This window comes from Lynx canadensis, chromosome F2 (assembly GCF_007474595.2).
Source record: "Lynx canadensis isolate LIC74 chromosome F2, mLynCan4.pri.v2, whole genome shotgun sequence".
In the NCBI taxonomy this organism is placed as follows: Eukaryota; Metazoa; Chordata; class Mammalia; order Carnivora; family Felidae; genus Lynx; species Lynx canadensis.
The window spans coordinates 59,650,625-59,938,982 of record NC_044320.2 but is presented as its reverse complement, the minus strand read 5'-3'; the positions used below and the strand labels follow the sequence as shown (position 1 = coordinate 59,938,982).

The 288,358-nt window shown below is 39.9% G+C and overlaps 3 protein-coding genes and 2 pseudogenes across 7 annotated transcripts; 3 read left to right on the top strand and 2 right to left on the bottom strand.

The window, feature by feature from the left end:
• Nucleotides 1-34,675: 34,675 nt before the first annotated feature.
• Nucleotides 34,676-56,798, bottom strand: ELOC (elongin C). Of its 2 annotated transcripts, none has more exons than XM_030304558.1 (4): nt 56,726-56,798; nt 44,989-45,042; nt 40,494-40,637; nt 34,676-36,537 (listed from the first exon to the last, which is right to left on the bottom strand). In XM_030304558.1, exons 2-4 carry the CDS (start codon nt 44,990-44,992, stop codon nt 36,347-36,349), a joined length of 339 nt encoding a protein of 112 aa, XP_030160418.1. In that variant the 5' UTR covers nt 44,993-45,042; nt 56,726-56,798; the 3' UTR covers nt 34,676-36,346. The 2 variants fall into 2 exon arrangements, with proteins under 2 accessions (XP_030160418.1, XP_030160417.1); XM_030304557.1 differs by lacking the exon at nt 56,726-56,798 and adding an exon at nt 56,549-56,649.
• A 3,842-nt stretch (nt 56,799-60,640) lies between these two features.
• Nucleotides 60,641-67,622, top strand: TMEM70 (transmembrane protein 70). Its single transcript, XM_030304552.1, has 3 exons — nt 60,641-60,933; nt 62,117-62,222; nt 66,978-67,622. Exons 1-3 carry the CDS (start codon nt 60,724-60,726, stop codon nt 67,433-67,435), a joined length of 774 nt encoding a protein of 257 aa, XP_030160412.1. The 5' UTR covers nt 60,641-60,723; the 3' UTR covers nt 67,436-67,622.
• Nucleotides 67,623-72,875: 5,253 nt separating this feature from the next.
• LY96 (lymphocyte antigen 96) lies at nt 72,876-101,512 on the top strand. Of its 4 annotated transcripts, none has more exons than XM_030304555.1 (5): nt 73,036-73,451; nt 84,012-84,101; nt 91,352-91,417; nt 100,373-100,425; nt 101,383-101,512. In XM_030304555.1, exons 1-5 carry the CDS (start codon nt 73,340-73,342, stop codon nt 101,479-101,481), a joined length of 420 nt encoding a protein of 139 aa, XP_030160415.1. In that variant the 5' UTR covers nt 73,036-73,339; the 3' UTR covers nt 101,482-101,512. The 4 variants fall into 4 exon arrangements, with proteins under 4 accessions (XP_030160416.1, XP_030160414.1, XP_030160415.1 ...); XM_030304553.1 differs by having other exon boundaries at nt 73,072-73,451; nt 91,289-91,417; XM_030304556.1 differs by lacking the exons at nt 100,373-100,425; nt 101,383-101,512 and adding an exon at nt 99,304-100,366 and having other exon boundaries at nt 72,876-73,451.
• A 12,688-nt stretch (nt 101,513-114,200) lies between these two features.
• On the bottom strand, nt 114,201-231,320 carry LOC115506044 (annotated as a pseudogene).
• Nucleotides 231,321-243,669: 12,349 nt separating this feature from the next.
• On the top strand, nt 243,670-246,677 carry LOC115506468 (annotated as a pseudogene).
• The last annotated feature ends 41,681 nt before the right edge of the window (nt 246,678-288,358 follow it).

The following is a 288,358-nucleotide window of genomic DNA, read 5'->3' as shown; positions in this document are numbered from 1 at the left end:
GGAGCAGGAACCATGTAATTAGTGTTGAAAGGTTTGGCTTTCAACAAGTCTGATATTGCCCAATTGAAACTAATGGAAGGAGGTGGGAGACAAGAGGCAGGCAAAACATGGCCTTGGAAGGCTTTGTTGGTTCATGAAGAGATTGGACTTTATCTTAGAAACCATTTGCCAAATGTGCGATGTTTTCAAATGGGAAGTAGAAGACCAGATTTGTGTTTTGCCCTGACTTCTCTGGGGAGTGAACAGATTTAGTCAGGTAAGAGCAGAAAAGAAAAATCATAAAAGGAGGCTATTGTAAGTGTTTGACAAGTGGAAGATGTGGGCTTGGACTAAGGAATGTAGAGAAATAAAAGGAAGAGCTCTTGAGATATTTAGGCAGGGTAACAGATAGGACTAAGATTTGTTGTATGAAGGGGACAAGGAAAGAGTTAAGTGCCAGGTTTTTTGACTAGAAAATATGGGAATTGGTAGATATAGAAGAAATGGAAGTAAAAGGGGAAGAAAAAAATAATTCATTTGGACATGCTTCAGGATTTTAAATTAACTATAGGACATCTGTCATGCCTTTTTCTAGGGAAATTGTAAAATATATCTCAAATGAATTCACTAGAAAATCCTCAGAACAGAGGCTCAGCTGATATGGAGGGCTCTTTTTCTGTCAGTCTTTGTAGTGAGCAAAATGGCTACTAGTCTACAGATTCATCCTACCAGCTAACTAGCCCTAGTGGATAATTCTAGCAGCAAATATCTGGGAGGGCCTCCAATCAGCTTAGCTCTCATCAGCTCTATCTCTCAACAAATCAGTGATGAGAGAGGTGAGGTACTCTGATTGGTTAGGCCTGGGCTGACTCTCCTAGCATGGGGGGGAGGCAGTCTGCCCCACTCAAATCACATGTGATGAGCTCTCCCATAAGAAAGAAGCTTCTCATACTAGAATGAGGGGAGATGACAAAAGAAATGCCTGAGAGACAAAAAGGACAGAAGTCACTACCACAATTAAATGGAATATATTCAGCAGATAATCTTACATCACAGACTTAAGCTGGGAGAAGGTAGGGAGAAGCTTTCATTTAAGTGAAGTTTTAGATTGTGATATAACATTAGATGGCCTGAAAATTATAATGACTGATACAAGCTTGTTCTTGTGACAGAGGAATTGGAGAAGTTCTAGCTCTTTCCTGAGATTTCATCAAAGAAAGCTCATGGGGCAGTTTTGAAAGTAGAGTGGGAGACTGCACCACATGGAGTACAGCTCATTAAGTAAAATGATTATATTTGAAACTATGAAAATAAAGAGATTACCCCAAGAGAGAGTTTACGAAGAAGATGTTGCTGAGGTCAGAGGCTAGGGGAGCACTAACATTTAAGGAGAGAGTGGCCTAAAAGGCAAAGAGTCTTGAACAGGGAGTAAGTAATCAGTAATGTAAATTCATCCAAGAGGACTTATAAAAATTAAAAAAAAAAAAAAAGGTTCAACTGAACTGGCAATGTGGAGTATATCACTGATAGTCATCAGATTACTTTTCATTGGAATGAATTGTTGAGTGAACTGGTAAGGGAAGACATGGAGACATCAAGAGTCTTAGCTGAGAAGAGAAAGAAGGAGATGAGACTATACTCGAGATAAATGCCAGGTGAAGAGTTGGGGGAAAGTTTTGTTTCTTGTTTGTTATCAAAAAGAGATTTGAGCAATTTCGTAGGCTAAAGACAGTCGATAGAGTGGGAAATATTTGAAAATGTTACCAACTGAAGAAGGAGGGCAATGTTGGTCATAATTATTTGATTTGATGTTGAGGAAGGCTCCTAATAGCTTCTTAAATCATAATATCATAGGACTGGGGGAAATATAATCTTATGATTATAGGGTATATGAAATCACAGGGTAAATATAGTACATCCTCTTAGAGCATGAATTTTACTGTTGGGTAAATTATTTAAAACAGAATGTTCTTCAGACTCTGGGGATTTGAGGGTACACTTAGAATTACTTATGTGAAAATTTAGAGAATCATTAGGTAAATATTACACTTTATTCTGTTGCTGGCTCTGTTTGCTTAATTGGCTTTATCAAATGAAATGAAAAATGAACAGAGTTTAAAATTATCAGAGAAGCCAACTTTGAAGGGGATATTCTGGCAAAAAGAAGATGGTTTGAGCAACAAAACAAGTAAGGACTGTAATATACTGAAGCACATAATTGTATACATGGAAATATATATGTGTATGTTTGTGTGTCATAAAATTTAAATTCATAACAATACTAAAAGAAAAACCCTCATTGGTCATCTTTAGAGTTTGCTAGGTCACCAACTCATTGGGGAAAGAGGGGAAAGATTAGCATTTTCCTGCCTTTCCTATATAAATTGTATTTCAAGGTGACCCAATAATTGATGAAAGGGAATTCTTTACAGAAGAATTACAGATATTGTACATGGAAGCTATGAAAAAAAAAGAAAAAGAATAATTGTGCTAGCCCTAGTGAAATAATGGAACATGGCATCAATCATTAATGGGTGCCAAAGGAATCAGTTTGAACAAAAGTTAAAGGGAACTTTTGTTATGGATGGAACTTTATTACGGATGGATCATACTGATATACCTGAATGAATCGATCAATTTTAACGTCAGTAATAGTGGGACAACCAGATAGTATATGCCTCTTGAAGATGATACAGTAGGAAGTAATGTGAAGTGGTCTTGCCAAAAAAAAAAAATCTTATCAAGACTCTATATCTCATGCTCTGTTTATAGGAAATAAGAATGAGAGAGGTGCAAAATAGAGGAATTTATTAAACTGCATCATGAGGCTGCAAATAGCTAAAGTCAGATTATAGAAAATTCTAAGGACAAATGATATAATTTCTTCAATAAATAACGAAAAAAGAAGTGGAGGAAAACTCACAGAATGAAAGATAAGAGGATATTAAATAAATGTAGTTTTATAAACTTGTGTAGAACCTGATCCAAACAAACTATAAACAGACATTTTTTTTCAATATATGAAATTTATTGTCAAAATGGTTTCCATACAACACCCAGTGCTCATCCCAAAAGGTGCCCTCCTCAATACCCATCATCCACCCTCCCCTCCCTCCCACCCCCCATCCACCCTCAGTTTTAAACAGACATTTTTGAGACAATAGAAAATTAAAACAGATTGGGGGTGCCTGGGTGGCTCAGTTGGCTAAGTGTCCTACTCTTGGTTTTGGCTCAGGTCATGATCTCACAGCTGTGGGTTTGAGCCCCACATTGGGCTCCGTCCTGATAGCACGGAGCCTGATTGGGATTTTCTCTCTGCACCCCCCTGCCCACCCCACCCTCAAAACAAACAAACAAACAAACAAACAAACAAGCAAACTTTAAAAAAAAACACAGACTGGATATTCATTTTAAAAAAAGAGTAGAGAAGAAATGATAGATATGGAAGACATAAAAATATTCATATATATAAATATATAGCCATAATTGATGACTTCTGAAAAAAAGCAAAAAATGGAACAAAAAATATTTTAAAATATGTAGTACAATAAAGAATATATATTTTGCCTCTGTTCCTGGTTCCTGACACAAAGCTCCTAAGTCCCTTGGAATTTTCTCAGTGATAGAGCATCATATGTTAACTCTTGACAGGCCCCTGTATATATTCAGGATGGCAGCTGATGGGCAAAAAGATCAAGCCTTGACTAGGAGCCTAGAATGCCAGTCCAACTCTCCAAACCCCCAGAGAGGTGAGAGGCACTGAATATTGAGTTAGTAATTGAACATGCCTACATGATGATATCTCCATAAAAACCCCAGAAACAGAGTTTTTTGGGTTTGTGAACACATTCCTGTGCTAGGAGGACAATTGTTTAAAGAGACTGAATAAATGTAAGACGTAGAGTTAGATATGGCAGGAATGTTGGGACTGTCAGAGCAGGAATTTTTTTTAATATGATTAAATACCAAAAACTTTAAAGGAAAAAGTATACAACGTGCAAGAACAGATGGGTAATTAAGCAAAGAGATGAAAATTTTAAGAAAGAATCAAAAAGAAAGGTTAATGATCAAAAACACTGTAACAAATGAAGAATGTTTTTGAGGAGCCCATGAGAGGACTGAACATGGCTGAGGAAAGAACTTCTGAGCTTGAGGATATGACAGTAAAAACTTACTTCCCAAACTGAAAAGCAAAGAGAAAAAAAAGACTAAAAAGAAACCAGAACAGAATATCCTAGAACTGTGGGACAACTACAAAAGGTGTAGCATATAAGTAATAGGAACACCAGAAGAAAAAGGAAGAAAGAAAGGAACAGAAGCAATACTGAAACAGGAATGGCTAAGAACATCTCCAAATTAATGTTAGACACCAAACCACAGGTCCAGGAAACTCAGAGAATACCAAGCAGGGTAAATGCCAAAAAAAACAAAAACAAAAAAATTTAAGTGTAGGCATAACATATTCAAACTGCAGAAAATCAAAGATAAAGGAAAACATCTTAAAAGAAGCCACAAGGGGAAGACAGCCTATAAAGGAACAAAGAAAAGCATTATATTCAACTTCTCAGAAACCATACAAGCAAGAAGAGAATGGGCTGAAATATTTAAATTGTTGAGAGGGAAAAACGACCAAACTACAATTCTGTATCTTGTGAAATTATCCTTCAAAAGGGAAAGAGAAACAAAGACTTTCTCAGACAAAAGGGAATCTATTGCCAGTAGACCTGCCTGGCAAGAAATGTTAAATGAAGTTCTTCAGAGAGAAAGAAAATGATATAGATCAAAAACTTGTAACTACATAAAGAAGACATCGAAGGAATAAGTGAAGGTAAAATGTAAACTTTCATTTTTGTTTTTCTTAGTTGATCTAAAAGATAAGTTTGTTCAAACTAATTAATGGCAACAATGTATTCAATTATGTATGTGCATATATATATTTATACAAATTTATGTATAGGTGAAATAAATGACAGCAATGATACAAAGGATGGAAGGGATGAGTTAGGATTATTTTGTTATTATAAATTAACTTGCACTACTCTTGATTCAGTATAGTGTTATTTGAAAGTGGACTTGGATTAGTTGTAAATGTGCAAACTGTAGGATAATCACTAAAAAACTACACACACACACACACACACACACACACACACACTGCTTAGGAAGGAAAGAAAATGGAATCCTATAAAATGCTCAGTTAGGGGCGCCTGGGTGGCTCAGTCGGTTGAGTGTCTGACTTCGGCTCAGGTCATGATCTTACAGTCTGTGAGTTCGAGCCCCGCGTCGGGCTCTGTGCTGACAGCTCAGAGCCTGGAGCCTGCTTCTGATTCTGTGTCTCCCTCTCTCTCTGCCCCTCCCCCACTCATGCTCTGTCTCCGTCTCTGTCAAAAATAAAAATAAACATTAAAAAATAATAATAATAATAAAAATAAAATGCTCAGTTAAAACCATAAAGGCATAAACAAGGGAAACAAAAATAGGAACAAAGAATGGAAACAAGTAGAAAACAGTGAAAAAATATGGTGGACCTTAATCCAACTCTTATCAACAATCACCTTAAATAAGACAGAGATTATCAAGGTGGATCAAAAAACAGGATACAACTATATGCTATGTACAACAAACATACTTTAAATACAAAGACACTTATAGATTAAACGGAAATGAATAGAGAAAGATATATCATGTTAACACGAATTGGAAGAAAGCTGGAGTAACTGTTTAATTCTAAACAGAGCAAATTTCAGAGTAAGGAAACTTATCAGGGATAAAAAGGGGTATTACATAATGATAAAAGGATCAATACTTCAGGAGAACATAAAAATCCTTAATGTGTATGCACTTTAAAGTAGCGTCAAAATATGTGAAGCAAAAACTGATAGAACTGCAAGGAGAAATAGATGAATTCACTATTTGAGATTTCAACACCCCTCCCTTAGAAATGGACAAATCCAGCAGGCAGAAAATAATTAAGGATATAGTTGAATTCAACATAACCACTAATCAACTGGATGAATTAACATTTATAGACTATCTCATCCAACAACAGCTAAATACATATTCTTCTCAAATTCACATGGAACATTCACCAAGAGAGACCATGTACTTGGCCTTAAACCACACCTTAACAAATTTGAAAGAATGGAAGTTATACAGTGTCTGATTTTAGACAACAATGGAATTAAACTAGGAAGAAAAATGCTCCTAGGTGGCTCAGTCTGTTAAGAGTCCAACTCTTGATCTCAGCTCAGGTCATGATCTCATGGTTTGTGAGTTAGAGCCCTGAATCAGGCTACTCACTGTCAGTGTGGAGCCTGCTTGAGATTCTTTCTCCCTGTCTGTCCCTCCCCCACCCATGCATGCACCCTCTCTCTCTCTTCCTCAAAATAAACTTAAAAAAAAAACAACTAGAAACAACATAAAGATACCTGGAAAATCTCAAAATAGTTGAAGATTAATCAACACAATTCTGAATAATGCATGGGTCAAAGAAGAAACTGCAAGATAAATGTTTACAATATTTTGAACTAAATGAAACTACAACTTAACCAAAATTTATGGGATGCAGTGTAAGCAGTACTTAGAGAAATTTACAGCATCAAATACACATATGAGAAAAGAAAAAAGGTCTAAATTCAATAAAATTTTCCACCTTTAGAAACTAGAAAAAGAAAAGTAAATTAAATCCAAGGTAAACAAAAGAAAGAAATAATAAAAATTAGAGCAGAAATCAATGAAATTGAAAATAAGAAATCAATAAAATCAACAAAACCAAATATGGTTCTTTGATAAAATAAGTAATATCAATAAGCCTAAAGCCAGACTACCTAAGAAAAGAAACACATATTACTAATACCATAAATGAAAGAAGGAACATCACTACAAATCCCATGCACATTAGAAGGAAAATAAAGGAATATTATTATGAACAACTCTGTACCCACAAATTTGAGGGTCAAGATGAAAGGGACCAATTTTTTGAAAGACATACTCTGCCAAAGCTCACCCAAGAAGTAATAGACATCTAAGTAGTCCTACATTGGGGCACCTGGGTGGCTCAGTTGGTTAAGTGTTTGACTTTTGATTTTGGCTCAAGTCATGATCTCACAGACATGAGATCGAGCCCCACGTTGGGCTCTGCACTGGGTGTGGACCCTGATTAAGATTCTCTCTCCCTTTCCCCACTCGCACATGCTCTCTTTAAATAAATATCGTCCTCCATCTATTAAAGAAATGGAATCAATAATTAATAACTTTACAAAACCAAAAGCACGGGCCCAGATGGATTCACTGGTGAATTATACCATTTAAGAAATAAATTATACAGGGGCACCTGGGTGGCCGAGTCAGTTAAGCGTCCCACTCTTGGTTTCAGCTCAGGTCATGATCTCATAGTTTTGTGAGTTTGAGCCCCACGTCGGGTTCTGTGCTGACAGCACAGAGCCTGCTTGGGATTCTCTCTCTGCTCTTCCTCTGCTTGCTTGCTCTCTATCTTTCAAAATAAATAAATTTTTTTAAAAACCTTAAAAATAATAAAAAATAAAAAAGAAAGAAATTATACAAACTCTTTACAATGTTTCCTAGAAGATAGAAGCAGAAGGAATATGTCCTAACTCATTCTATGAGACCAACATCACCCTAATATCAAAACCAAACAAAGGTGTTACAAGAAAAGAAAACCAATATCTCTCGTGAATATAGATGCAAAAGTCCTCAACAAAATATTAGCATGTATAATCCAACAATATATAAAGAGTTATTCACCATGATTAGGTAGGAATTTTCCCAGGTTTGCAAGACTGTTAACATTCAAAATCAATGTAATCCATCATATCAATAGACTAAAAAAGAAAAATAACATGATCATATCAATAAATACAGAAAAAACACTTGACAAAATCCAACACCCATTCATGATAAAAACTCTCATTAAACTAGGAATAGAGGGGAACTTTCTCAGCTTGATAAAAATTATTCATAAAAAACCCATAGCTAGCGGACTTCAAGCCATATTACAAAGCTGTAATCATCAAGACAGTATGGTACTAGCACAAAAATGGACACTTGGATCAATGGGACAGAATAGAGAACCCAGAAATTGACCCACAAACGTGTGGCCAACTAATCTTTGACAAAGCAGGAAAGGATATCCAATGGAATAAAGACAATCTCTTCAGCAAGTGGTGCTGGGAAAACTGGACAGCGACATGCAGAAAAATGAACCTGGACTACTTTCTTACACCATACTCAAAAATAAACTCAAAATGGATGAAAGACCTCAATGTAAGACAGGAAGCCATCAAAATCCTTGAGGAGAAAGCAGGCAAAAACCTCTTTGATCTTGGCGGCAGCAACTTCTTACTCAACATGTCTCCAGAGGCAAGGGAAACAAAACCAAAAATGAACTACTGGGACCTAATGAAAATAAAAAGCTTCTGCACAGCGAAGGAAACAATCAGCAAAACTAAAAGGCAACCAACGGAATAGGAGAAGATATTTGCAAATGACATATCAGATAAAGGGTTAGTATCTAAAATCTATAAAGAACTTATGAAACTCAACATCCAAAAAACAAATAATCCAGTGAAGAAGTGGGCAAAAGATATGAACAGACATTTCTCCAAAGAAGACATCCAAATGGCCAACCGACACATGAAAAAATGCTCAACATCACTCATCATCAGGGAAATACAAATCAAAACCACAATGAGATATCACCTCATACCTGTCAGAATGGTTAACATTAACAACTCAGGCCACAGCAGATGTTGGTGAGGATGCAGAGAAAGAGGATCTGTTTTGCACTGCTGGTGGGAATGCAAACTGGTGCAGCCACTCTGGAAAACAGTATGGAGGTTCCTCAAAAAATTAAGAAGAACTACCCTACGACCCAGCAATTGCACTACTAGGTATTTATCCAAGGGATATAGGTATGCTGTTTCTAAGGGACATATGCACCCCAATGTTTGTAGCAGCACTATCAACAATAGCCAAAGTATGGAAAGAGCCCAAATGTCCATCTATGGATGAATGGATAAAGAAGATGTGGTATATATATACAATGGAGTCTTACTCAGCAATCAAAAAGAATGAAATCTTGCCATTTGCAACCACGTGGATGGAACTAGAGGGTATTATGCTAAGCGAAATTAGTCAGAGAAAGACATATCATGTGACTGCACTCATGTGAGTACTTTAAGACACAGAACAGATGAACACAAGGGAAGGGAAGCAAAAATAATATAAAAACAGGAGGGGGACAAAACATAGGAGACTTCTAAATACGGAGAACAAACAGAGGGTTACTGGAGGGGTTGTGGGAGGGGGGATGGGCTAAATGGGTAAGGGGCATTAAGGAATCTACTCCTGAAATCATTGTTGCACTATATGCTAACTAACTTGGATGTAAATTAAAAAATAAAATAAAATAAAAAACCCATAGCTCATATCATACTTAATGATGACTAATAATCTTTCCCTCTAAGATCAGGAACAAGGTAAGGATGTCCTTCTTGTCATTGTTTTTCAGTGTCATACAGGAAGTCCTACTAATGCAATAAAATGAGTAAAGGAAATAAAAAATATATGGTTTGGGAAGGGAGAAACGAGTCTGTCTTTGTTCATGGATAAAATAATCATCTATATAGAAAACCCAAAAATAACTGACAAAACTCCTAGAACTAATTAGTGTTTATAGCAAGGTTGCAGGATACAAGGCTAATATGCAAAAATAGATGGCCTGTATACTAACAAAGAGGAAGTGGAATTTGAAATTAAAAACACATTATGATTTACATTAGCACCCCCCAAAAGGAAATAATTATGTATAAATGTAATGAAACATAAGACCTATGTAAGGGAAACTACAAAACTGATGAAAGATAGGGACACCTGCCGGTTGAGTCAGTAGAGAATGCAACTCTTGATCTGGGGTTTATAAGTTTAAGTCCCATGTTGAGTGTAGAGATTAATTAAAAATTAAAAGTTCTAAAAATCTTTTTTAAAAACTGATAAAAGATATCAAAGAAATAATAAATGGAGAAATAGTCCATGTTCATAGATAGGAAGACTCAATATTGTCAAGATGTCACTTCATCCCAATTTGACTTACAGATTAAATGCAATCTCAATCAAAATCCCAGGTTATTTTGTGGTTGTTGACAAACTGATTCTAAAGTTTATATGGAGAGGAAAAGATCCAGAATAGTTGTGTAACTATTGAAGGAGAACAAAATCAGAGAATTGATACAGCTCAACTTTAAGGCTTACTATAAAGCTACAGTAATCAATAGATAAATGGAACAGAATAAAGAGCCCAGAAATACATCCACATATAGTCATCAAATCTTTGACACAGGAGCAAAGGCAATACAATGGAGTAAAGATAATCTTTTCAACAAATGGTTCTTGAATTAGACATCCACACAGAAAAAAGACTCAGATCTTACATCCTTTGCAAAAATTAACTCAAAATGGATCATAGGCCTAAATCAAAACACAAAGCTATAAATCTCCTAGAAGATAATACAGGAAAAATCTAGGTAACATTGGGTATGCAATGGCATTTTAAACATAACACTAAAGCCATGATCTACAAAATAAATAATTGATATGCTGAACTTCATTAAAACTTAAAACTCCTGTCTGCAAAAGATGATTTCAAGATAATGATAAGACAAGCCACAACATGGGAGAAAATGTTTGCAAAAGACACATCTGATAAAAACTTAACAGTCTTCCCAAATATACAAGGAACTCAACCATAAGAAAATGACAACTTAGATAAAAAATGGGCAGAAGACCTGAACAGACAGCTTACCAGAGAAGATATACAGATGGCAAGTAAGCATATGAAAAGATGTTCAACATCACATGCCATTAGAGAATTGCAAATTAAAACAATGACATGTCATAAACACCTATTAGAATACCCAAAATTTGAAATATTAACCATATCAAATGCTGGAGAGGATGTGGAGCAATGGGAACTTTCATTCACTGATGGCAGGAATACAAAATGGTAGAGTTGCTTTGGAAGACAGTTTGAGGTTTCTACAAAACTAAACTAATTCTTATATGATCCAGCAATAGTGCTCCTTGATATCTACCCAAAAGAGTTGAAAACTTAGGTCCACACAAAAACCTGCACATGGGTGTTTATAGCAGTTTTATTCATAATTGCCATAACTTGGAAGCAACTGAGATGTTCTTCAGTGAGTAAATGAATAAACTGTGGTATATCCAAACACTGGAATATTATTGGAGCCCTAAAGAGAAATGAGCTATCAAGTCATGAAAAGACATGGAGGAAACAAGCACATATTATTACGTGAAGGAAACTAATCTGAAAAGGCTACATACTGCATGCTTCCAACTATATGACATTCCAGAAAAGACATAACTATGGAGACAGTTAAAAGATCAGTGGTTGCCAGGGGTTAGGGGGAGGGAGGAATGAATAGGCAGAGCACAGAATCTTATTTTAGGGCAGAGAAACTATTGTGTATGATACTGCAGTGGTGAATACATATCGTTATACATTTATCTAACACCCATAGAGTGTCCAACACCAAGAATGAAACCTAATGTAAATTATTGACTTTGTGCGGTAATTATGTGTCAATACAGGTTCATTGATTTTAGTAAATGTCCCATGTGGTACATTGTGTACAACTGTGTAAATGTACAATGTGGTGCAAGATGTCACTAACTGAGGAAGGTATACATGTGTGGGGCCAGGTGTGTGTGTGGGAACTCTGTACTTTCTGCTAAGTGTTGCTGTGGACCCAAAGCTCCTCTAAAAAATTAAAATGTATTAGTTTAAAAATATCCCAGTTTTCTTTAAGTTAATATATAAACTTAATGTGATTTGAATAAAAATAATAATCTTTTCCCCTGGAACTATGTAGATTGATCCTAAAGGGCATTCATGAGAAAATACACATGCAGGAATAGCTACACAAAGAGAAAAAGATAATAATGGCAGATTAGCCTTAACAGACACAATAAAACTTTAATTAAAAGTACATGGGGGAGCCTGGGTGGCTCAGTTGGTTAAGTGTCTGACTCTTGATTTCAGCTCAAGTCATGATCTCATGGTTCGTGAGATTAAGCCCCTCATGGAGCTCCGTGCTGAGTGTGGTGCTTGCTTGGGATTCTCTCTCCCTTTCTCTCTGCTTCTCCCCTGCATGCATGCACACTCATGCTTGCGTTCTCAAAATAAATAAATAGACATTTTTTTTAAGTGCATGGTACTGGTATGTGAATAGGCAAATCAGTATAACAGAGTAGAAAATCCAGAGAGACCAAAATATGTATGAAAATTTAATTTGTGAAAACTGGTATCTCAATCCACCAGAGAAGAGATGGATATTTTAATAAATGGTATTGAGATAACTAGACAGCCATTTGAAAAAACATAAAATTGGATCTATTCCTCACAATATATATCATAATAATTTCCAAATGAATTGAAGATCTAAATGTAAAAAATGAAATCACATATTTACTAGAAGTAAAGCACCATGAACAAAATCAAAAGACAAATGACAAAGTGGGAGAAAATATGGCAATCCTAGATGAAGAAATAATGTCCCTAATATCTAAATAACTTAAAAATAAAGGGAGATAAAAAGTAGAAACACCCGACTGGCAAACGGTCAAAAGACATGAATGGACAGCTTACGGAAAAAAAAGAGAAAGGACCTTCAATGCATGAGAAACTGTTCACCTATACTCATAAGAAAAGAAACACAGGGGTGCCTGAGTGGCCTCCTCAGCTAAGCGTCTGACTTCAGCTCAAGTCATGATCTCATGGTTCGTGAGTTTGAGCCCCGCGTGGGGATCTGTGCTGACAGCTGGAGCCTGGAGCCTGCTTCGGATTCTTGTCTCCCTCTCTCCCTGCCCCTCCCCTGCTCATGCTCTCTCTCTCTCTGTCTCTCACAGATAAATAAACATTAAAAAAAAAAAGAAAAGAAAAGAAACACAAAGTAAAACTGCACTGAGATACCATTTCTCAGCTCTCAGATTGGTAGAAATTAAAATAGTGTGGGAAAACAGGCACTTTTATACATTGTTGTTGGGAATGAAAAATGGTACAACCTCTCTGGAGGGGAATTTGGCAATATCTAGCAACAGTAAACATGCATTTACCCTTTGTTCCAGCGTTCCTGCTTCAGAAAATTCACACTGATTTACCCCTCCACAAATACAACATAAAATTTCTACAAGGTTACTTGTGGAATTATTTATACTACAAAATTATTGGAACAATATAAGAGTCTATCCATAGTAGAACAGTTCATAAACTATGGTGCAATTACACAATGGAATACTGTGTAACTATAAAAATAATGAGAAAGATCTCTTTGAATGTACATGGAATGATTAAGTGAAAAAATGCAAGGCATGGTAGAGGATACAGCATGCTATCCTATGCATATGAAAAAAGGAGGGAAAGACAAATACACACAAACATGCATACATACTCTAGCTCTACCCACTGATAGGGCATAGAACTAATGATAATCCAGTAACAATGAGCACAGGACTTGGTTTCAAGTATTATTCCTCACTAAAAGGAAGTTTGGGGCACGGAAAGCTCAAGCTTAGCCAAAAACATATCATTGTGACAAAAAGTAAGTGTACACATAATAATGGGGACATGTGGGGCGCCTGGGTGGCGCAGTCGGTTAAGCATCCGACTTCAGCCAGGTCACGATCTCGCGGTCCGTGAGTTCAAGCCCCGCGTCGGGCTCTGGGCTGATGGCTCAGAGCCTGGAGCCTATTTCCGATTCTGTGTCTCCCTCTCTCTCTGCCCCTCCCCCGTTCATGCTTTGTCTCTCTCTGTCCCAAAAATAAATAAACGTTGAAAAAAAATAATAATGGGGACATGTAAAAAGGAACTAGTATCCTATTTTGAAAGGGTTCCCACTCATCATATTGGTATATTTTGGTTATAAAAAAGAATAATTATGGTAATGAATCATAAAATACTAGAAAAAATCCACAAATCATAACAGTGCTCCAAAAGAAAAGGGAAAGGGGAAACTTCTCTTTTATAGAAGAATGTTGGCTAATAAATGAGGAAGTAATGAGCATTAGAAAATCACCATTTTGTAACTACCAGTGTAATAACTGATTCAGGCAAAGATCATCAATGGACACTAATACCATTAGATAAAATGTTGCTGAAGAAGAGGATAGTCACAAATGACCAACCCTTAGATTACTTATAAATTTCAAAGGGTAAGGCATATTCTTTGCTAATAGAGATATTTAGCTGATACTGCATGAACCAAACAGTATTACCAATGAAGAGACAAACTGATATTATATGCCTCCTAGTGGGATTTAATGGTAAATATACAGCATTCCTTATTTAGTGTTCTTTGACTAAAATTTTAACCTGAATCTAATCATGAGGAAACAATCAGTCAAATCCAGATTGCAAGACATTCATTAACACTGTTGGCCAGGGCTCTTAAAAAAAATGTCAGCATAAAAAAAAAGTCAGCGCGACAAGTGTAACAGAAGAGGATTGTGCAAGAATTAAAGAGTAAAATGATGAGGTGCCTAGCTGGCTTAGTAGAGCATGCAACTCTTAATCTCAAAGTCATGAGTTTGACTCCCACATTGACTATAGAGTTTAAAGGAAGGTAGGAAGGAAGGAAGGAAGGGAGAAAGAAGAGTAAAAAGACAAAAAAAAGGCAATAAGTAATCTTTAGTAAATGCTAGATTTAAAATATGACAATTGGGGAAATTTTAATTTAACTGTATTGAAGTTACTTTATTGTACTCACTGTATTGTGGTTATATATGAGAATAGTCTTTAGGACACCTGGGTAAAGGTGTCAGGATTTCTGCAATTTTCAAATGGTCAGTCAAAATTACAAATTTTACACACACATATGTATATGTATTCTACATAAAGAGCTATAGCTACATAGAGAAATGTAGAGATAATTTTGATAGCTAATTTCATGTGTCATCTCAGCTAGTGTACATAGTACCCAGTTATTTAATCACATTCTAATGTTGCTGTAACAGTATTTTGTAGATGTGATAAACATGTACAATCCTGTTGACTTTATATAGAAGATATTATCCTTGATAATCTGAGTGGGACCCCATCTGATCGCTTGAAGGCTTTTAAGAGCAAAAACTGAGGCTTTCCTCAAGAAGAAATCTTGCCTCAAGACTGTAGCATCAATTTCTACCTGAATATCTAGTCTGCCAGTCTGCCCTATAAATTTCAAACTTGCCAGCCCCCATACTGCATGAGCCAATTTTTTATAACAAACTTTATATATATATAAAGACAGATAAAGCATATGTGGCAAATGTTAACTGATAAATATAAGTAAAGAGTATACAGGTGTTCATTGTAGTATTAAGTTTTCTCAAAGCTTGAAATTCTTATAAAAAATTGGGAAAAGTTAAAAATGTATTCTAATGAAATTTTTTGGAAAGGTAATACAGATCAATCAGCAGAGACACATAGCCTAATAACAATACTAGAATTTAAACATAAAGAAAAACTCCTATAGATATTGCCTTACAAAATTAAGAAGAATAAATCAGTTTGGCATCAGAATTCTCCATTCTGGCACTAAAAAACAGTAGATCAATATCTAAAAAACCCTTGCAGAAGAGAAAATGTGGCCCCAAATTTTAGAACCATTGAAGTAAAAACTCGTGGAATTTAGTTCTGAGAGCTCTTCAACCAACTAAAAGTTGAATGAAGAAGCTGTTGAGGTAACAGGGTAGTGGTGAGCAATAAGTTTATTTACATTGTTAAGTTAATCAGTCCATTAGTTATTCACTGAGTACCTATTATGCACTAGCTCTGGTGATCAGCTGTAACCCAGAGGGACATGGTTCCTTCCTTCATGGTACTTATAGTGTATAGAGGGAGACAGGCTGATTGAACAAATACATAAACAATTACACTTTACCAATTGCTAGGAAGGAAACAAAGAGACTGGTATATAAAAAAAAATAATAGAGTTAGGCAGGGAGTGGTACCTCATTTAGATAGGGTAGCCACAGGAAATAACTGTGATTGATATTCAAGTTGGGACATGAAACCTGAGAAACAGTAAGCCACGTGAAGAGCCAAGGGAAAAAGAATCCCCTATGTGTAGAGTACAGCCAGCCTAGATATAGAACTAAGGTCTGGTAGTATGAATGCTCTAAAACAACCCCACTCTTGTTTGTAGTAGAACATCCAGCTTCCACAGCAGTTAGTGGAAAATGTTTCATCGGTTAGAAATAATTTGCCTATCCAATTATATCCTGATGGAAATTATTTACTTATAGTCACTTCAAATTTCCTATCAGGTTGATGCTAAATTATATGAAATAGCATTTACTGTTGGTAATGGCATGTAAGTAGTGAGACCAGAGATTAATATCTTAAAATACCCCACTGTAATATGATTTGATAATTTTATTTATTTAAAAAAATTTTTTTAATGTTTATTTTTTTTTTTTTTTTAAATTTTTTTTTTTTTAACGTTTATTTATTTTTGGGACAGAGAGAGACAGAGCATGAACGGGGGAGGGGCAGAGAGAGAGGGAGACACAGAATCAGAAACAGGCTCCAGGCTCTGAGCCATCAGCCCAGAGCCCGACGCGGGGCTCGAACTCACGGACCGCAAGATCGTGACCTGGCTGAAGTCGGACGCTTAACCGACTGCGCCACCCAGGCGCCCCTTAATGTTTATTTTTGAGAGAGAGAGAGAGAGAGAGAGAGAGACAGAGCACTAGTGGGGGAGGGGCAGAGAGAGAAAGAGACAGAATCCGAAGCAGGCTCCAGTCTTTGAGCTGTCAACACAGAGCCCTATGTATGGCTGGAACTCATGAGCCATGAGATCATGACCTGAACTGAAGTTGGATGCTCAACCTACTGAGCCACCCAGGTACCCCTATATTTGATAATTTTAAATCGAAACATAAAATGATGGGATTTCTAGCATAAGAACTTTCCAATCACTTATTCCTGGGAAACTCATCATTTCATCTGTTAGTTCTATTCTCTGTTTTATACTTAGGAAACTTTATATTAAAAACAAATCTACTAGAGGTGCCTGGCTGGCTCAGTCAGAAGAGTGTCTGGCTCTTGATCTTGGGGTTGTGGGTTCAAGCCCCGCATCGGATGGAGAGATGACTTAAATAAATAAGACTTAAATTGTTTCTACTATGAGACTACTATATGCTAAGTGCACTTAAACATATCATGTCATTTAATAATAAACTGGCAAGGCAGTTTATTCCCAATTATTCCCAATTTTGCTGCTGAGAAACTCAAAGAAATTAAATGACTTGGCCAAGGTCACACAGCAGGCATGTGGGGTAGCAGGTAGATAAGTGGTATAGCCAGTATTCAATCCTATCTTTTCCCCTCCACCACACAACTTAAACTCAGTAAATATTTACAACTCTGCTATGCACAAGGCCCAAGACTGAGATTTATAGGTATTAAAAATATTGCCCAGTGTTCCACAGTCTGTAAGGGAAACAGACAAATGTAATTATAGAATTATATAGACACATATAATTACTTATGATCTAAGGCTAGTTGTGATACATGCTGAAGTAGACATACAAATAAAAGCAAATGAAAGGAGATTGGGAGGGGATGATTTAAGATGGGTCTTAAGGGAGAGGTAGAGCTGTGAAAAAAGAAGGGAAAGCATAAGCATCTTTTAAAAAATTAATTTTCTAATCCAATGTAACAGCATACAGTGTTATATTAGTTTCCAGTGTACAGTATAGTGATTCAACATTCTATACATCATTGCTCATGATGAACGTACTCTTAATCCCCTTCACCTATTTCACCCCTCCCTCCACCCACCTCCCCCCTGACAACCTATATTTAAGAGTGGTTTTTTGTCCTTTTTTTTTTGGTCTCTTTTTTTCTTGTTTGGTTGGTTTTTTTTCTTAAAATCCACATATGAGTGAAATTACATGGTATTTGTCTTTTTCTGACTGACTTATTTTACTTAGCATTATACCCTCTAGTTCTATTCACATTGTTGCAAATGGCAAGATTTTGTTTTTTTTTATGACGGAGTAATATTCCGTGTGTGTGTGTGTGTGTGTGTGTGTGTGTGTGTGTGTGTGTGTGTATCTTTTTTCTTATCCATTCCTCTATCAATGAACACTTGGGTTTCTTCCATATCTTGGCTATCATAAATAATACTGCAATTAACATAGAGGGGCATAAGAATAAGCATCTTTTCATGGAGACAGTAAGGTTGGAATGTTTATAAGTGATGATTAGGATGGCATGGCTGCTTGTGAAGTTAGAGACATAGGTTAGATGTTGAAATACATATGATTTTGATTATGAAGCAAGACAGAATATGACTGCCGAACTGCAGGTGAGAGAGAAAGAGTAAAAAAGAGAAAATGTAGGATAAAGACTACAAGAAAGGCCTGGCTCTGGGCTGGCCCTCATAGTCGTGATCTGTTGACATCACAACTTTCAAGAAGATACATGACCTGGGACTGCAATGATTACCCATGGAGCTTACTTCAGAGAGTGGACACCATGGCTGGGATCTCTAGGCAAAACTCACAAGTGCAGCCAACAATGGAGGTGCATTACAGTCTCAAGAAGCATTTGAAACAGATCCCACTTGGTTTGAGTTTCCACAGAAACATTTTTAGTCTCATTAAGAACATTTTGGCAATATTCAGGCATGGTGTTTGGGTCCCAGTCAAGCAGGAAGTCCAGGTTTACACCATAATTGGTAAGGGAATTGAATTAGAATCAGGACCTTGTGGCAAATGTAAAGTCAGACCAATAAAGCATGGAGTCAGAGATTAAGAGTCAAGGTGTAATTCCATCAATATACCCCAGACTCATGAGATATTAGCTTGGGAGCAGCAAAGTTCATTCTAGTCACCAAGAAGTAATGGAGATGAAGTTTTTAAAATACATTATTTAACCAGAATTGGACCAGGGACTCAGCATGACTCAGCTAGAGCTAAAGATTCTTGTGCCAGCCGCTGGTGGGAGGTAATGTTAGAAATATAGGTTGGATTCAGACTGTAGTTGGCCTTGAAAACTATTTATTTTATATGTATAGGGAGTGATATCAAATATATTTCAAAATCATCTGGAAATGAAAGAAAGTGGCTTTGTTTTTCATTAGTCCATAATAATAGAAGAAAGAGTCCAGAAGCAGACCCACACATACACAGTAACTTGATTTACAACAAAGGCAACTGTGCAGTGCAGCAGAAGAAATAATGGCCTTTTCAGTCAATGATACTGGGTCAATTAGACATTAATGTGCAAAAAAAGAAATCTTGACCTGTGCCTAATACCATATATAAATATCAATTCTAGATGGATTGTAATTCTAAATGTGAATGGGAACATAAGAGAATAGCTTCAGAACCTTGGGGGTAATTGAAATTTCTTAACACAGTATTAACCTTAAAGGAAAAAAATAATATGGGTTATATTAAAATTAACAACTTTTGTTCATAAGAATCCAACATTAAGACAGTGAAAGGCAAACCACAGACTGAGAGAAGATATTTTCAGTACTTACAGCAAAAAAGATGCATATGCAGAAAATATAAAGACAGGCAACTCAGTAGAAACTGGGCAAAAGAAGCACTTCACAAAAGAGCGTATCTAAGTAAATACAATACCACTATACCTACTCTAGAATGGCTAAAATGAAAATGTCAATACTAAGTGTTGGCTGGTAAGGATGTGGAGTAATTAGAACTCTCATACACTGCTGGAGAAAGCATAAATTGTCACAGACAATTTGGGAAGCCATTAGCCAGAAATTTGTAAAGCCAAACATATGCATATTCCACAATTTTACCTGTGGGTATTTACACAAAATGTGTATATGTGAACACCAAAAGCCATATATAAGAATGTTCATAGCAGCATTATTTCTAAGAGCTCAAAACTGGAAACAACCCAAATGTCCATCAACAGTAGAATGGATAAATGAACTTATACAGTCCTCTATGTCAATTATATCTCAATAAATTTGAAAAAAAAAAGCACTACCCCTTCCCTGAAGAGGAGAAACTCAGTGTCTTATCAATTAGTGAGTTTATTTATTTATTTTATTTTATTTTATTTATTTTTGTTTTTGTTTTCAAGTTTTTATTTAAAGTCTGATTAGTTAACATAGGTTAATACCGGTTTCAGGAGTAGAATTTAGTGATTCATCGCTTACATATAACACCCAGTGCTCATCACAATAAGTGCCCTCCTTAATGCCAATCACCCATTTAGATCTTCCCCTGCCTACCTACCTCCATCAGTTTGTTCTCTATAGTTAAGAGTCTCTTATGGTTTGCCTCCCTCTCTTTTTTCTTTCCCTTTCCCCTATGTTCATTTGTTTTGTTTCTTAAATTCCACACATGAGTGAAATCATATGGTATTTGTCTTTCTCTAACTTATTTCACTTAGCATAATACTCTAGCTCTAGCCATGTCATTGCAATTGGCAAATTTTGTTCTTTCTGATGGCTGAATAATCCATTGCCTTCTTTATCCATTCATCAGTTGATGGATACTTGGGCTCTTTCCATAATTTGGCTATTATTGATAATGCTGCTATAAACATCAGGGTGCATGTGCCCCTTCGAATCAGTATTTTTGTATACTTTGGGTAAATACCCAGTAGTGCAATGGCTGGGTCATAGGGTAGTTTGATTTCTAACTTTTTGAGGAAAGTCCATACTATTTTCAAGAATGGCTGAACAAGTTTGTATTCTCACCAACAGTGTAGGAGGTTTCCCCTTTCTCCACATCCTCACCAACATCTGTTTTTATCTGTGTTGTAAATTTTAGACATTCTGACAGGTGTGAGGTGGTATCTCATTGTGGTTTTGATTTGTATTTCCTGATGATAAGTAACATTGAGCATCTGTTCTGTGTCTGTTAGCCATATATATATCTTCTTTGGAAAATGTGTGTCATGTCTTTTGCCCATTTCTTAACTGGATTATTTCTTTTTTGGGTATTGAGTTTGATAAGTTGTTTATAGATTTTGGATACTAACCTATTATCAGATATGTCATTTGAAAATGTCTTCTATTCCGTAGGTTGCCTTTTAGTTTTGTTGATTGTTTCCTTGACTGTGCAGAAGCTCTTTATCTTGATGAAGTCTCAATAGTTTATTTTTGTTTTTGTTTCCCTTGCCTCCAGAGACACATCTAGTAAGAAGTTGCTAGGGCTGATGTCAAAGAGGTTGCTGTCTGTGTTCTCCAGGATTCTGATGGTTTTCTGTCTCGCATTTAAGTCTTTCATCCATTTTGAGTTTATTTATGTGTATGGTGTAATAAAGTGGTCCAGTTTCATTCTTCTACATGTTGCTGTCCAGTTTTCCCAACACCATTTGTTGAAGAGACTGTCTTTTTTCCATTGGATATTCTTTCCTGCTTTGGATATTCTTTCCTGCTTTGTCAAAGATTAGTTAACCATATAGTTGTGGCTGCATTTCTGGGTTTTCTATTCTGCTCCATTAAAAAAATTTTTTTGTTTAACATTTTATTTATTTTTGAGAGAGAGAGACAGACAGAGTGTGAGTGAGGGAGGGAGAGAGAGGGGAGACAGAGTGTGGAGAGAGAGAGGGAGACACAGAATCTGAAGCAGGCTCCAGGCTCTGAGATGTCAGCACAGAGCCCAACACAGGGCTCAAACCCACTGAGCTGTGAGATCGTGACCTGAGCCAAAGTCAGACGCCCAACTGATTGAGCCACCCAGGCACCCCTATTCTGCTCCATCGATCTATGTGTCTGTTTTTGTGCTAATACCATACTGTCACGATGACTATAGCAGTGTAATATAGCTTGAAGTGTAATATAGTTGTGATGCCTCCAACTTTGCTTTTCTTTTTCAAGATTGCTTGGGCTATTCAGGGTCTTTTGTGGTTTCATAGAAATTTTACGTTTGTTCTAGCTCTGTGAAAAATGCTGTTGGTGTTTTGATAGGGATTCCATTAAATGTATAGATTGCTTTGGATAGTATAGACGTTTTAACAATTTTTGTCTTTCCAATCCATGAGCATGGAATGTTTTTCCATTTCTTTGTGTGTATGGAACACTATAAGTGCTCTATAGTTTTCAGAGCACAGAATTTTATCTCCTTTGTTGGGTTTATTCCTAGGTATCTAATGGTTTTTGATGCAATTGTAAATAGGATTGATTTCTTTTTTCTTTCTACTGCTTCATTATTGGTGTAGAGAAATGCAACAGATTTCTATACATTGATTTTGTATCCTGCAACTTTGCTGAATTCGTGTATCAGTTCTAGCAATGTTCTGGTGGAGTCTTTTGGGTTTTCTGCATAGATTATCATGTTGTCTGTGAATACTGAAAGTTTGACTTCTTCTTTGCCAGTTTGGATGCATTTTACTTCTTTTTGTTGTCTGATTGCTGGGGCTAAAACTTCCTGTACTGTTTAGTTAACAATGGTGAGAGTGGACATCTCTATCTTATTCCTGACCATACAGGAAAAGCTCTCAGTTTTTCTCCATTCAGGATATTAGCTGTGGGTCTTTCATATATAGCCTTTACAATGTTGAGGTATGTTCCCTCTCTCCCTACTTTGTTGAGTTTTTGTCAAGAATGGATGCTGTATTCAAAATGCTTTTCTGCATCTATTGAGAGGATCATCTGATTCTTATCCTTTCTTTTATTAATGTGGTATATCATTGTTGATTGATTTCAAATATCGAACCACCCCTGCCTCCCAGGAATAAATCCCACTTGATTGTGGTGAATTATTCTTTTAATGTACTATCGGATTCAATTAACTAGTATCTTGTCAAAAATTTTTGCATCCATGTTCCTCAGGTTATTTGGTCTGTAATTCTCCTTTTTAGTGGGGTCTTTGTCTGGTTTTCAAATCAAGGTAGTGTTGGCCTCATAGAATGAGTTTGGAACTTTTCCTTCCATTTCTATTTTTTGGAACAGTTTGAGAAGAATAGGTATTAACTCTTCTTTAAATGTCTGGTAGAATTCCCCTGGGAAGCCATCTGGCCCTGGACTTTTGTTTGTTGGGAGATTTTTCATTAGTGATTCAATTCCTTTGCTGGTTATGGGCCTATTCAATTTTTCTATCTCTTCCTGTTTCAGTTTTGGTAGTTTATATATTTTTAGGAATTTATCCATTGTTTTCCAGATTGCCCAATTAGTTGGCATATCATTTTTCATAATATTCTCTTATAATTTATTGTGTTTCCGTCTTGTTGGTTGTGATCTCTCCTTTTTTTTTTTTCAAAATTTTTTTTCAACGTTTATTTATTTTTGGGACAGAGAGAGACAGAGCATGAACGGGGGAGGGGCAGAGAGAGAGGGAGACACAGAATCGGAAACAGGCTCCAGGCTCCGAGCCATCAGCCCAGAGCCCGACGCGGGGCTCGAACTCACGGACCGCGAGATCGTGACCTGGCTGAAGTCGGACGCTTAACCGACTGCGCCACCCAGGCGCCCTGATCTCTCCTTTTTAATTTAAGATTCATTTATTTGGATCCTTTCTCTTTTCTTTTTGTTAAGTCTGGGTAGGGGTTTATTGATTTTATTAATTTTTTCAAAGAACCAGCTCTAAGTTTGTTGATCTGTTCTGCTGTGTTGTTGTTGTTGTTTCTATATCACTTATTTCTGTTCTAATCTTTATTATTTCCTTTCTTCTACTGGCTTTAGACTTTATCTGCTGTTCTTTTTCTAGCTCCTTTAGGTGTAAGGTTGGGTTGTGTATTTGAGACTTTTCTTGCTTCTTGAGATAGACCTATATTGCTATATACTTCCCTCTTATGACTGCCTTTGCTGCATCCCAAAGGTTCTAGACTGTCATGTTTTTATTTTCATTTGCTTTCACGTATTTTTTAATTTCTTCTTTAATTCCTTGGTTAACCCATTCATTATTTAGTAGGAAGTTCTCCAACCTCCATGTTTTTATTGATTTCCAAATTTTTTCCTGTGGTTGACTTCAAGTTTCATAGTGTTGTGGTCTGAAAATATGCATGGTATGATCTCAGTCTTTTTGTACTTGTTGAGGCTTGATTTGTGGCACAGTATGTAATCCATTCTAGAGAATGTTCCATGTGCACTGAAATGAGTGTGTATTCTCCTGCTTTAGATGAAATGTCTGAATATTTCAGTTAAGTTCATCTGGTCCAGTGTGTCATTCAAAAGCCATTGTTTCCTTGTTAGATAATCTGCTTAGATAATTTGTCCATTGCATAAGTGGGGTTTTAAAGTCCCTTATTATTGTATTGTTGTCAATGAGTTTGTTACTAATTGATTTATATATTTGAGTTTCTCCAATTTGGGGGCACAAATATTTACAATTGTTAGATCTTGTTGGATAGACCTCTTTATTATGATATAGTGCCCTTCTTCATCTCTTGTTACAGTCTTTGGCTTAAAATCTAGTTTGTCTGAAGTAAGTATGGCTACTCTGGCTTTCTTTTGACATCCATTAGCATTATAAATGGTTCTCCATCCCCTCACTTTCAGTCTGGAGGTGTCTTAGGTCTAAAATGAATCTCTTGTTGGCAACATGTAGATGGCTCTTTCTTTTTTTTTTTAATCTTTTTGATACCTTATGTTATGTTTTGTGATTGGAACATTTAGTCCAGTTACATTCAGAGTGATTATTGATAGATATGAATTTAGTGCCACTGTATTATTGTAAAGTTGGTATTTCTGGAGAGTTTCTCTGCTCCTTCTTAGTGTTTGTTGCTTTTGGTCTTTCTTTCCCACTCAAAGAGTCTCCTTTAATATTTCTTACAGGGATGGTTTAGTGGTCAGAAACTCCTTTAGTTTAGTTTAGTTTTGCTTTCCTTTGTTTTTTTGTTGTTGTTGTTTGTTTTTTGTTTTTTTTTGTTTGTTTTTTTGTTTTTGTCTAGGAAACTCTTTATCTCTCCTTCTATTCTGAATGACAGCCTTGCTGGGTAAAATATTCTTGACTGCATATTTTTCCTATTCAGCACATTGAATATATCATGTCACCCCCTCTGGCTTGCCAAGTTTCTGTTGATAAGTCTGCAGCCAGCCTTAAGGAGTTCCCTTGTAAGTTAGGTATTTCTTTTCCCTTGCTACTCTCAGAATATTTTCCTTATCTCTGTATTTTTGCAAATTTTACTATGATATGTCTTGGTATAGGCCTGCTTTTGTTGATATTGATGGGAGTTCTCTGTACCTCCCAGATATGGATGTCTGTTGCCTTCCTCAGATTAGGGAAATTTTCACCTATAATTTGCTCAAATAAAACTTCTGCCCCCTTTTTCCCTGTCTTCTGCTGGAACTCCTATGATACTAGTGTTTTTATGCTTTATGGAGTCGCTGAGTTCCCTAACTCTACATTTGTGATTCAATTCTTTTTCTTTCTCCTTTCTTTTCAGCTTCATTTTTTCCCCCACATAATTTTATTTTCTATATCACTTATTCATTCTTCTGCTTTCTTTCATCCTGTGGTCATTACATCCAGTAGATTTTGCATCTTGGTTACAACATTTTTTTTATTTCAGCCTGACTAGTTTTTAGATCTTTTATTTGCATGGTAAGGGACTCCCTGGTGTCTTCTATGCTTTTCTCAAGCCCAGCTAATATCCTTATGATTATTGTTTTAAATTCTGGTTCAGGCATATTACCTATATCTGTTTTGACTAGATCCTTGGCCATGACCTCTTCTTTTTCTTTCTTTTGGGATGAATTCCTTCCTCTTGGCATTTTGTCTAGGTCTCTGTCTTCCATGTGTTAGGAAAGCCTGTTATGTTTCCTACTTCAGAGAGTAATGGCTATATTAAGAAAAGGTCACATGCTGTGCACGGCCTGTCACTTCAGGAAGTGTTTTTGGTGTTTGTGTGTGCACTCTGCTGTTGTCTTTTGGCTGCTCTTTCCCTCAATTCAGTCCTCTGCAGAGTTTCTCCTTGCCTGCAGTGAGGAGTGTTTGGACTTTGTCTAGTGTGTGGTGAGTTTTAACTCTGTGTGTTTTGGTTTGCTTGTTAAAAAAGGCTAGATCCTATTTCCCCTAGAGCTGGAGCTCTGGAGCACTCTGTGGCTACTAGACTTGGTGTGTGCAGGGGTTTTGTGTTGGTCTTCTGAGGAAGAGGCATGTTGCTGTTCTGGCTCTCAGGCACATTTGCCCTCTGTAAAACAAAACAAAACAAAACAAACAAAAAACCTATAGAGCGCAGGGGGACAGGGCTTGGTGTAAGTGGCTCAAGCCTCTACTGTGAGTATTGTGTCTCTTTGAAGTCCATGCGTGTTGATGGAAGGGGTGAAAAATGGTGTCACCTGGCTCTTTTGTCCCTGGAGAGGGGAGTTCGCACCCACTGATGTTCAGGAAGCCCTCACAGAGGAACGAACAATTTTCTCTCTTGTGTCTGAGGCTTCTGTCAAATCTCTGCCTTTACCTTGTCTGTGTCTAAGTGTTGGCCCATCTGGCAGCACAGTACTCCTGTGTTTTATCTCAGGAGCATGGCTGAGTTTCAAAACTCCAAATTTTAGGGACCTTGCATGGCACAGACCTGTACTGATCCTCTAATGGAGAGGGTGTCACCAAGCTGTGTCTGGTGCTGGTTTGTCCCAGAAAAGCAGTTGCATGACCATGCGGGGTTTGTAGTTTATGGTAAAAGCAGCAAAAACCCAGTGTCCAAGTTAGCTGCCCTCAACAGGTGCCCCTGCTGCTATGCTAATGAATGAGGCTGCTCAACGGTCTTTTGTTCCCTGAGAGGCAGTGCTACCTCTCCCAAATGCACTCCAGGAAGGGGAACTGTCTCTCCCAAAGTGACCCAGGGCATCCTCAGACCATGCTCTCTGCTTCTGGTCCTCTGCCCTCCTCCACATGAGCACTGCTATGCCAGCCAGGCTTGACGCTGGCAATGGCACAAACTTCCAAAACTTCAGGTTTTGAGCTCTGCTGCTTGTAAAAACTCGTGATTATCAGCCTCTCTTGTTTTCCCAGTCAGTAATTTTGGGGAAATGCTTTTCTTGTGCAAGTCCCTGCATGCTGCGCTCTCTCTCTCTCACTCTTGCTCTCTCTCTCTCTCTCTCCCCTGTCTCCATGATCAGGGCTCCCTCCCTTCCACCACACCAGGGATTCTTTTCTTCTGCAAATCTCATCTCCATAGCTTCTACTTTCCACAGTGTGGCCTCTTTTCTTCCTCTAGTTGTGCAGTTTGCTCTCTCAGTCCACAGATCGATTTCTTGGGTGTTCAGAATGATTTGATATTTATCTAGCTGTGTTTGAGGGATGAGGCAAGCATGGAGTCCCCCTACTACTGCACCATCTTAATTCCTTCCACCACAATATCTCAATTATTGAGTTTAAAAATAAATCTGAGGGGCACCTGGGTGGCTGAGTCAATTAAGCATCTGACTCTTCATTTTGGTACAGGTCATGATCTCATGGTTTGTGGGTTTGAGCCCTGCATTGGGCTCTGTGCTGACGGTGTTGAGCCTGCTTGGGATTCACTCTCTCTTCCACTCTCTCTGCTCCTCCCCTGCTCTATCAAAAATAAATAAGCATTTTTAAAAAATAAAAACAAATCCAAGATCTCTACATTATGTCTGTTTCTCCTGCAGTTCTCTTGTGATCCCCTCAAGGACTAATTATAAAGTTTAACCACCACAAGTGCTAAATAAAATAGTGGGGAAAAAAGGAGATGGTGGAAAAAGAAGGACGATAGTTAACACATGTAGATATACATAGGACATAGCAGGAAAGAGTAAGTTGTAATTAGATGTTGTAATTGTCATTTTTACAACTGATTGTAAGGCTGAAGCAGGTTTTTATGATTTCCCTCTTCTATTGTATTTACTATGCCTTCAGTCAGTAAACCTCCTGGCATCAATGGGGTGCCCTAAACTTATTCCTGGGGGATCTGAGCTCCTGGTGATTCTGTGTTCACGTAGTTGCAGTAATCTTTCATTAACATTGATGCTAGATCTAGAAAATCTCCAGGGATCAATTTATATTCCTAGTCTGAAACAATGATGGGTGAGGTAAGAATTAGCTCTCCCCAGAGTATATCTCCAAGTCTAAAGGAGTCTCTACTTCTTTACAGCTAGAACACTGTGGTAGATTTAGCTGTCGAGAAGGGTCTTAAGGGATTAGAAATGATCCTTGTTTAATTTTGTGGGTTCCTTCTCTTTTCTTAATATCTTAAATTTCACATAGTAGACATGTAACCACCAGTTGCCAACTCAACTAACATTTTAATTCAGCAACTTATTGGATAAATCTTCACATTTGGTTTTACAGTGATCAGAAAGCTGCCTGTGGATGCACCTGGATGGCTCAATAGGTAGAGTGTGCAACTCTTGATCTGGGGGTTGTGAACTCAAGCCCCACTTTGGGTGTAGAGATTACTTAAAAATAAATCTAAAAAAAAAAAAAGCTGTCTGTGGCTGAAGAACAGCATAATAGAAATTTCCTAGGATTCTAACTGTGCCTTGAAATGAAACAGGAATTTGTGGTTGTCTTCTTTCTTTAAGCTATTCAGTACCATTAAAAGCTATAATTCCACCTCTCAGGCTATGATTTCACACTGTTAAGTCTTTATATCTTCCATCTTGTTCTTTGATAGATGCTTTGCAAGCATCCAAAGCCTTGTCCTCAATGGGAAAGAAATAACTCGCATAGCTATTTAATCCTCCTGAGCTCTTGACTCCCAGATTACCATTTATGAATTCTATGGAATTGCCACTACTTTTGGCCCTAGCTAGGCAAGGTAATTAAAAAATGTATATCAGTTTCCCCCTTTATCTTGAGAGTTTGTTGCCTATAACCTACCTTTAACATCAATTTCTGTAAGAGTCATAGTCCTTAACTAAAGCCTAGGTAGAAAATAAAAGGCAATTATTGGAAGGATGTGGAGTGTTCCTTGGTCATGTCCCAATGCATGGGTAGTCAGGAAGCTGAAAAGAAATCTTTTTTTTACCTCTGTAGTAGGATGTTGGGGCCCCATCTTCACTTGTTTTTAGATAATGGGTATTTTCCAAGTCCAGGATGGGGACTATTATGATATATAGCTAAAACCAAAGTAAACAAACAGAACATCCCATAAAAATGGCCACTACATTTTCAACTTCTTTGAGATTTCAGAATTTTCAAGTTTATACTTAGGGGATTTTTCTGTGAGACCTTACATTGCCTGCAGATGTTATTGTCTGTTTTGTTCCAGTATTTGCACCTAATTTTATTTTTTATGTTTATTTTATTTTTGAGAGAGAGAGAGAACAAGCAGGGGAGGGGAAGAGAGAGAGAGGGAGTCACAAAATCCGAAGCAGGCTCCAGGCTCTGAGCTGTCAGCACAGAGCCCAATGCGGGGCTTGAACCCACAGACGGTGAAATCATGACCTGAGCCAAAGTTGGCTGCTTAACCGATAGAGCCACCCAGGTGCCCCTACACCTAATTTTTAAAAATTACAACTTTGTCTGGAAATTTCCAAGAAATACTATGTAGTGTATTGATAGCAAGTATTTGTATGTTGGTCCTCACTTTTGTTTTTTAGAGATGTAATTGACATGAAACACCATATTAGTTTCAGGTGTACAGCATGATTTGATATTTGTATACACTGCAAAATGATTACCACAGTAAGTCTAGTTAACATCTGTCACCATACATAGTTAGAAAAAAAAATTCTTTCTTGTGATGAGAACTTTTAAAATCAAGTCTCAGCAACTTTAAAATATGCAACACATTATTATTAACTATGGTCATCATGCTGTACATTTTATCCCTGTGACTTACTAGTCTGAAAGTTTGTACCTTTTGATCCCTTTTACCCCTTTCACCACCACCCCCCCCCCCAACCTCTGGCAACCATCAATCTATCTGTTCTCTGTATCTATGAGCTTGATTTGTGTTTTTGTTTTGTTTTGGTTTTTAGATTCCACATACAATTGAGATCATACGGTACACATCTTCCTGTCTCTAATTTCACTTAGCATAATGCTCTCAAGGTCTGACATGTTGTGGCAAATGGCAAGATTTTATTCTTTTTTTATGGTTGAAATAAATGTATTCCATTCTCTGTGTGTACATATATATGTATATATACATATGTGTGTGTGTATACATATGACATTTTCTTTATCCATTCATTAATTGATGAATACTTAGATTGTTTCCATATGTTAGGTATTATAAATAATGCTGCAATGAACATGGATGGGGTTGGAGGGTGGCATATATCTCTTTGAGTTAGTATTTTTATTTTCTTCAGAAAAATACCCATAAGTGGGATTTCTGGATCATATAGTAGTTTTATTTTTAATTTTGTGAGGAACCTCCATATTATTTTCCATAGTGGCCACACCAACTTACATTCCCACCAACAGTAGACAAATTTTCCCTTTTCTCTGAATCCTCACCAACACTTGTTATTTTGCCCTCATTTTAAATGAAATTGCATGTGATAAATATTTTTTAAGTGTGGTAACTATTGGCTTGATGTTGTTTTATTTTTTTATTAAAATTTTTTTTAATGTTTTTTTTTTTTTTGAGAGAGAAGGAGAGAGAGAGTGCAAGCAGGGGAGAGGCAGAGAGAGAGGGGGACAGAGGATATGGAGCAGGCTCTGTGCTGACAGCAGAAAGCCTGATGCAGGGCTTGAACTCACAAACCATGAGATCATGACCTGAGCTGAAGTCAGATGCCTAACCAACTGAGCCACCCAAGTGCCCCAGGTATTGTTTGAAAATAATGTATGGAATATTCTTTTCCTAGTGTATTAGTTTAAAATCAGAAGTGGAAAGAATATTTTACCAAATGATTTTTTATTTTTTTTAAATTTTTTTTTCAAAGTTTATTTATTTTTGGGACAGAGAGAGACAGAGCATGAACGGGCGAGGGGCAGAGAGAGAGGGAGACACAGAATCGGAAACAGGCTCCAGGCTCCGAGCCATCAGCCCAGAGCCTGACGCGGGGCTCGAACTCACGGACCGCGAGATCGTGACCTGGCTGAAGTCGGAGGCTTAACCGACTGCGCCACCTAGGCGCCCCACCAAATGATTTTTTAAAATTAATGTTTATTTTTGAAAGACAGAGAGACAGAGCGTAAGCAGGGGAGGGGCAGAGAGGGAGACACAGAATGTGAAGGAGGCCCCAGGCTCTGAGCTGTCAGCGCACAGCCTGACGCGAGACTCGAACCCACAAACTGTGAGATCATGACTTGAGCCGAAGTTGGACACTTAACCAACGGAACCACCCAGGTTTCCCACCAAGTGTTTTTTAAATATCTACAGAGATGATCCTACATTTTTCTTTGGTAAATTTATATCAATACGTTTTCTTGCCTTCAACCATCTTTGCTTTCTTGGAATAACTGTCAATTGTGGTGTAGTATTCTTTGACTATAGTCTGGATTTGATTTGCCAGAATTTCATTTAGAATTGTTGCCTCTATATTCCTGTGAGAGCGGCCTCTGTGGATTGCTTTTTTAAAATTTATCTATCTATCTATCTATCTATCTATCTATCTATCAGGATAATCCTGGCTTTGTAAGAGTGACTTGGAAATTTGCCATCTTTTTCTATGTGCTAGAACAGTTTACTGTGGGAATCATGTTCCTTGAAGATTAAAAAAACAAAACACTTAACTGTAAAAATAATCTAGTCTTATGTCCCTGTGGGAGAAATATATGGACAACTACTTTATTTTCTTCCATGGTTCATTGGTCTATTTAGATTTTTCTTTGTTTAATTTTCATAATTTAGAATTTCCTAGTAAATCAATCACAATTCAAAAATTTATTGGTATGATTATATAATAATCTCATGAATTTAAAAACTTTTCTCATTTTTGTGTATAACCTTTCTCATAACAAATGTTGGGCATTGTTTTCTTTTTTTTATTTTATCTGCATTTTTTTCTTTCCTGTTTTTCTTTTTTTTAATGTTTATTAATTTTTTAGAGAGAGAGAGCACGTGAGCAGGGAGGGACAGAGAAGGAGACAGGGGATCTGAAGCAAGCTCCATGCTGTCAGTGCAGAGGTCGGTGTAGGGCTAGATCATGACCTGAGTAGAAATCAAGAGTCAGATGCCTAACTGACTGAGCCACCCAGGTGCCCCAAAATAAATAAACTTAAAACAAAAATTTCTTTTCTCTTTTTGCTGCTCAGTTTGTGTGCCTTTTATTACCCTGTTTTCCAGATCCTGATATGTTCTTCTGCATCCTCTAGTGTTGATTCCCTCTAGTGTGTTTTTTACTTGTTATTGTAATCTTCAACTATGATTGATTTTTAGTATTTTTTCTCTTTTTTGAAGGTCTCACTGAGGTCATCAGTTCTTTCCCCCAACCCAGTATCTTTGTGATTATTAAATTCTTTATCATGCATTTTGCTTATCCTGTTTCATTTAGTTCTTTTTCTGAAGTTTTTTTCTTTTTCTTGAAATATACTCTTGTCTCCCCATTTTGCTTGGCTTTCTGTTGTTGTTTTTTTTTTTCCTATGGATTAAGTGAAATGGCTACTTCTCCTAAAGTTAAGTAGTGGTCTTGCGTATCATGTCCCCTACTCGGGCTATGTGGACTTAGTGACTTTTGCTGGCTAGCTGGATAGGTTACTCTTTTGAACTGTGGCATGTCCCCATTTCTCTTGCTATTCTATGCTGTGCAGTAGCTGTTCAGTCAGCTCTCGGTTTTTCTTCGGGAGCAATTGTTTTGTTAATAGTTGTAGTTTGGGGTGTTCCATGGAGGAGGTTGAGTTCAGAGTCTTCCTACATCACCTTCTTGAACTGGAACCTCCCCGTTTAATTTTTTGAAGTGCCAGACTATTTTCTACAGGAGCTGCACCGTTTTACATTCACACCTGCAATTTATAAATTGTAATTTTTACAATTTATACATCTAGGCCAGTGTTTATTATTTGTCCTTTAAAAAAATATTATTGCTATCCTAGTGGTTGTGAAGTAGGTATCTTTTTGTGGCTTACTAGTTCCCTAATGACTTATGACTTGAGCAGACTTGCATATATCGTTGGTCATTTGTGTACCTTCTTTGGAGAAACATTTATTCTGAGACAGCTATTCTTTTTTCAAGGAAGAACATCAAGAAGCTCGATCATTAACAATGACCTTGAACCTAGCTTTCCTGCCTTTGCTATTCATTAGTCTTCCCTGCAAGTGGCAGACCAGATGATGTGCAGATATCTCCAATTAGGCTCAGGCTAATCTTTTAACATTTACATATTAGTAGTTAGGACATAAAACTTTTAGGGTTGCAGTGGAATATGTCTGAGACACTACCTTTACACATCAGTGAGTTTGATTCAACTCAACATTTATTGAATGCCTGCAACGTAATGGCATTCTGCTGGACACTAAGAAAGATAACCAATCAACACCACCTAAGAAGATAATTTTCCACCTTCATTCCTGCTGGCTTACCATCTAGTTTTCAGATGTACATAAGGCAAAAATTGCCACTAGGCAAAGAATGAAAACAGTTGTGTTAAAAAAAAATCACACAAATTGTTTCATTAGTTTCACAAGCTTTTGTATTTTTATAACTTTAGTATATATAGCCATTCCATTAGTCAGTGTAACTTCCTGGACTCAATTCTTTAGGAACAGGTTTTCATCAGAGTACCTTCAGTGTTTAAGGATGGTATGGTACCTCATCAGTCTATTCTTGCCCAGAACAGGAAAATTGCCTTTCAATATGATGTTGGAAAAAAACCCCAAAATGTTGGAAACACAATGCTTAAACCCCGTCTACTTTGAACAAATTAAGAGATGATGTGTTGCATTATAAGAAAGCAAATTTGTGAAATCCCTTTGAATTACAGCTTTGATGCTGCTACATTTTTTTAAAGTTTTTATTTATTTTGAGAGCGAGCGAGCAGGGGAGGGGCAGAGAAAGGGAGAGAGAGAATCCCAAATCTCAAGCATACTCTACACTGCCAGCAATGAAGCCTGATGTGGGGTCGATCCCACAAACCATGACATCATGACCTGAGCTGAAATGGAGAGTTGGATGCTCAACTGACTAAGTCACCTAGGCATCTGGATGCTGCTACATTCTCATACTCAGTTTTGTGACATGCCATACTACCTGAACCAGATTACTGGCTACTTGAGAAAGGTACTCTAATTCCTTTAGTTATATACTTTCTTCCTAAACCAGCCTGGCCACTTACCTTTATTCAGTAGGTTTGGATCAAAAACATTTGTGTTATTTCTCAGAATATTTGCACTATTTTTGAAGAGTCGATAAATTTAGCAATATGGCTCACACTAAGATGACCACTCCATATGTAGCAAGATGTCTCTAAATGTAGTTCTACTAACATGAGGTGAATTTACTGCTTACAATAAACTGCATTTCTCAGTATCAACAAGATTTCAAAAGTAAGGAGACTGTCATTTGTCAATAATTGCATGAAAGATAAGCAACCTAAAAAGCATAAAATCATCTTAGTACAAAAATGAAGTATTGACTGAATAAAACAGGATTTTATGGTAATATTTTATGTGCAGGAAAAAAATTGAGATTTGCCCATTTGAAAGGTAAACTAATTATCAAGTCTCAGAAAACTGTTAAGATTTCAATGCTATGTAAAAGTATCTCTTTGATTTAACCAAATAAAAATTCCTGCTATTCAATCATATGGCAAATGTCCTGAAGCAAGTGGTTTCATGAATTCTCAGAAAAAAGAGAAAATTAAAGTTAAAAAGATCAAACACCAAGTGTTCATCAAACCTTTCAGTCAAGAGCCTTTATTAACATGCAAGTATCATTTGCCGCAAGATATACAGTTTTTCCTAATCTTTCAGTTCTACTTCAATATCTTAAACTTAAGGTTACTTCTGGATCTAACACATAAAGTAACCTACTAAAATTGGTCAAAGTTAAACTTTATTCTAGTTGTCACTTTGACCTTTAGAATCATCATTTAGGTTTTTGACATTATTTGTCAGCAAGTAGATAGAATATAATTCTTGTACTTGATAGTCTTCTATACTAAAATATGTACCAGTATGTCTTGAGAAGTTACTAAAATATATGCAATTAACACATTTAATTGCTTTCAGTAAGCTGGAAAGTACAATGTTAGGTCTTCTATGAGGAAAAATTACTTACAGATCTTGGTTATGTTTTTTGTAGGTTCCAGAAAAACTGGTCCATATTAAATCAGTCTTAAAGAACTAAGCTGAAGGCTTAAATATATATCTCCTATAATGATAGTTTTGTCTTACCACTAAGATAGAGATAATAATAAACCCACTCCAGTACTTCTTTTCTCATGCCTAAGCAGAGGTGCTCTGTCATAGTTTTTCTGTTTAGTATAAAAGCTGAATGACCTCTTTGTAAATCTGATTTCAGTAGAAGACCCACACATTATGGGCATCATACTTATTGGGACATATTTTAATTAATAGAAGATAATTCATATACTATATCAAAGTACATGATAAGATTTGCACTGCATCTCTCCATGTTTTTAATCTTTTATAACATTTCAGTTTGTTGGAGGAAGACTAGAATAGTTCTGAAAAGTCTAGCTTTTAAGAGCCGATTAAAGTCCATAATGAGTCTTTTAAAACATATTTAAATAATCAGAAGTGCAGTCACAACAAGGGACTATGTAAGAATATTGCAAAGGAAGCTTTATAGTCAATGCAGGTACAGTACTTTGGATTGGCCAAAATGCACAATGCACATGTAATCAATCATGTAGTTTACTTGTTGACCATGTGGCTACCGGTTCAAAAAGTGATTGCTTCAAAAGCTGTGCCTAGTAATCTTCCAAAACTGCTTTTAAATAAAGTTCTTAAATTGCAGCAATAAACAAAAAGACAAGATACACTTAAACAATACTGCAGTTTATCAAAAGACACATAAGAAATTTCAACTCTTATGTCTTTGACAGTTATAAAAATCAATGTTTTGGCTAAGTTATAAACATGTTTATAATGCAATTATTTGCATAACTCTAGTAATGCTAACAACGGCTACAAGATCAGGTTTTTTTTTTTTTTTTAAAAAAAAAACACTAAAAACACAAAAATACGTAGCCCCATTATTTACCTGTAGAATGTGTTCATTTATGCTTAAATTTCAGTTTTACTATATCACCACTGCTCTAATTTTAAAAATCACATCCAAAGGATAAGGCAAAACCACCTACGAATTGGCATATTTGTTTATTTCTCAATTTGTGAAAATGTCCTCAATTTGTTGATGTAGCAAACAAATTTCAACTCTGATTGCTATGCAAAAGAACAGAAGATAATCTGCTTTGCAATGAACTTTAAAGTTCAACTGCACACAGGCAACATGCTATATATGAAAAAATTACTAACTGAACTACAGGTATTAAATACTGAAAAAAGTTAACAGTTTATTATAATTTATTTTATTTAACAATCTAGGAAGTTCGCAGCCATCAGCAGTTCCAGTGCAATTTCAGGTGCAATTGGGAATTCAGGAATCTCCGTGGAGCTGTTAGTGTAGCGAACCTTGTAGGTAAAATACATGCATACTTTTGATAGCACATGTGAAGGGATCTCTCTAAAATTGACTTCATTAGTTTCGTTCTCAGCAAACTGACCTGTAAAAGAAAAGAAGTATGTTTGTTATGGGCTGAACTGTGTTCCTCCACAATTCCCATATCGGGAAGTACTAACCCTCAGTACTTCTGTGACTATATTTGGAGACAGGATCCTTTTTTTCTCTTTTTTTATTTTTTCTGTGCAGGAAGTATTTTTAAAGAGATAATTAAGGCCAAACAGGATTATCAGGGTGGGCCCTAATCTAATGACTGGTATTGTTATAAGAACAGGAAGTTATAGATCAAAGATGCACACAGAGGGAAGACAATGTGAAGACACAGAGAAGACAGCCATCTACAAGGCAAGGAGAGAGGCCTCAGAAGAAACTAACTCTACCAATACCTTGATCTCAAATTGCTAACCTTCAGAATTATGAGAAAATAAATTTCTATTGTTTAAATAACACAGTCAATGGTACTTTGTTACAGCAGCCCTAGCAAACTAATACGTGAGAAGAATAAACCCAACTAGCATCACATGAAATAACTTATTCTGATTTCTGAGTATAAATATAAAAAAGAAATCTTTATTAAGATAGTATTTGAGATTAATCAAGACTAATTTTAAAATTCTAATTTTCTTCCAAGGACTTTGGAAATTTTAGCTTCTCCTAAGAATCATGGTGGCATGATTAAGTAAAGGCGAATAGTATATAAAAAAAGACAATCTTGGGGCGCCTGGGTGGCTCAGTCGGTTAAGCGTCCGACTTTGGCTCAGGTCATGATCTCGCGGTTTGTGAGTTCGAGCCCTGTGTCAGGCTCTGTGCTGACAGCTCAGAGCCTGGAGCCTGCTTCAGATTGTGTCTCCCTCTCTCTCTGCCCCTCCCCCGCTCATGCTCTGTCTCTCTCTCTCTCTCTCTCTCTCTCTGTCAAAAATAAATAAACATTAAAAAAAAATTAAAAAAAAACAGACAATCTTTTCGAAGATTCAGTTTAGGGAATCAAGTCTTTATGTATCATCAGGAGCCCTGTGCTATAGTGAATTGCCATATAAAAATAAATAATAAATGTTTGTTTCCCCCTTTAGTTTTTAAAAGTATGATTATGTTCATGAGATCTCCTCATAAGTTACTTTTCTTTGTTTTAGTAACACTTTATGAACTGTTTTTAATGATCTCTCAAAATTTCTTTAGCTATATAAAGGTTATAGCATTTAGCATTTACTATAGGGATAAAATAGTTTCTTAGCAGTCTAGCACGAGTACTGAATATAAAAAGTAGAAAAATGTACTTTCTGAGAATGTAGTAGTATTTTAAAAGTTTTCTAATAATTGTTGCTTGGGGGTGGGGTGGGAAGAAAAGAGAGCAGGATTGAATGAGTAATTCACAGCAATGAGGTAAATTTTGGTTTGTCAATGACTAAAATTCTCTTTCTTGAATATACATACGAAATACTACTAATAGACACTTATTAAGCCTTTGATACTAGACAAACATTAGGGTTTTTTTTTTTTTGAGGTGAAATTCGTATAACATAAAATTAACCACTTTAGAGCATACGATTCAGTGTACATACACAATGTTGTGCAACCACCACTGCTATCTAGTTCCAAAACATTTTCAGTATCCCAAAATAAAATCCTAAACCCTTTAAGCAGTTATTCCCCATTTTCCCAACCCTCAGCCTCTGGCAAAAACCAATCTTTCTGTCTCTATGGATTTATCTATTTTGGATATAAATGGAATCCTACAACATGCGACCTTTTGTATCTGACTCCTTTCACTTAGCATATTCTGAAGGTGCAAGTATCAGTACCTCATTCTTTTTTATGCAAACATTAGTTCGGGGCTGCAGATATATTAAAGGAGACCACACTTACAAAAAACAAACATCCTTTAATCTTAATTTTTAGTTAAAATTTGTTGGCACCCATGATTTTATTTTTCTAAAGTAAATCCTAGCTCTATCCAGTAGAAAAGTCTAAACTTAATTCATCCCACGAGCAAGGAGTACTGCTAACAACCAGATTGGGGTCCTTAAGGCCCAGTTTCCATTAGGAGAAAATGGCTCTTTGGAAAAATGGCTCTTTTCCAGACTGGAGAATTATGTACCAAATGAGCCTAGGAAATCTTGTCATTATAGAAAGTAGTACAGCTATCCCAGATTACCAGAGCCAGGTCAAAAGGACACAGAAGCCAACCTGATGTGGCTCCTTCTGAATAAAAATGGAGCAAATGGGGGCAATCTGAGCATCAGTGAGAAGGACTACACTAGATTAAAAAAACCTTAAATAATAAAAAGTCACAAGAAAATGAAACACAAAAAAACAAAAAACCCCAAACACTCTTTGCTACTGGAGGATGCTGAAGAATAATTTCATTACTCAAAAATTATATGTAAACAGAAAAAAATCAAGCACTTATTTTTGCTATACAGAGTATATTTCAGGGTAACCAAATATTTCTTCATAGGAGAATTCTAATAAATGCACAAGAAATGATAAGAATTAGAAAGTCACTGTTTTGTAATTCCAAATGAAGTAAATCTCAGCAGTAATCACAATGAATGCTAAAAGCATCATATGAAAATCTAACTGCAGAACTGTTCAGAGATGAATCAGCTTACTAGCCCTGTAACCTACTAAGCTATCCTGACATTGCTAAAATATTGATACAAAAGAAATACAGTTAGTACTGCCTATAAAGTATTCTTGCCTAGAAAAATGAGCTGGATTCTAATCAAGCCTCTAGAGTTCTAATTTATAAGCTTACAAAATGAAACATTAAGTCTAATCCAGATGTGAACATTTTACAAATAACTTGGTTCTCCAAAAAGTTCATGGTCTGCAAAAAAAGGGAGAGTGCAGGGGGGACTATCATAGATTCTGTAAGTGAAATGACACTGACAGGATATATTTGCTTGAAATACTCTTCAAAAAAGTGAGGATGATAGGGGTGCCTGGGTGGCTCAGTCGGTTAAGTGTCCAACTTTGGTTCCAGTCATGATCTCGTGTTTCACAAGCTTGAGCCCCATGTTGGGCTCTGTACCGACAGCTTGGAACCTGGAGCCTGCTTCAGATTCTGTGTCTCCCTTTCTCTCTGCCCCACTCCTCTCCCTGCTCGTGCTCTGTCTCTCGCTCTGTCTCTCTCTCTCTCTCTCTCTCTCTCTCAAAAAAAAAAAATAAACATTAAAAAAAAATCACAACTGTTGTAAGAAAATATTTGCATATCATATCTGATACGGGTCTACTGTCCAGAATTTATAAAAAAAACACTTACAACTCACTAACTAAAAGACACACAACTGAATTGAAAAATGTGCAACAGATTTGAATAGACATTTCTCCAAAGACGATATACAACTGTATATATAGCAAACACAAGAAGTGATGTTCAGCACCATTAGTCCCTACGGAAGAGTTAATCCAAACTATAATGAGAAACCACTTGATACCCATTAGAATGGCTAGAATCAAAAAAAAAGGGAAAATAAGTGTCAGTGAAAATGTGGAGAAACTTGAATATTCATACAATGATGGTAGGAATATAAAATGGTGCAGCCACTGTATAAAGTTTGGTGTTTCCTCCAAAAGCTGAACACAGAATTCTTGTGTGCTCCAGAAATTCAAATCCTCAAGAAAAATTTTAAGGTTAAAAAAAAAAAAAAAAACCAAAACCCTCTCAAGGGAAAAAAAATGGTAAGAATAGATGTTTGGGAAGTGGTAAATTTCTAAACATAAACTTTATACGTAGTTAGGAGCACACATCACCATCAGAGTCCTACTGTGGTGAAGAAATTAAACATGGAAACTAATGTAGGGAAATGATCCTTCCTATTAGGGTAAATAATTGAAAACAGGAAATGGCAGGAACCAATTTTTCCAATGCAACACAATCATGAAATAATGTTAGAAAAGTTACTGTCTCTTTCCTTTAATGTTATGAATCGCTTAATTCAAGTTAAGAACATACTGAAAGTAAAGATTTATTAACAGAAAATAAAGAAATGTACCTACCTGGGCCACTCAACATGGCTTTTATTGTTCCGGATGTTAGTGCGTGTTCTCTTTTTACAATAAATTCATGACCATCCGAAGATATCAATTTGACATACATGGCATCGGGGCCTTCACAGCCGCCGTAGGTTTTCTCTTCTCCATCTAAAGTAAGTAGTAAAATGATTTTTGAATCACAAAATTAAAATAAATAGGTTTACCAAGGTTAATTTTTGAATAACTCAGACCCAAAACATTTCTGGATGGTAAGATCTACCAAGATTTTAGGTTTTTTTAATTCCTTGTTTTATCATTCTCTAAACATTTTCCAATGTCAGAATAAACTACATTTAAGAATATTATTTTAGATGAAAATTTACTAGTATTTTTCAAAGAAGTATTAACAATTTTTTTGTGAACACAGTAGCACATTCAAATTTAAAGGCTCAAATAAAATAAGCAAATAGTAAAACTTTAAATTACCTGAAATACTCATCTTAAAAATATGACACATTGTGTGTTTATGAATGAATGTTTATATGTCATGTGAATTCAACTTCCCTGATAAGCTCCTAATTCTAAAAGTTAGGGCTTCCTTTTACTCAGCATCTTGCTCTTGGTCCGTATTAATAATCCAAACATTTTACTGCTGAGTTTAAATTATTGCACAATTAAAGTAATGAATATAGACAAATACCAGTCTTTGAAAATTCCCAAGTGGAGGTGAGGACACAGAGCACGTAGATGTTACTCCACTGCCAGCTATCCTCATTGCCACCACAGCTTCTGCCACAGTAGCTAACTCAATATAACTTTTCTGGGAGTATGCATTTTTGTATATCCCCATAAGATCTTTCTAACATCTAGAATTCTCACAGTATTGTACTGACAGGATTATTTTTATGGTTACCAATATCTGAAAGAAAATATCTTAAGGCTTATTCTAAAAACTTACGAAGCCCAAGAAAAAGAGGACAGAGGATAAAACTGGAGTATTCAAGCTATAAACATCCATTTATTTATTCATTAGTAGTTAATTTAAAAATCCTTCCAATTAGGATGAATAAATAAAAAAATCATTAATGTTCGTCTGCTGTCCAAAATGTTTAATCTGAATCTAATCAGGAGTAAACAACCCAGACAAATCTAAATTTTAAATGGTCATCAAAGACCTCACTCCTCACACCCCCAAAAGGAGGGAACTGTTTAGATGAGATTAAAGACACAATGCAATACGTGATCCCTGACTGGATATAAAACACAGGCATACCTCAGAGATAACTGTGGGTTCAGTTCTACACCACCATGAAAAAGCAACACAAAAGTGAGTCAAATCAATTTTCTGGTTTCCCGGTGAATATAAAAGTTTGCTTACAGTATACCATCGTATGCAATAGCATTATATGTAAAAAAAAATGTATACATCTTAATTAAAAATACTTTATTGCTAAAAAAAATGCTAACCATTGTCTGAGCTTTCAGTGAGTAGTAATCTTTTTGCTGGTGGAGGTTCATGCCTTGATGTTGATGGTCACTGACTGAGCAGGGTGGTGGTTGCTGAAGGCTGGGGTGGCTGTGGCAATTATATAAAATCAGACAATGAAATCTGCAGCATTGATCAACTCTTCCTTTCAGGAACGATTTCTCTGTAGTACGTGATGCTATTTGACAGCATCTGACCCCAGGAGAACTTCTCTCAAAATTGGAATCAATCTTCTCAAACCCTGCCACTGCTTTATCAACTGAGTTTATGTAGTACTCTAAATCCTTTCTTGTCATTTCAACAACTGTCACAGTATCTTTACCAGGAGTAGATTCCATCTCAAGAAACTACTTTCTTTGCTCATCCATAAGATGCAACTCCTCATCTGTTAAAGTTTTATCTTGAAATTGTAGCAATTCAGTCACATCCTCAGGCTCCACTTCTAATTCAAGTTCTTGTTATTTCTACCACATCTGCAGTTACTTCCGCCACTGAAGTCTTGTACCCCTCAAAGTCATCCATTAGGGTTGGAATCCACTTTTTCTACACTCCTGTTAGTGTTTATATTTTGACCTCTTTCCATGAATCACACGTGCTCTGAATGGCATCTAGAATGAACCTTTTCCAGAAGGTTTTCAGTTAACTTTGCCCAGATGCATCACGAGAATCACTATCTATGGCAGCTATGTATTTCTTAAGTAACAAGACTTGAAAGTCAAAGTTACTCCTTGATCCATGGGCTGCAGAATGGATGCTATGTTTGCTGGCTTGAAAACAACATTAATCTTGTTGCACGTCTCCATAAGAACTCTTGGGTGATCAAGTACGTTGTCAGTAAGTAGTAGTATTTTGAAAGGAATCTTTTTTCCCTGAACAGGAGGTCTGAAGAGTACGCTTAAAATATTCAGTAAGCCATGTTGTAAACAGACGTGCTGTCATCCAGGCTTTGTTGTTCCATTTGTAGAGCACAGTCAGAGTAGATTCAGCATGATTCTCAAGGGCTCTAGGATTTTCAGAATGATCAATGAACACTGACTTCAACTTAAAAGTCACCAGCAGCATTAGCCCCTGACAAGACAGTCAGCTTGTCCTTTGAAGCCAGGCATTGACTTTTCTCTACAACAGCCCTAGATGGCATCTTCTTCCAATACAAAGTGTTACATCTCCACTGAAAATCTGTTGTTTAGTGTAGCCACCCTCATTAATTACCTTCGTTGGATCTTCTGGATAACATGCTGCAGCTTCTACATCAGCACTTGCTGCTTCACCTTTACAGTTTTATGTTATAGAGACAGCTTTCCTTAAAACTCATGAGCCAGCTTCTGCTAGCTTCAGACTTTTCTTTTATAGCTTCCTCCCCTCTCTCAGCCTTCACAGAATTGAAGAGTCAGGGCCTTGCTCTGGATTAGGCCTTGCCTTAAGGGACTGTTGTGGGTGGTCTGATCTTCTATCCAGACCACTCAAACTTTCTCCATCAACAATAAGGATGTTTCGCTTTATTATTTGTGTGTTCACCAGAGTAGCACTTTCAATTTCCTTCAAGAACTTTTCTTTTGCATTTGCAACTTGGCTAACTGTTGCAAGAGGTCTAGCTTTCAGCCTGTCTCAGCTTTCGACATGCTTTCCTCACTAAGCTTAATCATCTCTTGCTTTTGACTGAAAGTGAGAGATGTGCAAGTCTTCCTTTCACTTGAACACTCAGAAGTCATTGTAGGGTTAATAACTGGCCTAATTTCAATATTTTGTGTCTCAGGGAATAGGGAGGTCTGAGGAGAGAGAGAGAGATGAGGGAATAGCTAGTCCGTGCAGCAGTCAGAACACACACAACATGTATCGATTAAGCTCCCTGTCTTATGTGAGCATGGTTCATAGTATCTCAAAACAATTACAACAGTAGCATCAAAGATCACTGATCACAGATCACCATAACAGATACAATAATAATAATGAAAAAGTGAAATATTGTGAGATTACCAAAATGTGACAGAGACATGAAATGGGCAACTGCTGTTGGAAAAATGGCACCAATAGACTTGCTCCACACAGGGCTGCTATAAACTCAGTTTGTAAAAAAAACAAAAACAAAAACAAAACCAAAAAACAAAACCAAAAAACTGCAGTATCTGTGAAGTGCAATAAAGTGAAGCACAATAAAATGAGCTATGTCTATAATGTACCTGCTGTAAAGAACACTACTGAAATAACTGAGAAAATTCTGAATATGCGATGAATTAGGAGATGCCTACTCAAGTATTTGGTGTGAAGTGATACTGCACAACTAAATAAATGGTACAGAAAAAAGCAAGCATGTGTATGTGGATATATAAATACATACATACACATACACACACACACACACAGAAAGCAAATGTGGCCAAACATTAACAATCACTGAAGGCTATGTAGTGTATGACTCTCACAATTTTTCATAATAAAAAGCAGGGACATTCATAAAGATGCAAGTAACTTTTAAATTATAGACTACTCAAGCATACAGATATTTAGCAGGTGTTATCAATCCCTTAGGACAAAAATAAAAACAATTATTAATTATTTAAATTTGCAATTCTTGTGTTTTTTTTTTGCAAGCTAAAGCATTTTATATGCTTGTTGGGAAAGTTTCTAATTTCTTAAGGTGCTATTTCTTACTAGCGATCACAAATATATTTGGCACAAAAACATTACTTATCTGCCTTTCAAAAATATGTACAGGCATACCTTGTTTTTAGCAGGTATTATGTTGTGTTTTGTTTTTTATACATAATGTTATTGCACACTTAACAGACCACAGTATAGTATAAACATAACTTTTACAAGCACTGGGAAACCAAAGATCTCATTTGACTAGCTTCATTGCTGTGGTCTGGAACCAAACCCACAATATCTCTGAGGTTTGCCTGCAGTAAGCAGATGCTGTAGATTTAAACAACTAATTTCAGTCTATTCTGATTGCATTCACCAATGTCAAAGGCCTATCTTTGAGAAGACCAGCTTCTACTATTTGCAATAAAAAATGACTTTTATGTAACTTACCCATTATGTTCTTATGAAATTCTACTTTACTTCCACAGGAACTTTAGTAGTTTCCTGAAAATATAACAATGCTATTTTAAGATTAATGCTGGAATAACATGTTTTCGCCCATTACTATTTAATATATCCTTGGTATTACAAGTTTAAAAACTCTCTCTCTGCTATGCAGGAGTTTCCCAGCCACCATAAATGGAACAGTATCAAGTTTCTGAACATGGGAGGAAAAGATGATCACCTTCAGAATAGTGGTCTGTATAAATACAGATTTGTTTTTTTCCTTCCCTTTAAGGTAGCTATTCTGACAACAGTTTAAAAATACAGATGTTGTTCCTTAGGAGTTGAATTGAACTTGAAGGAGATCGTTGACCTTAATCATCTTTGTATACTTGTATCTACTAGATACTAGCAGACACTAAAGCACGTATTTGCTAAATCAATGATAACATGATAAATCCAAGGACATGAAGTAGCCTTCAGAAAAATGAAAAAGATAAAGCTTGCCCTCCTCTTATGTAATTGTGCACATTTATAATACATTTCACTGTGGCATCTTTTCTGCAGTCTATGGAAGTTCTAAAGTTTAACAGTGAAGTTGTAGAAAATCTTTAATATTCTGACAAATCTTAAATTTTACAAAGATGAATGAATGCTAAAGGAAAAGGGTTCATGTTTTGAGTAACTTTTTATTTTTGTATCATTTCTTCAAGGTTTCATTTATACCAGTATTTTTATGTTATTAATGGGAAAACATCCTGTTCTCTAAGAAATTCCTGACCAGTATTTTATCTAGCCTTAAGGGAAGGGCCAAGAAAATGAACCATAACATTTTATAGCAGGAAAGAAACTTGGAGATAACCTATGCAATTCCTCATTTTAAAAAATAGTAACATCACTGATGTAATAAGGGAGTTGAATGATTTGTTCCAGTAATGACAGAGTAAGCGTAGGAATCAAATCTATTTGTTAGTCTAGAATGCTAAGCATGGATATGTAAGTACCATTTCTAATACGAGATAAGGGCAACAGGGGCAATGTCATATTATTACCAACAAGTTGAGGGCCTGATAAGTGGTAAACATTGCACTACATGCTTTACATACATTATTTTAAAACAACACTTCCACAAGGGTATTATTATTCTCATTTTAGAGATGAAGAAACACTAAGAAGCTGCTACTTGCTTAAAGCTTCTACAGCTCAAGTGGCAGCAAGAGGATTTAAACCTAGGTAGGTCTGCTTTAGGGCCTGCACTCCTTTCCATTATTCCATGCTGCTATGGTAAAAAATTCTGGCTCCCATTAAAACTTGTTTTCCACTGCTGCTAGGTAAGAGCTGCTGATAGAAATCCTTAGATACTTATTGAAAGTGTAAGTACTAAAAGCAGTACTCTGCCACTTTATGATAATAATAGCAGATAAAAATTCATTGGTCATTATTACTGTATTCTGTTCATACTGCTTTGTAATCATTCTAAGAAAACAAAAAAGGAAAAAAAATGATAGAAAAGCTAGAACAAGAACTTCAAGTGCCAACTTTCTATCTGGAAAATCTCCAGAGCCAAACATCTAGGATGTTTACTTAACTAGCAGTAGCTACGCAACCATGCAGTCACATTTTAGAAGCCCTTTGTGTAGCAACAGCTTCTCTATAGACTTCTTAATATAGTAAATCAATTTCACCATTTATTCAAGGATTAAAGATGGGTGGGTGGGGGAAGAGAAACTCCCCATCACTAACAACAACAACAAAAAAATCCACAGTATATTAACACTAATAGTTGAGTAAATCCTAATTCTTAGGTAGAAGTTAAAAATATTTAAAGTGTGATTAAATTGGGATGTAACCTACAAATTACCTACATAAGTCTAAGTTTGGGTTTACAAAATTCTCAGGGTAAACACTTGAGTGTCTATTCCATAACTGAGCTGAGTTCTGGAAATACGAATTAGGTAGGTAAACACACGTGGTTGAGCAGTAGGTTGAAAATATTTCTAGGCAAAAGACACAGTATGAACAAAAAGTCCTCAGATATATTGTGCTTTTAGTGTTATATATAAACATTATTCTTTTATAGTTTTTTATTTTTTGGGAACCAATAGAAATTCTAGGTGAGCCTAGCGCCCACAAAGCAATCAGTTTTGAATATAGTATTACTGAACATTGAAAAGATCTTTGAACAGCCAGCCCATCCTTCAAATTTGAAATGTTACTGCAATCATTTACTATTAAAGGAATTTCTAGACTATACTCTATCTCCCTAACCTGTTTAATACCTAAGATATATACTGTTTTCATTACAGTCAGTGTGATAAACATGTTCTAAGTGGCCAGGCAAGTCCCATTTTATCAATACACATTTCTTTTTAGGTGGACTTTTAGATACTTTATAGTTTTTATTATGAATTCTGTCTGTTTTCGTATTATACTTTCTGAAAGATTATTGCTGGTGTTTTAAAGAAAAGCTTTTAAATCCATTAAAAGTTGATTTGTATCCCATCACCTATGCAGAACTCTCTTATTAGTACTAATAGTTTTTTAACTGATTGACTTAGGTTATTAAGTAGATGACAGCAGCAGCTACAAATCTATTTTTTGTATGTCTCTTTACATTCACTATTTACTTGGAAAAAGTAATAAGGTTAGGGGCGCCTAGGGTGGCTCAGTCGGTTAAGCGTCCGACTTCAGCTCAGGTCATGATCTCGCGGTCCGTGAGTTCGAGCCCCGCGTCAGGCTCTGTGCTGACAGCTCGGAGCCTGGAGCCTGCTTCAGATTCTGTGTCTCCCTCTCTCTCTGCCCCTCCCCCATTCATGCTGTGTCTCTCTCTGTCTCAAAAATAAATAAACGTTAAAAAAAAAAGTAAAAAAAAAAGTAATAAGGTTAGACATCTGATACCATTCATAAAAAATATGCTACAGATTAAAGAAACAAATATAATAAAACTCACTGAACTCTGGAAAAATAACAGAAGAAAAAAATAAAAATAGCTCATAGACCTGTACAAAAAAAATGTTTGATCCCAACAGTAATCACCAAACACCCAAACTAAAACACTAAAATGTGCTAAGAATCAAGTGGTACAGAAGAGGAAGAGGATAATACTAAATATACAGTACAACAGTTTTTGGAAGGCAGCAGCACAATCATCAGGAGGCTAGCAATAATTCTCCTTCTTGGTATCTATTTTAGAGAAACACTAGCTTGTGCACAAAAGCAAGGAGAAGAATATTGACTATAATACGTGCACAAATGAAACATTGAAAAAACCCCTGAAAAGTTCCCAATTAGGGAATGACCTAAATAAAAATAGTATATCTACAATTATTGATAGTTATTATGGGCAGTGAAAGGGAATAAATTAAATCTATGTATGTATGAAATACCACCAAGATTAATTTTTTATTTAAAAAAAAATTTTTTTTTAATGTTTATTTATTTTTGAGACAGAGAGAGACAGAGCATGAACAGGGGAGGGGCAGAGAGAGAGGGAGACACAGAATCTGAAACGGGCTCCAGGCTCTGAGCTGTCAGCACAGAGCCCGACGGACCGTGAGATCATGACCTGAGCCGAAGTTGGATGCTCAACCGACTGAGCCACCCAGGCGCCCCAAGATTAATTTTTTAAAAAGCAGATTAGAATGATAGGTATAGTTTGGTGCCATTTATGTAAAACAAGTGGCTTCCTGCCTATTATGTTTTCTGCAGAATAAATAAAATGCACAAAAATACATGTTCAAAGTATAAATAACTAGGAAACTGTAACTTTTTTAAAAGAAAACTATGGTTTAAATTTGTTTTTAAAGTTTATTTTGAGGAGTGCCTGGGTAGCTCAGTCAGTTAAGCATCCCACTTTGGCTCAGGTCATGATCTCACGGATTGTGGGTCTGAGCTCCAGGTGGGGCTCTGTGCTGACAGCTTAGAGCCTGGAGCCTGCTTCCAGTTCTGTGTGTCCCTCTCTCTGTGCCCCTCCCCTGCTGGTGTATGAGCAGGGAAGGGCAGAGAGGGAGAAAGAGAATCCCAAGCAGGGTGAGCCCTGTCAGTGCAGAGCCGGACCAGGGGGCTTGAAACATGAAGTGTGAGATCATGACCCGAGCCAAAATCAAGAGTCACCAACTGAGCTTAACCAACTGAGCCACCCAGGCGCCCTAAATTTGATTTTTTAAAAAGAAACAAATAAACGTATAGAACCAAACAGCTCATAAGGGAACAATGGTCAGCCTGATGATTAGTTCCTAACTATATGTAAAAATATGATTAATTTGGAAAACAAAGTAATACAAATTGACAGAAGTTAGAAGGCAATTCCAATTTGTAATAACACATCAAAATATCCTGCCCGAATGTGCTTATAGTGTCACTGGATGTATGTCTCTCAAGAGGAGTTAGAATTTCTCATTCTGGCCTATTTAACTTATAACAATGCTCCTATATCTAATTCTTGCATAGACTCTCCTAATACTTTTAGCAAATAGTACTACTCCTCTCCCATTTTTCCTCCATTGTGGAATTTATAGTTTTCTTTACTATTAGATGCAAATGCTTCAAAGTGTGTCTTTTTAGATACATTTTGTCTTGCTTACTAACCTTAAGTTTCCACAAGGCAAGATTCTCTCTTTATGACCCAGGTATCCAACACAACGGTAATTATGTGGTAATGTTAACAGGGTGAAACTTCATACAATAGTGTATCTGGCCAAGGACATAGATATTCCTATTCTGAGCTTTCTGACAGAATAAAGTTATTCAAAGGTACAATTCTTTTGACCAAGATTAATTACTTTTATGTTTTCCCATGATGTTGGCACTGAATAAACTTACAGAACTTTTAGACAAGCATCGTGAAAACTATTCAAGTTTATTGAAACATTTTGGGCTATACTGAGGGGAGCGGGTGACAAAGGAAGGAGATGGTATTCCATCTTTCACAATAAAATTTAGTCAATATGAATTCTTGGTTCTTAAAATAATTTTTATTTTAAAGACTTCAAGGACATAGGTCACAGCCACATTTTATGAAATTACGATAACCAAAACGCCAGTCTCACAATTTTGCACTGACTACCACAAATTGTTAATTATAAATGCAAGTGTATGAAACATATATTTCTGTACACGATCTCTAGAATTTTATGTTTCCTGGAACGAATTCAGTTATCTGAAAATGTTGTGTTTGATAATGTCCTCAAATCTCCTGGGGTTAAAATGTGCTTCCAAACATCCCTGAGTTTAAGAACAAGTTTTGTTCTCAGTGGCTGTCTATACACACCAACACTAGCTCAAAGAGGGTAGTTCTTTGCCTTTACCAAGGGAATCTATTAGGTCATTTAAAGTAAAAGCACTGACCTCAATTTTCAATCTATTTCTGATAGTTAACAATTAGTCACAGCCTAATTGTTGTCCTAAATGGTCAAGTTTTTACTATTAAAATAATAACTCACCTAATAATACTCAGTAATCAACTGCATTATAATATTCCATCAGCAGGGCTTCATTTCTAGAAACAAACCCTCACAAATGTCTGCCCTATGTTCTGCCTGTTGTGAACTATGGGCCTTTAGGAATCTAGATTAGAAGAGATCCTTCTGATATTTAAGAACTCTATTTTAGACTCGCCCCAAATGACCAATCAGAAATATTACACAGGGTGATGCAGACCACAGCAATCATTACAGTGATGTTAAGTGGACTTCAGATCACTGTGAATGATGGTTCTCAGTTACTTATGTTTTGGTAAGTTATAGCTTACTAATTTACAAGTGGCAAACTGATAAACAAGTCTTTCCTAAATCCTCACACTTGATTTCTAAGTATTCATCCAAGAAATAACTTGCCCACAAAATAATTTTGTACAGAGCGCCTGGGTGGCTCAGTCGGTTAAGCGTCTGACTTGGGGTCAGGTCATGATCTCGTGGTTTGTGAGTTTGCGCCCAGCACTGGGCTCCGTGCTGACAGTGTAGAGCCTGCTTAGGATCCTCTGTCCCCCTCCCTCTCTACCCCTCCCCTGCTCGTGTATGCACACGCGCTCTCTCAAAAATAAATAAACATTAAAAAAGAAAAAAGAAAAAAATGTTTTATGGAAGTGTCTAGAGCAGCTTTATTCAAAACAAATGAGAAACTATTCTGATGACACATAAGCCGTGATATATTTGTACAGAGGAATACCATTCGTAACAACAAGGGATGATCTACTGGTACACAAGACATAGGTGAATACTAAAAATATTATACTGAATGGAAAAACAAAAAAGTACATACTGCATTATTCCATTTATATGAAATTCTAGAACAGGCAAAATGAATTATGGTGATAGATCAGTGGTTGCTTCTGAAGGAACATGAGGCAACTTTCTGGAAAATTAAATGGTACACTATTTCAGGGTATGCCAATTATATCTCAATTAAAATAAGGTTAGAGTAAGATGTTTTTAAAAATTTATTGATTTTTCTTAAATTTAGGTATTTTTCATTGTAAAGATATCAATCCAGAATGGTTTTGTCTCATTAACCTTTCAAAAGATACTGATGCTGATAATAAAACTAATCCAAATTCTCTAGATTTGCAGATGCTAATAGAGAAGGAGTAGGACTTTGGGAGTCCTAAAGAAGTAAATCTTGGACTATGAATCTCTTAAGTGAATGGCCACAAAAGGAAAGTAGGTTTTGATCTGGGTCTCAATGTAAGGAGGTATTTTTACCAAGCAGAACTGGAAGGAGATCCAAGCAAAGTAAACAGTATAAGCCAAATCAGGAGAGAGGTGGGAAAGGCCTTCATACAAAGTAGAAGTGTCACTGGAAGTCCACATCTAAATTTCTGCTCTCCAAATTTCTATCTTGAGACCCTGATAAATTAAAGTGATAATACTTGTTTATCTCCCAAACACAATGGGCTAAACTGTGTCTAAAAGTGCCTTCCAGAGCCACTATTTCATGACTATACCCATCTGAAATTCTTCATCCCTCTACAAATGCCTGTAACTCCAATTTCCCATCTTTATTCAACAGAGTTGTTGCGGTCATACACCAGAGCACTTAAGGACTTCAGAGCGCTACGTGCTTCGACGGAGTCTGTCTTCCTCACTCTTGTAAACTACCTAAACTCCCTCTTAGACAATGATCTCCAAACTCCTTTGTTTTGGTTTAAAAAGGTTTGAGCAAATATTCCCACTATATACTCTCTAATTAGATTCTACATATTATAAATTAATTTAAAAGAACCCTTAGAATAATGGGCCAAAAACAAATATAAAAAACAAATAGAAAACAAGTTCTGACCTTGCTTAATCCCACTGAATTCATCAGGATTGGCACCATGCAAATCTCACAGTCTTTATACCCTAAGTCCCTGACCTCCCCTCTGATGTATATGCCCACCCACATCCCAATCCCGGGCAAACCCAATTCTCTGCCTAGCTCAAGCCTCAACCAAGAGATGGATGTGGCTGGAAAAAAGACACAACCATTTTGACTGACCTCAACTTTAAATTTGTGACCACACACTTTAAATAGGCACCTGGCATTGTAGTGATCCTGGTAGTAAACTGGCTTTTCTACTCTGAAAAAAAACCTAGCTTCTCCTAAACCTCCAACACCTTCTCCTCCCTGCCCCGACAAATTTACTTATTTTATCAAGAAAACAGAAAGGTATCACTTCAATTACCTTGTCTTTCTACCTTCATTCTACTTGCATGTGTATACCATATCTTCTGTCTACCCTCCTGTTTCAAAAGCTGAAAAACCATTCTTCCTGGGGCACCTGGGTGGCTCAGTTGGTTGAGCATCCGACTCTTGGTTCAGCGCAGGTCATGATCTCATGGTTCATGGGTTCAAGCCCCACACAGGGCTCTGTGTTGACAGGGTATAGCATGCTCGGGATTCTGTCTCCCTCTCTCTCTGCCCCTCCCCCACTGGCTCTCTATCTTGCTGTCAAAAATAAATAGGGGCACCTGGGTGGCTCAGTTGGTTAAGTGTTCCACTTTGGCTCAGGTCATGATCTCAGGGTCTGTGAGTTCGAGCCCTGTGTAGGGATCTGCGCTGACAGCTCAGAGCCTGGAGCCTGCTTGGATTCTGTCTTCCTCTCTGTCTCTGGCCCCTCCCTCACTTGTGTACATTCTCTCTCTGTCTCTCTCAAAAATAAACATTAAAAAAAAAAATCCTTCTTATCTAAGGCCAACCCTTCCATGTAAGCACACCTCTCCAAGGACTTTGTTCTATTAGTCCTACCAAATTCCTATTATTCCTATACACATCAAAATGCTGTAACATCATTACTACCATCCACATCTCCTTAACCTACTCTGATCAGACTTTTGGCCCACTAATCCACTCAAAGGGCTCATCACATTTCAATTACTTTACTTGTCTAGTTGTCATCTCTTAGCAGGGTTTTACAGTTGGCTACTACCTCCTTCCCAAAACAGTTTCTTTCCTCAATGTTAGAGATGCCACATCCTCCTGCCTTTTCTGCTTCTATCACTGTTTGCTCCTCTTCTGACCAGAGTACTCCCAGTCATCTGCCCTCTTCTCCATTAACACTCTCCACTTGATGTCCTCTGGTCCACAGGTTTAAATATTACCTATAAAATATGACTCTGCCCCCACGCAATAGTTGTACATATCCAACTTGCCTACTTGCACACATTCTGAGCTGTGCAATAATTATCAAACTCCTGACTTATTCCTTTACAGAATTCCAAGTTTATTCCTCAGAAACCAGTGTACCCTCTTGTCTTTCTCATCTGAGTAAATGGCACTACTGGTCACACAGATGCTCAGCAAAACTGTTGATTCCTCAAATTTTTTTCTGTCCTAGGGTGAAGGCAAGACCCACCTGGCTCTGTCTTCAAATTATATTCCAAATCAGACCATTTCTACTAACTTCCACACCACATCTCTAGTTCAAGGTACCATATCTCAGTTGGACTACTACAAGCCTCCTTAGGAGCTGGTTTCCCCACTTTCCTCCAACTTGGTCTATTTGCCACCCAGTAACTAGTTATCGAAAGCCTAAGTCAGATGTTACTCCCCTGCACAAAATCCTCTAATGGCCTCTCATCACAAACAGGAAAAGGACCATAAAGTTGCATCTTATTTAATCTTTACTATTCTGATTTTCATCTTCCATCATTCTTGCCTCACTATGCTCCAGCTATACTGGCCTTCTCTGTATTGTAATAGGTCAAGTTCATTCCCCTCTTAAGGTCTTTGCATTTTGCAGTTACTGCTATCTTAAAAGCTCTTTCCTCAGATTTTCCTCATCATTTAGGTTGTCCAAGCAAAACCATCAACTCCTCAGAGAGGCAGATCTTCCTTGCTGACTCCCCTATCAAATTCGAAACCCTTACCCTGGTCACCTAGTTTACCCTAACTCTAATCTTGATATAATCTCTTCACATCTATCACCACTTGAAACTATATTTCCTTATACATATACTTATTGTATCTCTGCTTTCCCCAAGCTCCATAAGGGCAGAACTATAGCAGGCCTGGCGTATAGCAGATGCTTGATAAATATTTCTTTTTTTTTTTTTTTGATAAATATTTCTTGAATGAAAGGTAATATTGTTTTCTTAATTTCAAGGCTTGAAATTTCAGGTATGACTAGATGGGCTTTTTCTGATCTTATTTAATTTTTTTTTTTTAATGTTTATTTACTTTTGACAGAGAGAGAGAGAGAGAGAGAGAGAGAGACAGAGCATGAGCGGGGTAGGAGCACAGAGAGAGGGAGACAGAATCCAAAGCAGGCTCCAGGCTCTGAGCTGTCAGCACAGAGGCCGATGCGGGGCTTGAACTCACAGACCGCAAGATTGGACGCTCAACCGACTGAGCCACCCAGGTGCCCCTTTCTGATCTTATTTAATAATGGAACAGTAAACTTTTTTTTTAAATTTTTTTTGGAGAGAGAGACACATGCAAGAGTGGAGGTGGTACAGTACAGAGAGAGAGAATCTTAAGCAGGCTCCATCCCCAGCACAACACAGGGCTCGATCTCAGAACCCTGAGATCACCATCTGAGCCTAAATCAAGAGTCATATGCTTAACCAAATGAGCCACACAGGTGCCCCTGGAACAGTAAACGTTTACTACAAGTGAGCCAAAATGCATTTAGACAGATCAATGTAAATGCAGAGAGTTTCCAGATTATTTTATAGTACTGAAAAACCTATTTAAGGAAAAAATACCAAAGAAAGTACCTTATAAGGTACACTCAAATATTACTTTAAAACTTGAAAAAAAGAAAAACTTGATATATAGGGGTGTGTAGATGTGTCAGTCGGTTAGGTGTCTGACTTCAGCTAAGGTCGTGATCTCATAGATTGTGAGTCTGAGCCCCGCCTTGGGCTCTCCACTCTCAGTGCTGAGTCGGCTCCGGATCATCTGTCTCCCTCTCTATCTGCCTCTCCTCCACTCACCCTCTCAAAGATGAATAAACATAAAAAAGAAAAAAAAAAAACCAGAACTTGATATATAGGGTTGACTATAACCTCTGGCTACTAACTACTAATTACATTACACAATTACCATAATGTAATGAAACCGGCAGCTGAGTTGAAATAAACTTAAAAAAATATGTATATATATTTTGAAATCGTAGTTACTAAATACATTTCATACTTAAGGGAAAAAAGAATGACCATTTGAAAACTAATAATGAACCCCAAATCATTACTTGGCAATTAGCAATAAATATCCACGATGACAGGGATCATAGCTGTTTTCTTACCATTGTATCTCTAGAATGAATGAATCCACCTGTGATGTTTCAACATCATGAATTATAATGTAAGCAAGATCAGCAATTTATCATCTTAGTCTACTATACACTAAAGGAAACAACTTTTGGGGGGTCAAAAAGCAAATTTGGCAGTTTTCATATAAGGATTTTAAAACTCAAACTAAAGGATTTCGGTTGTTCCGTACACTGAAGGTGATGCAAAGTAGAAATGCTCGCACTAATGACAAGAATTCCACAGCTACAGATTACTAAAGAGATTTTAGTTCCGTAAGAGAAATTCAGCGGCCGCCGTACTAGATACGTTTCAGAAAAACTGAAGGTAGATGCACGACAGTTTCAAACTATCAAGTCGGGTAGAGATCGACCGACAAGTTGCCCAGAAGGTAAACTTGTCGGGGTCCTGCAGCTGGAAAGAGGGGGACGATGACTGTGAAAGACTGTGAGAGTCACTCCTGTGACTGGGGACGGACTCCAAGAAAAGGACTTATCCGAGTGCACCCGGGGAAAGCAAAAAGGGAAAGCGACAGGGCTGCCATGCTCCTAACTCCACCCTCCCCGCGCTCAGCCCGGGGAAGGCCCAGACACGCTGGCGACCGCCCCTCCTTCTCCCTCTTCCAAACCCACCGAGAGGCGCCTAGAAAGGTCCCGCCGCCCTCTTCTCCCCTCCCCCAAACCAGGAGCTGAGGAGGCCCGGGGAGGTTAAGAGCTTCCGTTCCTTCCCCGCCCAAATGGGAAGGGGTGGGAAGTGGGACTGTGAGCGCGCCCAGTACAAGCCTTCCTCGTTCTCCATACGAATCTGGAGCTCCGTTCCCATCCCAGCCCAAGACTCACTCGTCAGCCCTGAAGCCACCGCAGCCACCGCGCCGGGTCCCCGCGCACCGCCACAGCCCCTACTCCAGGGCCACCCCCCCCACCCCCAGCTGCCTGCCGCCGTGGGTTCCGGGGCAGTTGGAGGAATCACTTCCGCCGGGTCATGGACGGTTTCTACAACGCGCGGGAGATCGGTACCTGGTAAGGCAGGGACGCAGTCTATTGCCGGCTTCCGTGCACAGGAAGTGCGCACACCCTCCTCCCTACTCCTACAGTACCACTGACCGCGGTCATTTGCAAATCTCAACCAATCGGATTCTGAGTCTCTGATTCCCAGCATGCAACGCCGAGCCTGATCTGATTTCCGCAGGGACATCATTCTGAAAGAGAAGCTCGGAGTTCCGTCGCAGCACTGCATCCTGGGATTTGTAGTTACTCTGGCAGGTACTCTCCACGGCAGCACTACACCCTGGGACTTGTAGTTTCTCACATTGGATATTAAGATCTTTGGTAATTTTAGAGGTTGTCTCTGCCTCTGGTTTGGGGGTACTTGTGGGGGCTTGGAGATTACAGAGAAAAAATTGCAAAGTGGAAGTGCGGTTTCTATGTTAACAAGATCGTGGTCTTTAAAAAGCAGCATCTGTCTTTTGTGAAAAGTTGCTAGAGCATCTCAACTGTTCACGCAATCGGGTGGCCTCATTTCCTCTCTTTCAGATACCGATTACTGAAAACTAATCACGTCCCCACCCCCAGGATTGGGGCTTTTCCCCCTCCCCACAAAACCCTCCCTGCATTCCCCTCCCAGCCCGGGGTTGTTCAGCTGTCCTGAATTCTGAGATCTTTCACAGAGATTCCAGGCGTCTGCCGCGGATACTGAATTCTGAGACCTTCTTTAACACTCCATGCTCTCTCTGCCCCAGCATCCTTCCTCTCTCGCTCTGTCAGTCGGCCTATCCTTTTTACTTGCTTTGCTGTGGTTAAATTCAGGCACCCTTCCAGAAAAGCTGAAACACCTAAATAAAGTTTGCACTTTGTTTACGGGCCGTGGCACGCAGGGAATGTAGGGCCAAGACACTCGCCATTACAAGTTGCTCAACTAGGCGCTTGTTGTGTTAACAATATACACGAAAGGAAAATAGATACAGGCGATCCAGTTTGTTGACCTAATTAATAACTTTCGGCTGAAACACATGTTTTATTGATTTGGCAGATAAAAGTTCTTGCTTTTTGCAAACAGATTGTTCTGTTACTTTTCAAAGACTTTGCAAAAATCATTTTTGGAAGTTTTTGGTTTTAATGGTAGCTCAGAATAGTTTGGCAGGAAGGAGGGGCAATGGGTTGAGGAGAGGAGGCTGTGGGCCCATTTTCAATCAGACTTTTCCTCCTTTACTTCAGAAGTGTTTTCTCCCCTTCTGTCTTCCTCTTTTCCTCATTGCATTATCACCCTCTAAAGGATCATTATATTCGTTGCTTAGAGAATGATAGAATTTTCCAGATGAGGATACTGAGGCTAGCTAATGCCAGATTTAGCGCTAGAACCTAGTCTAGGATAAATTTTTATTTACATAGTCAATATAATATGCTTACTGTGCTTATTATATTGCTTATTATGAAAAAATATAGATTGCAGATAAGTTTTTTTCCATGCATTTTTACATAATCATACTGTGTATATGTGGTTCTATATTTTGTTAACTTCCCAACTGAACTCTGTAGCCAAAGTTCCAACAGGCATCATTTTTAGCATCTGTGTAGAAACACATTGACTAAATGTGATTTTGGTAATCTGTTGACAAATTATTTTCTAGAAAGATTCTTCTGTTTATGTTTTAAACCAGTAATGTATAAAGAAATATTTTGGGTTCTTATCAGTGTATTAGGTTTACCGATTTTTTTTTCTTTTTTCCATCATGCCATTTTGCCCTTAAATTCACCTTAAAGGAAGAAAAGAGAGCTGGTGGATGGGGAGGAAAGACAGCTAAAAACAGACAAAAAGGACATACAATAATGGTGGCCATACATTCTACAAGTGATAATTGTTTTTCAGTTTTACATCAGCCTCCATTTTTTTTTTTTTTAATGTTTATTTATTTTTGAGAGAAAGAGCATGAGCAGGGAGGGGCAGAGAGACAGGGAGACACAGAATCTGAGGCAGGCTCCAGGCTCTGAGCTGTCAGCACAGAGCCCCACGCAGGGCTCAAATTCACAAACCACAAGGTCATGATCTCAGCAGAAGTCAGACGCTTAACCAGCTGAGCCACCCAGGCATACTTATCAGCCTCTGTTTTTAAAGGGAACCTCTTAGATGATATGAATAGGTATCAAGTCTTATTTTTAAAGTCTTAGTATCATTCTAAAATCCCATTCAAGTAGTTTATATTCAACAAACGTCTGTATTACTAGAACTGGGAAATCTAAGTATAAATAACAATTCAACGTAATTCTACAGCATAGAATTTTCAGAATATGATCTCAGTTTAGCTATTTAGAAACCTTGAAGTAAACCAAATATTATTTTTATTTGCTTATAGTATCTGTTGGGGAAAAAAAAAACTAAGCCTAACAGAAGTTAAAATTCAAGTTGTCAGTATATTATTGAAGTAATCAGTCAAGGACGCCGTTTGACTGAGATGGCTCTAATACCTTGATAGCCTACGTAAGCAAACCAAACCTAAGCCAGAATTAATTCCTATAAATGTCTAAGAACAACCAGTCACAAACAGCCAACTAGATTTCCCCAAATAATGCAAATGCTTAAACTATAGCAAATGAAATAACTTCCTTGCTTTGCTTCTTCGTCTTCTCTGTGTTGCCGCTAGCTCCTTTCAATGGAGGACTCTTAAACCACTTTCAGTTTGGTGCTGCCCAATTTGAATAAATTTTTGCTCAAATAAATGAAACATTTCTAATATATCTCAATTTATCTTTGTAACAATATTAAAACACTATATTAAAAGAAAATTTTATACATATATCAGTAAAATGGAAAATTGCTATTTGCAGAATCAATTACACTAAACAGAAGCATTTTAAAAGTCTAAGTGGAAGAGGGGGGCCTGGGTGGCTCAGTCTGTTGAACGTGGGACTCTTGATTGCGGCTCAGGTTATGATCTTGCAGTTAGTGGGATCCAGTCCTCCCCACCCCACCTCAGGCTCTGTGCCCTGACAGCAGACCTGCTTGGGATTCTCTCCCTTCGTTTCTCTCTGTCCCTTCTCCAGTCATGTGCACGCATGTGTATGCACTCTCTCTAAATAAATAAACTTAAAAAAAAAAGTAAGTGGAAAATAACTTTAAGAAAATGAAGTTATTCATAAAGAAGCAGTGTAATTTTATCCTTTTGGATACCCAGGAAAAAAAAAAGTAAACAGGATCTGGAGTTCTCAAGAACTTTAGACTTTTAGTTTGATCTTCTTACATGCAAATAGCATCTGGAGTCAAAAACATTGTTCTGAAATAGTAAACAAAGGTGTGTCTACTAGTTGGATGCTCATCCTTCAAGACCCAGCTGACCAATTTTATGCGGTCTCTTTATATCCTCTGCTCCTTAGTCTTCACAATAGGTCTTCAATACCTCTTAAACAAGTAATGAAGAAACGTGTATATGGATGCGAAGGATTCCAGAAGAGGTATTTGACAAGTATCAGCATTATATGAATAAATTCCATTTATTTTCTCCCAATCCAATGGTTGGATTAAATTACCATTCATTTTTGTCCAAATCGCATTATTATTCTGTGGTAATAGGCCAGAATCATTTTCCGGAAAGAAGATAGTTTTGGGGGCCTAGAAAATGACGCCAACTAAGAATGAAAGACTTTAATCCTGGCTTCCAGGCGTTGTCCTCCGCTCATGGCTCTCCCTCTCCTCTGTCCTTCCACATTCTCCTAAAGAGCGCTAAAGTATGGGAAAGTAAAGCTGCGCCCAGGATGGTCGTCGGCAGATCCCTGCAACCAGACTCCGGTGGGCGGCGTTCAGAGCTCAGTCCGCAGGGAATGCGCGTGGCCAAGGTTGCGGGGAGGCCGCGAGTTCTGCGCACGCGCGTGAGGCCAAGCCTGCCCCCCCCCCCCCCCCTCCCGCCCCGATTTCTGGAGGCGGAGCGAACGCGGCTGGTCCCAGCTGCGGTCGGTTTAGGAGTTGGGCCTCGCGGTTCCCGTTGCCGCCGTTGCGCCGTCGGCCGCCAATTGTCACGCGCGGGATGCTGCTTCTGGCTTTGGGCAGCCCGTGGGCGGCCGGACTTCGGCTCGGCGGGAAGAGGACAGTGCCGTGGGCGGCTGCCGCGCTCCGAGGCCCTAGCGCAGCCTCCTCGCGTGTGGCCTCCTGCAGCGGCTCCCTGGGGCTGGTTGGCGGTGGAAGCGAAGGGCTGCGGGGAGCCCGGCCGTTCCTCGGGAGTCGGGTGCGAACGCAGGTCGGCAGTCTGAAGGCTTGCGGACCGAGAGAGGATGGGAGTGGAGGTGGGCGGTGAGGGTGGAGGTGGGGGAGTGAGGGTAGATCAGGCCTGGGGAGCCCCCGCCCCGGCGGCCTGGTGACCCTGGTGCGGAAGAAGCTCTCTGAGGGCAGCGCAGAAGTACCGGGCCTCGGCCTCGGGAACCGGCCCGGGATCCCGGGGTTTACAGCACCCACGAGTCTAGGAATATCCGTTGGAAAGTGGTCATTTTCTGGGCGGTTCTGAGTAATTTACAGGCGGTTGCAAACCCAGCTCGTGGGTGCCGACTCTTCTCTTTCTATCCTTGAGCGGAAGCTCGGAGGGGTTAATCTGCAGCATTACAGGCAGCATCTGGAGACTGAACTGAAAGAACTCAGATAACCGGACTTTAAGTTTGTTCTATTTTTTTTATTAGGTGAGCTTATTGTAAGGAATTATTTTGCTCTTTGGAAAAAGGGGTTGGGGGCGTTAATGCTCTCATTTTATCTGAATAAATTGTCTCCTAATCCTGCCCTGTAAAGTATCAAGATTAGTAAACAAGATTGAAACTTGGAAATGCCTAATATGGGAATTGGAATTTCATTAAATTTCAACATAAATGGATCAGGCATGCCTTTTACATTTTGAAGTGTGTGTTCTGTGAAATAAATTTTTAGACATTCGGGGAACTCTTCTGTGAACTGTGATACAGGATTTCAAGTGAAATATTAAGAGGAACAAGGGAAGCAAGGAGATGTAGAAGTATTAAAGACGGCCTGGACTTCAAACAAATTGAATTTGCAGTGTTTTATTTACGTTACATTGAGGATTTTGTTTTTTGAACACTAATACGCTTAAACTTTTGACATTTTCATTAGCCATAGAATGGAAGAGACTGTTCCACTGAAGTTTTTAGTTGTTCAAAGTCATGCTTTATCTAGAAGGCTTTGAGCTGGGGTGCAAACCTAGGTCTTCACTCTCCAACTCCGCAGGTTGTGACTGGAGTTCAGGAAAGAGATTTTGTTAGTTTGATTTCTTTAGCTCTGAGAATTCCTTAAATAACCGTATGTGACAAGTTCTCTTTTACTCTTCATTATAATTTACAAAATACACTTAAAGAAAATTAAAAGTTGGTCTAAATGCACTTCATTATGTACTCACATTATAATGGTCTCTGTTTCAATAGATACCTCTTTGTTGGGAAAGGTGTGTTCAGTGCTTACATACACAGCTTGAAAAATCAGAAGATGGAAGGCTGATTTATACTGGGAATCTGGCCCGCACAGTGTTTGGTGGGTAATCAAAAGTGAGGGTAATTTCCTTTGTAAAATGTACTTAGGATGTTACCTCTTATTTTAGAACCTCTTAATCACAAGATATGAGGAAAAATTAGGTTATATATTTTTTTCTTGTGTCCTCTTAATGCAAGATTCAGAGGTTGAGACCCTTGCATTTCTAGGAGGTTTAAAAAAGATTTTTGAAGACTGTTAATGGCTGTGTGATCTTACGGCTGGGTGCTAAAGCTTCCATCCTTTGGTCATCTCCCAAGGTGTTTAACAACAAAGTAAAACAGAACAAGAAGTGTGCGTTTATTTGTGTAATGTTTGAGTATGCAGAGAAAAAATGTGGAAGAATACCCCTTAAAGAGTAGTTATTTTGAGAGACTACACATTTACTTCATATATTTTTAAATTCGGCAGCTAAAATGAGCATATAATACTTTCATAATTAAAAAAATACATTACTTTTACAGGTTTTCAGTTCACCTTAGAATTTTCAAGAAACATGTTTAGTGGCTTTTGTAGGTGGTAGAGACTAATAGGGAAGAAAAACTGTATTAAATGACTACAAGTTTGAAGCTCTTTCCTTAGCTCTTAATTTGGTATTTAGTATGGAATAATTCATTAGGGAAGGTCAGAAGAACTTAGGTATGTGATTTGTTCAAGTTCCTGAGGTTGCATCTCATTTTAATAATCTTAAAAGAATAACCTGAAATATCCGAAGGATTACTTTATAGCCAGGTCAGCCACAAGATTTTAGCACCTTCATTTGCATTCCTGTTTTTGATTATGCTGGTGTCAACTGATCATCTAAAATTTACTCTGCAGGGGCACCTGGGTGGCTCAGTCGGTCAAGTGGCTGGTTCTTGGTTTTGGCTCAGGTTGTGATCTCGCGGTTGGTTGGTTTGAGCCCCTTGTGGGGCTCTGTGCTGACCATGCAGAGCCTGCTTGGGATTCTCTCTCTCCCTCTCTCTCTCTGCTCTTTCCTGCTCACTCTCTCTGTTTCTCAAAATAAATGAATTTCCAAAAAATTTTTTTTAATTTACTCTGGGAATCTGTAAGTTCTCAAGTGTGAGGCATCAAAATAGACTGTGTTTAGAGGACTGTGTAGATATTTAAAACTTTGACAATAAGGACTGAGTGTAATCACTATTGAGAAGAGTTCTGAAGTTACTGGAAAAATTAATTTTCAGTGGTTAGAAATTCCTCTAGGAGTCAGTACATAAGTAGGCCACTGAGCATTTGTCACATTTCTGACCTGAGATACCTGGATTTAAACTACCAGATATGTTAACAGTGATACCCATAATACCCTTTGTTCTGAGCAGACCCTTACTTCAAATGCAGGGAAGGCTTACTAATTTATTTATTTCCATTTGACTTCCTTCTTTAAAGATGAGAATATAAATGGTTATTTTTCATGTGGTTAGGATGTCATATTTGTGGAAGAGCATAGCCATCCATGGTATTCCAAGTTCTAGAATTGTAACCTCTATAAGAATTTAATGTTTGAGTTCTTTGAACATTATGGTGATAGAAAGTCACTGTATATACTTTATAGAGATTGCTGTTTTATTTCTTTACTTATTTTAAAGTTTATTTGTTTGTTTTGAGAGTGAGTGAGCTCAAGCCAGGGAGAGGCAGAGAGAGAGGGAGAGACAGAATCCCAAGCAGGCTCTACACTGTCAGGGCAGAGTCTGATGAGGGGCTGGAACTCATAAACCGTGAGATCATGACCTGAGCCAAAATCAAGAGTCGGATGCTTAACCAACTGAGCCACTAAGGCGCCCCTGATTACTATTTTTTTTATGTAGGAACTGAGAGAGAAATACTTTTTCTGTGTAAAACTGAATGAGAGACATTAAGATAGAGGTAACGTTCTTGGAGATTCTTTAAACTACCAAATGGATCCTACTTTAAAGACATTTGAAGAGTCTTTTAGTTGATTGTTCCTTTTAATTCCTCCACAAATAATTAACTGATGTCACAGTAGTCTCATTTTAGGTTGAGAAGAATTTGAACATGAAGAGGTGTGAAAGAAGGGCATCCCAGGCATGGAGTAGTATGAGCAAAGACATGAAGCTGGGAAAGCCCAGAATATATTGTTTGGAAAATGACAGTTACGTCAATCCAGGCAAAATAAAGTATATGGTACATTAGTTTCCTTGGACTCTTGTAATAAGTTTCCACAAACTTGGTGGCTTAAAGCAACAGAAATTTGTTCTCCCTGTTCTGAAAGCTAGAATTCTGAAATCGGTGTTGGGAAGGGCCATGTTTTCTTTGTGTCTCTGTCATGTTTTATCCTTACAAGGATATTCTCATTGGAGTCATGGCCCACCCTGTTCCTGGATGAACTCATCTCAATTTTTGATTGTCTACAAAGACCCTATTTCCAAATGAGGTCACATTTGGAGGTTCTGGGTACACATGAATTTTGAGGTACACTATTCGACCCACCATAGTGTGACAAAAGTCTTGGGGGGAAAAAAGGGTAGTTGGAAGGACTAAGGTGGCTTTTATAGAAGGCATCTTGGTCCGCATTGTATCCCTATTGTATTGTATTGTATTGTATTGTATTGTATTGTATTGTATTGTATTGTATGTGTACCAGTGTCATAGCAACTACCTGTGGGAGGAAGGAAGGAATTATTTTTAAATTACTGATGCAAGATAATTAAGCCTGTAACCAATAGCAATGTATGAGACTGTTAACAGTATGTTGTCAAACTTGGTTTTTGGCAGTTTTGGAGGAAAACAATATCTCACCGTGGTTTTAATTTCATGTTTCTTATGTTTGAGGTTTATTAACATTTCTTCTGTTTAAGGGCTGTGGTTATTTCTGTTTTAGTGAGCCATCTGCTTCTATTTCTTGCATGTTTGTGGACAGGGTTATTGATCTTCTCATATCCTAGTAACCTTTTATATGTTGGGGATATTAACACTCTGTGATATAAGTTGCAAATATTTTTCTCATTTGTCTCTACTTTGTTTATGTCCATGTACATTTTTAATCAGATTTACCTTTCTCCTTGATTGCTTTTGTGTTTTGAGTCATAATTAGAAAAGTTTTCCCATTCTCAGATTATGAAGGACTGCATGGATATTTTCTTCTTCTATCTCTATGATTTTATTTTTTATATTTAAATATCAGGATTATTTGGAATTTTCCTAGTGGATGGTATGAGGGATGGATTGAGTTTTTATCTTTTTTATATGGCTATCCAGTTGTCCTAGCACCATTTTTGCCCACATATTTGAGATGTATAGTATATAAATTTATAGTATATAAATTTCCGTATGCAGTTAGGTTTATTTCTAGATTTTCCATTTTGTTCAGCTGATCTGTTTTATTGTGCACCAGGACCACACCATTATAATTATAGACTTATGTTTAATATCTAACTTCTCCCACCCTTTTTTCTTACTTTGTTTTTCCAAGTTAAATTTATAACCAATTTGTCTAGGATCTCAACTTGTCGATCTTCTAGAAATTTACATTTTAAGTCACTTATTGTGGTAAAATATATGTAACATAAATTTACCATTTTAACCATTTTTATTTTTTAAATGTTTTTTTATTTTTATTTATTTCGAGAGAGAGAGCATGCACAAGTGGTGGGGTACAGAGAGAGAGAGGGAGAGAGAGTACTCCAAGCAGGCTCCACACCTCAGCACAGAGCCTGATGTGGGGCTTGATCTTACCAACCATGAGATCGTGACCTGACCAAAATCAAGAGTCAGTTGCTTAACCTACTGAGCCACCCAGGTGTCTCTTAACCATTTTTAACTATGCATTTCAGAAGTCATTGATTTTTAATGTTTTAATGTGACAGGTAAAAATATCTCACTGTTTTAACTTGAATGTCTTTCATTGGTAAAGAAGTTGAATATATTTCCCACGTGTTTCTTTCTTACTTTTTTTTTAAGTTTTTATTTTGAGAGAGACAGATACAGCATAAGTGGGGGAGGGGCAGAGAAAAAGGGAGGGAGAGAATCCCAAGCAGGCGTGGAGCCCGTTGCAGGGCTCTAACTCACTAGCTGTAGGATCATAACCTGAGCTGAAACCAAGAATCAGATGCTTAACCAACTGAGCCACCCAGGCGCCTTATTTCCCATGTGTTTCTTAACCACTGGTGTTTGTTTTGTTTTGTTTTCGATTTTGTTTGTTTGTTTGTTTGTTTTGGTAGTTTGTTTTAATCCTGGGCACTTAGCCTGATAATGTTAGCCTCATATATAAACATTTAATGTTAGATATGTGGAAGTGCTTATTAATAGAGTTTTATTTGATAATCTGCTGGCTGAATTAACTTTTATAGTATTCATAAGGATATTTGAGTAATATTGAATCTTTTCTTGGGGAACTGAGGTAGAGGGCCAGTTAACCCTAAAGCAGATTTCTTACCTGGAGAGGCAGTGCAGTGTATTGGTCAGTGGCCTGGGCACTAGAGTCAAATTGCCTGGGTTTGAATCCCAGTTCTGCCACTTGGTAGCTCTGTGATATAGAGCAAGTGCATTGTTTTTCTCATGTCTTAAATGGGAGTGATGATGATAATTATCCGTCTATTTCATAGTGCTTTTTCAAAGATTTCGTGAATAAAATATATAAAGTATGTAAAGACAGAACCTAGGAAATAATATTCACTATATGTGTGTGTTGATTTTATTGTTTTGGTGATGCTATAAGAAGGTGGAAGTATTAATTGAATAGGTTGATTGTTTTATAAAATTTATATATATTAATCTTTTCCCATTTTTTTTCCTATTTAGGTGTGAAATGTTTCTCTTATTCTACAAGTGTCATCAGCCTTGCATTTCTACCATACATTTTTGCACAAAATAATATTATATTTGGAAGTCTGCCTTTGCAAATATTATTTTACGGCATCATAGGAAGCTTTACGGTGATCACTCCAGCACTGCTTCACTTTGTTACAAAAGGCTATGTCATTCGGTTGTACCATGAAGCTACAACAGACACTTACAAAGCCATTACTTATAATGTTGTGCTTTCAGAAACGAGTACAGTGTTTCACCAAAATGACGTGAAGATTCCAGACAGCACACATGTGTTTACCACGTTTTACGCTAAAACAAAATCACTGTTAGTTAATCCAGTGCTCTTTCCAAACCCTGAAGATTATAACCATCTAATGGGTTATGACAAACCATTCACTTTTGAAATGGAAGAAGACAGTGAAAAGAAACAAGTCAAAGATGAGAAATGAGTCTGCTGTTTTCATGTTTGTGCTTAAATGTGATTTATGTTCCAATGTATAATAATTAAATTGCCTTTTGTTTTCTGTTAGTGACTGACTGTTAAAACCAATTTGAAGTTGTATCAAACAACTTTTAATTAATTTTCAGAGAATTATGTTTCTGTATAATAAAATAAGCTATGTTTGAAAAACAAAACGTAATATTCTACCATTTATGTTTTTAAAAAGTGAGAATACACGTTCATGCTGGCATAGGCATAAGTAATTTTATATAATAAGTGTGGCTGCCTCTAGCCTGGGGATCAGATGTCAGAAGCAAATAGGAGAGCTGTTTTTTGGGTTTTTCTAAGTGTATAGATACTAACTTTACCCACATTAAAATATCTATAATTTTAAAAATTAGAGTAATAATTTCAAAAATTATAGGAAGCAGTGTTAATCTCCCTTTGGTTCAAACCACGAGTTTTTGCCTATCTTCTCTGGCATAGTTGCCCATAATAAGAATCTCCTTGTCCAGTTGAGTATGATAGTTACAGGAGAAATGGTGATCTAAGTAGCGATGTCTTTGGTGGTCCCAGTTGTCCCTCTGTGCACTCTTCTCCTTTGATGTATCCTATCAGAGCAGGAAAAATCATAGGTACTAAATAGATGACAGGACCTTTTATAAAATGGCCATCTTTATGCTAACTTTATGAAGTCCTGGCATTTTAAGATTTTTAACCTCTAGTTGTAAAATCAAAGTTGGTCCTTGTGAAGGATTTTCAGCAAGGAGCAAAAGGCCTTAAATCATGCTAGCTAGCTATTTATTTATTTATTTATTTATTTTTAATTTTTTTTTTTTAACATTTATTCATTTTTGAGACAGAGACAGAGCATGAATGGGGGAAGGTCAGAGAGAGGGAAACAGAATCCGAAGCAGGCTCCAGGCTCTGAGCTGTCAGCACAGAGCCTGACGCAGGGCTCGAACTCACGGACTGTGAGATCGTGACCTGAGCCGAAGTCGGACGCCCAACCGACTGAGCCACCCAGGTGCCCCCATGCTATTTAGATCAGTAGGTAACTTATTAGGTGTCCAGTGTGTGCCAGGTACTGTGCTAGTTGTCAGTCAAGTCAAGAACAAAATACCCAGTCTGTGTGGAGCTGCCTCATGTCTCCTATCTGCCATGATGGTAAATATCATGGCTTATCTGTGTTTGAGGAAGGTTGATGGGGAAGGAGCAAGGAGCATCACTAGTTGACAGGTCTGAAGCTGCTAGGGGCTTGTAGGAGGGAGGGTAGGGTAGAAAAGTGCTCCCATTTCTGAGACCTAGAGCACCCTCTGCTAGGATCAGCCAGTTTATGATCCTAGTAGAGAGCAGGCTCTAGGTCTCAGGTGAACAACCTGGTGCCGTCTCCATCCTCGGGTTGGGCCTCTGCCTGCTCCTCTGTCCTATGTCACTTAGATCAATACCTGTTGCTATCTTGGCAGTTAATGTGATTTGTAGATTTCTATTAAAAATTATTCCATAATCAAATGCTCATCAAGTATCAGAAAGTAGAAGCAAGAAAAAAGAATCACTTAGTTCCACTCCTAGAAGAAAAAACAGTATTGTTAAACTATTTTCGTTTTCTTCCAAGTGTCACTTCGTTCATAACTTGTTTTGAGTACCTCATATCTCTTTCTTTAAATGTCCTGTATCCATATAACCATTTTGCCACCTGTGTAGTGGAGTGAAAAACCTATTTTTATTAGTATCATCATAATTCAGAAGACAACTTGGTTGTTTAGGGAAAAGAAGCCTAAAATACTGAGAAAGAGGACTTCTCAAGTGCGTGGTCTGGAGTGACACCAAGAAGTAGAAAAGGAACAGCATGTGTGGAATGTGATTCACCACTGAAATAAGTCAGCAGAAACAACTCAGACCAAGGTGAGGAGGAGAAATTTATATACATCTCTCTTATGCCACTTTACTAACTTCACCTCAGAGTAATCTTGGAAAGGTTGGGGAGGTGAGGAGTGTCCCACTACATATAGAAAGGGCATTGAGTCAGTTTTATTTGAATCTCAAAAGGCAGGATGATCCTGGCTTAACGTCTAGGTTACATCAGGTAATAAAACCCGTTGGTAATAAAATATTTTGTAATCCTTTTTTTCAATACCAATTTCATCATCCTGAAAGAATCCAGCTTTTGGAAGCAAAAGTAACAAAATGGCCATTAGGTCTGAATGATACAGTTTTTAAAACTGTATTTGATTTACTCAGAACAGTTTATACATTGTTGGCTTCCTTTTCATTGAGAACTTCATTCAAAAGTAGGAGTACAACTAATCAACATGGCTATCATCCGGATTCAACAATTACCAACCAATTTGTTGTCAGCGTTGTTTCATCTACACCCCAACCACTTACTACTTTGGAAGCCCTCTACTTATTTGGAAGCAAATCCCAGACATCATAACATTTATTTCTTAAATATTTAATTTTGTAACTCTACCAGATAAGGACTTAAAAAATTATAATACCATTATAATACCCAAACCTCTGCCCTCTCCCAGAGTTATCAAATATCCAGTCTGTTCAAATTTCCAATGCCTCCCCACATTTTGTTTGGATTAAGATCCAGGAAAAGTTCATACTTATTCATACCAATTTACGAAATGTCTTTTCAGACTCTTCTATAGGCCCCTTCATTTCTTTCACTTTGTTTTTTTCTCCCTTGTAAATTATCAGTTGAAGGAACAGAGTTGTTTGTTCTTTACATCTTTTCCTGGTCTATATTTTCTGATTGTATCCCTGAGGTGTAGTTTAACGTGTTTCTCTGTCCTCTGTATCTCCTGTAAATTGGTAGTAGGACTTGAAGCTTCATCATACGGAGATTTCTTTTTTTTTTAATTTTTTTTTAACGTTTACTTATTTTTGAGACAGAGAGAGACAGAGCATGAATGGGGGAGGGTCAGAGAGAGGGAGACACAGGACCTGAAACAGGCTCCAGGCTCTGAGCTGTCAGCACAGAGCCCGACGCGGGGCTCGAACTCACGGACCGCGAGATCTGACCTGAGCTGAAGTCGGCCGCTTAACCGACTGAGCCACCCAGGCGCCCCTCATCATACTGAGATTTCATTATTTTGGACAAAACCATTTCATAGGTAATGTTGCTTGTATTAGTTATCTATTGTTGCATAAGAAATAGCCCCTAAAAGTCAGAGGTTTCAAACATAGCACATTGTGCCTGTTGATCCAGTATCTGGGAGTGGCTTAGCTGAATGCTTCTGAGTCAGCTTCTCTCATGAGGTGGCAGTTATCAGCTGGCGCTGCTATCATCTGAAGGCTGAACTGGGGCTGGAAGAACTGCTTCCAAGATGGCTTGCTCACATGACTGACAAACCGGCACTGGCTTTTTGGCAAAAGGGCTCAGCTTCGCACCACGTGGTTCTCTCCTTAGGGCTACCTGCTCCCCCTAGAGCAAATGATCCAAAAGAGCAGGGTGGAAGCCACAATGATGTATATGATCTATCTTGGAAGTTGCACGGAGTAATTATGCAATATTACACAATCAGCCTTATTCACTGGTGGAGAGGACTACTACACAAGAGTTTGGGTACTAGGAAGTAAGGATCATTGGGAACCATCTTGGAGGCTGTCTACCAGTGTTCATCTATCAAGAAATACAGTCTTTCTGTCTCTCTCTTTGTGCAGTTAGTAACCGTTGATGTTCAGTGCCTAAGTTAAGTAATTCCTTAGGTGTTGCAAAATGGTTATATTCTATTGTTACTTTTTTATATATTAGCTGAATACTTCTAAAAGTAGAGAAAATAGTATGAGGAGGCAAGGGAAACTTGCCCCATCTACTGTCTGGTTGCCAGTAGCTGAGTTTCCATAGAGAAGTCAGGATAAATATTTGATTCTTTCCCTTTATTTACTGGTTTTTAAAAGAGCTGGCTTCCTAGCATCATCTGATGATTAGACTTTAAAAAAATATGAGCTCACATTTATATACAAATATGTATACTTCATTGCAGTTAACTATCTTAATGTTTACATAGTAGGCTGAATAATGGTCCCCCAAGATGTTCATGTCTGGAAACTGTGAATGTCATATTATATGGCAAAAGAATTTTATAGATCGATCTTGGGGAGATTATCCTGGATTATCCAGATGGTTCTAGTGTAATCACAGTGTTCTTATAAGAAGGAGTCAGGAGGTGAGAAGGTCAGAGGAGAAGATGATGTGATGATGGAAGCAGAGATGGGAATGCTGAACTTTGAAGATGGAGGAATACAGACGTTGGAGCTCTCTAAGATGAGAAAGGAAACAGATTCTTCTCCCAGAGTCTCCAGAAGGAACCAGCTTTGACTTTGGCCCAATGAAACTGATTCCAGACTTCTGCCCTCCAGAGCTGTAAGAGAACACATTTGTATTGTTAAGTCACTAAGTTAGTGGTTATTTGTTACAACATCGATAAGAAACCTATCTTTGGTCAGTGGGGACTGTCTTCATATTGGTTATCTAATGTGATAAGATGTTCCAGGCTCCATCTTGTGCATTTTCTGCCCCAGACCTGGAATCAGTAATTTCTCCAGTCTTTGTTCCTTTTAATGGGGAATGGTATTTTGAGACCATTAGGGGCATTCATAGGTTCTTCTCCTCCTCCCCCCCCCCTCCTCCTCTTCCTCCTTTTTCTTACTTTTTAAATGTGGTGAAAAATATATAATATAAAATTTACTGTCTTAACCAATTTTAACCATAAGTTCAGTAGTGTTAACTATATTTATATTGCTGTGCAACAGATCTCTAGAAGGTTTTACCTTGCAAACCTGAAACTCAATACCCATTAACTGCTCCCATTTACCCCATCCTCCCATGGATTTTTGCCTTTCTAAAAATGGGAAAGCAGCCCAGTTCTTTAATGGAAGCTTTTACCAACATATGATTATTTTCCTCCAAACTTGTAGAGTTTCAGGCCTTGACTCCATGCTATTTTGGCTACTAATTCCAAACTATGTCCATTGAAGGATTTTAAGTAGTGGAGCACCTAAGTGGCTCAGTCAGTTAAGTGTCTGACTTCGGCTCAGGTCATGATCTCTTGGTTCATGAGTTCAAACCCCGCAACAGGCTTTGTGCTGTCAGCACAGAGCTGCTTTGGATCCTCTGTCCCCCTCCCCCACCCCCTGATTGTGCTCTCTCTCTGTCTCTCTTAAATAAACTTAAAAAAGTTTTTTTTTTAATGATTTCAAGTAGCAAAGTATCTAAAAGATCACCTATTTTTTCTAGAACACAGTGAGAACTTTGAAATTCATGCCACATGCAAAATAATGACCATTTCATTATCAGGGGTCAAAATATTCCCTGGAGCTGCAGTTTGCTTAAGTAAGTGCATTCTCAAGCCTGGTGTGGCCCCTGCCCACAGCGCAGAGCTATGGTAATATCCCGTGTGTGGGGTCTCATCTCGTCCGGCTCTGCTCTGTGGCTGCACCTATTGTGGAGCAGAAATAGTTTGCATAAGACTATTCAGTTCAGACCTATAGGTCCAGCTCCCTGGGCCATGAGACACTGTCATATAAAAAACTTGTAGGAGAGAACAGCAATACAGATGGAAAAAGACGTACCAGTCTGTTGGGATTCTAGGGGAGACCTGCAGACTGGTTCTGTTACTATTGACTGAGAAGTACCTTGTTTTGTTTTTAACGGTCTGTGCTCTCATTTGCAGCAAGTGTTCTAGAAAAGTATATTCTAAATCATTTCCCTCTCTCCCTTTTCCGGAAGTACTCAAATACTAAATACAGACACACAAAAGAGGAAACAGTTGGACAGAAGCTCAGAAATCATGTGACCAATGACTAAGTTAAATCTTTTCTGCTTACTGAAAGGAAAGAGTCTGATGATTACTTACTGATTCTCCTTGCGTTTTTAAAGTTTCGGGGATATTGAATCATGTTTCCATTTATACTTTTTTCTACTCTGTTTTCTTCCACCTTCACTGAACCTGGGGAGCTACAGTGGATCTGCAACTCTTCTGATTCCAGTGTTTGGTATTCCCACTGTGGTAAGTAAAACAGCAACAAGTGCTTCAAGGGTGAGTTTTTACAGGAACGAACGTCACTTTGCTGTCGCGGGAACACAGGAAATGACAGTGTGTTCCAGCTGCTGCTGCTGGCAACAAATGTGATGGCAGGTGACTGTCCATGTGGATTTTCTTCATTTTTCACAGACTTCCCAAGTCTCTAAACTGTGTTGAACTTGACCTCTGAGTGCTTCTGTTGTTCCCCGTGGTCAGCTCTCTCCACTGTGATCCCAGTTTCAGATTCTTCCCAGTTTTGGCAGAATTCTTTGCTGAGTTTTTGCCTTAGACCCATACTTACTGGTTCTTCTTGAGAAGGTAGAATCATCCTAGCTGCCTTTTGGAATTGATTATTGCTCTGGTATGTGATTTTTTTTTTTCTTCAGCAAAGCAGTGGGCATGTAACCAGTGCTTTTTAAGCATTTCAGGCTGTGACTTTTGAGGGGTCTTGGAATTACCTCCCTAAGTGGATGTTAGCCTGGTTCCGTCAGTTACAAGCTGCGTGACCTTCAGCAAAAAATACTTAGCCTTTCTGTGTCCCAGCTTTTTTATCGGTAAAATGAAAGTGATTAAAAAAAATTTTTTTTAATGTTTTTATTTATTTTTGAGAGGAGACACAGAGTGAGTGGGGAAGGGGCAGGGAGAGAAAAGGAGACACAGAATCTGAAGCAGGCTCCAGGCTCTGAGCTATCACTGCAGAGCCTGACTCAGGGCTCAAACACATGAACTGTGAGATCATGACCTGAGCCGAAGTCGGATGCTCAACCGACTGAGCCACCCAGGCTCCCCAAAGTGAAAGTGATTTTAAAGCTGTTTTACAAGGATTGTTGTAGGTTAAAGTTTTAGCACATAGCCATATAGAAACAACAGTACTGAGTACTTAAAAAATCAGCCATACCCTAATGCTATTAACTAGCTATATCACTGTTTTTTTGTTTTTCCTCCCTATTTCTTCACAAAAGAAGACTGAATACACAGCATCAGGGCTTGACTGCTGTTTTGGTTTGGTACTTTCTATCGCTTTGCTTATCATGGGTTGGCTGCCCTTTTCTACCTATTAGCTATATGGGGAAGGTTTGATACCTTTCACAAATGCTAGCTCTTTGAGATTCTGTTGGGAAAAAGGATTGGTGGTTTAATCATTTGGGGGAGATTTGCAAACGTAGTCTGAGTTCTGAAAAGTTCTGTAATTAAAAAAAAAAAAAACCTATTTAATCCCCAGATTTTCTGTTTTATTGTATTTTTTGAGTGTATTGACTGTCCTGGAAAACACACTCTGACAAATGCTAATGTAAAGTTACTTCCAGGGCATTAGAGTAATTGCCAGGTGTGAGAACACAATTTAGCTGTGTGATCAATCTTTTACACTTGTGGCTTTTTTCCATGTGTGGATTATACTGAATTCCCTTTCAGTTTATCTCTGAAATTTCTCCATCATAGAAGATCAGTTTCCCCCTTCAGGAAGCCTTCCCAGTGAACTCTGTGGCCAACTCTCTCCTCTCCTTTGACTTCTGTGTACCATACATTGATTATGTCACCTTCTTCTTTTTTTTTTTTTTTTTTTGAGATTTTATTTTTAAGTAATCTCTATACCCAGCATGGGGCTTGAACTTACAACCCTGAGATCAAGAGTCTCATGGCTCTACCAACTGAGCCAGGCTGGCACCCCAATTATGTTACCTCTGTGCCATGTTTCATGTGTCCTTATTTACTTTATACTTATTATCATTCTTCAGTTTTTTTTCTTTCTTTCTTTTTTTAGACAGAGAGAGAGTACACACAAGCCGGGGGGGGGCAGAGGAAGAGAGAGAGAATCTCAAGCAGGCTCCACACTGTTAGCTTGTCAGCACAGAGCCTGATGCAGGGCTGGATCTCACAAACCCTGAGATCATGACCTGAGTTGAAATCAAGAGTTGGTCGTTTAACTGACTGAGCTACTCAGGTAGCCCAATTATTCAGCTTTTAATCTTTTAGTAACAAAAATACGATTTGTCTTTTGATTTGATTTTTGAGGGAGGATTTTGTGTCTTTCTGTCTAATGCTGAGAAATCCTGTGGTCCTTTCCTGCTGCCTCGCTGATGTAGGGACTGAGGGGAGCAAGCAGAGTACACAGCTACAGCAGTGCTATGCCCATGCCATGTCATTTTCTTCCCTACCTCAGAGAATCTGTCCTGGCTGAGCCCAAAATGCATGTGCAGGAAGCACTGATTCCTGTAGGTATTCCTGTGAGGACGTTGGTAACAAAAACAACACCCTATTTAGTCTTTCCGTGAGGATGATTTCCATTTGGTGAAGCTATGGGATATTTACAGTGTATTAGTTTGCTAGGGCTGCCGTAACAAAACACCAAAGACTGGATGACTTCACAGAACTTTACTTCTCACAGTTCTGGGTGTGGAAGTCTAAGATCAAGAGTCATCAGTTTTGTTTAGTTCTGAGGCTTTTCTCCTTGGCTTGTGTATGGCTGCCATCTTGCGGTGTCTTATATGGTCTTTTCTCTGTGTGCACTCAAGCCTGGTGACATTCTCTATGTGTCTAAATCTCCTCTTCTTATAAGGACACCAATCATACTGGAGTAAAGCCCACCCTAACAGGTTCTTTTTAACTTAATCTCCTCTTTAAAGATCCTATCTCCCAACAGTCACATTAGAATTTCCACATATGAATTTGGTGGTGGGGAGGGGGGTTCAGCTAAAAACCTACAGAAATGGCAAGAATTAGCTGTATGTTCCTCAACTTTGGAAAAGGTAGAAGATGTGGGTGTGCAAGTCAGTCTAAAAGACCCTGGACACATGCCCCCTTGTAACTGAAGTCATCAGACTCTGATTCAGTTCTAGCCTTCATTTTATTTATTTATTTATTTATTTATTTATTTATTTATTTAGCTATAGGTAGTCCAGAAACCCAAGAATTAATGGATTATTGAAGTAAACAATTATTTACTGAGCATCTAGCATGTCTGTTCTGAACATTGAGGATATTATATAGCAGCAAACAACAAAAACAAAAGTCCCTGCTCTCATGGAATTTTTTTTTTTTAATTTTTTTTTTTCAACGTTTATTTATTTTTGGGACAGAGAGAGACAGAGCATGAACGGGGGAGGGGCAGAGAGAGAGGGAGACACAGAATCGGAAACAGGCTCCAGGCTCCGAGCCATCAGCCCAGAGCCTGACGCGGGGCTCGAACTCACGGACCGCGAGATCGTGACCTGGCTGAAGTCGGACGCTTAACCGACTGCGCCACCCAGGCGCTCCTCTCATGGAATTTTTATCAGTAAAATATTCAGCATGTCAGATGGTGGCAGTTGCTGTGTAAGGAAAATAGAGCAGGGGAAGAGACAGTGCACAGATGGGGAAGGGTATTGCATTATAAAGTAGCATGGCCAAGGAAGGTCTCCCTGGGAAGGTAACATTTAGCAAGGGCCTGGAATAGTTGAGGGAATGAGCCATGCAGATATCTAGGGGAAGAGGTAGAGTACAGGGCACACACAAAGGTCCTCAGGTGGGGACATGTCTGGTGTGTTGGAAGGATAGCAAGGAGGTCAGTGTGGCTGTGATGGGTGAGTGAGAGGGAAGGCAGTAGAAGATGTGGTCATAGAGGGAAATGGAGAGGAGGTGAGGGCTTTGCAGGTCAGGGGCCAGATTATCTTTTACTGCAAGCAAACCTTGGTCTGGCAGCTGTGTTGACAATAACCTATAAGAGGGCGAGGGGGCGGGGGGAACATGTGTTGGGAGGCTGTTGCGAAATAACCCTGATGAGAGAGACAATGGTGACTCAGACCAAAGGAATAGTGGTGGAGGTGATGAGAAGATTCTGCAAGGATTCTGAAGGTGGAGCTGACAGGACCTACTGACTGATTGGGTGTGTGCTTGTAGCATGGCCCTTCCAGCTAAGCAGGTATATCTTGGTATGTTGCATGATACCCCACTCTGAGCAGGCCAGCCTCTTCTCTGGCCTTTAGTTGTACTTCTGCTGTTCTGTAACTGGAAATATCTGTATTCATCTTTCTGTTTCATGCAGTCATTTTGTGGTCCATCCAAAGCCCTATGTGCCCTACAGAGCCTAGTCAAGTCAGCTGAATTTAATGCAGTTTAACAAGCTTTATTTAACAGGCATTAAGTTTAGTTATGCTAAGGAGCACTGAAAATGCAAAAGTTAGGTAAGCTATGGCTGGTATCTCAAGGAACTTCTGGCTTTTGTCTTATGTGTAGTAGGATGAATAACTGTACATGACCTGAGGATTCATTCATTCATTCTGTAAACTGAGCATGGCCACTGGTAAGTCCAATAGCCATTTGGAGCTAGAACTCTTGACTTATGCTGACCTAAGCCTGTTTATTCCTATATTTCCCATCTTATCATTCACCTAATTCCTTATGCCCCAAACCAGGGGTACCTTTTAATTATCTCTTTTACTGGGGTGCCTGGGTGGCTCAGTCGGCTAAGCATCTGACTTTGGCTTAGGTCATGATCTCACAGTCTGTGAGTTTGAGCCCCACGTCGGGTTCTGGGCTGGCAGCTCAGAGCCTGGAGCCTGCTTCGGATTCTGTATCTCCTTTTCTCTCTGCCCCTCCCCAACTTGTGCTCTGTGTCTCTATGTCTCTCAAAAAGAAATAAATGTACAAAAAAAAAATTAAAAAAAATTATCTCTTTTCCTTATCTTCCACATTCAATTTATTATTGGTGGTTCACATTTTCATTATCTCCAGAATATATTCTAAAGCCAACTACTTATGACTATCCTCTGCTTACCACTCACACCCCTGTCTCTCCTTTGGCCTTTGTAGCAACCTCTCAGATTCTTCTCTCTTCACTTCAATTCTTGCTCTTATGTAATTTGTTCTTGGCACAGGGGCCAGAGAGGTCTTCTGAAAATGTAAATAAGTCAGACAATGTTACTCTCCTTGTTTAAAACTGTCCAGTGGATTTCCACTGCAATTAGAGTGAAATCCCAACTTTATAGCAAGACCTCCAAGACCCCTTAAGATTGCCCCTGCCTACTTGTCTCATCCCTATGATTCCCACCCAGCCTGTTTCATAACTTTCATTCACACTGGCCTTTATTATCATTATTGTTTATATTACCAACATGGCAAACATAAGAGTTACCCCTTAAACCATTTTTAAGTGTACAATTCAGTGGTATTAAGGACATTCACAATGTTGCGTAATCCTTACCTCTATGCCATTAACAGAATTTTCATAATCCCTAAGAGAAACTCTGTACCTATTAAACACTAATTCCCTATTTCTCCCTCCCTCTAGTTCCTGGTAACTTCCACTCTGCTTTCTGTCTCTGTGAATTTGCCTATTCCATGTACCTCATATTATGGTCTGTGTGTATGTGTCTGTGTGTGTGTGTCTGTATGTGTATGTTTTTGTTGTTGTTATTGACATGCCAAAGTCATTTCACCTCTCTAGTTAGTCTGCACTAACTAGAATTCCTTCTGATTAAAACACTGTTTCTCCAGTTTCCACAGGCCTGGTTTCTTCCTGTCACTCCCTGAGTAACGTAGTTGAAGTAAGTCCATCATCCCTAGTCCCCACTCCTCTGTTTCCACCACACACACTCTTTATCCCATGACCCTATTTGATTTTTTTATTGGCATATACATTTCTCTTTTAATTTTTTATTTTTTAAATGTTTATTTTTGAGAGAGACAGAGAGAGAGAGAGAGAGAGAGGGAGAGAGAAAGAATCCCAAGCAGGCTCCACACTGTCAGCGCAGAGCCTGAGGCAGGGCTTAAACTCATGAACTGTGAGATCATGACCTGAGCTGAAATCAAGAGTCAGATACTTAATCAACTGAGCCACCCAAGTGCCCCTTGGCATTGTACATTTCTCAATAGCAGGGCCCATGACTTCTTGTTCGTTGTTGTTTCTTTGGTGCCTAGAGAGATATTTGTCACATAATAGGTGTCAAGCAAAAGTAAGTAAGCTCACATTTCTCATTTGCCATGTGCCCGGCACTGTGCTCTGTGCCAGAGACATGAAAAACAAATGAGACCTTCTTCCTGTCCTGAAGGCTGATGCTGTTGTTATGAAGAAATAGATATATAAATGAATAATTGTAGTAAAAATCTACAAATGACCATTGAAAGATGGTCAAATACTATGAATGGTTGTGTGTTTGTGACTGTGGGAGTAAGGAGGTGTGGGGGAGTCCGGGAAGGCTTAACAGTGTTGATGATATTTGAATACATTTTGAAGGAGGAGAAGGAATGTCTCGACTGATGATGAGCAGGGGCATTCCTGTCAAAAGGGACTGCATACTTATGTACTGGAAATTCCATTGAAGAGGTAAAATTAAGTGCCATGATGGTTCAACTCCGGCCAACATTTCCTCCCTAGACCTCAAAAAATACTTAATGCCAGCACTCAGAGTGGCATTAGTTTCATTTTCTGTGCCAGCTGCCATTGCCTGGAATGATGGGTTAAGAAAGATTCTGAGGCAGTACTCAGTAGGAAAAAGTGCTATGATGAATTAGCAATGCTGGCCTTTACGGCTGCAGGTAAATTGGAGCCTCTTGTTCTGTGCATTTGTTGAAACTGGTTACCACTTTCTGTAATAAACCAAATATAGAACTTGATCACATACATGGTAACTCTAAAATAATGAAGCTATCATCCAATAGTTCCCAAACCCTTGTAAATAATAAAATCACATGCCATACAGTGTTATACAATCTTTTGATTCTTACATCTAATTATTTTTTGTAAGTTGGTCTTGTCTTCCCAGAAAAATCATAGACTTCCTTATGTTAAGACTAAGCCTTATATCTCTGTTCTCCACTCTCTAACACCTGAGGCCCCTGCCCACCTGCTCTGATGCCTAGCCCCATACTGAGCACCCACAGGGGCTCTCTAAACATTTGTCTGATTGTATTGAATTGTTGATCTTGTCATCATAATCAGACAACTTCAGACATGTGGGAACCTTCATTGGAAATACTCGCACTCTGTGTTTCTCTGCCTCTCAAAAATAAAGAAACGTAACTTAAAAAAATTAAAAAAAAATGGCTCTCCTTACAAGTGTGAGGTGATATCTCATTGTGATTTTGGTTTGCATTACGCTGATACTTTATGATATTGAACATCTTTTCATATGCCTGTTGGCCATTTGCATGTCTTCTTTGGAGAAATGTCTGCTCAAGTCTTCAGCCGATTTTTTTTTTTTCAACGTTTATTTATTTTTGGGACAGAGAGAGACAGAGCATGAACGGGGGAGGGGCAGAGAGAGAGGGAGACACAGAATCGGAAACAGGCTCCAGGCTCCGAGCCATCAGCCCGGAGCCCGACGCGGGGCTCGAACTCACGGACCGTGAGATCGTGACCTGGCTGAAGTCGGACGCTTAACCGACTGCGCCACCCAGGCGCCCCTTCAGCTGATTTTTAAATCAGGTTACTAATTTTTTTATAATTGAATTATTATAATTATATGTTTTGGACATTAACCCCTTATCAGCTATGTGGTTTGCAAATATATTCTCCAATTCTATAGGTTGCCTTTTCACTCTGTTGATTGTTTTCTGTGCAGAAGCTTTTTCGTTTGATACTGTTCTATTTGTTTACTTACGTTTTTGCTGCCAGTACTTTTGGTGTCATATTTATGAAATCATTGTCAATACTGATATCTTGAAACTTTCCCTCTGTTTTCTTCTAGGGTTTTTATAATTTTGAATTTTATGTTTAAGTCTTTAGTCCATTTTGTGCTGATTTTTGTGTACAGTGTATTATAAGGTTCTAATTCCATTTTTTTATTAAAAATTATTTTGGGGCGCCTGGGTGGCGCAGTCGGTTAAGTGTCCGACTTCAGCCAGGTCACGATCTCGCGGTCCGTGAGTTCGAGCCCCGCGTCGGGCTCTGGGCTGATGGCTCAGAGCCTGGAGCCTGTTTCCGATTCTGTGTCTCCCTCTCTCTCTGCCCCTCCTCCGTTCATGCTCTGTCTCTCTCTGTCCCAAAAATAAATAAACGTTGAAAAAAAAATTATTTTACATTTATTTTTTGAGAAACAGAGAGTGAGCTGTCAGCACAGAGTCTGATGTGGGACTTGAACTCATGAACCACGAGATCATGTCCTGAGCTGAAGTCAGAGGCTTAACAGACTGAGCCACCCAGGCACCCCCAATTTCATTCTTTTGCATGTAGAAATCCAGCTTTCTCAACACTATTTCTTCAAAGGACCATCCCTTCCCTATTGTGCATTTTTGGCACCCTGTCAAAGATCAGTTGACAATATATGCATGAATTTACTTCTGGGCACTCTGTTTAGTTCCGTTGGTCTCTATGTCTGTGTTTATGCCAGTACCATACTGTTTTTATTACTGTAGCTTTATAATATAGTTTGAAATCAGGAAGTGTGATGCCTCCAGATTTGTTCCTCTTTCTCAAGATTAATTTGACTATTTGTAGTTCAATATGAATTTTAGAGTTTTTTTTTTCTCCGTAAAATAGTGCCATTGAGATTTTGATTGGGAATGCATTGAATCTGTAGATTTCTTTGAGTAATATGGACATTTTAAGAATATTAATTCTTCTAGGGCATCTGGCTGCTCAGTTGGTAGACATTATGACTCTTGATCTTGGGGTTGTATGTTCAAGCCCCACATTAGGTGTAGAGATTCCTTAAAAATAAAATATTTTTTTAAAAAAGAAAGAATATTCATTCTTTTAATCAGTGAACACAGGATGTCTTTCCACTTGTTTGTGCTTGCTTAATTTCTTTCATCAGTGTTTTATTGTTTTCAGTATACAAGTCTTTCCCCTCCTTTGTTTAATGCCAAGTATTTATTCCTTTTTTGTGCTATTGTAAATGGGTTTGTTTTCTTAATTTCTGTTCAGGTAGCTCATTGTTAGTATATAGAAGTGCAACTGATTTTTGTACATTTATTTTGAATCCTGCAATTTTCCTGAATTTGTTGATTAGTTCTAACAGTTTTTTAATGGAGTCTTTAGGATTTTCTATATATGAAATCATGTCTTGGGGTGCCTGGCTGGCTCAATTAGTGGAGCAGGTGACTCTTGACCTCGGGGTTGTGTGTTTGAGCCCCATATTGGGTGTAGAGATTACTTAAAAATAAAATCTTAAAAAAAAAAAAGGAATCATGTCTGCATGCAAGGAAAATTTTACTTCTTCCTTTCTGATTTGCATGCTTTTCTTTTTTTTTTTTTTTTTTTCTTGTCTAATTGATCTGACTAGGTCTTCTGGTGCTATGTTAAGAGTGGGTGTCCTTGCTTTGTTTCTGATCTTAGAAGAAAACTTTCAGTTTTTCACTACTGAGTGTAATGTTAGTTATGGGCTTTTCATGTATGGCCTTTATTATGCTGAAGCCATTTCCTCTAATCCTAGTTTGTTGAGAGTTTTTATTATAAAAGTGTGTTGAATTTTGTCAAATTCATTTTCTGCATCTATTGAGATAATCATGTGATTTTTATCCTTCATTCTATTAATGTGGTATATTGCATTAATTGATTTTCATATGTTGAAATATCCTTGCATCCAAGATTGAATCCCACTTGGTCATGGTGTATGATCCTTTTACTTTGTTGTTGAATTTAGTTTGCTAGTAATTTGTTGAGAATTTTTGTATCCATATTCGTTAGAGATATTGGTCCATTGTTTTCTTGTGGCATCTTTGATTTAGTATCAGAGTAACAGTGGCTTCATAAAATAAGTTTGGAAATGGTCTCTTTCATTTTTTTTTGGAAGAGTTTGAGGATTGGTATTAATTCTTATTTACATGTTTGTTAGAGGGGTGCTTGGGTGGTTCCGTCAGTTAAGCATCTGACTTTTGGTTTCACCTCAGGTCATGATCTCACTGTTTGTGATTTTGAGCCCTCCATTGGGCTCCATGTTGCCAGTGTAGAGACTGCTTGGGATTCTCTCTCTCCCTCTCTCTGTCCCTCCCCTACTTGCTTGTACTCTCTGTCTCTCTCTCTTTCTTTCAAAATAAATAAATAAACTTAAAAAAGTGTTAGCATTTCCCTGTGAAGCTATCTGGTCTTAGGCTCTTCTTTGTTGGAAAATTTTTGATTACTCCTCAATCTCCATACCAGTTCTAGGTCTGTTCAGACTTTCTAATTTGTTAGTCCTTGGGTATCCACCTTGGAGGAAACTTGGATACAGGAACCAACCTCTTGCCTCCTGAGTGAAGCTGGAGGGTAGGGGATCTTTTCCTGATGGTGCTGTGCCAGGTGTAGGGTTTCTGATAAAAGGAGGTCCTCTACTGACTCTGGTGAGTCTGATTTCACATTCTCCTGGGATACAGAAAACTTTCAATTAGTTTCTGATTTCTCTCAAAGGGAATTTGTCCATGAGTTGTTGTTGAATTGGTATGTTTATGAGGGGAAGGAGGGTCTTGGACTTCTTACTCTGCCATCTTGCTGTTGTCATTCCCTCAGGGAGGGAGATGTTTTTAACTGCCTTCAATTTTTCTCATTATACAATTTTAATGGCATCTTTTGGGGAATGATATTCAGAATACTCTACTTACTACAAATGATTTATAATAATTTATTGACATTATCTTTATTCTTCCATTTAGATAACATGAAAGTCCCTATCTCAATAGCTATTCAACCCTGTATGTCAATGAAGGGAAGCCGGGGATACTTGCATCTTTCCTTCATTCCAAGTAAGTCCAATGTTTTGTTTTTGTACTTCAATGAAAAGGGTTCAATAAGTATTAATGATAAATGATTGTGTTCCAAGTGTACATGTATTTATTTTATATTTCCATGTAACAAATTACCACAATTTTAGTGGCTTACAACAGTACACATCTATTATCTTGCAGGCTTTGTGTGTCAGTAGTGTAGGCATGACTTAGTTGTGTCTGCTTCAGGATCTCCCACAAGGTTTCAGTTAAGGTGCCAGCGAGGACTGGAGTTTCTTCTGAATGCTCAAGTATAGAAGAATCCACTTCTAAGCTCATGTGGTTGTTGGCAGTATTCAGCTCCTGTCTGGCTATTGGACAACACTTAGTTCCTTGCCATATGGGCCTTTTCAATATGGCTTCTTGCTTCATCAAAGCCAGCAAGAGGGACAGTCAGCTAAAAAGATAGAAGTCACAATCTTATGTAGCCTAATCATGGAAGTATCACTCTATGGCCTTTGCTGTATACCATTTGTTAGAAGCAAGGCACTAGACTAGCTCACACTCATGGGGGAGGGGATTACATAATGACACAGAGGTAAAAATGGAAATAACGCGAGACTTTGAATAATGTAATAGGTATATCCTTTGTCAGCCATTAACTATTCAGCTCATGAGTAAAGTTGGGTTTTCACTAGTGAAAGGTCTGTATATGAGTAGGTCACAACTTTTTTTTAAACATATGAAGATGATCTTTCTAGAAAAAACTATGATGATGATGGGATAAAAGAAGGCAATATTTTTTGTTTTGTTTTGTGTTGTGTCTTGTTTTTCCTCTCTATGATTTCATTTGTCATCAGTTTAGTAAAAACTAAGTTGGGTGATGGTGATAGCATCAGGATGGATTTGAGTGTCTGTGAAAACACAAAATTTGCTTCCTCTCCTGCTAGTCAGCTCTGTTCCCTGTAAGCCCTAGGATCCCAGGAAACATCAGTTCTAATTATCATCATTATCATTGTTGTTTTCATCATCGCCATCATTTACATCCTAACCTATATTTGGAACTTACACTTTAAAAAAATGCTTTCACATAAATAAACTTAAACATTTCTCCCTGATTTTAGTTCTCAGTTTACACGACAAAAGGTTGCTGAGAACCCAGAAATAGTACATGATAAACTTGTGTTTTATTTCTCCTGAATCTAATCGTTTAACCTGTATTTTGAAACTTTGTTTCTGCATTCATGTATTCATTAAAAAATATTTAGAAATGCATAGTATATTTTAAGTAGTGTGATAAGTATTGTGAATTCATTGATAAATAAGACTTTCTCTTGACCCTCAAGAATCAGTGCAATGGGAGAGAGAGATCTGTAGATAATGTGGTACGGTAAGTGAAATGATAGCATTAAGGCTTAGTGGTAGCACAGAAGAAAGAATAATCAATTCTGTTCACTCCACTTTCTTGGCCACGGGCGAAAGAAATAATCTAAGTTTTTGCCTGGCTGATGTTCTATAATTTCTTCCTCTTTTCTCAGGTTTTGTTTACTGCTTTATGTGGTGTGCTTTATCTACCACCCCCCCTCTGCCCACATTTGGCAGAAGTGATTATTTACATAACAAATGCCCTCATTTTCAATTGAACCTCTTGCCCTTACATACAGGAAGCAGATTGTATCCTTCCAGGCTGAAGTAATAATACAATACAGAGTCACTTAGTGTTCTCTGGAAAGCAGATACCAAAAAGGAATTAGACATACAAGAGATTTCTTAGGGGAAATGATGTGAAAAATAAAGTGAAGAGGAAGCCAGAGTAGGCAAGGAGCAAATTCAGATTGAGATGCAGGTCTGATACCTTTGAAATGAGAGAGGAAAGGAAGGAGTATCTGGTAAGAGGGTCATCAGACCAAAATGCATCCCTGAGATATTCTGAGCCAGGTAACTGGGGAGCCTTAGAGCAAAGATTGCTGTCACATCACAGGTATCCTGAGACAGATAGGGGTAGTTTGGCTCTAGTGTCCTTGTGGAGTTTGGTCATTATAGGAGCAGCTTTGGTCATGATAGGAGCATTATAGGAGTTTGGCTTCTGGATGACTTCTGAGATAGATCTGAAAGTGTAGCAGCTGAAGGCTGTCTGCCAACTACCCTTCTCCAAGTAGGTTCTTTGGAAGGGAGATTTGAGTACCTTACCTCTGTGGCCACCACAAATACCTTAATTGTAAATTAAATACTAAATATAACATTAAATTATATATAATATAAATTAAATACTAAATATAACATTTATATAACATTATGTTAATTCAGCAACAAAAGAATTGGTCATATTTTAAAAATTGGATTATTTATATTTTTTGGTGTTGGTGTATATGTTCTTTATATTTTTTTGGATATTAATCCCTTATTGAATATATCGTTTGCAAACATCTTCTCCCATTCAGTAGGTTGTCTTTTTGTTTTGTTGATGGTTTCCTTTGCCATGCAAAAGCTTTTTATTTTGGTGTAGTCCCAATAGTTTAATTTTGCTTCTGTTTTCCTTGTCAAAGTAGACATATCTAGAAAAATGTTTCTATGGCCGATGTTAAAGAGATTACTGCTTATTTTTTTCCAGGAATCTTATGGGTTCAGGTCTTATATTTAGGTATTTAATCCACTTTGAATTTAGTTTTGTATGTAGTGTAAGAAAGTGGTCCAGTTTCATTCTTTTGCATGTGGCCGTCCAGTTTTCCCAAAACGATTTGTTGAAGAGACTGTCTTCTCCCCATTGTATATTCTTGCCTCCTTTGTCATAGGTTAATGGACCATGAAACTGTGGGTTTATTTCTGGGTTCTGTATTTTGTTCCATTGATCTATGTGTCTATTTTTGTGCCACTACCATACTCTTTTAATTATTATAGCTTTGTGGTATATCTTGAAATCTAGAATTGTGGTACATCTAGCTTTGTTCTTCTTTTTTAAGAGGACTTTGGCTATTTGGAATCTTTTGTAGTTCCATACAAATTTTAGGATTATTTGTTCTAGTTCTATAAAAAACACTGTTAGTATTTTGATAGGGATTGCATTAAATCTGTAGATTGCTTTGGGTAGTATAGACATTTTAACAATATTTGTTCACCTAGTCCATGAGCATTGGAATATTTTTCCATTTGTTTGTGTCATCTTCAATTTCTTTCATCAATGTTTTATAGTTTTCAGAGTATAGGTCTTTCACCTCCTTGGTTAAGTTTATTCCTAGGTATTTTATTTTTTTTGGTATAATTGTAAATGGGATTGTTTTCCTAGTTTCTCTTTTTGTTATTTTATTATTAGTGTATAGAAATGCAGTATATTTCTGTATATTAATTTTGTATTTTGCAACTTTACTGAACTCATTTATCAGTTCTAGAATTTTTTTGGTGGAATTTGTAGGGTTTTCTTTATATAGTATCATGTTATCTGAAAATAGTAAAAGTTTTACCTCTTTCTTACCAATCTGGATGCCTTTTATTTCTTTTTGTTGTCTGATTGCTATGTCTAGGACTTCTAGTAGTATGTTGCATAAAATGGTAAGAGTAAACATCCTTGTCTTGTTCCTGATCTTAGAAGAAAAGCTCTCAGTTTTTACCTATTGAATATGATCTTAGCCATGGGTTTTTCACATAGAGCCTTTATTATGTTGAGGTATATTCCCTCTAAGCCTATTTTGTTGAGTTTTTGAATGTTGTACTTTGTCAAATGCTTTTTCTGCATTGATTGAAATGGTCGTACAGTTTTTATCCTTTCTCTTGTTAATGTGATGTATCATGTTGATTGATTTACGAATATTGAACCACTCTTGCATACCTGGAATAAATCCCACTTGATCCTGGTGAATGTTTTTTTTTAATGTATTGCTAGATTTGGTTTGCTAATATTTTGTTAAGGATTTTTGTATCTATGTTCATCAGAAATACTGGCCTGTAGTTCTCTCTTTTTTTGTAGTGTTTTTATCTGGTTTGGTATTGGAGCAGTACTGGCCTCATAGAATGAATTTGGAAGTTTTCCTTCCTCTTCTATTTTCTGGAACAGTTTGAGAAGAATAGGTAATAACTTTTCTTAAATGTTTGGTAGTATTCACCTGTGAAGCCATCTGGTCCTAGACTTTTGTTGTTGGGAGTTTTTTGATTACTGATTCAATTTAATTCCTGATAATTGGTCTGTTCAAATTTTCTGTTTCTCTCTGATTCAGCTTTGGAAGGTTGTATGTTTCTAAGAATTTATCCATCCCTCTAGGTTGTCTAATTTGTTGGCATATAATTTTTCATAATATTCTCTTATAATCCTTTGCATTTCTATGGTGTTGTTTGTTATTTCTCCTCTTCCATTTCTGAGTTTATTTATTTGAGTCCCTCCTCTTTTTTTTTTTAAATTGTCTGACTAAAGTTTATCAATTTTGTAAACTTTTCAAAGAATCAACTCCTGGTTTCATTGATTATTTAGTCATATTTTTTATAATGCTTTACAATTATGACCTGAGTTTTCCTAGAATGTATTAGAATGTCTGTGTAAAGTTTGGGGCCATATTCATAGAAATCAACCTTATTTTTATGGGCCTATAGCTACTTCAAGTCAATAAAATTTATAGTAACTTGAGCCAAAAATAGGTTAGGGATGGAAATTATTTATTTTGAGGCTTTATAGCTTTTCTGGTGAATTATTTATATGCTATTAACTGATTAGTAAAAAAATAAAGCTGGACTTTAAGCCTCCTTCAAAGTTACATCTGAAAGTTCTTGGAGTTGTCTTAGCTGAACTCAAAAACAGTTCTCTTTGTTATATATGTTTCTTGTCTCTCACTCTGATACCCACATTGGTATTCCTGACCTACTGATTCATACAAGTAGTACCTCACTTTGACCATTGTTCATGTGTCCAACATGACCACAGTGATGTCCAAGGGCAAAAAGCTTCTCAAGATGTAAACTGCTGAGATGTGAAAGCAGCACTTCCTTTCTTGGAGTCACTGAAGACTGGCATCATGCTGTGTTCCATGCAGAAATTAAAAAAGTTTCATTGTCCTGCATCACCACTGGTAGCACTGCAGTACTGCCATATACCCATGTCTCAAGGAATTCCCTGTGAAGACACCTCTTCAACTTCTGCACACATCCCTGCTTTTGGAGTGGTGCCAGACACAGTTCATGGAGTGGACCATAGAACCGCTGTTTGGAACAGACCCTATGATGTTCTTTTCCACATTTTACCCTACAAGTAGAGAAGTGGAGACAAATTAGGAAGTTGGTGGTACTTAGGCTCAGAGTGATGAGGGCCTGCATTAAGAGACTGCCGATGGGGATAAAAAGTGGGCTAGTGAGATTTACTGGAGTTGGGGATTCTAGTGCCTATATGGTGGTGAAGGTGAGGAAATCAATTTTTGGATCTGTTGGGTGAGATAACGGACAACACTTGAAGACAGATATTGAATGCATATGTGGGACATGTGGTTAGAAGAAAAGTTGAAACTAAAGATGATGATTTGGGAATTATCACCTTATGTGGCACTTAAAGCCAAGGAGAGTGTGCAAAGTGAAAATTGAGAGCTGAGGATACAGCCCTAAGAAAGAGAAGTCAATGAGGAGAAGGAGTTAGAGAGGTTGGAAGACAACTGGGAGAGAATGGTAGCACCAATGCCAAAGGAAGGAGTTTTGAGGAGGGAACTGGCATTTCTGTTAAGCACACCAAGTTCAGGTTAAAGATGGAAAAATTTTCTTTTGATTATGGCTACAATGAGTCATGGTGACTTTATTAGGAAAATACTTTCAATGAGGTAGTGGTTATAATAAATTTTTTAAAAGTAATCTTTACATCCAACATGGGGCTTGACCTTATCACCCTGAAATCAAGAGTCACGTATTCCACTGATTGAGCCAGCCAGGAGCCCACAATAATTGTTTTTATCGTAAAAAAGATTGTACATATTTTCCAGTTGGGCTAACTGAATAACTTAGAAGAGGTGAGCAAAATGCAGTGTTTACTGGAATTTTCCATGTTAAATGGTAAAAGGGAAACCATGAAAGAATAATAAGATAACTCATACATATAATTTCTAATCAGAAGGTTCAGTTTTATTCTCCAAGAAGTCTTTCATCAAAACTCCTAAGGGGTGTCTGGGTGGCTCAGTTTGTTAAGAGTCCAACTCTTTTTTTTTTTTTTTTTTGAGAGAGAAAGAGAGTGTGAATGGGGAGGGGCAGAGAGAGAGAAGGAGAGAGAGGATGCCAAGCAGGCTCTCCACTGTCAGTGCAGACCCCAACGTGGGGCTCGAACTCAGGAAACCATGAGATCACCACCTGAGCCAAAGTCAAGAGTCAGATGCTCAACTGACTGAGCCACCCAGATGCCCCTCCAACTCTTAATTTTGGTTCAGGTCATGATCTCAAGTTTCATGAGATTGAACCCCACATCAGGTTTTGCACTGACAGCATGGAGACTGCTTGGGATTCTCTCTCTCCTTCTTTCTCTGCTGCTCCCCCACACATTCTTTCTCTCTCTAAATAACATTAAAAAAAAAAAACTCCTAAAATATGGGAATGAGTTGATTATCCTCATTTCCTTTCCTTTCCTTTCCCTTTCCTTTTTCTTGAACTTCCTGGCAGAACTGGAACTAGAACTGGAAATTTTACATACCCACCTGATAGTTTTTTCAAACACATAGGTTCCTCTATTTTTAGGACTAGTGCACATAATTTTCACTGTGAAATATTCTGTTGGATTACCGTCTATTAATTACCCTCTCTGAGCTTCAGTGTTCTCATCTGTAACACAAGGATAACAATACCCATGTAGCAAGTTGTTGTGATTACATGAAATAATGTAGGAAAAGTAAAAGACATATTTTATTTTATTTATTTATTTTTTTTAAAGTTTATTTCTACTAGTTTCAGTTTTGGTGTTTAAATTTTTTTTTTTTTAACACTTATTTATTTTTGAGACAGAGAGAGACAGAGCATGAACAGGGGAGGGGCAGAGAGAGAGGGAGACACAGAATCGGAAACAGGCTCCAGGCTCTGAGCCATCAGCCCAGAGCCCGACGCGGGGCTCGAACTCACGGACCGTGAGATTGTGACCTGAGCTGAAGTCGGACGCTTAACCGACTGCGCCACCCAGGCGCCCCTAAAAGACATATTTTAAGTGTACAACACATGTTAATTACTATTTATAAAAGAATCTATTATTTGGGGGACTAATGAGATTTGTTTTTCTTTTTAAGGAAGAGATATTAAAAAGTTATATTTCAATCTCTATTTATCCATAAACTCCATGGATTTGCCAGTGCGCAAAGAAGTTATTTGCCGGGGATCTGATGATGTTTATTCTTTTTGCAGAGCTCTGAAGGGAGGTAAGCATTCGATTCATATTACTTTCAGAATAGAACATAATAGTTTGTGAGAATGTTCTGAATGTTAAATGCACTGAAAATGTGAAATTCCTTTCCTAATCATTTTTTTTATCCAAAGATTTTTACTTTAGCAGCTTAAACAACATTTTGTAATTATGTTACTGAATTATTATTAAGATGGTACTTATTTGAGTGTGTTAAAAGGTATACTAAATTTTTTACCTTGTTCAGATTAATATTGTACATTTATCCTTGGTTATGGATCCCTTTTTCTAAACATTACACTTACTATTTTTTATAGAAACTCACTAAACCACAGCCAAGGGAACAGGCTTGGTGGAATCAGCAGGGAAAGAAAAAAAGTACCTTTTAAGAATTTTATTAAAAAAAAGAAAAGAAACTCACTCGATTTTTTACAGTGGTTTCCTCAATATCTTCCCCTGCTTTTTTCTGCCCTGATAATATTCACAGAATAAGAAAATTTCAGAGTTCAGGACCTTAAAGGTCACTTACTGTAAATCAAGTAATTTTTAAACTAGTATTTTAAATAGCTTAAATGTTTATAAATATTATACTGTCACATTACCAAAAAATTGGAAAGTATAAAAAAAAGTCAGAGAATCTTATTTCCAAAGACATTTTGGAGTATTTCCTTCTGAGTTTTCAATGTATGTACATTGTTTATGTACTTATAAGTATGCTGCACTATAATCATTTCTTTTTCTTTTCTTTTTTTTTTTTTTCAACGTTTATTTATTTTTGGGACAGAGAGAGACAGAGCATGAACGGGGGAGGGGCAGAGAGAGAGGGAGACACAGAATTGGAAACAGGCTCCAGGCCCTGAGCCATCAGCCCAGAGCCTGACGCGGGGCTCGAACTCACGGACCGCGAGATCGTGACCTGGCTGAAGTCGGACGCTTAACCGACTGCGCCACCCAGGCGCCCCTCTTTTTCTTTTTTTTTAATTTAAAGATTTTATTTTTATTATTTTTATTTTTTTAATTAAAAAAAATTTTTTTTAACGTTTATTTATTTTTGAGACAGAGAGAGACAAAGCATGAATGGGGGAGGGTCAGAGAGAGGGAGACACAGAATCTGAAACAAGCTCCAGGCTCTGAGCTGTCAGCACAGATCCCGACGCGGGGCTCGAACTTACAGACCGAGAGATCATGACCTGAGCCGAAGTCAGCCGCTTAACCAACTGAGCCACCCAGGCGCCCCTAAAGATTTTATTTTTAAGTAATTTCTATACCCAATGTGGGGCTTGAATTTACAACCCAAAGATCAAGAGTTGCATGCTCTACTGACTGAGCCAGGCGGGCACCCCAATAATTTTCTTTTTATTTATTTTTTGTTAGAGAGAGTCGGGGGAGAGAGAGAGGGTCAGAGGGAGAGAGAAAGAACCTCGAGCAGGCTTCATGCTCAGCACTCATCACAGAGCCTGATGCAGGGCTCTATCCCACAACCCTGGGATCATGACTTGAGCCAAAAGCAAGAGTCAGACGCTTAACCAACTGACCCACCTAGGCGCCCCAATAATTTTCTTTTTAAAAGTTAATGTATTTCATTTTTTGACTAGGTAATTCATGTGGCTCAAAAATTGAAGTATAAACATTACATAGTGAAACATCTCCCTTAGTGGGTATGCTTTATTTAACCATTCTCCTATTGGACAATTAATTACTTTCCTTCTGACATTTTTACTATTATAAATAATATTGTAATAGATATATCTTTGTATATAATTTTTCTCATATTTTAGATTTGAATATGTTTGCAGGGGTTACATATAACTGCCAGGGAAATATCCAAGCTTAATTGGGTTGACTGTATTTGTGGTTTTGTTTACATAAGGCCAAATCGCTTTTCTAAAGGAATCTACCCTTTTATACATTATGTCACCATCAACATGTATGTATTTTAATCTCTTTAGTTTAATCTCAGCTCTTGTTGATAGTGGGCATTATCATTTTTAAAAAAAGAAGTTTTAAAACAACTATTAGGTTTAAAAAAAACCTAATTGTTTTATTAACATTTAAAAATTACTATTGCAGTTGCATATTTTCTTATATAATTAATTACCATTAACTTGTACCCTCTCTTGTTTAAAAAAAAAAAGAGATAGTTTACATGAATATATTAAATTTAGCAACATAGCATAAATTAGATATAGATGGGACAAAAACTGGAAAATAATGGCTGGGAATGAATGGAATGAGAGTAGCATAAAAATTCATAACAGGCTTATAACGGCTCTAACATCAACATCAATTTGATCTTGTGTTTCCTAGCATTCACTAAGAAAATTGCTTCTAAGTCATTAGTTTTTTTGCTATGCAAGTGAAACTTCAAGATACGTCTTCCAGTTGACCATCTCTCCACAGCTCTGACTTGTCTGCCACCCCCAAATCATATGCAAATAATGGAGTTGGCATTGCTTATATGTCTGGGCTCAGAGTTGGAAAGATCTGAGGCTCTGTCCCAGCTTTTCCATCTACCAGCAATGTGAGCTTGTGTGTGTGATTTAGCCTCTATCAGCCTCATTTTCCTTACCTGTAAAATGGGGACTGTGAAACCTATGTACATGGTTTTAAGGCTATAATTAGAAAATGTATATAAAAAGGTTAGTGCAGTACTTAGAATAAGAATTCAAGAATTATAGTTGTCGAATAATAGATATTGGTATGGGTATTAGGAGTCGTTTTGTTCCTGATTTTACAGTCTTGTCATTTTTACAAGTGAGGGAACTGATGCCTGCAGTGGTTCAGGAACGTGTCCTTCGCCATTTGGAGAGCTAGTAACAGAGTAGCCTCATGACTCTTAAGGCCCAGTCTTCCAGTGTACCATGCTTTCTCTTGGGAAAAAAACAAAAAACAAACAAAAACCCTTTTGGCAGATTACTTTTTTTTAAAGCAACTGTTTCACAATCCCACCTAATCTCTGATAGATTATGTTGACATTTTATCTGAGTTTTCAAAGTTTCACTTTCTGGAGATCTAAAATGTGTCAGACTCAACCCAGTCTGCTGGCTTTTCCTTCCCTCCTGCATTTCCTTCCACAAACATCTGTTGAACCTAATTTGAGCAAGTCATGATTTAGGCTCCGGCGATCCAAAGTTGAATGATAGGGTCCTTCCTCAGAAGGTCCCTCTTTCTGGGAAAGACAGTCCTGGACAAAAATTAAAATAAAATGTCATAAATGCTGATAGAATTATATGCTCCTAGTTTAACTAGATAGTTACCAATTTACTATGACAGAACTCAGATAAGGTTTCAGAGAGTATTTTAGTAAAGTCTTGAATCTGAGAACATCAGAGAGGAGGAGGAAGGACATTCCTTGGAGAAGAAACAGCATATGCAAATACATATAACCCTGAAAGAATATGCTTTATTTGGAGAGTAGTTTTTTGTAGCTGGAGCAGAATGTGCTGTAGGGAATTGCTGGAGATGAGCCTAGGAAAGGGGACAGGAGCGAGCATGTAAGTCATGCACAAGATATTGGCTTGCATCTTGTCATCAGTGGGTAGGGATGACCCACTGAGATTTTCAGTTTTGCAGATAACTAGTGTCCATATGGAAGGAGGTGGGGGTTGGCTGAGGTAGGAAGCTGGGGCGGAAGGAAGTGTAGCCAGGAGACTATGTGAGAGACCACAAGGGCTGGACAAAGATGGCGGCCTGGGAACAGAGGGGAGGTGAAGAAAGAGGGCATATTTGGAGACAGAACTGGCAGGACATTCTGACTGATTTGATGTGGCAGGCAAAGTTTAGGTAAAATCAAGGGCTGGTGGAGGGCCAGTGACTGGGATTAGTGGAAGTGCCATTATCTGAAATGATGTGTGCAGAAGGGGCAGATTTTTAAAGAGAAAGCAATGAGTTCTGGTTTAGGCATATTGAGCTCAAGGTAATTTTGGAACATTTAAGTAAACATGTCCATCTGGTAGCTGAGTATATGGGCTCAGAGCTCAGGACATTCTGATTTAAGAAGCATTGATGCTATCAAGACCCTTGAAAATTTGGGAATCAAATTAGTAAGTACCATACATATCTACTTTTAAAATAGTTTTCCTTTTGGTATTTGTTACAAAAGTCATATATTTTTAGGATATGATATTTAGAAAATATAGGCAAGCAAAAATAAAATGAAAATTACCCACAGTATTACCACATCTTACACACACACACACACACACACACACACCCTTGTTTCTTTTTAAAAACACATTTGAAAATAAATAAGTGGCTATTCCAAAGGCATCTTAAACTTAATTATCCATTAGACCTGTTTCCAGGGTTTTGCTTCAGTGGCTGTAACAAAATACCAAAAACTGGATGGCTTAGAACAACTGATATTTATTATCTGATTGTCTGGAAGCTAGAAGTCCAAAATCAAAGTATTGGCAGGGCTTTGCTCCCTCCGAGGGCGTGAGGGAAGGATCTGTTCCAGGCCTCTCTCCTAGCTTCTAAAGGCCCCAGGCGATTCCTGCCTTGTAGATGGCCATGTTCTTCCTGTGCCATTTCATAGTCTTCTCTCTATGCATTTCTGTCTCTGTGTCTAAATTTGCCCTTTGTATAAGGACACAGTCAGATTAGAGACCACTTCATCTTGACCATCTGCAAAGGCTCTATTTCCAAATAAGGCCATGTTCACAGGCACTCAGGGTTAGGACTTCAACATCTTTTTGAGGGACACGATTCAACTAATAAAACACCATCTGAGGCTTGGGTCCTACATTCTACATGGTGGGTAGGAAAAGTGTGCTGGACCACAAGTGAGCTGCATGGGAAGTGTAGAGAGGGGCCTAAACAGGGGCTCTGTCTTCCTTTCCTCTGGCCCTGCCTTGGTTCTCTCCTGGCTTCTTGAATGTGGGCAGAAGCTTCAAGCTAACTTCCCATAAGAATAGAATGTGATCTATGAGCAAACTATGAGCTTTCTAGGAGAGACAAAACAATTGAAAAAGAAGACTACTGTACAGAAGAGGTTAGTGCCCCTTCTTCCCACCTGACCTGGTAAACATTTGGGCAGTCTCCTCAGATAGAAATCTCAGAGTTACTCTTGATTTCTTTCTCAAATTCTCAAGTCTCATCCATCTCCTTACCTTCCTCTCTCACACAAAGTTTTCAGGATTGGCTTCACAGCCAGGGCCTCATACTTAGAAGGGCTTCACATTTGGAGTTTAATATTCTCTGATCATAGACTTGAGATTCTTATTAATTTTATCTTTAAGTGTGTATTTTATAAGTGAAGTCTGATGGGACAGTGGGGCATGCGTGCAGTTCCCCTAGATGGGTTCTTGGCTCCCAGCTGCCCACTCCTCTGCTGGCACCCTGGACCCTGCTTGGGACCCCCTCCCAGCTACAGCCAGTGACCCCTGCTGCCCTCTATCGCTGGTGAGGGCCTGTATGCAGGGAGGGTCAGGATCAGGTGCAGGTGCCCTGCAGTGTCTGAAGTGCAATGTGGCCATGACCCACCCCACCTGGACTGGCAGCACCATGGGTGCATGGGTTTTCCAACCATCACTGGGTTGCCTCCCCACCAACAGGTAGCTCCTGGAGGTATTACATGGAAGTTGCAAAACGCTTGAAGGTAACTCATGTGACAGTGGGCCTTTGGGAAGGAAAGAGGCCTAATTTGTCTTCTTTGCCCCAAACTGAGGCATGGGGCACCTGGCAGCACAGGGGAGGGAGGCCCCCATCAGGCAGCTCTCAGGCCCATGCTCACATAAGTGCCCCACTCATGGAGCAGCCCCCTGGGTGTCCCTGAGCTTCTATACTCACCTTTCACTCTGAGCCAAGAGACCATTCCCTTGGATCATTCCATGCCTGGCCATATCTTCTCTTCCTTCTTTCAAATGTCCGATGTCAAGCTTGTGCTAGTTTTCTCTGGTCAGCTTGAAGCACCTTCTGGGGATGAGCCACCAAATACAAACTGTGTAATTCCAGTGATTCTGCCTCAGAGTTAAAAGCTCTGATGCTTGTATTTAAAACTGTCATTGTGCAGGGATGCCTGGGTGGCTCAGTCAGTTGGGCGTCTGACTTTGGCTCAGGTCGTGATCTCATGGTCCGTGAGTTTGAGCCCCGTGTCGGGCTCTGTGCTGACATCTCAGAGCCTGGAACCTGCTTTGGATTCTGTGTCTCTCTCTGTCTCTTTGCCCCTCCCCCACTCACAGTCTCTCTTGAAAAGTAAATAAACATTAAAAAAAAAAAACCCTGTCATTGTGCAATTTAAGATGAATGATAATTTAAAATTTTGTTTTACTTCAAATGAGATTAAATAACAAATAAAAAATATCATGGCAAGTCTAGAGAGAGACTGTAGAGGAAAAGAAAAAGCTTTATATTTCAGTACTTTTCATAGGATGTCTCTCCTGCCTTTTGAATAAGAGGCCCCCATTTTCATTTTGCACTGGGCTTTGTAAATTTTATAGCTGTTCCTGAAGCCAGGTACCCAGGGACCAGGTACTAGCAGTTGGAGATGCAGAAGTGACCAAAGCAAAGCCCCTGTCCTCATGGAGCTCATGAACTAGTAAACGAGATCATTACTAAGTCATGAAATAAGACAAAAATGAAATAAGATTCAGTTTCTGATAAGTGCTCTCAAGGAGAGCAGCAGGCTAATGAGATAGATCATAATGGGGGAGGGCACCTGAGTTGGTGGTCATGGAAGGCATTTACCTCTTCTCTTCACTACTGTCACCACCTCCTGGCCTCTAACTGGTCTCCCTGACTCTTAGTGCCACCCTTAAATTCATGTGTGATATGGTCATGTGACCCACCTTTCTAAATAAAATCTGATCATTTCACACTCTTGGCTGTTCTTTCATTGCCTCCATTCTCTTAAATGGGGAACCTGAGTCCGTTTTTGCTTACTTCTTAGCACAAGATGTAGTTCTTAGCACTCCTGCTTCTCTTTTGCTTTAATAACGCTGAGCCTCTTGCAGATGTATGCATTAGTCATACTGATTTTCACTTTCCTGCCTTTGCTCCTTTTTTTCCTGCCACCTGGAAAATCCTTCTTGTCCTTCCTTCTCATCCTTTATGACAATTCAACCCACTTTTCTAGATTCCCTTCCCACCAGCATCTTTTGAATAACAGTCATTATCATATCAATGATAATATTAATGGCATCATTGTTATTCACAAGATGCCATGGAAAGAGGGTCTAGAAAGGAGAAGAAATAACATTTAATGTTATAATAACTAAGATTTTACTGTTAGTAACATTTAATGAGTGCTACATTCCAAGCATTGTTGAGCACTAACATGTATTAACTCATATAGCCTTCATGATCCTCCTAAAAGGTAGGTGTTACTATCCATTGCCATTTTACTGAAGCACAGAGAAGTTAAGTGACTTGCCCAAGGCTACACTCCAAGTAAGTAGGAGAGCTGGGATTCAGATCTGGAACTATCACTCTTACCAAAATGCTATATTCCCTTAATCCTTACTGCATCTTTTCATTGCATTGTATTGGAATGGCTTCTTTGCATGCCTATATCCCCAGTAGACTTTAACTCTTGCCCCTTGTCTCCTCAATCCCTGGTATATAGTAGCTTTCAATAAATACTTGTTGAACTATTACATTTGAATTGGATTGGTCTTGAATGAAAAATCAGAATATCATGAAGACATGATCACTTTACTAGGCTCAAGAAATAACATCTCCGTGTGCTAACACCCCTAATAAGGATATACCCTTGTGAGAAGTGAGATGATTCATTTTCAGAAATGCTAAATAAAAGCTGTGCTGTCTAGTTAACAGTAGGTTTACAACCTGTTGGAAATATGTACAAAGCCCTCCCCATCACACAATGTAGTCCCAAACCCTTAGACATTTCACTTCCTGGTTCTTCTTCCTCTCTTCATTTCCTGGGCTTATTTTTCACAGGCTTTGCAATGACCAGGTGCCAAAGAACTGAAGTCTCTGAATTACCTCAAGGAATATACATTTGTTCCACTCAGACTACTTTTTGGCCTTACATGGGTATAGGCAACTTCCAGGCAAGGCTGTAACCTCTGTAGTCCTCAGCCAATGAGGAATCAGGGGAGGGACTTGCATGCTAGGAGATAAATTGTCTGTTGTAACTGCCCCAAGTGTGCCTGTCCATCAGATACCTGCTCTTTCAAGAATGTTGATTAAAGCCTCGCTTCATTGTGCTCCAAGTCTCCGTGTCCCTCCTTTGATTGGGGCAGTGGGATTATTTCTCACATCCAGAAGCAAATAGATGGTTTTTTGTGAAAGTAGACATAATCTATTCATTTGCTATTAAGGATTTTCTTTGGCTAGTTAGGAGAACAAGAATGGTTATAGTTTGCATTTGACTATTTATATTACTTTAAAAGATATTTTTGGCCACTATTGCTTTTGTTAGAGATTCAAAACATTTCTACTTTTCTATCCTTACCCTGTAAATTCACTCCTTTGGTGTTTCTGAGTGGGAGAGTAGAGTATGTTTTTTCCTGCACTTCTGACTCTGTCCACAACTTCTGCAGGGCCAGGTCCATGGCTGTGCATTTCAGCAGTGACTACTTAGGCTTCTCAGTGGTGGGATTGGAAGGAGATTTGGTTTCCTGGCTGCCTCCCAACTCTCTCCTCCACCTTTATAAAGATCTATTTTACTCTGTTGAAGGAGTAGCAGTATTAAATATGCACACATGTAATTTGGGATGAAGCATATTAGCACTGGCTTATTCATTCATTCACTATTGAGACAAGTAGGCCTTAAAATTTTGTATCCCCTAAGGGATGAAATATAGGCTGATACTGAGAGATGCTTGGGGTGGCGAGGAAGCCATAGGAGACCCATAGCCGGGGTAGGAAGTTTGTTACTTCTCTACAATTCGCTTGGGACTGCTGCTGCCAGTAGCAGCATAAAAGGTACACTCCATACTATATTAAAACAAAATCACCCGATGACGACCAATATAATTTTTTGTATTCTGTATTTTGTTTGTAGAGACTGTGAATACAACAGTAGGCTTCTCCTTCAGGGGAATACGATTTTCTAAGGTATTGTTCAAGAGTCATTTTGTACTTTCTTAATCTTTTGCAGTAACAGATGTGTTAAGAATTTGAAACAAGCCATTCACAACTTCAAAAATAGCTATTCAACCTTAAGGTGTTTAAGATTTTGGTTTTTGCTTTTATTTAGTTTGGGGTGTTTTGCTATTTCTTCTTTCTGTAGAATATGGAAATATGGAAAAGTAACACACAAAAAAGCTCTTTTTCACTTCATTTTTTTCCTCTAACATCCATGGCTAAAAGTAATGCAAATGCTCATAATTAATATGTTGAATATCTTTGGGTAAAAGCACTGAATGACCGCCATGTATAACTCAGTAACTGACCCCATGAATAGTAATGATGTAATTTTAGATATTTGCATTAGATGCCTGGCAAAGAAATTTTGGATATGTTTCACTTTGGGTACCTATCTTATTTATTTATTTATTTATTTATTTATTTATTGAAAGTTTATTTTTTGAGAGAAAGCAAGTGTGAGACGGGGAGGAGCAGAGAGAGAGAGAGAGTGAGAGAGACACAGAGAGAGAGAACGCCAAGCAGGCTCTGCACTGTCAGCCCAGAGCTTGACGCGGGGCCCAGAAGCTTAACAGACTGAGCCCTCCGGGCACCCTTGGGTGACTATTTTAAAATAGTCATTTAAAATGCATATCCTTACCTATTTTTCTAAGGATATTGTATGTTTGAAAATCTCACAGACTAGTTTCAAAAAACTGTTAAAAAAAATATCCCCTTATAATATCCCTTTATAGTTGGGAAATAAATAGGTTTCTGCTCACTGGATTCAAAAGGCATACAAAATTTCGTCTCATTAGGAAACTGAGAAAATGATAACCAATTTAATTTAAATGGCTTCCTCCTAATAAGACAAAATTCTTATAAAAGTCTTATAAAATAGAGGCATCTAACATTTTATTTACTTGTATTTCTTATTCCTCATTTTAGGGACGATACAGATGTGTTGCAGAAGCCATCACTGGAAATACTGAAGAAATGCTCTTTTGTCTGAATTTTACTGTCATACATGACCCTAATTTCAATTAGAATAAATGGAGTATATTTTTATTTTTCAAAAGTCTTATTGCTGACTTAAATTTTTTTTCCCCACAGTGTATTAGTGTGCTAAGGCTGCCGTAACAAATAGCAAAGATGGGGGGGGGCCTGAACAATTAGAAATTTGTTTTCTCACAGTTCTGGAGGCTAGAAATCAGAGATAAAAGTGTGGATGAGTTTGGTTCCTTCTAGAGCCTCTCCCTTTAGTTTGTAGATGACTGCCTTTCCTATGTCTTCACATGGTCTTCCCCCTGTGTGTGTGTCCTCATCTCTTCTTACAAGGACACCAGTCACATTGGTTTAGGGCCCGCCCTACTGACCTTAGTTACCTCTTTAAAGATGCTACCTACAAATCCAGTCACATTCCGAGGCACTGGGGGTTAGGGCTTTAAGCATATGAATTTTGGAGAGACAAAATTCAGCCCATAACACATAGGCAGTAAAATTTTTTGAACTGGTTGACTTCTCTCCATTTCCTGCCTCTCTACTCTGGGGCAAGTTACCAGCATTGCTTCCCTGGACTACTCTGCTGCCTCCTGACTGATCTTCCTGTACTTGGTCAGGCCTTTGATGAAGTATTCTCCATAAGGATTGTTTCAATAATACTGTCAAAATACAGGTCCATTCATGTCACCACAATGCAAATAGAACAAAATGAAGCAAAACCAAACAAGATCCTTCCTGTGGCTTCTGATTCCTTTTAGGATAAAGTTGGAATCTTTTGGAAAGCCTGCCAGGCCTTGCCCACCCTTTCCCTTTCTAGCCCCTATTCCCACCACTCTCCCCTTGCTCTCTGTGTTCCAGAATGTGCCACATTTCTCCCTCTAGAACCTTCAGCCATTGTTTCCTGTCTTGACTCCACTCCTCCACTCCATTCTGCCCTCACCCTTTCACCTCTGTAATGAGTGTGGATCCTTCTTGGTCAGGTACTACTTTCTCAGGGAATCATCAATAGGTAGTATGGAGTGCAACTCTTATACTTTTGATGCTGAAAAGAGGCAATCCTGAGCAAAAGATGATAGAGGAGATGATGTGAACTAATCTATGCTGGATATTTTTTGAAAGCAGAGACAATGGCAAAAATACTTTTGTTGATGGGTTGGATGTAGAATATGAGACAGAGAGAGGATGTCTCGAGCCTTTTTGCTTGAGCAGATAGAAGGATGGAGTTGCCATTACTTGAGATGGGAAAGTCAAGGGGGAAAAGGTTTATTGGGAAAAATCAGGAAGTTGCATTTGCACATGTTGAGATATCTATTAGAAATACAGGTGGAGACTTTGAAAAGGCAGGTAATATAGGAGTCTGAAGTTCAGAAGAGAGTTCTGGACTGGAGGTGAACATTTGGAAGTTGCTAACATATGGAAAGAATAAGTGTAGGTGGATAAAATAACAGATTCAAGGACAGAGCCCTGGAGTACTCTGTCATCAAGGCATTGGGGGTGAGGAGGAGGCAGCAAAAGAGGAGTATCATGGGGGTAGAGGGATCATGAGGGTAGAGGGAAAATCTGGAATGTTGGTCTATGAAAAGCCAGTTTCAACTGTTTTCCTCTGCTGATAGGTTAAATAAGATGAAGACTGAGTGTTGATTTAGCAATGTGGAGGTCATTTGTGATTTGATAATGTTACCAATAGAGAGCCCTCTAAATTTAGTAGGCATCAGTTCCAATGTGCACCACTCCAATATAGAGCTCATATATTAAGCTCTCTGAGAAGCCTGGTGGAATCCCCTAAGGTATGCAGGTCCTTACTTAGTTCAATTTCCCTCCCTCTTTAAGGGGAAGGGTTTGGGGAGGCAGCTCACAGGAAAGCTTTCTCCAAAAGCACCCTCCACAGATCTTCTCCTTAAAGATCTTCCCTTGGATTAAATGGTCTCTTGACCTTTTTATTTACTTGATGCAAATACATTTTACTACTTGTTGTAAACACTTTATATACTTTTATGTAGTTGGTATCTGATAACTCATTCCACATCTCTTGAATTCTTGAGGGGCTTAAGAGTTGTGAATGGGCTACAGACATTTCCCGTTCCCTGATTTTGTTCTGGTGCATGCCACATCCCTAGCTCTAGGAAAGGATCCTGACTTGCTAGATCAGCCAGTGTGAGGTATTCCCCAGAGGATTATTATTGGTTCATATTGGATGCATGTCTGATGTTGGCTTAATCAGACTACAGTGAAGGACTAAAATGTCTTGGTTGTCTCACTGGATGAAAACAAAGAGGGATGTGGCCTCTTTTCTGCTGCCAGTCATGTGATGACTATAAGGGGAAACTGGCCTTGGGATGAAGCTGATGCTATGGACAGAAGGATGGGGATTTAGAAACAAACTGAAGGCCGCCTGGTGGCTCAGTCAGGTGAGTATCTGACTTCAGATCAGGTCATGATCTCACGGTTCTTGAGTTCAAGCTCCACATAGGGTTTGCTGGTGTCAGTGCAGAGCTTGCTTTGGATCCTCTTTGCCCTTTCCTCGCTCTCGCTCTCTCTCTCTCCTAAAAATAAACATTTAAGAACCTGAAATTTTGCAGACACTGTTGAGTCATTGAATCAACTAAGCCCGGACCTTGCCCTATATCTGGACTTCTCTGTTACTGGTTTGGTGAATTGGAGTCAGGATTCTCTTACTTGCAGTTAAAAACATTCTAGGTGATTTACAGTTACCTTGTCTACCACATCTCAGAAGTCAGGCTAATTTCCAGTTCTGGCCCTCTATTTCCTGCTGACTTTTTCCATTGCTTTTAACCCATCCTTTGCTGATGCTTATGGGGCCAACTTATCTATTAGGCACAGTGGGCACAGTACTTACATTTATAAATATATATATTTGTGCAGGATGGGACCCATGAAAGTCATAAGGTGGCCCTGGGTGCTTGGCTACTACATACTCTGTTTTTTGCTAATATTACCAGGTTGCTAGGTGAATTGATTTCTTCAATATCTATGGAATGCCTACTGTTTTTTAGGCACTATGCAAGGCCTTGAGGATACAGAGGCGCACAAAACAAGAACAGTTCTTTCCTTCACAGAGTTTTTGACCTGTAGGAAAATCAAACAAAACAAATGATTATTGGAAAATATGATGAGGGTTAAGTATGGAGTGATGAGGTAAGAGACATCATCTACGGGATCAGAAAAGGCCCCCTAGAGGCAGTGACATTAGGGTGAGTGTTGGAGGATGAGTATGGAATTAATTAAACAAAGTACATTCCAGCTGTAGAGAAGAGCAGGTGACAAATTCAGAAGTGAGAGAGATACAGCACATTTAAGATGTTGAAAACATCTAGTAGTGATATTAGGTATCGGTTATTGATGCTAAACATGTCAGGTGGTGGGTGCTTTTCTAGGCATTTTGCATGTCAAGAATTTAAGCAAGAAATACTATTATTATCCCCATTTTATAGATAAGGAAGATGGAGAAGATGAAGTATAGAAAATAAAAGTAACTTATTCAAGTTCATATATGTAGCAAGTGGCAGAGCTGGGGTTGGATCCTGACAGTCAGTCTCCAGGCTTAGATTTCTCATCTTCTTTCCAGATACAGATGGAAGGCAGAAGATAAGACAGTTGTTGGAGGTGAGGCAGGGAAGAGCGCTGCATTGCTGGATAGTCCTATTCCTGAAATCCAGCCTCTGAGTATGAGCCCTGCTTCTTCTTGACCTCCATGTTCATGTCACCACATCCACCACACCCTCTCTTCTTGGACCCTGCAGTTGCCTTCTTAATGATGTCTACTCTTCTATTTGCTTCTCATTCCCTAGACCCTCCATTGGCCTATGTAATCATCCTTAGAATGAAATCTCTCAATCTGGCCCGTTAGATCTGACACCATCTAGTCCCAAAAGACCATCTTTCAATTTCATGACATTTCTCTTGGCATCTTTCATTTGGTTCCAACCACATGGTCTCTTTTCTCTTCCCTCAATATGTTTAGTACATTCTTATCTCAGACCCTTGCAGTCATCCTTCCTTGAACATGGAACGTACATCTTCCAGATATTTGCATAACTTATTCCTTTTTTCATTCAAGTTTCTGCTCAAATACAACCTCCTCAGAATGTCCTTCTCTGAGAGTTTATATAAAATAGAACTATTACTTTCTGTCACCTTCTCTAGTTTATATATCTATTTATTTGTTTATTTTTGAATCCCCTCACTAAAATGTACTCCCTGGGGGAAGGGACTTTGTTTTGTTTATTGTTCTATGCCTGGGGATTATATCACCCAATAAAGCATTAGCATTTCTACCTTGCCTCGGGCTCTGTTTCCTAGGCTAAGACAAACACAAAAGTTGTCAGAGAGGAGGCACCATCTTTCAAGCTCTATGAAAGTCACATGCAAAGATTGGTAGTTAAAAGCCAGGAGCCTGACTCTCTGATACTGTCATTGACTTGGATGCCATTCCAGCTCCAGACTGCCTACCCCTGTCTTCTGGTTTTGAGGGGAATATATACTTCTGTTTCGTTAAGCTGCCTTAGGTGGATTCCTCTCACATGCAGCCAAGTACAGTCCTAACAAATACAACCACTGCTTATTATAGGGGAAAAGGAGAAGAATTCAAAGATAACTCTGAGATTTCTGAAGAGGAAGGATCATGGTGCCACAAACATAAATAGGACAATCTGAAGGAGGAGCTAACTTTAAAGGAATAGTGAAGGATTTTATGATATACAAGCCTCTCTTATCTGTAGTTTAGCTTTCCATGGTTTCAGTTCCTCACAGTCAAATATGGTCCAGAAGCAGATGATCACCCTCCTGGCCCAGTAGCCTACTGCTACATTATGATGTCTCAGTCATTCCCCTCACTTCTTCTCACCACATAGGCATTTTGTCATCACACATCATCATAAGAAGAAGGGTGAGTACAGTACGATACAATATTTGAGAAAGAGAGAGAGACCACATATGCATAGCTTTTATCACAGTGTATTGTTATATTTTATTATTAGTTTTTGTTGTTAATCTCTTACTGTGCCTAAGTTGTAAATTTAACTTTATCATAGGTATGTATGTGTAGGAAAATACATAGTATATGTAGGGTTTGATACTATCTACTGTTTCTGGTGTCCATTGGGAATCTTGGAAGGTGTCCACCACAGATGGGGGGGGGGACTATTGTACATATAAATGCTCTTTCTCAGCTGTATTTTAGCTTGATTTTTGAATACTGGGATCCATCCTGATTTCATTGGCTGCACTTACAAGCATTTCTTGCAGTGTGGGAGATGACTTTGGAGAGAAACGTCCTGACTAGAGGTAGGCCACCTGACTAGATGGTAATGTCTTGTTGAGATCACCACATTCTGGGGGTATGATCTTTTGTTTAGCAGATGAAAAAAAAACTTCAATATTTTTCATTTCAATCAGATGTCATCAATATTAGTCAGGATACAAATTTGTCTTCTGGGACAAAGACCCTATACAGCAGTGACTTAAATAAAATAAAGCATATTTCTGTCTCATCTGGCACTGATATGATAACTTGAGGACCTGGAACCTTTTATTTGGCCTTGGTCTGAAAGGTCAAAATGGATCTTCATGGTACTGTGACCCAGATAGCACCTTTCTATAGCAACACCACTTAATAGACAATTTTGTAAAATTATCAGACACTACTCTCTTAGTTCTAGTTTATTACTGATCTTTCATTGTTCATAAAGAGTTAATGATAAAAATATTGCTTAGATGTGGATCTTGTATTCTTTCTCTTGGAATCATTTTGGGATTTTTCAACGTAATTGCACATTCAATTTCTTCACTGTATTTTAAATATCCTAACTGGCTTAATTAATCCTAGATTTCAATTCATCCCATAACATATCATTATTAAGAAAAAAATTTATGGAGTGGAAACTTTTCCTTGTGCCTGAACTATTTTATAATCTCATATCTCTCCTATCAATAAATTTCCCTGCCCCCCCCCTCAAATAATTGGTTTTACCTTTCAATGAATTCCTCAACTGAGCTTTATCAGAATTGTTCTTAGGGATTTCTACATTGCTTATGGAAGAGTAAATTTCATTTGTGAAAGTAAAAAGTAATTTGTAGCTATTACATTGCGCTGGCTTTCTGAAGCTCTTTTAAAATTACACCCTTTGGGGACACCTGAGTGACTCAGTCAGTTAAACGTCCAACTCTTGATATCGGCTCAGTTCATGATCTCATGGTCGTGATCTCCTGGTCATGATCTCATTGTCATGGGACTGAGCCCTGTGTCAAGCCCAGTGCTGAGCATGGAGCCTGCTTGGTATTCTCTCTCTCCCCCTCTTTCTTCCTCTCCCCTGCTCACACACATCTCTCCCTCTCTCTCTCTCAAAATAAATAAATAAACTAAAAAATAAAATTACACCCTTTGTTCTTTTTAGTTTTCATCCCTTTTATAAATATGTTTATAGAAATTATTATAGTAAATATGTTTTTAGAAAGTTCTCCTTGATCTACAAACATAATTCAAGCATATCCTGAAAATAGCAAATCTGATATTTTGATTAGTTTATTACACCATCATAAGCATATAATGGAAAACCCCACAGTTTGTGGAAGTAGTCTTTTCACCTCACCATTGATTTCCTTTAGGAATTAAGAAAAGACCATGGCCGTAATGGTTTACTTGTATAGCCCTGGGCAGCTGAGGCTAAAAGATTTACATGGATTGCTATTCTGTGTAAGAAAGCTGGTGTGGCCAATTTTCAAATGAGCCAGGGGCCTACATTAATAAAAGCCAGGGGAAATGTAGAAGATGCTTATTTTATCTGAGATTGATCATTTTAGGCCAGAAGGTTCAGATTGATCTCACAAGTTCTCCTGCAGAACTGCACTAAGTAAACCTTCCCTTTTCTTAAAAAAAATGTTTATTTATTACTGAGAGAGATTGAGAGCATGCACAGTGGAGGGGCAGAGAGAGAGGGAGACAAAGGATCCAAACCAGGCTCTGTGCTGAAAGCAGCACTCACAGACTGTGCTGAAGTCAGACGCTTAACAGACTGAGTCACCCGGGCGCTCCTGTAAACCTTTCTGGATACTACTTCAGGATGAACATAGTTGGAAGGTTTTAGGTGGCCTATTTGCTTTTGCTGTTTTTAACTTGAAATCGTTTTTCACAAGGTGTTGTTAACTTTGAAAAAAACAAAGGTGGATGATTCTGTAAAGTAGTTCTGTGTTTTAAAGTTATTTTTTCTTTTTAAAATTAGAATTTCTCTTTAGATTTTTAAAAAAATTCTTTATCCATTCATCAGTTGATGGACATTTGGGCTCTCTCCACAGTTTGGCTACTTCATTATTTTTAATGGCTATAAAAATTTTTATTGTTTGACTATACTATAATTTAGTCACCCATTTCCCTATAGAATCTATAGCATAGATATACAATATAGTGCTACCCAATATCCCAAGTATTATCTCATTTAATTCTCACAAAACTTCCAACAGGTAGATATTATTGTCTTCATTTTAAAGGTGAGAAAAATAAGGTTAGTGAAGTTAAATAACTTGCCCAGGGTCACGTCGTTAAAGGAGGATCTAGGATTTAATCTCTGTACTATAAATCCCTCCATTCTGTGATGTGTTATCTGGCATCTTGGTAGGATTATAGGTGTTTTAGATTTAGTCCTTGTATTTTTCTGCATCATTTTTTTTATACTGAGTACATATTGATTTTTATATTCAGCTAAAATGACATTAAAAAGAATGCTTTAAGGGATGCCTAGGTGGCTCAGTTGGTTAAGTGTCTGACTTTGGCTCAGGTCATGATCTCGTGGTTGGTGGGTTTGAGCCCTGCCTCAGACTCTGTGCTCACAGCTCAGAGCCTGGAGCCTGCTTTGGATTCTGTGTCTCCCTCACTCTCTACCCCTACCCTGCTTGCACCTTGACTCTTTCTCTCAAAAATAAATAAACATAAAAAGTTTAAAAAACAATGCTTTCATTGTTAATCACTTAAACCCATTGACTTATTTAAAATTAAAGGAACATGTAGAAAATTCCAATCAAAATCAGTGAAAATTAGGAACAATGTAAGTGACAATCATTTTGGATAATGTTCAAAGGAAATTGTAGAACAATTAATACACATTATACAGCAGTTTAAAAGAATGAAGTAGATGTAGATGTATTTGTACTAATGTGGATAAATAAAGCAACATTGCTGAATTAAAAAGTTAAGCTGCAAAATTCATCCTAAAATTAATATGGCATCTCAAGGGACTTTGAATTGCCAAAACAATTTTGAAAAGGAATAAAGTTAGAGGACACACAGTTACTGATTTCAAAACATTACAAAGCAATAGTAATCAAAACAGTGTGGTACTTCCATAAAGACAGACAAATAAACCAATGGAATAAAATAGCCTAAGAATCAATCTTTGTGCATATAGTCAAATGATCTGCAGCAAAGGTACCAAGGCTACTACTCAGTGGGGAAAGGACAGTATTTTCAACACATGGTACTGGGAAAATGATATCCACATGCAAAAGAATTAAGTCAGATACTCACCTTACACCATGTATAAAAATTAATTCAAAATATATTAAATACTTAAATGTAAGACCTAAAACTGTCTAAAGTTTTAGACCTAAAGCTCCTAGAAGAAAACCTGTAAGAAAAGCTTCATGGATTGAATTGGGCAATGCTTTATTTGGAATGATGCCATAACCACAGGCAATCAAAGCAAAAATAGACAAATGAAACCATATCAAACTTAAAAACTTTTTGCATCAAAGGACACAATGCACATAGTGAAAAAGCAACTTAAGGAGCGGTGAAAACTATTTGCAAATCATTTATCAGACAAGAGGTTAATATCCAGAATATATGAAGAAATCCTACATCACAACAACAAGAACATCTAATAATCCAATTAAAAAATGGGCAAAGGATTTGAATAGACATTTTCCCAATGATATACAAATGGCCAAGAAGCACATGAAAAGGTTCTCAACATCACTAATCATTAGGGAAATGCAAATCAAAACCATCATGAGGTATCATCTCATACCAATTAGGATGGCTACTATAAAAAAAATAGTGTTATTTGTGTATGAGAAGAAACTGGAACTCTTGTGCACTGTTAGTGAGGTTGTAAAATGGTGTAGCTGCTATAGAAAACAGGAGTTTCCTTAAAAAAAAAAAGAAAACTACCATATAATCCAGCCATGCTACCTCTGGATATATATCCAAAGGAATTGGAAGTAAGGTCTCAAAGAGACATTTGCATCCCATGTTTATAGCAGCATTATTCAAAATAGTCAAGAAGTGGAAATGTCACCAACAGACAAATGGATAAACAAAATGTGGTGTATACAGTGGAATATTATTTAGCCTTAAAAGGGAAGGAAATTCTACCAAGTGCTACAACATTGATAAACCTTGAGGACAAGATATGTGAAATAAGCCAGTCAAAAAGACAGATACTGTATGATTCTACTTATATGAGGTATCTAAAGTAGTCAAGAAACAGAAAGTAGAATGGTAGTTACCAGGAGCTTGGTCAGGGGAAAAGGGGAATTGCTTAATGCATACAGAGTTTCAGATTTGTAAAATGAAAAGTTTTAGAGTCTCTTTCAAAACAATGGGAATCTACTTTCTTTTTAATGTTCATTTATTTTGGGGAGGGAGAGAGGGAGGGAGAGAGAGAGAGTGAGCATGAGTGGGGAAGGGGCAGAGAGAGAGAGGGAGACACAGAATGTGAAGCAGGCTCCAGGCTCTGAGCTGTCAGCACAGAGCCTGACACAGGGCTTAAACACACGGACCACAAGATCATGACCTGAGCCAAAGTCGGACACTTAACCAAATGAGCCATCCAGGTGCTCCTGGTTAAAATGATAATTTTATGTGAGTTTTACCACAATAAAAAATTTTAATCAAAACATTAGAAACTCTGCTGGTTATAAGCATATAGGGTAATGGAAAAATATTAAAACAAATATTTAGTACACTGTAATTTAAAATATTGGAATCATTGAGGCATTAAAGTGTTTTACTTCTCTGTAAAAAAAACAAACAAATGTTAAGCCATAGATAGACATGTATAGTATGATACATTGAAAAAAATTCAAAACATGCCAAAGTATACAGTGTACTTTCTATGGGGACATATATTTGTATATAAAGACATTAGATAAGAACTGGAAGGATATACACCAAATTAATCACAGTAGTTATCCTTGGGTAAAGGAAAAGGGGACCAGATGGTGGGTGATGGTTAAAAGGGACTTATCCATAGTGCTTCAAGTTTTTATGAAGAGAATCAATTCATGAATTATTTATATAAAATAGCCTCTAAACATATAAAAAGATGTTCAAACTTACTTTAAAAAATCCAATTAAAACTACACTGGAAAAAAAAAGTATATTGAAATTCCCCATTTCTCTTCTTTTGGATTGGCAAAGATTTGAAAGCTTGATGATATATTCTTTTGGCAAGGCTATGAGGAAACATTGCTGCTGGGAAGGCAAATTGTACCACGCCTACAAAGGGGAATTTGGCAATATCTAACAAACCCGGCACTCTACTTCTAGAAATTCACCAGGAACATAGCCTCTAACAATACAAAAATAAACTCCCAGGGTGATTCATTGCAGCATTACTTGTAATTGCAAAATATTGGGAAGTACCTTAATGGTTAAACATGGAAGACTGGTTGTATAAATTTTGTCACATACATACAATCTGGTTGTAGGTAGGATGATCTCTAAAACTGATAGGGATTTCTAGGACATAGTAAGTGAAAAAAGGAGATTGCAAAAGTATATGTGTAGTACCCAGCTTTGTTGAAGAGAGAAGGAGAAATTAAAGAAAATGCATATGTCTGCTTATTTTCACTAGCCAAAATTTAATGAACTTAGTGACCTATACAGAGGGTGTGTGGAGGAGACATGAAAAGTATACAGGCAGGAGTAACACTTCTCTGAGCACACCTTTGTATATAAGTTTGACTTTGAGTTATGTTAATGTTCTAGATATTTTGAAATAAAAGAAATCAACAAGGATCAAAAATTTCCTAACATGGAATGTAAATAGAAACACATAAAGCCAATTATATTTTTAAATGAATGTCATGTCTACATTGAAGGGAGAAAAAAAGAACTAATCCAAGTAACTTTTGACTATACAATAATTTGACTATACACCATTCTTTTTTTCTTTATTAAAATTTTTAATATTTTATTCATCACTGGGGGCGCCTGGGTGGCGCAGTCGGTTAAACGTCCGACTTCAGCCAGGTCACGATCTCGCGGTCCGTGAGTTCGAGCCCCGCGTCAGGCTCTGGGCTGATGGCTCGGAGCCTGGAGCCTGTTTCCGATTCTGTGTCTCCCTCTCTCTCTGCCCCTCCCCCGTTCATGCTGTGTCTCTCTCTGTCCCAAAAATAAATAAAAAAAAAAAAAAAAAAAAATTTTATTCATCATGGATTTTATTTTTGCATTCCTTTGATTTTTTCAAAAGACTGTATTAAAATATTACTTTTCTTCAATATTGAGTCTCTTTTTTTTAATATGAAATTTATTGTCAAATTGGTTTCCATACTACACCCAGTGCTGCTCCCAACAGGTGCCCTCCTCAATGCCCATCACCCACTTTCCCCTCCCTCCCACCTCCTATCAACCTTCAGTTTATTCTCAGTTTTTAAGAGTCTCTTATGGTTTGCCTCCTTCCCTCTCTGTAACTTTTTTTTCCCCTTTCCCTCCCCCCACCCCGGTCTTCTGTTAAGTTTCTCTATACACTGTTCTTCTTAGTAGTTCTTTCTTCCCCCTACAAAGTAGGGTGCAAATAGCAATTCTAAAGCTACTTTGTGTGTATTGTGGGATTGACCAAAGGAATAAATATATTAGTTCGTTGGGAGTTAGTGTAGGGTCCTCATTACATAAGAAGGGAGATACAAATATGGACAGTGGGAAGAAGAAGAACCCTATAAGATTTACTGGAATTGGTATTAGTTGAGTTTATGATATCTAATGTCTTTCCTAACTCTTTTAATTGAAGGGTTAAATTTAGTGCACACAGTGTAATTCCCTACTAATAGGAATTGGTACTCTTTTTTTTTTTTTTTTTTTTTTTCTCCCTCCACATATTTCCTCCCCCCTCTACCCCTCACACCCACCTCTGGAAACCACCAATCTGTTCTCTGTATCTATGGACTAGTACTGTTTTGTTTTTCAATTTTTAGATTCCACAAATAAAAGAGATCATATGGTATTTGTCTTTGTCTGGCTTATCTCACGTAGCATAATACCCTCTTGGTCCATCCATTTTGTCACAGATGGCAAGATTTCATTCTTTTTTTATGACTGAATAATATTCCATTGTATGTACATAGCACAATTTCTTTATAATTCATCCGTCAGTGGACACTTAGGTTGTTTCAGTCTTGGCTATTGTGAATAATGCTGCAATGAACATGGAGGTGCAAATATCTTCTTGAGTTAGTGTTTTTGTTTTCTTTGCATAAATACCCAGAGGTGGAATTGTGGAATTATATGGTAGTTCTATTTTTATTGTTTTTATTATTTTTATTTTTTAGAAGCATACTACAATAGTTAATTTTATTTGTTCAAGGGCTCTGTTGCAAGCACTCAACCAAAGATGGGCTCTGATTCTGTGAGCCCAGATTCATATATTTAGGAAGATAAAAGCAAACTGTGATCCATGTAAATGGATGAAAAACTAAAGGCTCACAGTTAATCACATTGTAGTTTTAAATTTCGACAACCTAGAAGTCGGAACTCACAGGTCTTTTAGGTCCTTCTGGATGTCCCACAAGGTATCTGCTTTTTTTGGGCTGAGTGACTTCATCATTCTTCAGCTTCCGGATCATAATACTGGTTAATCCCCGATCATTCAGGATACACAGAAGGCTCAGGAAGACTTCATTCTCAATGCCATACATCCCCTTCACCATTCTTGACACTGGATGAATCCTGGATAGATTTTCCAATATGGATTCAATGAGATCAGCCACACTTAATCCAATAGCCCAGTTGGTATATCCTTTTAGCTTAATGGCTTCATAGGCACTTTCAACCATCATCTTATGCACTTACTTCCAATTTTCACTGTCATTGTCTGTTCCCATTTCTGGATTCAGTTCTTGGAGAGAAATGCCACATTCACTCCATTCCACACAGCCACACCTGAGTTGCCATGTTCTCCCAGATCCATCCATGGCAGCTGCTGGGACGAATGCCATGTTTTTCAGCCATAAGGCAGCAAAATCTAGTGGAATCCATGTTATACCTACTTCCAATCACATGGTGTTTGGGTAGTCCACTTAAGTTTCCAGGTAACCTATGTGAGAATATCCACTGAGTTGGAAACCACGGTTATGATACAATCAGGCCTGTGATTGACTATCTGAGGAATAATGAATTTGAAGACATTAACATTCCTCTTCACCAGATTGAGATGGCTCTCTCCCTCCTGCTGGTGGACTCCTGCTGTTACCACCACAATCTTAGAATTGGTAGTCACAGAGTAATCTTTATCTGCCACAATTTTTTGGTGTCTGAAGAAATCAGCTCCCATGTTGCAGATCCATCATTTCTCCTCTGAGTTTATCTTCTAAAACATACAGAAGGGCAAGGTCATGAGCCAGAGACTTTCCCAGAATGCTGATGGCACATGCCATACCAACTTGTTCAACACCCATTGCAGTGATCTTATTGTTTGGGACAGTTGTCTCTTCTTCTGCAACTGGTGCCATCAGTTTTTCCTTAAGAGTTGCCGTGTGCTCAGAGAGAAACTTCTGTAAGAGTCGTGCAAAGAGGGCAATGACAACTACGTGTGACTCCTCTGGTGCAGTATCTGCAAGGAGTGGTAGTTCTATTTTTAAATTTTGAGGAACCTCCATACTGTTTTTTTTATAGTGGTTGCACCAATTTACATCCCACCAACAGTGTATGAGCATTCCCTTTTTTCCACATCCTCACGAACACTTGTTATTTCTTGTCCTTTAGATAATAGCCATTCTAAGAGGTATGAGCTGATATCTCATTGTGGTTTTGATTTGCATCTTCTTGAGCATCTTTTCATGTGCCTGTTGGTCATCTGGATATTTTCTTTGGAAAAATGTCTATTCAGATCCTCTGCCCATTAAAAAATTTCTATTTCACAGAAATAGAAACAACCACCCTAAATTTGTATAGAACCACAAGAGACCTTGAATAGCCAAAGCAATCTTGAGAAAAAATAACAAAGCTGGATCATCATGCGCCCTGATTTCAAACTATATTACAAAGCTATAGATTAAAATCATATGGTATTGGTATAAAAACAGACACATAGATCAATGGAATAGAATAGACAGCCCAAAAATGTTTATTTGATTGCATATATGATTAACTAATTTACAACAAAGGAGCCCAGTGGGAAAAGACAGTCTATCCGATAAATGGTGTTGGGAAAACTGGACAGCTAAATATAAAAGAACAAAACTGGACTACTATCTTACACCATAAACAAAAATTAAGTTAAAATGGGTTAAAGACTGGCAAGTAAAACCTGAAACCATAGAACTCCTAAAAGAAAACATAGGCAGTAAACTCCTTGACATAGATCTTGGTGATAAGCTTTTGAATCTTACACTAAAGGCAAAGGCAACAAAAGTAAAAATAAACAGTGGGATTACATCAATCTAAAAAACTTCTGCACAGCAAAGGAAACCATCAACAAAATGAAAAGGCAACCTACTGAATGGGAGAAAATATTTGCAAATCATGTGTCTGATGAAAGGCTAATATCCCAAAATATAAAAAGTTCATACAACTCAATAGCAAAAAAACCCAAACAATTCAATTTAGAAATGGAATCTGTACTCTTTACATAATAGCTGATTTTAGGATTGAGGCAAGGAAAGTCTGATAAGCCTAAGACATTGTATTATTCACAAAAGTAAGGAAGTACCTCCTCCCAACCCCCATTGATGGCAACATGTTAAAAATATTCAGAAACCAGCTTGAAATGTTGCTCACTGGCCACAATCTGGCCAATTAGTGCATCAATATGTGTAAGAAGAGTAATAGATTACTACTCATTGAGGAAAAAAGAAAATCGAGGAGTCCTTACTAGTAATACACAGATTAAGTAAGTAAATAAGTGAATAAATAAATAGGAGAGAAGGGAGTGTTCTTTCTTATATGCCAACTAATAATGGAGTTAGAAGAATAATGGAGTGGGGTGCTTGGGTGGCTCAGTCGATTAAGCATCCAACTCTTGATCTTGGCTCAGGTCATGATCTCAAGATTTGTGAGTTCAAGCCCTATGTGGGGCTTCTTGCTGACAGTGTGCAGCCTGCTTGGGATTCTTTATCTCCCTCTCTCTGCCCCTCCTCTGCTCTCTCTCGCTCTCTCAAAATAAATAAAATAAACTTTTTTAAACAAAGAAGAAGAATGGAGTTACAAAACCACTGTTTTTGTTTTTCTTTTGTTTTGAGAGTAAGCTCATGCATGCATTTTCATGAGCGTGAGTGGGGTAGGAGCAGAGGGAAAGGGAGAAAGAGAATCCTAAACAGGCTTGATGCCCAGTGAGGAACCTGTCACGGGGCTTGATCTTATGACTGTGAGATCATGACCTGAGTGTAATCAAGAGTTGGACTCTTAACCAACTGAGCCACTCAGGTGCCCAAAACCAACATTTTTAACCATTATGGTCCAATTTCATTTAGGGAAGAATCAAATATACATGCTAAATCTAGGGAGGGGAAGTTTGAAGAGAAATTAGTAATTACAACAGGAAAAACAGTAACTATCCAGTAGGGAAACTGAACAACACCCTAACCAAGTGATCACAATGAATACCACCAATGAAGTGTAAATGGGCATCATCATGTGCCTCCAGAGGGGACTCATTGAAAGGATTCACTACCCTTTGGTAGCACTGTGGCCAAGAAGCACCAAACTTATCAGGAGGATGCATTAAAAAAACACAAACTGGCCTGTGTTTTTCAAAAATGTCTGTGTCACGAGGCAAGGAAAGGCTGAGACATGGCAGCTAAATGAAATAAGTAATCTTGGCCCAAATAAAAATTGCCTATAAAAAAAATTCTTAGGACCTTTAATGAGACTGAAAAGTGCACTTTAGATTAAATTCAAATTCCTTATTACACTTCCTGAATTTACCTTTGTTATGTAAGCATATATATCCTTGCTTAAAAGGGGTAAAGGGCATGGTATGTGCAATCCTCTCTTGGATGGTTTAGAAGAAAAAAAAATATATGTGTAGACACATATTTTATATATATATATATATATATATACACACACACACACACACACACACACACACACATATTACAGAGAGAGTTATAAAGCAAAGGTAGCAAATGTTAAAAATTGGTTAATATAGGTATATGAGAGTTTTATTATCCTTGGAACTTTTCTGTAAATTTGAAACTATTTATTTATTTATTTTTAATGTTTAGTTATTTTTGAGAGAGACAGAGACAGAATGTGGTATGGAGCCTTGCATAGGTCTCCATGCTGAGCATGGAGACTGCTTAGGATTTTCTCTCTCTCTCCCTCTGCCCCTTTCTCCTGCTTGCACTCTCTCTCTTTATCTCTCTCTCAAATAAATATAAAACAAAAGATATTTAAAAGTATCTAAAAATAAAATTTAAAAATTAATTTAAAAAAACAAAGGGATACTGGCATTATACCTTTCTAGTCACACTAATAGAATTTGAGATGTGGACTCACTCAAAATTCTGCTCTTTTTACCAGTATGTTCCAACAAGAGTGTGGCACTTAGGTAGGATAAATGAGTGCTATAATCTTGCAGAGGCAATTTCTTTCTTTCTTTCTTTCTTTGTTTTTTAAATATATTTTTAAATTTTAATTTAATTTTATTTATTTAACTTTATTTTTTATTTTTTATTTTATTTATTATTTATTTTATTTTATTTTATTTTATTTTATTAAAAAATTTTTTAAACGTTTTTTCATTATTGAGAGACAGAGACAGACCATGAACATAGGAGGGGCAGAGAGAGGGGGAGACAGAATCTGAAACAGGCTCCAGGCTCCGAGCTGTCAGCACAGAGCCCGACACAAGGCTCGAACTCACAAACTGCCAGATCATGACCTGAGCCAAAGTCAGAGGCTCAACTGGCTGAGCCACCCAGGTGCCCCCAGAGGCAATTTCTTAATTAAAAAAAAAAATGTATATACATATATGTGTATATACATACATATGTATATATATGTATACATATGTATGTATATACACATATATATACATATATATGTATATATATTGGTTGCAGAAAGTTCCAGTTTCCAGACTTTTGCAGTCCTTAACAGTTAATGTTGAAAATTCAGCCCTTAGGATCTGGACAACTTTTGGTTTATTTCCTTTCAAAGAGGAAATGGCCTATAGGCGGGTTAATACACAAATCAGAAGAGTCTCATTCATCAGTGTCTAATGTCTGGCACACAGTAGATGGCAGTGAATATTTATTGTTGCAGATTAGGATCACTAACTCAAAAAAAGATTACAGAGTCATCCAGAGGTAAGGTTGTCCTGAAGGGAGAGTGGTTGGAGGTGGTGAGCTGGAGAGACATGCTGGATGAAGTGACTGTCAATGAAATTAAGGACCACATCTTGTATATCACAATTGTGTTGATGTTGGGTTCTGGCTGTCAGAGTTCAGGAGGGTTTTATTCAGGGCTTTGGAGAGGTAAGATGCAATCTTAGACCTGAAAATAATGAAGTGAAATACTCAATGAGGGTGGCTGGGAAGAGGGTATGTGGCAGCAGTGGGGCACTGCCATTGTCAGTGACCTTTTTCCGGTTGAGGTTGACTGGAATTTGCTCATGTTAGTTGTTGCTAGGTGACCCACACGTTTGTCATTTCGAATTGGCCTGATGTGCTTCATTTTGCTTTTCTGCTTGTTATTGTTGGGCATATGGATTACTTATAATGTTTGTAATTAGAAACAACACTATGAAGATTTGTGTGTGTGTGTGTGTGTGTGTGTGTGTATATAGACACACACACACACACACGCACACACACACACACATATATATAGGTGTGGTTTACTCACTTGGTGTGTATTCTTCCAAAATGGACAAAAGACATCCATAATTTTATAGTTGTTTTTTTTAAATATTACCAGATAGCTTTCCAGAAAGTTGAACTAATTCACATTGTTTCTTTCTTTTTGTTTTAAGATCCTAATGTTTTATTTTTTTAATTCACATTGTTTCTTGTAACATATAAATATACCTGCTTTCTCACAGCCCAGCCAACTATGGGATACTTGTAAGCACATTTACACATTACACATCTTAAATTGTCAAGAGCAAAATTTAACTGATATGATAAAAATGGATGAATTCTTAATTATGACTTGAATTAGAAAAGGATGATTAGGCAAGATTAAAAACTGAAATTTTGGCATTCTAAAGGTTAAAATAATGACCAAGTGCCAGGCATATAGTTTAGTGGAAATCAAATACTAAGAATGTAATATATATGAATAAAGATGTTCTAAAGATTCAACTTGTTAGAATTTTAGGAGATGGAACTCATTACAGAACTTTGGCATTAAACATATCTTAATTGAGTTCTTGTTCTGCTATTAACTAGCTTTATGACCTCAGGCAATTTCCATAATATAAAAAAGGCGAAGAGCTTCCAGTTATTTGAAATAATTTAACGTAATACTTACACAAAATAAAAATGAAATTTTCCAGTATACAAAATAAATTAGGGGTAGAACTATTTACCTCACAAAAGTGGTAAAAGGTTAAGATGAGGGAACTTGGAATGTGGTAGGTTTGACATAAATGGTATTTATCTCCCCTGACCTTGCTTTTCCATGTTTTCTTTTTATACTAAACTATCCAAAGATGGAAACTAGCAATGCTTTAAAACAAAACTTAGGGCCTGGCCCTCCAGGCCTCTTTGTCTCAGTGGCCTTTGGCTGTCACCAGTCACAGCTGCTTCTCAGCTTTGCCTGTCATTCTCCAGAGTCTTGCCAGTCCCTGTCAGCTACTGGGTGTGCTTCAGAAGATGGCCGGGTAGCGCTCAGGTGGGTCAAGTTCTCTACCATTGGACTAGCCCAGGAGCCCAGAGTCCTCCATTTCTAGTTGGTTTTCAGGTGGGCAGCCAGGGAACAATGGCCCCAGACCTGGATCTACCACCAATCTGACCTCAGGCTTTATTCTCTTCATCTGCCAAGAGAAGGGTGTGAACTGGATCATTTCTAATGGTCCTGGCTTGACGAAAGAGGAAAACCTACACATAATTTACTCTGTCAAAGAATTCTATTATTTTCTCATTTTGTCTTGAGTGTTGTATGCTTTTACAGCTTAGTTAGAGCTAGATTGTATAATGTGACTCAAAAATTACAGATGAACCCAAACTCTCACTTCCCAGTTTGAAGTAAATTTTTTTAAAAAAAAAATTTTTTTTTCAACGTTTTTTATTTATTTTTGGGACAGAGAGAGACAGAGCATGAACGGGGGAGGGGCAGAGAGAGAGGGAGACACAGAATCGGAAACAGGCTCCAGGCTCCGAGCCATCAGCCCAGAGCCTGACGCAGGGCTCGAACTCACGGACCGCGAGATCGTGACCTGGCTGAAGTCGGACGCTTAACCGACTGCGCCACCCAGGCGCCCTGAAGTAAATTTTTGTTCATGGGAAAGAGTGGATTAAGAGGAACATAAAAAGAAATCTTTCAACTTGACAATCTCCTGAGTACAAGATAGCTGAAATGTATGAGACAGAAACTATTTCTTCTCTTCGTTAGAAGTAAGTTAATGTGGTTAATTCATGAATGTTTAAATGGGATAATTTGCTCAGAGAAAAAGAATTGGTCATCTTTGAATTTTTGAAGAAGGGAAGTATAAGGCAATGTAAGTCTGTGAGCTACCTCAACTTCTGATTGCCCGTAAGTTCTCCATATGCTTTGCCCTCCCTGTAGACACCCCTCTCTGACTTGATTACCAAGCGTTATTTACTTTTCTCATGAAGGCTCTATCAGGAGACTATTGTCTGATGAGTTTTGTTCCCCAATAACTGAGATCCAGAATAGACATCATTCTCCATTCATTCAAAATGTCCGTCCTGAGTTCCATTCCCTGCCAGGCTCTGTGACTGATGCAGAGGATACAAATAGAAAAACACTTCCCTGTCTTTGAGGCCTGCTCAGGCTTCTGAGTCCAGAGGTTAGGGGATAAAAAGCAAAGATCAAATGGAGCGGTTTCATGCCTTAACATTATATAAGTATAAAGACCTCTCAGGGAACAACGGATGGAAATACAAACACAAAGTCTATAAAAATGTCTGTGACAAGAACAAAGAGATTGTTCAGTTCTACTTACAGCAGAGTGACTAAGAATCAAACATGGACACTTGCATTTCTAGGTCTATTGTTTAAAGAAAACTTGAAAAAGTGCTATTCAAGTACAAATAAACTAATGAGAAACTGTAAAAGCCTTTAGCTGTAAGGTATTATTACTGTGTCAGGCAGGGTCTCAGCAGAAAACAGATGACACATTTAAATCAGGATAATTTAAGGAGGGTTTAATAAAGAACTATTTACGGAGGACCAAATGTAAGGAAACCATGCAGAATAGCACAGTACCCAGGGTTAGGATCAGTGGACTCCATTATTCCTCAAGAGTAGGGGACCACGTATGGGAACTGGAGACAGAAAGTGTATGTCTGAGAGATGCTGAGACCCCCTACCTCCTTTGTGCATCTAGACCAGCTGGAAGTAGCCCCACAGGGAGGGATTGCACTTTGCTACCTCCCTCAGATCTCCTGATGGGCTCTCCACTGACTGAACCCAATGAAACCAGAATGCAAAGGGGCTAGTTGTCACAGTCTCACAGGCCAGTGCACACAGCAGGGGTAGAGAAGGGGTGAATGGAAGATCAGGCTGCTTGTTTCACTTTGAAAGTTGGATAAAAAAAAAAAAAAAAGAAAGAAAGTTGGATAAAGCATGGAGCCCAGTAACACAATCTTTGTGCACACAACGGAAGAGAAAAGTTACTCTGCTCCTGGAGTGCAATGATAGGGGACTAGTAAAGACATGGTGGGAGTGCTGGTCATACCTGGCTTTGTGTCCTGGCTCAGCCACTAACCGTGTGACTTAAGCCTCAGTTTTCATCTCTAAAATACTGGCGATAACAATATTTAACACTTCAGATGGTTGTGAAGATTAATAACACAATGTGTGCAAAATGCCACTGTCTGAAATGTAGTAATCTCTCCCCAAATGATGCCTATGGTAATGATAATCAAGACTGTGTCAATGTAACCATAATCCAATCAACCAGTATATCTAGCCAGATCCAAGACCATGTTATGTTAAATTCCAAGCATCTTTCCCATTTGTTCCCTTTCTTCTATACTCATGCTGCTACTTAGGTCAGGCTTATATATACCTCTTGACTGGTCTTCATGCTTTTAGGCTTTTTTCTCTTACCCGTTCTTCATTCTGCAGCCTTGGGTCTTTTGCCCTCATACCTTCCACCCTTAGCACATTTGAATCAGCCTGTCCCCCACAAGCCTCAGTGTGCCATGCAGAACAGTGTACAAAACCTGCATGCACAGTTTAGGGAATAATCATAAACCACTCTCTAGGTTAAGAAATTAAACATTGCTGTTTTCTAGAAGCCTCCCCACTCCTGAGTGCCCTTTCTTGATTACACAATCAGCCCTCTCTCCAAGAAGTATCCACTCTCCTGATTTCTGTGATAGCATTTTGATTTAAAAAAAAATGTTTGGGGCGCCTGGGTGGCGCAGTCGGTTAAGCGTCCGACTTCAGCCAGGTCACGATCTCGCGGTCCGTGAGTTCGAGCCCCGCGTCGGGCTCTGGGCTGATGGCTCAGAGCCTGGAGCCTGTTTCCGACTCTGTGTCTCCCTCTCTCTCTGCCCCTCCCCCATTCATGCTCTGTCTCTCTCTGTCCCAAAAATAAATAAACGTTGAAAAAAAAATTAAAAAAAAATGTTTATTAATTTTGAGATAGAGAGCATGAGGGGGGAGGGGCAGAGAGAGACAGGGAGACAGAGGAACTGAAGTCTGTGCTGACAGCAGTGAGCCTGATGTGGGGCTCAACTTACGAATCGTGAGATCACGATTTGAGCCAAAGTCAGACGCTCAACAGACTGAGCCATCCAGGTGCCCAGTGTTTTTGCATTTAAATTTTACCTCCCGTGTATGAATCTTTAAACGTTATGCCTCATTTTACCAAATCCAAGAAAATCTCTTTTTCATATTTTAGCATATCTGAAGTTGAGATATGCTTATGATGATGGCTTGTCATGGTTTAATTTGCAGCATTTTTTTCTTTATGAGAAAAGGTATAAAATATAAATACAGAAATATGAAATAATGAAGTGTTTTACAATCAATGGCACCTTAGATTTAATGCAGGCTACTTTGGATTGTTTCTGAACTGTGCGGATAGAATTATACTGTATGTAATCTTTTACCTCTGTCTTCTTTCTGGTCAGCACAGTGTTTGTAAGACTCATTCATTTTGTGGCCACATGATGTTGTTCATGTTGTCTATTACAAACAATGTTGCCATGAACAATCTTGTATGTGTACCCTGTGCTCACAAGGCCTACAACAGTTGACAAAGGCACCATAATTTCTCTCAACTTCTGCAATATTATCCAAACACCAACCTTAACCCTCATCCCAACTAGAGCAATGTATTTGAAACACAGACTTGGTCATCTCATTTCCCTGCTTGAAACATTTTAATGGTTTCCTGCTGTTTTTAGCATCAAGATCCATATCTCTGATACAGCTTTAAGTCCTTCTAAGCCAGCATCAGCTCCCACCATTATTCTTACACATCCTTTCTGTAGGCTAATTAGCCACAGTGGCCTTCTATTCCGTTCTTTAAACAAGCTTTCCTCCAGGACTCCTCTCTACCCCACCTCAACCTCCAGCCTGATTAAATCCATCCATCCATCAATCCAAGTTCCAGCCTCAACTCCTCAGAGAAGCCCACCTTCTGACCAGCGTAGGTCAGGACACTTTACTGTGTCTTCTCAAATGCTCTTCTTTTTGGAACATAGATTTGCTGCTGAAACAGAGACCATGGTGAATTTAATAAGACAGAAGTCTCTATCTTTTGCTGACAATATAATGTTGGCCTTAGCAGCCCAGGATTTCTCTAGAGTCTCTCTGATGTTGGGAGCCCAGAGTTTTTCTACCTTGTTGTGTGGACATCTCTAAGTTACCCTCACCAGCATGCTTTAAGACAATTCACCACCATATTTCCATTTCAGTCAGTGGAAGGGAGAAAGAGGAAAGGGAGGGCATAATCACTCCTTGTAAGGGCATGACTCAGGAATTGCGCTTATTACTTTTACTCACCTCTCACTGATCAGAACTTGGTCACATGGCCACATCTTGCTGCAAGGGAGGCTGGGAAAAGTAGTCTTTATTTTGGCTGCCATATGCCCAGCTTTAAACCTGGAGATCTGTTACTGTAGATGGAGTGAATGGATATGGGGACACCTAGTGGTGTCTGTGGCAGTACAGGCAACCCAGATTGCAATGATACACTAATTAGTGTGATTATTTGATTGATATTTATCTATCCCCCTAGGACTGTAATCTTTACAAGAGCAGGTATCATATTTGTTTCACTCACCATTATGTCCTCATCATCTATCCCAGTGTGCGGTACATAGTATTGATGTGGAAACATTGGGATTTGGAGCCGATGGCCAAGGAAGAATGCTTGAGATGTGTTCAGTGCAAAAACGTGGTTTTATTAAAGTACAGGGAGAGGACTCATGGGCAGAAAGAGCTGAACTGGGGTTGTGATAGGTGACTGATTATGTACTTTCAAGTTGGGAGTGTGTTAGGGATGGCATAAGTCTCTAAGGAATTTTGGAAGCAAGGTTTCCAGGACCTTGAGGGGGCTAGCTATTGTTAGGAAAAGGTCATTTATTACTGTCTAATAAACCTTTAGTTATGAGACCATGAGATGTATATCAACGGGCTATATGCTTGGAGGATGATTGCTAACACTTATCTTGGGGGGTAGAGATAAAGGAAGTTTCCATAGGAATTTTTGTATCTTAAAGGAGGCTTACAGGGTCCCACTGGGGTCAGGATAATGTTAAGCTTTTGCCTTTTGCCTTTGGCTAAGTATTAATATTAACACCAAGGCAGTTGCGTTCCTAGAGGAAGGTCACTCTGCCTGTCTCAAGGACTTGTCAGTGGGCTGTACACTGTAAAGAAATTTAATTTTTTCTTTTACCTTTGCTTCCCACATCAGTATGACCTTAAAAGATATTTGTTGAATGCAGGAATGAATATATTGGATCTCTGACTATGTCCTGTGTTCCTGTCTCATGCTTGATGCTCCACCTAGATAAAAACACTTGTGGTTATCTAGTAATGTACTCATTATCCATTAAAAAACACTTTGCTAATCTGATAAGCAAGAATAGTCATCTCACTGTTTAAATTTCTTTGATGACTTTTGAGATAACACAAATTTTCATATATTTCCATTTATACTTCTTGTTATAAGATTTGATATGACTAATTCTGTCAATGTCTCTTGAGGTACACTAAGAGTTTAACACAGTAGATTTCAGTCAAATAAAGTCCAAGTTCGGTAGCAACTTCAGGGACTTGCTTGATCGAGGAGGAGAATATAAAGTAATGCTTGAATTAGGGCATTCATGCAATTCTACGTGGATGTTATTTCTCAAGTTTGAGCTTTCCACAAGGGTCGGGAAGCAAAGAGTTAAAGGTTACATGCCCTCCTTAGAATATCACCTCAGGGTGATACTGTGATTTATAATAAGGAATATATATTTGGTCTTTGTCCCTATTTCTGGTGCAGAACTCCTAAAATCCTTGAAATTTCCTAAGTGATAAAGTTTCATGATATTCCTAACAAGCACCTTTCAACCACACCTGAGATTACGTTAATAAGATGACTATTGGAAAGCATCTAAGGGTGGGGCTGGTTGCCAGGGGAACCAACCTTGTGACTAGTTTAGTCCCACCCCTGACCTCTGAAGAGGGAGAGGGTCTCCAGGTGAAATCAATTGCCAATGGCTAATAATTTAACCAATCACACCTGTGTAGTGAAGCTTCTATTAAAAACCCAAAGGACAGAGTTCAGAGAGCTTCCGGGTTGGTAAACCGGAACACATCTACGTGGCGGGTCCCAAACTTCACCTGGACAGAAGTTCCTGTGTTCGGGACCTCTTGCTGTTCATTTGTATCCTTTGTCATAAACCGGTAATCAGGTAAGTAAATGGTTTTCCTGAGTTCTACGAGCTGCTCTGGCAGATTAACTAAACTCAAAGAGTGGGTTGTGGAACTTCTGATTTTTAGCCAGTGGGTCAGAAGCACAGGAGATAACTTGGACTTTCGATTTGCATTGGAAGTGGCTATCTCCAAGTAGATAGTGTCAGAACGGAGTCAAATTCGTAGGACACCCGGCCCGTGCCCTTGGAAGATTGAGTTAATTGCTTGGTGGTGTGGAAAAACACATCTGATATTTTTTTTTCTCAATTGCTATTTAAGGAAATATCCATGAGCTCTGGTAGCCAGTAAAGATTAATGTTGTATTGATAAATGAAAACATCTAGTTAAGACTTGGTGAGAATGATGGTCATCTCACTCACAATCACCCAACAAACTACACACCACTAGGTACTTAAATGTATGTTAAATGATAAGAATATAAACATTATAAAACAATATATTTAATATGGACACACTGAATGACGCTATATAAAAAATGAAAACATGTAAGGGTAGTGGGACTTAGATTTTATTACTATTTCAACATTTTTTTCTTTAATATTGTTAATGAAGCTAAATCACAGCACCTGTACCATCACCACCACCAATAATTCTCTTAGCGGTGCCCTTTTCAAGGTACATAAGACCTATAAGATATTATTGGTATAGAGAAGAGTAGAGGGAGCTGTTCTAAATATAAGCATGCATGTGGCCAGTGTGCGGAAGACACATTTTCCTGTATAAGATTCAATTTACAATCCTGAAAGCCAAGAGAGGAAGCAATAATTCAAGGCAAAGGAAGTGAAGAGCTTCTATTTCCTTAGTATTCATGAGCAGGCCGGATGTGGACATTAGTGCTAATGAGAACAGCCTGTTTTCAGACAAAGAGCACATGCCAGGCTTCCCTGTGCAGATAACCCAGGATCAGTACAATGCCAGCAACCAAGAACTCCGCTGTTTTCCTTTTGGTATAAGCTGGGCATAACTGAGAATAGCCTCTTAATAAGTTGCTCTGTGGCTGCTCAGAAATGCACTTGACTGTAGGGCCCCCAAGGTACACAACTTCCTACTAATCATCTAAGCTAGGAAGCTTCTTTTCCTAATGCCAGAATCCATAGCAGAGTTCAATTTTACTCACTTCTTGAAGCAAATTACTTGATTTTTCAAGTTCAACTATTGAGTAAAGTTTAGTCATGTAGATGACTGAGATGTGCAAAAAAGGAAGATGCTGAGTATGCAAAAAAGGAAGAAGAAAGGAAAAAGAAAAAGTACTTGATAATATAGTTGATAGGAGAAGAAGTCATTTTGGAGGAAGGGAGGAGATTTTGGTGGATGGGTAATTTTAGCCACAGGAGAGTACCATGTGAGTGTGTTATCATCTCCATTACCGTTTCCGTTAAAGTGGCAGCCCTGGGTTTCCTGGGAGGCTGGTTTCCTGGAAACCTTTAGTTTCCTCCAATCTAGCTCAGTTTGTCCTGAGTAGGCTGATACATTTCTGACCCTTCCTCTTCTGTTCTTGACAGAGGTCTACCCTTCTGCTATCAGAAGGAACAAGAACTAAAAAAAGACAAAGGAAGGGGGAAATGCTGGATGGGAGCTTAGAGGTATTGGCCATGGGACCTGGAAACCAGGCACTCTTTTTGGGAGAGAGCTGTAGTAGCAAACCCAACTATAGAAGGTGGCAGTACGTGGTAACCAGAGAGTTCGTTGCTGGAAGGGCTTTAGATGCCACTAGAAATGTACCTAGAATGTGGGGTACATGGGAGTGATGGAAACTTGCTTCAGGGGGTGATACTCCATTGACATCAGTTGCATCAGTATGAGGGGCTGAAAGTTCAGATCCCTAAGGGGGGGGCAGTTGGAGCAGGCTGGGTGTAAGACAATGGGATGCATGCTATAATGGTTAATGGAAGGGCACATGCACAATTTAAATTTACCATGTGGGGATACTGGCTCAATGTGGTCAGATCTTCTGATTTTTCAAGAGAAGGGGTAAATTTGGATTTTTATGCTAAAAATACAATCATGAAATATCGACAATTGATTTTAAAAAGCTAAAAGCACCATGCAGGACATTAGCATACCTGTCAAACAACACTTGCATATTTCACAACTCCTGGAACTCAATCTGTCAAAAAGAGGAACTCATTAGTTTGTATTCTCCATTTCAGTAAATGATGCCACTGACAGCCAGGAAATTGAAGCTAGAAAGGTGGGCATGAGCCCTGACCCCTTCCTCTCCTTTACTACTCCCATCCATTAGGTGAACTAACTAGGTAGGTTCAACCTTCTGAAATCTTACACCTGTTCCCTAATCTACATTCCCTACTCTGTCTTTGCTCAGGTTTTCACAATTTCTTTCCTAGCTAACCCATTTCAAACCTGCTAGTGACCTATCTCAAATAAAAACTGAGGCAACAGCTCTGCCCCCTCAAATTTCATTTTAAGCCACTACCTATAGGATGAAATCAATGTGTTGTGGCATGGCACGCATTTAGTCTACTATTCTGACCCCTGTCTACATCTTCAGTCTCATTCTGACTTTGCTTTCCTCCTATTCTTATTTTTTTTAATTCTTTTTTTTTTAACATTTACTCATTTTTTGAGAGAGCGTGAGCAGGGGAGGGGCAGAGAGAGAGGGAGACACAGAATCCAAAGCAGGCTCCAGGCTCTGAGCTGTCAGCACAGAGCCTGACACAGGGCTTGAACTCACAACCTGTGAGATCTTGACCTGAGCCAAAGTCAGATGCTCAACTGACTGAGCCACCCAGGTGCCTTGATTTCCTCCTATTCTATGCTCAGATGCTGCAGTCCCTATAGTTCCCCTAAGGATCATGCTATTCTATTCCTCTCTACCTTTGCTCTTGCTGTTCCTCTTACCTACAGTGAATGCCTTTGCCTTCTTGTACCAGGTGTGTTCTGTTCTTAGAAACACAAACCCAACTCAAACTGGGTTTAAATGATAAGGAAGATTTATTGATTTATGTAAGTAGTAGGACAGGCTTCAGGGTGGTCTGGTTCAGTGGCTCAGTGATGTCACAAAGAACCCCTATTTCTCCTTTTCCATGTTCTATTGGGTCCTCTTCATTCCAAGGCTGGCATTACAAGACAGCTGCTGACCACCCCTGAGTTACCTGCCTCCTTGTCCACATCTGAGGTGGAGGTAATTGTATGGTGGGGAGAGAGCAGATGGTTTCCAGAAAGTCTCTCGAATAGCAAGAAACACTCTTCTCTAGAATTCTTCAGTTGGTGTTGCCCTAAATCCCATTAGCTGACATAGGACCATTAGCTATGGCCAGAAGATAGGATTATGTGGTTGAGAGTGCTACCTACTTCCCCTTGAGAGGGGTGGGATTGGGTTCTTTGGTAGGATATGGGCTTCACTGGGTACATGTGGATACTTAGACTGAAATTGAGATGGCTTCCTATTAGAGGGGTTTGGATGTCAGGAAGGATACAATAATATTCTCAGTACTTTTTTTTTTTTTTTAAAGCTTGAAGCTTTAGGATTATTTTTTTATGGAGGTATAACTGGCATTGCATTATTTTAGCTGTACAACATAATGATTCAATATTTGTCTATTTGCAAAATGAGCACAGTAAGTTTAGTTAACATCTATCATCATAGTTATAATTCTTGTGCTGAGAACTTTTAAAACTTACTCCTAACAACTTCTAAACATGTAATGTAGCGTTATTGCCTATAGTCACTGTAGTCTGTACATTACAACCTAGGATATTTTATGTTATGTTATGTTATGTTATGTTATGTTATGTTATTTAATTTCCTTTCCTGCTGATTTTTGTCCTTATCCACTTGACAGAAACAAATGACTCATTTCTTAAGGTTTGAGGATGGCAACAACTTAAAGTTTTCAAAGTCAACAGCAAATTAACTGACATAGAAACCAAAGCTGAGTTCAGACAGACAATCAGATTTGCTTTGTCCTTGGATTGTCAGTTCAAAACCTGGCTAATTCTAATGTGAGTCCAACTTTCTGTCCATATAGCATTAAACTATGGGTAGTACCTTAGTTTTGGTTGGTGAGTTAAAAAAGAAAAACACAAATTCCAATAACTGTACCCATTCTTTGCCTTCCTCTTCTTGTTAAGTATTGGATTTTAATATATTTTTTTTTCTGTGACTGAATGTCATTATTTTAGATCTGCATATAATACAGCTTTTTATTTTACCATTTTTTTAAGTTTTATGTTTTAAAATTTATACCCAAATTAGTTAGCATATAGTGCAACAATTTCAGGAGTAGTTTCCTTAGTGCCCCTTACCCATTTAGCACCCCCCCACAACCCCTCCAGTAACCCTAAGTTTGTTCTCCATATTTATGAGTCTCTTCTATTTTGTCCCCCTCCCTGTTTTTATATTATTTTTGTTTCCCTTTCCTTATGTTCATCTGTTATGTCTCTTAAAGTCCTCCTATGAGTGAAGTCAGATGATTTTTGTCTTTCTCTAATTTCACTTAGCATAATACCCTCCAGTTCCATCCACATGGTTGCAAATGGCAAGATTTCATTCTTTTTGATTGCCAAGTAATACCCCATTGTATATATATACCACATCTTCTTTATCCATTTGTTCATCGAGGGACACTGGGCTCTTTCCATACTTTGGCTATTGTTGGTAGTGCTGCTATAAACATGGGGGTGCATGTGTCCCTTTGAAACAGCACCCCTGTATCCCGTGGATAAATGCCTAGTAGTGCAATTGCTGGGTCGTAGGGTAGTTCTATTTTTAGTTTTTTGAGGAACCTCCATACTGTTTTCCAGAGTGGCTGCACCAGCTTGCATTCCCATAGGACTTATTTTATAATGAGAAGTTTATACCTTTTGATTCCCTTCACCTATTTTGCTCCCCCTCACCCATCTCTGAAAAGTATCAATTTGTTCTCTGTATCTATGAGCTTAGCTTTTTCTTTGTCTAGGTTCTCAAATATAAGTGAAATCATACGGCATTTGTTTTTCTCTGCCTAGCTTATTTCACTTAGCATAATACCCTCAAGGTCCATCCATGTTGTTACAAACAGCAGGATTTCCTTCTTTTTATGGCTGAAAAAAACCACATGTAATATACATACCACATCTTCTTTAACCATTGATGTACCCTTAGGTTGTTTCCATATCTTAGCTATTGTAAATAATGCTGCAATGAGCATAGGGGTGTGCATATTTTTTCAAATTCCTCTTTTTACTTTCTTTAGGTAATTACCCAGAAGTAGAATAGCTAGATCATACAGTAGTTCTATTTTTAACTTTATTGGAAACTCCATACTGTTTTCCACAGTGGCTGCACCAGTTTGCATATCCACCAGCAGTACACAAGTGTTCCCTTTTCTCCACATCTTCACCAGCACTTGTTATTTCTAGTCTTTGTGATGGCAACCATTCTTTTTTTATTTTTCTATATATGAAGTTTATTGTCAAATTGGTTTCCATACAACACCCAGTGCTCATCCCAAAAGGTGCCCTCCTCAATATCCATCACCCCCCCTCCCCTCCTTCCCACCCCCCATCAGCCCTCAGTTTGTTCTCAGTTTTTAAGAGTCTCTTATGCTTTGGCTCTCTTCCACTCTAACCTCTTTTTTTTTTTTTTCCTTCCCCTCCCCCATGGGTTTCTGTTAAGTTTCTCAGGAACCACATAAGCGTGAAACCATATGGTATCTGTCTTTCTCTGTATGGCTTATTTGTGATGGCAACCATTCTAAGAGGTGTGAGGTGACATCTCATTGTGGCTTTGGTTTGCATTTTCCTGATGATTAGTGATGTTGAGCATCTTTTCATGTAATCAGTACTTTTTAATTTTCATTTTATTTAATAAGTGTTTGAGCACCTACTATGTATTAGGCACTCTTTCTAGGCACTTGTGTTTCAACATTGAACAAAACAACTTCCACTGAGAACAGATAGAAATTAAGTAAATTAACTTATAAACAAGATAACTTGAGTTTGAAGGGAGGGGTTTATAGTCTAGTAGATTTAAGACCTGTTATGAATGAGCAGCAAGTTTATGACTCAATAGATGTGAACCAAGTGTGCATTTTGCTGAGTAAAGTTTGATTAGCTATTATCTTGTAGAGCAGGAATGAAGAATTTTTTTAGTGGAAGTGTGGGGGAGAAGTTGAGAAGATCTTATATGTAGTTTTATCTTTATGTGAAGACAGAGGAGAGGGGGAAAAAATGAAGCAACTGCCATGAGAAGAAAGAAAGATACTTAAGGGGGATTTTGGGGGAGGGCTTACTTTATGTTGTATAAAAGCCTACACCTTTATTTCTTAAAAAAAAAAAAAAAAAAACCTTGGGTAAAGTCTACATTCCATGAACAGACACTTCACAAAAGAGGATAGCTTAATGGCAACATGAAACATGAAAAAGTGCTCTACGTTATCAGGAAAATGCAAATTAAAACCAGAATGAAGGGGGTGCCTGATTGGCTCTGTTGGTTAAGTGTCTGGCTCTTGATTTCGGCTCAGGTCATGATCTCATGGTTTGTGGGTTCGAGCCCCACAATGGACTCCATGCCGACAGCACAGAGCCTGCCTGGGATTCTCTCTCTCCCTCTCTGCCCCTCCCCTGCTTGTGCTCTCTCTTTCTCCCTCTCTCAAAAACAGAAAAATAAATACAAAAAAAAAAAACCAACAAAAAACAGAACAAGGTACTTCTTCTATACTTCTACCAGAATGGTTGAAATGAGAAGACTAATGATAACAAGTGTTGAGGGAAGCTGTGAAACATTCGGAATTCTATATTGCTGGTGGGAGTATAAATTGGTAGAACACTTTATTCATTCATTCATTTATTTTATTTTATTTATTTTGAGAGAGAGAGAGAGAGAGTGTGAGTGTGTGGGGGGAGGGGCAAGCAGGGGAGAGAGGGAGAGAGAATTTCAAGCAGGCTCTGTGCTGTCGGCACAGAGCACAATGTAGGGCTTGAATCCTCAAACTGTGAGATCATGACCTGAGCCAAAATCAAGAATCGGGCGCTTGACTGACTGAGCCACGCAGGCACCCCGGTAGAAGACATTTAAAGTTAACCAGATATCATTTATAATCCAGCAATTCTATTCCTGGGTACATAGGCAACAAGAATAAACATTCAGCACACCAAAACACATGTGAAAGAATGTTCGTTGCAAATGTATAATGGTCCCAAACTGGAAATAATCCAAATACTCATCAACAGCTGAATGGAGGTGTTAACTATATTAGTATTGCAAATACATATCCATACATTGGAGAACCTCACAGCAATAAAACACTACAGCTGCTGGGGTGCCTGGATGCCTCAGTTGGTTAAGCGTCTGACTCTTGGTTTTGGTTCAGGTCATGGTCTCTTGGTTTGTGAGTTCAAGCCTCGCATCAGTATCTGTGCTGACAGTGTGGAACCTGCTTGGGGTTTTCTCTCCCTCCCTCTGTCTCTTTCTCTCTCTTCCCCTCCCCCACTCATGCTCTCTTTCAAAATAAATAAACTTAAAAAAAAGAACTGCTGCTTGTAACAACATAGGTAAATCTCACAGACATAAAAGCAAGTGAAAGAAGACACACAAATTATATGAACTTCAAGAGCATACAGGGGTGCCTCAGTTGGTTAAGCATCCGACTTTGGCTCAGGTTATGATCTCAGGGTTCCAGCCTTGCGTGGGGCTCTGTACTGACAGCTCATAGCCTGGAACCTGCTTTGGATTCTGTGTCTCCCTCTCTCTCTGCCCCTCCCCCTCTCCTGCTCTGTCTCTCAAAAATAAATAAACATTTGGGGCGCCTGGGTGGCTCAGTCGGTTAGGCGGCCGACTTTGGCTCAGGTCATGATCTCACGGTCTGTGAGCTTGAGCCCCGCGTCGGGCTCTGTGCTGACAGCTCAGAGCCTGGAGCCTGTTTCGGATTCTGTGTCTCCCTCTCTCTGACCCTCCCCCATTCATACTCTGTCTCTCTCTGTCTCAAAAATAAATAAACGTTAAAAAAAATAAAAAAAAATAAATAAATAAACATTAAAACAATTATTAAAAAAAAAAGAACAAACAAGAAATCGAATCTGTGGTGATACAAGTCAGAATATTGAGTTTCTTTTTTGGGGTGGGGGGTGAGTTTTAACTAGAGTGTATGAAGAAGCCTTTTGGGGTGTTGAAATTGTTCTGTATTTTGATCTGTGGGAGTAAACGCATAAAATCTTTTCAGCTATACAATTAAGATATGTGTCCTTTACAATATCTAAGTTGTAGCAAAGTCATTTTTGAAAATTCTACATTACACATCAATACCTTCTTAATTAGATTTGTATCTGTGCTTTTGATTAGATACTTCTGAGACTAAGCAGATGTTGCCTAATAAGGCACAGTCACATGTAATATTATATATAAATAATTATAATAAATTACCTTTCCAGGTTTATCTCTCACACTTCCTGACATATACATTATATTCCAGCCAAATTAGATTATTCGTTCTTCCTTCAACACCCTATCCTTTCTACTTTGTCTTTGCTCATGTTCTCTGTATATTAATTTTTCATAAGTTACATCACATTTTAAATGAGCCCAAAAAACTTTCTTTTGAAAGGAAACAAATCTTGTTAGACCTTTTGAAAAATGAAGAATCTCAAAATCTTATTACACCATTTATTTTTTAGGAAAAACTCAGATTTTCATATACTGAGCTTATATAAGATGAAAATCAGAAGATTCAGAAATATTCACAAAGAACAGCTAGGAAATGTTATTAGCAATAGTGAAAACAGCTCAGAATGATAATTCTGTAAGGCAGTGTCAGGTAGAGGAATGAACATAGTCTTTGATATCAGATGGATAGGATTTTGATGTGTTTTTGCCACTTGTTAGTGGTGAATTCCCCTAGGTCCCTTAAATTCTTTTTGATAAATCGTAGTAGCTTCTAAAAAGTAATGGTGGTAATGGTTCTACATCCCCTTTCGACTTTTCAGTCAGTTTACAGTAATAGCAAGTTGTAGACCAACTTTAATCATACAGAGACGCCAGTTACTGTGTTGTAAGGACGCTCGAGCAGCTCTATGGAGAGGCCTAGGTGGTGAGGAACGGAGGCCTCCTACAGCAGTGTCATGGATGAGCCATCTTGGAAAATGCTCCTTTGGCTCTGGCCAAGCCTTCTGATAACGGAAGCCCAGGCTGTCCCCTCGACTGCAACCTCATGAGAGACTCTGAGGTAGAACCACCCACCTGAGCCTCTCCTGGATTTATGACCTGTAGAAAAAAATAAATATATATAATGTATTTTAAGACTGCTAAGGTTTGGGGTCATTGTTACTCAGTAATAGATAGCTAAAACAACTAGGCTGAAAAGTTGACACTGAAAAGTCATCTGGTAATCTCTTTTCACTATATGTAAGTCTTGGACACTAGAAACAGATTCCTTAACTTTTGGGTGTGTGTGTGTGTGTGTGTGTGTGTGTGTGTGTGTGTGTATAGAGAGAGAGAGAGAGAGAGTTTGTTTTTTTTTTTTAGCCAAACTTCATAATCTTTTTATAATCAACACATTGAAATACATTTCTTAGGAAATTGCTTTTTTATTTAAGTAAATGATTGACTTTGATTTTTAATAAATGCCTTTGTGGGCAAGTTGGTTATTTGCAAATGTAAGGTTGATGTGGGTTTAGTTAAACAACTATTAAGAAGAATTGAAGGGAACATGTAGTTTTGTTGAATATATATTAAAAAAAAAACAGTAAAGAATTTATATTGTCTGGGCCTGGGATGATTTTGGCAATGTGCCCCATCCATGTAGCCCTCTGACTGGGCTGCAGAAGCAGTCCTATAGAGGGAGTGTGGCGTACCAGTAAAGAGCACAGGTGTGGGAGCCAGAGTCCCTGGGTTTGAAGTTCCCCAGTGCCACTTACAAGCTGGGTGACTTTTGCCAGCTTATTTCACCTCTTTTGCTTTGGTCCCCACCTGTAAAAAAAAAAGTTATGATATTAAAAGTACCAAATCATCAGATTTTTAAAAAAATCAGTTGATGTATGTAAAGCATCCAGGATAGCGTGTGGCACAAATATAAAACCATGTATTGTAGGCAGATGACCCCCCCCCTCCCCGGCCAAGATGTCTACACCTTAATCCCTGGAGCCCATGAAGCCCATGAAGTTACATTGTGCGGCAAAAAGGACTTTCCAGGTATAATCAAGGTGTCAGACTTGAAAATTGGGGAAATTACCCTGGATTGTTGATGAGGCTCCAAACTAATTACATGGGCCCTTTAAAGCAAAGGACTTTCTCTGGCTGGAGGCAGAGAGATACAGAAGAATGAGAAGTCAGAGAGTTCCCAAGCCTGAGAAAGGTTAGTGCTACTGCCTTTTTGATCCTGAGAGGTATGGGGCCCTATAATCATGTATAAGAACTGGAGGGAGGCCCCTAGAAGCTGAAAAGTAACACTGGCTGACAGAAAGGAAACAGGGACCTGGATAAGCTTGGAATGCCTCCTAGAAATTACAGGTGAGAGAACAGGCTGGCTGACAACTCAGTTGTAGCCTTGTGAGACCAGAGCAAGGAAGCAGTTAAGCTCACCAGACTTCTGACTTCCAGAACTGAGAGGGGATAAATTTGTGTTACGTGAGCAATGGATGTTATGTTAAGCAACTGAAATTTGGGGTTTGTTTGTAACCACATCCTAGCTTATCCTAACTAATAGAGCAGTTCTGTAAATATAAATATTTACAAGTTGGGAGAAAATTAACTCCTGCCCCAGAATGCGATCTACCTTTTTCCTCTTACGAAAACACATCCACAAAAACAAACACAAATGAAAATAAAAGTATGTGGTGAAGGTTTAGTATCCCATCCTGATACATGGAAATCAGTCATCTTGTGTTTACCATTTCAATTCAGTAAACATATATTGAATATCTGAAAAAAAAAGTGTTGGGCAGCACTTGACAGAGGAATACATTGTGTAGTCCCTACTCTTGATGAGCCTGTGGCTGCTCGGAAGGCATAAAGGCAAGGGTAAACTGATGTCTGGGCCATGTTTAGAGGTAAGAGGGTGGCATAAAACCTGTAATGGAAAGCTGGATTTTGTGATACAGGATTTGTGCCATCAACATTTAGAAAAGAGCTACTATTCAGGGCTGCTGTTAGTAAAGATTCATGGAGAAAGTACAGAGGTACATACACGAGGAATGTGCTCTCGACTCGTCCTTGCTGTTTCTACCTTTCCATCTTCCCTGTTTTTATTTCTGGGTTTAATATTGTAATCCTATCATCACAGATTTCTGAAGTCATAAAGGAATTTAGAGATTATCTAGTTACAGAAAAGGAAACACGTGTATAATCATAGCTAACTTTAGTAGGCGCAGAGTGAAAAATATTGATCATTTGGTGGTCAATAATGCGATAACATAATTATAATAATATGTAATTATTGATTACTAATGATAAAAATTAAATTTATCGATTGGTGGTTTCAGTCCAATAAATCATCAGTTTCTTAAATATTTTCTGTTCCCAAAGACGAGGAAGGATGAGTGCATGTATGTGGTGCATTCACGGGCTTGCCTAGTAAACGCCTATAACGGTCTTCGTTTTGACCTTGTCAAAACTTTCCATTTTCCTCCAGCCTGACCCACATCCCATTCTGTAAGTCAAAATCACTGGGGGCCCCAGCAGGAAACAGATGGCATTCTGAAACCGACTAATTTGAGGAGAGTTTAAAAAGAGGATTATTTACAAAGATATATACAGGATTTAAGGAAGTCAATGGACGATAGTGTAGTATCCCGGCCATACTGACAGCTGGGTGCTATTACCACCTTAGTCCTGAAGACACAACAGAAAGAGATGGTTACTAGAATATCAGGAAGGTAGTTACATGGAAACCTGACCTGCCAGCATCTGTGGTCTTGGATGCAAGTACATAGCCAACCTGTGGTACCTGATAGGGAAGGAGCTGTGGGAAAAATACTCAACCTCAATCTCCTCCATGCTCTGATCTGTCAAAGTCTCCCACTGGTGAGCCCTATTCTGATTTGGAGGCAAGGGTCTTACTGAATTAGCTCATAAACTCAGCCTTCCAGGCTCAGAGAAGGATAAAAGTTGGAAGTCAAACAAGATTCTGGTATACCTTCTCTTGATACAAAGATACCTATTATTCTGAAAAGATTAAGACTTCCTAAGTTTAGATGTTTCAATTTCTTCAACTTTTTGCATGTTTGTCCTTCCTTTTCTCTTTCACTCCTGTCTCACAGGAAGTGTCTTTTTTTTTTCAAAGCTAAAATAATTCCCTTCATCTCATTTTTACTCCCTCTTACGTAGAATGGAACACGAGAGGGTAAATAGTTGCTGCAGAAATTTTTGGTGTTCTTCCAGTAAATCTTAACATTCAAAAAAGCATGTCATAATGTAAAACAAATATTATTGGGACAAATTTGGATATATTCTAATTTATATTCGAAAGCAAATCATCAGCACACTTTAGTATTCTGACTCTTACTTTAACAAATTATCTGTGGGGCTCATCACAAGTGATCATGATGCAAGGTTAGGATTGGTGGCCTCCAGTAGTGATTTAAAGAGAGTGGTAGTCTGAGAAGATCTGCATTTTAGAGCTTTTGCTGGCTATGTTAGGATGAATTAAAGACTAGTGAGTTGGAGGTAGGGCAATGTGATGCTACTTTTGGTCATCCAGGTGAAGGCCATAGCAGTGGGGGTGAAGAGAGGGGCTAAGTGTCTGACTTTGGCTCAGGTCATAATCTTGCAGTTCATGAACTCAGCCCCGCGTTGGGCTCTGTGCTGACAGCTCGGGGCCTGGAGTCTGTTTTGCATTCTGTGTCTTCCTCTTTCTCTCTGCCGCTCCCTCACTTGCACTCTGTCTCTGCCTCTCTCAAAAATCAATAAACATTAAAAGAAAATTAAAAAAAAAAGAATATGGAGATTTCAAAGAGGGAGAAAGGTAGACATGAGGGGGTGAATGATGGGAGTGAGTGCAGGATGACTCCTGGGTTTTTAGATTGGGTGGTTGAGGGAACAGTGTGTTGACTCGGGTATTAGCCAGATAGTTGGAACCTTTGAGCTACAGAGAACAAAAAACCCAGCTAACAGTGGCTTAAGCCAGCATTTAGCAGCCAGTGTGCCCAGGCTCAGTAGTGTGCAGTAGGTGGGTTGCGGGTACTCTGAGATACTGATCTCCTTAGATCTTGGAGCAACCAGGTAAGAGCCTGCGGTGGCCTGGAGCCCTGAGGAGCTAAGCATGGATATCCTTATCTGCTTACCCATGTGTCATATAAATATCACTTTTTAAATACATGCTACAAAATGACAAAGTTCATTTGGCTTAAATAATAAACCATGTAAATTCTGGTTGAAATTAGATCTAGGATTGGTTAATTTGGTAGCAAAACACAGTTGTCAGGAACCCAGATGATCTCCATCTTTACATTCTGCCTCCTTCAGCATGTCAGCTTTCATCTTCATGCTTGTTCCAGATGGTTCCTGGGTGTAGGTCAGTCTCCTGTCCCTCAGTTTGGGCTTTTCTGATACTCTTCATGATAGGAGTCAGGTAACGAATCTTGGTAGGAATGTATCTCTGCCCCTCCCCTCCTCCCAGTGAAAGGAAATTTTCCTCAGGAGCTCATACGCTCTCTGCCTTATGTCTCCTTGGCCAGAACTTAGTCACACATCCACTGCCAGACCAGTCCTGGCAAAGGGGAATGAGATCGCCGTGACTGCTTGCCAAATCAAGTGTGGAACTACATCTTCTTCATCTTGTGCTTAGAAGCCGGAGTCCTGTCTACATTATAGATCAGGTTCTCATCCTCCCACCTTGAAGCCGTTCGATGCTTTTCCATTTGCCTAAGCCAAAAGTTTTGGTCTGACGTTTCAGTGTTACTGAAACCGTTTCTGTAACTACTCTTCATACTCCATGTTCTAGTAATGCTGAGATTTTTTCTCATTTTTATTTTTTTTAAATTTTAATGTAACTATTTTTTGGTATTCGTATACTTTCTTTTTTTCTTTTTCTTTTTTAATCATTTTAGTTATATTTTATTTTTATTTATATATGAAGAGCGCATGAGTGTAGGAGAGGGGCAGAGGGGGAGAGAGAGAGAATCCCAAGTGGGGCTCCAGGCTCTGAGCTGTGGGATTGTGACCTGCACAGAAATCAAGAGTTGGTTGCTCAACTGGCTGAGATACCCAGGTGCCCTCTTATTTATTTATTTATTTATTTATTTATTAAAAAAATTTTTTTTTAATGTTTACTTATCTTGGGGAGAGGGAGAGAGCGAGCATGAACAGGGAAGGGGCAGCGAGAGAGGGAGACACAGAATCTGAAGCAGGCTCCAGGCTCTAAGCCCTGATATAGGGCTCAAACTAATGAACTGTGAGATCATGACCTGAACTGAAGTCTGAGGCTTAACCGCCTGAGTCACCCAGGCACCCCTTTTTATTTTTAATTGAAGTATAGTTGACATTAATTTCGGTGTACAACATAACATAGTGGTTTCAGCAATTACATATATTACAAAATGCCCACCACAGTAAGTTTAGTTGCCATACGTCACCCAGAGAGTTATTATATTATTGACTTATATTCCCTATGTTGTGTTTTTCATCCTCGTGACTTATTTTATAACTGAAAAATAAAAAAAATGTAATGTTTATTTATTTTTGAGAGAGAGACAGAGACAAAGTGAGACAAAGTTTAAGCAGGGGAAGGGCAGAGTGAGAGGGAGACGGAATCTGAAGCAGGCTCCAGGCTCTGAGCTGTCAGCACAGAGCCCGACACAGGGCTGGAACTCACAGATCATGAACTGAGCTGAAGTCAGACGTCCCTATAACTGAAAAATTTTTAAAGTTTTAAATTCCAGTTAGCTAATAGACTATAATATTAATTTCAGGTGTATAATTTAGTGATTCAGCACTTCCGTACAACAGTCGGTGCTCATCACAGGTGCACTCCTTAATTCCCATCACCTATTTTACCCATCTCCCCACCTCCCCTGTGATAAAGGTTTTTTTCTCTATATATAACTGGAATTTTTTACTTCTTAATCCTCTTCACCTATTATCCCTATCCTCCCACCAACCTCTCCTCTGGCAACCACTAGTTGGTTCTCTGTATTTATGAGTCTGTTTCTCTTTTTGCTATTGTTGTTTTTTGTTCATTTGCATTTTTAGATTCCACATATAAGTGAAATAATATGGTATTATCTTTCTCTGACTTAACATAATACCCTCTAGGTCCATCCATGTTGTCATGAATGGCAAGATTTTGTTCTTTTTTATGGCTGAGTAATATTCCATTGTGTATGTATACACACACACACACCAATCTTTTTTTTTTTTTTTTTTGCTTTGGGCAGAAGTGTGATGTTCTTTTTTTTTTTTTTAATTTTATTTTTTATTTTTTTAAATTTACATCCAAAGTAGCATATAGTGCAACAATGACTTCAGGAGTAGAGTGCCCTTAGTGCCCTGCACCCATTTATCCCATCCCCCCACCCCAGAACCCCTCCCATAACCCTCAGTTTCTTCTCCATATTTATGAGTCTCTTCTGTTTTGTCCCCCTCCCTGTGTTTATATTACTTTTGTTTCCCTTTCCTTATGTTCGTCTGTTTTGTCTCTTAAAGTCCTCATATGAGTGAAGTCATATGATTTTTGTCTTTCTCTGACTAATTTCACTTAGCATAATACCCTCCAGTTCCATCCATGTAGTTGCAAATGGCAAAATTTCATTCTTTTTGATTGCTGAGTAATACTCCATTGTATATATATACCACATCTTCTTTATCCAGTCATCCATCAATGGACATTTGGGATCTTTGCATACTTTGGCTATTGTTGATAGTGCTGCTACAAACATGGGGGTGTATGTCCCTTAGAAATAGCACCCCTGTATCCCGTGGATAAATGCCTAGTAGTGCAATAGGGTAGTTCTATTTTTAGTTTTTTGAGGAACCTTCCTACTGTTTTCCAGACTGGCTGCACCAGCTTGCATTGCCACCAACAATACAAAAGAGATCCTCTTTCTCTGCATCCTCACCAACATCTGTGGTTGCCTGAGTTGTTAATGTTAGCCATTCTGACAGGTGTAAGGTGGTATCTCATTGTGGTTTTGATTTGTATTTCCCTGGTGATGAGTGATGTTGAGCATTTTTTCATGTGTCGGTTGGCCACCTGGATGTCTTCTTTGCAGAAGTGTGTATTCATGTCTTTTACCCATTTCTTCACTGGATTATTTGTTTTTTGGGTGTTGAGTTTGATAAGTTCTTTATAGATTTTGGATACTAACCCTTTATCTGATATGTCATTTGCAACTATCTCCTCCCATTCTGTCGGTTGCCTATTAGTTTTGCTGATTGTTTCCTTGGCTGTGCAGAAGCTTTTTATTTTGATGAGGTCCCAGCAGTTCATTTTTGCTTTTGTTTCCCTTGCCTCCGGAGATGTGTTGAGTAAGAAGTTGCTGCTGCCAAGATCAAAGAGGTTTTTGCCTGCTTTCTCCTCGAGGATTTTGATGGCTTCCTGTCTTACATTGAGGTCTTTCATCCATTTTGAGTTTATTTTTGTGTATGGTGTAAGAAAGTGGTCCAGGTTCATTCTTCTGCATGTTGCTGTCCAGTTTTCCCAGCACCACTTGCTGAAGAGACTGTCTTTGTTCCATTGGATATTCTTTCCTGCTTTGTCAAAGATTAGTTGGCCATACGTTTGTGGGTCCATTTCTGGGTTCTCTATTCTGTCTCATTGATCTGTCTGTTCTTGTGCCAGTACCATACTGTCTTGATGATTACAGCTTTGTAGTATAGTTTGAAGTCTGGGATTGTTATGCCTCCAGCTTTGGTTTTCTTTTTCAAGATTGCTTTGGCTCTTCAGGGTCTTTTCTGGTTCCATACAAATTTTAGGATTATTGGTTCTAACTCTGTGAAGAATGCTGTTGTTATTTTGATAGGGATTGCATTGAATATGTAGATTGCTTTGGGTAATATTGACATTTTAACAATATTTTTTCTTCCTATCCAGGAGCATGGAGTCTTTTTCCATTTTGTTGTGTCGTCTTCAATTTCTTTCATAAGCTTTCTATAGTTTTCAGGATATAGATTTTTCACCTCTTTGGTTAGATTTATTCCTAGGTATTTTATGGTTTTTGGTGCAACTGTAAATGGGATCGATCCCTTGATTTCTCTTTCTGTCGCTTCATTGTTGGTGTATAGGAATGCAACTGATTTCTGTGCATTGATTTTATATCCTGCAACTTTGCTGAATTCATGAATCAATTCTAGCAGTTTTTTGGTGGAATCTTTTGGGTTTTCCATATAGAGTATCATGTCATTTGCAAAGAGTGAAAGTTTGACCTCTTCTTGGCCGATTTGGATGCCTTTTATGTCTTTGTGTTGTCTGCTTGCAGAGGCCAAGACTTCCAATACTAACACATACACCAATCTTTTTTATCCATCCATCTATCAGTGGATATGCTTCCTTATCTAGGCTACTGTAAATAATGCTGCAATAAACATAAGAGTACATATATCTTTTCAAACTAGTGTTTTGTTTTCCATGGGCAAATACCCAGAAGTGGAATTACTAGCTTGTATTGTATTTTTAGTTTTTGAGGAACATCATACTGTTTTCCATAGTGGCTGCACCAAATTACATTCCCACCAACAATTCACAAAGGTTCTCTTTTCTCCACATCCTTGCCAATATGTGTTATTTCCTGTCTTTTTGATCCTAGATGTTCTATCTGGTGTGAGGTAGTACCTCATTATGGTTTTGATTTCCATTTTTCTGATGATTAGTGATGTTGAGCATCTTTGCATATGTCTGGCCATCTGCATATCTTCTTTGGAAAAATATCTATTCAGGTCTTCTGCCCATTTTTAAATCAAATTATTTGTTTGGTTGAGTTTGTTTTGGTATTGAGTTGCATGGGTTCTTTATATGTTTTGATATTAACCCTTTGTTGGATATATCATTTGCAAGTATCTTCTCCCATTCAGTAGGTTGTGTTTTCATTTTGTTGATGGTTCCCTCATCGTGCAAAGGCTTTTTAGTTTAATGTAGTCTTAATTGTTTGTTTTTGCTTTTATTTTTGTGTATGGTGGAAGACAGTTGTCCAGTTTCATTCTTTCATATGCAATTGTCCAGTTTTCCCACACAATTATTGAAGAGACTGTCTTTTCCCCATTGTATATATTGCCTCCTCTGTCGTGGATGAATTGACCATATAAGCATGGGCTTATTTCTGGGTTTGTAATTCTATTCCATTGATCTATGTATCTGTTTTTGTGCCAGCCATACTGTTTTGATTATTATAACTTTGTGGGATAGTTTGAAATCTGGGATTGTGATACTTCCTGCTTTGTTCTTTTTCTTAAAATTGCTTTGGCTGTTCAGAGTCTTTGGTAGTTCCATACAAATTTCAGAATATTTTGTTCTCGTTCTTTGAAAACTACTATTGGTATTTTGATAGAGATTGCATTGAATCTGTGGATTGCTTTGGATAGTATGGACATTTTAACAATATTAATTATTCTAAACCATAGCATGGTATATCTTTCAATTTGTGTTATCTTCAATTTCTTTCATTAATCTCTTATACTTTTCAGAGAGTAGGTCTTTCACCTCTTCCACCACTTTTTAAACCTTTGGTTACATTTATTCCTAAGTATTTTATTCTTCTTGATGTAATTGTAAATGGGATTGTTTATTAATTTCCCTTTTTGCTATTTCATTAGTAGTGTACAGAAATGAAACAGATTTGTGCATGTTGATTTTTGCATCCTGCAACTTTACTTATTTATTAGTTCTAATACTTATTTTTTGATGGAGTCTTTAAGGTTTTCTATGTATAGTGTCCTGTCATCTGCAAATAGTGACAGTTTTACTTCTTCCTAACCACATTGGATGCCTTTTATTTCTTTTTCTTGTCTAATTGCTACAGCTAGGACTACCAATACTATGTTGAATAAAAGTGGTGATATTTGACATCCTTGTCGTGTTCCTGATCTTGTGGAAAATGTTTTCAGCTTTTTATCACTGAGTATAATGTTAGCTGTGATTTGTCATATATGGTCTTTATTATGTTGAAGTATGTTCCCTCTATATCCACTTTGTTGAGAGTTTTTATCATGAATGGATGTTGAATTTTGTCAAATGCTTTTTCTGCATGTTTAAGATGATCAGATGATTTTTATCCTTCTTTTTGTTAATATGATGTATCATATTGATTTTATGTATATTAAACCATCTTTACATCCCCAGAATAAATCTCATTTAAGTACGGTGAATTATCCTTTTAATGTATTTTTGATTAGGTTTGCTAATATTATGTTGAGATCTTCTGCATTTATGTTCATCAGGGATATTGGTCTGTAATTTTCCCTTTTTGTAGTGTGTTTGTCTGTTTTGGATATCAGGGTAATGCTGGCCACATAGAATGAATTTGGGAGCATTCCTTCCTCTTCTTTTTTGGAATAGTTTGAGCAGGGTGGGTTTTAACTGTTTTTTAAATATTTGATAAGATTCATCTGTGCATTCATCTGATTCTGGACTTTTGTTTGTTGAGAGTTTTTTTGATTACTGATATAATTTTATTATTAGTCTGTTCAGATTTTCTATTTATTTTTTTCTGATTTGGTCTTGGAAGACTGTATGTTTCTATGAATTTATTAATTTCTTTTAGGTTTTCCAGTTTTTTTGGCATATAATTTTTCATAGTGGTCTCTTATAATTCTTTGTATTTCTGTGTTTTCAGTTGTACCTTTTCATTTGTGACTTTATTTATTTGAGCACTCTCTTGATGAGCCTGGCTAAAGGTTTATCAATTTCATTTATCTTTTCAAAAAACTGGATCTTAGTCTCATTGATCTTTTCTATTGTTTTTAAATCTCCATTTCATTTATTTCCACTCTAATCTTTATTATTCCCTTTCTTTCCCTAATTTTGGGGTTTTTTTGGGGGGGGGGTTCCAATTTTTCTGGTACCTTTAGGTATATGGTTGTATTGTTTATTTGAGATTTTTCTTGTTTCTTGAGGTAGGCCTGTATCACTATAAACTTTCCCTCAGAACTGCTTTTGCTGTGTCTCAAAGATTTTGAACTGTAGTGTTTCTGTTTTCATCTGTCTCCACATATTTTTTGATTTCCCTTTTGATTTCTTTGACCCATTTGTTTAGTAACATGTTTAGTGTGCACATGTTTGTGTTTCTTCTAGTTTTGTTGTTTTTTTTCCCCTTGTAATTGGTCTCTAGTTTGATACTGTTGTGGTCAGAAAAGATATTTGATATAATTTCAATCTTAAATTTGTTGAGACTTGTTTTGTGGCCTAACCTGTTATCTATCCTGAAGATGGTTCCATGTACACTTGAAAAGAATGTGTATTCTGCTATTCTAGGGTGGAATGTTCTGTATATATTTGTTAAGTCCACTGGTCTAATAGGTCATTTAAAGCCACCAGTTCTTTATTGATTTTTTTGTCTGAGTGAACTATCCATTGATATAAGTGGGGTATTAAAGTCTGTTACTATTGTGTTACTCTCAATTTCTTGTTTTATATCTGTTAATATTTGTCTTATGTATTTAGGTGTGCCTATGTTGGGGCATGGATATTTACAATTATGATATCATCTTGTTGGATTGATCCCTTTATTATTATATGATGGCCCTTTTTGTTTCTTGTTACAGTATTTGTTTTAAAGTCTATTTTATCTAATATGAGTATTGCTAACCCAGCTTTTTTTCACTTTTATTTGCATGGAATATCTTTTCGCATCCCTTAACTTTCAGTTTGTAAGTATCTTTAGGTTTAAAGTGATTCTCTTGTAGGCAATATATAGATGTGTCTTATTTTTTATCCAGTCTTTCACTCTGTGTTTTGATTGGAGTATTTAGTCCATTTACATTTAAATTGACTATTGATAGGTGTGTACTTATTGCCATATTTTTACTTGTTTTCTGGTTGTCTTTGAAGTTCTTTTCTTCTTCCTTTTCTTCTTTTGCTCTTTTCTCTTGTGGTTTGATAGCTTTCTTTAGTGTTATGCTTGATTCCTTTATTTTTTGTGTATCGTTTATAGGTTTTTAGTTTGTGGTTATTACGGGGTTCATATATAACATCCTCTGGGTATAACAGTCTGTACTGAGTTGATGGTTGCTTAGGTTTGAACACATTATAAAAGCACTAGATTTTTACTTCCTTATCCATTTTTATGCATATGATGTCATATTTTGCAGTTTTTAAAAAAATTTTTTTAAATGTTTACTTTTGAGACAGAGAGGCAGAGTACAAGTGGGGGAGGGTCAGAGAAAGAGGGAGACACAGAATCCGAAGCAGGCTCCAGGTTCTGAGCTGTCAGCACAGAGCCCGACGCGGGGCTTGAACCCACAAGCTGTGAGATCATGACCTGAGCTGAAGTCGGACTCTTAGCCGACTGAGCCACCCAGGTGCCCCCATATTTTGCAGTTTTAAATTTTGTGTATTCCTCGACTAATTTTTGTATATATAATTGATTTAACTACTTTTGTGTTTTAATCTCTCTATTGGCTATGTAAATTATTGATCTATTACCTTTACTCTATGTTTAGTTTTACCAGTAAAATTTTACTTTTCATAATTTTCTTCTAGTTATGGCCTTTTCTTTCTACTTAAAGAATCCCTTTTAACATTTCTTATAAGGCTGACTTAGTAGTAATGAACTCCTTTAACTTTGTTAGTCTGGGAAATTTTTTGTCTCTCCTTCATTTCTGAATGATAATCTTACTGGATAGAATATTCTTGGTTGTAGCACTTAGAATATATCATTCCCTTCTGGCCTGTAAAGTTTCTGCTGAAAAATCAGCTGATAGCCTTATTAGATTTCCTTTGTAAGCAACTGTTTGCTTTTCTCTTGCCACTTTTAAGATTCTCTTTTTATCTTTAATTTTTTCCATTTAAATTATTATGTGTCTTGGTGTGGACCTTCTTGAGTTCATCTTGTTTGGGACTCTCTCTGCTTCCTGGATCTGAATATCTGTTTCCTTCCTCAGGTTAAGGAAATTCTTAGGTATTACCTCTTCAAATAAGTTTTCTGTCTCCTTGTTTTTCTCTCCTCCTTTTGGGACTCCTATAATGCAGATTTTATTTTGCTTGAGAGGTCGCTTAATGTATCCTCATTATTTATTCTTTATTCTTTTTGCTGTTTAACTTGGTAGTTTTCCCTTACCCTGTCTTCCAGATTGCTGATCTGTTTTTCTGCACCCTCTCATATGCTGATTTCCTCTAATATATTTTTCATATCAGTTATTGTATTCTTCAGTCTGTTTTTTTATATTTTCTTTTTTTTAAAGGATTTTTTAGAGTTTATTTATGTATTTTTGAGAGCGAGAGAAACCATGGGCAGGGGAGGGGCAGAGAGAGAGAGAGAGAGAGAGAGAGAGAGTGAGAGAGAATCCCAAGCAGGCTCTGTGCTGTTAGCACAGACACAGGCCTTCATCTCACAAACTATGACATCATGACCTGAGCTGAAATCAAGAGTCACACACTTAACAGACTGAGCCACCCATGTGCCCATATTTTTTATATTTTCTATTTCTTTGTTGAAGTTCTCACTGAGTTCATCTACTCTTCTCAAGTTTGATGAGTATTTTTATCCTTACCTTGAACTCTTTATTAAGCATATTGCTTATCCCTGTTTTGTTTAGCTCTTTTTCTGTGATTTTTGTCTTGTACTTTTATTTTAGGTATATTCATCTGTTTCCTCATTTTGTCTTACTCTTTGTGTTTGTTCCTATATACTAGGTAGGTCAGCTATGTCTCCTGGTTTTGAAAAAGTAGTGGCATTGTGTAAAAGAGGTTCTGTAGTGCCTCTGGTAGCACAATCCTCATCACCAGAATCATGCACTTCAAGGGTGTCCCCAGTGTGTGTTGCATATACTTTTTCATTGTGGCTGAGCTGTGACTACTATGGGTGCACTGGTGTGCAGACTTGCTTCCTGTGTGGCTGGCTGTGAGGCCCAGTTACAGCTACTGTGGACATGCTGGTGGGCAGGGTTTGCTTTTCATGCTGCTGGCTTAAGGGCCTGCCTACAGCTGCCTTGGGATCACTGGTAGATGGGGCCAGCACTCAGCTAGGCTGTCTGCAATTAGCCACTGTGATTGCTGTGGTTGTGCTGGGGGGCATGGTTTGCTCCCTTCCTCCCCAGGGCAGGAGTCACTTTGGAGGGGTGCTGGTCCTAGCTGCTGCTGCCCACTAGGTGTGGTTATGTGGGATCTGCTTTGGAGGGTTGTGGTGGTGGTGGTGGTGGGTGGATTGGATGGGGTGGGTCTGGAGGGGCTGGCGTGCTGCTAAGGTAGATGAAGAGTGTTAGAAGGGATTCCCAAAAGCCTCCAGCCATCTAAGTTCACAGAAGGCAAGAAAAATTGTCCAGGCCAGCACTTTAGTTCCCAGAGAAACATGCAGATCTCTGCTTATCTGGCACACATCTTAAAATTAGTAAATAAATCCCCTTCAGGTATACCCTAGGTGCTTTTCTTTTTTTTCAACGTTTATTTATTTTTGGGACAGAGAGAGACAGAGCATGAACGGGGGAGGGGCAGAGAGAGAGGGAGACACAGAATCAGAAACAGGCTCCAGGCTCCGAGCCATCAGCCCAGAGCCTGACGCGGGGCTCGAACTCACAGACCGCGAGATCGTGACCTGGCTGAAGTCGGACGCTTAACCGACTGCGCCACCCAGGCGCCCCCCCTAGGTGCTTTTCAAACTGCTGCTTTTGTCTGTGTCTCTAACCAATTTATTTAGTGTGCTGGCTCCTGCAGAGACTCAGTTTTCTATCATCCTCTGGCTCTCCCAGAGTTAAGTCCCAGAGGGCTTTGCAAAGCTAGATGTTATGTGGACTTGCTTCCTAGTGTGGGTTCTTAGGGCTGGGGGTGTCTGGTGTGGGGTCTGATCTCTCTCTTCTGTGCTTGTGCTGTCCTCCACATTTGTGGTTAGTTAAGCTGGGGATTTGGTTCCTGATCTCATCTCTGCCCCTCCTACCCTTTTTGATGTGGCTTCTCTCTAGGACTAGCTGTGGAAGATCTTCTCTGACAGTCTCAGATCATTTCCAGAGGAAGTTACAATACATGTAGTTGTTGCCTCAGTGTGTCTGTGGGAGGAAGTGAGCTCAGGATCCTCCTACTCTGCATCTTCCTCTGAGACCTCCCCCATGGTGAGCTTTTGAACGTTCTTCTGAAGAACTGTGTTCTCTCTAATCTCCAGTTCTTATGATACTCCTATTATCCAAAACATTCTCTATTCTCCTTTGCCTCTCTTAGTCCTTTCTCAGTTTTCATGTCTTGCCTTAAGCTTTTCTACCTGTGGGGAACCTGAAGCTCAGTTTGGGTTTCTACATCTCAAAAATTCATTTAAAAAATGTTTTATTATTTGTTTTTGAGAGAAAGAGACAGAGTGTAAGTGGAAGGGGGGCAGAGAGAGAGGGAGACACGGACTCTGAAGCAGACTCCAGGCTCTGAGCTGTCAGCACAGAGCCTGACACAGGGCTTGGACCCACGAACCATGAGATCATGACCTGAGCTGATGTTGGATGCTTAACCACCAATGACTGAGCTACCCAGGCACTCCTCTCTCACATCAACATCTTAACAGAAACGAAAGTTAGAAGAAGATACAGAAAAATAATAGAGCAAGTTTATGTATTATTCAAGTAAAATATTGTGCATTTTCACTTTTGCTACTATTTCCAAAATGTTCTCCAAAATAGCTGTCTCAATTTATACTCTCACCAGCAAGATATGAGCTCTTCTGTTCCACATCTTTGCCAGTATTTGATATTGACAGAACATTTTCTAGCGTAAGGGTAGAGGAGGGAGAGGATTGGGTTTTTGTGTTATTTATTCTTTTGAACTTTCAATTCACATTTACTCTTTCATGAATTAATAACTGTAGCTAACACTTCTTGAATGCTTCCTGTGGACCAGATACTCTCCTTGGTGCTTTACTTGTATCAACTCTCACTTATTCCTCATGGTGGTCCTATACGGTATGTTATTAACTACACTTTACAGATAAGTACACTGAAGTCGTCACATAGCTAGTCACTTCTTATAGTCACTTGATTAATCAGCAGTGAAGCCAGAATTTGAATCCAGACAGTTTGGCTCAGCATTTGTGCTCTCAGTCACTATGCTGTTAATACATAACTGCCTGTATTTGTCATTTTTTTATAACATATCACTCCTATACTAGCAGCTTAAAAGAGCAAACATTTATTATCTCATAATTTCTGAGTGTTAGAAATCTGGGAGTGGCTTAACTATATTATTCTGTCTCAGGATCTTTCATAATATCTCAATATATCAGTTGGGACTGTAGTCATTTGAAGACTTGACTGGGGCTGGAGAATCTGATCCCAAGATGGATCACTTACATGGTTATTTGCTGGAGTTCTCAATTCCTTACCACTTGGACCACTCCAGAGGGCTGCTTGAGTGTCCTCATGACATGGCAAGTGTTTTCCAGAGCAATAAATCCAAGACTGCCCAAAAATGAAGTTCGTGATGTCTTTTATGACTTAGTCTTAAAAATCACATACATACTATCATTTCCATCTTACTCTGTTGGTTTGACATGAGTTACCAAACCCAGCTCACTCTCAAAGAGAAGGGAATTAACTCTGCCTTTTGAAGGAAGCGTGGATAGAATTTGTGATGTATTTTGAACCACAACATATAAACTGCCTATATTCCTATGTTATTTGTTTTACTTTGTCTTGTATGATTCTTTTTTAAAAAAAATTTAAAAAATTTTAATTCCAGTTAGTTAACATATAGTGTTATATTAGTTTCAGGTATACAGTACAGTAATTCAATAGTTCCATACATCACCCTGTGCTTATAACAAGTGCACTCCTTAATCCCCATCATTTATTTAACTCATCCCCCACACCTCTCCTCTCTGGTAACCATCAGATTGTTCTCTATAATTAAGAGTCTGTTTCTCTCTCTCATTTTTTACCTTTGCTTGTTTTGTTTCTTAAATTCCACATATGAGTGAAATAATATGGCATTTGTCTTTCTCTGATTGACTTATTTCACTTAACTTTTATGATTCTTTTTATATCCAAGATACAGATATTTTGTTGGATATATGCATTACAAGTATTTTCTCCCAGTCTGTGGTGATCTTGTAGGGATTGTGATTAGAATTGCAGTGAATTAACAGATTACTTTGAAAGAAACTGACGTTTTATGATATTGAGTGTTTCTACTTATTTAGGTCTATAATGCATCTTATATTTTTTTATCATTTTTTTCCTAAAGGCCTTATATATCTTTTATAAAATTTATTCCTATTATTCCATTTTTAAAAAATATTTATTTTCTAGAGAGAGAGAGGGGGGGAGAGAGAGTGTGTGTGAGCAGGGGAGAGGCAGAGAAAGAGGGAGACACAGAATCTGAAGAAGGCTTCAGGCCCCAAGCTGTCGGTACAGAGCCCCATGGGGGGCTCAAACCCATGAACTATTTGATCATGACCTGAACGGAAGTTGGATGCTTAACTGACTGAGTCACCCAGGTGCCCCTATTCCTAATTATTCTTAAATTTTATATGTCCTAATTATTTTGTTGCAATAGTATAAGAATGCAACAGATTTTTGAACATTAAGTGTATAGCTACTTTTGTTGAGCTCTCATACAGTTTTTGGCTTATTAAATTTTGGATTTTTAAAAGACTTATTAGAAAATGTGAGTAGGGGGTGGGGTGTGGCAGGGGCAGAGAGAGAAAGGGAGAGTGAGAATCCCAAGCAGTCTCCACATTGTCAGTGTGGAACCTGATGTAGGGCTGGAACCCATGAACTGTGAGATCATGACCTGTGCTGAGATGGAGAGTCAGATGCTTAACTGACTGACCAGGTGCCCCTGAATTTTGGATTTTTATGTAGTCAATAAAATTGACTATAAATACTGGCAGTTTAATTTCTAATTCTTGTGACTTTACTTTTTCTTGTCTTACTCTGTTGTCTAGGACCTCTAATATAATAATGTACTTATATTATATTATATTATATTATATTATATAATACACTTAAGAGAAACCCCTCTCTTTACATACTTACTAAAGAGAAATTCCTGCACGTGTGTGTGAGGAGCCATGTATAAAAATTAAATAATAGCCTTTACTTCTTTTTTTATTTTTTTTTTTCCAACGTTTTTATTTATTTTTGGGACAGAGAGAGACAGAGCATGAACGGGGGAGGGGCAGAGAGAGAGGGAGACACAGAATCGGAAACAGGCTCCAGGCTCTGAGCCATCAGCCCAGAGCCCGACGCGGGGCTCGAACTCACGGACCGCGAGATCGTGACCTGGCTGAAGTCGGACGCTTAACCGACTGCGCCACCCAGGCGCCCCAGATAATAGCCTTTACTTCTAACCAATAATCAAACAAAACAAAATCAACCAAGCAAAAATCCAAAACAAAATGAAAGCCAAAGCAAGAAACAAAAACCCAGAAGTGGCAACAATATCCATGTAACAAGAGAATGAATGAATTGTGATATAGTCATTCAATGAAGAATTATATAGCAGTGAAAATGAATGACTAGGATGACATATATCAACATTGACTAAGTCTAAAAAATACAATAGGAGAGAAAAATGCAAGTTGCTGACAAATACAGTACAGAAATAGTATATTAAATATATAAAATAATATTATACACTGTATACTACATATACAGGAATTAGAAGGATAAGCACCAATTAAACATGGTATGTACTGGGGAAGAGAATGTTATTGGGCTTTGGCTTTATTTGTGTTGTAATTTTTGTGGATGGTGGTACACGAGTCTTGGTCATATTGTTCTTATAGTTTTCTGCAAGATGTCTCATGAGGAAGAGGAAAAAAAGCATTTCATGAAGTGCATGGTACTATGCAAACATAAGTAGTTACTAAAGCACAAAGATGAATCATATGAGCTCTGTAGTGAGGCTATTTGGGTTTAAATTCTGGTGCTTCCCCACTTATGATATAATTTTGGCCAAGTTCTGTATCTTCTCAAGGCTTTGGTTTCCTCATCTATGAAATGAAAATTAGTAGTATTACCTGCCTCAAAGACAACTGAAATGATAAACAAGGCATAATGCATGTGAATCCCTTAGCCTAATCTTAGCGCTGAATAACAGTAGCTTTTAAAACAACATCCACAGTTGAGACAGACATGCATTTCTGTGACATTTAAAGCAAGAGGCCACATTCTGCCACACTCTGGTGAAGGAGGTATGTTCTTAGCGTTGAATGCCAACCCGAGTTTTATCGGTGAGTAAAAGGTGAAATTGTTAACATGGTATATGGGATATACTTCATGCCATATAGGAATATTCAAATCTATGTGGGCATCCTATGTTCTTATTTGCTAAATCTGGTGACCCTGGATATAAGGGAGGGCACTCCAAGCAGAGGACTCACATGTACAAAAGCAAGGAAGCACGAAAGAGAAAGGCGTCTTCAAGAAGTATCAGTTCAGTATGGCTGCAGCATAATGTGAGTGTGGGAGAAACAGGTGTGCATGTGTATTTTGTGTGGGGGTGCAGTGTGGAGAAAAATATGAAATAAAGCTGAAAAAATAGGTAGAATCCAGTTTTTTTTTAAGCCTTACATCTTATACTAAGGAAATAGTACTTTAACCTGTTGGCATTGGAAAAACATTGAGAGATTCAAGCAGGCAGGAAAGCAAGTTAAGCAGATTGTATTTTAAAATAACACCCTGGAGGCAGAATGGGGTGAAGGCAAGAGACTGGAGGCAGGTGGCCTAGCACCTATAATCTAGGTAAGAGAGGATGAAGGCTTAACTAGGGCAGCTGGAGATGAGGAGTGTCCAGAAGTAGTAGATGCTCAGGAGCTGAGTCGGCGAAACTGGAGACCCTTTGGATATGGCAACGATGAGAAAAATGGAGGCACTGATTCTGAGGTTGGTGCCTTGGCATTCAGGTGAGCAGTGATGTTATTAATGGCAAGGCACAGGTGAAGGTAGAGGTTTAGTAAGAGAAAGACAGTACATTCAGTTTTGAACATTCTGAAGTGGCGTTTTCCAGGAGCAGAAGCAGGAGCCTGGCGTGCAGGAGAAAGGGGGGAGGGGTTCAGGTATGGGAACCATCACTGTTCAGTGGAGGCTGCAGCCATGGGTTACTTGAGAATCCTTCTGGGAGAGAGAAGACTGGGGGGAAGTGTTCGAGGAGGTGGAGGGAGAATTAGGGAACACAAGCATCATCACAAAAGTTGGGTGAGGAGAGGGGTAACAAAAAGAGTGCCAGCTATGAAATTAGCGGAGAGGTGAGGCTGAAAAGAGACCACTGGCCATTTAGGGTACTGGTGACCTTACAGTGTATGCTAGAAAGAAGAAGCCAGAAGGAAAAGTAAATGCAAAATTATTGAAGCCGAATAATTATGCTCTTCTAAATAGAGAAGGGAACTCAAAGAACAGACACTGGAGCAGATTAACAATGTGGTTTTTCACGACACTCCAAAGCTTGTAATTTTCTTCAATTTGTTTGAAGTTGTGCTCTGGTGAGAGATGCTGACTTATATTTAGCCAGTCACTGCCGCCCTTTTTGTTGCAAAACCAATTGATCTTTGTTTTCCCCTTGTCATTGTTTTCTCGAAAAAACAATTGTACGAGTCTTTATTAATAATTTATTATATACCCTAAACCAGAAATATGACATGTCTTAGTTTTGCTGTGAAAATTTCCAGTCCTTAATAAGCTGTTGAATTTTTCATGAGCCTGTGCATTGGGAAACCTGTTCAATAATACAATTCTTGAATGATAAACACAAAATGTAGACAATAAAACGTAATTGAGGAGACAATTTTACCTCTCCTGTATGACAAATCCCTAGAACATGACATGATTTCATAAAAATAAAAAAAAGTCTCCCAACTCTGGTTCATTGTTTTTTTTTCACATCTGGTCATAGTGCCTTGCGCTCAATAAATATTTGTCAATGTGGTGCCTGGGTGGTTCAGTTAGTTGAACACCCAGTTCTTGAGTTTGGCTTAGGTCATAATCCCAGGGTCATGGGATTGAGCCCTGGTCAGGCTCCACGCTGAGCCTGGGGCCTGCTTAAGATTCTCTCTCTCCCTTGCTTGTGCTCACTTTCTCTCTTAAAAAAAAAAAAAATATATATATATATGTATATAAATATATGTATATAAATATAAATATATAATATATATATACATATATATATAAAATTTGTCAATGAAGTAAAGATATCAACCACTTGGTATTAATCCCATGTTAGTTTGCATTTAAAATAAATGTATTTAAATCTCACTTCAAATGAATGAGTTTCTTAAATGATTATACTTAAAACTCCATCAACAGATTTTCTGTGTCTTCGAAGTCAGGATCTATAAATTCTATCTCTTTGCAGCCCAAATCTGGAGTTTAGTAGGTTCAGCAATGCTTCTTGGATTGTGGAACATGTCACATTAGCCATTAAATGGTAGCACCTGAATGTGTAATTATAGCTAATACTAACTAAAGACTTCTTGCAGGGTTTTTGTGGATCCTCTTTATCAGAATAAGGATGCTCCCTTTTGGTCCTAGATTGCCAAAGTAAAAAATTCATATATTTATGAGTGGTTGCTAACTTTTATCTCATGATCTTTCTCTAGATGATTATAGATTTTCCTCCTTTAATTTATTAATGTAGTAAGTGCCATTAATTGTTCATCTAATACTAAACCTTTGTTCATGGAATAAGACTAACTTGGTCATGAGAGGGGTTTTTCTTTTCTGGCAGGGGATGAGTTTGTTTCATTTTCTGCAGTGCTCGATTCAGTTTGCTAATATTTTTTATATTTTAGACCAACTTGATGAGTAGTAATTTACATAAAGTGCAGTCATTTTGAGTATATAGTTTGAGCACTTTTGACAAATACATACATCTGTGTCACCAACAACAGAATTAAGATCTAAAACATTTCCATGACCCCCCAAAAAGTTTCCTTGTTTTCCTTCCAGTCAGTGTCCTCCCAGTGTCTGGGAATCCAGTGGTCTTTTTCTGTCATTACAAATGATATTTTCCTTTTCTAGATTTCATATAAATGAAATCATATGGAATGTGCTATTTTGATATGTAGCCATGTTGTATGTATCAGAAGTTTGTTTCTTTTTACTGATGAATAGTAGGATTAAAGTATGAGTAAAGATTCACTACTTGTTGTTTACCCACTGATGGGGATCAGAATATATCATCTCAAAATATGCCATTTTGGCATGAGGATTATTTAAAAAAATTTTTTTTAATGTTTATTTATTTTAGAGAGAGTCAGAGACAGAATACGAGTGGGTTAGGGGCAGAGAGAGAGAGGGAGACACAGAATCTGAAGCAGGCTCCAGGCTCTGAGCTGTCAGCACAGAGCCCTACACAGGGCTCGAATCGGCGAGCTGTGAGATCATGACCTGAGCCGAAGTCGGACGCTCAACCGACTGAGCCACCCAGGCGCCCCTGGCATAAGGATTATTTTGATTGAAAAATGGCAATCGGGAAATAGCAGATGCAGAAAGACTTTAGGCTTCCTCCTATCTGCCTAAGAGCAAGGCATAAATTTCTCTTTGTGAAGATGTTCCCCTGCCCTCTCTTGTATCACTCTTATTATTTTATTATTATTAATATTATTATATCATTATTATTAATTTATTCTTTTTAATGCTACTGTTAGGCCATGTAGGTCTCCTTTAACTGAGTCTTGCGTCCTTTTGTTATGACTCCATTAATCTTTCAAAGTGTCTTTGTTTTTAAGCACTACCCAAATGTCCCAGGCTCCCCTTTTATTCTTCCTGTTCTACTTCTGGAATCAGCTCTTTCTCCAGGGAGCCCTGGTTTCTTTTTGTGGGGAATGGTACTAGAGACCAAAATTAGGATAGAAGTAGTTTTTATTTTCTTGCTGACTGAGGATGCATTAAAAAAAATTAAAATATTTTATGTGGTAAATTTTTGAGGTATTTATTTATTTATTTATTTATTTATTTATTGTAGAAATGTTGTCATGGGTGTACCATATTTCCAGAAATGAAAAATTTGTTACTAAATATCCAGTGTCAAGCATTTTAATACACAATTAAATAATTTAATTCTCACATGAGTGAAATATGGTAGGACTCTTACTATCATCCTCATTGTAAAGATTACAAAAATGAGACTGAGAGACTAAGTAAACTTGCCTTAGGTCACATAGCTAGAAATTGGTAGAGCAGGTTCAGAGCCAGGCAGGTGGACTCTGGAGCATGAGCTCGTTACCACTATACTATGAGGCTATTCAGCTGCTCAGAAGCATTACTCAGAGACTTGGCAGAAGTAACTTACATGGCATCAACTACCTTGTAAGGACCTTTTTTGAGAAGCAGAGCTTATGGAATATGCAGAAACATGGTTAGAAGAAACAGGTAGAAATATGTAGAAACAAAAAGTAGTCTTACATAGTCCTTCTTTCTTTCAGTATTTTATATTGCCAACAGAGCTAACCCTTCAGTACGCGATGCCCCAACCAACCCTCCTCTGGCCACCCTCAAAATTGACTTCACTTGACTTTTGCAATTAAAATGTCTTTTGTAATAAAAAAAATGATATACACAAAATATTATGTGTAACATCACTATTAGTTATCACGCCTAATAATGAATACTGTGTACCTATCGCTCAATCCAAGAACTAGAATGTTACCCAAAACTTGTATCTACATTTTCCTATTATAGTCTCCTAACCTTCACCCCAGATCTACCTTTTTTTTTTTTTTTAAGTTTATTCATTTTTGAGAGAGAGAGCGAGCGTGTGGGCATGAGTGAAGGAGGGGCAGAAAGAGAGGGAGACACAGAATCTGAAGCAGGCTCCAGGCTCTGAGCTGTCCGCACAGAGCCCGACATGGGGCTCGAACCCGTGAACCATGAGATCATGACCTGGCCGAAGTTGGATGCTTAACTCACTGAGCCACTCAGGTGCCCCATCAAACTTCTAAATTTTGTCAAACTAATGGCTGTAAAATTGTATCTTGTAATCCTGGTTTGCATTTATTTAAATCTTAATGAAGTTAGCACTTTTCATATTTCTTTTTTGTTTTTATTTTTTAATTAAAATTATATATTTATATTAGAGGACAGAAGTCCCATGTTTTTCTTTTTTTGTGTTTGTTTATTTATTGAGGCAGGGGGAGCAGAGCAGAGAGAGAGGGAGAGAGAGAATCCCAAGTAGGATCAGCATGGAGCCTGATCTTACAAACCGTGAGATCATGATCTCATGACCTGAGCCAAAATCAAGAGTCGGATGCTTAACTGACTGAGCCACCCAGGTGCCCCAGCATTTTTCATATTTTTATGGGCTGTGTATGTTTCTTCTGTAAAACGCAATTTATTTTGTTCCTTTACCTCTTCTAATGGATGCATAATCGTTACCATATGGCTAAAATATAGTTTAATCAGTCTTCTGGTTAATATTTTCCCAATATTTTGCCATTATAAATTAAACTGACATGATAATCCTTTGTGTACATCCAAGATTGTGTCTTTCAATCTTAAAAACAGAGCATGTTGGGGCAGCAGATATGTTCATTTTGGAAAAGGTTTTAGTACACACTGACAAATTCCCTTCTGAAATGACAGCAGTCTACATGGAGGGGCTTTTCTTTCAAACCTGTGGAAAATCTAAGCAGCTTTATGGCCTTTGACAAAGTTGCTGTCAAAGAGGAAAAGCTCAAAGATCCAGGGAATTCCTGAGACGAGCTGGAGGGAGGGGAGGCCATGCTCTGGGCAGTTCTTCTGAGGACGGTGGGGAGCACTGTGGTGCTCGGTGGTATGAGGGTGGGTGTGTCAGTCAAGGTCCAGCCAGAGAGCAGAATCACTAGCAGATGGGGACCAAGGGATCTGGCCTTATTCAGTCATGGGAACTGGTTATAAAGCTGTGATCTCAGTGTCAGTCTGATGCTGGAGCTTGAAGTCCATGGGGCAGGCAGTCAGGAATGAAAGACAGAAAGTTGTGGAGAGCAAGGGCAGGCGGACCCCACCAGCATGAGCTAGAGCCCATGGGACAGTGTTGAAACCTGTTGTCTCTGACCTCGAGGGTGTGGGCATTTGGTGAGAGCCCAGGGTCGGGGACCTAAACACACACACCTGGCTCGGTTCAGAGGCACTGGAGGAGGGGTGGGGAACAAGCTCAGTCAGCAGCTTAGCACCCCAAGTGTGAGACCGGGTGGGGATCTACGGCTGTGAGTATGTAGCCGTGTCAGAGGCGCTTTCTCCATATTCTCTCAGGCCTCACAACAGCCCTGTGAAGTTGGAAGGGTAATGTTTTCTAACTTATCGGTGAGTAAAATGAGATTCTGGAGGGAAAGTGGCTCGCTCAAATCATTTATCTGGGGCATTGGAGTTTAGACTGTTTTGAGCCAGCCAATCTTTCATTTCTGTGACCAAGTACTCTGGGACATGTTTTGAATTGTAACTCATGCAGCTTCCCCACAATGTGTTGTTACTTAGGTTGGCCCTTGCTATATTAGGAAAAAAAAGATTGACAGATTTATTATAACTTGAATATGACAGTAGTCTTTGGATAGGAATTTAGACCTCTTTCATGGCTTATTTTGGTGATGTTAGCAATTTAACATTAATGTATATGAAACAGTTTAGTTTTTAAAAAAATTTTTTGTTTCTTTTTGTGAGAGAGTGCACATGGGCACTCATGATCGACTGAGGGGCAGAGAGAGAGGGAGACAGAATCTGAAGCAGGCTCCAATCTCTCACCTGTCAACACAGAGCCCCACACAGGGCTCGAACTCACGAACAGCGAGATCATGACCTTTGCCAAAGTCGGACGCTCAACCGACTGAGCCACCCAGGTGCCCCGAAATAGTTTAGCTTTTTTAGAAAATCAAGCGGGAATGTTAAGGTATTTGGTATTTCTTTGATTTCTTTTGATCTTAGTTGATGAGAAATCTCCTTTAGTGAAAATGAGAATGTTTGGCTTAGAATTTCTGCTCTTGAGAAGTGAATGCAGGGATGCCCAAAAGAGTATTTGAAAATACAAGGTCAGTCCCGGTTTTTTTCATCTAGTAAAAAGTATGAAAACAAATGGAAGAGAACTGTTGTAAATTACATTATCTGCAAGCAGATACTGAGACACAATTTGGTGCAAACTGTGTGATTAAGGATCAGTGCCTATGAATGGAAGAAGCCGGGAAGCAGAGGGGAAGGGCCCATTGAGGCGCAGGTCTGGCAAAACCTTGGCCGATGCAGTGGTGCTGTGTGGGGCAAACCTTGTCCATTAGAGTTGTCTGTGCTGTGTCAGATCGGAAAGCTGGGTGTTTATACCCTGGCCTTAGTCACTGAAGGTTGGCTGCTCGGGGAGCGGTGCGATCCAAGGTGATGAGGCTCTGGGGGCTCCTGACTCTGATCTCCAAAGAGCTGGAGTTGGGGGCTGTCTACTGACCTTGCACGCTGCAGCTGGCTACAGGTTCTCTTGAGGGGATCTGCATGGGGCGGCTTTCTGGCTACCACAGGAACTGTTGTAGATGAACAAAGACAAGGAACACCAGCCAAATGTGGAGGATTCCTGATTCCAACAAGCGACCACAGTAAGACACTTTTGAGACAACAATTGTGGTTATGATGGAAAAGGTCCTTAGTTGTTAGTGATATATCTGGAAGTATTTGTGGTATAATAAGACGTCTAGCAAGACAGCAGCAAAAGTGGAAAGGCGATAGAACAAAGAAGAATGCTAAATTGTTGATAACCATTAACACTAGAGATGGGCTCGCACAGGTTCTTTATACAATCCTCCCTATGTATGTATTTGCAGTTTTAAACATGATAAAAAGCTTTTTAAAAACGCTGTCAAATATTAATTAAGAATACTTACTTTTGGTGAAAGAGTAGGCATATACTATTGGATGTCTCTCATATTCTAGAGCTCAGCGTGTGAATCCAGAAAAAAACTCATATTTGGGTGTCTTGACTATCTGCCCTGTTCTGGAAACAAAGCATCCTGTAATGTCAGCGTATAGCTCTCAGTGGAGCTAGAGGATTTTCCTGTTGAGTGGGGCCAAATGAATAACCGGGAAAGGAGGGGCTGGAAGAATAGGATGGGAGCAGGGCAGGGAAGGAAGGCAACTACTGATTTTTAAGCATTCAGCCACAGAACTGGGTGCTTTACATGGTCTTTTTAATTTTTTTTTAACATTTATTTATTATTGAGGGACAGAGACAGAGCATGAGCCTGGGAGAGACAGAGAGAGGGGGGAGACACAGAACCCGAAGCAGGCTGCAGGCTCTGAGCTGTCAGCACAGAGCCTGACGCGGGGCTCGAACTCGCAAACCACGAGATCATGACCTGAGCCGAAGTCAGATGCTTAACCAACTGAGCCACCCAGGCACCCCGACATGGTCTTTTTTTTAATCCTCCCAACCACCAATTCTATTATTCTAGATTTTCTAGAACAGGATTCCCATTTTGCAGATTAGGATGTTGAGACTCAGGAATGTGGCACTCCTCCAAGTGTTGGAGTTGGGATTCTCTCAGATGGTGCCTGGTTTCTAGGCCCTTGCACTGTGCCCCTGGAGGTCAGAGATGTTCACTCCTCAGGGGCCTGGGGCATCTGGCAGCAACTTGGGGCAACTGGGGCAGCAGATTCTCTCTCCTGGAAAATGTGGGAAGAGCAGGTCCTCTCTTGGCCACCATGTACATGCCCAGACCTTCCAAGTCCTGGCATCACCCTCTCTAGTCATGACACTCCTGCCTTATTCCCTGAAACTAAAAAAAAATTAGAAGACAAAGATACTCTTCTGAATCCTAATTAGAAGTTGTGAGGTTTTCCTCTTCCTTGGGGGCTTTTTCTGTTTTTTCTTCATCTGCCCATCTTCAGGTAATGCTGTTTGTAACTTGTCGTCCTCCTGAAACCAATATACTTTCATCTCCAATAAAGATGGTCTAACAACCATCTGCAGGATATGCAATGAGGGCAAAGTGAAAGAGAAAAATCAGGGAGGGCAAGGTTCTTGTTCAACTTCCCGTCAATGTTCAAGATATTTCTATGAAAACTTTCCACTTCTCCACTATCACTTTGTCCCAGTAATTTTTATTCCTCCCACACTGCTAACCAATTTTCTGCTTCCCAACACTCCTCTCAAACCCTCCTTATACACATTCTCTTGCCCAGCGGGAGAAGTAAACATTGATACAAAGTGGGGAAGTTCCCAGCAGGAGGTGCCGAGGCCCTACCTTACGGATGTGGTTCCGGCTTCTTTTAGGACTTCAGCTCTCTGCTGGCCCCTGTGGGTGAGGGCTAGGTTTCCTTCAAAGTGCTTTAGTTCCCAGACTCACCTGGGGATGCCATGCTCCTTGAGCAGAGGAGAGACTAAAGCAGTTTATTGTTAGTTTTTTAATGTTTTTATTTATTTTTGAGAGAGAAGTGGGGGAGGGGCAGAGAGAGGGGGACAGAGGATCCCAAGTGGCTAACAGCAGTGAGCCAATGTGGGGCTCAACTTCACAAGCCAAACAGTGAGATCATGAACTGAGCCAAAGTCAGACAGACACTCAATGGACTGAGCCACCCAGGCACCCTGAAACTAAAGCAGTTTAAAGTCACAAACCACATCCTTGGTTATTGAGTCTCTTACTTTTTTTAGTTTTCTTGTATTGGTTGTTACTTTGGCTTCGGGTAGATTGAGTGGGTTCGGATAGTGGAGTCTTGTACTTTCACTGGTTCCTACCAAGTGTAAGCAGATTGACCTCTGCTTCTTTCTCGCTGCTCTAGACATCAGAATCCCACCCCCTCCTCACTCCAGTCATCTGGGATGCTGCTGGGGGCCAGGCTTCGTGCAAAGACCTGGGACCAGGGAGGTGAATACAACCTGATTCCCTGGTCTTCAACAGCTCACAGAGAACTTGGGGGAGACAGAAATACCAGGAACTCATGGTGAGGGGCTCTTTTCTTCTTGCTGCCTTTTTCAGTGTGGTTGCACCATTTTCTGACTGAGCATGTTTCTGGCTGGCTTTAGTCAAATGTACAGGTTATCCATAAATGTTACTCATCATTATTGTTACTGTCATGCCTCATTTCAAAGATTTTAATGCCTCCAACTTATGGAGCCTTTTGTAATCAGTGAAATGTGTATAGAAGCACTAATCTGAAGGAAAACTATAAAGTTATTTTAAGACATTTCTGATTTCTTTAGTTCTTATTGTGTTATTATTAAAAACACTCCCCCTCTCCCTACTAGATTAACTTGAAGCAAATCCCAGGTATTCTATATATTTTACATGTAAACATATATAAACCTCTATAAACAGATATATGTAAATGTGTAAGTATTTCAGTATATATTTCTAAAGGATCAGGACTCTTTAAAAAGTAACCACAAGGGGTGCCTGGATGGCTCCATCGGTTAAGCATCCGACTCTTGATTTTGGCTCAGGTCATGATTTCCTGGTTCATGAGATTGAGCCCTGCGTCGGGCTCCATGTTGGGCAGGGAGCCTGCTTAAGATTCTCCCTCTCTCCTCCCCAACCCTCCCCCACCCCCCCAATAAGAACCACAATACCATCATCACACCTAAAAAAAAAATTAGCAGCAATTCCTTAATAGTATCAAATATCGAGTCAAGTTTCACTGATTTTCTCATAAGCTTTTAATTTTATAGTTGATTTGTTTGAATCAGGATCTTTTGATCCGCCCATCCATTGCAATTGGTCGAGGTACCTCTTAACTTTTTTTTAAGTTTATTTATTTTTGAGAGCATGCACATGCTTGAGAGCAGAGGGGAGTGGCAGAGAGAGAAAGAGAGAGAAAGAATATGAGTCCCAAGCAGGTTCTGCCCTGTCAGCACGGAGTCTGATGTGGAGTTTGAACTCACGAACCATGAGATCATGACCTGAGCCGAAGTCGGACACTTAACCCACTGAGCCACCCAGGCACCTCATAAATCTTTTTTTTTTTAATCTACAAATTTGCCCCCACACTCTTTATTTTTCTTTGCAATTTATTTTGTTGAAGAAACTGGGTGATTTATCCAAGAGAGTTCCTCATAATCTGGATTTTGCCAGTTGGTTCCCTGTGATGTTTAGCATGTTCCTTTGTTCCATAAAGCTGATCATTTGATCTAAAGGTGTAGGCTTGAGTTTAGGGCTGAAATGCCTCCCAGGTGTTGGTGCTGCATTTCTATCAGGAGACACAAAACGCTTGGTTCTCTGTGGTGTGAGCAACCTTTCAAGATCATTACCTCCCTCTATTATCTCGTTAGGTTGCTGAATGGTAATATTTTAATTCTATCGTTGCTTCTTTTTTCCTTTTTTTTCATCCTTTTTAAAAAATCTTTATTATTTTTGAGGGAGAGAGAGCACAAATGGGGGAGGGGCAGAGAGAGGGAGACAGGATCTGAAGTGGGCTCTGTGCTGAAAGCAGAGAGCCTGATGCAGGGCTTGAACTCACGAACTGTGAGATCATAACCGAGCTGAAGAGATCATCTGATGTTTTTAACTGAGCCACCTGGGCGCCCCATCACTGCGTCTAATGGCTTAGCTAGAATGCTTTTTATAAAGAGAAACTTCTCTCATCAATGTTTGGTTACCCTGAAATGCAGTGTGTACAGGGAAAGCAGAATAAATGCTTCTTTCCCTGTATTGTTTTTATTTTTTTTTAATTTTTTTTCAACGTTTATTTATTTTTGGGACAGAGAGAGACAGAGCATGAACGGGGGAGGGGCAGAGAGAGAGGGAGACACAGCATCGGAAACAGGCTCCAGGCTCTGAGCCATCAGCCCAGAGCCTGACGCGGGGCTCGAACTCATGGACCGCGAGATCGTGACCTGGCTGAAGTCGGACACTTAACCAACTGCGCCACCCAGGCGCCCCTCCCTGTATTGTTTTTAAAGGGAGAGCCTGGCTGACTCAGTTGGTAAAGCATGTGACTCTTGATCTCTGGGTCAGGAGTTCAAGCCCCATGCTGGGTGTAGAGATTACTCAAAAGAAAAACAAGAAAGCTTTTAAAGAATTTCAACACTGTGAAGATTTCAGAGATTATAGCCCTCCTTCCCCATCTAGTCGTCTCTGCTTTCTTTTGGTTCCTCTGAAATCTAAATGTTCTCTCACTCTACCCCTCCCAATTCTCCACTCAGATCCAGCTTGGTGGGGCTTTGGAGAAAGAATTGCAAACTCACACCCAAGTGCAAATGACTAATCTTAATTTATAGTGTAACTCCTCCAGAGAGGTTTTCTGTTCAATTTGTAACAACGTCTTAGAGAAATTGAAACAAAGCTTCTTGGATAAGAAAAGTACTTTTATGCACTTACCCTCATGTATTATCTCCACATATGATCTACATATGTTATAGAATGGCCACCACTTTATGAGTAAGGTATTTGTTATCCCCATTTTACAGATGCAGGAAACATTTGCCAGCTAAAAAGTGGCAAAAGTGAAACTCCAACCTGGATAGTGGAAGGTGCTAGGGGAGGTGATGGCTTCCCAAGCTAGAAATCATCCACCTACACACTTGTCGTATCAGCGTGTAAGGCAGAGCGCGGCAATCACCCGCAAAAGCCAGGGTTTCTCACCAGGAGTGTTCATGGTGAAACTGCTCTCTAGTATTGTAGCAACAGTGGTGCCTTCACCCCGTTAGGATCCTGTTTACTTTTCCAGCTCCCCTCCGCTCTAGTTCACATGTTCCAGCCACACCGGAATCGCTCCTGTCCCTCAAACCTGCCAAACTCTTTTTGATCTCAGGGATCCGCATCTGCTGTTTTCCCCCTGGATCTTCACATGCTCGGTTCCTTCGTGTTGTTCGAGTCCTAGCTTCAGTGTCCGTCTTGCAGAGGCCTTCCTGAGAACCTGAAATAGCCGCTTCCTTCCTCCCAATCTCTCTCCCAGTTCTCAGTGTCTATTACCATTTGAGAGTACCTTCGGTCTCTCCCCACGAGACGTAGGGAGAACATGGGCAGTTCTGTTGGCCGCTGGGAACCCGGCATACAGTAGGCACTCAGGGAGCCTTTGTTGAGTGAATCAGCTTAGGCCTCCTTTGCTCACTGCACCCTGCATGAGGTACATGCACCCTGCACCCATCCACGGCTGGTTCGACTTAGCCACAGGACTGCCACAGCCGCTACAATCTGCTCTTCTGTCTCTGAAAGCCAAAGGTTCCTGCCTTTTGTTCTTACAAACCAAAGCTTAACAAAAATGGTCAGATTTAGTTCTAGTGAAGAATTAGACTGAGGTCTAAGACGGCTAATATTTTAGCTAGAACCTGTGTGCTCAAGCTTCGTCTGTTTCTTGGGACATAAGATGGATGGTTCTGGGAAAGGGAAGAGGTGGGCATGTATTTTTAGGCTACTTCTCATGGCAGATCCCCCGCTCCTTAGCGTTGAGCTGTGGCATCGTAGCTTGGGCTGCTATAACAAAGTGCCACAGACTGCTGGTTTAAATAACAGACATTTCTTTCTCAGAGTTCTGGAGGCTGGGGAGTCTAAGGTCAAGGTTCTGGCAGATTTGGTCGTTGATGTGAGCTGTCTTCTTGGCTTGCAGCTGGCCGCCTTCTTCCTGTGTCCTCGTGTGGCAGAGAAGAGGCACTCTGGGCTCTCTTCCTTTTCTTCTAAGGTAAATAATCTTGTCGTGTGGGTCCAGACTCCTCACCCCATCTAAACCTAACTACCTCCCAAAGGCATCACCTCCAGATACTATCCCATTGGGGGTTAGGATGTCAACATATGATATTTGGGGAGGGGGGACACAAATACTGAGTTTATAATAGCATCTCTCAAACTCTCCCTTCTTGGTGTGAGTATCGAATGCTTCTAGGGAAAAGAAAATCAGGACAGGAATGGAGGCCTCTCAGGCATTCTTCCAAATTTGGACGGCAAAAGCTAGAAAACTAAATCTGAAGCTTATGGGTTTGCTTGGGAGACAGTTCAGAGGGCAAGACAAAATACAGTCCTAGAGTCACTTGTATCAGAATCACCTTGAGGGGTGGGGGCGCTGCTTAAAATTCATGTTACCGAACCATAGTCAGATCTGCCGAATCAACATCTTGGGGGGATGGGGCCTGCGGGTCCACATTTTGACAGGTGCCCAGCTGTATGTAGCTAATGCTCCCTAAAGTTTGAGAACTACTGTCATTAAGAAATGAGCTTGTACTTTATCACAACCTGCTTATCCTAAGGAGCCTGAGGTGGGTTGCCACAAAGTCGTCAGCAGTCAGGTGTCATTGGCTCTAGCATCCCCTGGGTCCCACCCTAGAGGTTCTGATGTCATCAGTCTTGCTTCGGTTTAGACATACGGAGTTATACAAACTTTTTGGTGGCCAAGGTTAACTATTGCTTTAAAAGGCTTGAATCACATCATGGTTTCACTCAGGGCGTTTTTGCTTCTGGGCTGCCTACTCTCTGTCTCACAGGAATGTGAAAAGTGAGCCTTCCTAACAGGCCAACAAAGGATGCCTTCCCTGTCACAAGAACTTCTTTTGCTCTTTTAGATGTTCCCTTTATTTATTTCTAGAAGAAAGGCATAGTTTGTTGTCACCTTGATGTAAACTGTGTTTAATATTCAAAGTAGGTTGGCCTCAAACATCTCTCTCCTCTGTTCTTGTCTCTGTAGGTCTTTCTCTGAAAGCTTCCCCCATCGCTAATGTTTTCCTCCCTCCCCCCCTTTTCCTTCCTACTTGTCTGAATCCACCCCGTCTTTCAAGAACAAATTCAAGTCTGTCTTCAACCACTAAATTCCCATCCACCTCAGTCATTTTTCATCCTTTGAATTCTCAAAGTAATGGTACCACATTGTATAAGACTTCCATTGTGTTCTTGCTGCGGTGCAAATGCGAAGACCTGAGAGCCTCAATGATACTTTTGTTAAGTACCTGGTAAGCACCTAATAAGTTCAGGTGTGTTGATTGATTGTGTTAGGTGAATATTGCAGAAGAATTGGGATGGATGCAGTTCAGGAAGGAGGGAAGTTCAAAAGGAGATGTGACAAAGTTTCTAGTCCATATTTAGACTCTTGACGGAAAATCGGTTTTTTTTTTTTGTCGGTTGTAGGGTTGTTACTCTTCCCAGTATATTTAAAAGCAGATCTTGACCTGGAAGCGTAACTATGCTTTTATTTCCTCAAGTTTCACTGGAAGCATTCACTATGCCTTTGTTTCCTCAAGTTTTCAGTATCAGTTTGCATTGATGAAACTGTTTTTTTAGACCTAAAGGAGGCAAAGAAAACTGTAGAAAGGAAATGAAAATGAATTCTTGTGTCATAGATAAGGTGATATAAATTTTCTCATTCCGTCTTAAGGAGTTTTAAGCAGTTTTCTGCAAGATTCTGTCCAGATAAATTTCTTTGGATCAAATGAAAATGAGATCTAATGTTCATCCTACATTTAATATTTTGAAGGAGGACTGAAGAATTTACCGGTAACCACTTTGAATGTAAAAAGTGCCTTTTGTCTGTCACCTTCTCATGACTGCCTTCACTCGGGGCTGGAGGAGAGAGGCAAACTGAGAGGCAAAGCAAACATCTTAAAAGTTGCATGTTTTTCTGTTCCATGACTGCAGCGTCGTAGCCAGTAGTTCAGGCTCTCAAAGAGATGATACTGCCTATGATACCGTTCTAGCCACCATCTAAACACATGAGCTGCTCTGTTCCCCTTTATGTTTCCACACGGATCACCCAGTCATCACTCTGTTAAATGAAACAGGCGTGAAAGTGTTTCTTAGCCCACCTGCCCGCTTCCCCCACTCCCAGGAATCTTGCTTGTTTTGTGTGATCCACCATTCTGGAAAAACCCTGCCTGGGAGGGCTTGCCAGCACCATGCATATGGACACTTCCTTGGAGAGCCAGCAGGGGTCAGCTGGAACCCCCGTGCTCTGGCTTGTCCTGGTCACTGTACTTGCCAGGACTAGGACAGCACCAGGAGTCATTTGTTGGTTTCCTGAGCCGAGACAAAGCAGTTGCTAAGTCTTCAAAGATATTTCATGTCCCTTCCTTACCTTCCTGTACTGGTCTCTTCTTTGCACCATGTATCCCTAAACACTCACTCTTTCCTGGGCTCAATACCCTTTCTTCCCTCCTGACATCGTCTAAAGGAAAACCACAAACCATTGCTTTTCCCACTAGAATGGAATCCTCCTGTCTATTTTATTTCATTTTTTAATTTTGTAAGTTTTTAAAAAAATGTTTGTTTATTTGAGGGGGTGGGGGCAGAGAGAGAGGGAGACACAGAATCCAAAGCAGGCTCCGGGCTCTGGGCTGTCAGCACAGAGTGCGATATGGGGCTAGAACTCACCATGAGATCATGACCTGAGCTGAAGTTGGATGCTTAACTGAGTGAGCCACCCAGACACCCCTTAATTTTTTTAATTTGTTAAATGTTTATTTATTTATTTTGAGAGGGAAGAAGGGAGGGAGGGAGGGAGGGAGAGCGAGCAGGGGAGGGACAGAGACAGAGGGAGACAGAATCCCAAGCAGGCTCTATGCTGCCACCACAGAACCTATCTTGAGGCTCAAACTCACAAACCGTGAGATCATGACCTAAGCCAAAATCAAGAGTTGGATGCTTAACTGACTGAGCCACCCAGGCACTCCCTGTCTGTTTCAAATTTAAGCTACACAATAATTTTACAATTTTATCTCTGTTAACATGCGATTGCCTCCCTTGCCATTCATCACTGACTGTGGTGGGAGGGGAAATGGGGGTGAGAAAGGTGCTGGCAGAGAATTGCCGGGAATAACCCCATGACTCCCTAAAGGGTTTAGCTGTTTTGGACTGAAAAGGGTGAAAATCCCATATGCTCCTCCTTGAATTAGTGGTTCTGACTTACCAAAATGGTCATGCACTATGAGCACTGTTCATCTTTCGGTGGATATTCTCAGTGAGCTATTTTACTCACGCATCTCTACCCTGAACTGTCAAAACGGGACCAGCTATATAATTTGTAGGGTCCAGTGCAAGATGAAATCAAGGTCCCCTTATTCAAAAGCTATTAAGAATTCCAGGTCAATGACTACAGAGCCTCAAGTATGGGGCCCTCTGAGCATGGAGCTCTGTGATTACATGGGTTGTCCACCATGAAGCTGGCCCTGTGGGGCAAAGTCTTCTTTGTCCTAGTCTAGGGGGTTAATGTGAGGGCTTTGCGTATCTGACTGCAGCGTCGTAGCCAGTAGTTCAGGCTCAGGAACCACGGTCCTGGAGAGTGAGAAGTGAGAGAGATTTCATCCAACAAATACAGGCCATACACTAGTATGCAATCTAATAGGAAAAACAACAACAAATTAAAAGGCAGAGACTACCACATAGGAGGTCACATGGTGATAAGAACTATGGAGAGAGGTGGAGCAGGGCAAGGAGAATAGGAGTGCCAACACGGAGGGGCGGGGCTTTCGATTTTATGAGAGGTGTTCCAGATGGGCTATTTGAGCTTAGACTTAGAGGAAGGGAGCGAGCCATGTAAGTATGGGCATTTAAGGTGGAGGGACTAGCAGGTTCAGAGACCCTGAGGCTTGTCAGGTTTGAGGAAGAACAGGGAGGACCGTGTGGCTGGCAGGGATGATGGGGATTGTGAGGGGGGTGGATTTAGGTGGGTGGGGGGAGGCTACACATCTCCTGCAGTGAGGGCTCTGGATTCTACTCTGGATGAGATGGAAACTTTGGAAGGTTTAGAGCTGAGAAGTCTCATCATCTGACCTAGGTTTTAGAGGGTTCCCTCTCTACTCTGCTGAGAGGGTTTGCAGAGGCAGGAGGCATGAAGGAGAACACCAGGGTGTTCATGGTGGAGGTGACAAGAAGTGGTCAGAGTCCAGAGCAACATGGGTTTAGAACTGTTCGGGTCCACTTACATGCATTTTTTTTTTCCTACTCAATACAGTACAATACTGCAAATTTATTTTTTCTCCTTATGATTTTTTTCTCTAGCTTACTTTTAAAATACAGTATATAATACACATAACAGATGAAATATGTATTAACTATGCTATTGGTGAGCCTTCTGGTCAACAGTAAGCTATTAGTAGTTAAGTTTTTGAAGAGTCAAAAGTTCTATGTGGATTTTCAACTGCATGGAGAGGGGTGCTAATATCTCTGACCCCCATGATGTTCAAAGCTCTACTGTATTATTATCTTAAAAAATTTTTTTAATGTTTATTTAGTTTTTGACAGACGGAACATGAGTGGGGGAGGGGCAGAGAGAGAGGGAGATAGAAAATCCAAAGCAGTCTCCAGGCTCTGAGCTGTTAGCACAGAGCCCAATGTGGGGCTCGAACCCACGAACTGCGAGATCGTGACTGTGGCCAAAGTCAGAACTTAACTGACTGAGCCACCCAGGCTATATTATCTTCAAAAGAGCAAGGGGCCAGGTCAGTCTTGTTTACCACTGTAATCCTCTTGCCAGATACAGAGTCTGACACATGCAGGTATGCGATAAATATGTACTTAATGAACCAGTGAGGTTCATTTATATTTGAATACAAATATTCAATAAGATGTCCTGTAATAGAGATGTAAGAAATAACATTAAAAGAATGAAGTGAGGCAGAATACCTTGCTAGAGTTTTTAATTTTTACCTCTACTTTGCTTCTATTAAATCTGTAGAAAATGTTAAAGGTCAGTTCATATGAAATACATTATGTGACTCAAAGCTGTGTAGCCTGTCAGCCTGAATATACACTATTGGACCATGAGGCTGTATTTTTAGTGTGTGGTCAATAGGTGGCGCTGTACTTTGTTAGGGTGTCCTCTCCACTAGGTCATGCGTGCAGAGGATAAGAACGTGGATCAAAATGTTAAATGCAGTTGTAACTGGAATACATACTTGGGCTATTCGAAATTAGATCACCTTCTCCAGTAATTTGGTAAGACTCTTGGAATTACATGTAGGAAACTAACATTTGGAAATGTCATTCTTCCTTAAGTGGAACATTTAGATATTTAAATGACAGAAAATACATCCCAATATTGGGAATTGAGCAGTGCCCACATGCACTGTAATGCTTGAAGACAATTTTATTTCCTTCTCCAGGTGATTCTGGTGTATATGTTTTATTCACGCGCATACACACACAGACACACACATTTTTGGCTCCTCTTTGTAAAAAGACCACATAAGGTATCATCAGATGTATTTTCCTTATTGAATTTGTACAGGAAGGAGTGGTGTAGGAAGGGGGGTTTTTTCAAGGGGAAACGAAGCTGCAGGAAAATTTAGGCGGCTGTGTGGTTTTGTGGGAAATTCTGTGAGCACTTCTCAGATGGCAAGTTTCTTCCAGCTGCTGGGCCATCATTCTCTACCCAGAGAGCTTGCTGAAGCAGCACCACCTTGCAAGATTGCTTCACCTGGAAGCCTGCAGCAGGCTGGTTCTTTCTTGTCCAATGTCTACCTCCCTACCGTTGGAATTGGTCCTCGTAGATGAAATCTAGCCACAGGCAGGAACCCTGAGATTACTGTCAAATGGCCAATGCTGGAGAAAAAGATGAGCGGAGATGCTGGTAGATGCATGGTTTTCCTCTGAGTCAGGCTGAGTCAACATTGCCTTACATGATGACTTAGGTCCCCTAGAGAGTGCCTGCATGGAGCTTTGCCGTGAGCTTCCCAGGATAAGACTGCTCTTTCACAGTCTTAAGGATGTAGAACTCCCAAACATCAGGCCTTCAGAACTGCCTCTGCCAGTGGACCTGCAAAAAAAGTGCCCAGGCCAATATTTTGGCTCAGATGGTTTTCTCGCCAAGCTGTACTTCTGTCTTTCTCTGGAATCTGGGACCTGAAACCAGAGACAGAGCATAATTCGCTTGCCTTCCCCTCTTCACCTTCAGCTGGTACCTTCTTCCCTCCTTACTGTGATCAGAGACCTCTGTCCAAGGGACAAACTGCTCTAACTGATCAACCCACCGCGTCCCCAGGCTGCTCAGCTCTCTCCTTTCATGGAGGCCACCTTGCTTTGCCGGCCTTCCCTCAAGCCCTTCCACGAAGCTATCCGCTCAATATTTATTGATTCAGCAGATACGTGGTGGGTGCTGGGGCAGCGGCAGGGCACGGTTCCTTTCCTCAACATTTCCTTAGAAGACATTTTTCTCTTCTTTGACCCATCTGAAGCCTTATTTTCCCCTGATGATACTGCTTTTCTTTGGTCTTTGCCTAAAAGTTCCCTATATCCCAGAGCTGGACGCTGGGGCTTCCTAGTTTTTACCTCATCATCATTAATGCCTTGGCTTTTGTTCATCTCATGGTGACAAGCTAGCCCCAAGAACCTCTAGATGTCATTTCCTCATTCAAAGCAGACCAGCTATGTGTGTTCCTTTTATTAGAGAATTGACAGTTTTCCCACTGGCTCCCAGCTCAATTCCTGTACCCCCACATTGCCACCTCTAACTAAAAACAACAACAAAGAAAGAAAAACAAAACAAAAAAAACAACTGGGGAAATGAGTGTCCAGTTTTAGGAAGAAGAGGTTTGCCAATGGCTTTGGAGTTAAGCAGCTGAAAACATCCACCCCTGATGTACACTCCATCCGCTTGGATTTTGCTCTTGGGTGCATGTGGCCGCAACATCTCAACATCCAGGTCATTTGGTCAAATCCATTCACTTTTGGGCATCCATTTCTCTCTTGCTTCTGTCTATTGTTTTCCTACTGGCTGACTTTAACTTCAGCATTGGTGACTCTTGGCCTTAGGGTTGCTTGACCCCCACCCCTCTCCACCTGCACTCCTAGAAAACTCACCTAATCGCTAATGCTGAACTCACTTCTTGACACAAACTTGCTCCACCTCCTGCATTTCTGCTTTTGGATCATGAGAGTCTGTCTCATCTGTCATTGTCATTGGGATCACTGGATCCATGCGATGCCCCTGCTTCTTCACTCTGCCATCCAAAGGTCCCTGATTCCTATCTGTCTCACCTCTGGAAGAGCTCTTGCCTCCTTCTCTCTCTTTGCTCTGGCACCCTTTTACTTCTAGTCCCGATTTCCTCCTCCTGTTTTAGTCCGTCCTCTAAACTGCCACAATTATCTTTATATAATTTGATTGGCTTGTTCTTTCTTGGTTAAAATGCATTCATGTTCCTTACTGTTTCAGAGTAAAATAAAAGCATGACATTCAAAACCCGTCCTGCCCAACTTGTCATCCCAGCTTTAATCTCCTCTATGCTCTTCCCCTGGCCATTCTAGCTTTTCACGTTCCCAAATAGGTCTTACAACCTTGCAGTGTCTGGAACTCGATTTCTGTCCTTCTCCCTCAGTGAACTGTTCATCCTTATGAACCAGGTTAAATATAACCTCGTCAGTGTGGCTTTCCTCAATCTCCCAGGCAGAATGAATCGCGTTGCATTCTTTTCTCCTATCGCACTGGTAGTGTCCTATTTGTGATGTTGTTTTTCACATACACATCCATCTCCTTTAAGAGGGAACTAATCTTAGACTTAGCTTTACATCCTTAATAGCTGCTAAAGTGCCTGGCACAAAGCAGGTGCTCAATAGATGTTTGTTGAACAAATATTTTTGAACTATTGTGGATAGCAATGGAGGAAATTTTCTGAATATTGTACATTTGGTACATTCGTAACATGTGGTAGATCTGAATCCTAAAAGTTTAGTTAAGAAAACTTCAGAGAACAAATGTTTACTGCAGTGTAGAGTTCTTCAGTTTCCAGGATCGGAGGTGGTATATGTGTGGTTGATGTTTTTAGAACAAGGCAATGGCTCAGCCCCGTGGGAGCAGATTGCATGAGACATGCACCCAGAATGGGGGAGATAATGCCAGCCAATCTGTCAGATTTCATCATCTGCTGGTCTTGGGCTGGGAAGATTCTTAATATATGCCTCTCAAACTTACATCTTGTGAGGAGCTGCCTTCAATTTTCATCTTCTGCAGGTTGCTTATACAACTCATCTAAAAATAGCATTTTAAGAAAGCATATTATTTATTTTGAGTTTAGTAAATGAATCTTGGTATAGTTATTAAGCACGGATTCTGACTACTTCTACCGTGTGATGAGTTCTACAGGCATGGAGAAGAGGCAAATTTTTTATAGGTTATTTCTTAGTCCATCGAGAAATAACATTTTTCTCTTTTAATTTTACCCTGCTCAAATTGTAATTATATAATTATGAAAATGCAGTTTAGGGAGTAGTCCATTTACAGCTCAAATATAGAGAGAGTTGTTATTATGGACAAAAAGAAAGGACCAGTGATTTTATTTTTTTAATCTGGGAAACCTACTTGCTGGTGGGGTGTGGGTGTTGGCAAATAAAATGTGTGGGTTGGTAAGTTGTTTGTATAATACTTGCATGAATGTTGGTGAGTGTGAGTGTGTGTGGATCAGTAATTACAACAGAAACAGTAGGAATGACATAGTGAATTCTTGAATGCCTATCGATCATACATAAACGTATAAACTCCCTTTCTGTACTAATAGTGTACGGATAGCTTTCCTTTAACAAATACATAATATTTTAAGTGGGTTAAATATCTTTCCTGAACACTATTAATGGGTTAGTTCATTTTCTCTGCAGTGCCCTCTTTTCAATCATGCTACAAAAGTAATCTTCAATCAAGGTTGTGTTACTGTTATTTTCATAGTAGGATATAAAATAATGAGATTTTTACCGAACTTTTCCCATTTTTTAGCCATAGAAGATAATGATAGTTATTTCCATCAAGTGAAACAAAGCAGAAGGTGAGCAGTGTAATGTCTTAGGTGCTTTCTCAAGAATACATTTATCTTCTGGTTTAACTGGGTAATAAGCAGTTGGTAATTGCTATGAGGTAGAAGGTACTGTTCAGGAATTTTTGAGGCATATCTTCCATTTTTGAAATAAAGAAATTCTGATGGGTTTAAGTATATCATCTCTTCTGCTTTCCACATATGGCTTTGTGTGAAAAAGAAAGAGACAGTTCTAAATGGGTAACTTGGCAGGAATACTGGTGACAGGAGATGATTTTACGGGAGACGGGGTGTGTGATGATGGAAAGAGCAAGCTTGGCCTTGAATGTAGAAGTCTGGCCTCTTTGGATGGAATACTGAGAAAGGACAGCGTGCATTTCCCAATATTGTGGTTCCAGAGGTGTGGCAACAGTATGAAAAGCAAAAATCCATTGTGGGAGCAATGAATCTTGAGTTGAAGGAGAATGTTGCAAGCATCCCTTTTACGTAATGAATGAAGTCCAGGTTTCATCTGAGTGATGGCTTAATTGCTGGTAGGTGACCTTTAATTTTTTTCTTCCATTTAAAAGATTAAGCTTATTCAGGACAGAGTTGAAGAGAGAACAAAGAGTCAGTAAATTAACAGCATAATCTGTTGAGTCATGAGAAAATAAAGGCTTATACACACACAGCACATCTCTGCTCAGCTTACACACAAGTCTGTCCCTTAAATGCCAAAGGCACTGTCCCTTCTTCCCTCCCTTAAGGTTTAGTGCCAGACACTGTGACGCTTTCTTTTCTTTTCTTTTTTCTTTTCTTTTCTTTTCTTTTCTTTTCTTTTCTTTTCTTTTCTTTTCTTTTCTTTTCTTTTCCTTTCCTTTCCTTTCCTTTCCTTTCCTTTCCTTTCCTTTCCTTTCCTTTCCTTTCCTTTCCTTTCTTTTCTTTTCTCTTTTCTAACATTGAGGTTTTCCTATCCTTTCTGAGGATAAAAAAATTCGTCTCCTTTCTGCCCTGCAACTGCTTGTGAAGGCTGCCCAGGGCCTCTGTCTTGCTAAAGCCAAAGCTCCATCTTCAGTCTTTGCCTTACTTGACCTTTCAGCAAACTTGACCCAGTTAACCCCATCTCTTTTAGCAAACGCTTTCTTCTCTTGACTTCCAAGATGTCCCGGGTTCCTGTTTTTCCTCCTACTTTACTGGCCACATCTGCCCAGATCTTTGCTCCTTCCTTCTGTTTTCATTGACACATCCAGTGCTCAGATCTTAGATCTCTTGTTTTTCTTGAGTTGACTCACTTGCTTGGAAATCTCCTGTGGTGTCATGGCTTTATATGCTAACAGCGATCACAGGTACATCTCCAGCCCAATTCTGTCCCTGATTCCAGACGCTGATGGCCAACCATCTATTCTGTGTCTCTACATTACCATGGTCATGTGTCTTAAACCTAACTCTGTATCTTTCCTTCAGGTTAACTTCCCTTGGACTCTTTTGCATATCAGTTAAGGATAACTTCTTTCATGTGTAGGAAGCACCCCTGACTCCTCTGTTTCCTCATAGTCCTTCAAGAAATCATGATATCCAGAATCTTATTACCACTTCTCCCCACCTGTTACTACCTTATTATTAAAAAAAAATTTTTTTTAATGTTTATTCAGTTTTGAGAGACAGAGTGTGTGAGCAGGGGCGTGGCAGAGAGAGAGAGGGAGACCGAGAATCCTAAGCAGGCTCCAGGCTCTGAGCCGTCAGCACAGAGCCCGATGTGGGGTTCGAACTCATGAACCGTGAGATCATGACCTGAGCTGAAGTCGGACACTTAACTGACTGAGCCACCCAAGGCACCTCATCACTGTTACTACTTTAGTCAGAACCAACATGTCTCGCACGGATGATTGCGGTTGCCTTGTAACTGGTCTCCAAGCTTCTGCCCAGGTCTCCCTGCATCAGCCAGCTGGGTTCTTCAGTACAGCAGTGAGATCATTTCACTTCTCTGCCCAAACCCTCAGTGACTCTTTCCTTCAAAGCAAAAGCCAAAACCCTCATCAAGGCCGGTTAGGATCTGCAAGATCTTCTCCTTTCCCCCACCCATTACTTCTCTGACTTGGTCTCCTGCTACTCTTTCACTACAGGTGCAGTGGCCCTGCTTTTCCTGAAACGTTCCAGATGTGTTTCCATTTTCAGGCCTTTGCACCTGATGCTCCATCTGTCTAGAATGTTCTTCGCTAGATATGTGTGTACCTCTTCGTTCCAAGCCCTTTCTCCAAGGTCACCTTCTTCTGGATGGCCCTAATTACCATTGCAACCTGCTCTCTGCCTCCAGCACCCCTGATCCCTCTGCTCTGTGATGGGTATACCTCACAGAAATTGCAGGTTTGGTTGCAGACCACTTAAATAAAGCCAGTCACATGGGTTTTTTGGTTTCCCATGCATGTGAAAGTTGTTTTCCTTATACCGAAGTCTACGAAGTGTGCGATAGCGTTATGTGTGAAAAAACGCAAAACAACGTGCATACGTTAAAGAATACTTTATTGCTAAAAAGTGCTAGCCATCATCTGAGCTTTCAGTGAGTTGTAATCACTGATCATAGATCACCATACAAATATAATAATAATGAAAAAGTTTGAAATGTTGTGAGAATCACCAAAGGGACACAGAGAGAGCAGCCGCTGTTGGGAAATTGTGCTAATAAACTTGCTTGACACAAGGGTGCCACACACCCTGAATTTGTTAAAAAACAAAAGTAGTATCTGTGAAGCCCAATAAAGTGAAGTGCAATAAAATGAGATAGGCCTGTATTTTTCCGTAACTCTTGTTCAGGAGGAGACTAAATACACTTATTTATTCTCATTGTTTTAGTTGTCAGCTTCTCCCACTAGAATGTAATCTTCACGAAGGCAGAGGCTTTCGTCTGTTTTCCATCCCCGAGCCTACTACTTTCGGTAGTACACGTTCTCAGCAGGTGTGTTAAGTGGATGAGAGCAAGCCGTGGATGCTGGCCTCTGGCTGGCTTCCTCCCACAGGTGGTACTGGTTCTCTCTTCAGACCCGCTTTCAGTGTGTGTGGGGGGGGTTGGAGCAAGAGTGCAATTTCCCTGGGGATGGTTTCCGGGAGAGGGAAGAAAAAGAGAGAAGGGAAAACCTGTCACGCTATTGTGGTAATGAGTTGCCTTGTTCCTGCTCAAGTGATAGAGCCTGGTATTCAGAGGGCCTGGCCTAGTTTGATGTATTTGTGTTCTGTTATTTTTACTTAACGTTGTATGAGCACTTCCCTCACTTTTTCTTTCATAGTCTTCATTATTATTATTGTTATTTTAAAAAATTTTAAATGTTTATTTATTTATTTTTGAGAGAGCACAAGCAGGGGAGGGGCAGAGAGAGAGAATCCCAAGCAGGCTCCACGCTGGCAGTGCAGAGCCCAACTCCGGGGCTCGATCTCACGAACCGAGAGATCATGACCTGAGCTGAAATCAAGAGACTCTTAACCGACTGAGCCACCCAGGTGCCCCTCATTATTATTATTTTAATGGCTACATATTTAAAATACAGTCCTAATGACTCAGCCTTGAAGGCTGACGTGTAAACAGGGAGATGATCTTGGGTTGCTTTTAGGAACCTAACGGTAAGGTAGTTAAGAGCCCAGGCTAGAGTTTGACTATCTGGGTGCAAATCCTGGCTCTGGCCATTTCTAGCTGTGTGACCTTAGGCAATTCATTTAACTGTTTAATTGAGTTTCCTCCTCTGTTAAAAACTGTGATAGTAACAGTACTTGTACAGTATCTGGATCTGTAATAGTAACAGGGTTATTTTTTGGAGAATAAACGAGTTAATATTTGCAAAGCACTCGAAGTGTAGTCTTCAGACCAGCATGGTCGGCAATACTGGGGGGTGGTGCTGGTTAGACATGCAGACTGTGGGGGGTGCCTGGGTGGTGCAGTAGGTTAAGTGGCTGGCTCTTAATTTTGCCTCGGGTCATGATCTCCTGGCTCATGAGTTCGAGCCCCGTGAGCATTTCTGCACTTACAGTGTGGAGCCTGCTTGGGATTCTCCCTCTCCTTCTCCCTCTGCCCCTTCTCTGCTTGTGCTGTGTCTCTCAAAAAAAAAAAAAATAAATAAACTTAAGAAGAAAACAAAAAAGAAAAAGAAATGCAGACTCTTAGGCCCCACCCCAGAACTAATGACTCAGAATGTTCATTCTGACAAGCTCCCCAGGTCTTCCCATGCACATTAATGCCTGAGAAACACTGACTTCAAACAGTGGCTGGGACAGAGCAATTACTACATAACGTTGATTCAGTTTTAAAGTAGTTCCAATTTTTCGTCAGTTAAGACCTCCAAAACTTATTTCTTATCTGTGTCCAGCCAAGACTTTCTACTGTAGCTGTGGGATCTCAGGCCAACCACTGACATCTCTGAGCTCTGGCTTCCTCACCTGTGAGGTGAAAGAGTCAGAGATGAATAATTTCAGAAGTACCCTGCCACTCTCTTTCTCTGGCATTCACTGCTGCTTATCATCTCACAGTTTACTGAGCAGGACATTTTAAAAGACCAGAATTTCTTTTGGAAACTGGATAAGAGTAAGGCTTTGGAAAAATGTTTGCGAATATTCCTTGTGGTGGCAAGCTAGCAAAACCACAGTTGTTGTTGTTGTTATCTTAATCTCACAGGTATATCTTATTTTGTCTTAATGTCTGTTTGATGGAACTAAGAACTGGCAGAATCCTGGTGCTTTTGGGTGAAACTGCTCTCTGTGGTCATTAATCCTTTTAGAATAAAGAACAATGGTCCTTAAAAATTATCTATCTTTTGGTGACATAATTGCTTCATAGCCTATATATCAGAGAGAGCAAGAAATTCTAAGAGATTAATCTTCTAAGATGTAGTCAGTCGTCAAAGGATATTTGTCTGGAAAATAGCCTCTAGAAAATAGCTCTTGTTTTATAGACCAGGAAAATGAAAAGGATGGTGCTTCCCTTGGAAACATTTTCATAACCACTTTCAAGATTTCTAGTATCTTCCTACCATTGACAGAACAGAGGTCAGACTCCTTGGCCTAGTTAGTAATCTTTACCCCTCTTGATGTGGCCCCAGATCATTTGTTGTGGACTGAATTGTGTCCCCCCCATATTCATATATTAAAGCCCTAGCCCTCAATGCAACTCTTTTTGGAGACAGAGCCTTTAGGGAAGTAATGAAGGTTTAATGAGGTCATTAAGGGTGGGGCCTGAAACCTATAGGACTCAGGTCCTTATAAGAAGAGGAAGAGACACCAGAGAGGATACTGTCTTTCTCACTGTGTGTACACACAGAAGAAAGGCCCTGTGAGGACACCATGAGAAGGTCAGAAAGAGAGGTCTCACCAGAAACCAACCTTGATGGCACCTTAATCTTGGAATTCTAGCCTCCAGATCTATGAGAAAATACGTTTGTAAGCCAGTAGTCTGTGACATTTTGTTATGGCAGCCCGAGCAGACCTATACACCCTCCTTCTCACTTTGTTATAGCTCGCCTCCTATGTGCCCAGGACTTGCTTGCTTTTATATCTTTGCTCCTGAGTCCTCTTTGGATGGCTTTCCTCTCTATTGCTGATTTCAAAATCTTAGTAGGCTCTTTGCAGGGGTAATTAGTTAAGGTTATGGAATGATATCCTCTTCTACGTAGGGTGGGCTGTAAATCCAACAATTAGCATCCTCATAAAAAGAGGAGAGGACATAGAGATCCAACTGTGAAGATGCAGTTGGAGGTTACACTTATGCTTCCACAAACCAAGGAATTCCAGGAGCTGGAACAGGTGAGGAAGATCTTCCACTAGAACCTTCAGAGGGAGCATGGACCTATTGACACCAATTTTGGCCTTTTGGCTTCCAGAACCGCAAGAGATTAAATTCTTTCCACTTTAAGCCGTCGAGTTCATGGTAATTTGCTAGCCCCAGGGAACTAATACACCTTCTCTGATCCTCCCAGGGAAGCGTTCTCAGGGACCCTCTACCTCCTCCCTGGACTTTCTCCCTTCTGATATAGATTGTTTAAGTGAATTCCATCATTTCACCATGACTGGCCCCTGGAGGGGATAATCTTTGAGACTACAATGTGCTCATTAGAGTCCTGGATACTGCAGGGTTTGTGATCCACAAAAAAATGTGAGTGCAGGACTGTCACATTTCCTAAGGAAAATAATATTAACTGCTCAGGACAAAAATCTCCAAGTGATGACACCTGCATGTGACACGATCCAGATTAATTTATATGGAAACATGTACAGAACAAGAATTTCCTATAGAATAGATTTAGTAGTGGTTCATTGAAACTTTGTGAGGACTATTATTATTTTTAATTTTTTTATTTTTAAGTAATTTCTATGTGCAACGTGGGGCTTGAACTCACAACCTCAGGATCAAGAGTTGCATGCTCTACCAACTGAGCAAAGCCAGTGCCCCTGTGAGGGATATTATTGTGTAGTGGAAAGGAACCAGACTAGGAATTGAGGACTCTGGGTTGGGGTTCAAGTCAAGGTCCTGCTTATACCTGGCTGTGATTGACTGAGCTTAATGTCGATATTAGCAAAGTGAATATAAAACTGTCAATGCTACCTGCCTCATGCAGATGTTTTGAAACTTATGTGAGGTAGGTTATGAGAGAAGGTTCTGGAAGCTGCAGAGCCCATGAGAATATGAGCTGGGTCGACCATTATCTAGGTGGCCTTGTGGAGTCAGGAAAACAGAGGATTTAGACCTACAAGGGAATTAATGGGTCATGTAGTGAGCTCCCTAATTTCACATGAGGAAACTGATGCCATCAGATGCCTGGGTGGCTCAGTTGGTTGACCATCCAACTCTTCATTTCAGCTCAGGTCATGATCCCAGGGTCATAGGATTGAGCCCCACATCTGCACTGGGTGTGGAGCCTGCTTAAGATTCTCTCTGTCTCTTCCTCTGCCCCTCTCCCCCACTCTCCCTCTTTCAAAAGTAAAAAGAAAAAAAAAAGCGATTGTGACTTTAACCATCTAGTTTGAATCAAGGAAACCCACGGTGGGAGACTGTGCCCCTCCTCGCTGAGATGAGATGTTGTGTATACATAACAAAGGGCCACAGTGAGCAGGAAATTTGCAAAGTTTCTTTAAGAACTTTGTAAATAATGTTATATTATGTAATTACGTAATAATGTTATATCTATAATAACTCATTTCATGAAATGATTCTTTGGAATTCATTTTGAAGAGTGTGCTAAAGACCTTTGGCAGTCACTCTCTGGTATGGGCACACTTTACATGGCATTTATTCAGGACTTAGGTTATCGTGTAATATTGTGCCCTAGATTATTTGACAGAGAGAGGTGTGGGTTTTTAAGGGAAGTGGACTAGATGGAGATACCCAGAGAAGACACTGGCAAGTCAGCTGTTCTTGATGGAAGAGTAAAATAAATGTTTGTGTCAATAATATGATGTAGAGATTGATAGCCTAATTCTTGGACCTGAACCTATTAAAATGCAAAATTCTGGTAATCTCAGCTGCTTGCTGAGGGAGGAAAGATAGAAACAAACTATACTGTAGATGCAAGTGACCTTTTGTCTTTAAAATATCCTTTACTGTGGGAAGGCAATAACAATGGTCAGAGCAGAAATAAATGAAATAGAGACGAAAAAGACAATAGAAAAGATTAATGAAACTAAGAGCTGGTTCTTTGAAAAGGTAAACAAAACTGAGGAAAGGACTCAAATGTATCATAAATAAAAGAGATAACAGATACCACATCGAAGGGTCATAAGAGACTACTCTGAACAATTACACTCTGACACATTTGATAAACCTATAAGAAACAGATAAATTCCTAAAAAACTTATAACATACCTAGAGTGAATCATGAAGAAGTACAAAGTCTGAATAGACTGATCACTAGTAATGGGATTGAATCAGTAATCAAAAACCTTTCAACAAAAGTCCAGGACCAGATGGTGTTACTGGTGAATTCTACCAAACATTCAAAGAAGAATTACTACCAATCCTTCTCAAACTCTTCCAAAAAATACAAGAGAAACGAACACCTCTAAACTCACTATGGGATCAGCATTACCATGATACTAAAAGCAGACAAAGGACACAAGAAAAGGAAATTACAGGCCAATATTTCTGATAAACATAGATGTAAAAATCCTCAATGTAATATTAGCAAACTGAATTCAACAATTTGTTAAAGGAATCATACGCCACGATCAGCTGGGTTTTATTCCAGGGATGCAAAGATGGTTCAACATAAAATGAAGGATAAATTTCATATAATCATCTTAACAGCCACAGAAAAAGCATTGGACAAAAACTCAATATCCAGGTATGATAAAAACCCAACAAAGTGGGTCTACTCAGCATAATAAAGGTCAAATATGACAAGCCCACAGCTAATATGCTCAATAGTGAAAAGCTGAAAGTTTTTCCTCTAAGATCAGGAATAAGACAAGGATGCCCACTCTGGCCATTTATATTCATCTTAGTGTTATAAGTCCTAGCTGGAACAATTAGGAAAAAGAAAGAAAAGTCATCTAAATAGGAAAGGAAGAAGTAAAACTGTCACAAAATTGAGATACTTTATACAGAACATCTTAATTTTCCATCAAAAAACTATTAGGCCTAATAAATGAATTCAGTAAAGTTGCAGGATACAAAATCAATATATAAAAACCTGTTGTTTCTATACACTAATAACAAACTATTAGAGAAATAAAGAAAATAATCTCATTTACAATTTCATCAAAAAGGACAAAATACCTAGGAACAAACTTAACCAAGGAGGTAAAGACCTGTACACTGAAAACTGTAAGACATTGATGAAAAAAATGGAAGATGACACAAATAAACTTTTCTTTAATTAAAAAAGCTTTTAATGTTTTATTTATTTTTGAGAGAGAGAGAGAGAGAGAGAGAGTGAGCGAGCAGGGCAGGGGCAGAGAGAGAGGCAAACAGAGAATCCAAAGCAGGCTCTGGGCTCTGAGCTGTCAGCACAGAGCCCAATGTAGGGCTGGAACTCACAAAACGCAAGATCATGACCTGAGACAAAGTCGGATGCCTAACCAACTGAGCCACCCAGGCACCCCAAAGATGACACAAGTAAATGGAAAGATATTTTGTGCTCATGAATGGAAGAAATAATACTGTTTAAATGTTCACACTACTCAAAGCAATCTGCAGATTCATGTAATCTCTATCCCCATTCCAAAAGCATTTTTTCGCAGAAATAGAACAAACAGTCCTAAAATTTGTATGGGAACATAAAAGGCCATGGATAGCCAAAACCATCTTGAGAAAGATCAAAGCTAGAGGCATCGTGATCCCTGATTTCAAACTATATTACAAAGCTATAGTAACTAAAACAGCATGATATTGGCATAAAAAGACACATAGATCAATAGGACAGAGTAGAGAGCCTGGAAATAAACCCATGTGTATATGGTCAATTATTTTTTGACAAAGGAGCTAAGAATATGCAATGGACAAAGAAAAGTTTCTTCAATAAAGGGTGTTGGGAAAACTGGATAACCACATGAAAAGAGTGAAGCTGAACCATACACAAAAAATTAACTCAAAATGGATTAAAGGCTTGAATGTAAGACCTGAAACCATAAAACTTCTAGAAGAAAACATAGGTGCTAAACTACTTGACATTGGCCTTGGCAATGATTTTTTGGATTTGAAATCAAAAGAAAAGGCAGCAAAAGTAACGAGTGGGAGTCCATCCAACTAAAAAGCTGCTGCCCAGCAAAGGAAACCATCAACAAAATGAAGAGGCAGCCTTCTGAATAGGAGAAAATATTTGCAAATATTTGTATACCTGATAAGAGGTTAATATAAAAATAAAATATATAAAGAACTCATACAACTCAGTAACACTCCCCCCCCCCCCAAATTTGATTAAAAAATGGGCAGAGGAACTGAATAGACGTTTTTCAAAGAAGACTGACAGATGGTCAACACATGAAAAGATGCTCAACATCACTCATCATCTGGAAAATGCAAATCAAAACTACAGTTAGATGTCACCTCACACCTGTTACAATGGCTATTTTCAAAAAGACAAAAATTAACAAGTACTGGTGAAAATGTGGAGAAAAGGGAATCCTTGGACAACTGTTGGTGGGAATGCAAATTGGTGAAGCCACTATGGAAAACAGTATGGAGGTTCCTCAAAAAATTAAATATAGAACTACCATATGATTCAGCAATGCTACCCCTGGGTATTTATCCAAAGGATAATATGAAAACAATAATTCAAAAAGATAAGTGCACTCCCTTGTTCATTGCTGCATTATTTATAATGGTCAAGACATGGAAACAACCTAACTGTTCATCAATGAATGAATGGGTTAAGAAAATGTGGAATATAAATACATACAATGGACTTTTCATCCATTAAAAAAGAATGCAATGTTGGGGCACCTGGGTGGCTTAGACGGTTAAACTTCCAACTTTGGCTCAGGTCATGATCTCATGGCTCATGGGTTCGAAACCTGCATTGGGCTTTGTGCTGACAGCTCAGAGCCTGGAGCCTGCTTTGGACTCTGTGTCTCCCTTTCTCTCTACCCTTCCCTCTCTATCTCTCTCTCAAAAATAAATAGACGTTAACAAAATTTTTTTTTAAAAAGAATGCAGTGCTGGGGCGCCTGGGTGGCGCAGTCGGTTAAGCGTCCGACTTCAGCCAGGTCACGATCTCGCGGTCCGTGAGTTTGAGCCCTGCGTCAGGCTCTGGGCTGATGGCTCAGAGCCTGGAGCCTGTTTCCAATTCTGTGTCTCCCTCTCTCTCTGCCCCTCCCCCGTTCATGCTCTGTCTCTCTCTGTCCCAAAAATAAATAAACGTTGAAAAAAAAAATAAAAAAATAAAAAGAATGCAGTGTTGCCATTTTCAACAATATGGATGGCCCTTGAAGGCAATATGCCAAGTGAAACATGTCAGACAGAAGAAGATCCTGCACGAGATCATATGTGGAATCTAAAGAAATGAACAGTAAGAAATGGAACTCATGGATGTGAAGAACAGATGGGTGGTTGCCTGAGGAGGGGGTGGGAGGTGGGCAAAATAGGTAAGGGGGTCCAAAGGTACTAATTTTCAGTTGCAAAATGAATGCCACAGGGACGTAATGCACAGCATGGTGACTATGGTTAATAATACTGCATTGCATATTTGACAGTAGCTAGGATCTTGAAAGTTCTCATCAGAAGAAAAAACACTTGCGGTTATTGTGGTGATCATTTTGCAAAATAAACGAGCATTGGATCACTGTGTTGTACACCTGAAACTAATACAGTGTTGTGTCAATTATTCAAGAAAATTCTTTACTGTGAGCAAGATCACATGGTTGGTTACATGAGAAAATGCTCTCTGTGTTAGTGAAATACAAATAGGAAACCATTTTCAGATAGGAACTTATTTTGCAGTAAAGAACATTTTGTGGAGAGGTTCTGTGATTGTGACAAGGTGTAGGTCTCAAAGTTATGCTTTGCTAGCTATATGAAGAGCTGCATCTTTAAATGACTTCACGGGACGTTTTCAAGCAACTCAGCACTTGGCAGATTTAATTTTGATGAGCAGGAGCAGGTGGGTGGCTCAGGCTTCTCAACCTTGAAGCAATGACCCCAAATGACTTTGTTTTTTTCCTGATAGCTGCAAGATAAAATAAGATTTAACTAAGTGACTTGGGAGAGGTCTATCCATTGTTCAGGTGAAAGGGAGAGGAGTGTCTGACAGGCAGCAGAAAGAAACAGGTGGGACAAAAAGCACAAAATGATGGCAAGCCCTGGGAAGCACGCTGGCAAGGAGTCCCCAGGCTTGGTGCTAACTTGTGAGAACAGTTTCTGTTTAGCACAAAGAAATTAAACCCAACCAGCAACAGGGCTCACACAAGCGTGCTTACTTGGGTGACTTCTGAGTGCGAGATTTCTTTCCTGTTTTCCTGCAGTTTGGGTGAGAGACCTCGGTGCCGAAAAACACCTCCATGCAGGCTTGCGCCTTTTAAGAGCTTTGAGAGGTTTTGAATACTTTGAAAAAATATATAACTTTTCTGAAATTGTTTCCGATTGGAATCACTTTGACATCATCTTTCCCTTTTTCTGATGATTCTATTTTCTACCTTCATCCCCCTCCTGCTTCCTCTCCTCTCTTTCCCTCCCCATCTGGGTAAAGTTTCTGGCACCTGGCTTGTTTGCCAGGAAAAAGACAACTGCCTGCAGAGGAGCAAACCCTCTCGTGCTTGCTGGGCTGCACGGGGACCCTCCACTCCTAGCTGGGGTGGAACGCTGAGGCCGCACACTGGGTCCTGGGCTCTTGGAAGGGGAAAGGCCCCGTCTCAGACCCCTCTTTGCACAATATGGGCAAGTTCAGGGTCTCATGAAAGATTTTGAAACCTTTGAAGTCCTTGGTCTGCCTATCTTTCTAAAAAATTCTTTGGTAGGCTAATCATTTACTTAACATTTTGTACTTGGGAGCACGATTATGGGGACAGAACACATTCAAATGCATGGCTTCTAAGAAAGCTACGGATTGGAATTTGGGAGCATGTGCAAAGTGCCATCCGTAAATGCTGGGAGAATCCACACAGTGGGATAGGGTTGGAGTGATGCGTTGGATTTGGTTTTATTTGGCATAAAGAGTCTATCAGTCTCTCTTATGTTCAAGTCTCACTGAATTCATAAAAGTTTGTAAACCAGAATCAAAGTATTTTTGTTATATGTCCACACCCACTGTTGTTTAAAAAATCATGACTTCTATTCAATTTGTACTGTTCTTTCTTCTTTGTCAATATCACCTCCTCCCATTGTTACTATTAGATACGTCCATGAATCTGTCTACACCTATGAAATGGAAGATTTATGGTAATTTATATAACACAGATCCCCCAAAGACTTATACATGAAGTAGTCAGATAATGATTTAAAGATCATTGCTCCAGGGGCATCTGGGTGGCTCAGCTGGTTAAGTATCCGACTCTTAATTTCAGCTTGGGTCTTGGTCTCAGGGTCATGAGTTCAAGTCTCATCATGGGTGGAAAGGCCACTTAAAAAAAAATAAAAAAAAATAAAGATTCTTACTGTAGATTTTTCAAGCTTCCATTTCAGTTTTGTTTTGCTTCCTTCCCCACTCCTTACCTTCCTTTCTCCTTCCCTTTGCCTCCCCCACCTCTCTGTCTCTCTGTATATGTATATATACACATATTTTTTGAAACCTTGATCATTTGATTAAGGTGGTATTTGCCAGGCTTCTTCTCTGCAAAGTACTATTTTTTCTCTTTTGCGATTAGTGAACAATTTGTGAGGAGATCCTCTATGACTGTGCAAATACACTGTTTCTTATTAGATTTTCACCCACTAAGGTTAGCATCCACAGATAATTTCCTAACTCCAACATGCCAAGTAATAAATGGGGAAGAAATGGAGATACAAAATCAAAACATTTGCAACGCTCCCTTTACTGTTCCTCAATGTGTTTTATAGATGATACAAAATATGTACAAAATGACTTCAACTACAGGGTTGCAAATGAAAGAACAGTGATTCATAGGAAAATCTGTATTTCAGTAAGTAAATGCTTTGACATTTCTACACAAGAGGACACACTGAAGGAGCCAGATTTGAGAAATTCTGGTGACTGGTAATGGCTACGCATACAGAGGTGGCTTAGTGATGGCTCAGATTCAGTCAGTGGCATTATGTTAGCAATGTGATTTTTGAAACCAGTGAACAACTCGTGGTAAAGTTTGGAGCAAATAGTGCAAGATGTTCCCTCACTTCACCCCACAGTGGCAGTTTCCCCACCCCACTCCCCACAATTTCCCTAAATACATTAAAATAGTGCAAAAATGATTTCAATTTAAATCTAAAGCACATGCATACAGTTTGGACAGTTATAAATAGGTTCTTCACCTACACAGATTTAGGGCGAGACACTAGACAAATCGTACAGAACATAGAATATTTCTTTGCGCTGTGGCATCCACCTGCTTATTTCAGGACACCTGCCATCTCTGGCCCACACCCACTAAATGTCTTTAGCATCTTCTGACCATTTAGACAATAAAATAACCCCCACAAATGCCCAAAATGTCTTCTGGAGGTGGAGTCATTGGTTGAGAAGCACTGTTTTAAGATTTTTCAGAAGCTCAGATTCCTACCCATCCTCCCAGCAAACAACCAAACAGACAAAACATATATTTTCTCTTGGCATTCTGAAGTAATTCTCTCGTCCCTTACCCATTTGCTGTAGTCTTCCCTATTGCAAGACTTTTCTGTTTCCACGGATGCATAATGTGTTGATTTGATGTTTAGGAGAAGAATGTCAAATAGCGTCCACCATACTTAACGAAAACCAGAAATGTAAGAGACATTTCCTAGAACTCCAAACATTCTGCACACATTTCCTTCCCCTCACATTTTGTAGATGGCTTTAACTTCATTTATAAAAGGTTTTGCCCCTCAGTGTTCCTGAAGTTAGATTAAATCTGAAACAGAAATGTGATCAGATAACAGGTGGGTCTGGTTTTGGAAGGCTATCTTGCCTTTCACATTGGAGTAAGAAGCATTATACACAAGTACTTGAGTGCCCAGCAATCCACTTGTGGAGGGTTAGCCTGTTGAGAAATCTTCCAAGTATCCAGAATGTTTTGACAAGGGAGGATCTTGACCACCTGATTAATTAACGTTAGGAGCAATGATAACATGAAAAGAGTTAGTCAAAGGAATCTAAGGAAGAATAATTTGGTTTGATCTGAGGGGTTTTTGTTGACTGAGTTTGGACAGATATGTTAACAAAAACATTTTGCTTCACTATTTGTCATCCTTGGAGTATCCCAAATCAATTTTCTCTGCGTCTCTCACTTTCTCTCGTTTGCTTTCTCAGGCCTCCCATAATTTGCCTTCTTTAATACTCTCATGTTCCAACTTTTCATATGTGATGAGTCAGACTTCTAACTGAGCTGACCAAATGGTTTCACTACGTTCCTGCTCTAAAATCACATTTACAATTTTCATAGGTCAGCAGCAGAGAAAAACTAGAAGTGCCTACCAAGCAAAGATGGGGTGTATTAATTTTGTGGTTTTTAACTTTGTGGGCTTTTTCTTTGTTCTTTCGGATTGTTTCATGCCATCTTCCCTGCTCGACTTTTTCTCAAGAGTGTTCTGGATGCCTTGACTTTGGTCAGTTACTGCTTTGGCTTGTGGCAACATGACAAAGTGGCACAACAGGACAAAAATGACTGGATTATTCCAGCTGAGTTTTCTGGGCATTTCATTCACAGTACAAGAGAGGCAGAATGAGTAGAAAACTGGAACATGTAGCTCCTCATTGTCCCTTTGTTGTTCATGCATTCAGCAAATGTTTGCAGAATTCCCTGTACGCTTCATAGTAGGAGAATATGAGGGAGAAAGACTGGGTTCCCATGGCTACGATACGAGCTGGTGAGGTGGCTTAAAGAATTCAGGATGAGGAGGTAGACAGCCTGGTTTTCCCTTCTGGTCCCACCTCTAACCAGCCAACATTGTCTGAACCGTGGACTTCTTAAAAAAAGAATATCTGTTTTGTCTACAATCCAGTGTGATTGTGAAGGCCAAGTGAAATAAGAAAATTCCAGGAATGACTTAAAAAATTTTTTTAATACCAAAACACAAAGCAGCTTTTTTTTTTTTTGGAGACCACATAGATGAGAATTAAGTTTTGGGAGTCTGGGGTCCAAGTCTGACTGCCAACCAGACAGTAGCTCTGCCCTGTGCCTCCCAGAGCAGCTGAGAGGACTGTGTGTCACAGAGCAAGCCCTTTGAATGAGGGCGGAGTGGGCAAGAGAACAAGCCAGCCGTCCTATTGTCTCTTCAACCTCAAAACGTCAACATTGAGCTCGTCACATCTTCACCTTGGCTTTAGGCCACCACTTGCCCTTTGCGGTTCTTTCTGGCCCTGATGCCCCCAGCCTTTTGAAGTTGATGGCACGGAAGGCAGCCATGTCCTCCCCCAGTAGGATCCTTGGCTACACCGGCAGAGGGACAGAGACGGGCCGGAGCGGACACGTCTCTGACAGCGTGTGGTTCTTCCTGCGGTGTGCTCATGTCTCTGTTTTCCGAGTCTGCCAAGGATGGATGCTACCCAGGGGTTTTCACTAAATAATTAACGGTGTGTTGAACAAAATCAAATGGCAATGGTAAACTAGAGAAAAAGAACTGGATTTTGATGAGCCATGTTCTAGTCTGGGCTCCTTACCTACCACCTTTTTTCGAGGCTTTGGGAAAAGTACTGCACCTTTTTGCACCCTGGTTTCCCAATGGGAGAAGCAAGACTACTGATAGCTGCCATGGTCATGTCACAGAGCTACTGTGAGGGTCAGATGGAAGGGGGGTGTTTGGAATGTGACCCACTAAACTCCCTAGGGCACAATGAGCACAAAGCACACAGAAAAAGCACTCCTAAAGAGAAGCAACGGAAAGGAAACAAAACGTATTGAGCATTTATTATGACGCTGACTTAGTGTTAGGTATCATAGATGTTTACATACATGTGTGTGTATAAATTGTGTGTGTGTGTGTGTGTGTATATATATATATGTATATACACATATATATATACACACACATATATATGTGTGTATATATACACACATATATATATGTACGTACATACATACATACATATATATATTTATATATGTTTTCCCACGTCATCTCCACAGCAATTCTGTGAGGTCGGTGTTGTCTCCATTTTGGTCGGGGAGGTCAAGTGACTTGCCCACGATTGCACACTGCCCAGTGGACTTGTAGGCACTCAAAGCCAGGTTAGGCTGCCTCCCAAACTCTTGCTCTTCACATGACACCTGCTCCCTCAATACTAGAACGAATAAATAGCTTGACTCTAGGCAGAACATTAGTGATTTCTGTGCTTGGATATATGGAGATGAGACAAATAAATAAACCAAAAGAGCCAATCTTTGTATCTTAATCCAAACAGGATTTGTGTATTTGAGAAAGGAAAGGCCAGGCTAAATGCATGTATCAGAGTGATTCAAAGCTGAGGGTTCTTCAAACACCACACCTAAGTGGGTGTTTAATCTGGGAGTATTAGAAGAATGCCAGTGACAAGGCTGCCATAGGATCCCACAGGGAGAGTAAATATCCATCGTGATATCCTGAAGCCAGAACACATGACATCAGCAGGTGGTTGGATTGACAAATCCGGTTGAATCTGCCCGCTGGGAAGCATTTCACATCATCCTTGCTGGCCAGAACTAAAAGTCGCTCGATTTAAATGAAAACTACTGACAGGAAATGCAAAGAATTTATGAAGGAATGTGTTAAGTGGCAACTCAAGTGTAAATCTCCGAACGTTTTGTTTCTAGGGATCTATGAGAAGGTTTGGGAATCTGAGTATTATAGATATGTTTAGTTCATGGCCAGTTCAGTGGCCTTATGTTTAGAGTCACATTTTAAAACTGGCCCCTGGATTGTAGAAACACAGAAAAAACAATATAGCCATTTGGTAGGACTTGTTATAAAATGTAGCTAGTGCTTTTTAAAAATAGTTCCAAACCAAATTAGCTCTGGGCACCTGCTGGAGCTTAGTGTGTTTTCAGATAGACTTGTTTGCTGTCAGCCACACACACACACACACACACACACACACACACACACACCACATAATAATAAATAAAACCCAACAGACACACACACACACACACCAACAAAAATGCAACCCAACAAAACCCTCCACCCACATGGTTTGTTGTAAAACCTGATATTCCTAATGCTTTTTTAAAAAAGTCACCTCTCTTAAATCATTCAAGTACAGGAAAAAGACATTTGGCATATTGAAAGGTTGGGGTAAATTATTTGTTGTTAGATATCGTCTCAGAGTCAGGGGAAGAAGAAAGGTAGGAGAGGTTCGATAATGCGATGGATTGATAACATTGTGGAAGTTTGTCTAATTCCTTATGTAAATTTATTTCAACACTGATATTACAAAATGGCTGGAATTTTGAGATTTTCAGTTTCACTGGATAGGCCCCTCAAGCCCTCTTTGTTACCCTCCCGTTTATACAAGCCAAGCATAGATAGGCGTTTCAAATGATTTGGATTCATTTATCTGATAGAAGACCTATAGACGGTGTCTAAATGAAGGACGGCGACAATTATAGCAACAAAAATGGCAAACATCATTTTATGGAGTTTTATATTTTAGGCAATAGTGAAAATGGTCACTTGCTCACAGAGGATGCATAAATCTGGACCAACACTGACAAATGAAAAACTAATTTCCTCAGAGCTCTGGGACTGATTGAGGTCTTGCAGCCTTCAATGAACTCCTCCCCTGCACTAGTTTTCTGACTGCAGTCAGGGAAGAATTCTGTTTTGTTACATTATGTTTTATATAGTAAAAAGGCTTAGAGAAGCCTATCATCACTAGGTGCGTATCATTGAGTAAAATACACTGACTTACTAGTGACTCACTCTGCCTTACTGAGTAATTTGGAGTAATTTTCCTAACCACTGCAGTTTCTTGAACTCAAACTGGTATCTTAAAGGTCCTGATGGGGGTAATTGGAATAATAGCAACATGGATAATGGTGAATACCTTGCTGCTACCACATATTAAATACCTGGTACTGAAATGGATGCTTTATATGCATTTTTTACATACCTGATAACAATCCTGTAAAAATAGTTCTTATTAGCCCAATGTTATAAACGGGGAGACTGAGCGTCTTAGAATCCACACCATCAAAAAAACCAGGACTGTTAGAATTTGAATCTAAGTCAGCCTAACTCAAAGCAATGTTGTCTTCATTCTAGAAGAGGAAAAAAAAAATGTCAAGGAGACTTTTTCTCCAGGAAGTGACCCACGAAATGGCAAACTGGCTGTGCTCCTCTTCATTGGGTTCTGAAACCTGAGACATAAATATGATATAAAAAATATATTGTCATTAACTCTGAATGAAGAGATATAGGTCAAAACTTGCAGACATTCTCTAGATACCCTTCTAAACAGGTGTGGTTTAAATTAACCCAGTGGATCAGAGTGACAAAAGCTGCTGGGTTTGCCAAAAGGACTGGTCAGATATAACCAGTAAAATGCATGAGTTCTCTATTGAGTAATCCATTTTCTTGCCATGGAAATCTTAAAATAAACTTTTCTTTACGAATGTGAAGGCTCACTAATTCCCTTTTCACTAAACCTCAAGCCCTATAATTTTTACTAAGTACCGGAGAGTTTCACAAATGCTAATATCAGAGCGTTGTAGTCTGTTACAAAGATTGTTTAAATTATCATTGCAATATCAAATTCAGTATTTCTTACAAGTGATTGAAATGAATCCACATTTACCAAATAAAGGTACTTTAGTGGAGTTAACCCTTGATCTGTCCTGTTGATAGCAATTTTGGTGAACCATTGACATTAGTTATTTGTGTTATTTATTTAAGGTAATCAGATAGAGTTGAAGCAGAGCATTGCTATTTATGTATTTAATTATTTATCTCATAGTATTTAGATGTTTAGCAAACTGAAAAAAATATTTATTGGTTTTCAATTGTTTTTTCTTTTCCACTGAGAGAACTCAAGCTTTGTGTAAGTCCTTGTCTGCACACCTGTGGCCAAATCAGAACTTCACTTGTCACTATTTATTTATAGAGCCCTGTCATGTGTTAAGTATTTGGAAGCATCTTCCACTACTAAGTTAGCCCTCAACTAATTGGATCAGAGTTGAAAAAAATCCTGTTATGAATGTCTGAGGTTATGTAGGCTTGGCTAAAAATACCTTGTTTCATTCTTATGGTATGTTAAAAAAAATGGGAAAGATCATATAAGTAAGTAACTGAATAGCAATGCATTTATCTCTTGATAAATGTAATCATGAGACATCTCCTAGCTGAAACCTTTCTTTACTGTCTGATATAAACCTTTCCCTATTGCCCAAAGTACTTAGGTCGTATCTTTTTCTTATGCAAGACCACCTGCTGGTGTGCATGTTGCCAAAATATACCCCTCTGGTTGGACTAATTATGAAAAGGTACCCCTGCCTCTGGGTCCAGGCTAAGACAGTTCTGTGCCAGCTCTGTGTAGACTGGATCTCAGCTCCACTTGTCTTTCCTTGTGTGTGGTGCCCTGTTCTTATGTATAGTCTGTACTGTCTTACAGATATTTGTATTTTATCATTCACTTAATCAATGAATGTTTAATAAGCGCCTATTATAAACCCGGCACTAGTTAAGCGCTGGAGAATACAACAATGAATTAGGCATAGACCCTGCCCCCAAGGAACTCCTATTTTAGTGAGTAAGAGAGATACTTGTGTCAGTCAGTGTCATGGCAGCAAGCAGATGGTGTGTCCACAGGATGAAGAGACTATTCCCAGTCAGGGTGTAGGGAACTCACAAGAGATAGTGGAAGACGTGGGGACTAGTTATGCAGAGGTTCAGAGAAGTTGATGGGAGGAAACAGTTACTGGCTGGAGCTGAAACCTAGATGGGGGGATACAGGCAGGAACTCTATAGTGAGGGAGAGTGGAGGGAGAAAATACCCCATCCTCACTCTAATTCTGTCCTGTGATCCCCTGATTTTCCTCCACCATAGGTTAGGAGGCAAGGAAGTTCATTGACGGAGTCCTTAGAGGTCAGCCTCCTGGAAGCAGAGAACAGGGTGGAAGAGAAGGAGGGAAAGACGATACCTAACACAGTCCATTCCTGTGTCTCTATATCCACTGTTGTTCTTCACTCTGGTAAATGTTTGTGTCCTAACACAGGGAACACAGTGCCATCAGTTCATCACCGATGTTGATGTCATCGATCTGGTCATCCTCTCAGCTGAAAATTAAAATATTAGTAATTACCTATGCTATTCGTATGAAGCTATGAGGATGTGAGGGAGGAGGGGGAACAATAATTAATGTGAAATATCACAAGACATAGTTGGTAATCATAGTTGCCTTCATTTAACAGCCTTTTCATATTTCCTTTGCTAACATCTCACTTAGATAAAACGCTTTACCTAATGGGGTGGCCCAAACTTTCATTCCTATGGATCTGAATCCTTAGATTTTTGTTTTGAGTTGCTGCAGTTTCCTGTTGGCCAGGCCTATTGGGTAAGAGAGTACCAAGGGGTGCTCTAGTGGATCTCTGCATTTCAAACATGGTTCTTCATGCCTCTGTTTTGTACCAGCAATCTGATTTCCTCCTAGTAACTGGGATCAATCACTGTAGCCAGTGGAGTGACCTTCTTTTGTCTGTTGACTCAGAGGCATGAGAATTTCAAAAAGGCTAGAGGAGGGCCTCAGAATTCATCAGAACATGATTGTGTTTCCTGTGGAAGCATGCCTTCCTTGGGTGCTAAGACATCTAAACCCATGGAGTGCACAGTCAGGTTGGTAGGACACAGAATTTCCTTGAGTTGTGGGGACAAGATGAAAAACCTCACTAGATACTGTAGGGTGAGGGAGCATTCTACCTCTTTCTTCTGGTTCCTGGACCCATGCATTCTACCTCTGGGGGAGATGAAACTATTTAAGGCATATACTGCATCCTTAGGACAGCATCACCACCTCACAGTGTGTTATCAGGGGTTTGGTGTTGGCCTCTACTGTTCCTGGTTGGGCACTCAGCATGTGGTAGTCCATGCATAACCTTCACCCTTGCTACCACAGCCACTTAAAATTAAAAAAAAAAAATATTTACATATTTTCAAGATAGAGAAAGAGAGAGAGAGAGAGACAGAGAGCAAACGGGAGGGGCAGAGAGAGAGGGGGACAGAATCTGAAGCAGGCTCTAGGCTCTGAGCTGTCAGCACAGAGCCCAACACAGGGCTTGAACTCAAGAACCACGAGGTCATGATCTGAGCTGGAGTTGGACGCTTAACCAACTGAGCCACCCAGACACCCCACCACAACCACTTTTTACATGGGTCCATTGAGCAAACACTGAGGAGGCTTAGAAATGAGGCTGCTTGGCAGAAACTGAACAGGTCATTTTTGTGTACCTGAATACTGAGAGCCTCTTCCAAAGTGGATACTGGTGAACATTTTCACACTTCATACTTCATATTTATTCTCAGCGTCCATCCACATATCTCCCCTCCACTTACCCTTATCACCAATATTCTAGTTTTGTTCTTTATGTCATTAATCAGCCAGCCAATAGTGTTAGTCCCGGCCCATGAGTTAGTGTAGATCCAGATTTTAACCATTCCCCCCCTCTTATGAAGCAGACAACCAGATGTACCTCCCAAAGTTCTGCCCATAGTGTGGGTTTACATTAACCATTATCTTTTAGGGGTGGGTTGAGAGACGCACAGTGCAGATTTATCTGTTACCAAGCTCAAGCATATTCCTCCTCTCTTCACTGATCATAGGGAACCCCCAATGGCATCATAGGTGGATTTAGGAACAGATGTACCTTCTAAACATGCTGAGGTTGAACTGTGTCGTACCATTTCTAGTGTATAATGGAATCTTGCTCCGCATAGTCAGATGAACACCCAGTTCACGATAGTTCAAATTGCAATGTCACTTGATGCCCTGTGGTCTGGCATTCTCCCTCCCAGGGCTTGGGAATGAGCCAGAAGCTACATTTCAGATGGAGAATCATTGTTGGCAAAAGAGAGCACGTTTGCTGAAGGCTCATTTGTGGCACCAACCTGGAGATAACACCTTACTTCATATGGAAGAGGAGATAATTGAGTCAGGTTTTGAAGGATAATACTTACTAGGTGGGTAGACAGCCTAGTGAATGGCATGTGTAAAGATAGGAAAAAGTGAAATAATGGAAATGCTAATGTTCTTTTGTATTACTGAGTTATGGAGTATAAGAAGACTCAGGGGCTTGGTCATGGGGGCCTTTTGAACCCTGCAGGGAAAGTTACTGACTTATGTTTGGCAGGGGAGTTATCCCTTTACAGAAATGGGCTATTTGTATCTCTTCTGGTGGCTTGCAAAGTCCCTTACAATAATTGATCATACAAATTGTTTTGGTTTTGGATTTTAATTGGAAGTACGTTTAGTTATGTATTGTGTCCCTTATTACTGGAAGTTCACAGCCTATTTCTACTAGGCCTCTAAATCACTACCTCCCAACTAAAATATTTTCTTAGACCAGGCATCCTCTTCAATATATTTCACACACTTGGGCACCTGCGTGGCTCAGTTGGTTAAACATCTGACTTAGGCTCAGGTCATGATGTTGGGGTTCATGGGTTTGAGCCCAGCGTTGAGCTCTGTGCTGACAGCTCGGAGCCTGGAGTCTGCTTCGGATTCTGTGTCTCCCTCTCTCTCTGCCCCTCCCCTGCTTGTGCTCTGTCTTTCTGTCTCTAAAATAAAATTAAAAAAATTTTAATAAATAAAGAAATTTCACATACTTGTTTAGGTGTCTCCTCCCTCCTGTCTTTCCTCCTCCACCCTCATGTAAATGAGACCAAATGAGGACATTTAAATGAGAATTGGTTTCTTTTCTGCTATCGGATTTTCATCATTAAGATTGCTAATCTATTTAGGTTCTTTGCCAAGTAACTTCCTAAGAAAAAAGGTTTCACCTCCTCATTTCTATGAGTAAGATACTAATGCAAATATATCCCATCTGTTAACCTTTTTGTATTCCCTTACTACATGTAAAAGTATCTTGCCTAAGCTACATGAAATATTCTATGGATAGGAGCCTTGTGTTTTTTGTAAGTGCATAATGTCTTTAAAACACGAATGGATCCATTGCTAAAATATTTATAGCTTAGTCAACATACACAAAACTTTAAGAATGATCAGTTGGGGTAACAGATACCCAAGTCTTTGAAACATCTTGCAAATATGTTACCTTACATAGAATACCATGAGTTCTGAAACATTGCTTCCATATTTGGAAATTAAACCTTTTGTTGTTCTATGACTGGAGCAGGGCATAGTACCAACGAAAAGTACCATCTGGGCCAGGATCCCAGGAGACAAGGGAATAGGGAACAAATGGCAGATCAAAAGTTTGGATCAGAAACTCATGCAGCATTTAGAGTAGGTCTGAGCATGATGTGTCTTTGATTTCAAAGACAGCTCCGTGCCTGGATAAGTTTTGTAGACTGTAGAAAGTGATGATAACTGGCCCTAGGGAACATACAGAACACTGGGTTACCAGAAGAGAAGGCGAAGATCAAGTTTGCAAAGGAATTGTGAAGGAAACTTTGACCAGTGCGCCAGGATTTGAATTTCCTTTAGCAAGCATTATGAGAAAATGTGGATGGTATTCAAGCATTGAACAGGGCTTCAAATTGTATGGAATTGGAATTGAGTTTGTGGAGAGCTGGGTGTTGATAATAGTGTCAATAAGAAAGAGATGGACAGTTAATTATTTTGGCCTTCAACCTTCGTTTTATCTCTTCACCCTTTAGAGAATGGCATGGGTATAATATGCAAAGGGCTTTAGCCCCACTGAGGTTGTCCAAACTTTGGTATTGTTCTTGAAAATATCAATGTAATGAACACCATTTTATGTTTAAACCAAGAGGCTAATTTAAAAGTAAAAAAAAAATCCATTAAAAACATAAATCAGAATTTCTGTTTTGAAAACTAAATGAGGTAGTGATAGTGACCAAGCATACATTATCAATGGGATAGTGATCACACATACATTATTTTCTTCAAATATCATCTAGAAATATTTAGTAAGCCTAAAATTACAAATGCCATTAATAGGTGTTGTGCAAAGAAATCTTTACAGACTTAGCTCCTCTTCTAGTATCTTATAAAACCGTTAGGGTTGCCATAAATACTTAGTCACAAGATAGAGGGAAAGAAGAATCATCATCTCAAACTAAAGATGGCTCTCCCCGTCCAAGGGAACAACAGAATTCAATATTGTCATTCTCACCATTGCAAAGCTTTTATTTTTATTTTATTGACTATAAAGGCAATTTTAGTTGCTGTATCAACTCATTGTCTCACTAGCTAGCTAAGACTGTTAAGCTTTTAAATTGTTTCAAGGACTACAAGGAGCTCTGTAGAGCTGCATATAGTTGTAACTAAATAAAAACTTAGTTTTACATTAAAGTGTTTACATGTCTAGCCTAAGGGTGTTTTCAGGATGAAAAGAAAAGTCACAGAATGGAAATTGTGAGACCTTTAGGCAAGAGTGAGCAAAGGAATCTGTCATTTATAGCTTCCAGATACTGAAAATAATTAAATATTTTTTTTAACCTCTTGAATGATTCCAGATGCCTATATAAGGGTTTGTGGAATAAGCAGCTAGAAAGTTCTATGTATAGTTTGTAGCAGGATTTGCTAAAGACTACTTCATTGCCCTTCTATCCAATAATTACAATGTACACTGTAAAACCTAAACCTCTAAGAGAAGAAATTTTATTTTGTTACCTGAATTAAAGGAAATGTTCTTGGGTGCACTTTAGCTTTCCAACAATTTAGATAACAAATATTTAATATCTGAGCCAGTAGGTAGTTAAGAAACCAAAATTTAACTCTCTGAAGGCATTTCATGGATTAAAAAAAATTTTTTTAATGTTTTTTTATTTTTGAGAGTGAAAGAGACAGAATGCAAGTGGTTTGGGGCAGAGAGAGAGGGAGGCACAGAATCCAAAGCAGGCTCCAGGCTCTGAGCTGTCAGCACACAGCCTGACAGGGGGCTCGAACTCACCAGCTGTGAGATCATGACCTGAGCTGAAGTCGGACGCTCAACTGACTGAGCCACCCAGGTGCCCCTTTCCATGGATTTTTAACAGGTAAAGAATGACACAATTATCTTTGAGGCAAATTCACCTTAAGAATCTTGAGTTTCTAAACACTTAATATATAGAGATAACATATAAAATTTATTTTAGATCAATTACCTCCTGGCATTTATGAAATAATGCTTGTGTGTGTGAACTGGGAAAAGATCCTTCAGCCCCATGAGTGTAAAAGGGGAATCAGGACTCTGAACAGGACACACTTGGTAGGTGCTAAAACTAGTGAAATTTTTCTGTTCCTTTAGAAGATAATTTTTTATAGCAAATGCAATTTTTAAAGAGTTTTTAGTTGACTACTTTGTGTACAAACCAACAGTCTTTTGTCAATTGTGTACCATTAGAAGTTACCAGAGACTTGGAGAAGTAAAAAATGTAAAACAAAAACTTTTTATGAGACTTTTTGTGTTTACAATGATCACGTATGGAGTATGCCTCAAGATCTCAGAATTTACTTCAGACAAGAATTTACTTCAGGTTATTCTGTGGGATCCTATCTCTGGAGGAATTAGAAGCCTCTCTCAGTATGTCATTGTATCTTATTTTTTATTCTATCTTCATGCTGTAAAGAAACCAGTTTCTTATCCCATGAAAGATTTGCTCTTTTAAGCACGGCAAATGAATCATAAGCTGATTTTTTTTTTTTAACGTTTATTTTAACATGAATGGGGGAGGGTCAGAGGAGAGAGGGAGACACAGAATCCGAAACAGGCTCCAGGCTCTGAGCTGTCAGCACAGAGCCTGACGTGGGGCTCGAACTCACGGACCATGAGATCATGACCTGAGCCGAAGTCAGAAGCTTAACCAACTGAGCCACCCAGGCACCCCATAAAGTGATTTTTCTTGATTTGCACCGTACCATTTGGCATTGTCTTGTACATATTGATTGATGAAATGAAGCAGTTCTAAAAATGTCTAAAACCAATTATTTGATGATTCATCTATTAATACTGATGATTGATTGATTAATAATTTCTAGAACTGCATTATTTAAATTATAGTTTACCATAACCATAAGATGGGATACAATGTAGCCATTAAGAACTGTTCTAGAGAACTTCTAAGGACATGGAGGTAATAAAATGGTTATATCACTAAATGAAAATATTAGATTAGCACATGGTACAAACTGTCTATTCTTAGTTTTGGAAAAAAATTGGATGCATCTGTATCTTAGAAGGACTAAAAGGATATTTTCCATACTTGTTAACAGTATTTTCTCTGGTTAAATTTTCTGTGATGTAATCTTACTTTTTTATTCCCTACTTAATGCTTAAAAATTAAATGCTTAAAATTTTATTACAGTTTTAAATACTTAAGAGTAGAAGAACCATTATAATAAATCCTCATGTACCCGTCCTCTGGCTTTAACAATTAGCAGTATTTTGCCTTTTTGTTTTTTCAATTATTCCCTAATTTTTTGGGAGAAAAATTTCCCTAAATTTTATTTTAAAATAAATTTCTGACATATATTTTCATGCAAAAATATCTTCCCTTGTTTACATTTCTTTTTTTTTTTTCTTTCTTATAAAATGTTTATTTATTTGTTTTTTGGGAGGGGGGAGAGAGCACATGAGAAGGGGAGGGGTGGAGGGAGAGGCAAAAAGAATCCTAAGCAGGCTTGATGCTCGGCATGAAGGTTGACGCAGGTCTTGACCGGGGGTTGGTTCCCATGACCCCAGGATCATGACCTGAGCCAATATCAAGAGTCAGACGTTCAACCAACAGAGCCACCCAGGCCCCTCTCTCTCTTTTTTTTTTCCCCTAAACACCATTCTTTCTGGGTATAGAATTCTGAGTTAGCAATTTTTATTTTAGTTCTTTAAGGCTGTCACTTTATTGCCTTCTGGCTTGCATCGTTTCTGGTGAGAAGTCTGCTGTATTTTTTTCTTGGTCCCTCTATTAGTGTTGTTTCTTTTCTCTGGCAGGCTTCAAGGTTTACTCTTTCCCTTTTGTTGTCAGCAGTGAGCTGTGACTTGCACAGGTGCAGGTGCATGTGTGTTTGAGGATGAAGGGTTAGGACTTGGTGCCTGACCTTCCTGTGGATGCTGATCCCTCTCTCACACTTGCAAGAGGGACTCTCTCTGATCTCCTGCCCGGTCCTTAATCATTCTCATGAGCTCCTGCTAGAGGCTCATGGAAAAAAACTTTTGAGTTAAGTCCAAATTCCTCTTGAGTCTTGGGCCCCTCTATTCCAAACTGCCACGCTAGCCCACATTTCACCTTTAAAAATTCATCAGGGGCTCCTGGGTGGCTCAGTCAGTTAAGTGTTCGACTTCGGCTCCATTCATGATCCCACAGTTTGAGCCCTGCATCAGGCTCTGTGCTGACAGCGCAGAGCCTGGAACCTGCTTCAGATTCTGTCTGTCTGTCTGTCTGTCTCTCTCACTCTCTCTCTCTCTCTCTCTGCCCCTCCCCCACTCACACTCTGTCTCTCTCTCTCTCTCCTTCAAAAATAAACATTAAAAAAATAAAATGAAATAAAATAAAATACATAAATTTAATTGTTCTCTACTTAAAATCTAATACCTTTCTTTCCCACTGAGAATAACTTCTAAACTCCTTACTTTTGCTCACAAAACTTTACACGATCTGGCTTGTTCTGACCTTGCTGAATTCATCTGCCACTCTCCTCCTTCCCTGCTGTGCTTGGGACTTTTCAGTTCCTGAAACACACCAAGCTTATTTCTGCCTTAGGGAATGTGTCTTAGCTATTAGTCTTCTGTTTGGAATTTTCTTCCCTCTGATTTAAATGTACAGCTTTCTTTCTTTCTTTTTTTTTTTAATTCAGATATTGGCTTTTGTAACTGTCTCTTCTTGAGAGTCGCCTTTCCTGACTATTTTATCAAAGAAGCCAGTCACTGGGTTTTCTGTCACTCTATTTTCAATCTTTTCACAACACTTCACACTATTGGAGATTTTCACCTTTAATGATTGATTGTCCTATGTTTATTGTCAGCAGTACTGCCTTAGATCTAGACTAGAGGTGCCCTTGTTTTGGGCTCTTTGCTTTAAGGATCCCACTCTGACCCTCCTAGAGTTGTACCCCATCCACACACTCAGGGATCCATGAGGGCAAAAATACATGTTCTAGAGCCTTCATCAACTTTTCCCCAATTTTAGACCATGCAAGGGGTAACTGCACTCCAGAATTCTCTGCCCAAGTTGCCTTGTGCCAGTTTTTAAGATCTACATAGAGGTCATCCCTGGGAATCGTTTCCCAAGAGTGAACTGTACTGCCTGTGTATACATCTTGAGGTCTGAGGGATGGCCAGCTAAGGGGTGTGTGGAGGAAATGTGCATGAAACTTCACATACTATGTAGGGAGTCAGCGCATGTGTGCTCAAGGCTTCCTGTAACAGAGTTGGGGATGGACAAGAAAGGGGATATGGGCTAAGGGCTGGATTCCTGCAATTTAAGGAATCCAAAAAATTCCAAATTTGAATGTACACTTCTAAGTTGTTATGAAGGAATATTTATCAAGGTAGGAGGACAGAAAATATTTTATCTAACAATTTATCAATTTTTATAATTTGTTTGAATTATGACTTTTAATGTTTTAGGCATACAGTATCTATACTTGCGTTTGTACTGTTGCCCTGAGTACTCCAAATGTTAAGGGGTAGGACTGAATGTCTGTATCCCACTAGATTCCACAAAAGATTGATCTTGTCTGTCTTGTTCATTGCTACATCCCCCAAACCTAGAATAGTAGTACCTACATGTGGTAGGAGTACAATAGATAGATACTCATTGAAGACAGTGAAATCACCCTTCCATGTATCTTTTCTCTCAAGAAGAGTTTTATGTCTTGAAATTTTTTGGTCTGAAATTAATATTTCTACTCCTGCTTTATTTTTGTTAGTCTCTGCCTCATGCATCTTGTCTCATTCCTTTATTTTCAGTCCCAAGACATGTTATTTTAGGTCCCTTTATGATAACAGCATTTGGCTGGATTAGAAACAAATAAAAAAAAAGTAATGAGTCTCTGTCTTTTAATAAAGTATTTAACCCTTTCATATTTATTGTGATTGTATACAATACACATGTATTGTGATTGTTTGGATTTATTCTGACATTCTTAATTTCTACTTCTCTTTTCCTCAGTTTTTTTCTCTCCCTCCCCTGGCCTCTTCCTTAAATTCCATTCCTGACTTTTGGGTGAAGATTGAGTTTTCTAGCTTCCATTCTCCTGTGTCCATTGGTTTGAAAGTGAAGTATTATCTGTCTTCTAGTGATTACTTGAAGATGCTTACCGCTTACATATAAGCATATTTTTGTGTCAACATCTAGAATTAATTAATATCTACATTCTTTTCCTAAACCAGATAAGAACTAGAGCCCACTTTTACTTCTTTCCTCCTGTCCCAAATATTCCTGCCACAATCCCACTATTCTCTATTTCCCCAGCCACTGTTTTCCATGTCAAGGTCATTTGGAATCGTAACTTAACAGAGAAGGTTTTTAGCTTTTCACCACTATTTTGAATGTGTCACTTTTTCTGTTGGATTAGGTTTATTTGTTTTGGTTAGGATTGATTTTCTTGTATTCTTTCAGATAATAAAATTCGGGTGGAAAACTTCCAAAATCCTTACATGTCTGCAATATCTTTTTTTAATGATATTGTGAGTGAACATGAAGTTTCAAAAATCATAATTATTTTACTACTAAAATTAAAAATACTGCTTCAGTGTATTTTCACATCCATTACTGTCTCTGAGATAACTCATAATAATCTGATTTTTATTTCTTTGTAGATAATCTCCACCCCAGCTACTGAATTATTTCATTAATTTCATTTTTTGTCTAGGTGTTTGTCTAGGTGTTTCACACATCTTGATAGACATTTGTTGAACCCATTTACTATGAGAATTTTTCTTTTTCCTGGAAATCTTTTTTTCTGTTATTTCTGTGAGTATGTCTTTTCTCTATTCTCTCTTTTTGGAATCCCTATTAGGCAGATGTTAGAACTTTTTAATCTTTTTTTCATATTTACCATTTTTCCTTTTTGAGTTGTGGTGTATCTCAGTTGTATCTTCTAAGTAACCATTCTTAGTTACATATTTTCTATTATTTAGCATATTTATTTCATTATATATTTTTTAATAATCATATTCTTCCTTTCTAAGATTCCTACTTTTGGTTAAAAGGAGACATCATCCTCTCTAATTCCTCTGAGAATTGTTAACTATATGTATCACACATGCTTTTGTTAAAGTCTCATTTGTTTGTTCCATTTCCTTTGTTTCTTTGGATGTTTATCCATATGATGACTGTGGTGTTTTTCATTCGGAAGATTACTTTTTCTTAAATACTTGCTGAGTTTGCATACTCATCTGGAATCTGAGCTCCTATGTTAGTCTGTCTCTGCAATATCTGGTTACCTGACCTGTTTCCAGGATTCCAGGCTGAGATGTAGCCTGTGGCCTCCTGGGCAATGGACGCTTCCCCTCCCTTCTTGGTGGCACTGGGCTCGGTCTTAAATCCCTAGTATCAGGAATTGCATCTTTCGGCTTGTGCACTGCTCTCATCTTGGAGCAGGAGCCTTTTCTGAACCTGCATGGCACAAGGAGAATGACAAAGTATTCAAAGTTCTTGGATTCCTTTACCTCAACCAACCAACCTTTGGTTGACCTGGATCTTCTCTTGCTCTATTTATCTATTGCCTCTCAGCGTGGTACCCAAAGACCTTCTCACTCTCTTCATCAGCTCTCTAATGTCTGTTTTGGCTATTATTTTTTCCTTCAATATGAACTCATTTCCCTTTAATTTTTGAGGAATTTCTATAATTTCTGGTCTATTGAGGGTACCAAGTCTTTTTTCTTCCTTCTTCTTTTTTAAATTGAAGTATAGTTGACACACAACATTGCGTTAGTTTCAGGTGTACAACACAGTGATTGGACAATTGTATACATTATGCTGTGATCACCACAGGTGTAGCTACCATCTGTCACCATGTGATGCTCTTATAATACCGTTGGCTATATTCCCTAGGTTGTTCCTTTTATCACAGTGACTTATTCATTCCATAACTGGAAGCCTGTCTCTCCCACTCCCTTTTATCCATTTGCCTGTCTCTCCACCCTCTCCCCTCTGGCAACCATCAGTTTTTTCTCTGTATTTCTGAGTCTATTTCTGCTTTTTGTTTGTTTATTCATTTTGTTTTTTAGATTTCACTTCTAAGTGAAATCATATGGTATTTGGCTTTCTTTGTCTGATTTATTTACTTTACGTAATATCCTCTAGGTCCATTCATGTTAGTGCAAATGGCAAGGTCTCATCCTTTTTCATGGCTAATACTCCACTATATATATCTCTCACATCTTCTTTATCCATTTATCTGTCAGTGGACACTGGGCTGCTTTCATATCTTGGCTGTTGTAAATAATGCTGCTATAAATATAGGGGTGCATTGATCTTTTTGAATTAGTGTTTTTGTTTTCTTTGGTTAAATACCCAGTAGTGGAATAACTGGATCATATTCTATTTTTAATTTTTTGAAAAGCCTCCATACTGTTGTCTACAGTGGCTGTACCAATTTACATTCCTACCACCAGCACATGAGACTTCCTTTTTCTTCACATCCTTGCCAAAAATTGTTATTTCTTAGCTTTTCGCTTCTAGCCATTCTGATAGGTGTCAGGTGATATCTCATTCTGGTTATGATGTGCATTTCTCTAATGATCAGTGATGTTGAGCACCTTTTTTATGTGTCTGTTGGCCATCTGTATGTCTTTTTTGGAAAAATGTCTATTCAGGTCTTCTGCCCATTTTTAAATCAAGTTATATTTGTTTTTTGTATTTGTTTTTTTTTTTTTGATGTTGAATTGTGTACATTCTTTATATATTTTGGATATTAATGCCTTATTAGATACATTATTTGTGAATATTTTCTCCCATTCTGTAGGTTGCCTTTTCATTTTGTTGATGGTTTCTTCACTATGCAAAACCTTTTTTCTAGTGCAGTTTTTAATAGCTTTTTAAAAAATGTTTATTTTTGAGAGAGAGAGAGAGAGTGAGTGAGTGAGTGCATGAGGGGGAAAAGGCAGAGAGATTAGGGGGCAGAAGATCTGAAAACGGGCTCTGTGCTGACAGCAGAGAGCCTGAAGTGGGGCTCAAACTCATGAACCATGAGATCATGACCTGAGATGAAATCAGGGGCTTAACCAACTGAGCCACCCAGGAGGCCCTCTAGTACGGTTTTTAATTACAAATTTTTTCTTGTCATTTATAGGGATTTGAGATGGGAGAAAGGTTTTAGCATGTTCTTAATTTTCATGCTTGATATGCTCTCCTGGTCTGTTATAAAGTATGTTAGTTGATACTAATTTAAAGGAAGTACCTGGAAAATCATGTTTATTCCTACCACTGAATTCTGGCAGAAATTTATACTGTATGTGTTAAATATATTAACGTTTATTAAATTTCTGCTTTATTAAATTAATGCAGAAATTTAGTTTGGCCTTCTCGAAAAACCCCTGAGATATATCAAGCTCTGAGTTAGGGAAATGAAGATTAAGATAGGTAGAAATAATTAATCCAAAGTATAACAGAGAGGAAGAGACAGAGCCAGAATTCATACCTATGTCTTGCCATGACAGTAACTGCCTTTAATTAAAAGACATGAGGTAAAAATAATGAACAACGTCCTTACTATGGGATATCAACAAAATACATTTTGCACTCACCAGACTCGATTCTGTTAGGAATCATGAAATTAGGAATTACTGATTATCATGGCTAATTTGTCAACAAATGAACTGAGCTGACAGTTTTCAATTCCATTTTGTTCCCTTGTCAATAAGATATATTCTTGGAACAATCTGTGAACTGTTGGTGTTTTTTCCAGTGGGCAGTGCTCATAAATGAAGTGTGCATATTGGTAAACATCTCCCCAGTGTTGGCAAATTAGAGATTCTCTTTTGAATTGATTTTTTTTTTCATAGCTTTCAGTGGAGTCTTATTTTCATATAAGTAGTCATTACAAAAAACAATTGCCTGTCAGGATAAACATTATGCTAGAGAAAGAGCATTGTATGTATTATGTGGCATGCTATAATTATTTGAGTCCTCTCACAGAAAGAAGTCTTTCTCAGCAATTGTGATATATAGGATTCAAGGTCAATAAAGGCAGAGGGTGTGGATGATTTAGGCTTTTGTAAAGTGTATCTTGTTTTGTTCAAGAAGCATTTTTGGAAAATATACCATAATAAGCACTTGGGAAATTGAAAGATACAGAAATAAAAACACAAAATATTTTAGGTAAGACTTTTTTTAAAGTTTATTTATCTATTTTGAGAGGGAGAAAGAATATGAATGGGGGAGGGACAGAGAGATTGGGAGAGAGAAAGAATCCCAAGCAGGCTCCACCCTGTCAGCTCAGGAGCCCAAATGCAGGGCTTGAACTCACCAATTGGGAGATCATGACCTGAGCCGAAGTCAAGAGTCAGGCGTTTAACTGACTGAGCCACCCAGGTGCCCCTGTTAAGTTTAATTTTTAAAAATTTTTAAACGTTTTTATTTACTTTGAGAGAGAGAGAGACAGAATGCGAGCAGGGGAGGGGCAGAGAGAGAGGGAGACATAGAATCCGAAGCAGGCTTCAGGCTCTGAGCTGTCAGCACAGAGCCTGATATGGGGTTCAAACCCATGAATCATGAGATCCATAAATGGAGCCAAAGTCAGACGTTTAACCAACTGAGCCACCCAGGTGCTCCCCGCTCCCCCCAATCTGTTAAATTTTAAATACACAAGTTGGTGGGGGGGTGCCTGGGTGGCTCAGTTGGTTGAGTATCTGACTGTGGCTCGGGTCACGATCTCACAGTTCATGAGTTCGAACCCCTCATCAGGCTCTCTGCTGTCAGCATAGATCCCGCTTCAGATCCTCTATCCCAGTCTCTCTCTGCCCCTCTCCCGCTTGTGCGCTCTCTCTCAAAAATAAATAAACATTACAAAAAAATACACAAGTGCCAGAAGACTTAAAAATAAAAATGTCAGAGTGCAGTGGGGTCCGTCAGAGAAGGTGGGCAGCATGGAGTTGGGTTGGTAGTTGTGGTGATGGATTCCAGTTGAACAGCTTTTTCTGCTATTCAATTTCCTTGATGTAGAGTGAAGAAAAATACTACCCACCTCAAAAGGTTGGTTGTGAGATAATGGATACACATTCCTCAGCATTCATTTTGGACCAATTGTTTGAGACAAGTTTCTTAAACTCAACCTACGCACCTTTATCACATCTCTTTCTAGTTTTCTCCCTGCCCCAAAGGCAGCCTGAGTGGCCAATGTCAACAAGTGGACCAGAGGAGATTAGCTTGAAGAGTCAGCTCACAGAGACCTGGAGTCAGTTTTTGCCTCCTTTGAGGGCTTTAGTCCAGATGATGTGGGACTCATTCAGGTGACTGTGCTTAAAATTCTAAGTTCCAAAGTAGTGATCATGTGTCATGACTGTTCATCTTTTAGATGGCCTTTCTATATTTAGGAAAAACCTCTTTTACAATTAATTTTTACCTTCCCAATATGGAATTAGACTCAAATTCCAAATCCTTTTACAGCAAGGATGTAAGCATGGGAAACCAGACTCTGTCAATCAGATACATTTTCATGAGTCTGTAATTTAGGTGTGCAGAACATGAGGAAACAAGCTGGAAATGGAGCTTCCGTTTTTGTTTGTCCTGATGGCCATGGCAGCACCTTCCTCCAGTGCTTAGTGTGGTAGTGGTTTCTTTTTTTGACCAGTTCTGTGGTTTGAAACTGGGCTTTGTTTTGAGAAGATAATCCTTGTGACTGGTTCTCCAGCCCCTCTATCAATTTATGTGCAACCCAATATCTTTTAAATGAAATCTTTTTCTAATAAATCAGCTTGAGTTATATTCTGCTGTTTGCAGCTAAGAATTTCCCTTGACAGACAAATAACCTGTCTGGCATGGCTCATTTTTAAAGAACACCTCTGTTTTCTCATATAAATTAAAGGAGATTTTGAGGTTGAATTCATTTACATATTCAATTAGCAAACATTGTTGGGTGTCTTCAGTGTGTAAGATGCCGCATTAGGTACTGAATGTTCATTGAAAAAGACTGTTCTTGGTCTCAAAGGATTTGAAACTTTATAGAGTAGACAAACATTAGCATATTAACCAAATATGCTGTGATGGAGGACTGAGCCAGATGTGACCTGCGGATGTGATTATACTCGATAAAATGCTGGGAATCCTTCCCGGCTGTTTGGCAGAAACTGAGGATGAAGCAGCTGGGGATAATTTATATTAAAATGACCTAATACATAAAAAGAACTGTCTTCAGAGTAGGAAGAAGGAAAGGCTATATTCACTGACCACTTTGCTTCCTTTCTCTTTTAACGTGTTTTGGGGACTGGTATGGATGCTTGGATTGGTTTTATTTCAAGCCAGTGGAACATTTGAGATTGAGGAGGTAGAGACTGCTGGCACCCATTGAATATTCTTATGGTAATGGTGATTTGACTGAAGAATAAAAGAGGTACAGAAAACTTAGATTTAAGCTCCACCATTGTTTAGTGCATGCCCAGTCAATACCAGAGTACTAGACATTCTCCTAGGGGTTTTCTATATGTTATCTCAACCAGTTTTTCTTTCTCCTTCCCTACCTGTGTAGGTGTGGGTCTCTTTAAATTACCACTGGAAGAGATGCCACTCAAACTAGCAAGAGCAGAAAAGGGAATGTGTTGGTTCATGTAATTGAAAAATTGGAGAGTAATTTCATGGAAAACTGGATCTAGGTGCTCAAAAAAATATCATTAGGAATTTTTGTGTCACCATCTCTAGACAATTTTTCCCTCTCTGTTGATTATATTTTCTGACTGTTGTCTCCCTATGGAGACTGGTGGGAGCTTCTGGGTCACATTCTACCTGATTAGTCACATCAATAGAAGAAAAACTTCTACTTTCCTAGAGTAGCAGCAAGAGTTGCAGATTTGAATCTGAATTGATTTGGATGATTTGGGCCACAGGTAACAGAAAACTGTATAAAATGGCTTACTTTTTTTCACATAGCAAGAAGCCCAGAGATAGAGACAGTTTCAGAGTTAGTAAACTCAAGGGGTCAGTCATATTGGCTTCTCTGTGGCTCTCTTGGCCTTCTCCTTATTTTCTCAGATAGTTGAAACAAATCCCACCATCACATCTTCATATGACAATGTCCAAAGGTAGGAAAGAATAAGTAAGTCCCTGCTTTGTGTCTTCTTTTGAGAATGCAGAAACACTTTCTAGAAGTCGCTGAACAAACCTCTCCTTATGCCTCATGGGTCGGTTACATCACATGCTTATACTTTACCAATCCTTCTCAAGGGAAATAGAGTTATTTTGATAATTTTAGGCTTGTCAATATTTGTCCCTTGGGGCTAGGCATAAGCCTTTGGACATTGCTCTCACATCACCAAGTAACTAAACGAAGTCAGAGTTTTATTAGCAAGGAAGAAGGGGTGAGCTGTGTTAAGTACCCAGTGGTATTTGCCAGTATCTCATTAGGTTAACTCAGGTTATATATCCATTCTTGAACCAATTACAGTGACCACCCCTAGTTACATGCCTACTTGTGGAGCTGTGGAGGTGGTGGCCATAGTGGTAGGAAGTTATTGTGTCAGTCTCCTCAACTCACATGAACTGAGAGTGGAAGAGGTTGCGTCCCTATTATTCAAACTATGACTCCCAAGCTAACTCTGGTCCAGAAGGAGCATGAAATTCCTTTGTTATATTTTTGACCCAATTGTTAGTTAAAAACAAACAAACTCACTCATAAATATTTCAGAGTTATCATAGAAAGTGACCTTGGGGGCATCTAGGTGGCTCAGTCGGTTGAGCGTCCGACTTCAGCTCGGGTCATGATCTCATGGTTCGTGAGTTCGAGCCCCGCGTTGGGCTCTGTGCTGACAGCTCAGAGCCTGGAGCCTTCTTCGGATTCTGTGTCTCCCTCTCTCTCTGCCCCTCCCCCGCTCAAGCTCTGTCTCTGTCTCTGTCTCTCTCTCTCTGTCAAAAATAAACACTAAAAAAAAAGAAAAATAAAAGAAAGTGGCCTTGGTGGTCAAGGATAAAGGAAAGCATGTGTTAAATAGGATCTTTTATTACAGAAGACATAAGCTGCTCAACAAAACAGTTATTATGGACCATCTGTAGAACATGGAAATATTTGTTAGGCAGAGTAATTTATTGACATTGTGAAATTTCACTGTTAGTCTGCTTCCTCATCCTGGTATATCTTTTGTAAAGTTTCCTTTTTAAGAGTCCTCTGTATAAATGTAGATGATCTAAGGGCTTTACTGAAGAGATGATAAATTTGTATTGGGCATATAAATACCCATGGGGAGAGTCTTATAAACTGTGTGTGGATTGAGTGTTTAAACATTTCCATCATGAAGTTCTTAAAAAATGTGTAACAGCTTCTTGTTCTCTATTATGATGAGACTTCATTCCTCTTTGTGATTTTTAGGCACCTTAGTAACCTGCTCCTCCCTTCCTACTGAGTCATGATGTCTTTTCTCCTTAATTTCAGCTTCCACTTCCACCTTCTGACTTGGTATGTGCATGTTCTGATGACTGAAATTCCCTTCCTCAGCTTGTCCAAATTCTATTTGTCCCTTAAGGCCAAACTCACTTTCCCTTACCCTGCCAGCTGGCATGATCCTCCCTGCTCTCTGAACTCTGAACCCATGATCACCCCCATTTAAGGGTATTTAACATATGAAAACATTCCATGTTTCTCTGTTCATATTGTTTCCTTAGTTGCATCTCTTGAAGATATAAAAGGTGTCTCTGGCTCAGATATTTCTCTTCACACTGACTGGACACTAGAGATCTGAACTTTGATGTCTCAGAGACATCTCAACTTCAGCATGTCTGAAGTTTTACCTGTTACCTGCCTCTTTCCTCCTGGTCCAACTCACTCCTGTTTCTGTAATCCATTTTTACAAATAAGATCCTGTGCAGTTGCCCCAGCCACTCTTGATTCTGTCCTTTCTCTCAGAAACTTATCATCCAGTCCTCGAGTTCTGTCAATTCTGTTCATAAACATGTCTTACCCATCCCTGGCACCACTGGCTTCGTTCAAGCCTTTGTCATTCTTCACTTGAACTATTGCCCTGGCCTTCCAACAGATCTCCCTGGCTCCAGACTCACCTCTTTCAATCCATCATCTTTAATGTTGCCCACAGAGCATAGATTATGCCACCCATCTGCTTAAAAACCTTTAGTCATTCCCACTGCCAGAAAGAATTCAGACCTCTCAGCATAGCTTACAAAGTCATTAATAACCCAGTTCCCTGCCTGTTTTCCAGCTCGGTGTTCTATATTTCCTGACAATGAGTCCTTCAGCCAAATGGAGCTCCGAGTGGTCACATGAATACCTGTGCTCATTCAGGTCAGCAAACATGGATTTGGCATCTGGAATTACCAGGTGCTGTACTAAATGCCTCATAGTACCAACTATAAGTTTTATGTGTTTCTCTCCTCCACTGAACTATGAGGTTTTGTCTCTTAATGCCTGGTACAAAGTAGGAACTCAATAATGATAGATGAATATATGAACAAGGTCATGGTGATATGTAAACTCTCTATGTGAAGGGACTAAATATCATAACTTCAACTCTTTCACAGATGAAACCTAATAGTAGGCCCAACACAAGCATTCCTTATACTCATCATTTGATGAACTGTTTGCTAGTACTCAAGCCCCGCAGTCTAGAATGTATACTAATTAAAAAAAAAACAGACTTAGGATCCGTCTATGTCTTTACCCTGATTAAATGCATTATTGACTAGGTTTTTGGAACTGGTACTGGGTTTACATATACATGGTTCCTTTATGGGTAGAATTCTGAGTACTTCAGGCGGTCATTTGCTGATGCACTCTGGATATGGTGTGAAGTCTCCTTGGATTTATCCTATATGAGATCATCCACATAATAGGTTATCAAAGGAGTAAGAGAGGTATATGAATTAGAACATAATTTAGAGATGAAAACCTGCTCTGAATTCTCTTTTGGATTATCCATTTGTATATATTAAACTTCATACTTTGGGTGGAGGTTGGGTGTAAACATGTTAAGTTTAAATATGCAAGGCAGACTCAATAAAAGTTTTCCAGATGAAGTCTAAATGGGGAGTTCTATTTTCTAGTGATGAGTAGCATCCAGGAGAGATTTCATCTATTCAGAAACAAAGCCGTCATGTTGAGATAAGCCCAGTAGCTCCTCAAAGAGGACTCTCCTGTATGACTCAGTCTTAACTCTAAGCCCCAAGGCTCTTTGTTATCAGATCTCTTGCCTACTGTCACCTTTCACTGCTGGTAAATTTTGTGGTCTTGGCTGTTTCTAATCCCTAATGCCATATCTTCTATCAGCCACCTCTGCAGCTTGCCATTCTTTTCCCTCAGCGTTCCAGGTTTTAATTTTGTGATCTTCTTTCTTGTCTCTGATTCTGTTGACGATGGGGCTTAGATTTTTCAGCTATTTCTAGTGGACTACACATCTCTTTCCTTGTTGTGATTACTACTAAATGTCCAGTTGCTTCTTAACTGGAAACAGCAACATTGCCCATGGGTTTCTGATGTATAGGGATCTGATGTGTGGAAGGGCAAGGCACCAGAGCATAAAAAAGGTGAGGGTCTTCATCTATGAGACAGAGGGTTTGTATGTTCCCTCCCACTTTATTAGAAATAGAGCCATTTTATTTAAGGAAAAGTTACTGCATTCATGGTCTAGTGAGGGAGACAAAAAACAATTGTAATCACTAATGTACCTGTCTCTTCTGCACCAGAGCATGAGCTCCTTAAAGATGGGAATCATGCCATATTAATCTCTACTGTCCCTGCCTCTCTTATCAATCTCTCTCTCTCTGTATATATCTGTATATATCTATAAAGAGATATTTATACATATTTATATTATAAACATAAAAATATACATTGTACAGCATCTGCAGCTCATTAAGCGTTGAAGCCATGCTTCTTTTTTTTTTTTAAGTTTATTTTGAGAGAAAGGGAGAGAGAATGAGCAGGGAAGGAAGGGGGAGAGAGAGAATAATAAGCAGGCTACATGCTTTCAGCACAGAGCCCTGTGGGGTTCAGTCTCACAAATCGTGAGATCATGACCTGAGCCAAGGTCAAGAGTCAGATGCTTAACCAACTGAGCTACCCAGGTACCCCAAGGCATGCTTCTTGAATGAATGAAAGGATGGGTGAATAATAAGATGTGTGGCAAAAGTGTTAGGGTAGTGGTTCTTACTAGAATCACCTAAGGCTCATTTAAAACACAGTGATGCCTATGTCTTTAAACTAGGCCAACTGCTATTTTTAGTTGATTCTAAATGCAATTTTCCCCACATTTCAACATCTCAGCAATAAATGCTTCTTATGGATGCTTCTTATAATTGATGTGATAAGAAAGGAATTGTGCAATAATTTAATGTGAAGCACTTTGCTTTCTTAGTCGTACATAAAGTGTCCTTCAGATAGCGAATAATGTCTTAGATTGGATGAAAAACAGTAAATCAGAATCTCTATAGGGTGTGACGTGGACAAAAAATCTTACTGAAAGTGCCCCACGTGAGTCTGATACATACTGGGAGTTACAGGCTCTGTGATTAGGGGGCTTAAATGAGGGAGAAATTAACAAGGGATCACTTTACATCACTTTGAATCTTTAGCACGTTGCCTGGTCCATTGTAGATAAACAATCGTCATTTGCTGAATGGAATGGAATTATTCAGGGCATTGGAAAAACCACTGAAATTTTAGTATGTATATGTAGTTTATACTATATATAATATGTTTTCTCTCTCTCTCTAAACACACACACACACTCTCATATATACAATGGTTGTTTTAGGCTTAATTGTGTTTCTGAATTTCAGAATTACCCATGACTTTGGTAATAGTTCTCAGCTTTACCATGTTCTGTTTGGCAGAATATGATGGAATTCACAGGAGGATGAAAATTAATTTGATGGACACTGTTTGAATCATCAAGCATCAGCATACTTTGGAACATTTCCACTTAGAGATTATAAAATGAAATACCTAAAGTCAACCTAGAATGTTGGTAGAAAGACAAACATTGAACTTTCTGTTCTGGAGATTGGGACTCTAGATTTCTAACAGACCTCATGATTTATCTTTTGTTTTATGGTGAATGGCTTAACTCTGGTTTGGCCTTGTTATACCAGTACAAACCTAATGGTGCTTCCTTATGTACCACATGTGCAGCATTGACTAGAAGAAGGTATTATCCCATTATTGGGAGCTTCTTGTATCATATTAAACCCAGCCAGGTCTCTGCAGACCATGCTTTATTGGCAGTTTGTTGTAAAGAGGGCTGGATCAGATTTTAAAGTTAATGTTAATTATGGAACGATGTCAGAGGGAGCACACTGAAATGTCTTTAACCCATTTTTTAAAAGCAGGTCAAATTCAGCATCTGGAGGATAACTTGCAATTTGGTTGAAAATAATTGAACAGGTTTAACATGAAATTCAATAAAGGGGTCAGGGATATTTTAAGTTTAAAATTCTGAGATAAATTCATTTGGCCCAAGGCTCTTGTCAGCTGTCTATTATTGCTGAGTCCAAAAGGGTACCTGGGTTTTCAGTTTTTTCAGAGTGTATCTGTTTTGTCGAAAGAAGATTGTGCTGACTCATTCCTGGTACTTCTTTAGAAAAATATTTTAAAAAGTCAGTGATCTATGTACTATAAGAAGTGAAGTTTGCCGAACTATGGTATTAGGAATATAGAATAGAGAAGGAGTTTGTGTTCACCCCCTTCTAGGAAGAAGAAAGAAGAGGGGAAGAGGGACAGTGACTAAAGTCATGTTCCCCAGAAGCAGACACTGAGGGAAGGTTCTTGTGCAAGTGATGTATTAAAGACAGTAGTTAGACCAGGAAGAAGTGGGACATCAGCACATGGAAGGAGAACCCAGAGGGTAGCCCAGAGGGTTCCCTCAGGGGAACTTGAGGGTACAGGTTGTGCACCAGAACTATCCTAACCCACAGCAAGGTTCCTGAGGCTTTCATGTTTCTGCCCCCATCAGCTATTAGTTAAAGATCCTGGAGGGGAGGGAGTTGAGCATTGGGCACACACATTCTCAGATGCTTCCAGTTTTTTTGGTATTCAGGCAAAGCAGGTTCTGGTAGCTCTTTCAGAAAAGATCCTTAGGTTCTGGTTGTTGAGGTGAAATCCAGGCAGTGTACAAAATGATAAAAGACGACCCAAGAGGACCTGGGCAAAGCACCAACCTTGTCTACTACAGAGAAGAGAAGGTGCTAGGGCTCTCATATTTTCTCCCTGCCTTCCTACTCCCTGAGCCAAGCTTTAATGGCTGGGCAGGGGATAGGGAGTTGTGTGGCTCTAGTACCTTCTGGATATGAGGGAAACATGCAGGGCAGGGTGTGCATGTCAACATGGGGGAATCTGCACAGTTAGGAGTGGGGACAGAGACATCTCAGGCAGAGACAGGGGTTCAGCCTTTGTCCTCCATGGAGCAGGACAGATGTCTGTACATTCCCACATGCAGATGGACTGCATTGGTTGTGGGCCATTTGGGAATGAGCAGACCCTACTGTATGGTACAGAACCAGTGTCCTTGAAGGTGAAAAAAACAAGCCAGCTGGGAGAGGGCTGCAAGGTCATAAGGCAAGGGGTGTGGAGATGCAGGTGAAGTCAGTTTTTAGTGGAGGGTGTCAATGAGTGTAAAAGAAACAAGCTGGGAGTCAGTCCCCTTTTCTTGCTTGCGTTCGTATCTCTGGTTCCGTTTGGAGGGCTCTTTTCTGCTCTGAACCGTGAGAAGGGCTAGGGTGGGGCCTGGAGGAGGGGAGACAAGGAATTGAGTGTTTTGGCCTAGTTCTGGACTCTAAATTCAAGGTTGAGAGACAAAGGAGATTTCGGAAATCATCAGAGGGGGAAGGGAGGTAGGCAGGGGTTCTGGGCAGGTGCCCCATAAAGAGCAAAAGTGCATCCAGCTGAGGGCTCCCTCCTCGACATGCCTTGGGAGCTGGCAGAGAAAGATGGATGACAGGAGGGTGACGGATGAGGTTATTGTAATGTTTCCCTTGTCCACTTTTGCAAAGTCTTCCTCCTCTGGGTGACCTCAGATGTCTTAATCATAAAACTGTCCCCTCACCTCGGCCAGTTTCACCTAATGCGGAACTATTCTATCCTGTCTGAGCCTATCAATCATCTCATTTCCTCAGTGCTCTCATATGAGCTGACTGGCTTTCTAACTAATTAACAGCAAGGTATTAATACCTTCCTCTCAGGCTCATAGCTTAATGGGCTTCCGTTTCCAAGGTTATTTGTACAGGAGAAGGGTACAATCCTTTTATCTTGGAAAAATCATTTTAATATTTTCTTGTTACAAAAACATCTCAGGCTCATCTTAGAAAAATGCATATGTAGAAAAAGAAAGAAAATAAATACCAGTAATTGTACCTCCCAGAGAAAACCCTTGTTTCCATTTTGGTGTGAGCCCTTTTCATCTTTTTATCAATACATAAATATTGAAGACATATAGGATGCATGTACATATATATGCTAAGATTATTTGCATTTTAATGGAGGATTCTTGGGTGGCAGACAACATTCTCAGTCAGAGAAATGAATGAGTAACAGTGAGATTTATTGCCTTCCTTCTGCTTACATTGACTCTGTCCTGAGTGGAGCAGAAGAGAACCTGCTTTATATCCTGAGACTTTATCTCCTGTTGGATTGGAAAGGGCTGGGGCTTAGGGAGTTTAGGTTGAAGGCGTGGAGTCTTCAATGGCAAGCATTAAAAAATAAAGGGAGGGCAGATGGGAAACAAGGTTGGAGCAACCCCAGACTGAACTCCTAGTAGGTTTTCTTGCCTGGACAGGAATCTGAATCAACTTTTGTTCACTGTCAGCTAAGTCCCTCTGAAATTGCTTTTGTTCGTATATTAAAGTGCTCTAAGTCTTAAGGATTCAGAAGCTCATAAGGCAGTGCTTGACCCCTTTCATAGATGTCAAAATTTAATGTGTTCAAAGAACAGGCAGGTTATATGTCATAGGCTAGATTCTCCAGGAGGCAGACTCTGGGATGGAGTTTAGTGAGCAAAATGTTCTTTGGGAAGAGCCCTGGACAGTGATACTTATGGAAGGGAGGGAAGGATGCAGGATTGGGCAGGGGGAGAAGTTGAGTTGCAGTGCATGATGAGAGCCTCATTCAACCTCACCAGGACTCTGACATTGGAATGGCCAATCAGAGTCCTTCTGTGTTAGGCCGAGATGATCTGGCCTTTATTTCCTTCTTATCTGTGATCAGCCATTGGATGTGGGCTGCTCTAGAAGGGGTGGGACCTTGGGAGAGACAGTTCTCTGCAGCTGGGGCAAACCCTAAAGGAGCTTACAGTTGGTTGGGACAAATCCTTCCATGAGAGGAGAGCTGAACAGTTCATGTCAGTGTCCATCACAGCGTGTAGGTGGGTACAAGATGCTATGGTATGCTAGTGGTGAACTTGGGGGATGAGGTGCAGACTGTGGCCAAAGTTATTCAAATTCAGTTTGTAACAGTATTGTGCTGGGAAACCAAAACATTTTGGGGTAGATTCTGGACTTGTCCTCCTATTTAGAACCTCTCTGCTCTAGAGAGAAGGTAGTATCTCAGTTCCAGCACTTACTTGCTGTAAGAACTAAGCCAATTTATATAACCTCTGTTTGTCTCAGTTGACTCAACTGAAAAACGGGGATAATAACTATATTTCCCTTAAAGAGTTATGAAAATTAAATGTGGTAATCTATGTAAGGCACTAAGTGTCAGGCATGTTAACAATATCAATAAATGTTATAATGTTATATGCTTTTTTTTTTTTTTAACTGGCTTCACACCCAGCATGGACCCAATACGGGGCTTGAACTCACCACCTGAGAGCAAGACGCAAGCTAAGATCAAGAGTCAGTTGTTTAACTGACTAAGACAAACAGGCTCCTCTGTTACTTGCTTTTATAGTAATTAGGATACTGGTTGTTACCTTCAGATTATCCAGAAGCTCCTGGTCAATGATTTTGTGACCCTCAAGTCTTAACTTATCACCATCTCTCCTGGCTGCACAATCTGCCCCCATCAGGTTCCAACTAACCTGAAGGTCAATGTACTCAAGTTGAACTTAGGATCTGTATCTCCTTCCCAACCCCTGGCTTTGTACACTCACCTCCTCTCAAATCAGACTCTCCAAGTATTTCAGAGTCACTCAAACTGGGATCTTCAGAGCTGTCCTCTTTGTCTTCCTTTCTCTCCCTTTCTTCCAGATTTCCATAGTCACCAAGACCTCCCTGCCAATTCTACCTTTTCCTTCTGAGTTTCTAAAGCCTCCCTCTTGTGCCTGCCTTATTTTGGCTCTCATTCCTGTGTCCATTCTTGATGAATTCAATTTCATTTTCCAGATGGCTGCCAAGGAGATTTTCTTTCAAGACTACAACTACTTCCTCATTGTTTCCAGCAGAGGTGCTAAACTCCTCACTGTTTTTTCTGATCTAGATTTGACCTACATGCCAAGCCTCACCTTTTACCACCTCCTCACAGGAGTCCTTGTTGCAGTGCTGATCTATCAGCAGTCCTGTGAACATACCCTGTTCTCCCACAGTTCAGTGCCTTTCTATGCTTGATTGCCTTTGTCTGGAAGGCCTGCCTGTTGCCCAACTTTCTGAAGAACTGTTATTTATCTACAAACTCTTCATTCTTATATTAATGAATATTAATTTATGGGGTTGAGAAGGATATATAGACCTCCTCTGTGACTTTCTCCCCTGGTCCAGTTCAGACTTAGGCATTCTCTTTTTCATAAATCTCTATCATTCATTTATTTAAAGTTTATTTTTTCAATCAGTACTTACTGAGTTCCCATCAGATGCCAAGCAATATGATCAATACAGCCACTATAAGTTATCTGTTACATGTCTAGATACTCAACTTCTGAGGTCTCAGCACTGGCATTCTTAACGATGTATTCTAGTATCTAGCATAGTGCCTGGCATGCAGTAGGTGCTTAATAAATGCTGTTCATACAAATCGAGATACAGTGGTTATAGTTCCTAAATAGAAAATCAGGACATATAGTCTGGCCGAACATTTTTTTTTTCTTATTAGTTGATATTTATGTAGAATTTTGTTAAAAAATAACTTATTCTGTTGGCTATGTTGAAAACGACAAAAAGCCATGGAATAGAACAAGTTCCCCAAACTGGTTTACTCATTATAGAGTCACTTTCTTTGGGCTGAATTGCGGTACCCCTGGGACCTTGGTATTCTGTGAGGTCATGAGAATTAGGCTCCTTCCTCTTTGCAACTCCTTTATTCCTTTAAGAGTCTGTCCTGATCCAAAGGCAGTGTAGATGCTGATTTTTCATATGGCTTTTCAAGAATCTACATTTATGTTGCACTATTTTATGTAGGCCAATTTCATAAGAAGAAAATATTTCCCTTCCTCTTATTTCACCTTTTGTTCCTTCTGTTCTTGAACTTGTCTTTTTATGTGCAGGCTATTTCAAGATGTACTTTAATCCCAGGTTTGCTGTGGCACATATAAACTGGATAGCCCTCTGAGGCAGAATGGCTGAAAAAGAACAGTGATGAGCTCTATCAATACTCAGAATCTCTCCTGCCCCAGCCTCAGCACACAGAGCTAGAGCAAAGTGGATCCTACCACTAAAGGCTTTCAAGACAATGCCTCACTCTGCCCATGGTCAGAGTCCCATACTGGGCCCTTGGGAGTGGTTTATTTCAACTGTGAGCCCTTGTGTTTCTGGAATGGAGGCATGGCATGAGGCCATCATGTGGGGCAGAGGGTGGTATGCAAGTGCCCAGAAAGTATCAGTGTCTTCCCTGACTTTAGCTGGTCTTTTTTCTTTTTTTTTCTTTTCAACAGAACTATCAGTATGGAAAGATACAGAACTGAGAAGCTGCTATTAATGTGACATAACTAATTAGTGATCTAAGGAACTTTGAAAGCACAATGAGTTCTGTAGCAAGATGACGTTTACATTAAAAATGATACTGGGCTGGGGAAATGTACTAGACATGCAGTTTATATAAGGAAAGTACATCCTTCTCTTCCTGAGATAGGTTCCTGCTGCTTTTAGAAAGTAGTTGGGCTTTCTTTGATAGACAGATGACTGGTTCACACCCCAGGCATAATGCTGTAATCAAGAATTCGCATCTCTCCCTAGTTGCTTGTTATCTAATATTTTTCATAATGGGTACTCATCAGGGAGTTCATTCTCCACAAACTAATGCACTTATCACTCTGTCATTCTGGCTGAAAGTGGGTAGTTACATTGTGCAGTAATCTGGCCATCATTTAAAAAAATTATTTTTATGTTCATTTTTGAAAGACAGCACAAGCAGGGGTGGGGTGCAGAGAGAGGGGGACACAGAATCCGAAGCAGGCTCAGGCTCCGAGCTGCCAGCACAGAGCCTGACATGGGACCCGAACTCACGAACCGTGAGATCATGACCCGAGCCAAAGTTGGACGCTCAACCGACTGAACCACCCAGGCACCCCTGGCCATTGTTTTTATAGACATTGATCATTATCAGTTTATTTCAGAACATGATTTACTGACTTTGTGTCTGAGTTAAAAACATCCCCTATTTGGAAATTGTATTTTTAAGCCATGATGACTAAATCTTTATAAATTTAAATAATTAAAAAAAATCTTCAGGGCTTACATCGCCTTTCTGGGAAACCCTCACATCACCTCATTCAAGGGGGGGCAAATGGAGATAGATTCTCTCATATTGCCTTTTATGTTTCCAGGTCAAGGACATTGGCCTTTGATTTTTGTTTGTTTTTAATACGTGGTTTTAGTAGATAATACGTGCATATGGTATGAAATATACAAATTACAAAATCACATACAGTGAAAATTAAATCTTAAAATTAAACCACCCAGGGGTGACTGGGTGGATCAGTTAAGTGTCTGACTCTTTTTGTTTGTTTGTTTGTTTGTTTATTTTGAGAGAGAGCGTGTGTGTGTGTGTGTGTGTGTGTGTGTGTATGCACATGTGTGCTAGCGGGAAAGGAACAGAGAGGCAGAGAGAGAACCCCAAGCAGGCTCCATGCTATCAGTGCAGAGGCCAAAGAGTTTGACACTTGGTTTTGGCTGAGGTCATGATCTTAAAATGGTGAGATCGAGCCCTGAGTCAGGCTCTGCTCTGGGCATGGAACCTGCTTAAGATTCTTTCTCTCCCTCTGCCCCTTCCCTGCTTGCATGCTCTCTCTCTCTCTCTCTCTCTCTCTCTCTCTGTCTCTCAAAAAAAAAAAAAAAGAAAAAGAAAATGAAACCATTCAGTTTTTCTATACTTACCTAGAGTTATCTTCTTATTATCAATATAAACTTCCAGAAATATTCAGTGTATATCAACAATATAAAGTGTATGTGGTATGTTTTTATTTAATTTAATTTATTTTTTGAAGCCTATTTATTTATTTTGAGAGAGAGAGAGGAGAGAGAGAGAGCATGTGAGCAGGGGAGGGGAAGTGAGAGAGGAGAGAGAATCCCAAATTGGCTCTGTGCTGTCAGCATGGAGTCCGATGTAGGGCTTGAACTCATGAACCATCAGATCATGATCTGAGCCAAAACCAAGAGTTGGATACTTAACCAACTGAGCCACCCCTGTGCCCTTGTAACATGTTTTTGATGTAAAGAATAAAGCTTGCTTTCTTCTTTTACTTAATAATAATTATTGGGGATGACGGTAAACATTGCTGCTCATTACTATTTCCACTTTTATTTTTGGCTAATGCAGTAGGAAGGCACTTCTCTGACACTTTATAGTTAGATGATAATATGACTTGCCTTATCCAATGAAACATAATCAGAAGTGATGTTTCATTTTTGGGTAGAAGGACTTAAGAGCAGATACATAATTCTCTTTTGCCTTCTTCCTCCTGCTATTGTGATTATGATGTTCTAGATGATGAACCCCAGTCCCTGAGTTAGGATAATATGGAGCAGAGCAAACCCCCTGTTCCCAGGACACGTGTTATATGTTAAAAAAAAAAGTTTTATTGTATTAAGCTACTAAATATTAGGGATATCTTTACTATTGCGGTATGACTTAGGCTATGTTGAATAATATAGAATACAAGCTCAAGTATTTTATTAGTATGTACAGAGCTACCTCAATCTTTTTAACAGATACACAGAAATCTATTGTTTGGAGGTATTATAATTTACTGAACTAGTTGCCTATTGATGGACATTCAGTATTTCCAATCTTTTGCCATTACTCTGAAGATTATGTTGTTTTAGAGTTGGATCCTTTTTGAGTATTCTTCTTTGAATGAGGTGAGATCTTCTTGAACCAGCTATTTGCAGGAGGGAGGTGTGTGTCCTGGGCATGTTGGGAGGGGATCGTGGGAGTCAGGTCATATTCAGGCTAGCAAGAACACTTCCAGATTCACAGTGACTATTTTTCATGAGATGGGGTAGTTGTATGTAGGCTAACGTAGACCCCTTTATTTCCTTTTAGCCAACAAGAATGAGCGACTGTATCTACCCTGCCTCACAGACAGATGGCTTCCTGCGAACATGGCATGATTATTGATTTCTCATTTAGCTTTGAAACCCCCTGCTTCTCTTTGGTGTCATTCCCAATCCACGGAGCCTGTTCTAAATTGGGAATTATTTGTTTTGTCCATCTGTGCATGTCACCTACTTTACAAATCAGTGCTTTGCTCCTTTTGTTGAGATTTGTAGCCACAGGCATTCTCTTGCAGCATCGTTCCACATCCCTGTTTGACACTCTTGCATTTGGCAGTTCCTCCTTGTATTTTGTATTTGGGGCTCTGTATGTCTTCTAGTTTCATCAAAGATGTGGTTTGGTTTGTATTTCCTGTTGCCTTTATTTTGGAGTGAGCTGGACCCAGGCTGAACCCTTGCTGTGGACAGGAAAGCTCATTGTAATGTAAGCACCTGTCCGCTTGCTTTTTTGATTGCAATGTAAGTGCCTGAGATTAAGCTTTTGATTGCTGATTGCATCCACTTCAGAGACATCCCTCTTGAATAAACACATTCCCAGCCTCACAACTAGATAAAGAGCCAGGTTGCCCCACCCATGAAGTTTCTTTTTTTATTAGAAAGCTCTGGTCATTTGACCACTTGGTTTTCCTTTCTACTTCTTTAATTCCTGCTCTTATGTTTTACATTCACCCATAAAGAGTGAGTCCACAAAACCCTAGGCACTGTGCCCATGATCCCAATAAAAGCAGAACCCCAAGTCTCTCCTCTTCCTCACCGTCCTTCACTCCAGCTTCCTGTGTGGCTCTGGATGTGTTGTATGTCATGTACCCTCTAGGACTTGTGAGTAATAAACTCTCTTTTTATAAGTTCCCTGATGATGGTTGTTGCTGAAGGCATCTTGCAATCATAATAACAACCATAAGAGCTGGTCCAGCCATAGCAATGTCTCCAAAAGGGGAAATGTCCGTGGGGATTTGCTTTGGGTCCAGGTGAGCGCCCCCAGGCATTTTTAGCTGATAGCACCTCAATCTACACTCATGTAACTCAGTTGGAGAGTTATTACTTTAAACAGTATGACATTTGCAATTTTTGCAATAAAAAATCAGAGAAGACCAGAAATTTCATTATGGTTCAACCTGTTATTATTGGAAAGGTTTATATTCATTGCAGAAAACTTCTCTCTCTGCTAAACAAGAGAGGCAGGGTTACACATTCTAGCCAGTTGCTGTCTTGCCTACTTGCCCTACCATCCGGAGGACTGGCATCACACTCCCTTAGTTACTTAGTTTTATTGCTTTTTTTTTTTAATTTTTAATGTTTGTTTATTTTTGAGAGAGAGAAAGAGAGTGAGTTGGGGAGGGGAAGAGAGAGAGAGGTAGACACAGAATCCAAAGCAGGCTCCAAGCTCTGAGCTGTCAGCACAGAGCCTGATGCGGAGCTCAAACTCATGAACCCGTGAGATCATAACTGAGCCGAAGTTGGATGCTTAACAGACTGAGCCACCCAGGTTTCCTATAGTCCCTTGTTTAAAATCCCAAGCTGGGGTGTCTGGGTGGTTCAGTCGGTTAAGTGTTCGACTTCAGCTTGGGTAATGATCTCATGGCTTGTGGGTTCGAGCCCTGTGTTTGTGGGCTCCAGCCCTGTGTCGGGCTCTGTGCTGACAGCTCAGAGCCTGGAGCCTGCTTTGAATTCTGTGTCTCCCTCTCTCTCTCTGCCCCTCCCCCTCTCATGCTCTGTCTCTCTCTCAAAAATAAACAAACATAAAAAAAAATCCCAGGCTTTGCTCTACTTGGCATGAAACAGACAGAAGGGAAAAATGATATTTTTTTCAGCCATAAGCAACTATGTTGACACCATGGTTTATGTTTTCTTTCAAGACCAACTGTAATATCTTTATAGAGAGCATGTAAATTATTTGTTTCCAAATGGCTACAGTCCCTAAGTTAGACTGTGATCTTCACTAGAAATAGTTAAATAACAAATGTTGGAATCCAGCATGGAGGTGACAAGTAAACCCAAGAAATAGCAATATAGTAAATGGCTTCTACATGGTGTCATTTGTTTGTTTGTTTTGGCTAGCATCCTGTCTAGCGGTTGTCTTCCACCAGCTCACATCCAGGGGAAATGTTTTTAGCGCCGCGGTGGCAATACCAGCAAGATGTTTCTGAGCCACACAGCAAATAATGTTCCAGCAGGGATTGTATATTCTGTGCAGCAGCTAGAGAAGACTGAAACAACTTCAGTGGAATAAATACAGTTAATTACTCTGTCCTTGAACAAATGGCCTCTTAGCTTTCTTGACCCTGAACACTTAAGTAAAAAACTCTGTTTGTTGGGGGCAGTGACTAAGGAAAAGTGGCATCAACTTTCTTCCTATGCTCCCATTTCAGACTTTATCTCACTTCTGCCCCAACTCAAGTCCATTGTCCCTGAGTTTGTTATAGTGGGGGTGTAGCAGCATGGGGTGTGTTCCATCTACGGTCCCTCAGCATCACTGTTCCTGAACAGGCAGCTGTTTCTTACTACAACTCCCTACACTTCCCTGTGTGGGGCTTTCTCTGGATCCTAGGAGCGTGCTTGGCTCAGACACAGGGCAGACCAGAAATGCTGGAAAATTAACACATCTGGAAGCAGCCTGCAATCAGTGACAGATGGGAGCTGGTGGATAAATACCCCAGAATCCTTGCCCCAGAGGTGGGAATACTCTCAGGGGAGCTCTGTGAGGTCTCCCAGGGTTCCCCACTAGGATTTAGCTCCTCCCACCCAAATTGGTAACCAGCTCATTAACATATCTGTCTTAGCTTCCTTTCTTCTCTTTCTCATCTCTCCAATCCCTTATGGTGTTTCCTAGGACCACTTCCCAAACTCCTTTTACTCAATCCTTGTCTCAAGCTCTCCCTCCAGGAGATTCTAATCTTACATGGTTGGTATCAGGAGTGGTCCTAGTGAGCACACCCATGGGATGAGGTGAAGTTGGATCTTTCTCTGGCCAGGTGGTAGCAAGCGCTTGGGTTCATATTGTGGTGATAACCTTGGTGTCTATAGTATCAAACTTACTAAAACACTCATCTGGGGTGGATGGGGTGCAGGAAGAGGACAGATGGCTTATCTAATAGTCCCCATGCTTGAAAAGTGTGGGTAACGATGGAAGGATTGAAGAACTGGTTGGCTAGTGTTAATGGCCATGGAAACCCTGAAGGAAGAAAATGGCATATTCGGACCAGCCACCCATCAACTGAAGTCACATTGTGAGAGCTAGAGGGCCTTGACAGCAACAGCAGCTAAATAGGCCCTTATCTTCCAAAGCTGGAAGGTGGGTGGAGCTGAAAACCAGGCACAAGATTTGCAGTAAGTGTCATAGAGTTATAGCCCTAGAAAGTCTCTGTGCTAATATTAGGGCCCTGCTAGGGGAGAGGTGGGACCCTGAGATATGTGATGAGGATATTTGTGTATAAGCTTCAAGTTTCCCTAGACTGCTCTGGGCTGGCAGAAGTAGAGAGAGCAGCTTCCTGTTGGCTGGTGTACTAATTTTCTAGGGTTGTCGTAACAAATCGACACACAAAGGGGAAATTACAGAAACAACAGAAACTTATTATTTGGCAGTTCTGAAGGCCAGAAGTCTGAAATCAAGGGTTGGTTGCTTCTTAGGGCATCTGAGGGAGAAGTTGTACCATGCCGCTCTCCAAGCTGCTGGTTGTTGCCAGCAATGCCTGGCATCCCTTGTCTTGTAGGTGCCTCACTCCAGTCCTGGTTTTCATCTTCACATGGCATTCTCCCCTCTTGGCCTGTGTGTCTTCTCCTCTTCTTATAAAGACCAGTCATACTGGATTATGACCAATCCTGGTCCAGAATGAACTCAATTTGATGATATCCTGTTTCCAAATAAGGGCACCGTCACAGGTACTGGGAGTTAGAGCTCCAGCATAGTGAGTGGACACAATTCAATCTGCAACATCTAGAGACCATCCAAGAGACTAACCCAAGATGGATATTCCCCAGGAACACCCTTGGCCTTCTCAAGATCTGTTTCTCCTCATTGTTTCCAGACCAGTCACTAGGAAGAATTACCTTTCAGCATGGCCCAAGTAGGAACAGACATTCTCTGTTATGAAAAGCAAAGGATTATTCATCAACAGAGCTTCAAGACAGGATTCTTGCAAGAACAAGAAAGACTAAGTTTGGGAATTGATCTTGAGAGTTTGGACCAGGAACATGAGGAACCATTGGAACATGAGGCTGATATGGGACAATGTTTGACATGGTGCAGAATTTAGTACATTGGCATGGGTATCTTGGAGCCAGTCTTCATCTGCTGATGGGATGGGCCTTTGAAGCATGGAAACCACATTGGCATCTAGTAGATGAGGTGGACATGCTGAAACTGCCTTGGTAGGTATTGAAGAAAGGGATCAGAGGCTCAGGAAGCTTCATCTGTTAAAATAAGAGCCCCATTGTGGAAATAGAACCAGATAATTAAAGAATAAGACAATCTGGGAAGAACTGGTCAGAGATATTTCTCTTCACTAAAGTTTTCCTCAATTCATAATTGTGGAGGATTAGAATGAGTACCAAAGACATATTGTAATTACAGCTGTGCATTTCTTTTTTTTTTTTTTGTCTTTTAAAAAATGTTTACTTTTGAGAGAGAGAGATAGCAAGGGAGGGGCAGAGAGAGGGGAGGGATAGAGGATCTGAAGCACGCTCCTCACTGTCTGTGCAGAGCCAGACATGGGGTTTGAACTCACGAACCGTGACATCATGACCTGAGCTGAAATCAAGAGTCAGATGCTTAACCAACTGAGCCACCCAGGTGCCCCACAGAGCTGTGTGTTTCTTAAAATTCTATTTATAGAATCAGGAAAACTGCCCTGTATGCCTCCGTTGGTGGGGGTCTATGCCATGGCACTGAGATCCTCCAACTCTTTTTAGAGGGTTTGGAGTCAGAGGAAGAGTTTTGCAAATTTCTTCCAGCCCTCTTACCACCTGAAATGTGAGGCGATCTCTCTTAGCTACCATCTTGGGATCAGGAGAGCTGTGTCTACCTGTGCACCATGGATTCCTTGTGAAGCTGTGTGGGTACTAGGTCAATCAGATGTCCAGCTTCTTGGCCTCACAGCCATAAAATCCACTTTCCATGCACACGTCTCCCTGCATTTTCAAATGCCTTTCCATTTTCCCCTAAGCCCTGAGTTGAAGGCAGCTGCTTGGCCTTCATCACATATGCAGATGCATGTATTAAAAACTTAATTGTATTCTGACCTCTATTAAGTGTTGGGTTTATAATTTACTATAGAGAATCCTATTCTGTAGGAATAAATGAACTAGAGATCATGTTCTTCTTTTCAATTGTGGTATGGGATCTTTAGTTATAGCACGTGAGGCAGCTGTTGTGGAGGGAAAAAGAAGTCCCTACTGTGAAAGCAAGGAGGTTGCTTGCTTCCTTTAACAACCGAATCACCTGGCCTGGGAAATGCAGAGACAACTTAATTGAACAATTGGTTCAGCAACTGATAGAGTTGTACATTTTCTCAACAAGACCATCAATTACCATAAAAACAGAACATAGTGTGTTTCTTGAATTTGAAGCAATACCCAGCAATTAGGGAATGGGATCTATTGTGCACAGAGCTCAAAGGAAGATGAAACACAAATTCTGATGGACTTTATGGCAATTCAGTTCATTATCTTGCAAGGATCCTCCTTGTGGAAATTAATCACTGCTTACTTACTGCTTTTCTGTACCGTCTAGAGAATTTGAGGCAATGCCTTTGACCCTGATGCCTTCTTGCCCAGTTCCCCCTTGCTCTGCTTGCCTTGTTACACGTTTCTTGGGTGGGCGAACTCCCACATGGAGGCTGCTAACCAAAGCCTTAGGCAAAACATTGCCTCCAGAGTTGGCATGACATGTAGGTTGTTGCACTGATTACATAGCAGGCGGTGCTCTGAGAATGACCATGAAGTATCAGTGGTGTTTAAGTTGTCTGGAAGGGCAGTGCTCTCACACCTGTAGCTGGCAGCTCAGTGAACATTTAGCACATGGTTTACTCATCAACTAAAATGTATACTATATGTACATAACTATTTAGATTAGGATGAAGGAGGCTGAACATATAACCTGGGAAAGGGCTCTGCTGAATTCCTAATGGATGGAGCCACAGAAGGCTGTTATAAGAAAAGCAGATGTTTGGTCTTTGTTACCATCGTCAGTGACAAAATAGAATCTTGCAGTGCTTACGTTAGTATCATCACCTTCAAACTCAAATAATGGTAGCCAACATTTATTGGATGCTTATTGTACACCTGACACTTTCTCTTTGTTTTAGAATATTAATTTATTTAATTCTATGCTAAACCTGTGAGGTAGATACTATTATTATCCACATTTCACAAATGAGAAGCTAAGTCAGAGTGGTAAAACAACATACCTGAGGCCAAGTGATCGGTAACTAGAGAAGCTGAGATCTGAACCCAAGTCTCCTGCTCCAGGAGTTTGTGTATTTCATTCACCACAATAACAATGCAGCTACCTCCTAGGCAGCAGCAGTTCCTTTTGCTGTTTTTCCTGAAATGAATTGCTCATGGTATTGTAGCACTGAGCTCAAGACACCAAGGGTGTGCGGGTAATTGTCTGTGGGGTGGTCATTCTTTCCAAGCCTTTGATTGCACTGTTAAGTTTCATTATCTGCTCACCCTAAGAGCCAGAGTGAGAGTCTGAGGGTCGTTCAGTATGGCTCCATTTCCATTACTAGAGAAATGGCTCAAATTATATACTCAGTGACAGTAGGGTCAACTTTAACTTTGTATAAATCTCCTAATTCTCAAATTGAACAGCCAAATGGAATCTTTCAGCTCTGTTCCTTGCTTTTCATGGGTACAGAAGAGCTAGAGGTGAGAATTGACACGTTCTGCAAAACCAGTTGTCTGGAGAATACAGGTGCACTGAAATTAACATGATTCTTCACAAACTGTAGCAGATCCATATGTTCTTTTGTTGATTACATAGACCTGGGCTTAGAACTACCAGGTGGGCATGGCTAAGGGAAGAGTGTGCTGTCATAGTCTCACCTTTCTGGTGCTTTGGGATCCTGTTTACAAAATAATGCAAGTGTCTACGGGTGTCCGATGTTGCTTGGAAGAAGGGAAATACTATAACAAGAGGCTTCCCTAAGGTAACATATAAAAATACTTTATAAATTTTAAAATGCTAATTTAAAAGCTTCTCTTTGGGGGTGATTGCTTTTTTTTTGAATGTCCTATCTTGCTGCTGTAGAGGTCATTTCTTACTTGGGCCCTCCTTTTAGGCCTTGTGTAAGGATACCAACAATTGTCCTCCTCTACGTCTTTCTTCCCTCACCCCAGGAAAGCACATATGACAAAGTTGTGATTAGCAATTTCCCAGTGAGCTAGGCGGGTTCCCATTTTTTACCATATTACCAAGAGTGTTTCTTAGAGATTGTGCACGGTGTCATCTGTTGCTTCTTGTTTGGACTTGTGGGCATAGAAGGACACATCACACCAGCCTGCCCTTCTGCGCATCATTTTCCCTTTTGGGGAGTTGGTGGAACATTGTACATGGCAAGAAGAGAACTCCCATGTTGCAGTCTCCTGTGAAACTGCTGTTTCACAGTGTCCTGTGAAAGCTGCCAGAATAGGAAACGGAGCAGCCAGGCTGGTGTGGTCCAGGGTGTGGGGCTCCCCATAGCCCTCCAGCTCGGTCCTGAGATCCTCGTATGTGGAACTGTCTGGCTAAGAGACCGGACATTTTCATTACATTACATTTAATTACATTACATTATGTTCTTAGTCTCATTTTGAGTAATAATAATAATTTTAAAGATGTGGGATTTACAAAAAAATTTTCCTTATGTTATTTTATTGGATCCTCTCAATGACTCTAGGATGTATTTATCATCATTTTATAAGGCTGGCAGGGGGGAAGGGTTGCAGTTCAAAGAAACTAATCCAAAGCCATATAAGCCGCTAAGTGAGGAAACCAGGACTAGAATTCAAGTTTTCCGATTCGAAATTCTGCCACCTTTTTATGAAAGCCACCTTCTCCCTTACCACAGTGATTTTAAGTCGACTGAAACGTTAGGCCATGTTCAGTTTCTAAGAATGGACATGGATACTTTTTGAGCACATACTATGTACCAGGCATTGTATCAATTATTTCACTGCATCTCCTCAGAAACCCTGTGAGCTGTGCAGCACCATCATCCCCATTTTCCAGATGAAGACGTAAATAAACTAACCAAAGTCACATGGCTTGTAAATGACAGAGCTGGGATTTGGACTCCAGTCTTGGACTCAAGCTCAAGCTCTTAAGTATGGCATTATGTTGCCTCCCTAAGATCTGGTTTAATCTTGATGACACTGAGAGTCGCCTTTGAAGCCAGTAAGTGAGAAATTGGAGGGCGGAGTCCCATAGGTGCCTGGAAAACACAGTAATGGATCCTTGCAGAACTGGAGATCAGGCAGGGGCTCTCTCAGGCACATGTAATCTGATCTGCTGATGCAGGAAAGTATGTGATGTGCTGTCTTGGGGTGAAGCCCAGGGGCATGGAAAGGCTTCTAGCTTTTACTGTTGGTTCTTTTAAAGGCAATTAGAAGACAGAAAGGCTGCTTAGGAAACTGTAAACCCGTAGGCTGATTGTAAAATGACCAAGGACAAGTTGCCATGTCTGAAAGTAGATAGAAAGTAATTCAACACCTATGATATCTCCTCCTTTGTGTCATTGTAGTGCTAGAGAAAATGACATTGAGTGTTTTTTTTTTGAGGATTTAAAAATTTCAAGTATTGTCTTAGATTATATTTTGTATCTGTGTGATTTTTTTTTTTTTTTAAAAGTGAAGTTGCTTCTTTTCCTCCAAATATAGGCTCATTATTATAGCAACAAAGAGCTCCAGCACTAAGATATTTTCTGGCTGTCTCTTAGCAATGATGCTTGCTGTGGGAAAATTTCTAGGGAGCTTCATTTACAGTGAACCTGGGGAACACGTAGGGTTTACTGTTTTTCTTTTTTTAAAAACCAACTTGAAAGGGTTGAGAAAGTGTAAATTCCACATAAATTGGTTCAGTCTGGTTTCTGCTCTGAACTCTGCCTTGGGTTCCTGACATTAGTATGTTGTGATGCACCTGTTTGATCAAAATTGGCATTGCAGTTATGTCTTGGAGTATCAAAGAGGGTAGGAGAAGCACTTTGCTTTAGAAAGTTATGAGATACAAATTCCTGTGTGTAGGGGGACTATATGATTACTGTGCAAGCCAGGATGCTTTCACGAGCAGGAGGGCACTATGCCTGCTTCTATCAGGACAACAGCCTAGATCATGACTGTCCCAGAGAAATGGGACACATGGTCACCCGGCTTTCCTGAGTCATGCTCTGCAAGGAAGTGGTTTCTATAAGCCAGATGCCATTTGTGGTCAAGGATTACCTGCCCCATCTGCCCCTTGTTTTTTGTTTTCTCAAATGAGCCACACCGTTATCTAGGGATCATCTAGATACAGACATAACCTTCACTGTTCTGCCACTCTGACATCCTCGCCAGGCTGCCCTGGCTTGGGCAGTTTGCTTCTTTGATGCTCGCTGCAGGGAAGTCCCCATCACCCCAAGTGTGCGGCCTATTGTGCCAGAGCCATTGGGCAGCACCACCGCACTGGCTCAGGGAAGTCAGAAGTCACAGCCCCAACCCTTGGTTCTACTCCTTTAGAGATGTACAGATGCAAAGAATTTACTTTCCTTCTCTGAGCCTCAGTTTTCCCTTCTGTGGCATGGGAAAAATGATAAAACTTACTCAAGCTGTCTTTTGGGTTTGCTGTGAGGACCAGTAGTAGGAGTGCATGGTAAGCAATAGTGCCACACAAATGCTGGTTATTAATTTCATGTCGCTTTTATGATTAACTGGCTGAGGAACATATGACAGGCTATTCTTCCTTTCCACACCTCCGTTTTCCTTATCTGTGAAGAATTACATCTACTTCTCCAAAGGATCGATTAACTACACAGAGGATCTACTCTAAATAAACAGCAATTAGCTTCTCTTTAAATTGCACCGTTTCTGGAACTTCGTACCTGAGCGATAAATGAACTCTTATTCTCAGCTTAGTCGTCAGGGAGATAAGCTCTCACTGTCTTAGATGTCTCACTTCAGGCAAAGGAACTGCCGTAATCTGTGCGGGCCACTCCGGAGGCTCCAAGGCAGGGGTGTGGATGCTGCCTGGTGCAGGAGGATTTAGGGGACAGGCTCAGGAGTGGCAGACTGTGAACCTGCCAAGAAACAGCACAGGGAGCGCCTTCCCTCACACTGCTAAAAATACTGCCGGGAAAGTAATTTCTCTGGTCCTATTTTAGAAATCAGAGACAGTTCCACCATATTCACATTTGGATCCTGGTCAGGCTTTTGGTTTGAGTTTTAAATTTCAAGAGAGGTTTTTTTTCTGAGGAGAGTTAAAACAATCTGTGTGGTTTCAAATCAAAATTTGGAAAATTTGGAAATCTTCAAGAAGATATATGTTGGACATTATTTATGTAATTACTCGCAATTTTTTAAAGGCTTTATTAGAGACATGTAGGATGCCTTAGTGGCAAAATCCTTTCAGTTATGCACTTGCTTATGTAAGTCATTGATTATAGAGATCGCTATTTTTTCTTTCTTTTTTTTTTTTTTTTTTTTTTTTTTTTACTTGAGATAGATTTACAGGGATACCTGGCTGGCTCAGTTGGTGTAACATGTGATTCTTGATCTCAGGGTTGTGAGTCTGAGCCCCATGTTGGGTGTGAAGATTACTTTAAAAAAATCTTAAAAGGGGTACCTGGGTGGGTCAGTCAATTAAGCATCCGACATCGGCTCAGATCATGGTTTCACAGTTTGTGAGTTCACGCCCTGCATCAGGCTCTGTGCTCACAGCTTGGAGCCTGGAGCCTGCTTCAGAATCTGTGTTTCCCTCCGTCTCTCTGCCCCTCTCCTGCTTGTGCTCTTTCTCTGTGTGTCTTAAAAATAAATAAGGGGGCGCCTGGGTGGCGCAGTCGGTTAAGCGTCCGACTTCAGCCAGGTCACGATCTCGCGGTCCGTGAGTTCGAGCCCTGCGTCAGGCTCTGGGCTGATGGCTCAGGGCCTGGAGCCTGTTTCCGATTCTGTGTCTCCCTCTCTCTCTGCCCCTCCCCCGTTCATGCTCTGTCTCTCTCTGTCCCAAAAATAAATAAACGTTGAAAAAAAAAATTTTTAAAATAAATAAGTAAATAAGCATTTAAAAGCATCTTTTAAAAAGGCTAGATTTATAAAAGGATGTTTCCCTCTTTGTCTTCCTTTTCTTAATTTTCCCTTCCCTCTTCTTTTCCATCCTTCCTCCTCTGACACCTTCCTTCCATCCCTCTCTTCCCCCACCTCCTTCATTTCTCTCTCAGTGACTGTTTCACACTGAGATAGGAACCGTCTCTGTCCATGTATAACAGTTTGTGTATCTCTGATAGATTCTCTGATTTGCTTCAGTGTTTCACTGTGTCTTCTGTTCACTCGCTTTCTTTCACCAACATTTACTGACTAGCTATTTGTGCATAACACCATATCAGGCCCTAAGAGAGGGCTGGGGAAAACACAAAGATGAATAGCACATGATTCTCCCTCTGAAAGGATCCTACAGTGTAGTAGGAGAGACATTAGGTTCAAAACCAAAACAGCAAGGAAACTCACTGGTGGTACAAGGGAAAGCATCGAGTGCGAAAGCAAGTCACTTTACCAAAAATCAAGTTGCCAAAGTCATTTTACCAAATGAGCATTATGCTTAAAGGCCAAATCACTGAAAATCAGTTTGCCATTGGCCCAGAGCTGCAGAGTATTGTTCAGTAGAAATTGTTGACCCTAAGGTTCCACAAGAACAACCTTGGTATTAGAAGAAGGTCTACTATTTTAAGTTGTGGCCTAGGGATATTGCTATGGTTGAGAGTCCTCTTGAATCTGGCCACAGGGGAGTGTTTTGTATATACAAAGTTGCAGTAATCAGAAGCATGGTTTGCTTAAATTAGAGAGACTACTCATTTTACTCTTGATGTATCAGTCATGGTTTGAGCAGAAACTAGATGGCACCCGCAAATTTGGAAATCTGAAGATAATCTCGTAGAGGGACATTTTTCAAGTCACGGGCAGGATTAGAGAAATAAACAAGGAATAGTGCAGTGTCCTGGGGAGTGGTGGAAGAGGAGGAAGCATGGGCACTGGAAGCTGGGAAGGGTGGTATATGGATGGGGCCACCCAACTGGAGAAGGGGTCTGTTGTGGTCACGGCCTACCTCTCATCTTTTGCAGATGCCTCTCATGGGCCAAACCCAACTGTAAAGTGAGGAAAAGTGTTCTTAGGAACAAAGATGAGGGAGGGAGAGTGGATTGAGGGGGTATGTCGGGTTACAATTCAATAATCTGACACCAAATTACTATTTGGTTCAGCCAAGGAAGAATATGTTGGTCATTTCAGAGTTAAAGCTCAATGCCACTCCCAAAATTCCTGAGTAGTACGAAATTTATTAATTAAGAGTTGAAATACACAACAGGGTGCCTGGTAAAATTGTTTTTAGCAAGAGAAATTTCAGTAATTCACGGTGTAGGTGGATATGGCAAAAAATTTTGGAGTAGATCTTTCTTCAGAAAAAAGTCATTTGAGTGAAAATCTCTAGCATGCTTAATGCAAGGCCTTTTTCAAGGGTGTACCAGAATCTTTTGTTTGGCTTAACAAGGCGTACAGCTCTTAGAGTCTGGTGGACCAGTTTGCATTAGGTACCCTAGACTCATCACAAAGGTCCAAAGCAGTTTGGGAGAAGGCTGAGGCACAATGTGGCTGAGGCTGGAAGCCTACTGGCTTGATTCTTGCTTTGGAGAACAGTGCTTTAGCATGTGAGTCTGAAGCCAGAGATCTGGCTATAAAGTAAAGTTATAGGGGGCTAACTCGGAGCCATTACTTGGGCAGTAAGCCATTGTGGGCGCTGGACTGTGCAGGACCAGTGTTCAACAGTGACATTGCGTGGCAGGCAGAAGCATGGTACTGGTGGGGACTCTCGCTTTCCATTGCACTCACTTCCTGTGGATTAAGTGAATCTCTGAGGTTTCCAAGAATCTCCCAAGAGGAAGATTTTAGAATTCCTGGAGGAAAAAAAAAGATAGATGAGGCTTTGGGAGGTTAATTAGAGTTGGGATTTGATTTGTATCTCAAGTTGGTCAAGCAGATCATGCTTGCTACAAGAGCATACTCAATGCACAAAGGTCTGTTCATTGCTGAGTAGATGTTCCAAATGTCTTTTTTAGGCAGAGGCAGGAGCAGGGGTTAAAGTGGGAGGAAGAAGGAATAAGATTAATTTGCACAATTTATATTTTCTCTATATTCATGGCTTTCATCCCAACTTCCAGAGCTTCAATTTAGGAGGAACAGAGATGAGAGCAAAGGCAACACATAATCCTGGGAAGTTTGTGGCTATAAAAGGTACCCAAATCAATTTGAGAGTTTTAAGGAAATTTCTTGAAATACGACTGCATTTCCTTCTAATCTCTCTCCTGTACAACTTCGAGCCCTGGAAAGGAGATTTGGAGAAAGGTGTTAGATTTTCTGTGTGCTTAAGAGAGAACATCGCAAATGTAACTTGCTTATTGATCAGTATGAACTTGGTAGGTACCATCTTTTCCCCCATTCACTGCCCCCAACTGTGCAGTGCTGGATCTAGGCTTCTCTTTGGTGCAGAGCCCATAAAAACGTCTTGAACAGATTTGATAACTTCCCAGTCATTTTCAGTTATTTAAGCTCAGGACAGCCTAATCTAATGTAAAGCTGCATACTATAGTCAGTTTAAATGTCTGAGCACCCAGCCAGGCTTTGAATCAGGGGACTTGGAGAAGTGGCAGGGTGGTGGGGGGGGGCAGGTCTACTTTCTCATTCTTTCTCATTCCTCCTCTGAATCTTGTGTGTTGGGGGTGTGTTCACATATGCATGCACATGAGCCACTTTTCTGGTTCCAGGCCCTCTGCTCTTTTCTAGGCTTTAGCTTCTCCCATATATTGGGGAAGAGAAATGGAGTGAAGGCTGGGTTTGCTCCCACTGCCTGACTCTGAGAAAGGAGGCTACCCTGGTCTTACTCTGGCTCAGCTGGCTTTCTACGCGGGTGGTGGCTTTAGTCACTAGGGTGGTCTCTGGACACTGAAGTCACATTCCATCCCTGTCTAGTGCTGAGGGGCCAGGTGTATCTTTCTTTGGTCTTTGACAGTGGTCCACACCCTTAAGCATCTTTCTGGGTGGGAAATCCCTACATCCAGGTCCTTCAGGGCACATCCATGGCTTGTGCTCCCTCTCTTCCCTACGACTCCTTCCTGTGAGGTTCCAGAAGCTGCCAAGGTCCTCTTCCTTGCCCTTTGAAAGGCTACAGGGATCTGGAGTGGGGTCAGGGCTGTATCTTCTTCCACACTCATCACTGTCACCATGATTCCATCTCATCCTATTGTTGCAGGTAACACCCCAAAGCCTCTCATCTTTGGAAGTCTCTGGATACAAAGCAGGCTTTCCTTTCTAAATTTAGTTCTGTTTCCAAATGCTAAGGGACTGCTGTAAAGCTCATCCTCAAATTTACCACAGTTTCCTTTGCTCTGATGGAAGCATTAGGTCACTCTGCTGATTTTTCAGCTCAGCAAATGCACACCCACTTCCCTTCTAACAGACACCCACTACTTTACAGGTAATTTCACTGGATCCCCTTCTCTTGCCTTGGGAGTGGAGGGGTTCAGGTGGCAGGGAGAACAGTTTGAGATGAAGGGGATCTTTTCTTGGGATTCAGAAATGTCAGGACCAATTGGAAGGAACTGAACCTCACAGAAAATAAATTATTGAAGGGAGTAGAGATTCAAGCAGGCCCCAGGCTGGTCAGGTAGCTACGCCTCAGGCATCAAAGAAAAAGGACTATTTCAAGTGTAGCTGTTTCTGTCTTTTAGTCCCCTCACCCAACCCCCAAAGGACTTGTGTCTTAATCCCTGGGTGGGGGTGGGGAGAGCTTTTGGTATAACAAAGAAAGGAAGAGCTGTTTCTACACAAACTCTCTTTGAAACATTGAGAGTACAGAGTTGCATTGTTTTGAGAGCAGCCCACACAATAACAAAGGGGCGGAGAGGCCTGGGCACCTGGAATGTGGAGTGACTGGAGTATTGGGAGTTTGGGCACTCTGGTAGCTCCTGTGCCTCAGTGGTGCCTTGGGTTCTGGCAGTGGTCCCCAGTGCAACTGATTTCTGGCACAGCAGCAGGAGGAGACAGAGGAGAAGGCCTCACCAGTGGCCAAGGAGGGGCATCCAAAGCTTTGGAAGCCTTGGGAATTGGTGCCCTTACCGTCATGTGGGGGTAGAAGTCATATCCAGTGTCAGCTACATTGGTTGACACAACACGTGGCTTTGCTATGCAGGGGAGGAAAGCTAATTTTCCCTCTACCCTTCTGAGTTCTTAGCTGAGACCCCTGTAACAAAAGAGAGATTAACAAGAGAAAAACAAACTGAAGTTTACGAACATGTATACTTCATGTATACATGGGAGATAACCAGGGAAAAATGAATCACTTGCAAGGTGGCTTGGGATTCAGGATTAAAAACCATCTACTTAAAAAATTCATTATTATTATTATGTTTATTTTTTTCTTTCAGTTTTATTGAGATATAATTGACATATGCTATATAGATATAAGGTGTATAGAGTAATAACTTGACATATATATATTTCAAAATGATTACTACAATATAAATACCATCTTAATAGGGAAAGGGGAAGGAAATGTAGGCCTCTTAGAGGAGAGTAAATGATTTTTAGGAAAGATGAGTGGGCCCTTAGAAGGATAGATGGGAGGGAGGGAGGGTAATTTGTGGTGAAGTTTATGTGTGGTATGCACTTCTTGTCTCCTCTCCTGTGGTAGGGGTCAACCTTTCCTAGATGGTAAAACTCTGGGGGAGGGCGTTCATGACAGTTTAGTTCCTATGGGAAGATGTGTCTTTAGGGCAAAGAGGGGGCGGTTCAGAAAAAGCCCTTGCATGCATTTGCTGGTTTTCAAGTGCCTGTAGCTCAGAATAATCACTGTACCAAAGCTGCATATTTTAGGGTAGGGTGTCCTGAACTTCTACAGTCATACTTCAGGGTGGCATATTCTTTATTCCTTCAGGTACATTGCATGAGCATCGATGCCAGGCCAGCAGGCACCCACAGGACAACTATCTCATGGCTAGCTGGGACATTCACACCACAAAAGCAAAGGGACTAATGCTGCCTGAGCAGGGGAAGAGGAAATATCTGTGATGAGTTGTTCTTGATGATTCCAAGACACAGAAATAATTGTGGAGCAGAGGAACTTTTCAGGGAACTGGAGTTTCCAAAATGGAGAGTGCGGTTAAGTGGGTTACATGTACAGGTAATGGTGATTGACAGTGGAGTTACTCCCATACATGAAGAAAACAGGTATTTATGTATATATACATATGTCTATGCATATCATTTATCAAGGGAAGAGGAGTCAGGATGGGGTAGAAAAAAGAGTTTCTGAAAGGAGAAGTTCTGGAGATTTATCACAGAAAAACAGCCCAATGGGCAGGGGCGTAATGGGTGACAACTATTGGTAGAAATTAAACATCTAAAACATTTTCTGAGGTTATAGCACTGCTCCTCTTGATGACTGTTCAGTGAGGCTTACTTTCCACCTGGTCTTGTGCATTTGGCTGGGTGAACTTGAACAACCAAAGCAAAGCGACAGATCCAGAATTTATAGGTTTGGGCTAATGTCCTCTTCAATTCCATAGAGATACCTGCTGGGGAAGTCATAGCCTGGAGTTCATGCTGGCTCACCATGATCCAGTGTGACTGAGAAAAATGGGGCTGGAGTGCATGGGGGAAAAAAGTCTTGAAGAATTTTGTACATCCTGTCATGCAGTATTGAAGGAATTTGGGAGAAATTACATGATGCCATGAAGAGGAAGAAGAGCTAAACAAGCAAACTGAAAGTAGCTTGGATATCTAAGAGGAAGAAAGGTAGTGCCTGGAGACAGCTGTGGTAAAACTTCCTCCACAATTACATTTTGTTCAGAACTACTGGGAACACATTGTAGATATTTTTAAAATAAAATTTAAGGAGGAATAAATGAAAGTTCAAGCCGTCCTGAGAAAACTTGTCCATGGGTGTGGGCTAACAGGATGGTAGTGAAAAAGCAGAGTTGAAGATAAATTTTAAATGTGAAGCTCCTTTCACTTGACAATAGTATTGAAAAGCCATGGTAAAAAGTAAGTTAGATGCTGACTTGTGAGCTCAGATTTGGATTAAGAAAAAATATTTTCTTAAAAAAAAAATACATGGTACCCTTTCCTGGTAATGAGGGTCTTAGAAACATTTTACAAAAAGCCCACACAGGTACTCTGCGCTACTCTGAAGTAATTTTTCTGTTTGTCTCAACACTGTTCTCTCTCCTCTGGTTTGTCTTCCCACTTGTGTTCGGTCATGAAGTCAAGGATACTACTCCATTGCCTGCCATCCCAGAGCAGAATGTCGGGTCATCTGGTTCCTCTTCCCCAGATTCCACCGCAGCCAGACTCGGGGCTTCCAGTCCTCACTGTCTGCTGTTCCCACCACCAAGAACATCATCGCTTTTGTTCTGTCTACACTCCATTTTTCCTCACCTTGGTCCTTTCTCTTTCTTGCTGCTAGGTTCATCTCTGCATAGGAACATATCATGGCACTCCTCTGCTCATAACCTACAGTGGCTCCTTCTGTCCACTGAAAGAAACCCAAATCTTTGGCCGAGAATGTAAGATCCCCCCTTTCTACACTACCCAGGGAGGGGTCCATATGGTGTTGTTCTGCATTCCCATCATAACTTAAAGAGAAATGTTTACAATGGTTGGAGTCCTTGATGTCCTGTAAATGAAGGAGGAGGAGGGTGTCCTCAAATTCCTTGCAGCAGGACCCCACTTAGGTGGCACAAACCTTGACTTCCAGATGGAACAGTACATCTATAAAAGGAAATGTGACGGCATCTGAGGAGAACCTGGGAGAAGCTTCTGCTGGCAGCTTGTGCCATTGTTGCCGTTGAAAACGGCTCCCGTCAGTGTCCTATCACCCAGGAATCCTGGCCAGCGAGCTGGGCTGAAGTTTGCGGCTGCTACTGGAGCCGGTCCCACTGCCGGCCACTTCACTCCTGGAACCTTCACTAACCGGATCCAGGCAGCCGTCCGGAAGCCGAGACTTGGGGTGGTTAGGATCCCAGGGCTGACCACCACCCTCCCACAGAGGCGTCTTCTGGTAACCCCCCTGCCATCACTCTGTGTAACACAAACTCTCCTCTGCGCCGTGTGGACATTGCCGCGCCTTGCAACAACAAGGGAGCTCGCTCAGTGGGTCTGACGTGGTGGTCGCTGGTCCAGGAAGTTCTGCACGTGCGTGACGCCATTTCCCGTGAACACCCATGGGAGGTCACGCCTGATCTCTGCTTCTACAGAGAACCTGAAGAGGTTGAAAAGGAAAAGGCTGTGAGCAAGGAGGAATTGCAGGGTGGACGGACTGCTCCAGCTCCAGTGAGGTCACCGCTACTCAACCTCAAGTCGCAGACTGGTCTGCAGGCGCAGCAGGTGCCCTCTGTGCCTGTTCAGCAGTTCCCTCCTGAAGCCTGGCGCTCTCAGCCTGCCGTGCGGACCGGTGTGCAGCTCCCACTGTTCCGGGCACTGAGTTGGGAGGAACAACCCCGGAGTGGTCTTAAGCTGCCCCTCCACAAAGGCAAACAAAATGGCAATAAGGTTAACAGAAAATAAAAAAATTTCGAAAAGTTAAAAAAAAAAAAAAAAAAGGTCCTCTACTGCCCCTTGAAGAATTTAAAGACCCGTAAGAATACTTTTCAGCTGCATCTCCCACTGTCTTTCTGCACACAGGTTTAGCTCTGGCCCAAACCCACCAATTTCTATGATATGCTGGCTTGAAACTTTCCCTGATTGTCATGAGGTAGAAGAAAATTTTACTTCTTCTGAATTCTCACAGGACTTTCCTCATGCCCCTTTTGTATGGCGTTAGCCCCGTTTTACATTGTCTTATAATTTACAAAGAATGTGTTTGATCTCCACTGGACAGCATCTGAGTGGGTCTATACGCCTGTGTCTGTCATCTTTGTATCTACTTCGTTCATGTTTTGGACAGAATAATCCCTGAATAAATATTTTAGATCAATTATTTCTGGTGGGTGCAGCTGGGAATATTAGACCAAACCTAGGTTCGCTGGTCCAACTCTGTGATAGAATTAAATCTAGGGTTAGTCTTGAAACTAATTTATTGTTCAGATCTTTTAAAAATCAGGCCAAATAAGGGATTGGCCTTTAGCTCTTAGGGCATCCTTGAAAGGACTGGGCTCCCTCAGGTTTTTCTCATCCAAACCTCAATTCAGAAGAGTGTCAACATCTTGACCTACTATGTCTTATCCTTCGAGTTTCCTTACAAACAATTTTACTGAGTCCTAGAAAAGAAGCCCTAAAGCTGAATGGCCGGAGATATCAGAGTATGAATTAGAATCAAAGATTTGCTATTTATTGGGTTCTGGGCTTTAGGTTGGGGCCCGTTTGGATTCCGCATGTCCTTTCTGACAGTAATGCCTATTGCGTATGTGATGACCATGTTTGTATATTTCCTTTTAGTTACTTTGCTTCTCTGTTAGTTCAGGAATGTAAGTGAAGAGGCAGGAGGAGGGGTTGAGGAGCACAACAGTATGATGGTCAACCAGATCTCTCAGATGAAGTTAGAACAGGTGGGAGATAAGCTCCAAATGGCCAGGACCAAGCTCTTTTCTTCAAGTGGGGAAGTAGGGTCACCCTTTCTTTGGTGTGACTCATGATGTGTAGCCAATGTGCTGGCAGCTTCTGAGCGCTGGGCTCATGGCTCTGCTCATCTCTCCCCTTACTTGGTCAACTCCTCTACATTTATGGTTTCTGCTGGTTTCATCAGTGATCATACATCTATCTAGCATCTACTTTTAAAAAAATATTTTTTAATATTTTATGTATTTTTGAGACAGAGAGAAAGCATGAGCTGGGGAAGGCCAGAGGGAGAGGGAGGCAGGATCTAAAGCAGGCTCTGCACTGACAGCAGACAGCATGAAGCAGTGCTCAACTCATGAACCATGAGATCTCGACCTGAGCCGAAGTCAGAAGCTTAACCCACTGAGCCACCCAGGTGCCCCTCTCTAGCACCTACTTGATGCAAAGTACTGGAGCAGGTATTGCAAGGAAATAAAGAGGAGTTATAGGCTCTGCCTTTTAGAAGTTTGTAATGTAACTGGGAAAGGAGGCATGTGTCAGGTTGAAATATGCATGGGAAATGTCAATAATAAAAAACGACATTGAGCATGTGACATAATCATAAGGGGAACCCAGCTACAAAATATTGGTGGTTCAGAGCATTAAATTCACACACACATAAAGAAACACTGTAAACATTGACTTAAGCCACTCTTCTTTAGGACATGACCCAATTCCCAGAAGTTTTTAAGCTTCTCTGAAGAACCCAATAAATAGCAAATCTTTGATTCTAATTCATACTCTGATATCTCCAGCCATTCAGCTTTAGCGCTTCTTTTCTAGGACTCGGTAAAATTGTTTGTAAGGAAACTCGAAGGATAAGACATAGTAGGTCAGTAGCAGATATTAAAAAGTCTCAGAGTTTCAAAATTTTAAAAATATTTTGTCCAAATGAACAGGTATCCATTCTTGTATATTACAAATTAAACCTGGAGCATTTACTTGCTTCTGGCTGGAAAAAAGATCCACACATGACTATTAATAGATGTAACAGTCTGGTGTGAAGGCCATCCACCAAGAGGTACTAATTCTCCAGCAAGAATGTCCAAGGCGTTCAGTTGACTACCAAAATTAGAAAGGATTTTTTGAATTTAAAATGACTGGTACTTATGAAGAAGTCATAAAACCTATAAAAAACTATCATTCGTGCATCTTAATCAACAAACCAGGAAGCAGCAGCCGCAGCCTGAGTTCTAAAGTTGGAAGCCCTAAGGGTTTGTGGTTCGACTCTGGCTAGGATGCCTTCTGAGTATCCTAAATCACTCTCTCTGAAATAATTATCCTAATGTTACTGACTTGAGGAACATGGAGAACTGAGAAAAGTAGAGACAAAGGAAGTGTTGTAATTATTAGTGAGCCTAATTCTGACATATTTAAAAGGAACCACAAATGTTTCACTGTTTGAAGGGAATTTGCAGACATCTGTCCTTTAGGAGCTAGGCATCCTAGTTTTGGATTGTCTAGACCTACAGTTTCACTGTGCTGAACATTTTTTTTTGTCTGTTTCCCTCTGTGCGATTTAGAATGTGGCCATCAGCTGAATGCACATTTCTTTCTTTTGGAGATGCCTGTTCTGACATCTGTCCCTCTAGTTTGCCTCCAACCACCACTCCCTCCACCTGCTACTGATTTCACTTTCTTTGCTTCCCTCCCTGGCTCTTCTTCCTCCTCCCACCCCTAGGTGAGTGATCCCAAGGAAAAAGGAATCCCCTAGTTTCTTGTCTTGGGCTTCTTGATCAAGCCTCATTGATCTCTTGGTCATCCTACCTCTTCTGGGTCTCCATGGAACAACTCAGCTTTGCCTTGTCTCTCCTGATAGATACATTAGCCTAGATCACTTTTGGTGCAGCTGAGAAAATGCAATAATTCAAAGGGAATTTTTATTTAAATTTTTTATAAGCTTTATTTATTTTTGAGAGAGAGAGAGCGCACATTCATGAGTGGGGGAGGAGCAGAGAGAGGGAGACACAGAATCCGAAGCAGCATCCAGGCTCTGAGCTGTCAGCACAGAGCCTGACACAGGGCTCGAACTCGCGAACTGCGAGATCATGCCCTGAGCTGAACTTGGACGCTCAACTGACTGAGCCACCCAGGTGCCCCAAGGGAATTTTTGTTTAAAAAAATAAAAAGAGGATAAGATTTTTTTTAAAAGAAGATATTGAATTAATAGATTCTAGATTTTGATCCTGACTTAATCACAGATTTGCCTAGTTAGCATAATTTCTGGATTTTTCTTCCTGGATCCTTTTCCTTTGTGCAGACCAGCCTGGGGGTAGATGTGAGTCTCAGCTGTCTGGCTTTTTTGTCTCTTACAGATTCTGGGTGACCTTGCTGCTGAGTCCAGGAAGATTGAACTATTCTTGATCTTGTTTTGTTTTGTTTTGTTTTTATAAAGTCGCTCACCTTGACTCTAGTTTGTGTTTCTCAAGGACTCAAGAAGTTATTTTATTAAAACAAAACAAAACAAAACAACAACCCAACACTTTTCTCGATTACTATCTTAAAAACTTTTTTAAAAATGTTTATTTATTATTTAAAGACAGAGTCAGAGTGTGAGCAAGGGAGGGGCAGTGGGAGAGGAAGACACAGAATCCGAGGCAGGCTCCAGGTTCCGAGATGTCAGCACAGAGCCCGACACGGGGCTCGAACTCACAGAGTGTGAGATCATGACCTGAGCTGAAGTCGTACGCTCAACGGACTGAGCCACCTAGCTGCCCCTTGATGACTATCTTTAATCCAGGGCTGTGGTTGGAGGCATACAAAGCAAAACGAGATAATTGCTGAAGTAGCTCACAGTTTAGCGAGAAAGAGGGACAGCACCCACATAGTTGCAGAATGGGACAAAAACTTTTGGCAGACATTTGACTTTTTTTTCTTTTCCTAACATCCAGACCTCCTTTTTATTCTTGAGGATCTGCAATAGGTTGCAATTTCATGCTAGGCAAGGCCTTCCTCCACTTCATATAAACTATAGAAATTCCTTCATGCCTCCAGCAGGAATGATGCAGACATGTGACCATGCTCAACCAATCTAATGCTCCTGCCTAGGATTTTGAATAGTAGTGGAAAGAGATAAAGATACAGGAACTGCTGAGAAATGTTTTTTTTTTTTTTTTTTTTTGTTTTTTTTTTTTATTTTTTTTTTTTTGACGTTTATTTATTTTTGGGACAGAGAGAGACAGAGCATGAACGGGGGAGGGGCAGAGAGAGAGGGAGACACAGAATCGGAAACAGGCTCCAGGCTCCGAGCCATCAGCCCAGAGCCTGATGCGGGGCTCGAACTCACGGACCGCGAGATCGTGACCTGGCTGAAGTCGGACGCTTAACCGACTGCGCCACCCAGGCGCCCCTGAGAAATGTTTTTAAGGTGGTGGCTTCAGTACTGAGTCCAGAACCTGCATTTGGTTCTAGCCTATTTACCAGTGTTCTCTAGACTTCTAGGTGTTGACACAAAATGAACAAACCTTTTAGAATCTCTAAAAGTAAGAGGGTTTTATTTGAGCCCGAGTGAGGACAGTTGCCAGGAAACACACTTTTCATAGGGAAAAAGGTTCTCTGGAGAATGAACTGTTTTTAAAGGGTTATATGTTTTTTTTTTGTTGTTTTTTTTTTTACATCTTGTGAAAGCTTGAAAGATTATCGATTAGCATATAGGCAAGAATCACAAATTTTAATGTCAAGGAATGCAGGGAGTAGTAGCATTGATCAATGTTTTTATTTTATTTTATTTTATTTTATTATTTTATTTTTTAATTTTTTAACGTTTATTCATCTTTGAGAGACAGAGAGAAACACAGCATGAGCGGGGAAGGGGCAGAGAGAGGGAGGCACAGAATCGGAAGCAGGCTCCAGGCTCCGAGCTATCAGTGCAGAGCCCGACTTGGGGCTCCAACTCACAAACTGTGAGATCATGACCTGAGCCGAAGTTGGACGCTCAACCGACTGAGCCATCCAGGCGCCCCGCATTGATCAATATTTTAAGGAGAAGATGGTTTTCCTTTAGACTACTCATTTACAAAGTAGGTGCATGATGTATGCTTGGTGGGCCATAAATTAGGCTTTTGGTTTAAACAAAGTTTATGTACAGTCAAGCTGACTTAGAAAAATCTAAAATTACTTCCTGTATATTTCAGGCCAATAGAGGGTTTTTTTCTCTCATCACAAGTACTTAGTCTCTTCCAATGTAAATTTATTTTCTCCTGAAATTATTTAGAATGTTTTTTTAATGCTTAAAATAAAAAAAAAACCTTTGATACAGACATTAATAATGAGGAATGTGATGCAGACAACCAGTCCTCAGAGAGAGAAGAAAAATGAAAATTGGGAAGAGTCTGGTAAAAATTCCATTAGTATTAGTTAATCATGGACAACTTTTAATATTGTAGGGGTCTAAGGGCAGATGACCCCAAGATGGGCCACTTTGTCATGCAAATTATGCTGAGCTGAAAATAACCAAAACCCAAAAGACTCAGGAAGGAATTTTGACCTCCCCCAACCCTCAACTACCTGAAAGAATTTAGAAGAGGAGCTGCTCCAGGAAGAGAGCTATCACCATAGATAACTGCATTATGATATGAACTAGGTATGGTGGACAGAGAGGAGCCTAGCAAGGCCTGTTTGATCAAAGTCCTCTCTCTATCCCATTGTTTCTGAATGGTCCAGCAAATATCTGTTTACCAAACATTTGCTCTTTTACACCTTCCTGTAAATTGCATTCCTTCCCTCTGAAGTGCCGGGCCCCTACCCCTATCTCTTCAGCTCAGGATGATATGTATACCTCATTTTGTCTGTCTTGTGGATTCCCTTATGTTTGAAATTAAATTTCCCCCTGTTAATCTGTCTCATGTCAATTTAATTCTTAGTCCAGTTATAAGAATCTTGAAGGATAGAGGAAAGTTTTTTTCCTCCCCAGCAATATGAAGTGGCAAATACTAATTAAATTATTGTCCATTGTTACCTGCATTGAAGCACTCATTGAAGACAGTATTTGGGGGACCATATTACTGAGGACACAGAATGTGAAGGTGTGAGAACTCAAGAGTAGTGGTTGGAATGGGTTCTTCTAGAAAATCTAAAGAAAGAAGAATGATAAACCCAAATACACAAGTCCTCAGCTGAAGGCAGAGATTTCACTCCTTGACTTTCTGTGACCCTACTTAAAAACAAAACAAAACAAAAAATCTCTTACCACCTAAAGCTGCATGGTTGAGGGAGCCCAAAACCAAATTCAAATTTATGTTGCTGAATTACATTAGTCAAAGCTACAGTTTTGTCAAGACTTTTACACAAGTAGCTTTCAAATGTTTTTGACCACAACCCTTACAAAACCTATTTCTTACATCATGATCCAGCATGCACACACACATGCACACACACACCTCTCAAGACAACTGAAAAACAAATGTCGTGAAATAATAGTTACCTTTATTATAAGCAAAGTATTCTTCTATTTTTATTCTATCTTAAAAATTCTGCTTATAACCAAAAAAATGGAAAAACATTGTGTTACAGAAAGAATTAAAATGAGGAAGTGTGGGAGGATGTGAAGGACTCAGAGGTAGCTGGACTCCCAGACTTCAGAGAGACTTCCTTGTCAGTCAAAACAGCTCAGTTTCTCATGTGGTGAAGGGAGGGGACGTACTCTCACTTGAAGATGCTGCAACTCCCTCCCAGTGGGAAACCAGTTCTTCTCAGGCCTTACCCACTCACCACCATCTACCCCCTCAACCCCACAGGTCCTTAACTCTAAACATGTAACTAGTATCAGACCTCAGCATGCCCCAAGAGCCTGATAAAACAGTTAAGTTGGGAAGGGGAGGCCTCCATAACAAAGAATTATAGGACTATTAATTTCTGTCACCAAAATACTAGAGAATGTATGTGGAAATAAATTCTCGATGGGATGCTTCCCAAACAAAGAGGAAGAAATCTAATTTTAAATCAGAATGAGTTTGTTGAAAAGACTTGGCTTACCAGAGATTCTGGGATCAGTGTACTAGTCTTAGCAGCTGAAAGTCATTCCAATTTTTAGCTTGATTAGTTGACCAACAAAAATGGGGCTTCAACAGCAGCTCCCATCAAATGAAACTGAGATACTAAAAATCTTTTGTAAGCAGGTACAGGAAGGAATTCAAAGAGTTAGGGATCCTTGAGTGACTTTATCATGTATAATCTTCCAACCACCAGCTAATTATGCCCCCTCAGGAAGACACAGACGACCCTCCCTTTGCAATTCCTTGAGAAATACATTATTGAAGGAGTCCTGGGTTATTGAAAAGCTTGTTAGTGACTGTTATCTGAAGGCCAGAATTGCTTGAAGAGATGTTGTCATCGAAATGGGGTCTTTGATTTCAGTGGCAAGATGAAGTTGAAGAGGCCCCATCCAAATGCAAACTGTGAATTTATCACAGTAAACAGCAGATGGGGCATGGCAGTATATTCCATTCAAAATGGAAAAACCGGTTGTTGCCCCTTGCATCCCTACCATTAAGAAAGATAACAGCCGATATTTATTGAATATTTACACAATGTGCCAATCACTGAATCCTCATAACACCATGAGGTAGGTACTCCTATGATCTCCATTTTACAGGGGAGCAAAATGAACCACAGAGGTTAAGAACCTTGCCCAAGATCTTGTGGCTACTAAATTATGGAGCTAGGATTCTATTTGTGGGCTGCTTGACTCCACAGTCCATACTATAGTATCCAAATGTTTGACTTTAAAGGCAACCTATGCCCAAAGGTGGATTTGCCATGAAGCTATTCAAGATTAAGCTTCTGGTACCCTCCTCTGCATGGGCTTCTTCTGAGGCTTTGGGAGGGCCCTAGGAATGTGCTTATGTGTTTTTTGTAAAATTTGCAAAAGATATTTTAACTGCAATTCATTATGACTGCTATGTTTTTTACTGTGACTCCTTTGTCTCACTCTCCTGTGTGTCCGGTGGTTTTGGAGGGGCTGTGAGCATTTTTAGGACCAGGCTAAGGGGAAGTTAAGTTGGGGATTCATTTTGTTTAGTGGGATATATTTCTGTGGTTTGTAGCCACTCTGCTGTATCCCATCTAGGGTGCCAAAATACATTTAGTTGTCATGTCTCTTTAGGCTTCTTCTGGCTGTAACTATTTCTCAGACTTTCCTTGTTTTAGATGGCCTGATAGTTTTGAGAAATATTGGTCAGGTATTTTACAGAACGTCCTCAGTTGGAATTTTTCTTATGGTTAGATTGGGCTTATGTATTTTCGTTTTGGAGAAAGACCACAGAAGTAAGAGGCCATTGTCATTACATCATATCAAAAGAACTTATCAACATGATTTTTCACTGTTGATGTTGATCTTGATCGCTTAGCTGAGGTAGTGTTTGCCATGTGTCTCCACCATAAAGCTAGTTTCTTTTCCCTCTTTCAATACTATAGTCTTTGGAAAAAGTCCCTATGCACAGCCTATCCCTAAGGAGTGGGAAGTTGTGCTCCTCCCCCTTGAAGACAGACTATACAGATTATTTGGAATTCTTCTGCACAGGACACTGGTCTCTTCTCTCTAATTAATTAATTAATTAAATTATTTACCTCTATACATATAGACTCTTGTATATTTATTTTATAGTTTGGATTGTAATCCAATGCTTTTTTTTTTTTTTTTAAATTCTGTGACCCAAATTGTTCCAGCTTTGGACACTGGGACTGTTTCAGTTGGCTCCTGTGTCCCTTTGGCATAAGTAAGCACTTTCTTACTCTGTGGCAGAACCAGATCCTCAAAGCTCTTATTTTCAGTCCTAGAAACAGCCATTTCTCCAAGGAGTCGTAGTTCCTTTTACAGGAGAAACCACAATTTGGAAGTTAGGTGTTCTTTGTGCTGCTGGGGTGTTATTGCTTCTACATGGCATGTTTAAAAAAATTTTTTTTAATGTTTGTTTATTTTTGAGAGACAGAGCATGAGCAGGGAAGGAGCAGAGAGAGAGGGAGACACAGAATGGGAAGCAGTCTCCAGGCTCTGAGCTGTCAGCACAGAGCCCAACAAGGGGCTCGAACCCACAAACCGCAAGATCATGACCTATGCTGAAGTTGGATGCTTAACCAACTGAGCTACCCAGGTGCCCCAAGATGGCATATTTTTTAAGGGCTACAGACTAGAAGCATCATTGTCACTTGAGGACTTGTTAGAAATAGTCATAGGGGTGCCTGGGTGGCTCAGTTAGTTAAGTGTCTGACTTCGGCTCAGGTCATGATCTTGTGGTTAGTGGGTTTGAGCCCCTCGTTGGGCTCTGTGCTGACAGCTCAGAGCCTGGAGTCTGCTTTGGATTCTGTGTCTCCCTTTCTCTCTGTTCCTCTCCTGCTCATGCTCTGTCTCTCTCTGTCTCTTAAAAAGAAATAAAACATTAAAAAAATTAAAAAAAAATAGTCATAGGCCCCAGACCCACTGAATTAATATCTACAGTTTAACAAGATTGCCAGGTGATTTATATGAGTATTTAAGTTTGAGAAGCACTGGCCAAAACTCAGCCTCACAGTCCCAACTGCAAGGGAAGCTGGAATTGTGTGCCCAGAAGAGGGGAAAAAAATGTAGCAAACATACTGTGCTGTCTCTACAATTGTCTACTCAAGTATTTGCTCAGTATTGGTGATTTGTTTGGATAATTTATGCTTACAACACCTGTTTTATTTTTGTTCTTGCTCTTCCATTATATATATATATATGCATTGTTGCACTTTTGCTTATGTGGGTTATATATATATATATATATATATATATATATATATAACATAAAACATTCATTCGCTTATTCACATACTTATTCATCAACTATCTGCTATGTTTCTGATACTGTTCTGAGTGCTGGGGTTACACAGTAAAAAGACAAACATTCTTGTCTTTAAACAGCTTGCAATTCATGTGGTGGAGGGCATTGGGAAAAAAAATGTATGTGTTAGATGTGGTTAACTGTTGTAAAGAAAAATAAGGCAAGTCAAAGGGGTAGAGAGTAACAGAGGGAATGAGGGAAGATTGCTGACTGAATAGGATGACCAGGTCTTCTGAGTAAAGATCTGCACGAAGTGAACAAGTGGGGTCTGTGGCTATTTGGGGACATTTCAGGCAAAGGGAATACTAGCAGTGGTCTTCTTAATAGCCAAAAACCATTTATATTAAAAATTTCCACCTAAGTTCTGAAGTCCGGTATCAAAATATTCAGGTGTTGAAAACTTTTGGATCTTGGACTGAGTTTTATTTGTTTCCATCTGGATTTTGGGCAACATATAGATCCTGCTATGGTGTCACGGCCTCTTTTGTCATCAGTGCCTGTGAAATGTTAATGCTCCTCTCATAGGCCATGAAGGACCATACTACAGCCATTCTCAAGCTTTTTCATCTTAGGACCCTTTACACTCTTAAATACTATTGAGCATCCCAAAGACTTTTTGCTTATATGGGTTATATGTGTAGATATTTATTACATTGAACATTAAATCTAGGAAGTATTTTATTTATTAACTCGCTTAAAAATAACCCATTACATATTAACATAAACAACAGGCTTTTTATGAAAATATGTTTTTCAAAACAAAACCAGAATTTAATGAGAAGAATGGCATTGTTGCATTTTTGCATATCTCTTGGATGTCTGGGGTAATGGAAACCAGCTGAATTTCTCTGTCTGCTTCTGCATCCAAAGTGTTGCAACGTCCCAGGTCACATAGCATCTGGAAAACTTCAATTTATACCTGTGAAAGAATATGAGTAAAAAGGACAAATAACAGGTTAGCATTATTACAAAACAGTTTTGACCTCACAGACCCCCCTCAAAACGTCTTAGGTACCTCCAAGAGTCCCGAAAGCATAGTTTGACAACTTTTCACTTACCATATTCCAGCCTCAGTACTCCACCTTGGGTGAGCCATTAAATTTTCTGTGCCTGAATTCCTTCATTTTTATTTTTATTTTTAAAAAATTTTTAAATTTATTTTGAGAGAGAGAGCGAGCGAGCAGGAGAGGGGCAGAGAGGGAGAGGAGAGAGAGATAATCCTAAGCACAGAGCCTGAGGCAGAGATCCATGCCACACCAAGTGCTGGATGCTTAACCAACTGAGCCACCCAGGCGCCCCCTCCCCACCATTTATTAAAAGGGAGAGGATAACACTGCTTACCTTGAGGAGTTGACATGACACTCACTTAGAGCTGTGTCTGGTACAGATAAAATTCAATAGTCATTAGCACTATATTTAAATTTTTAAAAAAATATTTATTTATTGTTGACAGAGAGACAGAGCATGAGCGGGGAAGGGGCAGAGAGAGAGGGAGACACAGAATCCGAAGCAGGCTCCAGGCTCTGAGTTGTCAGCACAAAACTCTACGCAGGACTCGAACCCACAAACGGTGAGATTGTGACCTAAGCCGAAGTCGGATGCTCAACCGACTGAGCCATCCAGGCGTCCCAGCATTATATTTAAATACAGAAGTTGATTATGACTTTTTTTGAGCTGTGATATTTTTCACAGACAGAATTTCATTTTGTGCTACTTCCTTGGTCAGAAATTCATCCCCTGCTTAAAATCTTCTGGTTATGGAAAAATTAGGCACAGGTGCCAAAAGTATTAAAAACTCACACACTGCTGTTTTCTTTTTTTGAACAACATTTTTTTCCCTCACTGTATTTTAAGGTCCATTAACATTTTTTTTGTATTGATAATCTCTTTGTGATCAGGACTGGGGAAAACATGTCCTCCCTCTATCCAAGAGAAATATGCCTGTACATGATGATTCTTCAAACACAGATTTCATTTGCTATTTTTCCTTGCCAATGATCTAAATTCCTGAGAAGTCCAAGAACAAAACTGCCTTCAACCACGGTAATAGTTGCTTAGGGATCATTGACCTTCAGTGCTTCTGTCGCTTATAACCATTTGGCATATTTGATATAATTGTCGTGAAAGCAAGGTGAATTTGAAGTGCCAGTCAAGAACATTAGCATAGCACGTTGATCTTTCCCCCACCATGTTCAGATTGCAGCGATTTCTCTCTGAATTCAGGATGTTTGGCATTTGCAGTCTGTGGTTTGATTTCACCATGTGAATTAAAATGAAAACGCTTCACGTCACGTAAGCAACAGATGTTCTATGTGTGCAAAGTTGTGTAGTCTTGTAATAACTATCTTAAATGTGAAAGAACTTCAAACGATAATAATACTAGGTTAATCCAAGAAGCATTAGCAGTCTCCTCCTCATCCACCCTGAAAAGGGAAGCATTTATGTAACTAATTCGTTTACCATAGTAAATAATCCACTGACATTTATAAGAAGCATTCCTATTGGAGCCTCGAGTAAATATTATGTTACATGTTAAACTATAAATAGGATGAATTGTGGTCCCAGGCCCAGGTTTAAAATGCTACGGAAAATAAGTGAGCTCCATCTGGGTAAAATGGGTGTTACAGGTCCTCCATACACAAGTGTCCAATTGCCCAGCTCGGGTTCCCTATAGCTGCTGTGGAAACTTGACGATTCATCTCACTTTCCAGCGCAGCTCTGCAAGGTAGCTAAAAAAGAGTGAATGTTTCTCTTGGGAAAAAAAAACAAAACCATAGAAGAGGAAAGAAAACAAAGTTTGTAACTGACTTATGGAAGGCGATTCTCTCTAGCTTTAAGTGAATGGTGAAAACAGCATTTCCTACATAAGGCAATTTTGAGTTTCTGCTTGCAGCTTAGATGATTTGAAAAGTTTATGCAAGGAAATCATGGTGCTCCAGATCATTTTATTACACTTTATCTTAGCCTCGAAGATCTGTGCATTTAGTGATTTTCTTCAAAGCGGCACATCAGGTATAGCAAGAATAAAGCCCAGGGTAGAAAAGTGGATGATGGAACAGGATCTCTACATAGAGAAAGCTTCTCAAGGCCAGAAATTTATGTAAGCATAAAGCAGGTGCTCAATTTAAGGAAGGCCTAATTAAGAGGGATCGAGGAGGGGAATAGAAAGGAGAACCAGTATTTTTAGGGTTCACCCAGGCATAGCCAAAGAAGCAGCTGCCTTTCCAGAATATAAGAAAGCACTCACTTGCCCCATTCCTGAAATTCCTACCATGAGAGCCAGACGTTCAAATAAAATCTTTCTCTGTTGAATGGTCACGTTCCTGTGTGTGGCAACATATTGATCCATTCAACTCATTGATTCAACATTTCTTCTGACTCATGAATTTTTCTGGAAATGTAAAGATGTCAGAAAAAGAAAAAGTTGTTTTCTGTCTTGAAGAAGTTCACAGTCTAGCGAAATAGATAAGAAAACAAATGGTGACTGTCTTAGTCAGTTTGGGCTGCCATATCAAAATACCACAGACTGGGTGGCTGAAACAACAGACATTTATTTCTCGAAGTTCTGGAGCCAGATCAAGGTGCTGGCAGATTCTGTTCCTGGTGAGGCTTCTCTTCCTGGTCGTGTCTTCATGTGGCAGAGAGAGAGAGAGAGAGAGAGAGAGAGAGAGAGAGAGAGAGAGATTGTGCGTGCACTCTAGTGTCTCTTCCTCTTTCTATAAGGACACGAATCCCATCCTGAGGGTCTCACCCTCATGACCTCATCTGTACCTGATCATCTCCCCAAAATCCCACCTCCAAACACCATCACACTGGGGGGTGGGGGTAGGGCTTCAACATATGAATTAGGGGGAGGGACACAAACTTTCAATTCACAACAATGACATTAGTGGTAGATGATTAGGTTCAGATAAGGTCATGAGGATGAGACCCTCATGATGGGATTAGTAGCCTTATAAGAAGAAGAGACACTAGAGAGTGTGTTCTCTCTCTCTCTCTCTCTCTCTCTCACACACACACACACACACACACACACACACACACACACACAAACACACGAAGACAGGGGCAGGAAGAGAAGCCTCACCAGGAACAGAATCTGCCAGCACCTTGATCAGCCACCCAGTCCGTGGTATTTTGATATGGCAGCCCAAACTGACTAAGACAGTCATCATTTGTTTTCTTATCTCTCTCTCCCTACTTCACTAGACTATGAACTTCCTTAAGATGGGAAACATACTTCCCTACGTCTGAACAGTTTAATAAGAGATACAAGTAAACAGGCCAGTGTAATGTTGTAAGTGCTGTTAGAAGAATACATCATATTATAGGAACGTACTATAAAAGCTATTTGGAGGGCACCTGGGTGCCTCAGTTAGTTAAGCGTCTGACTCTTGATCTCGGCTGTCAGGTCATGATCTCATGGTTTGTGAGACTCAGCCCCATATTGGGGTCTGTGCTGACAGCAGGGAGCCTGCTTGGGATTCTCTCTCTCTCTCTCTCTCTCTCTCTCTCTCTCTCTCTCTCTCTCCCTCTCTCCCTCTCTCCCTCTCTCCCTCCCTCCCCCATCACAGCACCTCCCCTCTCAAAATAAATAAATAAACTTAAAAAAATAGAAGCCATTTGGCCAAGATGAAGAGAATGAAGAATAGGAGAATGAAGAAAACAGAATTTTAAGATACTTTCATCATAAACAACTGTTATATTTTTATTTTAAAAAATGTTTTAATTACTTTTGAGAGAGAGAGAGAGAGAGAGCAAGTGGGGGAGGGGTGGGGAGAGAGAGGAGACAAAGAATCTGAAGCAGGGTCTGAACTATCAGCACAGAGCCCCATGTGGGGCTGGAACTCACGAGCTATGAGATCATGGCCTGAGCTGAAGTTGGATGCTTAACTGACTGAGCCACCCACGTACTCCATAGCTGTTATATTTTTAGATTTCTACTTCCAACTAAAATCATTTTAATATTTTTTGATAGAAAAGGATAGTTAGGTGATTACCTAAATTATTAAATAGCTGTACTACAGATAATGCCCACCTACGTGGTCCTGTGCTTTGGGGACATTCTATAGAATTGCATATTTCTATGTAGAAAGGCAAAAAAAAAGCTTTCTACCTAAGGTGGTAGAAAGCTAAGTGGAGAAATAATTGTCTCTACAATAGTTCCCTCTGATTTGGGTGAAGCTTTTGGATTTGGGTGAAAAAAATTCAGGTGTTCAAGACATAATTAAGAAGGGAAAGGGGGGCATGTCAATGTATGCAAATAACCAGGGTGCTGTGGTCTGAATAGGTCCCCTCAAAGTTCATATATGAAAATCCAAATCCTAAAGATGATGGCCTTATGAGGTGGGGCCTTTGGGAGGTGGATAAGTCATGAGGATGGAGCCTTCATGAATGGAAATAGTGCCCTTATAAATGACCCCTTGCCCTTTCCCTTGTGAGGACATAGCAGGAAGGCACCAAAGATGAACAAGGAGAACAAGTTCTCACCAGAATGTGACCAGGCCGGCACTTTGATGTTGGACTTCCAGCCTCCAGAATCATGAGAAATAAATTTCTGTGTGTATAAGCTACCTGGTGTGGCATTTTGTTAGAGAAGCCCAGGCAGATTAGGACAGAGGGTCACCAGTTACCAGGGCCTTCACTGCCCCTCATACCTGGTGATTCCTTAGGGTATGCCAAAGCCCTTCCCTGTGAGCCGGCCCGTGGAAATCCCCTGGCGTGAAGGATGTTCTTTGCCATCTGGCTTCTGTTACCCCTAAAGAGATGGAAGGGAGGTTACACCCAATATTAATGACCTCAACTGATACTCTCATAGTACCAATAGGCTTAGAAGAAAGAATACAAGGAGTGACAGTAAAGTCACAGTAAATGTCCTCTGTTGGAAAACTATCTCCACATGGCTTTCAAGGGCTGATGTGCCCCCAGTTGATGGATTCCCTTACGTGGAATCTTGCTGGGATGTGAAGAAGGCTGAGTGAGGGCCGCTGCAGGATACCCTTGGCAATCCTTGTGCTGGGGAGTGCGTGCCTTCTGCACGGCTCTGATTAACTCCCCGCATGAAGAGCTTACCCGGCAGGGCAGAGCTGGTACTCACATACCCAGGGAGCCTTGGTTTCTGATCAGAGGATCAGCTTTTAATTCTCTGAAACCACATTGGGACATAGCATCTTCCTGAGGTTGTACAAAGTGCTGGATATTTAAGAGTTCCTCTCCTGTTTTGGTTCCTTTTGTCTAGTACATCTATTTGGGGAGGGATTCCAGGTGGCAGGGATGGGCTGAGATAGAGACTTCCAATAGGAATACTTAGGGTACCCAGGGTTACTCCACACATGGTGGCTTTGATGAATGCCCTACCCAGGTGCGCCTCGAGGACTGAAGGAGGGGCTGAGGAAGGCTACTTCGTGTCCTGCTCTGGGCTTGACCCTGGTCTACCAGCTTTTCTGCTCATCAGTACTCTGCTACCACTCCATGCCCCCTCCAGGTGCTCCAGCCAGAAAGGAGGTGAGTGTGGAGCACCATTTTCCAGGGAGCTCTCATTCAGTAACCTCTCCCTTTGGGAGGGATGATCAAGGACAGCACCTCTTGCCTCCAGAAGATTCTTATCTCACTCTAAAACCCAGATTTCTTGCCATGGCTTCCTGTGCCCTAGCCCCTGCAGATCTCCTTGCTGTCACTCCCTTCATTCCTTAATTCACATCAGCCTTGATGGCTTCTTGGCTGACTTGGAATGTGACTGGTGTTATCCTGTCTCTGAGCATGTGTGCTCGCTGTTCCTTCTGCCTGGGTTTGTTTGCAAGCCTCACTCTCTTAAGGGCTTCGTTCCAGTGTTTGTTCAAGGGTCTTATCGGAGACCATCCTAGCTAAAGTACTACCTTTTCTCCTCTCCACATCACCTCTCACTCTCTACCTGCATGTATTTCTTTTCCTGGCACTTCCTACCATCTGACATATGTTGTGTTTGATATAATATGACAAGTGCCTCATCACTGAAATGCAAGCTCTTCAAGAGCAGCTACTTGGCATGCCTGGGGCCTAGAACAGTGTGCAGTGCATAATAGGAACAGTCAGAAATACTTTGGGATGCTTGTTGAGTGGGTAAGGGTGGTTTTCTCAAAGAACCCCTCCCCCGCCGAAACACAACTGTACCTTCACTGTCTCTGTGTGCTCACCTCTGTTCCCTCTCCAACCCACTGCAGTGAAGTTTTCTCCTTGCTTGGACAATGACTTCTTACATTCACCCAGCCATTTTCAGCCTTATTTGACTTGACCTTTCTGAAGCAATTTATGCTATGAAAAGAGTATTAGTAACTTTGGAGCCAGATAGGTTTGGCTTTAATCCCATTTCACCACTGGTAGCTATGTAATCCTGGGCAAGTTATTTCTCCTCTCTGGGATACAATTTCCATTTTAGTTAAATTAGGAAACTAATACTCACTCATGGGATTTTTCCAGGAGCATTAAGTGAGAGAACATATGTAAAACTCCTGGTACAGGGTTGGGTACTGAATCAGAGCTCAATCAAGGTTCACTCCATTGCTTACTTCCCTTTTCTGCTTCTGTACTCCTCTCTATTCCTTCTTTTCATCTCTGGTTACTTCTTTGTTTCCCTTGTGCTTTTCTTTATCCTTCTCCCACCCCTGGAACTATTGTTCCCCAAGGTTGTCCTTAGCCTTGTCCTCCTCATCTGCTGTGTGCTCCCTGAGTTATCTCGTCCACACCTGTGACCCCAGCTACCATCTGTATATCAGTGATTCCAAGATCCATAGGCCTGTTCTTGTCCTCTCTCCCGGGCTCCAAACTCCTATCTCCCACCTCCTGTCATCCCTGCACCAGATGTCCCACTGTTGTCTCTAGCTCAACATGTTTAATCTCAACTCGTTAACTCCCTTCCTCCTCTAGGCTCTGCTCCTCCACTGCAGAGAAAGGCAACTTCTTCCCAGTTGCTGGAAATAATTTCTAGTTTCTAAATACCCTTCAAGCAGTTTACTCTCTTTCCTGCTCTCTTAATTGCAACTCTCACTTACTTGACTGCCATTGTTTTTAACTAGTCTCCCCATTCAGTATACCCTCTTTTCTAGATAATCCTCTCTATAAACTTCCTAAAATGGAAATGTGATACATCACTTCTTTTTAAAAACAAAATCACTGAATATTACCTGTCACCTTTAAGACCAAGTTCAAACTCTTTAGCATGACATAAAGTTTCATGAATTGGCCCCAAATGTGGGGATCACAAGCCCCCCCTGCTTCTGCTTTAGGTTGTTCCTTTCACCTGGAACACCCTCGTCTTCCCTTCTGTCCAGTTGGCAAATTTTGCTTAGCCTCACAGTACTCAGTGTAAACACCACCTTCTCTTTAAACCTTTATTGACTTTGCCAAGCTGGAGAAAGTACCTGCCTGTGGAGTCCCTCCACTCCCACACATTCTTATTTTAAGACTTACCACACTCCACTGTAACCCATTGAGTTCCCTATTTCTTGTGTGGTCCTACAGACTGGAATGTCACTGAGGCATTTACCACTGTTGCCCTCACAGTTAGCACAGTGCATGGCCCTCAGTAAAGACAGGGCCAGTGAAGAGAGGGGTTAGTGCTTGAAGAGAGGGGTTAGTAGAGCAAACTGGCAGTGGCCTAGCTCATCCTTTAGAGCATTGACCCTGTTGATAAATTCAGCTTTGCCTTAGTCTTGAACCAGTGTTTCCCTATCACATGTTGTGTGTGATCTGGTTCTAGACTTGCTTTAGGCTTCCATTGTTGTTTGTGTCTTTTAGAATTAGCTCACTTTTTCTTGTGAATCTAATTTGATGGAGTACGTGGAAGTGGTTCATCCACAAGTTCCTCTCAGACTCTGATAGGTCACAATTACTTCTAGTGGGAATAGAAACTCGGGGGCTCTCGGGGCGCCTGGGTGGCTCAGTCGGTTGAGCGTCCGACTTTGGCTCATGTCATGATCTCCCAGTCTGTGGGTTTGAGCCCCGCGTCAGGCTCTGTGCTGACAGCTCAGATCCTGGAGCCTGCTTCGGATTCTGTGTCTCCCTCTCTCTCTGCCCCTCTCCCACTCATGCTCTGTCTCTCTCTCTCTCTCTGTCAAAAATAAACAATAAAAAAAAATTAAAAAAAAAAAGAAACTCGGGGGCCCAAAGTCATGTCCCACGTCTGCCACTATGCAGTTTGCGCAAGTCACTTAGCCTCTGAGCTCCACTTTCCTCTTCTGTAAAATGGAAGAATAGTCTTCTTTTTTGAAAATAGTTTTAAAAATTTGTTTATTTATTTTGAGAGGGAGAGAGAGAGAGAGGGAGAGAGAGAATCCCATGCAGGCCTCACGCTTAGCGTGGAGTCTGACACAGGGCTTGATCGCATGACCCCAAGGTCAGACCTGAGCCAGAATGAAGAGTCTGATGCTTAACCAACTGAGCTACCTGGTGCCCTTGGAAGAATATTCTTCTAGATATTCGTGAGGATTAACTGAAGGTACACAAAAGTACCAAATGCAAGGCAATATTGTTAGGGTGTTGTACCACATGTTTCTACATTTTATAGCATCTTGAAATAAAGAGAGACACATGTCACATGGCTGCCTGGTCTAGCTATTTTGAATGAGGAGAGACCAAATCAAAAATCATGGGTGGAGTCGTGGGGAAATAATGCAGTCCTTAAATAACTCGGAGCATTCAGAACATACCAGAAGACTCTAAGAGAAGTGGTCTAAGAAGCTCTTTTCTTGAAACCTGGACAAGCTGAAATGGAATTTCCTGGGGTGGGGCTGTGAAAACTGGGATGTGTCTGCTTGCTGGGTCTCTCTGAGCTCTGTGCTAGATGAGTTCAGGGCGTTGTCCTGGTACATTCTGCCAACGACCTCTTCTGAGACCATCGGCAATCACTGATGAAGATGTTGCTTTTGCAATTTAGAAATCCAGGAAGCCCCTAAAGAATGTTCCCAACAGAAATTCCCGGAGGTTGTCTGGCTTAACAGCTACAGAAATGAATTGGGAGACAGGAGGCCAGAGCAGGAATGGAGCCATCTATGGACAGACCAGTCTGTTTGGAAAGACTTACCAAGTCATTGTATGTGTCAGGCCCACTGTCAAGCTCTGGAAATACAAAGATGAATAGCAAATAGCTTGTGCTTGTAGTGGAAGAAGTTGGAGGAGGAGTTTGGTATCACCAGGGTCTATAGGAAAGGATTTCCCCAAGGAGACGTGGTCCTTCCCTCAAAGGCTGAACACCACTGAACACTGCAGAAAGGGGACCAAGGCTGCTCTGGGATAGGATGTGTGAGGAAGCCTGGCCTGGGCCCCTCTCTCTACAGCCCTTTCCCGATAACTGTGAGTGACAGGACATCTGTTCTTCTGTCTCTACACCATGGTGGCCTGGTTGCCTCCCAGACCACTGGAATGGTCTGAGCTTTGAACAGCCTGAGAGAATTCTTGTTATGGTTCTATCTGATAGGCACCAATGACTCTCCCACTTAGAGATAACTTCCCCAGAGGTGCTTGGGTGGCTCAGTAGGTTAGCATCTGACTCTTGATTTTGGCTCAGGTCATGATCTCACAGTTGGTGAGATAGAGCCCTGCTTTGAGGTCCACGCTGACAGTGCAGAGCTTGCTTAGGATTCTCTCTCTTCATCTCTGTCTGCCCCCCACCAAATAAATAAGTAAACAAAAAAAAAAAAAAAAAAAAGAAAGAAATGTGGAACCTACCTGAGTGGCTCAGCTGGTTAAACATCTGACTCTTGGTTTTGGCTCAGGTCATGATCTCATGATTTGTGAGTTTGAACCCTGCATCAGACTCTGTTTGGGATTCATTCTCCGTCTCTCTCTGCCCCTCTTCTGCTCACACTGTCTCTGTCTCTCTCAAACTAAATAAACTTAAAAGAAAAGACATAACTTCCCCCAGAGACTTGTACCATCTGACCTTCCACTATTACAAATCCATTCCTTCAGACTCTCAATGAATGATCATTTGAAACGTGAATAATTCTGCAAATATGAATAATAGCTAATATCTACTGATATTTCCTCTGTGAAACTCTGGTTTGAGGGCTTTACAACGATTAACTCATTTAATTCTCTTCACAACCTGATGAAGTAGGTATTTTTCTTATCCCCATTTTGTACGTGATCAATTAAGTAACTAGTCCAAATCAGGTCACACAACTAGAAAGTGGTAGAGACAAGATTTGGATCCAGGCAGACTGGCTCCAAAGTCATACTATTAATCACTATTCTATTCTAGAAAGAGCAGCATTGAGCTTTATTAGCAATTAGTTCCTTAATTTAAATTATTGTAGCCAGTCTCTAATGAATATTTGTGATGTTCCAGGTACCACACTAAGTGATTTTTGCTTATTATTCCATTTATTATTAATAAAACCCAATAGGGTCGTATCATTGGCATTAGCATTTTACAGATGAAGAAAATAAAGACAAGTTGAAGTCACTTAAGCAGGAAATACAGAGACAGGACTTGAAACTAGGTGGTTTAATTTCTAAATCCACGTGTGCAACAATGCATTAGACTGTGGAGTATAATTGGGTGAGAGCAGACACCTGTGAACTGGAATGCCCTATAGAAAGTTTTCTCAGGGAGAGGGTGGTTCCTGTGGGGAAAGCCAGTTCAAGAGCTCTGTGGTGCTCTTGGGGGGAAATGGATGTGGAGCAGGGTGGAAACAACCTTTTTTACTCTTCACCCTAACCTGGGGCTAACTCTGCCCTTTGTTCAGCTCAGAATTTGGGAGCTATATTTACTAAAGCTACTTGGCCTACTTAAGAGGCCAAACATTCTATAGTTGAACTTTAAAATCTGAAAGGTTAAGGATCTTCATTCCCAACATCCAATCCAATGCCATATGTAAGTTCACTGATAGACACCAACTATCTCTCTACTTGTACATTCTCATTCACAGGAACTCATGGCTTCTCAAGACAGCCATTGCTTTGTGAGAGCTCTCTATTGCTGCTAAGTTATTAATCTGAAGTTTGCCTTCCTGCAACTCCCTGCTTAGAACTAGACAAGTTGGGCCCTTATGTTTTGCATCCATCTGTCTCATTTCGCATCATTTCCATTTTGAAGGCTCCTTGCAGGCAATCTAAAAAGCTTTGCTTTCTGCTGCCACAGGACCTTTGCTCATGCTGTTTGCTTTGCCTGGAAGGCTCTCTCTTCTCTCTTCCAATCCATTTTGTGAATTTTGACTCTTCCTTTCACCTCAATTCAATCATTTCTTCAGGAGAGCTTTCCCTATTTCCCCTGACTTGGTGAGATCTCCTAGTTGTATACTTTCAGAATATCATAGTCTTAGAATTAAGTTCTCTGAAAACAGAGCCTGAGGTGGGAATATGTGTGCTCATAATTTATTGAAGGAGTGCCCTCAGGAAAACTGGAAGGGAGAGAAGGAAGCAAGATTCTTGTTGCCCAAGAATGTGATTTTGGGCAAAATCTTGATTAAAGCTGATCTGGAAGGAAGCTCTGTAGGGTAAACTGAACTGAAGTCTGTCCTGCTTTGAGGCAAACATGGAGGCATCTGTACTCCCACCTCAGTCAGTGATTGGCCATGGGCTGCTTGGGTGGGTTAATTTCCAAGCTCTTCCTATAGGAGATGTCAATGGACAACCCTCTAGAGAAGGGCGCAGGTTGAGGCTTTAGGTAAAAACTAGCCACAGCAGCTGGAGGATGAGCTCACCTACCAAACAAGTAAAAGATATCTCAGAGGTCTGGGTGGGGCACCCACAGGGGATGCTGCAATCAGAACTTCCTTTACACAGAGCATGTGCAAGTAAGACTTCTGCATTTAGTGTGTGATTATTTGATTGAAATGTGTCTCTTCCCTTGGACCATAATCTCTTTGTAGACAGGACCTCCATCTTTTTTGCTCTTACAGTTTCCATAGTGCTGAGCATAGGGCTTGTAGATAGTTGGTATTCAGTAGGTATTAGTACGTATTAGTAGTTGAGTAAAACATGGATCAACAAATGAATGTATGAAGCCTACCTCCTCTTTCAGATGATAGCTATCTCTTTTACTTCCATACCTGTTTTCCTATTTATCAGCTTTGGACACTTTCAACTCCCTTCTGTCTTATAGAACCTTTTCCTTTCTGACTTTCTTGAATTACATTTTCCATCCGGTCTAAGAATCCTACATCTTGGTCGTTAACAAGCCAGGGTGTACAGACATTCCTTAAGTGCTTGTTCTCAAGAATGGTGTCAGCCTGCCTTATAACAGCTCCTTATTGTTAAAGGCCTCAAGGAAAGAGAAAAACAGCAGATATAATTTAGATCAAGGTATGTTCCCTCAATGTTCCTTTCTGGGTATCACGGGAAAGAGTGGTGAATGATATTTTTGTTCTCTAGGAAAGTCCTATGGTAACTTCCCATTGATCTTTTGCTATCTCTTACTACCCTGCCTTATACTATTTAGATTGTTGAGGATTTTTATTAATTCTTGCCAATCTTTCCATTGGTTCATTTAATTAGTCAAATCCCACCTGTTGCCATATAGATTGTTGTTGGGGGAGATCAGGGCCCCAGAGGCAATGGGATGAGAAAAAGCTAATTTTTGATAGTAGAGAAGCTGTTTAGAGCTTGAAAGCCTTTAGAGTGTTGAAGGTACTGAGCACTGGGCAGAAGAAACTCTAGCAGATGATAGAAGTTTCTCAGGCACAACTAGTCTGGCTAAAATCCTAGGACTGACTGTATGGACGAAGCAGTAGAGTTTCCATGAATGCTCTGTCTTGCAGAAGTGTGTGTGTTTCCATCAGTCAACCAAAAATATTGCCTGGGATTTGCTCTTTGTCAAGCAGTGTTCTAGGAACTGGGGATACAGCAGTGAATGAGACACAAAGTCTCTGCCTTAAGGAGAGTTTCTGTTTGTGCACGTGTGTGTGTGTATGTACACGCATGTGTGCCTGGGTGCACCTGTGCACGTATCCAGCTCTATGTTCTGCAGCTCTCTAAATCTGCTCCTGAAACATGCATACTCATTGGGATTTCCACAACTCTCCTAGCACAAGTCTGAGCAGGATGGTATATGGCCCAGCATGCTAGCCCAGGAGTTAAGAGAGCTGCTATCCATTCCTGACTCTGTACTGCCCTGCTGGGTCACCTTGGGAACTCTATTTTACCTCTCTGAGTCTCAGCATCTTCACTTATGAAACAAAAGTGTTGGTGCAAACGGTCTTCAGCTGTAGAATTCTTGGGATACATTTCCTGTGGGTCTCCTATGTGTTGGTCACCTTTGTGATAGTGCGGTAGATTTCATTTCCTCATGGAATTCTCTGTTGGACTGGTGTTATCTTTGAGGAAGAAACTGAAGCCAGAGCCATTGAGTTACTTGCCCAAGGCCATTTAGCAAGCTAGTGTCAGAGCCAGAGTCAGACCTGTTAGAGCTGACTCCAAGTCCAGTGCCTTTGCGGTCACCAGAGCTGACCCACACTGTTCTTCGGTCGTTGCCCCATCCTTACATCTGCTTCCCTCCTCACTCTTGTGCTTGCCATCAGTGGGGAGTGCAAGGTGGCTTTGGTGGGGAGACAGGAGTGGAGGGAATGTCCCATGTGGATTGGCCACTGCCATGCTGTTTAAGGATCTCTGACTCTACACCCTATTTCATGCTGGTACCAGTGGGTCAGCAGCATGCAGGGGAAAAGGAGAGCCCTCGAGAGGAACACTGAACACACAGGAGCAAGATTTCATGATATTAGCGAATCTGACATATACCCAGTGACAGGTACCCTCGTTATCGTGTTCTGTAGTGTTAAAGAATAAATAGACTACAGTTACATAAGTATGATTAGTATTAGATTTTAAAAGTTATGCTACACACTAATAGATTCAGAAGGAAAGAAGACTTGGCTACAATAGAAAATTCTTTACATTCAATGTTCCCCTGAAACTATTCGAGTCCCAGCTCTGACCTTTCCTGATCTTGTGTTCTTGGGCAGTGGTCCATTTGGCTCCCTGACCTGAGGTTTCATGATCTATGAAATGGGCACAATGACTATAACTAGTTCTTGGGGTTTGGGTAACAATTTGATAAAGACTTGTAAACTGCAACGTGCCAAACAAATGTTAGTTATTTTGTGGTAGGCTTTATGTGATCCTAGTTGCTGGGAATATGAAAATGAAGAGGGCACAGTCCTGGCCTTAAAACTGCAGCTTTCTTGAGGTGCCTGGGTAGCTTAGTTGGTTAGGCATTGGACTCTCGATCTCTGCTCAGGTCATGATCTCACAGTTTGTGAGTTCAAGCCCCACATCAGACTCTGTGCTGCTGGCATGGAGCCTGCTTTGGATTCAGTCTCTCCTTCTCTCTGCCCTCCCCCACTTGTGCCCTTTCTCTCTCTCAAAAAAAAAAAATAATAGTAAACTTAGAAAAAAAAAATGCTGCTTTCTTGAAGCCCTTGTGGCCAGGCTACCTTTGGCTTGAGTGTTCTAGTCGCTGCAGGTCACATGGTTTCCTATGTCTCTCATCTCCTACAATGAATGTTATGCGTGAAGCAGATTGAGTTGATTTGAAGGAATATCTCCTTGCCTCCCATGCACACCTCCAGTCTCCCAGTGTAGATTTTCCTAACAGCACCATTTGTTTGTCAGTGGCTGATGGCACAGTACAGAAGCAGAATGAAGAGTGGATTGCTGGCATGAATTGCTGGTGGGGAGGAGAAGCCCCCCAGAGCGGCCTGGAGCAGCGGAGATTAGGAGCCAGGGACATTGTCTTTATCCAGATGTAAGGGGTAAGTGCAACAAGACCACACATTGTCCATTCATAACAACCTCCCTTCTTCTGTTAGCCAGAGAGCCCCAGTTTGAGCTGAGTACATGACCACTAAGCTCCATTGTACCTGGGTGTACCTCTGCGACTGAGTTCTATGATGTGCACAGAAGTGATGTGTACAACTTCTGGGTTGTGGACTTAAAGGGCTGAAGTATTTACACAGTCTTCTCACCTTCCCCTAGGCTGGTATGTTGACATGATGGCTGGAGCTCTGGCAGCCGTCTTAGACTACACAGTGTCAGCTGCATACCGAGAATGGCAGAACAAGATCAAAAGTGCCTGTGTTCCCAACACCAAAGGGACGTCATTATGTCTTTTTTATAAAGATTTTATTTTATTATTTAAAAAACTTTTTAAGTTTATTTATTTATATTTAGAGAAACAGAAACCACATGAGTGGGGAGGGGCAGAGAGAGAGAGAGAGAGAATCCCCTCAGGCCCCATGCTGCCAGCACAGAACTCGATGCAGGGCCCCAAATTGCAAAACCACAAGATCATGACCTGAGCTGAAATCAAGAGTCAGAGGCTTAACTGACTGAGCCACCCAGGTGTCCCGTAAAGATTTTACTTTTAAGTAATCTCTACCCCCAGTGGGCTCGAACTAATAACTCCAAGATCAAGAGTCACATGCTCTACTCACTGAGCCAGCCAGGTGCCCCAACGGATGTCATCATTAGTAATGGACTACTTCCACACCGCCTGCTATATAAGGGAGAAATATATCCCATTTTTCTTTTCTTTTTTTAAATCTTCTAATATTTATTTATTTTTGGAGGAGAGACAGAGCATGAAGGCAGGAGGGGCAGAGAGAGAGGGAGACACAGAATCTCAAACAGGCTCCAGGCTCTGAGGTGTCAGCACAGAGCCTGACGGAGGGCTCGAACTCCTGAACTGCAAGATCATGACCTGAGCTGAAGTCGGACGCTTAACCAACTGAGCCACCCAGGCGCCCCAATGTTTGTTTATTTTTGAGAGAGAGATGCAGATAGAGAGAGGAGAGGGGCAGACAGAGAGGGAGACAGAGAATCCAAAGCAGGCTCCAGGCTCCGAGCTGCCAGCACAGAGCCTGATGCGGGGCTCAAACTCACAGACTGTGAGATCATGACCTGAGCTGTAGTCAGCCGCCCAAACGACTGAGTCACCCAGGCACCCCAAGAAAGGGTATTTTTGTGCCCTGCTGGTGATCGACACTTCTATACTCTGTGGGAACCATTTGGTTGAGGCGGTTATAATTTTGTGCAATAAATTCAGACATAGATATTTCAAGAGTGTTTTGGCATTACCACATAATAATCATTGGGCAAGTTATTAACCTCTGTGTCTCAGCTTCTTCATCTGTAAATAATAATAATAAGAGACCTAACAATACCAGCTTCCAGCAATTTGTTGAGCACATAGCTTGGTTCAGGCGCCAGTTTAGATTAAGTGAAATAAGAAATTCTTAAGGAAGCATAATATAAATGTGAATTATTTTCAACTTTATTGTACATATACATATATATATATATATATATATATATATGTATTGTACATATATTATTTTTTCCATACTTATTTCTTGTTAACAGCTAATGGGCATTGACCACTTTATGAGGCTTACCATCCCCCGAAAGACCTCATTTAAAATTGAGCATATTATAGATACTTAATGAATGTCTGTTAAAGCCATAGCTTATTTTTTAATGTTTATTTATTAAAAAAATTTTTAACATTTATTTATTTTTGAGAGAGAGAGAGAGAGAGCAGGGGAGGGCAGAGAGAGACAGAGACACAGAATCCAAAGCAGGTTCCAGACTCTGAGCTGTCAGCACAGAGCCTGATGTAGGGCTCGAACTCATGGACCTGCGAGATCATGACCTGAGCTAAAGTCGGATGCTTAACAGACTGGGCCACCCAGGAGCCCCAATGCTTATTTATTTTTGAGGGAGGGAGGGAGGGAGGGAGGGAGAGAGAGAGAGAGAGAGAGAGCGAGCACATGGGGGAAAGGCAGAGAGAAGGAGACAGAGTATCTGAACTGGGCTCTGTGCTGACAGCAGGAAGCCTGATGTGGGGCTCGAACTCACGAACCATGAGATCAGGACCTGAGCTGAAGTCAGACACTCGGCTGATTAAGCCACCCAGGCACCCCGGCATAGTTTATTTTTAATATTTCTATTTACAGAATATTTTTGTCTTAATGAAAAAAAATTTAATTGTGTTATTATATACCATAAAGCTTACCGTTTTAACCATTTTTAAGTGTACAATTCAGTGGCATTAAGTCCATTCATGTTGTGCGGCCATCACCACCATCCATTTCCAGAAAGTTTTCATCATCCCAAACAGAAATCTCACACCCATTGAACATAACTCCCCATTTCCCCTCCCCTTCCGGCCTCTGGTAAACTTCGTTCTATTTTCTGTCGCTATGACTTTGCCTTTTCTGGGTACCTCACAGAAGTGGAATCCTATAGCATTTGTCCTTTTGCGTCTGGCTTGTTTCACTTGGCATGTTTTCAAGGTTCATCCATGTTGCAGCACGTGTCAGAATTCTGTTCCTTGCTAAAGCTGAACAATATTCTGTTGTGTGCATATAGCACATTTTGTGTATCCATTCATCTGTTGGTGGACACCTGGGTTCCTCCTACCTTTTGGCTGTTGTGAATAAATCCTCTGTAAACGTGAGTGTACAGGTTGTTGGTTTCTTGTTAAGGCAGCAATTTTGACTTCTCCTCTGGAGTGGACAGCTCTGTTTCCATGGGGCAGTGCGGTGCTGGGACCCGCCAGCAGAGTTTCTGCTGGAGGCGTGCATGGAATATTGAAAATGCCTTTTTGGTGCCTAGACACAACAACTGGTCCCTGGCACAGCTGTGAGAATGTTTGCACTGTGTTGCCATCGCCTCGCTTTGCACGGAAGGACGCCGAGGGACAGAGAGAACATGGGGAGGGTGACATTGGCGTGTATGGGCACAACCTACATTTGTGCAAATGAGCTTCTCTCTGTCTGTTCCCGGATGTAACGTGTCCAACCTGACATTGGCCGGCTGCATGAAGGGGAGCCTCGATTTGCGGAAGAGAGTCAGAGGCTGGCGTCTTGGAGCTAGAGGTCAGGCTTCCATACCCCGGTACTGTAAGTGCTGTATGTGTTTGGCTGATAATCCTGTGGTCTCAGGGTTGGCTCCCTGTTATAGAAACAGAAGCTGATGACTTTGAAGCTGTGTTACAGAAGAAGAATGCCTGAGGAATGTGGCCATTACTCCAACTTCTGAGAAATGCAATCATAAGGATTCTCACTTAGGTCATCTAGCTCCAAAGACATGGCTCCCCAGGCCTGCAGATTTAATACTGGCTGCCAGTGAATTTTAGAGTCCGCATCAACATAGAAACCACTGCATGGCCTTGGAGTCTGTCACGTTGATCCTGCAGTCTGTGATATCAGATTCCAGGATGATGGGATTTTGACTGTCTCTAAGTTTCAGACAAAGTCAGATGAGGACAGCACCGGCAGGTGTTCTCATATGTCCTTGGTTTGGGGAACTGTCCCTTTGAGTTTCAATCATTCAGTAAAAGTTCAGATCCTTTCATGTGTTGTGGTTTTAAACTTTCTGTTTTTACTGCTTGCCAAAGTGTGTAAAAGGCCTAATAAGATACACTAAGAAAAATAAGGATGTTGGGTTGTGTTAGAAAAAAAAAAAAGGACTTACGTTTAATTTTTTGGTTAAAGGCAGGAATAAAAGAGTTTATGGAATAGAATAGCCCCAACTCCACTAGCTTGGGTCCAGTGCCCTCATTTGTTTTGCTTGCTGGGTTTCTAAAAAATTAAATCATTCTCTCTCTCTCTCTCTCTCTCTCCTTCTTTAGTTGAAAAAGAAATATACGCACATTGCCTTAGCCCAGGAAACAGAGCTTGAAGGAGTGCTTAAGTGCTATTGGTTAATTGGGAGGGACAAGGACATACTGGCCAGAGTGAGAAATGAGGTGTGGAGGTAGGGACGCACGGGAAGCAAATGTAAGGTGGCCTATTACTTCGCATACACTGAGAAGGTGGCTGCTGTTTCACAAAGGGCTCTAGACAGTTTCTCTGTCCCGTGAGGTGGCTCCAGACAAGATGCGCAGAAACACCACACACGGGAGCAGTCCACTGGGGATGAATGAGGAAGAAATGTATTTGTTGCCTCTCTTCTACCCCCTGTCTTTCCATGAGTTGAAGTTCACCCCTGGGGTGTTATTACCCCTGCCCCCTCAGGTTGTTTCACCTGATCCCCTAGCAACTGTGGAGGTTGGACCCCACCATGTGGTGTTCCCTCTGAAGCGGTGGGAGGAGCCAGAGACACTGGCCCTGAGCTCACCTGGTAAAACCAGTGTGTTACCACAGCAGCAGGTGAGCAGGGGGAACAGCAGGTCTAGAAAGAGCTGAAGCTACAGAATTGGAGGTAGCCCCTAAGATATGTCGATATAGGCATAGTAAACATTCAAGCAGGACAAAAGAGTATCCAATAAATACGTTTCCCTTCTACCATGGACCTTCAAGTCACCGTCTGTAGTTTGTCACAACATCCTGTATATACAAAGTATTCATCTCTGTTGGTAAAATTGTATCAGGATAAGATTTTGCTGCTTGTGGTAGAAACCCCAAATATGGGGTTTCAAAAAGATAGAGCTTTATTGTTCTCCATTGTGAAGAGTCCGAGGAAGGCAGGAGGGAGGCAGACAAATGGTAGCTTCCGGGTTATCATAATGCTCCATCAATCTAGCATGGTTTCTTCCTCAAAGTTGCTCTTTGTTCCAGAATAGTTACTGCAGCTCCAGCCATCATATCCATGTACCAGGCCAAAATTAAAAAGAAAGGACAAACGGGTGTGTTCTCCTGGCTGAGTTAACTTAATTGAAGCAGCTTTCTTAGTGACCTTGCCCAACTTAGAGCTCATGATCACCTCCAACAGCAAGGGAGGCTGGGAAATAAGGTGTTTGTTTTCAGGTACTCTGGGGAACCCAGGAGAAAGTCAGGGTTCATTTAGTAAGAATTAAGGAAAGAATGAATACTGGGAAGACAGCTAGTGGCTTTATTTTACACAAATTCTATACCATGCTTTTTACAATTTAATGTTTATTGTAATCTATATAGACTCAATCACTTCGAATATGTGCATTGCACTCTGTGCTGTGGAAATACTAAAATGTGCTTAACATGTCCTTTATGGGTAGATACTTAAATTATTTCCAATATGTTGGCTATTATAAATAGCATTGCAATTAACATCCATATATATATGGATATGTAGATGGATAGATCACTCATTATTCAAATATACATCTCCAGGATAAATTTACAAATGAGGAATGGCTGGGTCAAAAGGATAACTGTATTTTACCTTTCACTAAATAGTGTCAAATAGCTTTCCAAAGTGTTAACATTAATTCACATTACTCAACAGTTATATATAAGTGTTTATTGTCTTCCAGATAAGCACTGTGGAGGGAGCACAGATAATCCTGTGTATTATTAAACTTTACGGCTCCCTCCAACTTCATAGGTAAAAATGCGATCCAGTCAGTTTGAATTTCATTCTCTTATGGACTTTTTAAGTGATCATAGGCTGCTCTCAATCCTACTTATGTCCTGGTCCTAAACCAGTTTAGATCAATGACTATTTATATGAGTCTTCAAGATTCAGAAAGAAAGATTTAATTTCTCAAGTTGCATTCCATTCTAGTAGATTAAAATTAAAAAAATTTTAACATACCGGCTTTATTGCTATTTAATTCACATGTAAATTCACCCTGGTAAAAAATAAAAAACAAAAACAACTTCACTCTCGTAAAGTGTGTAATTCGCTGGATTTTAGTATATTCAGAGTTGTGCAACCATCGCTATTATCTAATTTTAGAACATTTTCCTCATCCTCAGAAGGAACCCTGTTACCCATTAATAGCACTCCTTGTTTCCTCCCTCCCCACAGTCCGTGACAACCACCTAGTCTACTTTCTGTCTCTGTGGATTTGCCTATTTGTCTGTTTTGGACATTCCATATAAATGGAATCATACAGTATGTGGCCTTTTGTGACTGACTCCTTTCACTTGGCACAATGTTTTCAAAGATCATCCACAACATGGTAGCTTTCAGTGCTCCATTCCTTATTTTATTTTTGGTAAGATATACTAACAACATTTATCATTTTAATAGTTCGTGAGTGTACAATTCAGTAGCATTAAATATATTCATCGTGTTGTCAACCCATCACCACTATCTATACCCCCAAATTTTTCATCCTCCCCAATGTAAATTCTATACCCATTAAACAATAACTCTACCTTCCTACCTCCCCCAACCTCTGGTAACCTCTCTTCTACTTTCTGTCTGTGAATTGCCTGTTCTAGGCACCCCCTAGAAAGGGAATCAGACAATATTTGTCTCTCTGTGTCTAGCTGATTTCACAAAGCATAATGTTTTCAAGGTTCATTCGTTTTGTAGCATATAGTCCATTTGTTTTCTGTGGCTGAATAGTATTCCACGGCATGTGTGCATCACATTTTGAATGTATTTTATGTAAGTAAGGTTGAGGTGAAACATTTTTAAAACTGTTTTTGTTTGTTTGTTTGTTTATTTATTTATTTATTTAGAGAGAACGAGCAGAGGAGGGACAAAGAGAGAGGAGAGAGAGAATCCCAAGCAGGCTCCTGCTTCACACTGAACCCGATGCAGGGCTCGATGCCACGACTGAGATCATGACCTGAGCCAGAATCTAGAGTTGCATGATTAACCAACTGAGCCACCCAGGTGCCCCTAAGACTGTCTTTATAAAACAAGAAGTTTTTCATTATATTTTAGCAGCATACATCCCCCTGTAGTTTTAACTCATTTTCCTTCCATAGAGATTTGTTCATTCATTCACTAATTCAGCAAACATTTATTGAGCAACTTCCTTGCTCCCAACTCCAGGGTAGAATGCAAAGGAGAATAAAGAATGGTCTCTATTTCCAATGAGCCAACAGTGGAAAAGGAAAAAAGGCAAGGCAAGTAACAATTACTGGTTGCTACAGCAATAGGAAGGGCTTATTCGTTCTGAGGAGGTCAGGGAATGTTTCTTTGGAGAAATAATGATTGACTTGAGCATTAAAGAATGAGGTTGGACAAGAAGGGAGGGGGATGACCTTCCAGGTAGGGTGAAAGCACAGGTAAAGAAAGTCATGAGAGTCTGGGTGGCTTAGTCGGTTAAGCACTGACTTCAGTTCAGGTCACTTTGGGTGAGATCGAGCCCCACTTCGTGTGTGCACGAGGCCTGCTTCAGGTGAGCATGAGTCCCGCTTCTGTCTCTCTCTGCCTCTCTCTTTCTCTGACCCTTGCTCACTCTTCCCCTTCTCTCTCAAAAGAAAGAAAGAAAGAAAGAAAGAGAAAATCATGAGACATATGAGGAAGCATGGTGCATTTACATGGTGTCTTTGAGGTTGTTATCGTATGAAGTATCACATTGGGGATCTGTAGTACAATGCTGGTCTCAAAACCAAAGGTGAGCAGACCCTGTCCCTGGAGGCCTTTACTATGTAATACAGATGGGAACTTTTGAGAGGCCCAACTAAGTCAGAGGCAGTGGAAATGAAGTAGGGGATAGATTCAAAGAATATTTAGTGACCTTGAATAGATGGGAGTTGGTGGTAAATTACATTTGACCAATGAAAAGGAAGAAGTACATAGGATTACAAAGATAACAGCCTCAGGGACCTAGAGGGGAGTGAGGAGTTTGGTTAGAGACCTAAATGTGGTTTGTAAACACCTTAAGTTACATTTTAAGTAAACCTGGACCAGGTCCAAAGCTTTCAAAAGGCTCCAGAAAAGGTGGATTAAATGTTCTGCTCTCCCTTCAAAGTCCAGTTCAATTTTCCCATTTGACCTCTTAAATATGGAATCTCTTGTACTGTTGCTGACACATCACTGGATCAGGTTTTCTTTTCTTTTCTTTTCTTTTCTTTTCTTTTCTTTTCTTTTCTTTTCTTTTCTTTTCTTTTCAATTTATTGTCAAATTGGTTTCCATACAACACCCAGTGCTCATCCCAAGAAGTGCCCTCCTCAACGCCCATCACCCACTTTCCCCTTTCCTTCACCTCCCATCAACCCTCAGTTTGTTCTCAGTATGTAAGAGTCTCTTATGGTTTGCCTCTTTCCCTCTCTGTAACTCTCCCCCCCACCCCACTGGATCAGGTTTCTATTCCTCTCCCTTCCTCTCTTTCCTCTCAGTCCTCCCTTCCCCCTCTGTTTCCTTGCAATATTCTTTTACAAATTTATGTTGAACCATCCTATGGCTGGCCAGGGAGAGAAGGAGCCCAGGACTTTCTTTCTTTCTTTTTTAAGTTTATTTATTTATTTTGAGAGAGGTGGGGGAGAGTGCAAGCATGAGCAGGGGAGGGGCAGAGAGAGAGGGAGAGAGGGAGAGAGAGAGAGAGAGAGAGAGAGAGAGAGACAGAGAGAGAGAATATCCCAAGCAGGCTCTGGGCTATCAGTGCAGAGCCCAACACGGGGCTCAATCTCATGAACCATGAGATCATGACCTGAGCTTAAATTAAGGATCGGAAGCTTAACCACCACCAAAGCGCCTGGGGGAACCCAGGCCTTTCTATGCAGCACTCCTTTCCCCCCAGTGCTTGCCTGCGTTGTGGTTCCTCCCTGTGTTGAAGAGCTCGTCAGAGCCCAGTGGATACAAAGGAATTCACTTTCTGGCTGGTTCCCTTGGTGAGAGCGCTGCATGGAACCAGCAGATGCCTCACAAGGAGGAAAAGCTGTTGTTAGGGTAGGAAATGCGGGTAATTGGCGTGCTGTCTTCCGCCTGCTGACGCTGCCCTGAAAACAAGCTGCCATAGAGTTCAGCTGTGCTTCCTGCACACAGGCTCTGTTCTTCTTTGGGAATTAGAAACACACTGATCTGAGCTGTAAAAGCTGGTGGTTGGAGACAGTCCAATTGCATATATCATCTGAGAGGCTCTAACTAACGTATTGTTCTGTCAGCGGGGCCACCAGGGTGGTGACCGAGCTGGCTTTTGACTGCCGTTTTTCCTCTGCTGTGACCCAGAATTTCAGTAGCACAGTGCTGGGCCCAGGAAACCCAGGGGACTCAGAGAGTCAATGCGTGTCTGTCTCCTTTGCCAGAATGCAAGCTTTCTGGGGACAGGGGAGTGGAGTTTACTTTTGTACATTTGTGTTTCCCAAAGCACCTTGCCTCCTGTTCTTCCAGAGAAAAGGTAGTTCAAGTCCATTTACTTAATTGGCCTGGTTCTGAGAAAGTGGCATCATCGCGTTCTCCCTTTCCCGGCCCATTCTCAGGTGAGCGGATAGGGCTTGGAGCAGGTGTTCACGTTACCAATTTCCCAGGATCTCTCTCAAGAGGGCAGACACAGGATTGCCTTCTCCTTGGTGTCTGGGGATGGCTAAGGGATCAGCTGAAGAGGAAAGAGCTTACCTCCCCTTGGGGTCTGGGGGACACACTAATATTTCATGCTTTCCCGCAAGGCTGAAGCTGGAGAACATGACTTTCACTTGGTGACCTGATGACCCCGGAGGGAACGCCCTCCCCAAGCTTGCTGGCTCACCAAAGGCCCACCTCCAACCCCTTATTGGTCTGCTTGTGTGCCAGAGCCCCCATCAGCCCGAGCTTCTGTGCTCGAATGGCTACGGTTGGGGTGTGGGACACAGATTCACGAACAAGGAAAGAGCCACAGCCACTGGCTACAAAAACCAAGTGGGGCATCGGGTCCAGGTGACTCTCCAAAGCAAACTCCTTCCACAGACCAGGTAAGAAAGAAATTTTACCAAGAAAAAAAAATCATGAACATTCTTAAGAGGAAGAAATTAGAGCTTTCAGGAGGTTTTATGGAACTAAAGAATTACGGTTTTTTGAAGAAATTCAATAGATGCATTTTGAGCACTTATTTCTGTAAAAAGAAAACACCTTTTGCTGAGCATTTTGAGGAGTATAATGATGACTGAGATTGCCCTTCTCTTAAGGAGTTTATAATCTGCTGAAGAAAAGAGACTAAGACAAGTAGAAGTGGAGAAAGAAGGATGACAGAAGAGCTTATATGGAGTAAGAAACAGTGTTTTTGCTCGTAGGAGCCATTAGTTCTTTTTAATTTTTTTAAAATGTTTATTTATTTATTTTGAGAGAGAGAGAGAGCATGAGCAGGGGAGGAGCAGAGAGAGAGACACAGAATCCGAAACAGGCTCCAGGCTCCGAGCTGTCAGAACAGAGCCGACACGGGGCTCGAACTCACAGACCGCGAGATCATGGCCTGAGCCGAAGCCGGACGCTCAGCCGACTGAGCCACCCAGGCGCCCCCTTTTTAATTTTTTTAATGTTTATTTTTGAGAGACAGAGCACGTGCGAGGGAGGGGCAGAGAGAGAGACACACAGCATTCGAAGCCAGCTCCAGGCTGTCAGCACAGAGCCCGAGGTGGGGCTCAAACCCACAAACTGTGAGATCATGGTCTGAGCCGAAGTCGGACACTTAACCGACTGAGCCGCCTAGGTGCCCCTGGGAGCCATTTGTTCTAAATGGCAGGGGAGGGCAGCCTCAACAGAGGGAGCACGGTTTCAGCTGGGTTTCAGGAGATGGGAGGGTCGCAGCTGGGGGCCAGCAGAGAAGGCAGATGGGGCTGTGAATCCTGGGCTGGGGGAAGAGACTAGCGAGGCTGGAGCGACATCATGGCAGATGAGTCTGGAAAGTGGTTTGGAGCCAAATGGAAGAGGGTCTTGATCGCTGTGGTGATACGTGCACCACGCATGATGTCAGCCCTCTGAGGGGTTTCACAGGTGTAGAAGCAGTGTGAGGAACCCGGATGTTGGTATCAGGCGGACTTAGGTTTAGAGTCCTATTACACCCCTCAGAGCCCTGTGGCCTTGGAAGGCCCTTCTGTAATGGTATTGCTGAAGTGAGAAGAGAAGTGCTGGAGGGACTGGGGATAATGTACATGGGGTGTTTGGTAGGTCATGGCCGCTCGGTGTAAGTCTGCTGCATGAAGAAACGACTCGGAGGGAGGTACGGGTATTTTATCTGATGTTATAGTTGGAATGTTTGAGGTTGAAAGAGTTTAACTAGCTCGTCTAAGCTGCCTGAGCAAGTAAGGATTCAGGTCCGGATTCTAGCCCAGAGCCCACATTCTTCCCTTCGAAATGTACTGCTTCATGGAGTGAAAGGTCAACCCGAGGAGGCCAGTAGGTCATGGTGTGTGTCACTGTCCTCAAGGAGTTGACCATCCACCCCTTCTAACGTGGGAAGATAGACTGTGAGTGTTGTGGTGCTGGGGGGGGCTCAGAGGAGACGCGGTCCCTGCGAGAGGCCGGGGTGATGGGGGCATCCCTGGATTTCTCTGAAGAGAGGGAATGCCGGGGTGGTGCAGGCTGTGAGTGCTGCCCATGATGCAAGGCGGGTGACAGGCCCGGTCCCCTCAGCCAACTTGGAAAGCCTCTGAAGGGCACCTCAGCCTTCCAGCTGCCGTGCCCCCACGCTTGCTCAGCTGAGGCCCTCCTTAAGGCCGCATCGCAGCTCAGCTGCGCTCTCCTCCCTTTCCTGCTGCTTTCCCCCAACCTACTGCAGGTGCTGACCTCAGAGCACTCCTTGACAGACATCTGCAAGCTTACCGCTATCTCAGTCAGCTTCCTGGGGGATCCCCACTTGTGATATCCAGATTCAGATAATAACCCATAGCTTTGGACTGTGGTTGAGTCTACAAAGGTGAGACCACTCCCTAGGTGCTGGGGCTGAGAGGACAGAGATCAACGTGGAAGGCGGATGAATGCCCAAAAGCCCACTCTCTTACAGGACCTGCAACCTGTCTGTGTCCACCACCTTTGATCTATCCCCTTGAAATTCTTGTCTGGGATAGACATTCTCTCTTAGGCCTGGTGAGAGGAGCAGAGTATTTGTGTGTGTGTGTGGGGCGGGGCGGGGGGGAGCTGACAGCAGTGGTCAGGAGGAGGGAGGAGGGTCAGTGGAGGCACCCATCTTTCAAATGCGCCTGGGGCTGCTCTGTGGAATGGGGACAAGTGCAAAGCGTGGGAAATGAAAGCTGGAAGGCGCTGGTTGGGAATGAGGTACCACACGGAGTCGGAAGGAGAATCAGATTCTAGGAAGGGCACTTTAGGGATCTCAGTCTTTTGAGATCCCTTTATACTCTGAAGGAATGCTGATGTGCAGAATGGAGAGCTCAACATCTGCTAACCTCCACCAGGAAAGTTCCATTGGGACGTCTTTTCTATAGTTTGGGTGATGAAAGAAGCAAGTTATTTTTTATTCCATTTTATGCATATAAAGCTGTAATTTTTAAGACTGAGATTCCCTGCCCCCACTCCGCTATTGGAAGCACTATCTTAGTATTAAGCCAGCAGCCTGAGGTGTTTTGATGTGAACCTGGAAAATCTGGCTGGCCAGGGCTGTGAGGGTCCCTTCACTGCTGAGCAGCTCCTGGAACTCAGGGACCCCAGGAACTGTCCTTACACACCAGTGACAGGAATATGCACACCTGGTTTGTCTGTGGTTATACAAACTTAGCACTTGATTATCCAGTGAGTTTTCTGTGTGGCTCTCTGACCTTCCCCTGGCTGAGTTCTCATGGGCAAAGGCTGGCCAGTTGGAAAGCCAAGACTCGGCAGGGGACTGGGTCCCACTTGGGCATGACCTCCGAACATCCTTCTTCAAAGCTGTGTTGGAAAGGGTCTGCCCTGGTCCTGTGAATGCACAGGACCCTGTTTCTTCTTATTTTTAGGGCACTGAAACAGTGGGTGTACATTATATAATGAGGAGGTCACAGGTTTGGAGCTGTGTTCTAGAAATATTTGGCTTTGTCTCTCTGGCAAGTCCTAGCAGCAGCAATAGAAAGGGCAGACTGGGGGCAGGAAGAACAGTTTGGAGGCTCCCGTGATCCACTGCCTGGTAGTTACCAGGAGCCAAATTAGAATGACGGTGAAGGGACTGGAAAAGAGGGGATCATCTGAGAGACACTGGAGGCAGAATGTGTGGGAGGTTAACAGTGGCTTCCACAGAGAGAAGTCGGCTTTCAGCCCTGGGTGCGCAGTGGTTGATGATGCCATTAGAATAAACTGGGAAGCCTGTTCTCACAAACCCTATGAGACAGACTTCAAAAATAGACCTGGTTTCAAATTCTAGCTTTGTTACTACTAGATGTGAGGGTGCCATTGGATATACGTTACCTCATGGAGTCTGATTTGTTTTTTTTAACTTGTAAATCTGGGATGATGATGAATACTTCATAGAGTTATTTATTGTAAAGAATAGATTTAATGAGAAGATGTCACGAAGCATGTACAGTGGGGCACCAACAATCAGCCCTCAAAAAGTAGAGACCGGGTAGAGTCTGATTGGTGCAATGTATGAGATTGGGGGTGTGGTGGTAGGATGCACCTGTGGAGGAAAGTGAACAGTTCTGGTTAAGTTGTTCAGGGAAGGCCCATAGAGGAGTCAAGGGTTTGTGCTGATGTTTCTTTAGATCTTCAATGTGTTAGAAGTCCAATTCTCTCAAGCACAGAAATAAATTGATTTATAAAATGGTCTCTTTTTTTTTTTTTTTTTTAAGAGTAGGTGCAAACAACAAGGATGAGTACTGTTGATAATCTCTTTTATCCTTGCATAATGTTGGGATCATTTCCCTCCTTTTATTACCTTTTTAGCAGCAGCTGTTAATTTTTTTTAAAGGAGGATTAAACCATAGTGACATTTATTGTTTAACAAGAACATTTCAACCATGTTATTAAGGATGCAAGCTTTTCCCAACTTTCTGCTTCCCCATTCTTGTTGGGTTCTGTTCTTATGCTTGTTGCCTCATGGTTTCAACATGGTTGCCACAGTGCAAGGCATCACACCTACATTCAAGACAGATGAAAGAGGAAGGTGCAGCAACACTGAGTTCTCTGCTATCTATCCCTTTTATTAGGAAAAGCAAAAACCTTTCCAGAAGACTTGGCAAAGTTTCACTGACCAGAATTAGGTCACATGGTCACCTGCAAGGATTAAAAGACTCTGAGAAAGCAAAAATCTAGCCAAGAGGAATGAGATTGCCTGAAAACAATTCCCTACCTTAGTAGTAAGGTTTTAGGTAGCTGGGATTTCAGCATAAGATTTTGGCAAACTTAGAATTCTGGTTTATCCAGTGATTTATCATTTAACTGTAGATCAACAGACATTTTCATGGCTGAGTAGGTAACTCTCTGTTTTCTAGGAGGTAAGAGAGTTGAAAGACTATTTTAGAAGAAGAAATATGTTTGCCTTTTTGGTTGACCAGGACTTACAGAAGCTTTCATTCTCTTTCTTTTACTCCCTTTTTTTTTCTTTTTTATTTCAGTAAACAAATACTCGGTCTTTCCACCCAGATAATAACTCAAAAATACTCGTGGACTTCAAGGTCAAACTTTGTTGTTTCTGTTTAAATGTATCTATGAGTTCAGTGGTAGTCTCAATGGCACACAAAGCTGAAATAACCGGAAGGAGGACCACGAAGCCAGTCCCACCTTGTGCGGGAAGAGGTTTGTGCAGGAGTGATTAGCAGCTGCCCTCTTTTGCCCTCAGGCCTGATGGCCAGGCCCAGGCACCTCCTCATAAAGGAAAACTTTCTTGACCTTCATGATTCAGCTGAAGATAGCTTAAGGGCTTACAGATCAGTACAGTGGTCTAACCGTCAAAACCTGTGATAAAATGAATTAGAAAAAGAGTACATTTGATGTGATAGTGACCTTAGACTCAGGGATAAGAGAAGTTATTATAATAACTTCAAACACCTCTGGAATAATTAAGCCTGAATTAGTGAAATGAATGACCAAATAGTTACTTTTGTGAAGAGGCAATTAAAAAATACCAATAACAAAAGTCTGAAGATGCACAGTGGTGATGGCTGCACAATAGAATGCCACTGAACTATACATTTAACACTCGTTAAAATGGTAAATTTCTGTTATATATATTTTACCATGATAAAAAAAAAAATCTCCTGAGTGTAGTCTTGTTGAGAGACCTGCTCTAATGAATAGACAGAAAATTTGTAAAGAGGAAAACGCATCATTGCACATTCCCTTCACCACATGCTCAGTACACATCTTGATCACAGAATTCCTGGAGTTTGGGCCTCTATACCCAATGGCATTCTCTCCACTGTTCCCATCTCGCAAGCCCATCAGGTCCACCATGTCTCAAACTAAATTCCATGTCTTCAGGCCATCTGGGCATAGCTCCTCCTATCTTCCCTTAGTTAAGGACTCTAACTAGCGCTCAATGGCTCAAGCCTGAGCCCTGGATTCCATTCTGGAATCCTACTTTTCCTTTATTCTCCATACCAAATCACCACTTTGGGTTAATTCTGTCTCCTCAGTGTTGCTCTAATCCATCCGTTTTTTCTTCCCCTCGACAGTTGCCACTCTGAGGCAAATAAAGAATCAGGAACGCTCATCTCATAATGAGCACCTGGCATCCATTCACCATCCACTTAATCCTAAATGCCTGAAAATATTTCAAGGTGTTAAGAAGTAATTAAAATTTTTATTGTGGTAAGAACACAGCATGAAATTCACCCTCTTAAAAGACTGTTAAGGTCACAATACAGTACTGTTATCTACAGGCACAATGTTGTACAACAGATCTCTAGAACTTACTCATCTTGCCTAACTGAAACTTTATTCTTGTTTATTAGAAACCATTCTTTTTCTTTTAGATTTTATTTATTTATTTTGAGAGAGAGAGAGAGAGCACACGTGAGCGCGCGAGAGCAAGCACACAAGCAGGGGAGGGGCAGAGAGAAGGAGACACAGAATCCCAAGCAGGTTCTGTGCCATCAGCACAGAACCCGATGCAGGGCTTGAACTCATGAACAGTGAGATCATGATCTAAGCTGAGATCAAGAGTTGGAAGCTTAACTTACTGAGCCACCCAGGTGCCTCTACAAATCATTTTCTTAATCAAGGTGGATTACCTATTTTCCTTCTTGGATATATTATCTATTAACTTGGCCAACTGCTTTTACAAAGGCTCTCAGTCATAATTTTTGCCAAGTAGAAATGAGTGGCATCTGAACAGGATTTCTACACATGCTTAAAACTTCTTACTCTTCCACAAATATTCATTTTCGCGCCCCCACATATAGCTTACTAATATTAATATAAGTGTCATGTCCTCAAAGCATGTTGCAGAAGATGGCTTTCTTTCATCAGCAAGTGAGTGGTCCAAGTGGGCAAGGTTATGTCAGTTTTATTAATTCATTCATCAGTCTTACTGGACATATGTATGTATCAGGCACTGGTGGGTAGAGACATGGGACAAAGTCCCTACCCGCAAGGAATGTACAGCCTGGTAGTAGAGAGATTTGAAACACAAATGGTTCATGCAGTAAAGGGATAAAAATCAAGCAGCGTGGCTTGGAGTCATCGAGGAGGGACATTCCTTGGAGTTTGGGAAAGGTTCCCAGAGTGAGAAAGTAAAGATGTCTAGAGTTGAGATCAGCGCT

Excerpts from the sequence above, each read along its gene's own strand:
- LY96 (XM_030304553.1), top strand. The coding sequence starts at position 73,340 with ATGTTTCCATTTATACTTTTTTCTACTCTGTTTTCTTCCACCTTCACT. Across the intron at positions 73,452-84,011 it reads TGTTTGGTATTCCCACTGTG|ATAACATGAAAGTCCCTATC; the intron begins GTAAGTAAAACA and ends TCTTCCATTTAG. Across the intron at positions 91,418-100,372 it reads TTGCAGAGCTCTGAAGGGAG|AGACTGTGAATACAACAGTA; the intron begins GTAAGCATTCGA and ends TTTTGTTTGTAG.
- ELOC (XM_030304558.1), bottom strand. Across the intron at positions 36,538-40,493 it reads AGCCATGTTGAGTGGCCCAG|GTCAGTTTGCTGAGAACGAA; the intron begins GTAGGTACATTT and ends TTTCTTTTACAG.
- TMEM70 (XM_030304552.1), top strand. The coding sequence starts at position 60,724 with ATGCTGCTTCTGGCTTTGGGCAGCCCGTGGGCGGCCGGACTTCGGCTC. Across the intron at positions 60,934-62,116 it reads GGAGTCGGGTGCGAACGCAG|ATACCTCTTTGTTGGGAAAG; the intron begins GTCGGCAGTCTG and ends CTGTTTCAATAG. Across the intron at positions 62,223-66,977 it reads TCTGGCCCGCACAGTGTTTG|GTGTGAAATGTTTCTCTTAT; the intron begins GTGGGTAATCAA and ends TTTCCTATTTAG.